General features: G+C 39.7%; 6 protein-coding genes across 11 annotated transcripts in view; 1 reads left to right on the forward strand and 5 right to left on the reverse strand.

The window, feature by feature from the left end:
* The window catches only part of slc6a4a (solute carrier family 6 member 4a), a 22355-nt gene extending 18028 nt beyond the window's left edge, over positions 1 to 4327 (reverse strand). Inside the window, exon 1 of the mRNA XM_072691883.1 lies at positions 3709 to 4327. The gene's annotated coding sequence lies outside the window, so the exon portion shown is untranslated. The remainder of the gene's footprint in view (positions 1 to 3708) is intronic.
* A 2894-nt stretch (positions 4328 to 7221) lies between these two features.
* On the reverse strand, positions 7222 to 23758 carry blmh (bleomycin hydrolase). The gene is made up of 12 exons (XM_072691076.1): positions 23632 to 23758; positions 22223 to 22426; positions 21684 to 21793; positions 21268 to 21409; positions 20734 to 20822; positions 19947 to 20039; positions 13014 to 13169; positions 12767 to 12925; positions 12405 to 12472; positions 12048 to 12165; positions 10884 to 10953; positions 7222 to 7511 (listed from the first exon to the last, which is right to left on the reverse strand). The coding sequence occupies exons 1-12, from the start codon at positions 23642 to 23644 to the stop codon at positions 7363 to 7365; spliced, it is 1371 nt and encodes a 456-aa protein (XP_072547177.1). The 5' UTR covers positions 23645 to 23758; the 3' UTR covers positions 7222 to 7362.
* A 13308-nt stretch (positions 23759 to 37066) lies between these two features.
* On the forward strand, positions 37067 to 92245 carry nova2 (NOVA alternative splicing regulator 2). Its single transcript, XM_072691884.1, has 4 exons — positions 37067 to 37982; positions 44452 to 44595; positions 68081 to 68247; positions 78617 to 92245. Exons 1-4 carry the CDS (start codon positions 37826 to 37828, stop codon positions 79637 to 79639), a joined length of 1491 nt encoding a protein of 496 aa, XP_072547985.1. The 5' UTR covers positions 37067 to 37825; the 3' UTR covers positions 79640 to 92245.
* Positions 92246 to 100659: 8414 nt separating this feature from the next.
* On the reverse strand, positions 100660 to 104460 carry polr1g (RNA polymerase I subunit G). The gene is made up of 3 exons (XM_072691152.1): positions 104216 to 104460; positions 102321 to 102450; positions 100660 to 101968 (listed from the first exon to the last, which is right to left on the reverse strand). The coding sequence occupies exons 1-3, from the start codon at positions 104304 to 104306 to the stop codon at positions 101260 to 101262; spliced, it is 930 nt and encodes a 309-aa protein (XP_072547253.1). The 5' UTR covers positions 104307 to 104460; the 3' UTR covers positions 100660 to 101259.
* A 7843-nt stretch (positions 104461 to 112303) lies between these two features.
* On the reverse strand, positions 112304 to 143087 carry gpr4 (G protein-coupled receptor 4). Of its 2 annotated transcripts, none has more exons than XM_072691885.1 (2): positions 142907 to 143087; positions 112304 to 118072 (listed from the first exon to the last, which is right to left on the reverse strand). In XM_072691885.1, the coding sequence occupies exon 2, from the start codon at positions 117526 to 117528 to the stop codon at positions 116431 to 116433; it is 1098 nt and encodes a 365-aa protein (XP_072547986.1). In that variant the 5' UTR covers positions 117529 to 118072; positions 142907 to 143087; the 3' UTR covers positions 112304 to 116430. The 2 variants fall into 2 exon arrangements, with proteins under 2 accessions (XP_072547986.1, XP_072547987.1); XM_072691886.1 differs by lacking the exon at positions 142907 to 143087 and adding an exon at positions 130173 to 130201.
* Positions 143088 to 153845: 10758 nt separating this feature from the next.
* eml2 (EMAP like 2) lies at positions 153846 to 176717 on the reverse strand. Of its 5 annotated transcripts, none has more exons than XM_072691888.1 (22): positions 176487 to 176717; positions 171412 to 171597; positions 171002 to 171128; positions 169790 to 169894; positions 165250 to 165278; positions 164382 to 164511; positions 163118 to 163267; positions 161643 to 161712; positions 161357 to 161467; positions 160645 to 160740; positions 159996 to 160130; positions 159645 to 159744; positions 158924 to 159078; positions 157645 to 157770; positions 157408 to 157539; positions 157102 to 157169; positions 156430 to 156518; positions 156152 to 156249; positions 155972 to 156059; positions 155793 to 155888; positions 154630 to 154760; positions 153846 to 154521 (listed from the first exon to the last, which is right to left on the reverse strand). In XM_072691888.1, the coding sequence occupies exons 1-22, from the start codon at positions 176554 to 176556 to the stop codon at positions 154396 to 154398; spliced, it is 2418 nt and encodes an 805-aa protein (XP_072547989.1). In that variant the 5' UTR covers positions 176557 to 176717; the 3' UTR covers positions 153846 to 154395. The 5 variants fall into 5 exon arrangements, with proteins under 5 accessions (XP_072547989.1, XP_072547988.1, XP_072547990.1 ...); XM_072691887.1 differs by having other exon boundaries at positions 165235 to 165278; XM_072691889.1 differs by lacking the exon at positions 176487 to 176717 and adding an exon at positions 172606 to 172688 and having other exon boundaries at positions 165235 to 165278.
* Positions 176718 to 210185: the final 33468 nt, after the last annotated feature.

Below are 210185 nucleotides of genomic sequence, written 5' to 3' on the forward strand. Positions count from 1 at the left end.
TCAGGAGCAAATCAGCTCCACTTTACCCACGTCGTGTACGAACATGACGCACAAACTGCAACAAACAGTTGGGCCATGTGCATGGAAAAATGCAAGATGCATTTAGTCTCTCCTCACGTACGTAAAAGCATTTGAGCGAGAGCTATGCAAAACATGGGAGAATCACACAAAAATGTAAGAAGTGTGGCTTACATATTTGACTCAATTCATCTTTCCAACAACTCATAAAGGCCATTTTGTGTGTGTTTTACTTTGCCTCTTAAAATCTGACATAATTTGCGGCTGCATACAGCAAAGACTTTGACAATGACAGGTCCAGCGGTTAGATGGAGGCACAAGTCTCAAACATGTGCTGAAAGAATATTTACTAACAAAATAACACGCTGGATTTAAACTTTTGGGAGCAGATGTACATGTGACAGAGTTTAAAATATATTTAAACGCAGCCACAGCATGCACTCGCAGTCCAAGCTCAACAAGGTAGCACGAATAAATCTGCAATTAACATTACATCTGGAACCAAAACAGTGACCAAGTGCATTAATATTAGATTCAATTAAAGGGCTAAAACAGTTAGAGCAGTTCCACTCTGTTCCTTGCCCTTTATCGTGTAATAAACAAGGACACTCCTTGTTCATTACAATATTATATGCACTCATTCACTGCCTCACTTATGTTAAACACTAATGCCTTGTTTGATTCAATGTTAAACATTTAGTGTCTTGTTTATCATGCTTCAGACATTGTGTAATGTTCGTTGTTAGATGCCGAGTGCCTTGTTTATTAGTATGTTAAAGACTCAGCGCCTTGTTTGCCAAGGCATTACACACTTAAGTGTCTGTAGGATAACAACTAAAGTGCTTAGTGCCCTGCTTATGTTATATATTTAGAGCTTTATGATGTTAGACATGTGCCACCTTGCTCATCATGATGTAGACACCTGAAGCTGGTTACGATGCTAAAACTCTCCACTCCTAATTTATAAGGAGTTTGTACGTAATTTGTTACGATGTCAGACACGTAACATATTGCATTTCACCTTTTTTTTTAGACATTTAGAGCCTTGTAATGATGTAAGACATTTAGCACCTTGTTCGTTACAATGGTAGACACTGTGTCTTGCTCATCATCATGCTATAGGCACTCAGCGCCTTGTTGGTTATGATGTTATTAGACACTCTATGTCATTTGTTATACTTTTCTATACACTCAGCGTCTTCTTTATGATGCTATAGACGCCTTGTTTGTTACAATCTTGCTCATTATGAGGTTAGATACTCAATCACTCAAAACCTTGCTCTTATGCTACTGCCACCTAGTGCCATGTGTGCTATGATGTTATATACATTTAATAGACCGCTTGTTAAAATGTTATATAAACTACAGCTCACATGTGTTCAAGCCTGGTCGTAGAATAGCCCCTGTCATGCATATATTTGCAATGCCCTGCATATTTCTCAGTTTAGAGAAGGCTTGTTAAATAATTTGGTTATTTGGACCAGGTGCGTTGAGAGCAAGAAAAATAACTGCTTGGATATATCCACACTGGATCTTTTATTTTTATAAAAAAAATTCTACTTGTTACTTGGGGACCAAAAGCGTATTGTTTTTATTCTGTAGCTGTCGATGAAATTTCAAAGTCACAATTTCTGAGATCCAAATCTTTATATTTATAAATAATAACAATATATAAAACAATATGTATATATATATATATATATATATATATATATATATATATATATATATATATATATATATATATAGATATATATAGAGAGAGAGACATACTTTATATATTGTTTTATATATTGTTATTATTGATTGTGCAGGATCCAAAAATTAAGCAGAGTTCAGCATGCTTTCATTGACTGGTTAATGTCTCTTATACACCCCGATAAGGCCTTTTCCCAGAAACACTAAGCCTAACAAAAACATTTCATGTGAAAGAAATTACTAGAGATATGAAGACAAAAAAGTCAGAAAACTCAGAAAAGATAGGTATGCCCTTATGCAACACTGCATTATCTGTATTCCAACAAAAACAAAGAACTTCCCCCCCCCAAAAAAAAACAAACTGTGAGATTTGTACTAGACGTAGAAAAATAACTTTTATCAGTGGGGAAGTGAACACCCCTCACTCTCCTGAAAGCTTAAGAAACTCCCCTGTGGGTCTGGAGCATTACAGGACTTAGCTCCACACTGCGACTGTATACAGGGGATGAATCATATGGACTGATGGAGATCGCTAACAATCTTGAAATCATTTTTATCATGGTCCTAAAAATAAAGGATTCTGAAGGTTTATAATTCTAGACTCTTCAAAAAAACCTTTACGTTAATGGAGGTTCCTCAAACTTTTGCAATTGTTCTTCATAGATTCACATGTCACTTATGTTCTCAAAAAGACATGTACTGCAAACCTCTCAGGGAACTGATAGTGGTTCTTCTATTGTTCTTCTATCGCTCTAAAGAACACTTCTTGGCAGTTACCAATTAATACCTCTGACTTCAGAAGAAATGTTGGAGGAGATGTATCAAGTGTCAGATTTTTGGATATATCAGGCTGTTTTCCCAGACATGGATTAAGATAAGGAAAAAGAAGATAAGACTTTATTAAGCCCCAAAGGGAAATTAGCCTAGTCTAGCAGCGCCAATTGGTGATTCACTAATGCAATCGTCTAGGCTTAAAAACTGGCCCATAGTGTACATTACATTACTTTGTCACATCTAGTGTAGGTCAGACTGACCACTCTCTCCTTTAAGAGAGCTCTGCTGCACAAAAAAAAAAAACAAAAAAAACAGTAACCTTTCCTTGCTGTGCTAATGCCATTCCCACATGTAACATATCACAGTGTTAACTCAATTTCCAAGACACACAGGAACCTGGTCTAGAAGGTGAAGTAATAGGGGTGAGAACACATAATCTAATGTCATTGACATGCTAATGAATATGGCCTCGCCCCAGCCTGCGAGCGTATTTGGCATGGTCACTAATCTCTGACCTTTATGACATGTGGGTGAGTTTTCCGACGTCTGTCCAGAGGGGCAGGGGGTACAGATCAATGGAACAAGGGATGGAAGAATGGAAGGAAAGAGAGAAGGAAAGATGGAGGAGAGGAGACCTGAGGGCTGCCAGACTGGAAAAAAGAGAGAGGGAGAGGTGAGTTAATCTCTTGCATTACTGTCAGCGGCAGCTCCTGTTGTTTTACATGAGGTTTAACAGTTCCATTGCTTTTTCTTCCTTTCTTCTCCCTCAGCTCACTTCTTAACCCTGTTTTAACCTCCATTTTTTTTAATCTTTACTTCCTGCTGTGTCAGCTCTAAGCCCGGGCTTATCTTGGTGAGAAGCGTTGTTTTGTACATTATGGTGACATTTCCGGCACTTTAACTCTGTTAAGAAAGGGATTAGTGGTGTGCTGTAGTAATAAATAATAGCATGTAGCATACATGTGATCATACATATCAGCATACACAATGAAACTGATTTTGACCAGAGGAGGTTGGAAATCATCACAATTTGTTGTCATTTTTTGGACCCTTTATACAGCTGGATAGATTTGTGGGGTTCTAATAAAAAAACAAGATGTACACTCAGATTATTTTCTACCAGTTAGAGGGACCTGATATCTGGCAAAACTCTAATACAAGCTCTAATACAAGCATCTGATGCTTCAAATCACAGAGTTGTTGATATGGCGGTCCTACCTGGGAAGTCAAGAGTTCACTTCTGGAGTCCAAAGTAAAAGCACTTCATGCCCTTTTCAGCATCCTTTCAAGGCCGCGATGGAGAGGATCCCGCACAGGACAGGCGCATCAACTCACTTAGGGGTCATTCTTAACTTCCCTTGCTCTTTCCATGATGACACTTACACACACACACTCCGTGAGGCACCAAGAATGTCAGCTGAGACAAAGTTCCATTGGCTCTAAATCCATGGAGGTTTTCTAGCCTGTCTGACGACTGATCAAACATTGCCTCTCAGACGTATGCAAAAGGCTGGCAGGCTGATTACCACATCCTTGTGTGTTAGTATGTGTGTGTGTTTGTGTGTGGTGGGTGATGTCAGAGCCAGACTTACTAGATGCTACAACCTTCTGCCAAGTCTCAAAAGACTAATACACAACACTTTTCCTTCACACAAACACACATACTTACTTAGGACAGCTTTCTCTAGCAGATAGTCCCATACTAGGACACTCTTCAAACAAAAAAACACCTACAGACACATACACACAATCACACACACACAAACACACCATGTGGAGAGCTCCAAGTCATTCCAATCTGCCTCAGCTAGTAGGTTAATCCCCAACAAGCTGGGAGAATGGAGCAGAGGGAGGGAGTGAGTGAGGGGGAGGAACGTACAAGCAAGTCTAAAATAGGTGAACAGTTCATTAAAGCAGAGCAGATTTGGAGACGGGAACAAGACACTCGAATCTGAGTGACATCAATTGTGCTTTCGCCTAATTTCTTTAATTTAAGTGCTTGGACTGAAAAAGCCGGAAAGCTGGAGAGAGAAGCTGGAGCGACCTCGATGAGCTGCTCCTAATGGCAGAAGTCTACTTTTGATTTAGTAATCAGCAGAGCACTGTACAGAATGAGGAAGGCCTCTGTTGGGATGAGGACTTCAAGGTGCTGCCAACAAAACAGCAGTTCTTCAAAAGCCTTTAAATCCCCTTCACTTCTCCGCCTGGCTGCATGGGGCCCTGCTACCTCTCACAGCAGTGTTCCCCATCAAACCCAGTGAGAAACAGCCCGTCTTCCACCACACTGCAAAACAGGAATTTCACATCCATGCAAAACAGCCTGATCATGTCATTTCATATTAGAGGGGGAATATTAAACCCAATATTGATGTTTTTCTGTTCACATGCACTTGACCCATGAAGTACCATGCTGAACTGCCAATGAAAAGCTTTTTCATGAGCAACCTTTTTTATGTTTCGCTCCAAGGTTATGTAAGGCACAGCAACACTGAAGGGAAATTTCAATGAATTGTCTGAACTTCTGGATAATTCAATTAATGTAAATCGTCACTGTCACGGGGAAAACCTTGCATCTCCAAAAAAAAAAAACAGCTTTACAGAAGAATTTTCGAACTTTCATTGGTAATCAATGTAAAAAGATTTCATTCCAAGTTATTCAATTTTGGAGCATTTCTATTGGTCCATTCATCATGAAATTGAGACATGTAAAGAACAACTGCCCGATTCAGACTGTCAAAATAAACAAATAAAAAACAGATGCACAAGGTTTTTGCAGGACAGTGACAAATATCAGAGAGATGCTCCATTCTAGAGAAATATACAGCCAGAATTGCTCCCAGCAGTGGCCATTCACCTTAAAATAAAACAGGTTCTTGGACCCGTAACAATAAGGGATACTTTTTCTTTTTCTACACAATCTACATAACTTTTCCACCAACACGACCAACACGTAAACCAGGCAAAGAACTTGTGAAACATTCAAAGGGTTCTTTGAGCTCCCTAAAGAATCCTTGATGAATCCTTTTTAGTCAAACTTTCAGCAGGTGGCATCCCCTCGATTTTAAAACATTTACTTACATGTACTCAGTCATGTTGTACTTTCCAGGTGTGGCTTCTACGCAAATATATTAGTGAAGAAATACATCTCATTTATACTACATTTTAGTCATAGTTACTAAATATCAAATTATTTTTATGTTAAATTGTTTTGTTACTGACAGCGTCTATGGTTTTGTGAAAAAAGCAGAGGAACAGAGCCTGAAAAACAATTCCTATACTGATTAGATGCCGAATGAACTAAAGACGTTTCTCTCAGTAGTTTTCTAGCTTTTTTTTGGGAAAAAACACATTTCCTTTAACATTTTGTAATCAATATTATCAATATGTACTAGCAGTAACAATGCTTATTTTTGAAGTATGAATAAAGACAACTTTAACCACACTTGGAACACCAAGAGGGTCATGGAAGGAAGCCCAAACCAGCACAAGTATTGATATAATTTCTGACAACCAAGCTACTTGTTAAGACTTTCTGTTATATGCTGCTCTGTGTAAATACACAGTATTTGATCAACATTTGATAAACATGTAAGTAATGTTTTAGCAGTGAGGTCAGTTTGTGAACCCTTTAGTTTTTTGTATGCAAGTAAATTTGACCTGAAATGTGATCAGACTAACTACATTAATGGGCTCTCCCATGTTTCAAGACCAAAACCATGTGTCTTCACTATTGAAACCTGGAGATGTCTAAAAACCTCTTCAGGCTGGAAAAGGTTACTTCCCCAAACCACTGAGGCAGATACTTTAAATACTCAAAAATACTTTCAAATATTTTAACTCTCCCAATGGGCCATAATCCATCAAATTCACACATGGAACAAGATTACAGAATATCACATCCAAGTACCGACAGGCCTCTCTGGCACTGAATAATGTCAATGTTCATCAGTCCACCATCATATGCAAAGACTTAACACAAAAGGTGTGCATGTCAGGATAGCAGAAAGGAGGTCTGCATTCCAACATAAGAACCTCATCCCAACTGTTAAGCATGGGGATGGCAGGATCACTCTTTGGGTCACTCGCAGAGTGGCTTGCCATCTTTGAAAGGGTCTCTCCCAGTAAATGTCAGAGTATTTGCCTGTAAACTGAAGCTTGCCATGCATGGGCCATACAGCAAGAACAAGTCATACAAGTTTGTCTACAAAAAGTTAAAGCAGGAAGAAATGAACATTTTGGAATGGTCAAAGCAAAGTCCACAACTTAACCTTATATAAATGTTGTGGAAAGACCTAAAAAAAAAAACAAAAAAAAAAACAGTTCATTCAAGGAAACCCAACATCATTATTGAGTTGAAGCGCGTTTACAATCCTCCAACCAGGTGTGTAGGATTTATCACCAGGTACCCAGCTGAGTGAATGGATTTTTGGTGTGACCCTCTTGAACAGCAGTTACCGAAAGCAAAGCTTCACATACTTTTTCCAGATAAAGAGTTAAACATTGGATCATTTTGCTCAATAAATTAATAATTTTCACATATTTTTAAAAAATTTGGTTCATCTAGTTATAGGATTTATCTAGATGAGGTTCTAATCATATTTCAGGTCAAATACACAGAAATAAAAGAAAATTGTAAAGTTTATAGCGGCACTGTATATTTATATGCACTTTTATCACAACTGACTTAAACAAGACAAATATTTCCAAAGAACTGACATAACACATGCAGTCCAGTAAAAAAAAGAAAGAAAAAAATTTATTTCGTCTAGAACAGGCTTTTTTGGGGGGAGTTTATGAAGGGTAAAACCAAAGGGAGGAGTCAGAAAAACCAGGCTGAGACCGGATTGAGCAGGGCACTCTTGGTTTCCATGGTTATGCCAGGGCTCCCATCGGGTCCCAGGCTGGGAGAACGACAGGCTCCTGCTGCATAACCTCCATCACTTCAGGGGAGAGGAACCTTTTATCCACCACAACCTCATACACATATTCAGAGAACCACTCGTCCGTCATGATCAGATAACCTGCAGGGAGACGTAGAGAGATGGTGATTACACAAAGAAAAAGCAATGAGATTAAGAGAGCGAAAGAGGATGTGAGAGCGAGAAAGAGAGAAGGAGAGTGACGTTACGCTCAGGTCTTCATGTTAGGCAACCATTTAAAACACTAACACCACTAACAAAATGTACATATTCAACAAATATGTACTGATATTATATATTATTGTAATTAGTAATAAATGGGCTTGTCCATCAGCCTTTGTTTCACACAGAAGATACTAAAAAGAGAACTTCAATAGTCATTATAATCATAATAATAACAACAACTGTCAAACATACTCTTTACTTTATTAAGAAGACTATACTAATACTGGGTAGGACTTCATTTTGCTCTCATAACAGCCTCAGATCTTAGTGCCTTGGATTCCACACTATGTTATAAAAATGATTCATGTGGATATTTAGGATATTTTGAATGCTTCAAATCAGTGCAAATCCCAAAAGAGTTATGTTACTATTACGTTCTGATCAGGTGGCTGGAAAGGCCCCTGAAGAATACTGTACTTCATGGTCATGTCCATGAAACCAATTTGAGATAACGTTTGCTTTGTGACATGGTGCATTTCATGCTCGAAGTAGCCATTAGAAGATATGTAAATTGTTGCCCAACACATGTTCAGAAACAAGAATGAAATAGGCATTCATTCAAAAAATAAATAAATAAATAAATAAATAAAAAAACCCTCAATCAGTCTGGACTGTTCACACTGGGCAGGGCCAACATGGATTCCTACTGTTGGTGACCCTTTCATCTGTGTGCCTCAGAAATCAATATTCATCAGATCTTTAAACTGTTCTGGTGAGCCTAAGCTTCATGGATGACTGAAATGGAAACCTACATGGTCTTCCACTGATGTAGCCCTCAAGGTTACAACTAGGATCACCCTAAAGTTGGATGTGCTGTGCATTCCAAGACGCTTTTCGCTTTTTGACAATTGTACAGGGAGGTTATGAGTTACTATAGCCTCTGTCAGCTTGAATCAGTCTGGCCATTCCCCATTGACCTCTCTCTGAACTGCCAGATGATAAGCAGTTCTTGAAGTTAACCATTATCTGCATCAGCATGCTTTTATGCTCTGCACTGCTACCACACGACTGGCTGATCAGACAACTGCATGAATTAGTAGCTGTACCGGTATTACTAATAACATGCTTGATGAGTATGTTATGATATATTAATATAGTATACATGAACTATGCACCTACATTCTTTACAACATCTGTAAAGCAGTCACAAAATAGATACACATGAAAATGTAGTTCTTACAAGAATAATATTTTAAAAGTGTGTGAAAACATGTGCGCAGCTTTGGGTTCTTGGAAATGAATGTCTTCTGACACACAAGCTGATTAGTTGCAACAAACTATTTTTGTGTTGCCAAATCTGTTAAAAGCAGGCGTGCTGTTAAAGTGCTGGGTGATCCCTTTTGTCTCCATCAGCACCTTGTGTTCTCTATTGTTCTTCTGAAAGGGTCTGAACCTCTCCCTATGAACCCCTCCCTCCATTTGCCACTCTTCTGTTCACACACCTCCCCATCAACACCCTGCTCACCCTTCAGACCACAATTAGACACAAGTGTAAATGTGAAAATCCCCAAAAGATGTTCTACTGCTTATCTAGCTTCAGATTATTGTTATGAAAGTGCTGAAGTTTGACCAAAAGCAGGAAGTGGGACATGACAGGAAGCTTTTAGACATGGTTCTCAAGCCTTTCCCAATAGAGCCCAAATGCCTGGCAGACAGAAAACTACCAAGTGATAAACATGCATGCACTAGAGACAGTGATGTTTAACCTTCAGAAATGGTTCTCTCTGTATTGAAGACCCTTTGCATGTTGTCCTCTATAAACTCGGTCTGTATGACTGAGTGCTAGAGTTACAGAAAACATCACATCAAAGGAGCTTATACATGCTAGAAATCAAATTCCTCTCACTCTGTACATGCGTGTATGCTCTCATCACTCAGGATGCAGATATACATCCGTGGCTTTCTATTTCACATTCTTCACTATTTGTCTTTTGTGTAACTGCATAAGAAGTGAGAAAAAGCTCCAGCTTGAGAAGCAGAACTGCTGTCCTGTGAAACAGGAAACGGGAAAAATTATGGTTTATTACACAAAACTGTCTCTGACTTTGTGGGTCGTATTGAATAGCAGACTTGTAGTAATAAAAACAACTACTAAAAAGTGGGATATTTAAATTTATGATGTTGGCTGTGGCCCAGAATGGCTTAGAGATCATTAACATGTACATTCATCATACCATATTAAGAAAGGGAAAAATTACAAGCCTCTGCCAACACCACCGGACCTTTTACAGCAGAATAAATATTCTGTCAAAATCAGTTACAGAAATATTTCCCCTCTTTGTTTCTGACATAACACTTAAAACCACAAAAAAAAAAGCTGGGGCGAAGCTAAAATAATCAATCTTAGCAACCCTGAGCTTTTTTTTTCTTTCCGCCTTCGTATATCTCATTACAGTCTAATCTCTAGAGGGAAACAACTGTTGGGACAAATTTCAAGGCTGCTGACCCCTGCAACCTCAAGCTCACATTTTTCTCACTCCCAAGGCTAATAATCTCTCCCCTCACCCTTTCTCCAACTGTCAAACAAATATTGCTCCAAAACCACAAAAAAGAGGTGATTTATTAAAATGAAAATGTACTCATGAACAGCTATGATTGAGAACTAGCTCATTACTGTGGTCTATGTAATCAACTGGAGGACTGTTTTGTACTGGCAGGCTTTTATGGAATATTCTGCAAATTCCAAGTAAATTCTGAACTTTTAAACAGATGACGAACCAGTTAGTAGGTAAACGACCGGCAAAGCATGACTGAGCTAAAATAGCTTTATAATCCGCAAAGGAATGCAAGGCTTATTAACTTAAGAGAAAGGGAGCATGAGCACATGTGCACTCACCCACATGGCAAAAGCTCCTTAATGAACCATTTGGGCCAGCTGACCTGTGTTAAAATAACTAACTAACTAAATAAAGAACACACTTTGCTAATTTCTACAGGAACACTTCGAAACCAATACTACCAGAACATTTATTTGATGTTCCTGTTTGACATCCCGCCAGAAACAGGTTCACAACGACAGTATATACACTGATTATCATTGTCCAGAGATCAGACCCAAAAACAAATCACATATGAGACAGCTTTCTTCAGCCAAGAATCAATTATGAACTCATAAGAAAGAAAGCCCAGAGATGTGATCCTACTGCAAATTAGATTAGCCCATCTGGAAAGCCAAATCTTTTGGACTATAGAGCGCAGGGGGGTAGCGAGCAAGACAGACAGACCAATGCTTGTGCTGAGAATCCTCACCTTTATTCCCACGATCATCACCCCAGGAGTTCTCCACTCTCCACTTCTCATAGCATCCCTCCTTCCCCTCCTGAATCGGAAAAAGAACAAGAGTGCAGGGACAAAAGGTTTCAAAACAGATTATCTAGGATGTTCCACTGAGGCCATTTAAAAATGTAAGCTAAAATCTACTGAGCATTACTTCAAAGACATTGTTTAATATTTAAGGACCTGCACAAAATGTCCCAAAGCTGCTGTATCAAATAAAGAAATCACCGAGGACACTTATCTACACTGGTGGGAACAATTTCCATTAAAAGTTATATGATTATGAAAGGAATTAAAAAAGACTGATATTATAATCTTCATAATGAAAGTCATAAAGACACCCAAATGACCCACAGATTCTCTGCCTCTCTTTGCGGCAGTTATAATAAGCATGAGGATGTGCCACTAGATCACCAGTGTATCACAATAAAAAGAATATATGCTCAAGACCACATATTTTACTTTTTTTACTAGGATTACTTCCTTAGCTCACACAGGCATTTAGATGTGAGACTGATAAGACAGCACCCCTGGTTTACAACTTATCCACCCTGAGGATGTTTCTGGTGGGGTTCCTGACTTTAAAAAAGAAAAAAAAAAAAATCTTAGTGACTGTGCTTGTGATGAACCCGTAGCCAGCTGCTAGTGGGAAAGAATGGAAACTCTGGGAACAGCTGTGGTCATTTATGGGGGGGGAATTGACAGTAATTTCAAGAAGAACTGGAGATTAAAAGAACAGTAAACAGAGCGGAAAAGAAACAGTGAGAGAGCAAGAGGGAGAGGAAGGGAGAGAGACATAGAAAGAGAAAGTGTGAATGCTTGAACGGCTGCTAATGAAAATATGCAAGGTTGCACCCCACTGGGTCACATCATTTCCTTTCACTTTTTTGAATCTATGATTTCTGTATTTCTGCTGTGCATGTGTAACTTTAAGTCACATTTTAGTGTTCATCAAAAGACTACATAGGATGTCAAAAGGGATAATGGAGCCAAAAATGCTAACTGCTAAGGCTGATAGTTGTAGTAAATGCAACATAACAGACATGGAAAGCCAGCATTCCATTCACTAGTGACTTCTTAGCAATTTCTTTTCTAAATCATTCCTTTTGAATGTACATGTTCATAAGTGTTAAATACCTTGTCAGTAACAGCAGTAAGGATCATGGCATGGGTCATCAGGGAGTCTCCAAAGATCAGTCGCTCCGCCTTCGTTAAGTTCTTTACAGAGACGCCAAACACCAGCTCGTGGTTAAACCTATGTACAAACACATACTTGCTGCTCACTTCACCATTGGGCTGTCATTCTTCTAGCAAAAGGGACATCTCAATGAGCCAATGCGTCTTAAAGAAGGTTGTTCGTTTTTGTGGTTGTTGTTTAATGGAGTTATTCTTCTTTTAATATAATATTTTGGAATCTTTCTGGAGAATATTTAAATTTTTCCCCCCATTTTACAAATTCTAACCACTCAGGCCAAAGATACTGGTAATACTCACACATTCATGTCATTGATGCCCAGTTTGCCATGGAAATGCTTTCCTACATCACAGCCAAACCACACAGCCTGCCAGAAACAGAGTGTGTGTGTGTGAAGGGAGAATGCAATAATAACAAAAACAACACCATCCAATCCTGAAAGTAGGACAATGATTAGACCAACATGATTACAGTAGCAGAAAGACACAGACAACATCTGTCTAAGCACCCCAAAATGCCATATTCTTCCCTCTGATAGTTCTCCTCTCTCATTTCAAGCCATCGAAGTGAGTATGATCTTATATTTTAGTATCTGATTTAGCCTGTGGATTAGCTACCACACTGAACATCTGGTGAATGTACGAAACCCCCTGCACCTTACCTCTCCGTCCTTGATAGACTCTGCGGCGGCTGTCTTTAGTAGCTCGATGGGCTGATTATTGTAGAGTGTACTGTGGCCGCCCACCATGTTACCCAAAAACTCCACGCTGTACAACTTCCCGAAGGGGTTCTGAGGCCGGGGGTCGTTCACAAGGCACACCTACAAAGGGGCAATCAATAGTCCTTAAGACATACAATACAAGAGGAGGAGAGAAGTTGGAACGAACTGGCACAGTTCATTGATGTACCTTGTCCTGCAGGTTGTAGAGTGGCTTGACATGCTTTGTGTAGAACTCCTTTGGGGTCAAAGGGCCCATGCGGTGGAAATTCTTGTCCTTGTCCCTGTATTGCCAACAGATGGTCTCTGGAGGACTACCCAGACACACACTGGCCACTCGAAACACCTATCCACATGCAAAACACATACAAACATATAAGTGTATACATTAGCTAGGGCTTTAAAACTTTAGATCCACTGCCCTATTCAGTGTTGTGCTTTCTCTGACATAGAACAACACATACAACTGAAAGTAAGATAACATAATACTCCAGACTTTTAGAAGCTCATCACCCACCCTATGAGCCAACCCGGGTAGTAAACTGGAATGAGTGTGCAAGACACTACTCCTCAAGCTGAGCTTAAGCTGTCTGTGATTCTCTATTTTTACCTCAGCGCTGTTTTCAGTTCTCAAACTCAAGCTTCCTTTGATAATCTCAGGCATTTCCTCCCCTCTCCTGCCCAAGCCTTGAACTGTAAGTACTGGAATTCCACTTTCGCACAGCAGTGTCTACAGCACTCAAACATAGTACATCTCATTTTTGAAACCTAGATACATCAAACTATTCAGAAAAGAGAGTGCAAAATTTTTTTTGGCCTGCTGAGCCTTGTAAGACAGAACACACAGAGTTTACTTTTCTGCAGCCATTTTAGCCATTTTGGGCCGGTTGGGCTTTTTGCGCTTCCCATTATCCTTACAGAGTTTTCTACAAGGACCCAGCCCTTGAACTCCACCTCTCCAACTCCGGCCCTCTCCCGTAAAGAGAGCCATTAAGCGTTTTAGTTTATTTTCTCTGTCCAGTCCCCCTTGGTGAAGGGTAAATGCCAGCGGTGCCCAGCCCTTTCACTCCCTGTTGACCCAACGTTGGACCCAGATGCTCTAGACACACAAACAACCTTATGTGCCCCTCCTCACACCCTCGCTCTTCCTTGGCAGATCAGATAAACGCGTGGCTCCATCCAAACACAACACAGGCGCCCGGCTTTCTTTTTTTTTTTTTCTCTGCTCGTTGAAAAGTGCCGCTCGTTCAGAACAATAGCAGAGGCCCACTGACGTCAGCGGAGAGCCAGCGAGTCAATATTGAAACACCTGCCCACGACCAAGCGGTCAGCGTCCTGTAGGAAGGACAGAGAGGTTCAGGGAGGGGCAGTTGGCAAGAAAGAGACGCACAAAACTGCCTGGTGCGAATCTTTTACTTTTAGGCAATGTCTCCTTTATAAGCGGTAAATCTCAACTCCTCCACCCAAGCTGCCAGAGCCTCCTACCTTAACAGACACGTGTGTGAGGTCCACTGCCTGTGCTCTCTTTAGTTCTTCAGTACAGCTGCCATGTCCCAAAGTTTTAATCTAGCTTTAACCCAAATTTAGTCTACCAGGCAAGTCATGTTTCATGTCCAAAATCAGCAAAGTCTGAACAGCCTGAAATCTATTCGTATCCTATATTGTAACAGTGTCCACATAACTACGTAAGATACATTATGAGCCATGTGTCTATTTGAGAATCCTCAATGCAGTCATGTATAGTGATCTTGGCATGTGGTTTGATTGCAATACTGATATATTATTAGCTTAAGTGGAAAACTAAGGTTAGAGGGGAAAATAGTGAACGGAAAAGCATCAGCATGGCATTGTGCTTCACGGTTACTAACCCACCAGAGTGTTAAACTGAAGGTGGATTTGTGTGTATACATGTGTACACTGAAGCTCTGGCTGTGAACCATTGCTTGAGAATTTAAACAGTAACAGGATTGGCAAGCGTGTTTGTGATCTTTAGAAACTATCCAGGTTTACCTAAATGTGTGGCCTTCCTCTGACAATGTCTAATCAACCACAACTATAGGAAACATAGCGGCGATGAGCTGGTGGAAACAAGAATCGAGGCGAGCAGAGTGGAGGCTGGTTTTGTTTGGGGGTGGGGGTTGGCGGTGGTATTGTTAGATCACAGACTAGGCCACATAAGTTTCTGCTTTTTATCACAGGAGGTCTGAATTACTGCATTATCTGAGATCATACGCACCTGCTTCACACTGCAGGGCTTCCAGAAACTGGAAACTGACCAAATCAAATTCCAAGAACGCATATATCTCAAGCGCATTGTGTGACGATCAGGCCATGCCTAAGGCTGTGATTTTATTACATGGTAATGCAATGGGTTGGGACAAAAATCTAATTTACACAAACTTCTATTTCAAAAAGTGGGTGATCAGCCAAGTCATGACTGATATCCAGAGCTTATTTGGCTGTGCATTGTGCTCCACGGCAGTGTAGCTAAGAAGTAACAGAAGCTTAATACCTCTTCATTTAGCATTGTGCAGACCTTATGCCTGAATCAGAAACCAAACCAAAAGCCTCTCTTATTTGTTCTTATTTTAATGGCACTGAATAACACTCAATATCAACGGACAAAGCCATTGGCTACGGATGCCATTTGGCTAAAAACAGCAGCAACCACTGTCAAAAAGACTGAAATCCATTATTTAGTCAGTCTGGACGATTTAGGGGTGGAAAAAAGGCTTAATTGTTTTGGTAGGTAAGTCTGATTGTTGTTGTGGATGATTTGTATGATTTGTACGCATTTGAAACAAAATACTTGCGCTCTTGTTTTTATTATTAAAACATCCAAGTGTGAGTGTAAAAGGACACTGCCCACAACTCCACAAACTGTGTCAATTTGAGCAAGCACCAGCACAGCCTAATACACCCAGGGGCTGCACTGCTAACAAAAATGAAGAGTCGAGTGCATTGCGGCAGGATTTATAGACTTCTATCCCTACATTAGCCTTGTACAAATAATACAGCGCAGACCTAAAGAAGCAAGTTCCAGACACCATACATGCTTTGGCTGATCAACTCCATAGGAGACAAAATTGTGTAAAATAAGATGGCTTTGCAGTGAGCCGACAAAGATTCCAGGGAGATTTTCCTCATCTGTCGATTCAATGCCAGTGTGGTCCAGGTGTGGGCAGTCAGCCCTGTAATTGGCTGGTTTGGGAGAAGCCGGAAAGTGGCGTGCTTCCACAGCTCGTGCTAGTGTTTATGTAGCCGTTTATATGCCCTGCACCATAAACATCGGTCCATTTCTCCGGCTGTCCGGCTTTGTTCCCCTGACAACAGCGGTCACTCTCACGCGCACATTTGTTTGTTTACCTCTGTTGCCCAAACACATCTTCACTGGCGTAGAAGCAAATAGGTCAACAACGTACAATGCAACACCTTGTGTTAATAATTCTTTGCACAGTTCCCCATTCTGCTTGTTATGTGGACGATACGACAATACGAGTCAAATTCATTTACATCACAAGCAGATGATACATGGGAGCAGTGCAGTCATGCAGGGGTGAAAAATGGACTTGGGTGATTGAAACTTCTGCTGTAAACATAAAACATACGCATGCTTTATAGACACTAACAAATTCAGTTCAATTAGGAAATGTGAGCCTGCGACTGACAGTCTTTTCACGGCTGGCTTGAGCCCATACTCCACACACACACAAACTGACTACAATGACCTGTTCCAGAAGGTGGCCAACAAACCATTTCCACTTGGCCATATTCACTTCATCTCAGAGTCAGTAAAAAAAAAACAGATGAAATATGGAGAACGGAAAATCACATAAATCTATTTTTCAGACAACTGGGGGGTGGGGGGAATAAAAATAAACAAATAAATAAATAAAAAATCTCGCTTACTACAGTGGAAGTGGCCTTCAAATCTGCACATTTAACACAATAAAAACATCTGGCATTTATTATTAAACTATAGGGCCTTGATGAACTGAATTGGCTTTTAAGGAGAAAAAAAAAAAAAACAATCATTTCAACCAATCAATTCAAAGACTAAACTGATATGTGATATCACTGCCCAAAGCGCAAGTCAGCATCTATTAAAAATAAAAGAGAAAATATATATATAATTAAAATATAATACAAAAAAGAAAGTATTTGTTTTCTATTACACATAAATGACACATTTCAAGTCCTTTTTTGTTTTACTCTTGATCAGAATGACTTACAGCTTACACTGAATCAAGACATCTCACACAGACATCTCCAGGAAAGGGGCTACAACTGCCACATACCTAATATCATGACACTCCTGAACCAGGGACATCATCTGAAGTGTCTAACTGATGATTGTTGCTCAGGGGTCCAAAGCAGTCTTTTCAGATGAAAGTAAATTTAGCATTTCATTTGGAAAGTAAGGTTCTAGAGTCTGGAAGAAAGAGGCACAAAATCCAAGCAGTCTGGAATCCTATATAAGGTTTCTGCAGTCTGTGATAGGGTGCGAGGTCAGCTGCTGGTGACAGTCCACTTTTATTAACTCCAAAGTCAACGCAATCTACCAAGAGATTTAAGAGCACTTTATGCTTCAATCTGCTGACAAGCTTTATGGAGATGCTGATTTCCTTCTCCAGGATGACTTCACACCTGCCCATGATGCCGACACTACTACTGTGCTTGATAGGCCAGGCGACTCTCTAGACCAGAACCCCATAGAGAATCTATGGGGTATTGGCAAGAGGAAAATGAGAAACACCTGACCCAGCAATACAGACGAGCTGAAGACCACCATCAAAGCAATCTGGGCTTCAATAACATCTCTTCAGTGTCACAAGCTGATGCCACACCATACCATACTGAAAAGGAACTCCTAAAAGACAACTAACGGAGCCCCAACCAAGTATTGAGTGTATAAATAAACATACCTGTCAGACGTTAAACACTTATATAGTTTGTCCTTATGTTTGAAAAGCCATACAAAAGTACAAACAAATAAAAAAAGGCTTGAAAAAGTCTTACGTGTAATGGACATAAAATGTTTACTGGTTCAACCCCCTCCTCAACATTAATTGAGCAAGGCACATGCCTACTGCTGCAGGTTTAAAAAAAAAAAAAAAAAAAAAAAAAAAGGACTGGAATATGCAATATCAAACGTGTGGTCCAACTTGTGCTTGTGATTATGATTATGATCTCTTTGTTTTTCACTCTGTCCGTCTTTCGTACATGAACAGATAGATGCACATGCTATGAAGTACAATTTGACTGCTGAACTAAATATTACAGCATGTGCGTATGCAATTGCCATTTCTATTTCCAAACAATGCCAAACACTCCAGGACAAGGTCTCATTCACACAAATTCAGTATAATGGCTTAGGAAACAAAAGGTTAGGTGCGTTAAGGCATTTTTTGTCAGTAAACAAGTTATCCAGTCTTATTATCATGATACAACCCTGTGTACGCTCTCATGTATGTCACTGCTGACCACAAGACTCTAACAACCTGAGGCACCAACTTTCAGCTGTTAGGTTTCACATTCTCTCTTCCACTGGCTCAAACCAGTTACAGTGAACGTAACCCACACCAGGGGGACAAACACCCAGCTGATCAACAAACAGGACCAGGTCAAAAAATCTGGTCACAGGTAGGACTGCCATCATAGACAGGAGACTTTAGTAACAAGACAAGCTCTAAACAGTAAAAGATCTGCCACTCTGATGAGAGTTATAAGGCTCATTCTAGTAAGGTGTTCTTTCTCTTTGTAGATGGTGCAGGTGTAATAATATTGCAGGAGAGATTGCTTTTGCCACTCGGTGTCAGACATTGCACGATAAAGATCTTGTTTATGGAACATTCTGTCATCAAATCTAAAGGGGCTTGCGCTCACCGTCTCTCTGGACATACACAGCATCATTATGACTTTATGTATGCAGCATAACATGCAACTAAATATTTTGTTGGATATTTTGCTACAATGCTCCATCTTGTGATAACAATATATAAAAAATGTGTTAAAAGTTGCTGAATCATTAATGGTCCAATGTTATGATACATTATTTCAGACTAGTATTATTTACTACTAAAAGCTGTGACTGTTCAGAAGCAAACTATGTCGACATTGTTCGCTTCTGAACAGTCACAGCTTTTAGCCTTCTGTGATGTTATTAACAAGTAAAATTATTAAATGAAACATGGTATTAATGAATAGTTTAGCTTAACTGCCTGAAAACACAGATTAATAATGGTCTTTCTGACATTCTGACAGTAGCGGGATTAAGTGTATTTTCACAAACAAGTTGCCGTCAACTTTAAGTTTCCTTCAAGTTAGACATTCATGTGTATAATATTGGTTCTGAAATTAATAAAAGTAAACCCATGACACTGTAAATACAAATCAGTCAATCACAATCTGGCACATGCACTAAATGTCCAAATGTTTTTGGACACCCGTTTTAATGAATGCTGCTACTGCTGTTATTGTTTACTGCCATAATCAGCATTCGAGACTAGATTCAAGGCTAAATACAGATACGCAGTAGAAACATTCAGCTAATTTGCACACATCGCTGACACAGATGTACAAAAGTACACACACAGCTTGTCTAGTCCCTAAGGAGAAGTACTGTCAATAGCACTCTGGAGCAAATGAACATGCACCTATTGGCACCATGCCTAATGCAAGGCGTGGACTAGAATGGTATAAAGCCCTAAAGCTTTGAGCTGTGGAACTGTGTTCTCTTGAATAATTGTGCTCTATCCAATACTTCTGGGATGAGCTGGGATTTAGGGTTATGAGGTCATGATTCAACATTCTGACCACACTAATGCTCTTGTTGCTGAATGCACCGAAATCCTTACAGCAATGCTCCATAATCTTGTGGATAGCTTTCTCGGTATTGCCACGTTCTTATGCAAAAGAAGGGAAGCCCACATTATATAGCATTCCTGTAATCCTTACCAAAGTCTTCTTGAAGCGCCATCTTTCAAAACATCCATTATGCAGGATACATGGTCAGGTATCTACGGTCTTATGGCGCCCTCAACTGGTAGCAGGATGAAGTGACTAATTTTATGCTCAACTGATCTCCTTACAATGTGGGGAAATATCCAGTAAACCTACTGACCTCTTCAATCATGGTGTCCATTGCTTCATTCAGCTCAGCCTTGGTAGCATCACTGGCCACCATGTTCCTCAGCCTTAGACAATACTCTCTCAGCTGAAAAGCAAATAACACCAACAAAAACATTCAATAGAACATTAACATTAAAGCAGCAACCTTTAATTTTGTGTAAGATGGGGTATCAGGGTAGTGATATAACAAAACACACAGTTCAGTCTCTTAACTGGGATGCAATCAGAAATATGTTAATCATCTTTATGTCAGCCCTAACGTGTTAATGCAAAAAAAAAAAAAAAAAAAAAAAAAACGCTTTCACCTTGTCTTGTCACAAGTCTGAAGGTGAGGTTTTTGCATTTCACAACCTTGATGTTAATCATTCATTGTTTTATGAGTAAAGTTGCAAACAGGTTTACCCTTTAAAGTATATTACTTTTATGCAAGTTGTACAAGTTAAAAGACTGAAAACAAGTCAGTATACCCTGGTCCTGCTGGAACAGTTTACATTAATCCAGACTGCGGCCAGGTTTCCTATTCTGAAATCTTGCACAGGCTGATATACAAAATAACTCATCATTCACTCAGAAGATAAGGAAGTGCCTGCTTCACATCAAATCCACAGAATCCTTCTGACACAGTAGAACATACTGGCAAGATTATTGCTCTTGCAGGCTTTATGGCCACTGGTGGCTGACCGGTAAATCCTCATTTCGTAAATGTCAGCATAAAAGTTCAAGAAAATGTAAAGGTTAGTAAACTGACAGCAGCATCAGGAGAAACTGCTGAAGCAAACCTTGTGATTGAGGATATCGTTCATTCGTCGGGAGGCCTCAGAGCTGTGAGACTCAGGAAAGCACTTCTTTGGGATGACGCCATATTTTTCTGGAAAACACAATTTATGCAAACGCAGTTACTATCGTGTTCTTTCCATGTGTATTTGGTTATGTACATGGGTATTATTTTTTTTATTCTTACATGGTTACTGTTGTTTTTATTATAGTCTTAAGCTGTAAGCATACATAGATTTTTTTTTACTTTAAAATAAGCATTTCAATACCCCCAATATCTTAATATCTGAAGCCAGATTTAGCTAAGAAAGTAGCTAGAAAATGACCCAAGGATGACCTAGAAGTCATGTGAGTCAGTGGTTTCAGACAGGGAAGTTTCTTAACACACAAGTCAACCATAACAGACTTCCGTATATACATTGTCAAAGAAAAGGGGTTGTTTTAATTAAGCTACTGATTTTGTGTAACATGGCTCTATATGCAGAAAAACAGATGTACACATCAAAGAACCGGCTTTGACATTTACAACGCAGACTGACCAATGAGGTTAACCAGCATATCCCACTGCCCGCCATCATTGGTGGGATTTGAGAGCAGAAATTGGACCAATCGACCGTCAACTGGCTCTTTCCTCTGAGCTGTCTCCACACAGGCATGTAAGAAGTAATAGCAGCGTTCCACCTGAAAACAAGCGCACACACACAGAGACAGAGAGAGAGACAGAGACAGAGACAGAGAGAGAGAGAACAAAGAGAATGAGAGAAAACATTGTCATACAACTGGGAGACAAACATTCATTTCACACAAAAGAGGGTTTACACACAGTCTGATATATACAATGCCGGAGAACAATCAACACAGAGAGAACTCATTCTCTGTGCAGGTTAACCCTTAGGAACACAAGCAAACATTAACTTAATATTAGGATTCCTCTAGTACGCGACCACTGCCTTACCTTATCCCAGAAAAAGAGATAGGACTGACTGAACTCAAACTCTTCAATGTTAAACTTCTTCATAAAAGGAAGTCGCATGACATTGAGGCACGAGAAGATCCAACATCTCCCTGACAGAAATAACAGGAGAAAAGTACTTAATTACTTAATTAGTACTAATTAAGTAATTACTCAATACACTACATTACAAAGTATGCATTCACAATGCTCAAACTCAATGCATCAATACAAAATTATTCAAACGTATTCAAATAAAGAACTAAACATATTAAAGATTAGAGGGTCTCAAATGTTTAATACTTTAAGGGAATCAAATATGCTATTAACATGTAATACATACAGACAAACAGTTCAATTAACATATGATCTTAAGTCACAACACAAGTGATTTTTTGTTCCTTTAAAACATGATGAACGGGGCAATTATAAAATGAAACATGCTGTACTTCATTAGGAATTGGGACCACATTCTGTTACCTCATCCTATATCACTTATCTGTTACATACCTGTTCAGTGGTTTAACTTTGTGAGTAATTACCTGAGTTCTTCTGGTTGGTGACAGGTTTACCCTCCGTGGGGATGGAGTGCTGGAAGATGTGCACTGTGTCCTGGACTGTCTGCCTGTGGAGGCACACCTCTAGAGGGTCGATGCAGGTGGACACATTCTGGGCAAGCAGGTATCGAGGCTCGGACCGCAGGCGCTTCACAAAAGCGGATACCTTCTCCTGATTCAGGCCTGGGGCTTGACACAAAGAGGTATGATTCAATGTCATTTCAGGACAGCTTTGGATAGAGCAACCCGTCCAAATGGGAGAGCAGATCCTCCTCTGAAACGGAGTGATTACAGTGACTAATTTAGAGATACCGGGATCTTGTGTAAAACTGGAATTGCCCCCAGCCAGAACAACACGTACTGAATATTGCGTATTGAACAAGCATGGGAACATTGCTTAATCATGCATATTAATCTAATTCTTACACTGGGGTTAAATGGTGTGTTTAAAGGCTGCACATTCACACTGACAGCACGCATTAATGTTGTAATATTGTGGGACATTTATTGGGGACATTTATTGTGGAAAATCATAGACAACGTGACGGTAAAAGCTAATGAATGATTTTTTAGTGGACTGGATTAAAAGGCAAGACCAACCTCACTGCATAATATTCATGAATGGAGGTACTGCTGTGTTGCCTTTCAATGGAAAAGGGGACCAAAGGCCATCCGATAGGGTGACTTGCAACTTTACATAATAACAGCCCAACAGGAAGGTTTGAGCCCCACTCTGCCTTCGTATTCAACATTACATAACTCCCAGGTTAGGGCCCAATTCAACTGGCAGAATTAGCCACCACAGCATAACGCGAGCGGAACTTTAATTCAGTTCATGTTGGCTGGCTAAGGGTTGCAAGCTACACCGGCTGCTAACGATACCTCAGAAGAACCGGGAGGAAGCTCTGCCCAACCCTGAGAAGGACAGCTTGGCCGGTCGGGCTCAGCTGAGAACAGGAAGCCAGAAAGCCCTAGCTACTAGTTTGCTATGGGAGTTAAAGCTCTGCCAGCCCTTTCAGTCCCCTGACAGAACCACTTCTGACTCTCACTTCCAGTTGTTCACTCGCTAGCCTGGAAGCAAAACCTTAGATAGCTATATCCAGGGACTTGATATCGTGCTTTCCTCCAGATCTGAGTAATAGCTAGCTAATTACCGGGTGAAGCTTGGCACATTTCCCGCTGGCCAAGACACCAGCACAGCTATATCCTAGGTATTTCACTTTTTCAGCTCGAACTGACGTGCGGCTCCAGCTCGACCACGGCTAGCTCCGCTCTGCTAAGCTAGCTGTTAGCTAACATGGCTGTACAGACTCTCCTCAACCGGAGAAATGTCTCAGGCTCAGCTCTCGGCACGACGAGAGGTACATTTATAAAACACACTAGAGGACACATACCGGGTGTTTCCATGTTTGTGCGCAGGGAGCTAGGTGGTGTTTGTCTCTGAATCAGTCCCGCAGCACCGTTTCTTCTTTTGTCTTCTGTTTATTTCACTCGCAGCCAGTCAGCGCAGAGCCGCGCGCTCGGAATTCCGGAAATCGTGCTGTTGCCATGTCGGGAGAAACTCCCCCCGAGGAGCTTTCATTTAATACAGGACTATTAGAAACTTTCATTAAAAAAACACACACACATTTACCCTGCGTGTTTAATGCAATGATGCTAGTATTATTAAAAAATAAATAAAAAATAATAAAAATAAAAAAATAATTAAAAAAATATATATATAATGTTTTAAGCATAATATTGCTATCTACCTCTTAGTGTGATAGCTAGAATACTGGCACATGTTTAATTCTTTCATTGGTAATACCATTGTTCAATACGGTTTAATATCATGTAAGTAATCAGTGTACTTGAAAAACTTATAATTCATAGTTTTGTGGTCCTTTAGTTCTTCCACAGCAAACTCCGTATTGTCACAAAATGCTAAATTTGTTAAAATAGTTCTTCTCATAGTAACCCACCATTTTAACCATCTACTGTGTTAATAAAACACACACACACACAAACATGGTATTAAACCGTATTAAACGATGGTATTAAAAACATTAACAATCAAAGAATAAATAAAACATGTGTCAGTATTCTAGCTATCATACTAACAGGCAAATAACAATATTATGTTAAACTATTCAGTGAATATGTTCATTTATTTAAAAGCTCTTATATGAGTAAAGTAAATGCAACATAGTGCGTGTGCTACAGCTGAAAAAAAAACATAAATATTGTTTTAAACAAAAATATATTTGTCATGAGACATTATGAGATATTTGAAGACTGTGGACATGTTACTGGACTGTTACCTCACTATAAAGCTGAAAAGATTTAAAGAGTTCCTCAAATATATTCATACACATTTCTTATAACTGAATAACTAATAAGTATTTTTTGGTCAGAACCAATTCAAAACCCACTTAAAACAGAGACGTAATCTCAGTGTTGGAAGCTAAAATCCCACCATGATGCCCCAGAAGCACCTCACTGCCCAAACAGCCCCCCCAAATAAATGTATTAAACAGGAGACATTTCTTATATCACTGGCTTTTCAACTTAGACATGACCCTCATTATTACCCTCAACATTACCCTCTAGATTAGAAGGGGAAATCCATAGTTTTTAGTCAGTTTCTGACTAAATTCAATTGTTGATGATTGAACTTACCGTCTCACATTTTGGTGATAAGGGGTTGTAATGTCTTACTTAATGTGTAGTACCTTTTTTTTTTAATTGTAACATACCAGTGTTCTCTGAGTAATGTTGATAATGGTATGATCTGAAACAAAAGTTTTAGTTTTTGTAAATTTTCATTAAACCATATCTCAGACTAGTGCTTGAAGTGGTCCGGTACTCACTTTTATACAGTACCAGCATTTCTACATTTTACTCTTTGGCATACCAGTTCTACCCCTGGAATCTAGATATAAGGAAGTGTCTGTGGTGGAAGACTGGTTTTCAAAGGTGGAACAAGTTTGGAAGAGAAATGTGAGGCCTGACAAAATACAAGATTGATACAAATCTCAAGCAGGTCAAACACAAAGCGAGGCACACTCTTATCTGCCCGATGACGTGAAATGGCTGCCAACAAGGAATCTGAAACTTCTACTTTGTCTGGATCCTTGAAGGTACATCATGTGTCTTTACTCAGGACGGTGAAACCTGGTCCCCTGGTGGAGACAGATCCGCACAATGAGTCGCCTCAACCCTTTGATGTTGAGTAAACTCTGCTTATGCTGTGCACACCCTATTGAACTCATTGTCGGCTGGGTCTTCTCCAAAACTTTGTGGACTTAAAGGGATACAGACCAGATCAACAGAGCTAGGTTTCAGCTGCAAAATCCTGAAGCCTTACCTGGCATGAGAGTTTAACCTCAGCTACCCATATCCTAGGGGTCGACTGAAGCCTGCATTGTCAAACATGCCTCTAAACTCCCACCTGCAGTATCGCCTACTTGCTGATCACCAGCCATGCCGCTCTCATACACCTGCTCCTAATTACACGCTCCATATAAAGACTCAGTCTGCTATGCAGTCTGTTTCAACGTCTCATCAGCGGCTTTCTGTGTGTTATCCCCTAAATACTGGTTTTAAGATTCTGTCTTTGCCCTCTGAAAGTGTGACACTGTTGTTCTGACCTGGTGACCTGTGATCTCTGCTCTGGCACTTTTTTTAAAAGTCTGCAGTTGTATAAACTTGTCATTAACTATAATATGATTTAATGTAATATCTTCAGGTAAGAGAGCTTTTAGATGCATTTAACACTGTTTACTTTCACACTGGTTTAAAAAGTTCTGACAGGATAACTTTCTTGGGGCTGGTTTCCTGGATTAAGCCAAGTCCTGGATTACACAGCATTTTGAATGAAATGTTGCCATTAAAAGCAAAATATAGTCAATGACTAGGCTCAGTCCCTGTCTGGGAAAGTGTCCTATTAAGTTTTTATAGAATTATGGGTGGAATTCCTCTTTAAGGCCTTAAAAATCATGCAGCGTCTTCCTTTTGGTGTAGAATACAAGCCCTTCAAACCTTACTGAAACCTTAGTGAATTCTATGTGAAAATAATTGAATTAATAGAACTTTAAACTGCAAAATCTAAATTGAAAGTAATTACACAAGACAGTGCAAGTCCTGTAAGATCATGCTGAGTTTTTCTGCAGTTATACTTGATTACTGGTTAATGACTCTGACTGGTTAATGATGCAGGAAAACACAAAAGCATGCAGTGCAGGTGAACTTTAGGATTAGAGCTAAGAAACACTGACGTAAAGCATAACTTATGTCAGAGGCTTGTTAGAGCCATACAGCAAATACAGCACATCCAAAAGCAGCCAGCACACCAACCAACATAACTTACAGCACCTACCACACCAACCAGCACATCCAAAAGCAGCCAGTACACCAACCAGCACATCCAAAAGCAGCCAGTACACCAACCAGCACATCCAAAAGCAGCCAGCACACCAACCAACACAACTTACAGCACCCACCACACCAACCAGCACATCCAAAAGCAGCCAGTACACCAACCAGCACATCCAAAAGCAGCCAGCACACCAACCAACACAACTTACAGCACCCACCACACCAACCAGCACATCCAAAAGCAGCCAGTACACCAACCAGCACAACTTACAGCACCCACCACACCAACCAGCACATCCAAAAGCAGCCAGCACACCAACCAACACAACTTACAGCACCCACCACACCAACCAACACATCCAAAAGCAGCCAGTACACCAACCAGCACACCCAAAAGCAGCCAGTACACCAACCAGCACATCCAAAAACAGCCAGTACACCAACCAGCACATCCAAAAGCAGCCAGTACACCAACCAGCACATCCAAAAGCAGCCAGTACACCAACCAACACATCCAAAAACAGCCAGTACACCAACCAGCGCATCCAAAAACAGCCAGTACACCAACCTGCACATCCAAAAACAGCCAGTACACCAACCAGCACATCTAAAAACAGCCAGTACACCAACCAGCACATCCAAAAGCAGCCAGTACACCAACCAGCACACCCAAAAACAGCCAGTACACCAACCAGCACATCCAAAAGCAGCCAGTACACCAACCAACACATCCAAAAACAGCCAGTACACCAACCTGCACATCCAAAAACAGCCAGTACACCAATCAGCACATCTAAAAACAGCCAGTACACCAACCAGCACATCCAAAAGCAGCCAGTACACCAACCAGCACATCAAAAACAGCCAGTACACCAACCAACACATCCAAAAACAGCCAGTACACCAACCAACACATCCAAAAACAGCCAGTACACCAACCTGCACATCCAAAAACAGCCAGTACACCAACCAGCACATCTAAAAACAGCCAGTACACCAACCAGCACATCCAAAAGCAGCCAGTACACCAACCAGCACATCTAAAAACAGCCAGTACACCAACCAGCACATCCAAAAGCAGCCAGTACACCAACCAGCACATCAAAAACAGCCAGTACACCAACCTGCACATCCAAAACCAGCCAGTACACCAACCAGCACATCTAAAAACAGCCAGTACACCAACCAGCACACCCAAAAGCAGCCAGTACACCAACCAGCTCATCCAAAAACAGCCAGTACACCAACCAGCACATCCAAAAGCAGCCAGTACACCAACCAGCACATCCAAAACTAAAATATTTTCTAACATTCTATTTATGGATACAGAATACAAAATGAGGAGTAAATGTCCAGATTGTAATTAAGTCCCATATTGTAATTAATCAACCTAATTTACATACCATCGCTGTCCTAAAAGAAAAACTCAGAAATGGTAACTTTACAGGAGAAAGCATTTTGAGCATTCCTATTTGCCCATTCCCCATTTAACTGTTGATACAGCATAAAGAAGAGCTGCCAGATTCTGTCAGATATGCCAAAAGATGTTTAATGAGAAATTAATAATTTACGCACGGATCTGAGCAGCTCGTAAACCTAAGTTTAAAAAATTAAACAAGCAGCTCTAACCAAACTTAATCACACTAAAATCACACTTTTCACGCTGACGCCATCTATAAACAAGTAAAGAGCTCGTATGTCCCAGTAAGGTTGGGAAGCCTATGTGATCTGCAGATGTTTCTCAGATTTAGGACACTGCGACGTTATGTGTGCACTTTAAATGCAGATTATTTAAATAGAGATTTTTTTACAGTGTTGACTTTCAATTAAATATTAGGAAGGTGTTTTTCCTACGCCGAGTATTTTTCGTGACAACGACGATATGTGAATTAGTTTAATTAACTATAATATGAATCCAGATATTAGAGACTGAGATATGTAGACTGGGGTTACAATTACAGTAAAAAGAATGTCTCCAAAATGCACAAAACGCATAGAAACGCACCAGATGCGTAAATACGCACAAACTGCGTAAAAGCGCAACAGATGCGTAAAAGCGCGTGAGGAAAAGGGCATAAAAACGCGTACCTTGCGTAAACGCTCCGGAGAGCACTCAGACTAAAGTCACAACAGCTATATATAAAAACCCACCTGACTAAATCTGAGACTAGAAACGGGCAGTTCTATAGTTTGATTGTGGACACAGAGACACATAGATTCTAGGACAGAGTTTGATGTTCCTCCTGTTCAAGCACATCTCATTAAACCCATTAGCTCATTACCAGGTTTATTGGTTGCGTTTGAACAGGGAATGAACAATCCGCTGAACTGCAGGTCTCCAGACCAGAGTTCCACACCACTGTGACAGACAAAGTAACTGGAGTCCTGGAGTATTTGTTTTTAATTAGTACGTTTTACTTTCACTTGAGTACAGTGGCAGTACCTTCACTTAACTAATGTTCAGGACTCTTTCTACCCCTTTTTTTTCACACAGCTTTACTGTGTGATACTGCCCTCAGCTGGTGGTAAAGAGGTAATTCAAACAAGGTTTTTTGAGGACTGTGGCCTTCTTTACCAAAAAAAGGACACTGAATGGGTCTATGTGCTTTAGGCACAGTTGTAGATTTAAGTGGGAGTGGAGAGGAAGAGTGTCCTGTAATGTTTGAAGGGTGAGTAATTTACTCTACTTTACATGCTTTGCTTTTAAATGGTGTATTATGATATGATTTAAAGTTATGATTTTTAGTTGAGTTTTTTTTAGCATCCCTGCCGAAAAAATCTGGTTAAGGTGGTCTGGTTGCCCAGTTTAGCTCTCAACCAGCACAGATGTTTTTGTTTGCATCTCTAAAAATGGTGTATATTATGTCATAAAAGCTGCCAAAACACAATAATCATCAGAGTTATAATAATGTTTTCTGTAAGCACATTTTGTATCATTTGGCCTGCCATACAATATCGTGGGTGCTGCTAGTCATAGTCAATAGTATGAAAAACATGTGATCAGCAGTGTGTCCCTCAAAGTTGTGAAACCTATGCCACTGACTTCACGGCAGCAGAGGGATGCTAAAGGAATGTTAGGAATGTTAAAGAGCGATTTTCTTCACTGTTTCTTTAAGTCTAGCAGGTATTACTGCTAAAGCAGTGCTGTACACTGTGTCCACCTGTATGTAACCAGGGCAGGTTCTACCCTTTGGGTAATCTGAATGACTATCCAGAGGCACCAACAATTCTTTTTTGGAATGATCTGTTAGCATGATAGTTAAAATGTTCAGTTTGCTTTAAATTCACTGTGTTTATAAAGGACTTGATAATTAGCAGTGGAAAGTGATAACTAGGTGGAAAACCACAAATGTGATAAGTTAGGGGTTCCTAGACAGTGGTGTGTGGGGGACAACATCAGTAGACAAATGCAGAAAGTTATACATAATGTCAGATGAACAAGAATTTCTGCAGTCTCACACCAAGCAGTACTTTTGAGAGGAATAATATAATTTATTTTAATGATACATATTTAATACAGTGGTGCAGTTGTATGGCCTTTCCCCCATTGCGTGTCACTGAATGTTTAATGAACGTGTGAAATATTTAAGATAGAAAACCTGACAATGAATCTTGAATCTCACATTAAATCAAAAGCTCAGGGGGATACGGGGAGACCGGTTTTTACATATAGCTTATATTAATTGTACAAATAATTTCTGTTAAGGGACACGATTGTACAAGTCATCCAAATTCATTCGTTCAACTTCTTATCCGCTTCTTCCTGTTCAAGGTTCAAGATCCAGGGCCTACCCAGAATCATTGAATACAAGGCAGGAAACCTCCCTGGACAATCATTCACAGAGTACCACACCTACTATGTGTGTTTTTGGGAGGTAGAAGGAAACCCATGCAGACACAGGGAGAAGCCACCCGACAGACAGTGACCAGAGCAAGAGTCAAACCCACAACCTTCAGCCCCTGGAGCTGTGTAGGCACACTGTTGCCTCTCTGTGCCATCCAAGCACGCTATATCGAAGTGCAAAATCAGTTGTAATGTTATGTTATTTTTTGTTGGAAATAAAGTGTGTACTCTATAACAATAAGCAGGGGCAGGCAATCATTTCCTCTGTTTGCTTTGGTGTGCTGCACTTAGTCTCATTAGTGCCCTCTAATGGAAAACAGATGCCTTAGCTGTGATTCTATTGTTGTTGGCATTGTTCAGCCTCAAGATGGAGACTCCAATTTGCCTGAGCTTGGAGATGAGCGCCTTAAGATGCATTGATCTTTTGTTGTAGTAAAATGCAGTAAATACAACTCCATTCTTTGCTTTAATACTCTTAAAAATCAATTAAAGACTACATGTACTATGTGAGTAATACAAGTCTCCAGGCACTGCATTGCAATTACTGACAGTTATAGTTTATGCACTGAATAAGTAGTGCAATAAATGCATGCTGATGCCTAGGCCATCTTTTAGGAACAGTTGTGGTTGGGGTAGAAATGAGGATTCATGGGGAGGCTCCCACTATGCTCACTGTGGTTTTGGGGCTTTTATTTGCATTATGATAACAACCCGATAATTATTCAAAACAAAGCAAGTTCATGATGGGGACATTATCAAATACCCCAGCCTCTCTTAAACTGCACGCTGCCGTGTTGTTGCTCATAAATAAACCTGGTATTTTTGTGCCAGATGTTACCTAATCCAGCCAGCGCCTCCGGTTCTCTCTGTGGGCTGTGTTTAACAATAGTTGTGGTGCTCTTATGGAGGAGGGGGCAGATGGGGTCTCCTTTGCAAACAATGTCTGCGGTGGGGGGATGGGGTTATGCATTGAAAATCACCCCTGACTAGATATCTCACCAGCTTTAGCCTTTCACGACTATGATGGAAGGGGGGACTGCTTCAGTTTATGTGAAAGCTCATAAACCCATATTGTAGGAATGGAGGCTTTACCCGCAGCCATCTGTCCGAAATGAACAGATGAGCACCATGCTTTACAGGGAAACGGGGCTAGGTCAGAGAAACAAGCTCGGAAATAGTGGATTGGGCATGAAATTAGTGTATTATAGTGTGTTACCCTCCTGCGACTGGTTAAGAGCATCTCTTTCAGGAAGAATAGGTTATTTATTTATTGATTTATTGGGGGGGAGTTTAATCGACCATAAATGCAGATTAGAAAGTTTAATTTACAGCAAATACATTTGATGCACATTCCCTGTGTTATTCCCTGGTGAGTTAGTGCTTTGTTGCCTTGTGGCCTGGTGCTCACAGAAAATAAGGAATACTACAGGGATCCACATGTTAATTAATGAAAGATTACAAGAGTACAACATGCATGAAGTGTAGTAAAGTCTGGTAAACAGCTATGTTGTAAAATGACTGCACAGAGGCATAATCCTTTCTAAAAAAGGGTGGGGGTAGTTGTGAAAAATGCCCAGGGCATCAGACATCACAGCTACAATAAGTGACCAGACTACTTACAGCATGAGGACTCAGCAACATTGACCCTTCACACCCTAGGCCTATTACTTGGTTATAAATTTTGAAAATATGTATTATTCAGTAAAAAACTGTGAATTATTTAGTAACTACTGCAACTAATATGTGTTTATAGGGTGCAGAACTGAAGTTGCTGTTACAGGAATACACTTGTGGTTGTCTTGGATCTAGTGTAATTTTACAGCTGAACTGACTGGAGTATTTTTGCTAGTTGCCTACACAGCAGAAAAATCCTACCTCACCTGGGAGATTCGCTAGAGGAACACAAGCAGTTACATGATGGACACTCTTAGAAATAAGGCTGCCATAAAGCAAGATGCCACAGAAGAACCACTTTTGGCTTCCTCAAACAAATCTTTAATCTTCTATGAAGGCCAATTTTGTATAGAACAAAAACTTTTAAAATAGCTTTTAAATAGCAATTAGAGATGTAATATTTTTCTAACATAATTTCTAAATTAAACAAAGTGGTTAATTAATCAATGAAACCTTTGTAGCACCTACATTTAAAGGTATATTTAAAGTTTATGTTCATCCTGGTGACTATGTGACTGGGTCTGTGTAAAACTGTAGAGATTATTAAGCAGGCTTGATTTGAACTGTAATGACATTTTATTAAATGTTTAGTTATATTTAGGCTACACAGCAATATATGATATAGAAATCATATAGTATAGAAAGATAATTGCTTAAGACAGATGTTTAGCTTTGACTAATATTTGAAACTAATATTGGCTGATGTATTTGTTGGATTCCAAAAGAGAAGAACATTTAGGCATTGCTAAAATATCTGCAGTTTGCTTCTTTTACTGTGTCTGTAAGCCTCTGAAAACAGATCTTATATTTGTCTGTAATTGTAATTGTCAGGTAGAATACTACATTTTGTAAATGTATATGTACCAATATAAGCATCTGATTCAGCATATATGTACATAAAAAATACTGATTCCCATGTCTGTGTATCCATAGCTTGATGCTGGGGTCTTAATGTGAATGTCGAATTATCACATACTGTCCTTCCATAACGAGACACAGTGAAACAAGAACACTTTTATTTTTTTTCTTACTGGATAGTGTTGCTGTCCTCTCTGTTAGCTAGCTGCAGAGACTGTAGCCAGTTGGCTAGAGAATTAGCTTTTAGCCTAGCACCTGTCTACCATCCACTTGCTTCCCTAGGTGGCGCTTTTGAGTTCCCCTTCTGATGTATAGTAAGCTCTAGTCTGAAGTACTTAAGTTAGTTTTTTGAGGGATCTGATGTTGGAGACAGGAGACAGTAAAAGTCAGTTAAGCTAGGGTTAGGGTTAGCTTTTAGCCTTTTTTTTTTTTTTAGCTTAGCTATACTTGCTTGCTTCTCCAGTTTCAGCTCTCCTTCTGTGGACACTTGCACAGGAAAAGCCACAATTACAAGGCCAGCAGGAAAGGGAACTTTCATTATTCCAGATAAATAAGACAGATACTGTTTTCTATGCTAGGGCACATTTAAGCTTTCCTTTTACGGCAAGGTAAAATGCATTATTTCACTCATATGGTGTTACTGGAGAAATACCCATGCACAAGAGTTTTGCTGGGAACGTCTCAGAGGGGTTTTATTCTCCATGGCAACCGATGCAACTGGCTGAATATAGAATTGACAGGCCGTAGTTTGTCATGCAGCCTCTGGTACCCTACTCTCCATGATATTCAACCCGCTGAGTCATGCTGTGTGTAACTACACCACACCTCAATTAGTTTACTTCTCTTTTCAAAGTAATCAATAGGTTATAGGCACCTGAGTCCTTTTCCTTTTTGTGTTATCAAAGAGAATTCTGTCTGAGATGATTCTCTAGCCAGAGACGTCTCATTCATTTTGCTCAGCAGCTAAAACCAAAGTCTCCCCAGAGCAGGATTTTAAACAGAATAGGTTTCATCCACATTTGGCTCTGAGTTTTTCACAGCTGTGTGAGATGGCCAGATGCAGTGTCACCTTGTTGAGAATCTGGAGTACTATGAGTGCCTTTTTACATCAGACCCGGTGTGGACACAGAAACACAAGCGCGTGAGTGTGTGAAGGAGAGAGAGAGTGTGTGTGTGCAGTAGTGTGCCTGCCTGTGTGAGTATGTTAGAGGCAGTTACAGTATGTGAAAGGTATGCGTCAGTTCTCACCCAGCAGTTCATGTACATTTTAAGAGACTGTCGAGCGTCTGGATTCTGCCAAAGAGTTTTGACAATACGCTTATCAGACAACACGCTTATCAGTTCACTTACCCAAAATGCTTCTCAGTTCTAAAGATGATAAAACTTCTTGTCAGACTACTGTAACTCCCCCTTCTTTGGCATTATTTCTATACATTTAAATCAACTGCATTTTAGTCTAACAAATTAATTAAAAACCTCCAAAGCAGGACCTTTACAGACCTTTCAATTTTGACACAATGTAAAAATGTAAATTATGATTTTTGAAAATATAATAATAAAAGAACAACAACAACAACAACAACAACAACAATAATAATAATAATAATAATAATAATAATAATAATTATTATTATTATTATTATTGTTATCCAAAAAGCAAGGCATAGTTTACTAGTCTAAAAGGCTTTAATTCAGGTGTGTTAAATAATTAATAAATCAGCATATTTTCTTTTCCTTTCCAGTAGCGATATTGACTATTGATACTTTTGAATCAATAGTCAATCAATTAGTGGCTAATATTGATACAGTTATTTGTACTTTAAAAACTACTCAACTTTGAAATTTTTTGCTGTTTTTAATTGAAGCACTTCCTTTAAGATGAGCCACTAAACTACACCACACGAACAAATGTGGGAGTGGTAATGCTTTAGAACATGGCCTTCCCTCTTTTCGCATAAGGCCGTGGCAGGAAATACAAAAAAGTCAAAGCCCGTCATTTTCACATTTAACATACATTTGACGTAATACCAATTGAACTTATTAAAATTAAAGGTAATAAAAAAGGGTTTATCCTGCTTTTGTTGTCTCTAATGCCTAATGACTACTAATTCTACTAAATATTTAAGCATTACTGTGTATATTTGATTGTGTTCAGCAACAGGAACATTAGTGAGGTCAGGGTGTTGGATATTCACCACCTTATCTCATCCTCAACTTATCCCAGAAGTATTGTATAGAGCTTCATCATTCCAGAGAGCACAGTTCCACAGCTCCACAGCTGAACACTGGGGGGCTTTATACCCCTCTAGTCCACGCCTGGCAAAGGCATGGTGCCAATAGGTTCATGTTTATCTACTCCAGAGAGTCCTATTCTATTGGTTACACATTTCTACAGGGACTAGACAAGTTGTGTATGTGTGTGTGTGCAGTTGCACATCTGTGTCAGCAATGGGTGGAATGGGTGTTTGTCCCAATCCCAACAGCACTGCTAGGAGCAAGCAGGCAAATATAGGGTTATCTTGTAAAAACAACTCATTTATAGGTGTGAAATGAATGTGTTGTGAAATCTCCCATGATGGAATCATTGATGATATGAAATAACTTTGAAAATATATAAAAAAAAAAGACCAAACCCTGTCAAATTTGTTTTCACTCCATGTCCAAATATATAGGTTTTAATGAGAGTTTTAATGAGATAATTCATGCATTTTTCCATCACTCCAATTGGCAAAGACATGTTTGGTGTTTATTTACCTTTCTACTGGAGCCTGTCATTGCTTTTTAATACATTATTCACCAAAAATGTACACATTTGCAGTCAAACTGCTAAGATGGCTAACGTTTTCTTCTTTAGCTTTTCAGTAAAACAATGAGACTGATGCAATACAATATTGTCCAATCACTTGATGTTATTTTGATGATAAAGACTGATTTGCTTTTAGCTCATTAATAGCACTGCACTTAGCTCCAGTGCACAACTGAAAGAGCTAACACTGCACAAACCATGCCTCGGCTGATCAACTTCATTTGGTGTGAAAGCTAGTGAAAGCTGAAAGGTGAAAGCTACTTTAGGGTCTGTGTCAGTATTTCTTAATCTTCCATTGTAGTGTTGTGTCACAGGCCTACTCTATACGGCAAAACAGCTCTCCATTGTTGCCATTTTTGGCTGTTCTTTACATTGTGTGAAAATAGAACAAATGATTCATTGGAAACAGTCCAATATGACTTGGAATAAAATTGTGTTACATTTTTCCATTATTTAGTAAAGTTACCAACATACAGTCCAGTGCAGATGTTTTAGATAACATAAGCATTTATTTTAAATGATTAATTTGGGTAGTAAGAAGTTTTTTTTCCGTTAATCCAGATGCAAGTAAACATAAATACAGTAAAAAACATAATTTCTTATTTAGAAGACAGCAGCTATCACATATCTTGTTGAGCTATTTTGGAAAGCATCCAGTATCATTAAACCAGGTGCTGGGTGATAACTATAATTAATTGTAGACTCTCAAGAGGAGAGCTTTGGAAATGCTTTAATGAACACAGTGACGTACATCCACTAGCCCAGTTGTTTTTTGTATTTATTCTAAAACTCATGTTTTAATGAGCACTTAAGCTCTTGCTGCCAAGATAGCTTTTAACTCCAAGTTTCCACAAACGCCTAAACCTTTTGCACAGTACTAATCACTGCTGAACAGTACTGTACATGTTTTACTGCCAAACATTTATAAGCTAATAAAGAAAGAAAGGAAAAAGGGCAAGTAAAACTCTTCATACATCTGTGACTTGGATATGGCATGTGTTGAACATTTTATGAGCTGTTGTAAAAAAAAAATAATAATCATAATCATCATTATCGCCACTGTATTTATACACTGCTCTGAACAGCTCAGTGCCATGATGAGGGAATGACGCCTCCTGCTCTGCCTCTTCGCGCCCCGCCCCTCTCTCCCCTCCCTTCCTTCTCCTATTCTCGCTCTCATTATCATACGGCGCCTCTGATTGGCTGTCTCAAAAGCGACTCTGTCCAATCGCGGCGCGAGACGGGCAGCGCTTTGGCTCCACATTTGACAGGGCGCCGCGTGACGTCACGCGCCGCTCGCGCCCCGACGGTCCGCGCAGAGATGCTGTGAGACTGCAGCATCCTCCACTCAGAGCGCACGAGCACGGGGCGGAAAACAAAACAACCACGCAACGACAAAACGAAAGGGAGACAGAAAGACGGTAATCAGTCGAGCTTGCGTTCACGCACCGCGTCCTTCTCTCCTCTGGACTTTTACACAGACATATCCGAGCGTAACCCGTCCAAGTAGCTGCGGAGCTGCGTTCATGCACGAGCCGAGGAGCGCCTTCAGCGTCCTATTTTTTGTTTCACCTTTATTTTCTCTTTATTTATTCCTCCCATTTTCTGTCTAACCATTTTTTTGTGTGTTATTTCTTTTTATTTTTTTAACATTTTCTCGCCTCTACATATCCATGAGGAAGAGCGCGATCACAGGCTTCGCTAAAGAGGGGAGCAGTGCTTCATAGGAGGGAATAAAAACGCAAAGAAACCCAGAAAAAATATCTTTGTATCGTTGCTTTTTCTTCTGAAGCAGCCTGACGGAACCCCGCGTGCTGCCCTCGAGCCGTTGATGTGACTCGCTGATCGCGCGCGTACAGGCTCGGCTCTTCTCTTCACGGCTCAGCTCTTCACGCACCCACACATACACACACACACACACACACACACACACAGTCGAGGAGGCTCTGTACACCTTTCTGTAAGTGTCGAAGAAAAAGGGGTGAAAGGAAAGAGCGCGAGAAAGAAACAGAAGGACCCTCATAAAGAGTCGCAGCAGGCGTGAGAAAAAATGATGGCCGGCGGGGCAGTGCAGCAGAACGGCATCTTCTCCAACCCGCACCACCACAGTCAGCAGCCGCACATGGAGTCAGACCCGCCGGACTCCCGCAAGAGACCACTGGAGACCCCCACGGAGGCCAGCAGCACCAAGCGCACCAACACGGGAGGTGAGTGGGGCCAGAGGGCTGCTTCTATCTAGTGCAGTAGGGAGTGTGTGTATGTGTGTGTGTGTGTGTGTGTGTGTGCATGGGGTTTTCGGGATGATCGAGCATGGCGTAGGAAGCGCAGGTTGATCTCCATTTTTTTGCATATCCTGCATCATCATCATCATCATCATCTTCCTCATCACCTTCCTCCAAAATAGGCCCGTTCTGCTGCTCTGATTCAAAAGGACCCGGATATAGAACACATAGGCTATGTGCGTCCATTTTATAATAATAACAACAGTGGCCTTGATGGATGTAGCCTAGCATAGTACACAACCAACCACAGTTTAATACTCGTGTTGCTTCGTTTTTCATGCTTTTCTAAAATCAGGTTGGTCTTCAGGGTTTGCTGATACTAAACACAGATGGACATAAGGCTATAACACAAGCAGAAGAGCTAGTGCTCGTGCATCTGCATCCTTAGCATCACCGCAGATGACCTTGCATTATGAAGCAGTGCTCGCCATCAATCTGCACCGTACGAAGCTAAAACATGTCTGAAGACCACGGGGCTTCATATTGAGGCATTCGTGCTGTATGCAGTTCCCAAAAACAAAGGCCTAAAGCATGCACAGCCTGTCCACATTGCCATGCCAACGTCTGAGCCTGTCACTAGGCTACACTGTCAGCCTCACACCGAATGTGCGTAGACACCTCAGATCCCTGTGCTCAGGTCCAGCACATGCAGCAGGCCTGTCTCACACAAGATGATTCATTTCGGTTAGGGTGGGCAGCTGGATCTGACCTCTGCCCTCCACACCTCTCACCGTGGGGATTAGGATCTGCTCTGTGCAACACTGTTTAAGCTTACACTCGCATATTGGTCTCTGGCCCAGTGTTTTGCATGTGGAGGAATCGATGGAGAGCATTACGCATTGCCAATCAGCCAAAACCATGCAGCACCCGTGGGAGGCATTACACACAAACACCATCCATTTGGCCAAATGAAATGGCTGTTAGGATGGTAAGAGCAGCCCTGCAGTAGCGGCAGGGATTATCTGTTAATGTTCAGTATCCCCACATTATCCTTCAAAATATCACTGCAATGCAACTTCAATAAATAGGAAAATAAATATGTTGATATGAGGGCTGATTGATGCAGCTGAAACCTGATTTTATGCTGGTTTGGGCTGTAAATGTTTATTTTTAGTAAAAGGTATGATTACTTTAACTGGGGAAATATTGCATCATGTGAACAACAAAGGACTGAAAATGAAATATTGTGAACATTACAGCAATCTGAAGACAAACATTAATTTGGTGGCATAATATTAGTCAAACTTAAAACAAAAAATATGAAGAATGATTTTATTTGAAATTGATTTGCTTTTAATAAATTCTGTATATTAGTATTGCTCTGTAACATTAGCAATTGTATGCTTGTGTATACTTCCTTCATTAAGTGGGCATAGGCAGAACAAGGCCTGTAATATTTGTTTTATATTATATTCCTTTAAAAGACATACAGATTTTCGGCCTGTTTGCCTTCTAATGTGGAGTATAATGTTTAATGGTTTAATCAAAGCACAAGTCAGGAAAAGCATTGGTATTGTAGAAGGCCGCTGTTGCTGCCATTCTCAGAATGGTATAAATGCTCCATATTCAGTAGCCAGAAATGACCCACTTATAGAGAGAGCATTGAGCTTGTGCGTTTACTGAATACAATGCTACAGCATGGCATAGCCTAGTACTTTACATTTCAACATTTTATTCAAAAATTATTATTAAGCATTAGATACTAGTTACGCTACCCATTTATCTGTATGACTTCATATTCTTCTTGTTTTTAGCCAATATAAATGAACTTTAAACACATGCTTAGGAAAGTGTTGAGCAAAGAATCAGAAATATGTTTCTCCTTCTGTGTGTTTTTATGTTATATGAAAATAAACTGTTAAAAGTATTATTTAATACCACACATCCCTCCTTATAGACAGTGTTCGAGAAAAAGCACAATGTACCATGTAATGCAAAAACGTCCATGAACTGAGAGAGGGAGTTTTCTAAAAGGAAGAGTAATTTGCTTGCCAGGAGGTCATTAGGAGAGTAGTGCTATTTTAGCTCCATCACTACCATAAACCTGCTCTTGGTTTGCATGAACTGTGCCCCGAGAAATAATGTAATGTATAAAGTAGAACATAGTAATTTTGTAAATGGAAGCACTGGCACAGGCACAGGCTTGTAGAAGCTGAAGTAGCGGATGCAGATGTCCTTGCTGAGCAGTGTGAGGGGACTCTGACCCTCTTATAGAAAATGGGCCAGAGAAAGTGTGTGAATGTGTATGTGTGTGTGAGCAAGAGAGGCAGTTGGGAGCATTCAGGAAAGGTAGGTGATGGCACAGGGAAGGTGCAAGTTGGTCTGTGAACAAGCAGGTTTTTCATGTTATTGGTAGATAAGTTTACAGTTCTGTCTGAATTTACTTGTACCAAGTACCAAGGCACCATCTTTCTCTTCATTGGAGAAATGCATAAGAGCAGGATGTCTCCTGTGGGTAAAAGAGTAGACTGAGCAGCTCTCTCAAAAGGAGGTCTTACATAAACATGATTTGCCAGCTGTGTTTGAAGATCAACCCCCCCACCCTCTAAGACTCCCTTACAGGGAGGACAAATAGCTGCTTCCTCACTGCGGCCTAGTTCATTCAAAGACGAGTGACAGTTCTGTACAGTAATCCTAATGCAGCTGCGTGGCTGACCAGCCCCCGATTAAGTTTCCTGGGTGGCTGCTGCGTTGCTGCAGATATTTGGTTCAGGGAGCCATGCTTTCATTCCCTTCACCCTTTTCCATCCTGCACCCTCTCCATCCCTTCTAATCCCCTCTCTGTTTCGGCCTTCACCCTCGCCGGTCCTGCTCCGTCTCCCAACTGGTGGTGGCCGGCCCATTGATTACCTTGGCAACCACCGTCATGTCTGCCTATTGATCTCGGAATGATTTTAACGTAAAGGGGGCGCTGCTTCTTCTTCTTCTTCTTCTTCTTTTCCTCCTTCTCGTTCCAAAAGCACTGCGTCAAAGGAAAAAATCTCCCGAAGGGCGGGGGGCTTTGGGCAGGGCTTTTGAAAAGGGTAGCACGGGATTGGATGAGGCGCTCGCCTCTCTGTGCTTGTCTGTGGCGGAATGGAGCACAGGATGCTCGATGAATATGGATGAGAACAATGAAAAGAGCTACGCGAAAAAGAAAGATTTGGTCCCCTCTTCACGCCATTTTCCATGTTGGAACAAAAGCATTGAGCCCCTTACACTTTTCTTGCCATCCAGCGAAAAAGCTAATGTTAGCGTTAGCTTGTAAGTTAGTGTGTATTTTAATCAGTCTGTTTATGGTCCATTGTGAGAGCGGTCCTTCCGCTAAGTGGCTTAGTCTAGATGCTTTAAACACTGTAATTATACACAGAAATTGAAACTTTGATAAAAATAAGTTGCCCCTCAGTCCAGTAAGGTAACAAGGCATAGTGAAGTTGTTATATTATGGTCAACTATATGCAGAGAAGAAATACAAACCAGGAGCCAGAACCTGTTTTCTTATTTTCGTTCATCCAGCTTAGGAGAACTATATTTGCCCCTATTGCCCTCAAGCTGTAGATCGCCATGTTGGCCCAAACGGCTCGACACAAGATCCCTGGATTTATACCTTCAATCCCCAGGCTGATACTGTCTATTCTGAGCCTCCCATCTCTGGAGAGCCCCTAGCAACCAATGACTTTGTTTATGCATGCCAACCTATACATGATACCTTTTCGGTATATATTGTGACCGACGAACAAAAGCATGTGTATAAGCACATTCAGTATAAGCAGAACCTTTAGAAGTAGGAGAAGGTGTTCGGTGTACTAGAGGAAAGCATACCAGCGGTTCTTGTTTTCTTCCCACAAGAGCACATTGGGTATCCTGGACTGGAGGTGCTTCCTTCAATAACAAGTTGGCACATACACACATACATTAATGTTTCCCAGACTGGACAATTAGCAGAGAAGCGACAGGAAATAGCCTTGTTCCTGCTGAAACCTGGACTGCACAGTCATTGTAGTCCCTGTATGTTGATTTGGAATGGGAGGATAAAGAGTCCCCCTGGCAATGCAGATCCAGGCCAAAGATTTTCTGTGTTTGCCAGAAATTAACCAGTGCTACCTGGGAATACCCTGGGAAATCCTAAGAGGCGTAATGCTGGTCTGAGTACCCCACTGCAGAGGGATCTGGCACTTGCAGTGCACTGTAAACCAGCAGCCTGCTACATTTAGTTTCATGCACCTGTTACCTGCTATCACTCGAAAACCATTACGAGTCTTTGGTTTATCCTAAGGTGATGAGTGGAATTAAACCTGGATTTTAGTGTATTTGTTAGATTTTCTGATCTATGGGCAGAATGAATTCAGTGCAGAATTATGGACTTTTGTAGTATACAGGAAGTGCAGATGATATGAAAGCAAACCCATTAGGTTGTTGTTATGTTTGTAATGCCATTGATGTTTTCATTGACTTTTTGTCATGGTGAATTAATTTGTAAAAAATGTTATAAGATTCATTCAGCTTTGTATTGATTTAAAGATGGAAAGAGAACATGCCATACATTTTAAGCAACCATCCATCATTCATGTCTGTCAGACTTAGTCCTTGTCCCCCAGCACATCTTCTAGCAGCAGTCAATAAATTGGAAATCTATGCATTCACTTATGGCTGATCAAGAGAATACCAAGCATGTAGTGGCCCCTGGATTTCTTTGTTAGACATTTCTGAAGAGAGGATACTTATGCATGCAGGATACACATTATTTATGAACCCCCTGCCATATTAATCAGGGGTGGTTAAAATTAGACACATCCAAATCAAAAGGAGGGCAGTCTTGGCTCTGTAGGGAATCTGGGTCATTGCAGAAAAGCATGTACTTGTGCTGGTTTTTACATAGAGCTTGGAATGTCAGGCCATAGTGTGTCGATACAAAGAAAATACTGGGGCTCAGGTTGATTAAATGCAATGGGGACTGGCAAATGTATCGACAAGTTCAGGGAGAGGTGCACACCAAGATATGTTACTGTTTGTTGTCTTCCATTATAGTGATATGATCAGGACTGGGCTAGAACCACAAACAACAGTGTCTGTTTTCTGAAATCAGTACAGACTGTACAGATTCCCACACACATAGATACTGTAGATGGTCCAGTGATTCTAATGAGATTAGAACAAGAAGATTAGATAATTAAGAGACTGTTAAACCTACCCAGTAAGCAGTGACTTATGACTAGGGTGCCCAGTCCTGGTCCTGTTGATCTCCCATCCCGCAGACTTTAGCTCCTACCCTAGGTAATGAATCCAGATCCAGGTTATGAAACTCGGGACATCTTAATATTACAGCCAGGGGTGATTAATTTGAACTCTCCAGAGTGACAGATATCACAGACCAGAATTGAACACTCCTGCCTTATGCTTAGCTCAAGCACCATCATTACCAATCATATTCTACCACAATTCAATCTGCTGACCTTTCTGAGGATCAAAGCATCTTTTAGCAGACTGACAAGAATCCCGCCTAGCTATTCGTGGTGCCAGTGGTGCTTATGCAGTATTACTTGTGCAGCTTCTTTCTCAAACCCAAACATGCCACGTGCTCACGCATTCATTTCCATTGTTGCCCTCGCTCTGTTTCTTCAGCTGTGCTTGAAAATTAATTGTATAGTTACTGTCTATTTTTCATGCCAGCAGAATTTGGCCGTTAGTGTGTGTAGCTTAGCTTGCCCACCAGAATGGCTGCAGATGATAAATCACTCCTCCAGAATACCAATCCAATCTAAAGCGCCCGTCTTCTGGGAGCTGACACGGATTAATTGTGGTAGAATATTAGGCGCGTACCCAAGCGGCTGAGGTGGGAGGATACAATGTCATGTTAAAGTCAGAGGGCGGTGGCTGTGAGCACTTTGGCTCTGCTGACCTGGATAAGCAGCAGGCAGGTAGAGCCTGGCTTTTTCTAGGCACATACAAGAAGGCTCGTGCCATTACCTGTTGTCAAATTACCCCTGTCTTGCTGTGCTGTTGATGTCGATTATAAATGTTAAAAACTGTATGAGTACATGTTTAAGGCTTTCTTACTTTTGATGAATGACGCATTTGACGTCCTTTGATAAATTGTGCATACGTTTGGACCATATGGGACCTAGCAACAATGAAATTAGCTACAGTGAGATGTTTTTTAATGAATCTCATTTAAAGCTTGAAGATGATTTATGTTTTTTTTTAAATGATGATTAAACAACTAGTAATCAGTTAAATCATCTTCAGCCAACATTTTTCCACAGATTAACAATAAAACATTTGAACTGAGTCATACATAATTTATGAGAAGAGCATGTGTCCGTGTATCTGGGGAGAGACCCCTGTTAAAGCTTCTGTTAAAGCTTCTGTGAAGTACCATAGTCTCATTTTCTTGTTGTTTTTTTTCTTTCTCCAGAAGAAGGCGAGTACTTTTTGAAGGTGCTGATCCCGAGCTACGCAGCAGGCTCCATTATCGGCAAGGGTGGTCAGACGATTGTGCAGTTACAGAAAGAGACTGGTGCCACCATCAAGCTGTCTAAATCCAAAGACTTCTACCCAGGTAAGTCTCTAGATGTAAAGAGAAAAAATCAACACTCATACATTAAGTTCTTTTTCAGTTGTCTATGATTGCTTGCTTTGCCTTCCACATTCTGTTGCACCCAGTTGAAAAAGCACATCATTATCATCTGTTATCACTGTGGTTGTATACTTAATCTATGAATGCTGTCTTAACTAAGACACAACTATGTGGGCTTTTCTCTAAGAGGCACTGAGCCTAATGTTCAATGAGAATCATATGGTAGGACGTCACCTTTGGGCATATGGCCACCACACATGGCCTTTATCAAGGCTGACGTTGCATGGCGTGGTTTGTCAAGCGGGGACAGAAAAGTTACAGAAGGATCCTAATACAGTGCATATATACACTGTAGTCGGTTTGTATCTATAGCTTCTTTAATGTAAAGAATAGCTTGCTTTTCTGGGGCTGAGATTCTTTTAAATGTTTGTCTGAGAGGAAGTCAGGAGTAGCGGGGGGCTTTTGGGCTCGTGCTTAAAAGAGCTTTGTGAGACTTGCTCATCCTCCCATAGTTGGCGTGACCAACAGGGCACCTCTGTCCCTTTCCCCTGGGACACTCCGGGCTTAGAGCAGATGCCAGATGCAAGACACCTCCCTACAAAGGCCCGTCCTACGCCCTTTCATTGGTTTTGGCAACTTTGACTGTTCTAATGTTCCAATGTTTGGAAAAGTTGAAATGACTAATGAACTTAGGGGACGGGAGAGAAAGAGAGAGAGAGAGTGAGAGTCTGAGATCATTTTAAAGCAATGGCTAAAAAACAAAAAGAAAATCCCAAATTGATGTAAATGTATTCAAGACATGTTTTGGTATTTGGTAAGTTTGCCTTTTAAGACTCTGCAGCTATAAGACTAAAGTATCACACAAGCAATGAACGCTTATTCTCCAGAAGCATTGTACATACCACGGGCCTCGTCACACACTGGAAAACATATGCTGCATGATGGGTTATTTTCAATCAAATAATCAAAGAATCAAACATCAGGCACCAATCATGTATTGGCTGATTCACCACATTAAAAGTAAAATTGTGTAAATTTCATTTTTTCTTTGCTTTAAAGCTGCAGTCGCAGGCCATTTTTTTCAGAACAGACTGTGGTTTGCTAGAGTGGAGTGCTGTGTGTGTTGGGGGGTTCTTCCTCTGCAGTGAAGGGGGCATCTGTATGGAAATGAGTATGAGCTTTTCCTTGGTTACAAATCAAAAGATCCACCTGCTGTGCTGCCTCCAGAGTGGGGGGAGGAGAGGCCTTTTTTTTTTTGAAGCAGTGTCCGGCATGCCTAATTCAGGCTGGGTTAGAATCCTCTCAATGGTCGGTAGGGCCACTTCCCTCTACCAAAGACTCTCTTCTTACTTCATCTTAGATAAGTGCCACGGCAGCATTTAATTCAGAGGCAATTAGCTGGGCACAGCAGTATTGGCCCAAAACTGGCCAGTGTTCGTCACTGCGGGCGAAAAGATTTATTAGATGCATTCTCTCCCAATATAAGCCCGGCAAGGTTTCCTGGAAAACGACAGCCATATTTTACAATAACCTTGTATCTGTAAAGTGCTATCGCTCAGCTTGCAAAGGCCAAAAAGTAGCATCAGGATAAGGCAACCAAGATAATGACTGTAATAATGTTCCAGATGATAACAGTAATCATCATAATATGTAACAAATGATGATGTGCTGTCCGGAGAATGTTTTGAACATTGAACGTCTACATTTCTACCATCAAAAATGTGTCAATTGCTGCCTTGATCATCAGTTATTCAGTGGTAAAGAGAGAGCATGGTGGGTAAATGAGTGAGTGAAGTGAGTCAGTGAGTGAGGGTGGGAATGAGCGTGTGAATGAGTGGGAGAGAAGAAGATGGAGTGATCCGCTGTGATGCTGGATACACACACAGGTGTGTTCTGCTTAGGTAGATCAGGAGTAGGAGTTGATGATGAGCAGTAGCACTAGCGAGCCACTGAATCTTCCAGTTGGTTGTTTTTTCAGACACTTGTTTTCAGTACATTTGGAAAGGCATCATCAAATCCTTTCCAGTCCACCCACAAAGAGAGACATAATCTGTTAACAGTTTCTGCCCATTTTTAGAGCTGTTGTGCACATTGCTGTGTGCACACTGGTTTCACTTAGGTACCTCACACATTAGATCCAGAGAAATGAGCAATATGTAAAATTGCCTTTAACACAACTGATTGTCAACAAGTTCATAAAACAGCTTATTTCATTAAAACTGCAGTACGAGCAGTTTTAGAGCAGTGAAGACAGGTTCATAAAATGAACTAATATTAATAATTTGGCCTTTGTGGTGATTTAGCGGGGCAGAACCACTGTTGTCAGATCATACCCGGCAAAAGGCACTGCACTAATGTACTTTCTTAAGTAATGATGTTTAGATGGGATCCATATTTCACACTGATATTTAGTGGGGCATTTCTTGTAGTGCTAGAACTGAACATTAAGAGAATACTGGGCTACTGCAGTATCTGCATTTTACATTTTACTGCATCTGTAACTTTTTACAAATAATGTCTACAGTCCAAACATTAAGAATATGTATCAGCATCGGAATTGGCATAGTATATTGCCATCAGCCCAGAATTCCCATATAAGGCTACCTCTAATTAGCTAATTGCCAGTTGCTGTTTGAGATGGCTATACAATTAACAAAATGTAAAACATTTCTAAATTTCTACAGAGCTAACTGCTATTGCTAAAACGGCATCCTGCATTTGTGATCCAGGCTGTCACACCTGGGTTGACATAAGTCAGGTGAATGAGTGTTGCATCATCCATTTTCTCAGAGAGGAGGCTCAGCTCGTCTCTTGCTGAGCAGTGTGTAGATATTTATTTTAGTCTGCCCAGGCCACTGATCCCGCGTCCAGCTCTTGTGCCTTTGAGCAGAGCATGGCACAATATTAAAGCTTTGTCTTAATCCCGCACCATGATTGCGGTTTTCAGTAGTTAATACCCAGCCAGCAGCTAACGCAAACACATACACACAACACGCACACACACACACATACACCCCGTTCCCTCCCCCCACGCATTATCAACATTGCTGATTTCTCCCCTGTAATCTTCTTAGGGCCTAAGCTTTCTGACTGAAAGATGAAAAGCCGCAATATTACATATCTGACTCAGGGCTAGAAATTAGTTTCCCTGTATGTTTGTTTTTTTCCTCTCTTGTCTTTTTTACCCAGAAATATTCCTTTTGCATTTGACGTTTAGCTTTATGTATGCTGCTGAGATGTGAGGGTCCTTTGTCTGCTATTACATCTGTGACAACACAGTGTCTCAGTCATCGTTATTAGATGTTATCAGTTTCCTTAAAAGGAGAGTTCTTATTGTAATTAGTAGGGTATTTGTCAGATGCTGGAATCCCAGCGACTAGTTGTGACTGAATCAGCTAAGAGCATGGTAAAATTCCTGACTTCAGAAACAAATTAGTTAAGTTCACCCAAATGATTTCTGGGAAATATTTTTTTTCTTCATTTTGCCTTCAATTAATTTAGTTAGTAATTTATACTATTATGTACAGTGTACCCAAACAAAATAAAATTAAGCCAGGGCAACTAAAACGAGCTGAGGTGATTCAGTAATCCCAACTAATTCTATTTTACAGTGTAACTGTGATGAGTCTTTTAAATTGCCTCTCTTTTTTAACCACTCTTTCATATGAGCAATAGGACGTGTTAGAGCTGCTTGAAAGCCCATAATCAGTTCTGTCGGGGAATTCCAGAAATAGCGTGACATATACAGTATAGGCTGGGTGTTATTGTTATTCGAGTGTGTAAAAGCCACATTGTCTGGGAAGGCTCGACAGTGAGCATCTGGGGCCTAGCCGAGTGTGTGGTGACCAGCTCGCTGGAGAAGAGACGAGGTCCCCTTAATCCCCATTGGCTTTGTTTTCTTTTCCACATGTGTCGTCATGCTTGGTGGCCACTGGCTCGGTGATGCCCTCGGTGCCACTCGGTGCCTGAGACCCTCACGTTCAGCTACAGGGGCATCGCACAGCGACCACAGCAGTTCTTATTATACACACAGGGTGCTGACACTGATGTCTAGAGTGATAACTAAGCATGCACAGCACAGCACACACACACACACACACTGTCATAAGGAACACAGTTAGCATTTTAGCACTTGTCTTTCAGACACTGGGTTGTTTTCCCCTGAAGCAGAGCTTAAATTCATTCTGGGGTGTAAACAGACTATGGCTGACTCCTCTATGTCGAGTAGTCAATTAAACTAGTCTGTTCGATTGGAGAGTAAGTCTTACTTATTTATTTGTGATTTTTGGTTATTTCTACATTCGAATTATGTTCATTATAGGGCATTGAAAGTTTGCCGTGTTGCAGTGTTGGTAGCATCGTATGGGAGACATAGCTAATACTGGCAGTGACTAAATGGAAACATCTAAAAACATAATTGTAAGTGCAAACTAGCTACTGGATTTTGTGTATATGTTTGAGTCTATTTTATTGCACATATTGCTATTGGGCATCAGTCATGCATTGCAGTGGGTACTGCTCATTTTTCGAATACATGCATTAAGGGGAAAGCCTTAAATCAGACCCATAGCAGATCTTAACGGTTCTGGTGTGAGAATCTTAATGTAGCGGGTAATGACCTTAGCTAAGGTCATTCACTGCTGCTCACTGGCTTTGTGTCACGTGGTCTCGTGGGTGCTGTGCTTTTACAGGCACAGTGTGGGGCTTTTTAGTCTATTAAAATAAAAGGCCACCATGGGACCTGCCATAAATACAGTGCTGCAAATGTATCTCGCAAATCAATTGTGGAAAGTCAGATTGGTTCCTTGTTCTCCACCCGACATCCCCTCCCCAACCCGACCACCATCTAAAATCCTTCCCTGCGTGCCCGCAATACAAATACTATTGATCAGTCCTACGGCAGTGAGGAACACTCACTTCTTTAAATGAGGTTGTGGCTAAAAGCGGCAGGGATAGAGAGAAAAAGAAAATGAAGGCAAGAGGCAGAGAAAGCCCAATTCAGCTCCTTTGTCTTTCTTTGGGTTTTTCATTTTGTCCCTTTCATTTCCCCAGCTGGTCCCCTACCCATGTCCCAGTCCTGCAGCTCTGGCTGCAGCACACGCCTACAATACTGTTCAAATGAATCCTCAGCTGACAGGGTGACCTTCACGTGCAATACTAATGAACAGTCTTTGCAGCTATATTTAAAGCAATAGTTCTGTGGAAAATCAATTAGCCAAGACATGTTTGCTCTGGAGCTGTGAGGCTAATGTACTGCATATAACAAGTAATAGAAGCTTATACTGGACCAGTTAGCAGTGCGCAAACTGCATGTTTAAACTTTCCTCCTAAACTGTGTCATGTCTTAAATAGACCTATCTGTATTATTTCTGAATGTGTCTGACATCAGCATCTATGTACATGGACATAGGCTCAGACAAAAGTCAGCTTTCAAGAATATGTCAAGCATTTACTGTTTTTGCCATTTTTGCAGATAACAGTAGGGCATGCAGTGTCAGAAACCACACAAAAGAACTCAACATGATTGTAAGCAAGTGTGTGATTACTTAGGCACTTAGACTTACACAGTGCTAATTTGTGGGATGCAAGGTTTCATTAGGTGTCAGCTAAATTTGAGCTATAAACCAAACTTGGCTGATTTACTACATTTATCTTGGCTGATTGACTACATTTGGGCCAATTTAATTTTAGGACTCAAGTACCTTTAAACCACCTCTTAAATGTTAGACAAAACACATTCTTAATTCACGTTATACAATAAGTTCCCACTCAAAATTTTGCACATCTACAACACATCATTTTGCATCTCTTTTGAGTTCACAGCAGAAAGCGCAGAACCTAAAACGCTTTGAGCTAGGCATCCTGCTCGGCGTCACTGAGCAGGGCTGCATCATTAGATCAGGCACCAAATGGGCAAAAGCCAGCAATCACCGAGGCTTAGGATCTGCCACCTATGCCACGCTTTTGTGGGGGAGGTGTGGTCAGCAGGGGGTACTGGATTATGGCCCAATTCCGTGTGTGGAGGTTCAAAAATAGGAGTGCCTCATTCCCTCCTTTGTGCCGTGCATGACAAAGGTTTAGCCCAGCTGTGCTGTTTTCTTTGCTGGGATAAGAAAACGTGTGCACTCCCCTATAAGCTTTAGTAGACATTACTCATATTTGACCATTTGTTCATTAACATTTTAAAGATTCAAGATTTACATGCAAACCCAGCAAAGTGCAAGAACTTATAAGACAGAACTGTTTTACTGTAGAAAGTGGTTAGGCTATTGTAATATCTCTGGTTTTGTGAGTGCACTGAAGACGTCTGTTCATGTCTATTGTGTTGTTTTCCCCAGAACAAAGAGGTGGAGGTAGGGAGAGAAAGAAAGAATGACAGAGAAAGGGGGGAAAGTGATTGAATATATCCAGCTGTTTGAATGGTCAGCGATTGGTCAGAGCCGCCCAGGACAATGAAGAGTGGCGGGCCACTCTTAATGACAATAGAGGCTTTGACATTGTTGACCGAACACAGCTCCTTGAGAGTGGGGGAGGGGCAAACAGACTGGCCTCCCATCTGCCTTAGGAGGTGTGTGTGTGTGTATGAGTGAGAGAGAGAAAAAGAAAGAGAAAGTGAGCAAGGGAAGTAAGTCAGTAAATGTATGTAAATACAAATTCTGATTGCACTTGTTTGTATGTATTGCTGTTTGTCTGTAGTGTGAACATATCTGCACTCAGTCTCTGAGGTGTGCTCTCTGACACAGTAGTAAAACTGAGTGCTCATAATGAGAGCACTTACGTAAATTCAGTGTCCAGAGCTTCACAAATTTCTGATATGTTACATAACTAGGCCAGTTGTGGCATCTTTGTCTCTGTCTGTCAGCAGAGAAAAGTTGATAACTGCATCTCCAGGAGACAGCCACCCACCTCTCCCTCTCCCTCTCTCTCTCGTCACTCTGCACTTTGTGATGAGCTCATCAGTAAATCCGTCCAGACCCCTACCGCGCTCTGCATCGCAGGGGCTTGACAAATTTTATTTATGAATTTATATATTTATTTTGGGCTTAAAAGGCACATGAGTATAGTCTGCAAACCTGGCTAACTATAGGGCTGTCAAACGTCATCTGGAATTTTCCTTTCCATAAAATTGTCACTGCTGAATTACATTTAAATGCAACCAAAAAGACATAATTAAATGACCGTGCTGGCTTCAAACAGCGAGTGCATGATCGCCAGATTTATTTTGTCTTTGATTTTCATTTGATACTCACCACCCTATTAACAGTGGTGCTGTTTTATTAATTCTAGCAACAAACATTGTATTCTGCTCAGTTACAGTTTGTAGTTTTTATAACTGCAATCATTAAAATAATATTTGCTTAAATCTATTTGTTCCATACATTGGAACTGGGAGTTTCATCGAAATCATGTATTTAGTATACAGCTTCAAATTTGTACATTTTTAATCATTTATTTAACCCTGGAAAGATCTCACTGAGAAGAAATATTGTTTTTAACAGAAGTGTCCTGGCCAAGATAAGCAGCAGCACATTAACCAATGTTCTCACAATAGACAGACAGTACATATATTTATATTACATAAAAACTGTTTTGCCCACTTTCACACCTAGATAACCATCAAGACAAAGATGACAGTTCCTGTGCAATTTCTAAACCTTTTAAACCTACCTTAAGAATATCACAATCAAGTGAAACAACATACCTAAAAAAACATTTTTCTTGCTTCAGTACATATTATAGTAGCCCTAAAAAGATATACATTGAACAATATATATATATATATATTATAACTATAATTATATAGAATATAGAATTGCTAATTCCAATTATATATATATATATATATATATATATATATATATATATATATATATATATATATATATAACCATGCCTCTACAGTTGGTTATAAATCATAGAGCTTCATGGTACACACTGTGTAAGAAGCATATTAAGATAATTAATCTTTCAAATACTGAAGCAAGATTAATATTCCTTTATACACGCAACCTACACATATCTTCTGCAAATGAAAAACCTAAATATTCCTGTAATGTTGTGTACCTGGAGATGTTTACAGTTTACTCTGCAGTCAGGCTTACTGGACCAGACATAAGTTGTAATATTCACTTTGTTTTTTTGCTGGGTTCAAGACACCAAGAAGGTTTTTCAGAATTACATCCATGTTATATTACATGTTCATTTGATATTTAGTATGTAAAAAGGTTGACAAATAATCTAAAGGTATGGTGCACAGATTAGTTATGCTCGGATCATTAACTTCCCTACAATTTGTATTTGAGTTGTTACAAACACAGTCATGTGTGCATAAGTGCTTACATAATATAAAGGCTTTCCCTCTTTGCCCACTTTACTCTGAAACGCTGCACCCAGATGTTTAGTTGTGATTGTCAACCGTGATTTCCACAAAAGACAAATAAGAGACACTCGGAAACAAGAACGAGGATTGTGTCAGTTTAACAGTTTTAAATTTCTGTTTAAAATTCAATGCAATTTTATGACATCCACAGATCAGTATTTGCAAAGTGAACTATTTAGAGTGAACAAAATTACTTTCAAAATTACGTATTAAAAACAGGCTGCAGGGTGATTCTCATATGTCAAATTGCTGTCAGAATTTGCAGCAAACTGTACCATAACTGAACTATTTGAACCTGAATAACCACATAAAAAACTGTTTTACAGTTTACCACAATTCAGCTGTGCAATGCACATACAAGAACAGCTCAACAGTATTAATGAGGTGAGGCCTTAAATTACATGAGGGCAAATTTTGACAATGTGCAAAATAGCACATACTGCTGTTTGCACACTTGCAAATTACTTTCTGCTGTGGCACACTCATTTTTGACAGCTCTCAAACACACTCACATAGACAAGCACTCTCAGGTTATGTGAGGTCAGGGACATTCGACCTTTATGTCTATGTCTAGTGTGTAGGGTCTAGTCTGGTCAGGATCAGAGTGGGTGACTGAGGGTGATTATGACTTAATTAGGGGGCCATAATAAAGCAGTGTCGGAGATGCCGTACGAGTGTGCTCATCTGGGTTTTGGTGCAGAGCCGCACAGGGAGTTTGTGACTGACCCGTCACCGTCGCTCACAGACACACCCTCCTTTACGCTTCTCTCCTTCCCACCAAACAAAGCCCCGCTTTGTTTCCCTGCACACTCGGTCGCCCTGGAGATGAAAACTGAAGTGACGTCTCTAGAGGCCAGAGGTCCCCCTCTACCCTCTTCATCCCTGAGCTCCTCCACTGTCCCTCTCACTCCGTCAGGCAGATGGAGAGGGGATGAAGGCGTCTCGCGCCTCCGTTTCCGCCTCTCCCTGTGGAATCTGCGTGAGACAGCGCATGGCTGCGGGAAGAACGCCTGCTCCTGCAGTCTGATCACGTAGGGAGGCCCCGTCCGCTCTCAGCCAATCAGAGCGCAGCGGGGCTGCCTCCATTTTGAAGTTCCCGCTGAGGGATGAAGGACAAGAGGAAGGAGGCAGCGGTGGATTTCCTGCCGCTGGCATGGTTTTTTTGGTGTTTTTTTTTTTTTTAGAAAGACAGTACAGCCAAACTGGCATTGATGCTGGAAGAGGCCTGAATAAGCTGCCTGTCCAGCACCAGTTATTATTAGTTATAATACACTATTTAAAATACATAATCCACAGTAAATTTTGTACATTTTGTCATTTTTCGTTAATTTTGTGTTATGTAATCAGTTTCGCTATATGAATGTACATGCAAAAACCTGGTGACAATCACAAAACTTGACAATGTAAAGAAGATAAAACATTAGACTAAAAAAAGTAAACTTTTAGAATCTGAAGACAACACTGTTATCTTGCAGTCAGGGTTTAAACACACAAAATGAACCACTGTCTGCCACTAATCTTTGCATGTAAACCATTCCCTTAAAAATGATACAGTATTTTTGAGAATCAATATTGCATAACATAACATTAAAATTCTTCGATATCTTTATGTTTTCTTACATCCCTACTGAATAGTTAACTGTTAAAGCCAAACTCACCCAGCATGTCAGCATGAAACACTGTCCACTGAGAAGACTTTTAATCCATGGGCAGGATCAGATCTCGGTCAGGTCAGTGCTGTCTTGCTGTAAAGAACTTTAGGATCTTTTTTTGAGTTTTGTTCCTTCCAAGTTGCTTCACCTTTTTTTAATAAATGTGATTTAAAAGATATTGTGCAAAAGGAGGAAAGGAGGAATAAGTATAACACTAAACTATCTTGGCCTATCCTGAATGAAGATTCTTAACTTACAAAAGTTTTCCAGGACAAGGCTTAAATTCTTGTCTGTGACCCCTAATATTAACTTTGTTAAAATAGTACCAGCACTTTTGTCTTTGTTGTCAGTAACCTTTCCAAGGCTTCATTTGAAATGCATATGTTCTTATTTCACTTTGCTTTGCATTTCTGTTATCAGTGGCCCAACATGTCACAAGTATTACAGTAGCTAGCTATTTTAGGATCCTGAAGGCTGGAAAAGCCTTAGGAGCAATGATGCAGGTCACAAAACTGCAGCCTTTATGTGGACATTATTCTTTGAATGCAGAATAATTACATGACAACAAGCTTTGATGAAAATCAAATACTACTATGCTAATCAGGCCATCTGGTTGCCAACCCTCTTTGGCCTGTGCAGCGATAGGAACAGGATTCAGAGGCCTCGAGCCCTCTTCGCTGATTGCGGATTCACTACAATGACACTCTGCTTTCTTGGGGTACTGTTGCCACCCCACCCTTTGCATAACACTAATAACGTTATAAGTGCGAAATCATTTCATAGCTATATCTTGTGTTGATGCAATTTAGCATTTATATCTAGACATTTGGGGCTCAGGGGAGTAAAGCCCCCTATTTTAGTCCAGAACAATGGTGAAGCTGCATTGTGTTGTGCAGGGGGCCACCTTTCTTTTAAAGCAGAACATAGTGATTGGTCACAAAGAGGTGCATTGAGTGCAAGTCGTGGGTTTCTTTTGGAGCAGACCCAGCCTCCTAGCACAGGGGACAAAGCTCCCCCTCTGTGCCCCCACAGCACCCCAAAAGAGACTGAGTTCCGCAGCTGCCTCCTGCTCCTCCCCCTCACCCCTCAATTTCTCTAATCCCCACTGAATGACCCCTTAACTCTCCCTCTGTCTCGCACTCTTTCTCTAATACACCCCCCCTCCTACACACTCCCCTATGCCTATATCACCTCTTGCCCACCAGGCTCTGATGATTCATTTCTCCTTTGGTCCACAAAGCCATCAGCTGTCGGAACGTCCCCTTCAACACAGGCTATGCGCTTCCCTTAATTGCGGCGGATTGGCCACCACTAATTATCTTTGACCCCACTGCCATGCTGAGCCAGACCGGCCTATACTTGTCTATGCTTTGAATGGACTTATAAGAAATTACATTTCCTGTACTGGTCGCACCAGCAACCTCATGCAAGACACCTATTTAATTTGGTAGATAAGAATCATAGGGGCTGTTACAGTCTAGATTTGCTCATGTGGTACTTGACGTTGCAGTGGTGTGAGCAGCAAGATTGAGCAGTAGCACAGCTGTTGTTCACGTTAGGACAGCAGGAGCCCAGTCATGTGATTACAGCTCGCTACAGTTATTTATGACAAAATCTGGAGGGTTATTGCCTATTGACATTCAATCCCTTTGTCTTACCTCTTGTGCTGTGCCATCTGAAGGGGCTGTGGTGCAGGTCAGTGAAACAAGAGATGAAATGAGGTAGGCTGTGGTCTAAAACGTACACTGTTTAAAATGACTATTTAAAACTGGTCTGTTACTTCAGAGTGCGTAGGGTCTATATTTGGGGCCTATATGAGTCTGCCCTTTCAGACATGTGAAGCCAGAGACACAAAGGAGATTGCTAATTGCTATTTTGCAGATTGCTAATTGCTATTTTCTTCCCTGGCGATCACCAGATTCATTCAGATGCCCCCCAAAAACGTCCAACAGATACTTTTGAACTAGGGCTCTTCCAGATGAGAATGAATGAACAAGAAAGAAGGATGACAAATGCAAATGAGGACAGAAGACGTGAAGAGAGGTGTCTTTTAGATGCGGGCACTCCCCCTCTCTCCATAATTACTGACGTTTTTTTTCCTGATCTTTAGACCAGGGCTACAGAGGGGGTGAAGACAGTTTGCCACACGTGCATTGCAGGCACCACAATCAGCGCTTTCAGCCTCTCTTTACCCAGAGTTTCACCTCCCTCTCCCACGCAGGGCAGGTGCAGCCTAAGAAGAAGGCATCTCAGAAGCCCTTTTGTCGCTAAACGTTAGTGTCTTCCCCTGCTGCCCTGGCGCTGCCTGGCTTGCTCTGTGTGCTTGGTGCCAAATCTCAGGAAAGAGGAGAAAGGCCAAGATTCACTTCTGAAAAGACTCCTACAACCCTTGCACTGAGGAAAGAAAGAAATACTTCTGTTTAGTCCCTAATGGGAATCCTGGTCCTAACGGGAGCGCTGTAACTCCCAAGTCTGTGACTTCCTGAGGAGACCAGGATGATAACGTATGTATTTTGGCAAACACTCTTGGAATGGAACTGCTCTTGACAGACAGAGCTGATGGTGTTCTTTTGTACATGAGCCGTAGATTTACTTAGGTCAGCCTGAGGGAGCTTGATCCAAATGGGAAGCCCTGCATATCTCAGCAGTTTCCTTCTGTGTACACACGCGTCTCTTTCTTGCCCTGGTGGTGCCCTCTGGCTCAATAGGGGCAGGCTAATGACTGTTCCTCTGCAGTCACGACCCAGCCGAGCTCCTGCTAACAGGAAAGCAGCGGCAGCTGCATGGTTTGCAGATAGTACCCCTAGTACCACTGAGAGAGTGTGTACATGCTGTGCGTTGAAGAAGTTGGTTTTCATGCATGTAATTGTGCAGGCTCTCAGACTGGGCTTTCTGGCCCGGCTTGGCTTCACAACCCCATTGCCTCACTGAAATTCCAGCTGTACAAAATAGAGAACAGATTGTGAGTATGATGTAAAACGGCAAGCATTCTCCCGTTGCCATGGATAAGGCCACTGGAGGATGAAAACCGAGGTGAGTAATACCGATTTTTAAAAGAGCACAAAACTCAACGCCACACGTCCAAGAAACAGGCCCTGTGCAACATAACAAGGAGGCCCACATGTGTTGGTCTCTGGATACTTAAAGAAAAAAGTCGTTGGTGGGTGGGGTCTTCGGGCTGGTCCAGGAGGAGAAGGGAGAGAGGAAGGAGAAGGCAGATGTGGACATGTGTGGAGGGGGGGCTTTTGCTGATGAAAGAAGAGACTGTAAATGGAAACCTGGCTCTTGAACTGGAGGTGCTGGAAGGTTGTGATAAAGAGCCAGAGCTCTGAGCTGGCTCAGTGTCTGCAGGCCTGGCTCCCTCTCCCAGCCCCATGACTCGCTGGCTGCAGGACCAGGCTGAGCTGGAGAGAACCTTCAGAAATCAGGATAAAGCAAGCTAGACTTAGAAGAAGTGATGGATATGGCAATATGTAAATGTGGATATTTAAATAAGGAATTCGTAGGGATGCAAGCAAATGATATTGTACCTCATGCCATAGGTCAACTGTTAAATCATTTAGGCATAAAACCTAAAGATGAATCACTAAATCAACCATAGCAAATCGGGTATGGGTCATGTTTTGTGCTAGCTGTTTGCCTTTTTATTCATTTGTAGATTTCCTCTGGATATTTAAAAAGCTATTGAACACCGAATATAGTCAAAATGCCTGATCCCTACTTAGGAGTTAAGATAAGAGCGATGCCCTCAGTGTGGTTCTTCTTAGGGTGTTTTGGGGGCCAGTAGTTTTTGTACCAGCCGATTGAATCTGGCTGTTATCCAGACAGGCAGTGTTTAGACAACTTTGATAGACTGCGGGCGAGGGAGGACAGGTGTGTGTTGGGCTCTGAGCACTTGTGTGGAACCCAACACCACCTTGGGGAGATGCACTCAACGAGTTGCGGACAGGGAGGCAAAAGCATAGAGATTGAAGAGGGAAGAGTTTCACATGGCAGCGATAATGCTATAGCCTTCCTCTACTTCTAACTGCAGGCATCTTAGCCCACGCATAAACATGAATGCCAGGCCTTAACCCACTTGGGAAAAGATTGTTGCCATTTCAAATCTACATCAGTGCTTTGAGATACTACAGCCTAGCCCTATTATCACTTCTACATAAACTTTATCACTTCCCCCTTTCTTAGCCTCTATATAAGCAGCAGATCATTGTAAGAATTGTCATTTTCGTACGGAAACCTTTATTGCACTATTTGAACAGATGGACTACGCTTTATATGGAGTGAACATTTCATTATATTTCAAGAACTTTTTACTTTAAGTTACATTAGGAGATGTTAGGTTAAGAACGCCTTTTTTCTTCTGCAGTAAAGTTGCTGTTTTAAAGATATTAAACTGATATCAGTGAAGTGTATGGCTTGTTTGCTTCCCTGAATTGAAAGAAGAGTCACTCAGCATGTTTTCCATTATTAAGCCTAACAAAATAGTTGTTTAGTAAAGGGAGTAAGTAACTGCGTATTTCTTCTTGGTTTCAAACCGTCCTCTCCTATAAGATTGGTTTTCTCGTTACAGGCCACATTGCTATGTAAGAAGAAGCAAGCTTCTATATCACACTTCTGCACTGAACATTTCTTGTGCTGAACTAGCTCCCTACAAAATCATAATATGCAAACTAATTATTAAATTAAGTCCTTTTGATCTATCTATACTTGATGCTAATTACCTCTTGGTTTTCCACCAATTGGACACACACAAGATGCTTATTATAGGGGAAGACAGTAATACTGATGCATTAGAAGGAAATGACAATGCAACTGCATTGATATTGGAATGTTACAAATAATGTGAAATAAATAAATAAATAAAAAACATTTGTAGAATAAAATATTCATTTCAACATTTAAAGCTACTTCTGCAGCCGCTCCTAGCATAATTCAGTGCACTTAGTCACAATGGCTTTCCAGTACAAAAAGACGTGTATGAATATAAAAACAAAACAATAACAAACAATCATTTAAATAAGTGGTGATATTATTCAAATGATCATTCTTCCGTTGTCAATTTTTTAACCATTTTCATCAAAATCTCGCTAGAAAATAACAGATTTTTAGACTGGTAATTAATGCTGGGGTACACACAAATGAAACAAAGAAACAGTTCTCTCTGGTGGAGAGTGAAACTGACTAGCTTATCCAAAAGGCACCAACATGCCATTTTTGTGAGATGTTTTGTGTCTAATCATACACATGACTGGATGGTCACAGTGTTGCACCCCATCTATGTAAACATAGTCATAATTATAAACAATTAAGTGACATTAGAAGCTAGTTTAGTTGGTATTTATTTCATAATTATATTGCCATCAGGAAAAAATGTGGACTGTAGGGTAAAACTCAAACATTCACATGTGGTAATTCCCATCACTTTATAATATGGTTTATCTCAATCATTTTGTGGCTTATACTAATTGTTTAAAATGTACATAACTGCCCAAGCTTAGTATGCAGTATATTTAAAAAATGATTAAAATCAATAAAATCATTTTGATATTTAGAATTTTAGGATGCAGTAAATCATTTGTAAGAGAATTGTGACTTCTTTGAGCGCAGAGGTTTACATCCCAACATGCTAATATGTAGGATAGCCTTTGTAAAAAAAAAACCTGCAAATGTTTCTTTAGAAGAGTGTCTGATGGTTTATTGGGTTTGTGGACGGTCACCTGCGGAGGAGAACAGTGAAGCGTTTCTGCAGAGCAGGCCCAGGCTGCAGCAGACATGTGCAGAGTGTGATCTCTGTTAGCAGGGATCTGAGGGCCCTGGAGGAGAAGCCCAGCTGTGGAGGCAGGCGGTGTGAAGAGAGAATCTCAGCGTGTTCTTTCCTCTGTCCTGCTCTCTGCACGCATGCGCACACACACACACACATACACACACACACACACACACACACACACACCTCTTTCTGTCACTCTACAGCTCAAAGAGGCTGCTGCATTATTCATACAGAGGACAGGAGGAAGGAGGATAGAGCAGGCAAAGATCTTAATTAGGCCGCCTGAACGACCCCACAGGGAATGATGGGATAGCGGAGGATAGTGTTTGTGTGTCTGAAGGTGGGAGCTCCTCCTCCTTCGTTCCTCGGCCCTAATGCCAGATCGCCATCAGTCACTGATGGAATCATCTGTGCTGACCAAGAATTCACAGCAGCTCCAGTTACTGCACAGGCCTTTAGAGACCGCAAATGGGGTACGCGATGTGAGCCCATGTCCACAAAACAAATGTGTGCGTGTGTATACTGTGTACTGTGCATTGCATATGAGGGAGGGAGTACTAAGTCTCTTGTAGTGCACTGAGAGAAGAGTTGAGAGGAAATTGTAGAAAGATATTGGGAGTTTATCATCTATAGTGTGAGTATTTATTTATACAAGTGTTAGTTAGATATTAGCACACGGGGAGCTACCATTAAGCATGCAGATACCTGAGGCTGTGGTTTATAAGTGTGTCTGGGTTAAAGCATACTCAATTAATGAGTAGAGGGCTTGTCTGAGACTGCAATTTACTGAATACTTAAAACATTTCAACAGTAAATTACTGGCTGTAATGTAAGGCTACTTCTAACAAGGAGCAAATACTAATGCATCTATGGATTTTACACCTCTTCGCTGTGCTCCTGTAAGGCAAGGGCTCCTGCAGTGCCTCATCTGTCATAAATCAGGGGCTTTGAACAGATCACTTTGCATTTTTTTATTAGTACACATAATTCACGGATGACCACACAGCTAATGCCAAAGCAGCCCAAAATAGTATGTAATGTTTTCAGTTTAGTTAATCTGGAGCTATCAGAAAAAAGAATAACATCTTGCAATGTTCAAATACTGGATCTTAGACAATGTTTACACCTGGTCACTTCATGTGTCTTAAGTATGCGGTTTATATCTGGATAAGGCCAAGCCATTTAAAAATGCAAGTGTAAACACACCCAAGATAAGCATTTAAAACAGATAGAAATCGATCACTCAAACCATATCAGTAGAGTCTGAGGCCCATTTGAGCCACATGTTATAGCAGTGTAAACGCATTCGTCTCTCCAAGACACATCCAACAACATAAACTCCTCCCAGTACAACCATTTATGATTCCTGTCTGTGAGAGAGATATATAATAAAGGATGATATTATTTAAAATTTTTAATTTCCAGAGAGTAACTATCTTTAGCACAGCACAGGAAGAGGCTGAACGGATAAACAACAACAACAAGTTGACGTGTAATGAGCGACTCTGCGTAGTCCTTTCCCTTTCAGTCTGACTAACTGGAAACACTAGTTACCTAGTGTAAAATGCATGTTGCTGAAATTTTACCAGAGCACAACCCAGACACTAGTCAAATGAAGTGACCAGGTGTAAATGGGGTCTAAGTGACCACTACAATAATAATATTTCTTCTCATTAAATCTTAAACATTTTAGTTTGTAGAATTCAAAATTTCTTTTGTCATGAATTAGGGAAAAGGATGTGAAAGGGAAAGATGAAGGTGCCTTTGATATAAGACCAAAGTCCAGCTTTCTGCCCTCTGTCCCTAGAGATGATCCATCCCATCTCCAAATGCACTCCATCCTGCTTAAATCTGCAAATCTCACCCAGCAAGCAGCCCTCAGCCACCTCCTTGTTCTCTTTTATGGTTTTAAGTCACTTCCTCATCAAGCAATGAGTCAGTGCACATGCTCTCAAACACTCTCCCCACTTTACTGGGTTACATGAGGGAATTGTCACTCAAGTAACATGTGTTTGCGCACACTGGTGAGGCTCTAAAAGTAGAACGTCCAGATTGAATGGTTTGTATATCTTGATCTGAGTGTGGCACGTCCAGATCGGGCAGTTGGGTTTGCTTGAACAGAGGAGGAAATATTTTCTGCAAACATGACTGGCCAGAGCATGTGAGAGTGTGGCAGGCAACTGTAGACACTCCCACTGCTTTTCTTTTTGTTGAAAGGATCAAAAAAGCATGTCGTTTTTCTCCAGTTTTTCCCCCAAAAGCAACTTGTATTTTTTCCTCTGAATTTTGCCCTCATAAGGACTGAGTATACACATTCAGTACCTTTGTGGTACCGACTGAAAACGTCAGTACTGCAAAATATTAGTCTTAGCATACATAAGCCAGTGGGCTTACTTGTTCTAAGATATAGACTGCTGATTAGCTGTCTGAATTGGTCTGTTTACACCTGACATGCGTTTTGTATCAGGATTGTATACCTACTTGTATATCTACCACCTACTTTGTGAAAAAGAAATTCGAATATCATCCAATTACTGAGAAAACAAGCAAATGCCAGGCTTATACAGGCTCTACACGTTTCTGTGCATGTGACCAATGTTTGCACTACTTGAATAGTATGTTATCTCAGCAAATATGCCCACCTCCAGCATGTCCTACTCTTTCCTAGTTTAGGCTACACCCACTTTTAGTTTGGAATTAATAGAAGACTTTGTAAGAAGTGTTGTTCAGAAATCAGGTTCAAAATCAAAGTATTGATTGGGGTTGAGATTAAATCAGTACCCAGCTCTAACTCTCATTTTCACCCTCATTCCATGCCATTCCTGCCATTCTCACACCAGCCCCCTCACTCCCCTTAATATCTCTTCCTGTAACCACACACACACACACACACACACACACACACACACACACACACAGACACACACACACTCTCTCTCTCTCTCTCTCATCTCAGATGAGTGTGAAGGGAGGTTTTGGAAGGCTGAAAGAAAGAGAGAGAGAGAGAAAGAAAGAGCGTGAGCATGTGGGCAAAGATGAAGGCAATAGCCCAGTCATGGTCCTTCAGCTGTTTACCACCATGGGTCCTGTAACCGTAGCGACATCACTCTAGAGCGGGATGGGAGGGGGTGGAAGGCTTTTATCAGAGGCTCTGTTCTGGGGTGTTCAGGCTTAGGTTGAACTAAAGGGAAGTTGGGAGGGGGGTTGGAGTGAACCCTCAATAAGTGTGACATCACTGAACAGGAATTTAGCCTTTCTTCCAAGCGTTTTTTGTTATTCTTTAGAGACTTTCTTATTCTTCCTCCACTGTTCTCCCTGCCTGTTGCATAGGGTAAGACGAGCTATTACTTTTAACAGGCTTAAAGGCCACAAAACACAACGTTCTTTCTTCCTAAAGAATTCTTTCCGCAGTTCAGTGCAGTCGACTGAAGCAGCAACGAACATCTGCACCGTCGCATCAGCAGCTAAAGGTGCACTTGAACATTTACTGCAGTTTCAAAAGACATAAAGTTTTTTTTTTTGCACATGGAAACCAAACCAACCCCCCCCTCAGCATAATGACATAAGCACATGCAACACTCACTCGCTGTCACTGCCTTGCATGCTGTCCCTCTGCTTTAAATAATAACACATTACATCATCTGCAGCTGCCCCACAATATTTTCAGGGGGTCTGCCAGTTGCCGTGGTGATGAAGCTAAGCCATGGGTCTGGGCTCTTGCCCCCCCCTTATACTCTATAACACTCACACTCATGCGTGACATGCACACACATACACATCAACAGGACCCAGGTGTCCCATGTTCTGTGTCCTCCATCCCCATGGTCTGTGGTCCACTCTGTAGCTCCTACGGGACACGTCGGCTTGGAGACTGCAATCAATTGGCCTGCGTTGGGTGGACAGGAAAATACAAGTCACCGAGGAAGGGTGATGGCTGTTTTTTATCCACACCCCCCTACGCTTTCGCTCTCTCATTAATTCTCTCACACACTCTGTTCCTGTGTCTCTTGACCCCAAAGTCAGGAAACATCTGTAAACTTGTCCATGGGCAGGGTCGTATGTTCCAGTGCTCTCTTGGTCCTCAGTAGGACAGCTCTGAAGGAGCCAATCAAGAAAGAGCCAAAACATACTCAGATATGCAGCTACATTATGGAGATGGAGACTGTTTCCTGGACGGCTTGCTCGCTGCGTGTCTTCTGAGACAGATAGCTCTTCCCTCTGCCCCAACAGCTGCTCTCATTCGTTATGCTGCACAAAGCAGTGTAATTGGTTATTGAGATTGCTGTGGTTATTTCTATGGGTTCAGTGCGCTGTCAGTCAATGGATCAATCTGTCTTTCCTGCCTCCTTCACCGCAGCAAGATGTGCTGTGATCTGCACTTTTTAAATTGAAGTCATCGTCTGTCCTCAGGGATAGGCTTTTAGGACCACAGTGTGCAAGGGATAGCCTGGTAGGATTAGTGATTTAATGCAGAAAGAGCTGAACCACTTGTAGAGTAGGTGTGGGGACTTACATATTAAGTCAATTTATGGTTGTCGCTTTTAGTGCTGTTTAAATCTAACTGAATGATTAATTACACATAAATTATGTTTATATTTAGATTGACTTTTTCCATCAGTTTCAGTGATGAACAATGTCAAAAACTGCAAACATGTATGTAAGGATGCACCTTTTATATATTACAGTACTGTAGCTTGACTGAGTTCTCTGTTCTGCCTCCATGTGAACTAATCGAGAACATCATTACAATACATTATATTTCTGATACACAGTTCTCTGTTTCAACTCACATCTTACCTCTTGAAGTGGTCTTTACAAGACATGGTCAAGATGCTTTGATAGGAAAAGCACACATGATTATATAATGTTCTATTTGGTACATTCATTCTACTACTTTAGTTATATGGGTTGTTCGGTTATTCTAACTGCCTGAAGTGAAGAGTAGCTGGACCAGTGAAGAGGAGCTCCACGTAGCGTCCAGGAAGGAGGAATATATGACTCACCCAATTAGCGAATCCACAAAAAAATTATTTACAACAAGAGCACAAGGAGCCATGGCAGCATTCCCCAGCCAGCAGTATAAAACCTCTGCACCGGCCAATACCTTCTTTTGTTGGGCCCTAAACTTTGAGACTGCACTGGAAGCAGATGTTATTCCCTCATGTGAGGGTCCCATTCATGCTGATGTATATCAGATGGTGCAGTAGAGTAGGAATATATATATATATATATGTACAGTATTTGTATATTCAAATAAATAATACTTTTTGTATTAATCATTTATTGTGTAAATATTGTGTAAATAAATATGTAATTAAGTGATTTAACATTATGTTTTAGTCATATATGAATGTGTGTTACAACATCAAAATAGTGATGAGATTAATGTGATAATGTAGCCACGCCCACTCTACTACTGTAAGCTAAAAGTGTGGAACCATCTTTTATACTCCCGGTCTGATACACTCAACCTAGAGCCAAAGGATCGTACCCTGACCCACAGAGTATCTGTGTTCGAAGTTCACAACAGCAGCCCACCCAGCTGGCTTTTGTTCACACCGTCCCTGTGCGCATTGCTGAGGGTTTTCCCCTCCCTGGCTGTGGCAGAGGCAGGGGTTCTGACTGAGGCCAACTGCCCATCATGCCTAGTGTGTGTGGAATAGAAACTTAAATGTTTGTCACAATGTGACACTTCCCCCTGCAGGGAGGGAGGCTGCTTGTTGACCTTCTAGCACCCGCCTCCTCATCCCAGAGCCATCTCATAACACACTCATCACAGCCTGCCAAGTGTAACAGGCTGTCAGCACATCAACGAGAAACAGAATGTTAACATGCTAACATTACTGAGCCCTTAACTGGTCGACCACTACTATGCTACCTACGTTTAGGTTCACTGAGCTGATATAGCCATCATCAGCTCTGAGGAGTAGAATGCTGAGTAGAAGTTATTATTATTTTATTGTTATTAAAATGAAACGTATCAGTATGAAGTGATTGAGCAAACTAGATGTTGGCCATCGTTTGTGCAGATCTCGGCCTTCCGTCAGACTGGTGTCCCTTTACACCCTGCCCCCTCTCTGCTCACTGCCAAAACAATGGTGATCTCTGCTCTAATAATCTACCTCTGTGATTGGTCCAACCCAGATTACTCTTGGGCCACCAGCTGTTGGGAGCTCAGTGAAGCTCCCATTTCTTTTTTTTCCTTTCATGAAGCATGAGTCCGATATTCCTTCATTTCGGTGTATTTATAGAGCCTCATGCAGCCATTTGGGACCCGGGCCAATCACATTCACTTCAGAAAAACAATGGCAGGCTAGAGGAAGCCGGAAGCCATCACTGTGCCGGGCCGATAAGGGCCCATTTGCATCCCACCATCCCAGGGGCCATAAGACTGAAAGTTCCTGGCCAAGGATCAGTCTGCTAGTCTCTCTCTCTCTCTCTCTCTCTCTCTCTCTCTCTCTCTATCTCTCTCTCTCTCTCTTTCTTTCTCTCTCCCTCACTAAATTTATATTTTAGACGTTTATTGTTTTAATTTTGGGATCAAAAAGCCTTCACACATTACTGCATGTTGTGTGATGTGACTTTTAGAGGCTGGATGACTCTTCATCACCCTCCCGGCTACACCCTTCACTGTGTAATGCAGGGGGATTAAGTTGGAAGCCTGAAGCACACCACCTCTTCTCAACGAGCACTGAAACCTCTCTAAAACAATGGCCTTTGTGCAAGTTGTGTTGGCACACAGTAAAGACTAGTGTACATACAGCCCTTTACCCTATCTGTGTTCTACTGGGAACATACTCTTGATGCCCTTAAAGAACATGGGTTGATACCCGATATCATATCAGAATTAATTAAACATGGAGACTTCTGGGCGTCTAATGGAAGACCGTCTGTGAATAGAGCACCGAAAATAGTAGCACTGCCAGACGACTGTTATTGCAGCTGCTTTCATAAGTCCAGTCCACATGTACATAGATCCGTAGTACTTATGTGAGTAGATGCTCTAACCCTGGATCATTTGTACCTATAACAAAGAACTATCCATCTTATTTTTAAGGTTTGGTTGATTCAAAAAGGATTTACTCAGTGTCAGGCAGCAAGATTAGGCCACACTAAAAACATTGCCACACAGAGTGCAGGCGAAGAATTTTAAAGTTGAGCTTGTGTGTTTTCTGCCAGCGTTGAAAATGTAGGCTTATATGTAAGGGAAAATGTGTTACATCACTGTATCTACAACTCCAAAACCATTAAGAGTGAGAACATGCTGTACACCACTCATGCTGTACACTAGTTGGAAAACATTTTAGTTTCTGGTGAGCTGTAAGTCAAAGCCATGGCCGTTCTGTGGCCTCGTCATGTGATGTAATGTGCAGAAAAATTACAGTGGAAGAGCACTTTACGAGAGGACAAACGTTATTGCACTGTAATAGCCAAGATGGTTTGCAAAGTAGTAAAACATTAGGATTTCAGCGTCAAGACAGTATTAGGAGCCGTAAAGTATTTTCCCTGAAAACTCCATATTGTCTCTTTTCACAGTCCATCTAGCTTTTCCCATGCTGTATGTGCTCTTCAGCCTGTTTTGGGCAACATGTTTTAATTCAGTGAAGCAAAAAAAATAAAACCTCACTCGGCTTCTCTCTCTCTCTCTCTCTCTCTCTCTCTCGCCAGGAACGACTGAGCGTGTGTGCTTGATCCAGGGCACTGTGGAGGCCCTGAACAGCGTCCATGACTTCATAGCCGAGAAGGTGCGGGAGATGCCTCAGAGCGCCCCTAAAACAGAGCCGGTCAGCATACTACAGCCACAGACCACCGTCAACCCTGACCGCATCAAACAGGTGAGAAGATATTTCCCCTCAGATTTCTGCACCACTCTCAATCTGCTGTTGCTGCCACACACACACACTCTCATTTCCTTTTTCCTCCTAGTCCCTGGAGAGCTGTGGAACGGCACAGGATTTTTGCAGCCTAAGATGCAGACATTAGTTCTACATCTAAAGTGTCTACCAAAGATACTGTGCTCTTCCATATTCACCCTCCTGCTGCTTCTGGTTTATTGGTTATTCAGTGTCCCAGCTCATAGCAAGGTTCAGATGTGGATTTATTAGAAAAGTGCTAAGTGTGACGCAAGCCTCTAAATGACCTTGGGCTTGCTAACGTCCGCCAATAAAACCAAAAATCTTGTAAACACAGTGCTGGAAATTGCAGGACGAAAGAAGCCGACGAGCGACATTTTGATTACATGAACTCACATTGTAAACATTGTGCTTTGAGGACATAAACATGCCTCCTTGCTATGGCTTTTGTATTAAAAACAAGCAAATCTGCAAAGATTCCTAGAGAGCCTTGATTGACCTAGTCATTGATTGTGCTCCAGCCACCTCTTTATGCAATTATTACTGTTCGTCACTTTGCAATTATGCTCAATTTATCCTGCAGGCCTCTACATTGTTTTCAGCATCGATTCCCCTTGCTTATTTATCGTTTTCTTAATTAAATCCCCCCAGGAAAAAAAGACAGCACGGCCCTATCTATGCATAATTTAGAACAGTGATGCATCTTCTCCCCAACACACACAGCAAGTCTCCGCTGAGCAAGCCTCTAAAGACTCAGTGATCTTTGTGCTTATGGGGCAGTCTCTGTGAAGACATGGCCATAACCTGGATTCCTAGAATTTAACAGGGAGGTCAATCTGCCTGTTCCAGTGAGCCTAATTATTAATGCACATAAATATAGGAGTCATCAGACAGGGGACTCACCTCGTCTCTGCTTCCACTATCTTTGCTCTTCCACACAGCCATGTCAACAATGGAACTGATGCAAAACTAGGCTCATTTAATTGTAAAGATGCTTACAGCTTCAAAATATAATCATATGAAACTGTGACAGTCATTGATTATTCACTGCATGTCAAATTTTTGGGACATTTTATAAATAGTTCTAATTTATTCTAAAAAATAAGTACCTTAAACATAGCCAGTGGCTACTGTATTATTATAAAATATGGTATGCGATTGGCCATTTAACATTGAATGCTCTAAAACATTGTTAATATATTTTTACAGATGTTTACATGTTTTGTATTGAAAAATGTGTCTTCACAAGACCATATAGCATCCAATTAAATGATGAAATCTGTTAAATTGCTCTATCCATACTGCAAAAGCTGTTTCCATGAACCAGCTCTTTACTTTTAGCACAATATATTTTCATAATCATTAAAGTGTCATCAGAATGCTAAACACCAATGAGTATGTTATTATTCCAAGCACAGTAGTTTGTCAGTTCTTTCGGGTTTGCAGTTTTTGATGGTAAGATTCAAACATTTTTCAATAAATGTGTTAAAAATGTAAAAGAAAAAATAATAATTTTGCAAACTAAAGAAAAATACATCCCTGTTTAAAAAATTGGCTGTCCCTAAAATTTGAGTATTGTTTCGATACTCAATTATGAGCAAATTCAGCGTAATCAATCACTTAAAATGCCTTAATTGTTAGACCACTAGCAGTCAGATGGCGATGGATCGGACCTGCTACAACAATGCCGTTTGAGACGTTTTCTGCAATGCGTTTTTCTGTGCTCGTTGTCAGAAGCGCGGCTGTCGTGGCATGTGTCTCATTACTGCACGCCCCAGGGAGCGCACTGACTGAGGGATGTAAGATAAGATGTGAAGTCATGTTAAGCAACAGCTGCCAGCTTCCCGACAGGATCGACAGCCGCTAATCTCGCAGCCAAATGGTGGCAGGAGCACAGCTAACACCAAACTTCATCTGAAGGCCATACTGTGACAGGACTGCCACCCTACGCCAGCACAGCAGCATACGCAACAGCAGTGAAACAGTGTTTCACCACAAGAGATGGGATTTGTTTAAACCACGTTCTGTCCAATGACGTGGACAGATCCATGTTAAATACTTTATATACTTTATATAAAAGACATTATGAAAAAATCATTAGCTGGTCACATCAATTAATTCTTGATTTTAGGTTAGTTTCAGTTTTCAGTTAGTTTAGTTGACGTTTTGTACACTATAGAGTCACCTTTTTAGCATAACTTTTAGCACTGCTCCATCTACTTCTAGTCTTTTAGCACTGCTCCATTCTCTGTTAGCAGTACTTTCAGCATTTACCCATTTTTTTGTTTTTACTATTGCTTCATTATTTTTTTGGGACTGACAATTAACCCACCATCGCTCCTGATAGCACTTGCATTGCCGATTAGGAGTGTAAGGACTTAACACATGTCTCCTCTGCTGTATGCAAAGCCAGCCACCACCCCTTGTTGAACTGCTGCCAATGCAGCATCACTGGGCAGCAGACGTGCTTGCATAAAAGCGACAGGCCCCCAAGTCCACCACACCAGCTAACAGATGCCTTTGCCGGCTAACATCGCTTTTAGAGTGATAAGAGCAGAGAGCGCCATCTACCTACCCAGACAGAACACGGCCAATTGTGCCCTTATGGACTCCGGCCACAGATGGCAAAGTGACTGCTCCATTCTCTATTAGCAGTATTTTATTTAGCATTGCTTCATAATTTTAGTCTTACTCTTAGCATTGTTCCATTCACCTGAAGTCTTGCTTTTAGTATTGCTCCATTCAGTTTCACCACCTTTACACATTTGCTTATATTAGAAACCACCTCATAGATATCCCAAACAGGACTGCATAATATAAACTATAGTAAACTGTAGTTTCCTGATGTTTTTTGCAGTGTTAAATTAGTACAGTAGTTCACTCGACCAGGGTTCAAATTCTTCTTAAAGACACAGCTCGTTTCTTCAAGCATTAGAAGTGTATTTAGAAGTGTTTGTTTTTAGTTTTTGTAAACAGTAATAATGCTAATAGACACTAAAAGATTGCTGTGTTCCTTAATACTAACAGTGTGGGTGGAATACAGATGGTCATAAGAGGTAGTTAGTTTTGTCAACCAACCTGCGCACATATTTTAGTTAAAATTTCCTTTGAATTCTGTGACATGTCCAAAAAAGCAAATAAGGAAGCACTATGAGGAAAGGAAAAAAGCTGCATTCATGAGATCTCTTGAACGCAGGTCTAGTCGTGCTATATTTTTGCTCTTGCTCTCCTTTTTACTCTCCCTCTGCAGTGGCTTCCTCAGGCAAGGCTGGGTTTCCTCTGACCTCTTCCTCACTCTAGGACCACCTGCTTCCCATATCCTGTTATTGCCCACTCCGTACAGGAAGTGGCTCATAAATGAACAGGAAATCGGGAGTCACTGTGACTCCAAGAGCGCTCTGATTGTGCTACCCAGGAGAGCCACTTTATTAATAGGAAACTTTTTTATATATAGCAGGAAAACAAACCCTTAGAATCACAAGAGATGCATCAGTATGACTGGGTCCTGAGACCAATTGTATATTTTTTTATTTTGCATTTTTACTATGTTTTCAATTTTAAATATAGATATATTTTCCTTCTAGAATGTAAAAAATGGCTGTATTTACCTGAATCAGCATCACAGAGATATGTATATATTTATTTGTGCACGGCTACAAATGCATAACTCAGCCTATTTAATTATCCTGTATCTTGAATCTAATACCAGTTCTTATTGGAGTGATGCTAAGACACACACACACACATATCCACACACACATCCACACTAATGAAACACTAGAATGTAGCATGCTTGTCTGCTAAATTAAAAGTGACATCAGGAAAATTGCTATAACATCCAAAATGGAACAATCCCACCCCTCCACCTCCCCCCACAGTCCTTCTCTGCCCTGTCCGGTCTCTAGAGGGCTAGAGGCAGCCTGAAATATTTTATGCCGTTTTTAACCTTCAAATCCATCAGCCGGCTGTGAGAAAGGTCACTCTCTCTCTCTCTCTCAGTCGAGTATCGATCCAATTTGGAGAACAGCCGGTGCAGAGAGAAAGCCTTACACAACATTGGTTGTCTGACAAGGAAGTGCATCCCCCAAATGTTGGGCTCAGATCTCTTTTTGGAGAAAGGAAGAAGGAGTTGGCTGTGTGTGTGTGTTTGTTTGTGTAAATGTGTGTGTGTAGAGTGGGTTATCATGTTTGGGAAAGGTTCTGTGATGCAGTTGTAGGATGTGTTCTCTTTGCTCTGATTGACACTGCTGTCTGCCTTCTCATTTCACCTTGTTTTGACGTTCTTACAGTATTTTTAATGTAATCCTTTTACAAGAAAATGGATAATGCTGATGTAGTACTAAAAATTGCATTTCTATTAATTGCATTTTACAATTACAATGATTTTAAAATACTAAAATAAAAAAATACTAAAATACTAGTAATTTCTTTAAGCGTATGTGTTTAGCTATATTACCTTCATCTCTTAATATTATTTAAATGAAGATCAAATGTCCTTATGTTTAAATATATTAAAAAAGACAAGCTCATTGCCCTTTTTTAATAACATAACTCCAAGATTTCATTGTTTAGTCACTACTGTTATGAACTACAGCTGTATAACAGCGAGAGAGAGAGAGAGAGAGAGAGAGAGAGAGGGAGATTACAATGGGCCAAACATCCAGACATTAACACTGATAATTGCATACGGCTGTCCTCAAGAATTTGCATGTCTATGCAGAGTCTCATAATGAGTGTCTAACCCACCTAAGACTAAGCTTAGTCATACCGTATGTGTGTGTTACAATATCCTACCTCCAGTGTACACGCTTTCTGATCATCTCTGACCCCCGGAGATGTGAGTTGTGGAATTCTTTGATGGATGCAGGACGTGACCTGTCTGAAATGCTACAAAAATGAATAATAAATCAAATCCTTATAAAATATACATTTGGAAAGAATGCCTTTTATGTCGTGTGGTGCCGAGTTTGGAAGTCAGAGGATGTCTGCAGGGAGCAGGTCATGTCATAACTGCTACTTTAAGACAGTTGTTACTTATATAACATTTATTATCTTATTCTAATTTCAGTCCATGATTGTATACTAGATTATATTTGACTTCCCCAGTTTCTGTGGAAAATGCTACAGATTGTGCACTTGATCCACTTTTTTTTGTGTGTTTCTTATTCAAGCTGTAAACTAGTTCTAGTTTGGTCTAAACAGGGTCTTTAAAGGCAGTTTCATATATAGATTTAACAGTATGTATTTTGCCCAAAATACCACTCTGATAATTCCAGATATTCCATAGTGGGATACCACTTTTAGGCCAGAGATCAACACATGAGGCATTGTGGGTGCAGCTGTAAGCAGGCTTTGCTCTGTGGGAGTAGGAGGACCCTGTTTTGGAAACAGCCTTAGCTTGGTCGTTGCAGGCCTGACTATTTTTAGAACCATCAGCACTAGTAGTTCTGCTAGAGGTCACTTAACACACAACTTATCGAGGTATGTGGTAGGGTTGTCACAAAAACAGAGTTTTATTTTACCAAATGATATAGTAAAAAATACATGAATTCATACATAAATACATACATAAATACATGTCTTTTTTTGATCCAGTCTTTTTTAAATCCAGGCATTTACAAGGCCAACCTGATGGAAGCATATTTAATGAATTATGGAAAGACAGATAATTTGCCAAATGATAATTGATTGTTTGCCAAATTGCAATATAAAAAAGTAATGAAGTGGGACATGGTGTGTGTGTGTGTGTGTGTGTGAGAGAGAGAGAGAGAGAGAGAGAGACAGAAGACGATATATTGCCAATTAATTTCACTTCCCTATTTATTCTACTAGTTAAAACATTGATTCGAATAGTGCCTATTAGTTAATAGATCTAACAAAACCTAACCGTTCCTCCTCATGTGTTTACTGTGCTCTAATTCTGTAGCCCCTCCCTCTGCTCCACTGTGATTGGGTCATATATGTGCTTTAAAGTGAAAATTTGGGAAATCTACTTGCGATATACATAAGTAGAAGTCATTAAGTAACTTATACAATACTTTAACCAGAATAGTAGGTACCTTGAAGGCTGAATGCTGTCTATATTTTAATATATTTAACAAAAAAATTAGAAGTAAAAAAAGGCTTTCTTTTAGTTCAGCAGAGATGTTTAAGCAGTAGCAACAGAATCCTAGGGAGGATTTTATCTTTCTGGCCATGAATGTACCACCTCTCATTCATTGTCGGAACCCCTATAAGCAAGTCTCTGTCCAATTTCTTATGCTTTGGACATTCAGTTTGCACAGTGCTAATTGCTAGCTCCACTAGACTTGTAACTCCAGTGAAAAACTAAAGAAGAAATTCAGAACACAGGTTCACTGATCTTCTACATTTGGGGTAAAATTTGATTTTAAACAGATATTTAGATAGTAAAGAAAAAGTTTTGGTGTGATGGATGGTGGGATGAAAAGAAAGGCACAAGTAATCCTCTCGGCTAGAGACTTTCCTCACTTCTACTTAGAATGAAAAACGACAAGGAAAGACAGTGGGCGCCTGCAGGGTATGTTCACTGGCCAAAGAGAGCATTTCCACGTGAGGACACAGAGCCCTGTTCAGGACCTCATCGGAGAACAGCAGCCATAACCAACCTTCAGACAGTGGAGGTGAGAAGGAGTACAGGGTGTTATTTTTAACCAGCAGGGAGCTGTGTTACGTGTGTAGTTTTTTTTTCTAAGTTAATGCCAGCAGTCAGAGCGCATGAACTGAGGCAGATGCACCGAGTGAGAGATGGCCGAGTAAAGCCCCGGATCAGGAGACAGGCGATTAACCCAAAGTCGAGCGCTTAAGACTTCAAAGTGCAAACGGCTTCGACTGTGGAGTCAGGCACTACTCTGGGGGACAGAGATGGGGTGCCTGGGGGGTGCAGTTACTGTGTTCGCGAGCTCTGTGGGATGGGTGGGGTGTTGTCCAAAGCATCGGGTGAAGGCAGGGAGGTATTTAATTTAGTTGTGTTAGTCATAATGTTAGCAAGAGGAGCGCATGTTCCTCTGTTTACATGGACGGTAGCGGGGCGATTTTACAGACGCGTTGTTTTGTATGCTGTGTGTGTGTCAGTGTGGTCTGCTACAGGGTGTAGTTAGATCAGCTACTACACAGGCTCAGGGGGGCTCATTTGCAGCTTCAGCAAAAGCTAAGCTGAAAGAAGCCATAGGCTTTGATGCATTTGCACTAGGTTCAGATGCTGGACTCATTATTTTTGTTTTGGGAAGCAAAGATGGATCAGAGAGAGCATGTGTGCAGAAACTTTGACCAGCAGCGATACATACATGTGTCCTTCACGGGTGAACTGCCCTTTATTGCCCATTAGCCACAACCTCCTGCACATCCTCACATCTTTGCACTTCATCAAAGGCTAGTGATCCCATATGACTGGTGGCACAGCAGCAGATATCTGCCACTTCCACACAGACACGCTCTGCCCTCATTTCTTTTTTCGTCTCACACACCCTGCTTTTCTTTATCCCTCTCTCAGTCTTGCACGCTCTATTCTTTCTCTCTCAGTCTCTCTGTCAGTCTTGTATAGCACACGGGTGGGGGAGATCATCCTACCGTCTCTATGCTTAGATGCATTCAGCTCAGTCAAGCGGCATATCTGTCCGTGCGTTGTTTGTTTCTTACACCCACCAGCAAGGCCTCCTTTTCTTCAGCTCTTTGCCTGCCAAATGTGGGCTTTAAAGAAAAAAAAAGAGCGATATAAGAGTGAAAACATTGCAAATGTTAAACATATCATAGTGATGTTGGTGACTTTAGTGAGTGAAGAAAATAATATGGTAAATTTAAAATAACTATTTACAATTAAAAAATAAGTACTATTTAAAATAATGGTACTATTAATTATACACTCTTTTCACACCAGATTTTTTTACTTTCTGTAAGTAATAAGAAGGATATTGAAGAATCAGAAGCACTGCCCCTTCACAATTGGATATTTTATTGCATTTAATACAATACTGTTAAAAGAAAGGTTATTTTGCTATAAGCGTTCACCGCTCTATTCAGCTTTGTTCGTGTGAGGTAAAAAAAAAAAAAAATTATTAATGTGGGAGTTGCTTCGTTTCTGCCATCATATGTATTTTTTTACATTTCTGTGCAAATGCACTTGAGGCTGTGGTACTGTGTTCAGCAGCCTCTGGAAACACTCGTCTGTGGGCAGAGCACTGCAGCAGGACCTTGGTGCAGAAAGTGAAAAGGGAACAAAACAGATCGCACAAAAGAAACAAGCGTAAGACTGAGCCAATCACCACCCCTTCTTCTCCACTCAGCCTCCTTTTCCCTCCGTTCCCTCGCTTTGTTCAAACACACACACACACACACACACACACACATCCCTCCCTCTTGGCTCTGTCAGCCCACTCCTCCCATCTTTTTTGAAGTGTTTTCCTCTCCCTATCTGTCATTTTGACAGTGTGCAAATACTTGGAATCCAGCATTGTATAAGCGTTGCTATTACACTGGGGCTTTTCATTATATGAAATTGAACTAATTAACTGTCAGAATGCAGAAGCTTCTGCTGTTTTATCTCTTTAAAATACTACAACCACAAGTATATGTGGTATACTGTACATTTTAATGAGTACAGCCCACAGATCAGCCCACAGTCGAGGGGAACATTGTGTTGTTTAGACAGATTTTGAGTAATAAATCAAATAACGAGAATAATAAAAAGAAATCCACCCTCTTCCATATCATCTCCAGAACAACAAAGGGGGTGGAAGTTTTTTTGTTTTTTGTTTTTTTTTTGGGGGGGGGGTGGGGGGCAAGCACACACATAGGAATAAACTCCTGTTTGTTCCTGTGTGTGTCTCTATATGTTTCTTAGCATAACTGGGAGGTGTTTTAAAAGCATGGCTGTGTTTATGTGTGCCCAGGTGCTTGCATATGTGTGTGTGTGTGTGTGTGTGTGTGTTTCCGCGTGTAGAAAAGGGTGGTTGGTTGCTATGCACCGTTCCGGCTCCCTTTCAGTCCCCCTTGAATGCTGGAGTTGAGTTGCCATGGAAACGCTGACCCCTGGGAGTCGATGCTTTTCACGAGGAGCCTCTTTTTACCCAGTGATTCACAGCTCAGAAAGCATGAGGACAAAAAAAACCTCCCCTCACTCACTTATTTTTATGTATCCTGAAATATTCTTCTGTTTGTTTTAGGGATTTCATGTGTTTTCTGCACAAAGGTGAATAAAAATGTTTCTTCCTTCATTTGGGTAATCAATACCCCCTTTTTTGCCACGCGGCTGTTTGGTTTGACATATATTGTCAGCAGCTCTTGCACAAACACTGTGTCTAAATGAAGGTAGGTAAATGAGGAAAGTGTGCAGTATAATAGGAAGCCACTCTGTTTCTGTCCCATCTAACATGAAAACAAACCTCAACTCTTAACCATTTTGCCACTTTCTTTCACCATTAAAGTAACTTAAAATGGCCAAATGTGTTTATCCTGAAGCAGAGTGAATGTAACCCTGTTTTAATAAGATCAGTATGTTCAGGGAACTTTGTGTACCCAGATGAATGTCATACATGTGTCCCGAGTCCAACACATTGCAGGCTAGAGAAGAAACCATGGTGACCACTGTTTATTCTTTCTTTGTCATTGTTTCGTTTAAACAGGCAAATTGTTAATCACATAGTTGAGCCAAAAAATCAGCCTGGACAAAATGACCTCAGTCCACTAGATTAAATTCATCTGCATAAATGAACTTTCCTAAGACCTCCACGGCAAATATGCAGACGTTTCTTTTTGTACATTCTGCTTACTTATTTTTCACTCTGAGCTTACTGGAACAAGCAGACAAATACTGCTAAAAGAGTAGGCTCTAGACATTCAGTTCAATATAAAGCTAAATAAGCTACAATTGTGTGTTTAAACATGTCTGATTGCATTGTAACAAAAAGACAATTCAGACAAAAAAAAATATTGCTTTGAAAAATTGTATGTTATTATTGTATATCTGTTCAATGCTACTAAATGTTTAGTGTGTTCCGATTCAACAGATACTGATGGCACAGTGATGTGCATCTCTGGAAAAAAGCCAGAAATGCACACTTGAACCACATAATACATATAATTTGCATGGAATATAAACTGAATGTAACTAATTTTCCCCCTAACTTACTATATTATAAATCATTATGAAGTTAGGTATATACCATTAATAAATCATAGTTACATTTTTAACAAAATAACAGTAATACCCGAAGGTTAATCTGAAAAAAATATTCTTATCATTGGCTCAGTACAGTACACTGATTAGCTGAAACTGAAGTTCAACACTCTACAAATGTTTGCTGATGTTCTTTTTGCTTTCTCATGTCTTCTCCAGGCCAAGCTGATTGTACCCAACAGCACGGCAGGGCTGATCATCGGTAAGGGTGGAGCAACGGTGAAGGCTGTGATGGAGCAGTCTGGTGCCTGGGTGCAGCTTTCCCAGAAACCCGAGGGCATCAACCTGCAGGAACGTGTAGTCACCATCAGTGGAGAACCTGAGCAGAACCGCAAGGCTGTGGAGATCATCGTGCAGAAGATCCAGGAAGACCCACAGAGCAGCAGCTGCCTCAACATCAGTTACTCCAACATCTCCGGCCCTGTGGCAAACTCCAACCCCACTGGCTCCCCGTACGCTAACTCAGCTGAAGTGATGCCAGCCGCAGCTGCTGCAGCCGCAGCCACTGCCTCCAGCCTCCTGGGGCAGGCCAGTTTGGCAGGTGTCGGCGCCTTCCCGGCCACAATGTCCAGCTTCTCAGGGAACGACCTCCTGGCCATCACGTCCGCTCTGAACACGTTAGCCAGCTATGGATACAACACCAACTCCTTGGGCCTGGGCCTCAACCCCGCTGCTGCCTCTGGAGTCCTAGCTGCTGTAGCAGCCAGTGCTAACCCCGCTGCCGCCGCCGCCGCTAACCTTCTGGCCTCATACGCCAATGATGCTTCCACCAGCACAGGCCACCCCGCCACCGGCCTGGGAGGCTTCACGCTGGGCTCGCTGGCTGCTGCCACCGGGGCTACCAATGGCTATCTGAGCGCTGCCTCCCCACTAGTTGCAAGCTCACTACTAGCCACCGAGAAGCTGGCTGAGGGGGCCAAAGATGTGGTCGAGATCGCCGTGCCCGAGAACTTGGTTGGAGCCATCTTGGGCAAGGGAGGCAAGACGCTTGTGGAGTACCAGGAACTGACGGGAGCCCGAATCCAGATCTCCAAAAAGGGGGAGTTTGTTCCTGGCACCAGGAACCGAAAAGTTACCATTACAGGATCACCCGCCGCCACGCAGGCGGCCCAGTATCTTATCAGCCAGCGAATCACGTACGAGCAGGGTGTGAGGGCCACCAATCCGCAGAAGGTGGGCTAAACAGGGAGAGAAAAAGAGTGGGGGATGGAAAGATACAGAGAAAGAGAAAGGAGGGCAAGAATTTTGAAGAAAATCATCATCAAGCTTTGTGCATATTTCAGTATTAAAAAAAAGATGGAAAACGTAGTCCACTCTGAAAGAAGAGGAATGAGTCAAACCGAAAACCAAGAAAAAATGTGTAAAATGTATATATGGGTTCATTTCTTAAGTTTTGATCTTTTTGGGATTTTTTTTATTGGTTGATTTTTCGTTTTTGTTTATTTTTTTCTCCCTTTTTTCTGGACAGCGGTATTTCAGACTGGCATGCTTCCATGCTGCAGCTCCCAGCAGGCGGGTGGGGTGGGGGGGTGGGGTTTGGGGTTGGGGGAGATCAGGGTGGAGCGGTTGGACTTCAACCTCCCTGGAAACAGCCCTTACCCCATCCCCATCCCTTCTTAGCTGATGAGATTTTATTTTTCCGTTATTTTTTGGCTCCTCAGTTTAAACACCCGCCCCCCCTTGCCCACGTTCCTTCTCCCCCTTCTATGTGGGTCTGATGAGACTGCAAACAAGTGCTTGGTTTTTTAGACCTAAGGCAGGTTCCCCCCTAGTCAGTGGCACCCCATAACACTACCCGTCGCCCCAGCCCCCTAACTCCCAGCTGGCCGCCCCAGCGCCGCTCAGGGTGTGTTGGGGATGGAGATGAGAGGCTGCAGTAGCATCTCTCACTGCACTACTAGCCTAAAGACCTGGGGTTCTCGTTAACCAGGTGCATGCCATTCGATGCTACTACACATGTTGCTAGTGTAAGTGAACTTTGTGGAGCTTATTGGGGACATAGGCCAGGATGCATAACGCACCTACTTGGGTCAGAATCTCAAGTTAGTACCAGAGCACCTTGAGATTATGGCAATTTCTCTATGTGGTGTGCAGTCTGGTATTAAATACTATTATTATTAGTACTACTCTTATTACAAAAATATCATCACCATAAACATTATTTATTAATATAATTTCACCCATAAGGACTGAGGTATTTTCATTTTTTTCTTAATCTGTGAATTCAGGTTGACATGAATGTAAAGACAATATTTTGGATTTAGTTTTTTATTTAAGTGGATTGAATAGTGTGTCACAGTGTAATGTATGTCTTATTTAAAGTCCAGTGACAACCGCACCGTCGGCACCATCAGAGAGAACAGGAGCAGGGGTCAGATATAATGTACTGTACAGTGATGTTAACACATGGAACACACATACACACATAAAAAGGGAATTACACATATCTGAGTTTAAAGATAGACATAAAATCAGTGGGTCTAGACAATTTACATACATATCGAATTATAGAAAGAGAATGTAGGTATTTGCACAAGTCCAAGGGAGTGTACTCATATCAAGAACAAAACTTTCAAAAAATGTCAGCCTCTTTTATGTGATCAAGGCCCTATATGGACTGGTTCTCTCTTTAACATGTCCTTTTTTCTGTATTAGAAAGGGTGTTGCACTTTTATATTTCCTTTGAGCGAGCTGAGATGAAAACATCTGCTCAAATCCCCTATTGGTGGCTATGGAAGACTTGCTGTTGATGTTTCATATCAAACACAGATGACCCTCAGAGCCCTGCGGTTCTGTTTCGCACATGTACTACTGAACAACTACGAACATGAACAAAATTTCAGTTCCGGTGAGCACAGGGAGTCTACAGTCTGCCCAGTAAGGCCATTGTGAATTCAACTACATGGCAGGGAAAAGAAATAAAAACAGGATTCACTTTCCTAACCTGTTCAGTATGGTTATGGGTGCAGTTGGTTAGCAGTCCATTTCCTAGAAGACCAGTGCCATTAGTTTGGCAAAATGTTCTGACTACCTGTAAAAGAACACTCTGTACTCATCAGAACTGCCCATGTGCAACATATGTGCTGCTAAAAAGTCCTGTAGTACTGCAATTCTTTTGTTGTTAGAATACACTGAATTTCGTCTTAATGCACTGTGAAGTGTGGAGGCCATGCTGAAAGGCCCAGAAGTCAGGGTTTCACATCGTAAACAAGCAGTTTTAAAACAGCATCTTTTTCAGAGGAATGTACATGGAAATTCTTTCTTAGGACAGACTGGTTTGCTACACACAGGAAATCCAGGAGAGATCTAGCTAATGATGAATAACACCAGAACTCTGAGGCAGCATGTGGACAAATTTCCCACATACTGCTTTAATGGCCCACTATTCCCGTTGTGGTTTTACCCAACAAACGATAAGACAACAAGAAGGGGAGAGAAAAGGAACCCCTCAACTTAAACCCCAAACGCAGATTACATATCAAGACTACTCCCAGCATTTCAAAACAGCCAGGCTTTTGCATTAGAAATGCTAGAGAGCACGTCTGCAGATAGACTGGAGGAACGTAACAACATCCACAGCAGAATCTAGGCAGCAATGTGCTCTCTCTCTCTCTCTTCGTTGACTAGAGACATGCCTGTCTTCCTCTCGTTTGCTATTGGAGCAACAGGGAGAGTATATCTGAATCGATTTGGTAAGGAGGCTTCTTTATTCCCATCTAATACCATCCACTTCCCTCACCTCTTCTCAACCCCTCTTTACCTTCGTGCACCCCCATTTTGACACATCAACCCAGAGACCCCCTTCTTTCACATCTCTCCATGGGTGGCAATGTCTGGTGCTACAGTGCATGTTTTGCTTGCCCTTTCACAAAACAATGACTCTACGAAGGAAAAGATGTGTCCTAAGATGTTGCTGTGTAGAAAGGAAAGAAGAGCGCTTGCACTAGACTACACCGCCGATCCAATCTTCGAAAAAGGCATAAAGGGACTGTGTGTAGCTTCCTTATTATGGTAGAACAGGCCGTACGACATAGGCAAAGTGCCGGCAAGGTTGCACCGAAGCTAAAAGCCAGAGTACCTCTAGGAGAAGCAGTGGTTTTAGAGCACAGATTACCATCCAGCTGACGAGAAAATGTTGGTATTGTGTCTCGTAAAAACGCACTAATGGCGCTAGTTGCTAATTAACCTAGCTGCTGCAGTAGACAATGGTGTTAAAGTGTTTTCCAAATGAAGAAGAATAGTGATAATTTGTGGTTGCGATATATATATATATATATATATATATATATATATATATATATATATATATATAATCCATAAATAACTTAAATAGAAAGCTGCAAGGGTGAAGTTGAGTAACTAATGGAAAGAGAGTGCCTCCGCATTTTAGAGTGCATCTGCGTCTCGCTCTTTAACCTTGCAGTGCAGTACAGAGAATCAGACACTAGAATCCAGATCAGTCATTCTCACCATAAACTCACCATAAACACCCCGATATACACACAAGCACACACACACACACAAACACATCTGCACACTAACGCACACACTAACATTTTTATCATTATGGGGACAAATAAGAGTGAGGAGGCTTCATTCTTTACATAGAAATTTGATTAATAAGATAAAGAAGAGCAAAGATATTACTGTGAAATTTCAATGTGAAAACTAAGAAAAGGTGCCAATGTAGTGTGCCTAGGAGCAGCTTCCTGGTTTAGTTTTGTTTCTTTGGTTTGGGGTGGGCTTTTTTGTTTTCTTACTTTTCAGTACTTAGAGCGCATTGTTATTATTATTATTATAATTATTATTATTATTATTAAGGGGGCATCTACATTTTTCCTTTCTTCGTTAGTAACCGGGGAAAACAGACAAAATGTGATGAGTACTGGAAGCAATATACGTAGTAGCATGTCGTCCTGTCTTGTCTTTTATTCTGTCTGTGTAGGAGCTTTCGATTTACCTAGGTGTTGAGTAGGTTTGCGTATTTAATATTTTTTAAGTTGTGAAGATGCTGCTATTGAATAAGTGACGTACTAAAAAGTTAAGATAAACATATCTGGTCAGTTGTTTAGCAAGATGTGCTAGCTCTAAGAGGTGTAATAAATGCTACATGATGAGATAATTGCTATATTAAACAGATGAAATAAACCTGTGCCAAAATAGATCTTTACAGACTCAGCAACTGTAAATGTGTGATTTAAACACCATTAGTTACGAGCAGACGTACTTTTATAAATTAAATAAAAAAAAATGTGAAAAGTGCCAAACGAACCACAGTTCAGATATAACTAGCAGGGGTGAAAGTGACCGTTTTTAACAACCCATAGGAGCAAAATAGACATTAGTGCTGTTAAGTTGGAAGTTTTCTACCCCCTCAAGAACTAACAATACAAGAGAAAGGTGTAATGAGGGAGTCATCTTGCTTACCAAACAAATGCATATAGTGCCATGTGGCCATTAATGCTACATTAATGGGGCTAGAAGACTGCCGTAGACTTAGGCTAGCATGGTTAGAGTTTAATAAGTTATCAGCATTCTTAATACAGCCTTTTCTAGTTCTGAAAATGTATTTTGTGAAGATAGATGTTATCTTTTTTGCACGTCTATATTGCATGCTATCAAAGTGAAGCGTGGATTCAAAAAAAATCTTCAAGAAACAAAAACCATACAAAAAAAGTTAGGCGATGTGCGTTCATTTTGAGGACAAATCTTTGCATGCCAACAGTTAGAGCACTGGAATTGACTTTCTTTACACATCCTAACCTGTCATTTAGTTCTGCTAAGACCAAGCTGAGAAGTTTTGTTGTCCATCTGCAGGAACCGAAATCATTCATACATAATCAGTCATAGTTTGTGCATTATTGTTTTTTGTTTGTTTTTTTAGTTAAGAAGCAAAATGTTTTAAGAGACAAAAAATGCAATTTTTAAGACTAAATAATTCATAGCAAAAGTAGGCTAATTCAAATTGCGTGGAAAAACATACTGTTTTCTATCTCACTACAACTTAAGATCTTGTCCTTGAACGCACCCACCGCTACATAAGTTTGCATATCACTCTTTCAGTCATGACATGTGTTTTTTTATACTGTGTGCTAATTACTAACATCATCAGCTTTGTACATCATAACTCTACATTAAGGTCGTTCCCATTCTTATGATGATATGCACTTTATATCGCACATCCGCAATGATGGCCCAAGTTCTATACGACAGAATTGATCTGTCTCTGCTATTCAGCTTTTGCAATTGTCTCCCTAAATCCTGATCTGAGGCTAATCTCTGGTTACCTTTTACCTCCGAGCTCCATTAGACAGAGGAGAATGTGTGAATGGTCTCATTTTGAGTTTAGCATTGAGGTGCCACAGAGAAAATGCTACTGTTAGGACTGCATGAAAAGCATGAAAAATGTCCAAACTATCCAAGCTGATCATCGGGAGCAGGATAGTCTCTACAAATTACAGGAATTGGAGATGCACCTTGAAGTTATTTTTTAATAATATTTTTAAAAAAAAAATGAAAAAGAACAGTAATGTAGTGAAGTAAAAAACCCATGACACTTTTGCTATTTTACTTTTGCTATTACTTTTCTATTTTTTGTTTTGGTTTCATGTCGACACATATGATCAAGTCATTGCACTGCGCACAGCCATGCTTAGTCTCAAACATTTTTGTGGGAACGATTTCTTGCAGAGTTTAAATGAGGGTTTTGTGTGTTTGTGCTCACACGCTTTTAGCAGCTTTTTTGTGTGTGGACATGTCGTGGCTCTTCTCTGTCGGTGACAAGTTTCGTCTCCATGTTACTGAGTTTGGCAGCTTTGTCACATGCAGTAGAGTGAGGATGAATGCAAACTTATGGTTTATCTGGTGTTGAGAAGGTCATTGCTTTTACGTGGGCAAATGGCTAGAGCACTGCGCTCTTCCAGCGGCCCACGCGCCCCCAAATCCAACCCCACCCCCGACTCCCCCCCTCCCCGGCCCCACCACTACCACTACCAGGAAAGAACCCTGGGGTCCCTCTTAAGCTTGTACCCATCGAAGCACCAGCAACGTTAGAACACATTTGTCATATCACTGTTCTTTTCTCTCTTTTTGATTTACCTGTTCTTATTTGTATGACACTCTCTAACCTAGACCAAGTATAACAAAAAAAGTCATTCATATGTATCCTGTTTACTCCCCCTTTCCCCCTTTTGCACTTTTCACTGCCCCCCTTTTTCCAACCACTACCCACACTTCTGCCGACCTTTCCCTCACACCCTCCCAGACTTTTCTCCTGAGTGCCAAACAACAACAGTACCATTCCAAACTTTTTGAGTTCTCTTGTATGTTGGACATCCATCGGACGCACCCATGAAGCCAGCATGTTCCTCCATAACATGATGTCAGTCATGACGCCTCAACATTACCCAAAAAAGCAACCAGTAAAAGCGAGACCTGGAATAACACGGTAAAAGGCTGGCTACCTCTCATAAACTGCTTTTCCTAATTCTCTGTCATCTCTTCAACCTCCAGGACATCACTGATTGTGTGCCATAATGTTGGGGGCACTTGTCACTCTCCTCACCCCCGAGTCTCTCCATTTGATTTTCGATGGGAAACATTAAAACAACAACAACAAAAAAAATCATTTCAATGACAGTTTTTTCTTTAACATAGAAACATGCTCAAAAAAAAAAAAAGCTGAGGAGTGTAAACGTCAGCTGCGCAGCCATCTTCTGTCTTCTGAACTTTGAACTTTTCACCCCTCATGAACTTTATTGACCTTCTTCCTCCCCTTCTGTGTTCATCAACTGTTTGGACTTAAAATCTCCATTCCATCTCCAAACCTTTTTGAGACTGTGCAATTATAGTTGATATGATTGGATTTCTTTCTTTTTTTGTTGTTAAAATCATCATTGGGGACAATTCTCAGAGATAAAGAATAAAAACGAGTCAAAAACAAAACAAAAAAAGCATAAACAAGCTCCAAACTGCTTCTCCACAACTTCATTTTTTCCTCTCATTGTAAATATTTTTGTCAGGTTTTGTTGAACTGTAACCAGAAGCGTGTTCAACAGAATGGGGCTGGCAGCATAAAATCGGATTTGTGGAGCGCTCCAAGAGTCAGAACATTAGAATAGTCAAATGATCAACGATGTGACATTTAAGTTTGATGTGAAGAAAACACTTGCTCTTCTGCAAAAAGAGCATCCATAATGTACATTTGGAAAAGGCCGGTTTACACCGAATCCTGGCTATTCTCAATAACGCAGTTACAGTTAGCCCTGTAAACCGGACCTTAGCCACAGTGACTGCTTTCCAACAGTTGCTGTCAGCACCAGTGCCCTCCTCCTTTTGCTGTATCACACGCTTGCTAAGACTAGTTTCACTTGTGGAGACAGCTATATCTTTCTCTCATTTGTAAGCTAGTTCGTAAGTTACCATCATCTCACAGCTATCTCACAGGTGTTGTTCCAGATTTGCTAGACGAAGAAGTGCTTGGCTTATCGATCTCATAACAAGTAGGATTCACCATCAGTCCATATCCAAAACATTTCTTGCTCTTAAAACTCATAGTCATCATGTTTTGTGCTACTAACAATGAAATCAGACATATAGACTAGACCTCATACTTGAACTGATAGTAGTGGTTAAGCTCACTGTACATATCAGATGTGTTGAGTGTAATACTGTGTCATTAGATGTCTTTTGACCGTAGGAACATCAGTTTCACAGGTGTGTCCTGTTTCTCTGTGACGAAGAAAGATCGGCCATTTCCATGAGTCATGATTCAGCTCTGTGCTCCACATCTAATGTTTCTATGCTGCCAGCTTTCTTTTCTGATAACCCTTCATGAGCTTATTTATTTTCAAACTACTATACATTATTAATAAATGACAACAACTAGAAAAGGGGAATGACTGGAAAGATGAATTACTGTTTTGTTTTTAGTATTTTAGTGGTTTCTTTTAACACCATTCATTAACTGACTTAAAAAGTATTGAATATTTAATGTAATTGTAGCATTGTGTTTGTAAAAAAAAATAGTGAGTTGTGTTTCTTGACTTGTGGATTACCAGTGAAGTCAGCAATTTAGTGCTAATATATATTAAGTCGTTTTTTAAGATTTTTTTTCTTCCGACAGCAACAACAGTCATTATAAATGTTCATTTTAGCATCACCTGTCTTCTGTTGTCTTATTCTTCACCTCCCACAACACTCAATCTCATCAAGTAACACATTGCAAGTTTGTGCCTGAAACCATGTGCTCGGTCTTGGAGGGACCATGATGCATGAGCGTGAGTGTGTGTGTATGAGAGAGCGAGAGCGAGAGAGTGGATGGGACTGCTGAGACAGGCTTGGGTGGGTGGTTGTTATGTCCTCTGTCCACAAAAGCTAAAACCTGTTGGGTTTCCATTTACCAATGGAACCTGCTGATGTTATAGCTGAAACCCATCCTGTGAGCCTAGTTGATTTTTGATCGTCCATAACCTCCCCTTTCCCAACCACTCTCCACCACTACCTTCCCCCCTCCGAGTCATTCCCTGCCACACTCTCCACACCATGTGATGTTCTCATCGATAACATACTACTCGACCAGATCCACCTTAACTCTGTCTCCATGCCTCCAGAGGAGGCGGTTGCCAGTCAACCTCCCTCCCCTCATGATTCGCCACCATCCTTTATCGGCTGCCGGGGCCACGCCCAACCTAACAATTCTAAATTAAAAAAAGAAAAAGTACAAAAAAAAGTAATGTAAAAAAAAAAACAAAAAACAAAAAAAACGAAAAGAGAAAGTATGATAAATACAGACCAGTGATTCTCAGGGTGTCTACTTGATCTACCTTACTGTTGTGATTTCGCAGAATCACAATCCAGCTCTCCCTCATGCTTTTTAAGGAGCCCAAAGACAATTACGATGTTTGATTGCTTATCAAGTCTTCGAAAAGAATGATATGCACCCATCTAAAGGAGCAAAGCAAAATGCTGTAATGTTTACAACCTTAACGAGACCAACGCTGTTGAAAGAATGTGTAGGAGTTAAAAAAAAAAGTTCTTTAATAATGAAAAAAAATCCAAAATGACTTCGTTTTAAATGATTATTTCTATGTGACATGGAGTAATGTGATAATGACGCATTTTTGAAACATTGCATGTTACTATTTTTTGCAATGACACATTTTTTGAAATGTCAGAATGGATGGTACAGTGTAAAGTTAGAGCTACGTTTAGTTGCTAATAATAAAAAAAAACATTGGTGTCAAGTGTTTGTCACCTATCTTGAAGAAAGGTACTGGACCAACTGTCCAAAATATGTGACTGCTACTGTACAGATTTTGTTCATACAGTATTTGTATATGGTGAAGGTGAAAATAAACAATGGAATAGAATGATCAGGGAGGCATGATCAGAGTCTGATGCTAGGGTGGGTATATAATCTTAAAAATAAAGGTGCTACAAAAGGTTCTGTGAGCGATGCTGTAAAAGAACCACTTTTGGTTCCCTAAAGAGGCATTTTTGTAATAGAGAAGTGTGAGTGTGACAAACGGTTAAACTGCTGAAGAAGTTCTGAAGGCTTCATTAAGCCTTTAAAAGGTACTTCACTCTCATGCATCTCTTTTACCCAAAAGGGTTGTTTAGGAAACCAAGCGCTTCTTTTATGGAGTCGGTCAAAGAAGACTTTGTAGCACCTTTATTGTTTAAGGGTGTAGTTATCAGAGGAAGGGACTGTGTCCAGTGCATGAGTAAATCCCTAAGAGAGGTAAGTTAATTGATGAGAAGACCTAGTAGTGTGGGAATACATGCGGATAAACAAGGGTACGTATAAGAGGGCAAATAATTTACACCTTAGATAATGAGCACAAGAAAATAGAGGCCTACATAAAAATGGAAGACAACAATGAAATTTTGCTCAATGGGACATGTTTTTGAAAAAATGCTGAATATCTACATATGAGAACTATGAAATAATTCACACCAGCAGATACAGTATACTGATTGTGCCAGTTCTATGCTAAACCACTTTTAGTCCTTCAGTGTACTCATAACCACACGCATGAAGCATTGTTTTTCGGACCAGTGGTAAACAGAATGTCTGGAGCTAACCTGAATTAATGCTAAAGGGAAATATTGTACATGAACTAACATGTAAGTGGTTCTCTTGGTCATTTCCATCCACCTATTATTCTCGTGCACCAGTTCATCCAATCAGCAAAAGCCACCCTCACTTCCCCGACATGTCTCCCAAGCCAACATGCTCGAGCTTCTACAAGGATCTTACTGATAGCCATCAGTGAACTTAAACCTGTCCTTGTGTTGGCTTCCAGGACACTGACCTGCAGTGGAGACTCCAGGGAAATCCGCATTTCCAGCATGATTTAAAACCTGTCTCTCTAAACCAATCATGAACTAAAGAAGTACCTCCAGAGTTCAGAGGAAGGGCCTTACGAGAGCACTATGAAATATATTCTGCTATTGAGACAAAAGAGTTAATGTGCACTCATAGTATGTTCAGAGTCGGGCAGGCAGCTACAATGTGTTCAAACCGAAAGAACGTAAAATGGTGCTCTAGTAAATGTTCAATTCATCAGGCCTATGAGTGCAACAGCAGAAGTTGGGGGGGTTAAAATCATAGCAATCATAGGATGTCTATATCAATTTCCAGTAATGCAGTCCAAGCTCAAAGCTCCCCTTATCCTCTAGAATAATTAGGTCTTTCAAAAGACTCAAGATCCATCTTTCTCCACTGGGACAGGAGAGCTGGACTGGGGCGAGTTGGAGCTCTATTGTTTCCTACGTAGCCCATTTTACTAATTGTGCACCTTTTCCAGCCGTGGGCCACATTGATTTTCCCTCTCCTGCTCAGTTCCTTCTTTTTCTCCTCATTCTCCTTCTGACGCCCAGAAGTCTTCTGGTTGATCTAGGCCCAGCTGCTGCAGAGAATACCCTAGCCCTCCCTGAGCTGATGTGAAAGGAGAGGGAGAGTGGGAGACAAGAATATGCTCTCAGCCCTCGTTAATCCCCAGAGCGGGAAAGCAGGCCTATGGAACATGTGCAAAGATCTCCGCTCTCTAGTCCAGTGTTTTAACGAAGGAGAGCATTCCCACAGAAGTTCTTTTTTTCCTCCTCTCTGGCGAGAGAGTCTGCCTTAGCTTTTATTCTGATCTTCCCTTGTCAAGAAACCACAAATCCGTCATCCTCTCTTACCAATTAGGTCTATGAGGTTAGCCTTAAAAAGATATATTTCACACATAAACAAATGTGGTAATAAAACGGCTCCATTTTGTAACACATTTGGAGCACCACCAGAAAACCTCTAAAATGGATAGGGGTTGTTCACTAATTCTGTTATGTAATGGATACTTGTTGGTTTTTACATGTGAGAGCAGACGGCAGGCATTAAAAGACTAAGGCCTGCACAAGCACTTAATTCCTACTAAAAATGCTCTCAGTCTATCTAGATTACAGCAGCAGTGTCTCTTATCCAAAGCATACAAGCAACGAGTGGCTAATAGACAAGTGTAACCAAAAACATCATGCAGTTTAAACGATGTTTTCCATTCTATGCATTTTATATGCAACAGATATTTGAATCATAACAAACTAGAATGACTGGTTGCAGATCAGCGTCTGCTCTGACAGAATGCATGTGTTCGGAATGCATGTGTTTTATTTGCTATACGATGCGACCAAATCAGGCAATACAGACCATGGTCTATAAATGTGAAAATGGCCTTGATCCCTTGATTAGCAATAAGATTTTCAAAGCTATAATATGTGGCACAAAACAGAAAAAGTACTATTGAAATGTCCATATGTCTGGGATCAAGCAGAAATAAGATAAAACTGTGAGCAGAGCATTTAGCTACTGTACAATACAGACCACACTGTCAACATATGTGATTCTATATTTTTTCACTATTTTTAATGTTCAGTATTTTCAAAAGTGCAATTTAAACTGTAAAATGTATTACAGACGTAGCAGAAACCACTGTTCCAAACCCTCAGCTGTGGAAACAGAAGGCCCCGGGACTCCAAGACAAGCTTTCATCATTATGAACATTAATGTATGTTCTTCCTATTACATGGTCATCATCAACTGCTGTACAAGACAACGGCCATTTCTCAGTCTCCTTGTCTAGACACCCCAAGGGAACCCTGTGCCACTGATAAGCAGCTGGTGTAGTGGACCCGGAGCATGCGAGTAAGGAGATGGTAAAATGGCCCAGATTTCAGTCCTACTTTTTACTTTCAACACATGAAAGTCCTTGACGTGCATTTGACAAACAAGTGACCTGTGTTTTTTAGATGTTTTCATGTGTTAAACACAAGGCTGAGAAATCTCTCCATCTGTTTCTGGACTGACCAAAACACCCTATTTATTCATTCTCATTAACTTAATCTAAAATGACGTTCCAGCTTTCTCAATGACGCGAGCAAATACTGAAAATGATTGTAATAGTTTTGTATGTTTTTTGTTTGTTTGTTTGTTTGTTTCTTGCTGTTGTAATATTTCTAACAAACAAAGCTGACAAATTCTACTAGTGTTTATTCATATTATAAATTCAACTATAAAAAAAAATCTACGAATGTTTTATGGTATGTACATAAGAAAAATAAATTATGAACACTTGAAATTGCAATGCAAAGCTGTGATTTTAAAGCACTGTAGCGTGTACAGTGATTTCTTTTATCAATTTTATGGTACATCTGATATGTTCTGCATTAATGCAGCTGTTTTTTTCTTTTCTGTTCTTGAGCATATGCTTTAATAAATACGATTTTCTACAGCATATTGACAGAAACTAAGCACTTCTTGGAAAATGATTATGTCATGCCATTTCCACATTACTTTAATGATTGATTATTAAGCTTAGGCATATGCGGCTGCCATCGAAATCACAGGGGCCTGGCCATCTGTAACTTTCCATTCTGTTCTACTTCTACACTCGTGATATGTGTGAGCTCGTTGCTTGCTCGGCTTATGATCAGTGACAGAAACGAGTACACGGCGGTGCCTGTATGTGCTAGCAGGCATTGCTGCGACTGCTGCCTCAAGCACTTAATTGGGTCACTGGCTGCTGGGGAATCCTCACATCCTCTCGAAAATAACAGTCGGTACTGTTTTACATAGACTGTCTCTTGCTTTTTTACATAAATATGCAGTTTAAATGCTGTGTACACAGAAATATATACTCTATTAAAGAATCTCTATAAATCACAGTTTAAGGCACAGGAAAAAATGAGTTTTTTGAAAAACTAATATGCATGCTGTAATATGCATGAATTTAAAAATCTGAACTGAAAATATAACAATAAATAACTTAATAATGAAAGTATTATTATTATTATTATTATTATTATTAATAAGATAAGATAATCCTTTATTAGTCCCACAGTGGGGAAATTATTAGTGTCACAGCAGAAAAGGGATAGCAAGACACTGCAAAAACATAGATAAATTACCAATATATACACAATATAAATAATAGAAGTTAAAAAAAATTACTATTATTATTATAAATAAATAACACAAAGTATAATGCAAAACTTGGTTGTGTTGATTTTAAGTGTAAATAAATTCACATCCAACAAAGGTCACACTTCTAGCATAATTACTGTAGCTGAATTCCACTAGTTCATGTTCCAATGCTAAATTCAGAAATGTCTTCTCTGAACGTGCAGAAAATAATAAAATCTCAACAAAATGTGTCATGTGTCCAGGAGCATTAAAAAAGACTGTAAGTAATAGCAAACTTGGTGTGTAATGATATATATACAAGTGGGTTCAAAAGCCTGAGAGAAAATCTGCACTAAGTGTACTAAGAGAGAAAGGATCATCCTACCCATTCAGAGGGAGCGAGGTCTATGGTGTGCCTGTGGCATCACTAGGGAATGAACTTGCAATCTTCCAATGGTAGGGCCAATACTTAGTTGATTTGTTACAGTGTAAATAAGTGAACAAATACTCTACAGTACACTTTAATGTGTCATTTTACACCACAATTTCTATGCATTTGCTGAATTTACTATACTGGAAATTCTATTGAATAGTGTTAAATAGTTTCTGTGCCAATTTCTACTTCAAAACAGAAATACATATCATTTGAAAATGAGATGCCCAAACATTTGCGACATTTTCAATTTGTAACTAAAATATTTGCCAGTGCCTATTATTAATTAGAGTAGGATCTAGGGCAAAATCTCATCTGTAATTAAAATTGGGAATGGCCGAAGAGTTAACGTAAGACCAAAATGAACCAATATTAACTCATGGCTGCACTCAGATCACAACTCGACATATATTTAAAAGGCCACTGACTTAAAGAATGACAAACACTTAAGAATGATTAGGCTCTCTAACTGGGGATTTTCCCACCTGTCTGAAGGAGAACATTAGGCACCTCCCCCGACTCCTGCCCTCTCATTGTCCGCCCAGCGGTCGGACAGCTGCTCCGGGGAGATGCAGTGAAGACTGGTTTAAGACTGACGAGAGACATCTTCTTTTGTTGACCTTTCACTCAAGCCTTCTGAAGGGCCATAGAAGGAAGGGTTTGTGGGATGCTGGTGTCCTGAGGGAAGAGGAAACACTTAGAAGAGCATCCTGGTGAAGAGCTCAGCAGATGACTGAAACTATGTGTGTGCCTTTGTGGCAACAGGGGGAGAGCCACATAGATATAAGGGTTGAGTGGAAAGTTAGGACATCCTTGGCCAAGTGACACATCTAGTCATTTCTTAAAGAACTAGTAAACACAGACTCTGTAGCTAAGCAAAGATAAAACACAATTTTTAAAAGTGATTCCTAATGCACAGTTAAGCTGTCTTTTGTACAAAATAAAAATGTAGCCTGTGCAAAGGTTTAGTACACTCTGCACTGGCCAAAGTTGAGTTTTTGTGATAACATCTCAGACCGTAATTAACAAACACCAACAGCACTCAGAAACTGAATCAAATTTCCAAGTTTTATAAATTCAGATTCTTAAAACCTTGTTCTAACACTCATTAAAAACAGGCTCCTCTATGCAACCGTTTAAAGTTCTGACAACAAAAGTAATCAATGTTCACAAGGCAGGAAAAGACATAAGAAGATCAAGTGTTTCCAGCTTGCGATTTCAACAGTGCATAATGTTATTAAGAAATAAGAGTTCAGGGGAACTGTGGAGGTCAAAATGAGATCTGTTCAAAAACCCTCTGTGAGAGCCTCTATATGACCGTCAAGAACCTGCAGCAAGTTTAGCCCAGTCAAAAGCGTAAGGCACTGTTCCACTGTGCAGCTTTGCATACACAAACATTAGCTTTTAGGAAGGCTTTATAATTAGGAAACCTTACCTACGAACTCCACCCACAAAACTACAGAACATCTAGAATGGCTCAGTCCTTGCCCTAGCCTCTGTCTGTGAGAAGCTTGGCATGTTCTCCCTGTGTCTGTGTGGGCTTCCGCTGGGTGCTCAGGTTCCCCCCCCCCCAAAACACGGTAGGTAAGTTTGCCATGCTAAATTTCCCCCTAAGTGTAATGGGGGTGTGTACCCTTATACCTTCGCACCCTGGGAATGACTTGTACCTTGATCAGAGGGACCCGCTGCAACCCTGACCAAGAACTACATGAACTTGGCTTTGTTTTATCTGAAATTTCAATGTGGCAATTGGCCAAGGGTGACCAAACGTTTGCATAAGACTGTACATGTGGTTGACTGGTAGCAGGGTAGTTAAACCAGCATGGTGGCTGCATGATCTTGACCTTTGGTTGCCAGTTTCCACTTCTAGCATACAATAACTACATGTTTAATATGTATTAAACGTAGTAAATGTAGTAAAAAATTAATGTTGGCCTACTATCCTTAGTATACACAATTGCTCCTAATATTATGTATGCTTATAGAACTCTACATCTAAAAAGAAGCAGACTTTGAATCAGTCTTCATGGTTCCTTTCTGAAGCTTTTGAAGGGATACCCCCCCCCAACTCACTTTATTTTAAATAAGACAGAATCAACACTGCTTCTAATTAGCCTACTTTACCAACATTACTCTTTTTTCCACCGTTTTAACTGCAGCGGCTACCACCTGAAGGTTAAATCCGACAATGTTAGAGGGAGAATATAAAAAGCTCCCCTGACCCATTTTCTGCCAGCGCTTCTACCATTATCTAGTCCAGCCAAGAGTATGAGGAATACATGGTGAAGACATCAGCATTGAGCGTCAGGTAGAACAGAGAGAACGAGAGAGAGAGACAGAGACAGGCTGTGACCCTCAGACAGATGGCCACACAGCAGGCCTGGCAGAGTTAGAGCTGGCCTACCTCAACGGGTCACGCGGCCCATCTCCTCCTCAGTGAACCCTGGCCCTCGACAAAACGAGCCTCCGCTAGAAGACTTTGCGCTGGTCCAGTGTCTGGGCCAACAACAAAGCCATATCAAAAAAGAAGAGCAACTCAAACCAGCCAATCTGTCATTGTTGAGAATGTTTGCAAATGTTTCAACACAAGCAAGGCCCTGATAACAGACTAGGGTTTGTACACAGAAGATTATACAACCTCAGTCCTTACAAACAACTTAGAAATCAGAGGTGTACTGGAAGACAGCTGTCAAAAAAGTGTGGGGTCCCCTCAAAGGTATTTAATATCTTTAGTTGGAGAAGACAGTTAGGAAATTAAATAATAGCATTTTCTACACAATGCTGAATGTTGAAAAAGTAAAAAAACAAAACATACCTATTATTTACTGCATGTGGACAACTGACCCTTATTGTGGCTTCCAAACTAATGACCTTGCATTGCAACTTTTCTTGCAACTTGTTCCTTTCTCCTCACCTGAACATTGCATTTCTTTGTATACAATTGTACAATACAATTACTTCTAGTAAACAAAAGTATTAGTCTGCATTTTTTTTATAGATTTAAATCATTTGTAAGAAATTGAGAATCTAAAGATAAACACAAATAGGACATTTTTGATGTGTCCAGAAGGCTGCTGCTGAATACAAAATAACAAAGATTAATATAGTTGAAATCACTAAAAACGTAATTTGTGGCTTTACTACAACCAATTTTCTCTCAGCTTACCTTTCTTTTTTGTGTTTTCTTTAAGAAAAGCACAATATCTGACTTTTAAGAAAAAGACCATCATTACCAAATTGTTGAATGACTGAATGAGCTGTTACGAGAACGTTACAATAAAACATGTCTACTTCATTCAACCATAAAGCTTAAAACAGTCCAGTTAAATACAATTAATAATAAATAAATGCACTGAAATATGTCTTAATGAAATAAGGCTGTAATCTGACCAAAGTGATTATTTTTGGCAATGTTTCCAGACCTCCTAAAATAAAAAGTGCAGTAATTTGGCATGAGTTAGATGAGCCTGGTGGTCCTCTTTCTTTTTTAAACAGACGTTATTTACCTTTCTGATCCTCGTAGAACTGAGCTGACCTCATGACCTCTTTTGGTCAGGATTTCTATATTGTGTAAATATCCGGACTTTCGTGGATTTAACAGTTTTAAACGCATCTGCTGAAGACCGCCTCCTCACCACGTGTACCTGCCCCTGAATACGACCATTGGTCAAAATGCTTCCCACCACAGCCGACTGACCTCAGCCCTGTCCATCAGCTATAGAAAAAAGGCTGTGGTTTCGCCCAAAAGCGTTCAGATGATTTGAATAATCAACATTCAAACTGATGTCAGAGATGGAACCTGTTAGATACACCAGGAGGAAGAGTGTGCAGTAAAATATTGTTTCTAATAGCAGCTGAATTTATGTAGAACAGTGTTTTTCCACTTGCGAGACACGAGTAGACAAAGAAAGGAGACTATATGATAATAAAAAAAAACTATAAGCTATTAATGGTTAATGCTGTGGTATAGATGCATGGTTTTACAGGTCTTTAACTCTCTCCCACCCTTTACACGTACATACTACAAAACGAGGCCTACTGAAGACCATCCAGCCCAACCTTGGGTCATACCAGTCTGTCCTCTTTTGTGAAAGCGCATATATATATATATATATATATATCTGTTATTTGGTATAACTGCCTAACATCCATGTTAGCTACTTCAGTTTCACTGTCAGAACAAAATCCGCAAAGAAAGCTAGATTGACAAACACATTTCTTCCCATACAAAAATGTTAGTTTCACTAAAATTCGAAATCCATTTTGATGTCTCTCAAAATTTATAGAGTATGTAAGTAGTTGCGGAACGGCCACACTGTCTCTGCCTTCTTTATTATGCCACAGAGGGTCAAATCTCAGGTCTAGCATAAGGCTAGGCTCCATAATACATCATACACACATAAACACCAATCAGCCACTGACTATCCTTATCTTCTGTAGCATCTGTCAAGAGGTGGGATGTATTAGGCACAGCCTGTTCTTGAAGGTGATTGAAAGCAGGAACATTAGTAAGCATGAGGATCTGAGCATCTTCTAAAAACACCAAATTGTGATGGCTAGACAGCTGGGTCAGAGCATCTCCAACACATCTGGCGGGTCTTCTGTTTTTGTTTTTTTGTCTGGTATGCAGTGGTCAGTACCTACCAAAAGGGGTCCAAGAAAGGACAGCCAGTGGATTAGTGACAGGGTCATGAGCACCTAAGGCAATGCGATTCATGGAAGCTCCACTTCACAAGACTTAAAATGATCTGCTGCTAACGTCCTGGTACCAGATACCACAGGATGCCTTCAGAGGTCTTGTGGAGTCCATGGACAAAGCTGTTGTGGCTCCACAAGTGGGACTCTGTCAATATTAGGTTAATAGACAAGGCTTGACACACTCTTGTCCTGAATGTGGCTGGCTCACCTTTGTTTACTTCCTATTTACAGAGCTGAGGCAGGTAGAGACTGGATTCCTTCCTGAGAATCAATTTTATTGATAGCTGCCAGAATGTGGGAATTTTTTAAGAGGGCTATTTTCTTAGAATCACTGACCCCAGCTTTGAGCTGTGTTTTGGACAGTGCATAGAGGCATTACCTTTAAGGATGGAGAGACTCATTCTTGAGTCCTTAGAGAAATAATACATTCAGCATGGACACCAATGAAATCATTAAAATACAATATTTGAGATTTCTCCGTAAATTCAAGTGCAGGGTGTTGAATGACAGGCAGCATCCATGTGCAGCTTCAACCTGCAGACACGCTGAGGAAGGTGGGCAAAGCAACAATGGGGCAAAAAATGGCATTGTGGTTGTCATGGAGACTGGCTGAAAAGGGGCTGCTTTCATAACATATGTTGGACTTGACTTGTCTGTAAGCGCATAGCAACAGTAGCATCGGGCCCCCCTCCCCCCCCCTTTCCACCTTCAACTGGAACAAAACCACAATGCAGCTCTGGGTTATGGAATAGGAAGGGCACCAAGTTCTTTTCAAGGCCTGATCATGAAATTAGCCACAAGAAAATACAAAAAGAAGGTGAAACCTGAACGGAAAAACTAAGAAATGCATTGTTTTGGATGACATTGAGATGTTCTCCTTGTGTTCAGTTTGTTCTGCTTCAGTTCCTGCAGAGGCAGCTCAAGTGAGAGCTTTGTGAATAGGGGCAGGCCGGGTGTGCCGTGTCAGGCCATTAGTATGCAATCAAGTTGCTGGTGCGGCGAGTGGAACCACTTGGGAAGGCGCCTTTACTTGCCAATATTCCGCTCTTCTTTTCCATCGGAAACACTAAAATCCAAACTCTGTAGCACACAAACGCCATAAAGACGACTTCAATCTTAAATGACGTATGATTTTATACCAACAACACCGTGATCATCATTCACCATTACACGCTGCACAGTGGAAGAGAAGATGCAGAAAATATAGAAATGTGGTGTTTTCTGCTCTGCCTGAAAAAACGCCCTTGTTTCATTTATGATTTAGTGAAGGAACGTTTGCACATATCAATGCGTGCTGAATGCAATTCCATTGCTGTGGCGTTCCGTGGTCCTTGGCAAGTCCACGTTGCCATGGCAACCGCCCCCAATGCCGCAGGCCGATGAGAGAGAGAGAGAGAGAGAGAGAGAGAGAGAGAGAGAGAGAGAGAGAGAGAGAGAGAGAGCGCTTTACAGCATAGAGCAAGGAAGGATTGCTGCAGTGAAAGAGAGAAGGGGGAGGAGGGGGAAAGAGAGGGAGAGGGAGGACTGGTGCACAAATGAGATTGGCTGTAAAAATTCATTACACACCCCCCCCCCCCCCCCCAAAAAAAAAAAAAATAAAAAAACCTTATCATTTGCATCAGTTGGGGCACACGGGGCTCAAGCCTTCTACTCTGCAGTCTGGACACGTTGCTCCCAAACTTCAGACTGCATTCAATTATTTATCTGCCTTGCCAGACAGCAAGCAGAGCTCCAGCATCTCACACAACAGCGCCTATGGTACACCCGCATCTCCCCCAAAAATCAAACCACATTATTGATGGAGCGCGGTGGGGAAAGCGTTGAGGAAAACCTGCTCTCCGATTCTGTTCGGCTGCCACCCTACCGGCTTCTGTGTGGCTCTACCCTCAGGCTCCGCAATCATTGCTAATGATAAACTGTCTTTCTTTTACTTTCATATGAAACCAGTGTAATTACCCCAAGTGAGGCAATGGGATGTGTGTGAATAACATGGTCACTTTCTGATGCAGAATAATGACCAAAAATGATCAGAGCCAGACAGAAGCCCAAATGGCAAAATTGCACTAAGATGCTATTTGAACTAAATGTACAATACCAGCATAGGCATAATTTGCACCAGCTTCAATGCAACACCACTAGGCTTTTACTACAGAAGAATTATTATATATCATTATAAGAGAACCCATTTTCCTGTGTTGGGCACTTATCCACAGAATCAGAGGTTTACGCATTATCAACCTCATTCAGCATATAAAAAAATTATACAAATAAATAAGAAGGGGAAATTTTATGGACCATTAAAAACTGCTTGAGTAATATAGGACATGGTCAATAGCTGAGGACTAGCCGTATGTGGGCAGAGGCTGGGAGCAAACGTATTAAAGCAGGAGGCGTCAGAGATGCTCAGTGCTCATTAGAAAACATGGCCATACCTCAGTGCAGAACTTGCTGCAAACCTGGGGCTTATCCTGCCAGTGGAGGGAGCTGTACAAGTGAGCACCATCGCCACCTGGCTGCACACTCGCACAACTGCAGAAATGCAGCACCAGTGGTTGATTGATCAGGCCAATATCACATCAGCCCCTGCCATTTGCACATGTGCAGCTAGTGCAATCAAAGAAGATGAACAGATTTTTGATTTGGATAGCTTTTAAAATGAAGGTTCAGGAGAGGCACATTAAATACAGACAACTTCATCACGCTCGTTGAGGAACATTACGCAATATATTCCACCGTAATGTCTGCACTTTGTACAGATTTTAAAAATGTGTAAAATTACAGTGGATACACAATAAATCCATAAGTTTTCAGAAACATGGTCATCTGAGGTAATAGTATGGCATTTGTCCCCCCATTGCTGCAGTAACCATCTCTACTCTTCTGAGAAAGCTTTAGACTAGCTGTTGGAATATTGGTGCATGGATATGGCTTCAATCAGCCATGAAAAAAATAACAAGCTCCCGGACTGACATTGGATGATTTATAATAACAAAAATCCTGGAGGAACAAAGCTCAGCACTGATGACCTTAGGCTGATACGTAGCTCCTTCAGAGTCCAATCCTATTACCAATGATTTTCGATAGAGATTGTACAAGCTGCGTGTGCATAACCGAATGCCTGTATCAGCAATGGCGGCACCTTCAAGTAGCTGAATTCCCTAATTAGAAGGTCTAGATACTTTGTCATACAGTCTACCCCCACATTATGTAATGATCCACGCCAGTAAACCTCTACTCATCATGAGTTTTCTTTTTTTTCTTTTTCTTTTTTGCTGGACTATCAGTTTCCCCATATAAAATGTCTGTTGGTTCCTCTTTCAGCGCGGCACTGATATCAGCTGCCACCTCATGCAGCCTGTCCCCTCGCTCCTTCTCTTTCTTCACCTTCTTTTTCTTCCTTTTCTCCACCATGCCTTCTTCTTCTGCTGGCTCTGGAGTCTGCAGTTCACCAGACTCAAAAGATACTACTTCTTGCTTAATATGCGCAACTTCAGCGCTCTCTTCTATGCTGTGTTTCTCTCTTTTCTTCTTTTTCTTCTTCTTTGTCTGTTCTCCGCTCTCTTCCGGATTTAGCCATGCTCTCTTGGAAGGCGAGGGAGAAGCTGAGGCTGTATCCTCCACCGTACGTGCAAGTGTAGAGCTACCGAAAGGTTGGAAGCGCTGTCTGAGGCCTGGAGGGATGGATGGAGCAGGAGCTGCAGGAATTGCAATGGGGCCCTGATTCCCACTGCAGTCCCCATAGCTTTCTGATATGCTGAGAAGACCAGCAAACCCTGAAGCAGAGAAAGGCACATCTTGGTCTTTTTTAGAGCTGGAGGTCAGAACACGGAGGTCTGCAGGCCCAGCTCCACTACCCAGAACGCTGTAGATCTGAGGTGCTTCACCAGCAGTAGACTGGATCATTTCCAGGCCTGATAAAGACACTTTCAAACCGGCAAGGCTTAAAAAAAAAACAACAACAATTAACTCAACTAATCTGAAACATATCAATTTAGACAGCAAACAATCAATCTCAAAATCAATAAAGTAAATAAAGTAATTACACAGAATATGTACAATAATCATTTAACAGCAATTAATGTAAGCAGAACTTGATTATCATATGTTATACATAAAATTCCCAAACTTTATAAATAAAATCTACCACATATGTCACTATGATTTCTTGACTGACAGCTTGTAGCACTTTAGCAGTTTGTATTGGGCAAACATTTGTTGATTATTTTTGCAAAACAACTTTAACTTAGAATTATGGGAACAATAATTATCCCCTACTTGGTTCCTTTACTCACTTTTCTGGATCAAAGCGAGCTGGAGCTTTAATAAGCCACAGCTCTGTGTGGTCACTCCTATCCAGGAGAGAATTTGTACCGGAACTGTATTCATAAGAGACAAAATCTGGAGGGCACTGGTACTTCGAAACTGCAAAGACATGCAAGTTCAATGAGACAGGACCACTCAGAAGAAGACAACCTTAAAAAGTACAAATACTCTAATTATACTGTGACTCTCACATACATACGGAGAAAGTAATAGGTAATACAAACTAAGTAATACGGGCTTTTAAATAAAAGGAAATCATTAAAGAGAGTTAGTAATATTGTGCTTATTTAAAATAATGTTCAAGAACATTATGGGTATATAATGTTAACTAGTCTGAAATACAGGTTAAAGAATCAGCTACTAACTTTCAATAAAGGTTAACAGGGGTTGCTGGTCAGTTAGCAGCAGAGGTCGGTAATATGATAAAAATAAAATTTCACAACATTAAAATAATTGTCATGATTGCAATATTTATTGCAATATTTTGACACAGACAAAACACATCAGTAGCAGTAGATCCTGCTATTCAATTACTATCCCATACTTGGCACACTCTTTCTAATGACATGTGCAGTTGGTCAGTTCTTTATACACTGATGATATCCGCCATATGCTTAGAAAAGCATATTGTACATCACAATAACAACATTTACCACAGTATGACTAAATATTGTCAGACTACCCATCCCTAGTCATCTGTAAACGTAAACAGAGGGAGCTTGTTAGCTGGCACTAAAGGTAACCTAAGTGCTATCTGGCCGGTCAGCAGTACATATAAGCAGTGTTAGCTGGTTAGTTGGGACTAAAGGTAAGTGCTATCTGGCCGGTCAGTAGTACATATAAGCAGTGTTAGCTGGTTAGTTAGCTCTAAGGGTAAGTGCTAGCTGGTTAGTTAGCTCTAAGGGTAAGTGCTAGCTGGTTAGTTAGCTCTAAAGGTAAGTGCTAGTTGGTTAGTTAGCAGTAAATGTAAGCAGTGCTAGCTGGTTAGTTAGCTCTAAGGGTAAGTGTTAGCTGGTTAGTTAGCTCTAAAGGTAAGTGCTAGCTGGTTAGTTAGCGCTAAGGGTAAGTGCTAGCTGGTTAGTTAGCTCTAAGGGTAAGTGCTAGCTGGTTAGTTAGCAGTAAATGTAAATCGTGTTAGCTGGTTAGTTAGCTCTAAGGGTAAGTGTTAGCTGGTTAGTTAGCTCTAAGGGTAAGTGCTAGCTGGTTAGTTAGCTCTAAGGGTAAGTGCTAGCTGGTTAGTTAGCAGTAAATGTAAGCAGTGTTAGCTGGTTAGTTAGCTCTAAGGGTAAGTGCTAGCTGGTTAGTTAGCTCTAAGGGTAAGTGCTAGCTGGTTAGTTAGCAGTAAATGTAAGCAGTGTTAGCTGTTAGTTAGCTCTAAAGGTAAGTGCTAGCTGGTTAGTTAGCTCTAAGGGTAAGTGCTAGCTGGTTAGTTAGCTCTAAGGGTAAGTGCTAGCTGGTTAGTTAGCTCTAAAGGTAAGTGCTAGCTGGTTAGTTAGCTCTAAGGGTAAGTGCTAGCTGGTTAGTTAGCTCTAAGGGTAAGTGCTAGCTGGTTAGTTAGCTCTAAGGGTAAGTGCTAGCTGGTTAGTTAGCAGTAAATGTAAATCGTGTTAGCTAAACACTAAACTACTACTAAGGTAGCCAAGTGCTAGTGGGTTAGTTTGGACTAAAGGTAAGCAATAGTTAGCCGGTTAGCAATAAAGGTAAACAGTGTCAGATAGTTGGTCAGTTAGCACTAAGGGTGGGTGCTAGCTTGCTGGTTAGCAGTAAATGTTAATAGTGTTAGCTGACACTAAAGGCAGGTGCTAGCTAGCTGACCAGTTAACAGTGAATGACAGTGTTATCATTTAGCTTAGCCAGTTTTCACCTCTCTTGCTCTGCTCCTGTGATTTCTGCGGTGTTGTACTGCCTCCTCGACCATCGTCCTCGCTGTCGGACGAAGACACAGCATGCGACATAGTGACCCTGCAACCGCGTGTTACACGAACTGTGAGGAGGTGTAATCAGCCTTTCTCCAGACCGAAATCCGTGAACACTCAGCTCCTCTCCTCTCCTCTCATGTGAAGCACGACAACCACGTGTGGGACATAAACTGGTGTTACACCAAAATCTGCGAACGCCGAATTTTGAGACCGTAGAGGGCGCTGTTTCACAGAAGCGCCGTACGCAGACTACGGACCCGGGCGCACTGTAGCTTTTCGCTGTGCTCATTATAAAAGATGAAAACACAAAGAAGCATAAACATTATCTACTGTATAGAAATAACACATATAAGTCTTAACAAAACACAATACAATAAAACATCGTCCACACGCTCAATACACAGATTTATTACCTAAGTATGTTGACACGCACGCATGGTCTCCCTCTAATGGTGTAGCAGTATACGGATAATATACATCGAGTTCACAGACAATTATATATGTATATACAATATCCAGGAAATGTACATATCATTTACAGACAGAAAAACACAATACAAAGTGTGTGTGGTGGTGCACAAATTTCAGCAAGCATTGTAGCATAATGAAAAAGTGCTGTACAATGTTATGGATGTGAAGCAGGATGTAATCATTTTAATTAGTAGATAGCAGACAATATTACAGGACAGCCATTTATGAGGGTGATAGCACTAACAGCGAGAAGCTAAAACGCGTATGGCGCAGGCATCACGAAACAGCGCCCTCTATGGTCACACAATTCTGCGTTCACAGATTTCGGTGTAACACCGGACCTATTTCGACAGCATCGTTCTTGTACAGACAGTATGGTAACATTTTCTTTTATTTATTTATTTTTTATTTAAGCAATTTCCAAACACTTCGTCTTATTCGTTTTATTATGTTACCGCTATTTGCCAACCCAAAGCGCTTTTTAATGTCATCCACTAGAGGGCGCTGTAAGGCTTTTTTTTTAGGTCTCTAAATCTGGTCAATGGAAATTCGTACTAAAAGAAATCTTTATATACCACAGAATCCCCCCACATGTCAAAATGTTTTGATCAGCAAAGCAAATGAAATGGAAAAAAACCCACAACACTCAACACTGTTGTAGACATAAAAATATACCCTTGCAGAACACGGAAAGCTAAAATATACAGCTAGAAAATATCCCAGGAAAAAAAATCCTTGGAGTGACCTTGATTACATTCCTGACTCTCACATAGGTTGTAAATGGATTTAGCATAAGAAGTTGCCTTCATGTTGATATTAGTAGGGTACTGTTGTGTATACTGGATGTAAATGCATGGGAGCAGCTGACACAGACACCAGGCCGCTGCATCACGTAGATGGTATTCTCTTACCCTACAGTGTTTATTTTCCCAAGTTCATCTCTGGTATGATACTGTGGGAAAACTCACCATGCAGCATGTACAGTAGAATCATTATGTAATTGGAGAGGGACCTCCCTAAAACTCAGTGCCCTCACTGTCAAGATCCATATGTTCACATCTACAGAGGCTTCCTCCAGGCTGTATGGAATATTTGCAGTTGCAAAAACAAAAAAACAAAAATAATAATAAAAAAATGGAAGTGGTCGCTTATGATGGTTGACATGATGTGTAGTTTAAAACAACAGAAAATGACTGAAGCTTAAACTGAATTGACCTAATATTATGAGGGGAGTGCTTCCTTTCCCTTTCCGTTGTAGAATACATTGGGAAAAGTGGGAATTTGCTAAATAAATAATATAAAAAGTAAACATATAATACATTTGTTAGCATTTTATACATTTTAAAGATTATTAGTTTTCCTGCATGACTATAGTGTTTACTATGTGCTATTCATAGCCACATTATCTGTGTAGATGGTTGTATAGCTTATGCTGCAGATATCCTCCTGACTCATTCTCCTAAATCAACCCTTAACACATCCATTTGACAGACAGACAGGCAATATCCTGATCATCCAATGCTAATGTTGTTGATTAAAGTTAGAGTGTCACACAAGGTTAATTAATTCATGTGTATCCACAACCTTTACATTGTACAGATGTATGGATATTCTGCTTAAGAAGTGATGCTAAAAGAACATTACAGGAATGTTTGGTCTTGTGTGTGTGAAATCAAGGAGGGGCCTGGCTTGTTAAAGTCCGTTCCATATGCATGAACTTATCTTGTGTCATTCCTCAACTCAAGTGTTGGAGCACTTTCAGAGTTTTTTCCCAACGGAGATGGGAACATGGGAAATTTAACCACATCCCCCCCTCCCAGCAGGCCCACAGAAGGCCAGTCAGCTGGGAGCGCACCCTTCTGCTGACCCAATGTCTCACACTGGACCCCCAGCAAACACTGTGACATCAGCAGTAATCCAGACAACCCCCGGGGTGTGATTCCAGCACCTTCCTTTTAAAGAGCCCTCAAAACTCCCTTTGCTAATTAGAGAAAGATGCAAGTGTGAATGTATAATCAGTCTACACGTTTCCACAGCAGCCCTCACAGCGCAGTCGCTAGTGTGCAACAGAGCACAAATGAATCCTGGTCATCTGAGTAAGTTGGCATATTGGTAAGTTTAATGGCATATGATTGCCATTAAAAAAATGGGTAACTTTATCTGTTTTACACAGATCTTAAGGGAACTTAAATTGCGTAGTCATTTCAGTAGTTGGACAGTGTCCAGGGGTTCTGTATTCCAGTAATAAAAGTACAGAGTGTTTAATTTAATTAGATATTTTAGATTTAATTAAAGAGCTTTAATTCAGGGCTTTTTACATCTGCATTCTATAAAGACTTTATACTGTATTAAAAGGGATGATGTGATGTCAGTTCCCTCAAATCAAGGCTGACATTCTGCACTTTAACCCTATAATCATAATCACATTTGCTGGGTTTCCACATGAATTGTTTCACTGCTGGCTCGTTTGTCCCACGCAGTACTGCACAAAAGGCAAGGAAAATAAAAAATATATATATAATTCACACACTGTTTATCTGGGCAGTCACAGTTTCTTTGCTCAGAAAAAAACATTACTATTAAAATAATTCATAAAATCATTTTAATCCAGTAAATATTGGGGTGGCACGGTGCCACTGCAGGTAGTGTGTGCCACACAGCTCCAGAGGCATGAGGTTGTGGGTTCGATCCTCGTTCTGGTCTCCATTGTGTTGACTTTGGTGTGTCAGGTTTCCTCCGGGTACTCTGGTTTCCTCCCACCTCCCAAAAACACATATGGTACATGAATTGGCTATGCTAAATTGACCATAGATGGTAGAGAATGTGTTTGGTAGCTCCGCAATGTATCCAGGGGGGAATTCCTGCTTAGCGCCTAATAATTCCGGGTAAGTTCCAGACCCACTGCCACCCCAACCAGAAAGAACCGGGTCAGAGGATGACTGGATGGATAATAAGTATTATTTTATGTATGTCACTGCGTTCTTTCATTCATTTGTAGACCATTCACTCAGTGTTGTGCTCTTAGATTTTGAGGCTTCATCCTCTAAATGTGTGATTTGTGCCTCAGTTAGCTGGAACATGGTCTGTGCTGTGGTGTGGCTAGCTAGCTATCAAAGCCAAATATCAGCCAGCTATCAAATACCCAGCGACAAACACAGCAGAACCGGCCTTGTTTCACCTTTCTGTTACTCCCAGCACCAGTCGCTCAACTTTGCTGAGTTTTCATTGTCAACACTTGTGCTGGTAGCTCAGCAGTTAGTCAATATCTGTCAATAGTCTAGCTCTTAGCGAGTGGGCTACAGATCCAAAAGCATGGGGAAAACTTTCATTTCAGCTTTCTCTCGTTTCAGGAGCAGTCACTCGATCTGAATCACTCCTCTGAACGTTCATAAGTGGGCTTTCAGTCAATCAGCCAGACTTAAATTTGTTCTGTGGTGAGCAGATCGTGATCCTGCTAGCTTCTCTCTCCTGATTTAGAGCAGTTTGTAACTATCAGACGGTCAGTTTAACATTGATTTAATGATTGGTTTAAATTTGTGGTTGTTCAATTAGTCTGTAACACTGTGAGCAAACTGAACGGTATGGCAGTGTAAATTATTATTATTTATAAAATTATAAAAATTGGAAAGGCCAGTTGAACATTGTATTTTGGTAACTGAAGCCTCAATATCCACATTGTAGTTTTTTCTCATGGTAAATAAATCAGCTTCTCCAAATCAATAGCTTTCTTTGTGATGAACATTGGGAGTATCTGTGAGGAGTATAACAACCATGAAATATTACTTTTCAGTAGTTTTTAACAAGAAAGCAACTTCCTTTTGAAATGTGATTTTTTTTTTATTATATTTTACAGCATTATTGCTTGCTTGTATTTATTCTAAGGGATTTTTTTTTACAAGCAAAAAACACAAATTGCAAAGATAAATAGATTCTAAGACATTCATCATTTACATTGCCTTTATGTTATTCAGTTTGCAAAAAGAAATGTGCTTCAAATGGGTCTTTGAGCGATACAATAAATTGAACTGTTTTTGGTTCCATAAAGAATTATATTATATTATATAGAGAGATGAATGCGTGAATGTGAAAACCTTTATATTAGTAAAGAATCTTCACATCACATACCTTTAACGTTCTTCCTTAATAAACCTTAAAGTTCTTAATTCTTACACATTTCCATTATATTGTTGTTATATTCAGTTCAATTTACAGTAACATGTTGTCAGAAAGTAGTTTTTCAATGGCATCACTCAAAATGTGGGTCATGTTATAAACAGGTACGGGTATAAACATTTCATTCTGATAGACTCTAGACACACCTCTTATTGCCTTCTGTTGAAAGCAGCTGATGACAGTTCAGCAATAAGGTATGCATCTCAGTTTGCTGGCCATCTGGTGATATAGTGTGGATACATCCTAAGATAGGGGCAGTGGTGGCTCAGTGGTTATTGGGCTACAGGGCTATTGATGACAGGGTTGTGGGTTCGATACCTGGGCTCAGCAAGCTGCCACTGTTGGGCCCTTGAGCAAGGCTCTTTACCCTCTCTGCTCCCCGTGTGCCGCAGCAATGGCTGCCCACCGCTCCGGGCACGTGTGCTCACTGTCCACTGTGTGTATGTGTGTATGTGTTCACTGCACAGATGGGATAAATGCAGAAGCCAAATTCCATCTGTGCCCGTCACAAAGGTGTGGACAGTCTGAGTAACAGAGTGTCTTCATATTATTAAATGAGGCTTGTTTTGCAGTTTTTTTGAGGTTTTCACTGGCTTGGACTGTTTGGAAGTGAACAGATGTGATGTGCTGTAACCATAAGTGTGAAAACAGTCAAACAGACAAAGACAGGACCACAACCCATTGCCTTTATGACTGAAAACACTGCACTGAAAAAGTAGCCTCCCAAAATACCACTTTAAGCATTGTTCAGCATGCACAGAGACTAATTATGGCTATAGTTCTTGGTTGGTGAAGCATAACGAGGAAAGAAAACATTTTCACACAGTGATGCATTTTCCCCAGATTACAGCATTGCCACAAATACACTGAGTAGGAAACAGCTGTGTATATAGCATACTGTTTATACAATAGAACTCAACTCAACCTGGAGAATTACAGAAACTGACTCAGAACTGTTCCTTTTCGTACTCCTCTGACGTCAATGAAGATGAATCACAGTCAATTTTCTCATTATAAATTCAATGATGATTATGCTCTTAGTTCTGCCTGACTTTGGGGTTAGTGTGTTCTATATAAAAGATGCCAGTGTGTGTAAATGCCACTGCACGGAAAAAGTCTTTGATGGATTGTATGTGCAATCAACACAGGAGGGCTTGTAATGCCCAAATTATATGAATATAGGTTATTATCGTGATTGATTTATGTACCTCCCTGTAGTGCTATTCACATCATCTGTTCAAACCATCGAAGCCATAACACGGGTCCTGTCCTAGTTCATGGAAAGTAGGTTAATGTAGGCATGGGTGCCGACTTGGGTTATACAAAGAAAGTGTATGTTCTAATTGAATGACTGTTGATGAATATATATACACTATATGTCCAAATATTTGTGGACACCCCATTCTAATTAATGCATTCAGCTACGTTAAGGTAAGTTTAAACACTGATAGTGGAGAAGTATTGCTAATAGAATAGAATAGGACTCTGTGGAGAAGATAAACATGAACTTTTTGGCACCATGCCTAATGCCAGGTATGGGCTAGAGGGCAATTAAACCCCCCCAGAATTTAACTGTGGAGAAGTGGAACTGTGTTCTCTGGAATTATGGTGCTCTATTCAGTACTTCTTGGATTACATTTCACATTTACAGCATTTAGCTAACGCTCTTATCCAGAGTGACTTACAAGGGTACTCGTATTACAGAGGTAGGCCAATGTAGTGTTAGGAGTCTTGCCCAAGGACTCTTATTGGTGTAGCGCAGCATAGTCACCCAGACCAGGAATCTGTTGCGCCACACCAACCACTAGATGAGGTGGGGTGGTGATCATTCAACATCCTGACCTCACTAAACACTTTGTTGGTAATTGCATTTAAATCCTCACAGCAATGCTCAAATTCCCAAATCTAGTAGAATGCCTTCCGTGGACAGTACAGATCACATCAGCAAAAGCAGGACAAAGTCTTTTTTTAATATATTTGATTGTGGAAGAATCAATGAATGAGCAGGGGTACCAATACTTTTGTCTCACACCTGCCACCTGCCTAATATGCTGGTATTTATACTTCGTGCCGCCAAAGCAGCTCACTCTGCGAGGCAGATGAAACTCCTGTCATCAGTGATCAGTGATCTCATCAGACCAGGCGACCTTCTTCTATTGCTCCGAGGTCCAGTTCAGATGTTTGTGTGTCTATTGTAGGCTGATGGTGGACAGTAAGGACAGGTGGGGACACTGCACTTTGTGTTGTGATGTATTTTCTTGTGACCATTATTATGCTGTTTTGGAGGTGCTCTGCAGTCATCTGGTCATAACAGTTTAGCTCTTGACAAAGGCTCAGGTCTTCAGGCCTGACCATTTCACCTGCATCCAACATAGACTCTGGGAATTGACCAGTTCAGTTACTGTCTAACATACATCCCAGACTGTGACATAGGCCATTGTTACAGGATAATCAATACTGAGTAGTCTTAACAGGTTACTCACTGATACAATTACAGACATTATGACAACAAATGTTAGGACATTTAAAACCATTTTTAGAACATTCAGTCAATCTACAACATATAATCAAATCTGCTGCTCTGCTCCTTCTATCTGTATATGTGAATATGTTCTTAGGGTGCAAACTTTTCCCCACCATTTTCTTCTGTCTGAAATTAAGGGCCAAAGTAAATGAGGAAAGTACCTCAAAAAATAATGCATTAAATTGAGGTATCATCTGGCAACTCTGTGTTTCCTGTTGCCATAATGTCCCTTAAGTGTAAAATCCATTCTGCTTTCCAACCACTGAATATAATCAACCCTAAGTTGGCACCTATGAGTGCTGTGTTAACATCATGTGAAATGAAAGCTCTAGCGAAAGTTCTGCCAGGAGACTCTAATATTGCATCACCGTTCTTCAGCCAATCACCAGCCTCCACCTGTGTTAAAAAAACCCTGTTCCTTTAACAGATGATCATCAATCAAAAACCTATGTGACTTTTTAGGACTGATCCAACAAATATTCACAATTGTAAAACAAGGGAAATGTAGGGAAATATTTGCTTGCTGTCTGCGAGTAACCTCATAGCTTATGGCATGGCTGTGGCACTGTTTTGGTCCTTCCTGCAGAGAGCTCTAATGATTAACCGGCTTGGCCATGCCCAGCAAACATTTGGTCATCAAATCAATGTTGATATGAAACTCATTCACGTGATTTCCACATCGATTCAGCAGCAATTGTTCATAGGGTGCCTTCCAAAGTTTGCTTTGGCTTTTGTTGATTTTAAATGTGACAACTTATGAACCAGTGATAAAGTATGACACTTTATAGATACTACAGTAATTTGATATATGGTTTATAACAGACAGAATGACAGTGGCCTTGCATTTAAAGAAAACCACTACAAATCACACTTACATAATGTTTTTATTTATACTGCAGAGAATAAATAACCCCATTTAGCCAGTGACAGGAATTATCAATAATTTATAAACCCATTATTTATGACTTGGAAACAGACACCTTCCTGTCAGCATGACGCAAGAATCCACTGACTAATCTTCTAGATACTACACACACCAAACCCTGTTTATGGGCTGCACGACGGATGCATTACCATATACCATTAAATATTGTCTACCTCAGTTACCATCTGCTTCTTCTTCTCAAAATAACAGCAAATAGTTCATGTGACAGCATGTCCGGGGAATGTGCCATTTTAGGTAAGGGCCGTGTCACCTTGCTCCCTTTAGGTCAATGGGTCACCTCACTGTACTGGGGTGACCAGATACAGTCACAACATGCAGACTATTCTGTTTCAATCAGGTGAAACATGACACATAGACCACCAGCCCCAAGTGCTCATGTGGTTTGTCTGAGGACAAACGGGTCAGGAGTCGGCCTGGACGTGGTGTGCATGTCAATTAGCCAGTAAAAGGCTGGAACTGGCCAGAGTTATAAATAGTTCACTGAATGAGCTGAAGGCATGCCATAAGGAACCATGTCCTCCTCCATCATCAAAGCACATCGAAGCACTACTGAGGGGTGACACCTTGAGAATACTATTGATCAAGAGTGCATAATGATGTGAGCCATGCTGACAGGATACTGGTAATGTACAACCATGAAGGCAAACAACTTTGGAGCCCGAGTGGCGAGACAGCCTTGTGACTAACACCTGCACCTAATTTATACTACACAACAAGGTCCCTAGAGTTCAATTCCTTCTGTTCATTGGTGTCCATGGCACGGAAATGAAAGATCCATGGCAATTTAGGCAAATCCTCGACTTCTCCACAAATGTAGTTGATTATTCAAGACATAGAGTGGATCCAAAAGTCTGCGAGCGCTGGTGAAAGTGCTCCTATTATGCACTGCTTAGTTATTATAAAGTTTTTACTTTAATATAAGGTTGTATAACAATAACATAACAAAGTTATACAGTCAACGTAACACTTTGAGCAAAAGAGGAATCGCTGAAATGTTTCCATGGATTTCAGAACTTTGTATCTGTATGTCCCTCTTCAGCTTTAATGACACATCCCCCTGGAATGAACTCTTTAAGTTTATGTAAAAGCCTCTGACGAGCAGATCAAATCCGCCTCACCGTCTGAACACAAACTTTAATGGAAGCCATACAGTTACAATCAGAATTATTCAACCCCCCCATTGCAAGTGAGGTTTCTTAGCAAAATGTACAAATTTTTAATCAATCAAACACAACCAATTTAAATAGCGCAACACAACTAATAGAACAAGTGTTTTCTCCACATTCAACACAAAATGCCACTTTTAATGACGACTGCAGTCTCCGAATATTCAACACCCTGAATAGAATCCCTCCTAAGAGCACATATTTGCAAGTCAGATGTCAAAGGGCTTTATTAGCTGCATCAGGTGTGCTTGAAAAAAACAACAACACATCAAGTACCTCGACTGACTGTTGTTGACTGTGACGTTTGACTGCATGTTAGAAATATGGTCAAGAGAATCAAGAGAGAAGAGATTACTGTCTTTCACAAACACAGAAAATGAGGTAAAAAGAGAGCAAAGGCACTGGATGTTCCTACCGATACGGTTGGAAGCAGAGTTCCCAAGTTCAAAGTTACAGCAACACTGGCTACACTACCTGGATGTAGCAGAAAGAGGAAGCTATCACCAGCTATCACCAGCTATTCAGATTTTTCAGGAGGCAGGTGGTAAAAAAAAAACCTTGGGTGACTGCAAAAGACCTGTAGCAAGATTTGGTGGCAGCAGACACAGAGGTTTCAGTTCGCGCAGTAAGACGCATGCTAATCGCTGAAGGTCTCTGTGCCCATACACCTCTAGCTGGTGTCTGTCTATGCATCACATCTGCAGCAGGTCATAACAGCAAAAGGGTGCTTTACTAAAGACACTTGTCATGAAGGGGTGGAGTAATTCTGCTACTGCAGTCGTCATTAAAAGTGGCATTTTGTGTTGAATTTGGAGAAACCACTTATATATTCTTAATATGATATTACATTATATTAGTTGTGTTTAGCTATTTAAACTGTTCTTGTTTGATTGGTTTATTACAAACAGCTGAAAGTTTGTACATGGTGCCAATAAACCTAATCTAAAGTGGGGGTTAAATTATTTTATTTGCGAATGTAAGACTGATAATCTAACCTCACTGTATCTTATAGCTACTTTTTAACTAACTGAGTCGGTTTGTCAAACAGTCTTTCTGATGTAGTTTCAGGCTTCAGAATGGCAATGCCTATTCAACACAAAATGCCACTTTTAATGATGACTGCAGTAGCAGAATTACTGTGGTTTTTAGCTACTCTTGTCCATTTTTGTCAGCAGCACAGTGTCAGAAACCACAGGAGGAAAATGTGTGCAGTTCATTTTTCACAGAACTAGGCTTTCAACAGCTAGAGCTACTGCATTTTGTAGTCTAGATTTTGCCTTAATTATTACAATGTCTTTCCATCATTTAGACAAGGAAAACAGACGTGTAAAGCTGCAAGTCACTGTGGGATAATGTCTTTTCTATTTTTGATAAGACAAAAGGAAGCTTGCAGTAGAAGTAGGAGCCATGGGCAGTCTAACGAATGGCTGGACAGATGTAATTTATTTCAGTTTGGCATAAAAGGGATGGTTGAGTAGTAGACCTATAGCTGATATAAGACATTCAGAATTAACAGTGGAGGTCTCAAACAAAAGTAAACGTGCAAAGACACATGGACACATTTCATGGTCTGGACACATTTCAATTTTAGGGTGGCTGTGAACACACTCAGACAAACTACAGACAATAACGTGACACTTGTAGTTTAACAACTGTTAATAACATGTCTCTGAATATCAGCACTGGCTTCACCTTTCACTTACTCTGTTTTATTACAGATCTCCACAGTTCTTGGACCAGCGTCACATTCCCAAAACAGTTTCTGCAAACCCCAAAACACTAGTAAATTTGCAAAATTACGCCACGAGATCGCTGACATCCATAAACCTTTATCTCTTGTTTCATAAGCAAATGAATATCTTACAACTCTTACACATTCAGAGTTGCATCAGTGCCACAGAACTGCAATACTATGCCATGGTTCATGTCCTTGCTTCACAATAAAGACACATCACTTAGCTTACTACATTTAATGCTTTGGAAATGCAAATCATTATTCACTTCTGTAAAAAGTTTTATTAATCTGTTTACAGTAAAACACAATATTTATAACCCTCATAGCCAATGCATAATACCCTCTTCAATATGAAAAAATGACCAACAAAAATGGGATGCTTATGAAACAGTGGGAATCAAAACAAAAAAACAATATACATGGTCAGAGGCTGATTTCTATTCTAAAGTAGCCGATCTCTAAACGGCCCTCAGGGACTCCCAGACGATCACATTTTCCCTATTGTAGTGATTGTTGAGCTGGAGCAAAAACCTGGACTATGTGAGGATCCCCAGGGACCAGTTGGTTCAAAATCAGGGGTGTGGTACTGAAGACTAAACTTCCTAAAGGCTGAATTCCCTGCATTAACACAGCTACTAATAATAAAAATAACGGCCTAGTGGGAAAACCACAAAACTGTGCAGGAACCCCTGTTCTGAAGGTATATTTTATTTCTACCACTGTGAGGTTTGCAGTATAAACTGTTTTAGAGAATGTAACAAAAGTTGTGTCTAACCAGTTAAACGTAGCACTTCATTATAAAAAGGTATAGCTCTGCCATTGTGGTCTTACATAATTTTGGCCCATTTGTATTTGTGTTGAGCTTCACTGTGGCATAAGATACAAATAAATAAAGAAAAACGCTTCTAACAAGAACTGAATCATCACAGTAGTAAGAGAAAGTACAATTAAATCATTTTTGGAGGGAGAAAACAGTATCATCTGCAAATTATCACATTCAAAAAGTGCAGGTTTAACACCAACACTTTAATCTATGACAGGCATTGCTGACGGAATCTGTGTTTGGGGAAAAACCTGAGGCGCACAGTCCCTGAAGTTCTCATAGCAAAGTGTGCCTACATTACGCAGAGTGTCACTTTACAAGGTTACTTTTTAACACTAAGTTTGGTCATCTGAAGGCACTCCTCTTTCAGCACCTCAATGTCATTTTTATAGGAATTCGTCTTGACCTCTCCATAGAGGTCTGGCTTCTTGGTGGCCAGAGGGGTTTCCACGGTGATGGAACCACCCATCAGTGTTTCTGTGGTTTGCCCACGATGGAAGAGTCTCATCAGGGCAGCTAGTGCACGGCCCACGTCGTTGCGGGCTCCTTCATTGACAAAGCAGTATAGGATTGGATCTGCTACACAGTTGAGGCTGGTGAGCGCGAGTGACACGTGGTACGCGGCAAATAGATTCTCCTCCACCCCACAGTCACAGGGGTTACTGAGGAAGAGAACGCTGCGCCACAGCAGAAGCACGTGGTAGGGCGCAAAGCAGAGCAGCACAATGAGGATGAGGCTAAGGGCCAGCCTCTTGATCTTGGCTTTTTCTTGCCGTTCGGTGGAGACATTGCCACGTACTGCCTTCAGGATGCCTCTGTATGCTGCTAACATACAGCACCAGGGAGCCAAGAAGCCCAGGAAGATTCGGTAGAGGTTCATGCCTGCCACCCAATCCTGCATCGGATACTTCTCGAAGCAGAAGGTTCGGTTGTGACGGGTCTCGAAGAGCTCATCGTGGAACAGCGGGGCCGAGTTTGCAACCACTTCTATGATCCAAACGATGGCGCTGACCAGAGTGGCTGTCTTGACGCGGCGCACCTTGGCAAATTTGAGCGGATGGGCCACTGCCAAGTAGCGATCCACGGAAATGCAGCAGAGGAACGCGATGCTGACGTAGATGTTGGTGTAAAAGATGAAGCCAAAGAGTTTGCAGGACCCTGGCCCATGGATCCAGTTATCATGTTGCAGGAAGTAGTCAATCCACAGTGGCAATGTGGCTATGTACAAAAGGTCAGCCACAGAGAGGTTGATTAAGTAGATGCCCAGCTCGTTCTTTTGCCTCACCTGCATGTAAGCGGCCCACAGGGCCATACAGTTGGTAGGGAAGCCAAGGATGATGACAATAATGTACAGCACAGGCTGGAAGAACTGGTCAATGTTTGAGTCCACATTGCAGGAGGTCAATGTCATATTACACATGATCCCTTCACTTTTTTAGACTTGATATAATAATCAAGAAATTGCTGATCTCTCTAAAGTCTCATGTCAGGCCGTATTTTGGAGGAATATTGACTTTTGGTTAAACACAACAACACTGTAACCATCCATAATGACAGGAAATTCCACTGGATGCATTCCTTGCTTTTTCTGTTCATATGTCTTCAGTGTTTGACTGTGGCACAGAAAACACTGCCCATGCCCATGCCTCTCAAGCATGGTGGGCTTATGGCATCATATGTCTCTGGCACACTTCATGGCTGGTTGTTTTAACCTTTCCACAAGAGACTCGAAAATGCTGATGGCAGACCTAACTTATAGTAATTCCAGCATAGCCAGGCTCAACCGTGAAAGTGATATTAATCCTTGAGAAAAATTAAGAGTGACGAATAGATGAGAGTGAGAAAGAGCCTGCTCCTTTAGCAGCATGCAGCAGCTGGGCTCCACAGCATGGTCTCCTCCCTCCTTGCTTTCACTGGACACTGTTCTCTGATTTATTTTGCTTGGCTCCATCAGTGATGTCCATCTGGAAAGCGAAAGAGAGATGTTTGATAATATTAGTTACTTGCCAGGTTAAACATCCCATTCCAGAATATTTTCATACTTTTACAGTACAGGACATATGTTATGTGCCCATGAAGCTGTGTGTCCATGAACTACACAGTATTATGTCAAAACACACTGGGCAGCCATTCAAAGTGTGTGGTACAGTACTAATGCTCTATTCATAAAGCTGTGGTTCACATCATCAATTACAGGAAATACATTGATTTGCATAACATGCAACCAATGCATCGCACCCACTGAAAACTGCACACTACCACACTAAATAGAGGGGGTGGGGGGAAATTGTTATTACAAACTTCTATTACCCACTAGTTTGTACAGAAGTCCCTGTAGTTGCTGAATAATACACCTTAATGTGGAAAAAGCCTTTCTGCATTAAGAGGTTAAGTGGTACAGCAGATCACGCTCCCTCTGACTGGCTAATCTAATTCCGTGTCTCAACCACCAACCTACCTAGCACTACCTACCTACCTACCTACCTACCTACCTACCTACCTTCTGATGAGTACTGCTCAAGTACTATACAGTATGTTCCTCCTCTATTTAACACTCAATATCAACATCTAAAGCCTCTCTGAGTGCTCTCAGAGATAACGTGAGGCATTCTTATTAGAAGTGTTGCTGTTAAACCACTGTGTTGTCACACAGCTATGCCGACTGAAACCAACTTCTCTATCTGCCTGGAACTGTTTGTATCTCCTCAGAGACATGCTCTCGAATGGCCAGTGGCTGAGCGAAGGAGATAAAATAAAGCGTTGGGTGTCCAGAATTTACGAGTAAACAAGACACACTAGAACCAGCTTCATCCTCCTGTGTCTCCAAACACACAGACAAAAGCCTGAGATTGTTTCACCAAGACTATTCATGTATCACTCCAGGAAAAATAGCATACTCCAGTGTGCAGACTGGACTATTTCCCAAAATTCAATTACAGGCCTACGATCACGGCTACTCTGCCCAACACAAGTTTTTTTTTTTAAGATTAATGACACTGCTTGTTTATTCTTTTAGCGCCATTGTATATTCATAAGTTATAAAAAGGAATGGTTAGCACTGATGACTCTGTCTACATCCTTAAATCCAATCAGAGGCTTCCAGGAAAGGTGGCTGTTCATTCACTACATGCAGACTTTCCTTTGGTTTGTGCGTACAGATGAGGAGCAGGAATTTTATATGCTACAGTACATCTGATTTTAATTAGGTCACCAACGTGGGGATTCAGCACAGTCTGCAAAATTCCATTTTAAATTCTGACTTAAACCGTAGGAATGAACAATCTGTCAAGTCAGAATGTGGGATGAATAAACACTGTATGTTGCAATAGAGCCCACCTGGGAGGATACAAGAACAGCTGAATGCAGAGTTTACATTGCCACATTGTTCACAACTCTTAACCCTTAGATGTCGTTTTTGTGATTACATATTTAACTACATAGTGATTTATGAAATTAATTGTATTAATATTTGATTCACATCCTGAATCGATAAATTTAGATTGGCTGTTTTTGTCCATCCAGGAGGTAAGGATAAAGGATGTTTTTCTGCAAAACAAGATGATTATTTTCATCAAATTCAAAATACAATAAAAATGTTATCTTCTATTGACAAATGGAAAATATCTGCAAAAGATGTTGATATACATTGATATAAATGAAATACTAGTTTGGGTTAGTTTGGGCTAAATTTGGACCCAATTTGGACCCAAAAAAACACATCCAATAAGACTTGGTGTTGACTTTGGAAATCACTGACAGAACATCTCTGCTTGATTTCATGAACAACAAGTGATTCCAACATCTGTTTTTGGGCGGCAGCCATAATCGTGTCTTCTAAAGGTTAAAGAAAGGTCTTCTAAAGGTGCCAAAGAATGACAGTCTATATTTATCTTGGCATAGCTGAATAATGAGAGTTTAGTACTTAGAAAGTGAGACATCGTGAACCTCAAACGATGTTGTCTCTTCATTCAAACCCAAATCCTACATAAACAAAAGAGGGCCGTAAAACAGACCAATTCATTACAGTTTTGACTCATGAATATTTACACCCAAAAATGTACATACACCAGCATTCTTGCCCTAGTCCAAGATGATGGCAACCAGGTCTTGCAGCTTTGCCTAATGCCACTGGTCAAAGAAGCCAAAACATGGGTGAGTGTATATCCATGCTAGGATAAAAGCTAACCCTAGCCTAGCAGCCTTCCAGATAAGCTTCCGCACCATGGCACCGACAGCATAGGAACACTATCCAGTAAAACTCAGTAAGTTTGCTTGAATAATTACATAATAAAATTCCAACAGTGCTAAAAACAAATCTATGACCATGCAAGCGTTGTGACTAGACATGACTAGACATGATTCTGTGTGAGCCGTTGCAGTGCCTTGCTTTAAACCAGCCAATGAGAGCTGAGCTTATCAAATTATTCATGATCGCATTGTAAAAGGAAAACAGCTTGTTTCATTCTAGGGCCAAATCATTGGGTTGTAAATCAAATTTTAAAACTGCATATTGGCAATTTTGACCTGACCAAAGGCACTTACCTACTATGTAGACATTTGAGAAAAAACTTTAACGTAGGGTTAAAGTTAAAGAGTGCCTTTAAAGAGCACATGACTCATAATCTTGGCAAACACAGTACACCACGTGCAGCTTTACATGCCTTTTTTATTTTTGAAGGATAATACAATCCTTTGACACTGTCTTGGCCAACCAACAGCCTGGTTTAGAAGAGTCCTTCAGGCTGCAGTCATGTGTAGTAGGAACATCAGACCTTATCAGTAAACACTATCATCACAATCAGTAAAAAATAGCACAACAAACAGGTTTGCCTGAAAAAGCTTTGCAGCCACTGCGTGCCTCAGCAACATGGCGTAGCTTAAGAAACAGAGATGGGTCAGATGCCACTCGCGCAGTGACAAACAGCAGATTAGTGGATACACTTGATTTATATGTTAAGTGACAGAGAATAAACCAGATGGGGGTTAACTACTATTGATCTCATTCAGTGTGCTCACTTTTCTTTTGGCTTTATCTCGGTGTATCTTGGCATACAAAAACGACAGCAACATTTGGCTTAACTCAAGTTAAATGAACAGGAATTACGGTCTACTTCCCTATTGCTGCGACTGATTTTGAACTATACTGTATTCTCATTTTAAAGAGCTAGATGAAAAAAAAAAAAAACCTTTTGGCTAAACAAAACCCAGAGTGGAAAATCTTTGATATGATCACAGCTTGCACTACAGAAGGGAGCAGATTGTTGGAGACTTGGAGACTGTCAAAAGCAAAAGCTGCTGAATAGCTGTCTGGTCCTGATCACTTCAGCGAATGTACGCTCAACATTACTGTATTTTCCCTTCCCATTTGGCGAGATAAATAACGATAAAGATCAAGGTTCGAAGTCCTCAGAAGGTCATATCTCATACATGCTTCCAAATGGGAACATATTTAATAAATGAAATAAACACATTTCCACAGAGTCACTGACGTTCAACATTGTTTGATCTCTGTTATTAAAAAGGGAGTTCACCCAAAATCACATCTGATCCCTGTTAGATGTGTTTGGGACGTTCTGTAGATGCACCAAACAGTTTTTTATGTCAGTACATGCAGTATCAACATTTATTTTAGTTTTTATTCACTAGTGATTGTTGAAGTGAAAATCAGACGGATTTAAGCATTATCCTTTTATTCTCCACTTACTGATTTGTAAGTATTAATTTCCTGTAATTTAAAGAAATATAAGGCGAAAAACAATGAACCACTTTTCCTCGTAAAGGAACACATTTTTGGTTAACGGTTTTGTGGGGTTGGGACAAAGTGCTCCAGTTGTTTTTAATTTTATCAGAAATGAAATAAATGTCTGCAATATGTGCACACAGCAGGCCTGTTTGCCTTACAACAAGAAAGGTGGCAGCATTACTAAACTGTACAACACACAAACACAGATCCTGTATGAGCTTAGATGTTTTAGTCTCCGAGAAAGTCTTTAATGACAAAGAGTGTCAGAAAGAAGAGTGTTATTATGAAGAACACTTTTATATGTGTTGGTCAGAGTGTGTAAAATATATGTGCAATGTATTTTGCCATTGAATGGAGTTTTATAGTAGGTGAACAGTGGTTGTATCTGCTTTAAATTAATTAATTAAGCCATTAATCTGTCTGAGGTGTCTAAAATTAACCAAATACATATGTAGAAGGATTCAACTGAGAAATGTGGTGATTGTTCCCTTTAAAAAAGTCTGCATTGGTATTAATTTAATGTTATTCGGTTTTTGCATTTAATAAAAAACATTCTACAGTTACGGTGAGAAATATGACACTATTTTATCATTAAACTATTACAAAATAATTTATTTTATAATAATTAAAAGTATTTTTTAGTGTAGCTATTATGTATTGAGAGTATATAAATATTCAATAAATATTCAAACAATCAGATATTAGATTGATCGATCAAATCTAAAAATTTGTTATACCGAAATCACTGTGCAGCCCTAGCACATAATTGACTTGAGTTTCTATGGTTCTCAATGAAACGTTGAGAATTAACCACAGAAAAGTTATTTTATTCTTCGCTATTCTCCCAACAAGAAGGTAATAAACTTCATTCATTTATCTTCTCTACTTTCCTTCAGATTCTAGAAATTCTGAAAGGAACACCTCTATCACAATAAAAAATGTTGTCTGGAACCAGCTCAGAACCGGAGAGACCCCAGAGGTCAATGTCTGAAAAGTCTAATATCAAAAAAAGCAAAGGGAAACAAGTAAGGCAGGGTAGAGGATGTAGACAGGAAGGCTATGCATCGTGACACCATAAACAGGAAACTTTACATGTTTAAAACAAAATGAGCAATTTACAAGAACAGCTCTAACGGCGGTCAAATGAAAGTATTCTCAGCAGAACTTGCTGAGGTGTAAAATGTAGCAGCAATCTGTATCTGTACCAAGGAACAGATCATGATACAGACTGGCTTAGTAAAAACAAACTGTGGTCCCTTCCATACACCTATAGCAGTGTATAAAGCTCCCTTAGTCCTTGGGAACTATCTGCTTGATTCAGCTGAATTGGAACCAGTCATTGGCTTGAAGGATTAGGTTACAAAACTCTGGCCTATAAAAATCCCACATAAAATTTCCCACTTTCCTCCACATATCATACAGGTACTGTTTAATACCTAGTTCAGTTATTCTAAAACCAGATGAGCTGCTGGTGGAACTAAACAAATCTATACAGTGGCTGGAGTTCACAGAGAAGCCATCAACCAAACAATGTACTGTTAGATGTTCTTCTAACAGTTTTCCTAGTATAGCATATCAATACCTGTCATTTGCTTTGCATTTTGCACAGCACGTGACATTTGAGTTCACAATATAGGGAATACTGTATTTATACTAAGAAATCTGCTTGTTGGTGCAGTGAAAAATAACTTTGCCAGTAAGCCCTGGCACTGGAAACCAGAATCCTGTACGCACCTTGCAACTGTTTTATGATTCTGTTAGAATTTTAAACCTTTCTTTCTTGAAAATAAAATTGTGACAACAGCAGATCAGTTGGACGTATTTGGATATTTGGATTTTTTTCTGGCTGCGTCCACTCTCCACTTACAAGGTTATGATGCAAATACATTTGAATGCTAATGATTGGTGTTAGATGTCTAGCTATAGGTCACTGCAAGTTCAACAGTGTTGTCGCTCAATCGTGATGTCAGATTTAGCTGATCTTGTATGTTAGCGAGCAAATAAACAGGGAAACTCTAAATAAACTTCAAACTGTCTCATCTGGCTGTTCAATCTTCTCATAAAATTCATACAGTAATATTTCTAGCTTGTTTGATACTCTAGAGCTTGTTACAGTCCTTTGGTTGAGCAGCTAGGTTAAACAATGGTTCTTTTTCTTTTTCTTATAATCCATGCTTTTTATTGGCTTGCTATTCTGAGAATCATAATTTGAGATATGGATGCCCGGATCCAGCAAACATGCTTTCATGTCATGTCATGTCTCATTTCTGCATGTCTTGATTTTGTGACTAGGTCAAACATTGCCGTAATGTATCATATTGCAACTGTTCTTATGGTAATGCTACTAAATGTGGGAGTGTGTTGTTTGCTTTGTCGACCTAACTGCACATTTCTGTGCTATGTATTTAATATAGTATATAATAATTCCGTGTATTGCAGCCTATTGTTTTGCTGCTGTTTTTCAGACCTGCTGGCTGGTCTTTGAAATGCTTGTGGTCGTGTAATCAAGAGTTTTATGGTGTTGTTGTTTTGGTAACATGCAAAAAATACCCTGAACGCTGAATCTCTCTCTTGCTTAGCACTCGCTTGCCGAGTAGCTGTATGCACGTGCGTTGGAACCTTACTGGGTGGTTCTTGTGCATACTATGAAATCTATTTCTGCTGGCACAACTGCCAGTAAGCACACTGTCTAAATTCACATGACAAAAAATTGTAAGTTAAAATAATAGGAATCATATTGAACAGCCATGTTATATGTAGTCATACAGTAATTTAATTAACAAAGGAAGCAGATGAATGTATAAACCAGGAAAAATGATTCAGACGCAAACAATAGAGCTTAGAGTAAGAAATAAAGGGAAGAAAGAGAAGAATCAGTTTGGGGTTGATTCTTCCTCATGCGTCACCAGGAGAACTAAGAAGCATTAAGGAAGGAAACTTGCTAATATCCTCAAAAGAAACATTTTAACTACTGCCTCATTCCAGGAATCACCAATCCCACCGAGATCTTGACACTCATCCATATGAAGAAAATAATCATAGGTCAGCGAGACACAGGTAGACAACATACCAGAACCCAATACATGTACCATCAGAAATGCTGCACAACTTCATGCTCAGGCCTTCATAAAATATGGGGTACACTACTAAAACTCAATTTTAAAAACTCAACTCTTAAGACTTCAAAAGTCACAAAGGAGACAAGTACATTCTGAAGGAGAATATGTACAGGGAGACAGGGGGCTGCTGCAAACCTGGCCAACACTGTCCAGAATATGGAGTGCTAGGCTGCCAGAGGGGATTAGCTTACCTCATAACACAAAGGCTCTGCTGACTCTCAGCTAGCGCTTCAGCACAATGCATTTGCAGTGGCTCTCATCCAATCTGCTTACCATACACTTTAGAACCTCCATTTACAATCCACTTTAGAACCTCATTTTCCATGATTGTACACCTTGAAGTTTTTCCCCCTGAAATAAACTGGAGTACCAAACAAATGGGTTTTACACAGGCACCATCGGGTAGAGTAAAAAAAAAATAAAAATAAGACGGTTCATCTCTAAGTATAAGGAGAATTTACATAATTGATTTAGGTGGATCATATGCAAATGTGGGTGGAGAGTTTATCTTAAGTAAACACATCATTGCAGATAAAGGTAATTGAAAAAGGCGAGCTAAAGTCCATCTGCAGACAATGCGTCTTTATTCTCGTACATTTATGTATCTTTGGAAACCACTGCATGACTTACAGACCAATGGTGCATCTGAAACTCTGTGAGAAAACTGTGAGACTTTTATTCTTTAACTTAACTTAAAACTAAAACCTCACCTCAAAACTAATCCTAACTTTAATATTGCAGATAATCAGACAATTTGCTAATAATTGAACATTTTTTTAGGAACACGTTTATATGGGCTCTTAAAGTAAAGAATTGGACATTAAAATGAAATTAGACTTTTTAACAGTTTAGATGCAGCTAATATTAATAATGATAATGATAATAATGATACAATATTAAATTAATATATTCTCCATTAATGCCTTGAATTCACAAAGCAACCACAGCCATATTTTTCATAATATAGTGTAATTATGTAGCAACCTATGCTTCTCAGCATTATATTATATTGTATTATATTATATTATACCATCCTTTCCTCTGTGAACTGAGGTCCGTGCTGATTGTGTAAGCGGGTGAGTAAAGGTGATTTGTTTAAGGCTTATTAATTTCTACACAGCTTTTCATTACATGCAACCTAAGCTGTTTTTTCTGGATTTCACTATCACCATTCTTTAGGCATTGCCAAAGATCTGTGGGATTAAACGTTGGACTATGGACCCCTTAATGTATCCACCCATGTGTGTCATCTCCACTGTTCAGTTGACTGTAGGCATGCTACACAAAGTCAGGACACTTCAAACATGAATCCCAGAGTGCAGGTGATTAATATGCCTATAACAATCCCTACTATACAAAAACCAAGCCTGCAATCTTCTAAGCAAATCTTTTCTAAGCAAAGAAAAACAAAAACACATGATACTTTCATCACATTTCTTCATGGAAGGAGCACAACCATTATTGTGACACATCAAAAAACAGCTCCAAGTATCAGCAAGTGATCTTTCAAACCCAGCCTCACACAGACTTGGAGTCGTACTTGTAATTTTATCAGGCCTTAATGACATGATGGGTTAATGTACAGTTTCATTAGGGTCATCATCTAGGAGAAAAACATGATGGTCATTTTAGTCAAGTCAAACTCACTCTGCATTAGTAAGATTTAAGGTTCTCTGTTGTGCCAGTGCCGGACGAGCAACTGGCATCTATCAAAGCAATTACTGACAATAAGCTGTTTTCACATCATGGGAAACAAAGGCTGAACAGAATAAGACAGATGAATGGCGCTCTACCAACATCATGACCATGAAGCAGTTTTGAACTAGACGGGATTGCTCAATGAGAATACTCTACAACAAAACCTAACCTGTCTTAGGCCCATCTAGACGTATCCAGATTTTTAAGAAATTGTATGTTTTTCTTTCCATCTTATCCATCACTCTGACATCTCTTCGTCCACACTGTACAACGCAAATACAACGCTAAAGCGAGTGAGCATGCCAGCCCAGCACTAATATCTCATGGAATTTGTGTCAAATTCCATGAAAAATGTAAACAACAGTAATGGCCAAAACAGACCTAAATCCAGCGCAAAGCTAAAGCACATTTTCTAACGACAAAGATCTTCTCGCTGTGTGATGTTCAATGAAATTGAAATTTGGAATAAAAAATGCCATAGGTATTTTATGTTGTTCTGTGGTGGCGCCACTGTCTTTGAATCATCCACACACTCCTGATCAGGCAGAGGAGTGGAGTTTCTGTAACTTTTAAATCAAACGTGAGTGCAGCATGTTCTATTTTTCAGTGACCTAAAATGATGTGCTCTTCTGGATGGGAGGCCAAAAAGCTAGGCTTTTAAAAATGTTGGGGTCTAAAAGTACTTAGCTAAGAACATTTTGTTTTATTAGTTGTGTCGGGTTTTGGTTACTTCAGTTCAGTGATTAGGAGCTTGGCTCTGATCCTGCCAGATGGATTGTGTCAGGCCATTAACAGCTTTGTGTTTGTGACAGGCGTCCCTGTGGATCACACCACTAGGTCATGCTAATTAATCAGCATAAACACAACACTTCCCAATGAAACGACCTCCTTGTGTCCTCGTCGTAGAAGCGCTACTCCTCCTCATTCTGGTGGGAAAGACCCCCTGTTATCACATCAACTCCACAACAATAAACACACAGTTAGCAATGGACAGAGAGGAACTGGCAGCTTTCTAATCAGAGAGAACTGAGACCTGTCCACCTCCCTCAGAGGAGAGAGTCAGCAGGAGAGAGGGAAAGGGGGAGGGAGAGGGACTGAGAGAGCGACAAGGGAAGACAGAGAAGGAAGAGAGAGGGGAGAGTTGGAGTGGGAGGAGGGGGAAAAGAGAGAAGAGAAAGAAAGAAAGAAAGAGGAAGAGAGAGAGAGAGAGAGAAAGAGAGAGAGAGAGTAAGAGAAAGAGAGAGGAAGAGAGAGATATGAACAGGAAGATCAGACTAAAATAAGAGTTGCTGATTATCGTTTGTTCATTACAGCAGATCAAACATCAGTCTAGGGTTATGACATTAGGGCAGGAAAACTGGGAAACTGTAGCCCAGTCTGGCGGGTCTTTGGCAGGACGCTACAAGGTCAACCAAGGTTTATTTTTGTAAAGTATACAGTACAAAGGAAGGGCAAAAGGACACACTGCACACCAGATTAGACTCACTACAGTTCTCCAAGAACACCTAAGATCAGCCTCTCAACCAGCAACAGAACACATTTCAGTGGAACAGTTAAAATATACAGACAATTTGTTTTTAAAGTGTTTGAACTGAGCAGGTATCAGATCAGATATCAGTCATTATTACTGAAAACAAATACGTTCTGAGTTTTGAGATATTTTCCAAATGTATAACTGTATCAGTTTAAATTCACCTAAAAAATCATGGATAAAGTGCATAATAACAACCTTGTGCTTCCCGAGTGTTTCCCATTGAGTAGTTAATCAAACCTGAAAGCTTGTTTTTATTACAAATGTTTTTGGTTGTTTTTTATTTTTATTTTTAACAAACACCAAAATTGGCCTATAGTACACGTTAACCAGGCAGAAAGCTCCTTTCAAGACAACCATATTCACTGTGTGTGTTGCACGCATCTGCCTTTAACACATCCATGCAATGAATACACACAGATGGAAATAAAAAGTATGTGACATCAGTCACCCTTAAACAAATCAATAATGGCACAAGTTTCGCTCTGAATGAGCTCTGAAAATATCACAGTGTATACAAAAATCGAGGACAGAAACACAGACAGAAAGCACACAGAACACTCCAATTCAGTACAATGTGTTGTACTCTTACAATAAAGGGTTCTATCAAATGTTATTTGGCTCGAACAAATACGGGAAACCATTTTATGTTCTATATACACTCTATGGACAAAACCATAGGGACAGCTGCTCATTCATTGTTTCTTCCAAAATCAAGGGTATGTCTATCTTGCTTTTGTTGGAGTAACCTCTCCAGCGAAAGCTTCTACTAGATTTGGGAGAATAGCTGTGAGGATTGCATTCAATGACATGACTGTTATTGAGGTCAGAATTTTGGATGATCACCACCTCACCTCATCCCCTACTCACCAACTCATCCCAAAAGTATTGGATGGAGCACCATCATTTCAGAAAACACAGTTCCACTGCTTGACAACTCTGGAGGACTTTATACCCCTCTAGCCTATGTCTGACAAAAGGCCTGGTGCCAATAGATTCCTGTTTATCTGCTCCAGAGAGTCCTATTCTATTGTCAACACTTTATGGTCTTCTCTACAGGGACTATACAAGCCGTGTGTGTACTTGCACATCTGTGTCAGCAATGGGTGCACCTTAGCCGAAATAGCTGAATGCATTCATTATAAGAGGCGTCCACAAATATATGGACATATAGTGTAGAACCATTTTATAAAGGGATCTTTGAAGATCATTGAGAAGAGCAAGTCATTTAACTAGGCAAAATCTGTTTTGCACAAAACAGACTTGAATTGAACCTAAAAACACAGTCCTTCACATGAAGAGATGCTACTGTTTTATGGGTGTTATTGATGTAATTCCAGATAACATGCCCATGTGGGGGTTGTTTGGTTAGCCCAACAGGAAACCAGATGTTTTGTCCATGTTGGTCCCACATATGGATGGCCCACCGCGGTCAGTGATGGGACCAAGAGGGGTTAAACATGGGCTCCATCTGGGTTGTACACTGTCCCACCAAGGCCCCAAATGAGATTAGGGTGGGCTGGAACAATGGGGCCTATTTGGGAAGTTGGTTCCCAACTGGGTCCCAGTAACAATACCAGGACAAACTAAGAGCCACTAAGTGCCCATGCCCACCTGGAACCAACCTAGCCCACATTCCACCCATGTGAGCCTCACATGAGTATGTTGGCTGGGAAAGGTCATCATCAATGTTTCTTAAAATATCTTGAAAAGTGAAAAACAACATCCCAGTACGCCAGTATCATGGTACACAGCTACAGACAATACATCGCCAGCATGCCTAACAAGCTATGCCTCATGCCACATTTCTGTCTTCCGTTTTAAAGGAGAAACCACAGTAAAAACAACAGCTTCCTGTAACGACTTCTGACATGCTGAGTAGACAGGCCACTACGTTTCTAAAGACCGATTCTATCTTATTTGTTACTTTTCCCTTCAGTCTATTAAGGGTTAGAAAATTACAGATTACATACAGTTAAAGCTGATTCCAACCAGAGAGAAGACTGATGAACTGATGAGGTTGGCTGTTTGCAGCTTGGTGACAGTGGGTGTGTTCGGATGATGTTATCCAGCATTTTTGGCAACCAACGATTTGAAGATTAGCAGAATCTGCAAGAAACTCGTTTTACTGGAACACACTTAAAACTGGGCAGTGTCTATGTAGAAAGCACATGGCCAATCTGAGAAGAATGAAAAGGCCTGAAGATATTTTTCTGAAGTAGGGACACTGTTTTAGAGGGTTCTTTTTCATCAACATGGTCAAAAGCATTCTGGAACACTAAAGTCCATCCTTATATCAAAGCCTTATGTATGATTTAAACCAGAAGAAAAGCAGTAAAGCGGTCCGGTGTATGATTAGAGCCACCAGAAATCCCCAGTGACACAACAGCTTTAGACAATATATACATATCTAAGCGATATCAAAGGTACTCTAATTAAAAACAGTACTAAACCCCCAAATGGTTGCTTAAGTATTCCCCTCGGCCTATTAGCAAAACATTTACAGTCAACACAGGCCACACAGTACTGCTCAACCAGCATTAGAGCAGACATGTTCAACTTCTATGAAGATAAGTTTGTTGTTTGCATTCTGATATGTAATGTAAACGATCCACTGCCTCAATGTTTCACTAATTCATCAGGTCTGTTTCGAAAGGGGAAGCCAGCTAAGTAAAAAAACAAATTCCACTGATAGGATCACCAAGGGCTCAAGATCAAGTCAGGCCCAGAGGTGTGTAGTTCTACAAGGAGGTAGGTCCCAAACTGCAAAACGGCCTCAAGGCCAGCATTAATGTAGCTGAGGGAATATCAGCAGTACAGATCAAACAGAGCGTGTACCAAGCTTGTGCTACATTCTTGATACAGTAAAGAACAACTGGACGATATGATTAAGCAGTTTGTTTGTTTTTTCCCTCTCGTGGCATATCTCAACTGATAGGTCATATGTAATTTGAGTGGTTACTTAAACATGAAAGTGTTATTATGAAAAGTGCTGCCTGCGCCGTCTTGTGCACTGTAATAAACTTGATCCTTCTGAATTTGTTGACTCGCAGCACTGACGGTGAAAATTCCTGACATAGTGATGACATCCTTTGTGCTTTTGCATGACAAGTTGGTCGCTTGTACCATGAGCTGTCGTAAGAGTCACTTTGACTTTACACTGGTCCGCCTTGACCCATCAAAGCAGAGACTCTACAAGACCTCTGAAGGTGTTCTGTGGTATCTGGGCCCAAGACGTTAGCAGCAGATCCTTTAAGTTCTGTAAGTTGCAAGATGGGGCCATTCCATGACCCTGCCGTCAGGTCACCTGTTCTTGGTGCAATTTTAGAAGGTACAGACAAGATGCTCTGACCCAGTTGTCTAGCCATCACAAGTTTTTCATGCTTCCGACACATCAACTTCCAGAACTGTCCAGCTGCTGCCTAATATAACCCACCCCATGGATGCCACTGTAACAAGCAAATCAAATTTTTTTGCTTGGTCTGTCAATAGTTTTAATCTTTTGGCTGACTAGTGTATACATTTACAGGCACGATAAATCAAGAGCTGAATATGAGGGTGCAGTTTGAAATAAAGGCGGCATAACTCATTACATTTTGAACATTTCTGTATCGTTCCAGTCAGTAAACTGTCCTCCAGTGTTTACATGGATTTTCTCCAAAATCTCTGAAATGTGACCTTATTTTAATAAAGCGGTTCACATGAACATGGAGCTGTAAATACAAAATAGCCTGTAGCCAGTCATCATCAACAACTAGTGACATTTTCTAAATATATAACTATTTATATGTAAATACGTAATTGTTTATATTATAAATGAAAAGTTTTTTTCTTCACTTTTTGCCTCAGTGAATGTTTTTGTTTACTTTATTTCAATTAACAAAACAATTTATGGTGTTATGGTATTCTATTTCAGTTAGTCAGTTATTATTTCAGTTATTTGTATCATCTATACTTTTGGCTTCCTTTCTAGCTTTCAGTAAATTGTAAAATTAAAGTAAAAAGAAGGGGAGGGCCAGAGTCCACCACAGTTTGCACAGTTGAATTCCCTGCTCTATTTCCTGAATTCTCTGACGAGATCAAGTAGTAATTGTGGGCTAAGGCCAATATCCATTATTTTTCTTTGCTTTGTATTTGCCAAAGCTGGTACATAAACTTTATTAGACTGGAATAACATCCCATGTGTGACACTATGTAGGGATACAAATGCAGTAAAATGAATAAAATAATATATTATAGAAAATCATATATTATATAAATACACACACAGAAATATATATATATATATATATATTTTTTTTTTTTTTATATATATTTTTTTAATATATATATTAATATATATATATATATTATATATTATATAGTTTATATATATTTCAGTTACTTTATCAAAAAACACTAAACTGCTGTGAGTCTTAAGCCGCTGAGACTGGCCCTCCTTGTGCAGCTCTTATTGCCCTGTGTTGAGAACAGCTGATGACAGCTTACTAAAAATCAAAGGGCTCAGTTTGCAGTAGCATTCTGTCAGCAAAGGCCTCAAAGTGTAGTACAGTCAAGTCACGTGCAGCCATTAAGATGTTATCCATCACATTCCAGATTAAGCATTACGGTAACTCAGAAAGTGTTTCTTGATCTCATCAGGTACATCCAATTTTCTTTCCATCAAAAGCCTTTCAGCTGGAGCTCTCCTTTCCTATCTCATGTCCCTACATTACACTTCTACTATAAATCTCTATGGAATTTCAAATACATACAGTCCGGTTATGAAACATGACAAAGCAACTATGTCCAACTGGTATAATGCACTGCATTAAGTGAATTTCACAGCATAATTGTAGTTGATATAAAGAAGAAGGGCTTAGGGATGACTTAAGCACTGCTGTCCTAAAGCTGATGTTAAAAATTCTAGTACTACACTTATGAAATCACAGCCAATATCGATGGATTATTACAATACTAGCTCAAATAAATACTATGAAAAAAAAACATAGTCCACTAGATAACTCTATTATACAGTGAGCTTCTCTGTCCATATCATTTTAATTAGTATGGAATTTTTCAATAGTTTCTTTTGCAAATGCATACATACTCCAGTGCCTAAACTATAAAGGATTTTTATATAAAAAACAAAAAACTCTGAAACACCCCTTTGGTATTACAGATGAGTGGAGACATGATAAAGATGTAAAAACCCTCAAAAGCCCTCACACACCAGCAACCTTTCCCCAGCAGATTACATAACAGCTAATATTTGCATCATCGCTGAGGCTAAATATTACTGAAATTGTCCTCTGGCCATAATCACTTTTAAATGTAATGTGTTGACTCTGATCTAGGGATGGCTGAGAGGTTTTCGCTTGTCCAGAATGTCATTAAGGCTGATGTGGACCCTGGTCTGTTCAAACAGCAGAAGCTTTTAAAATGTGAACATTAGGCAACTGAAAGGGAACTAATTCAATTGCGCCACAATCTACTCAACATGATGGATGAGCAGGTAGCAGAGCAGGACCCCGACAAATCTTTCACTCTGTCTCACCTTACATCACCCCGTGACTTACGAGCCCTGGGACACAGACTTGCTATATTTGTTGAAATTGAGACAAATTCTGTTTGTTTTTTTTACATGTAGCATTAAGAATGATATTTCACCATAACTAGGCACATGCTATTTTTAGAGCAATGCATGTGATGCATATAGCCTGCCAGAGTTAGTGCAGGTTTCAGTTCTCATTTCGTTAATATACAGCAGTTATCTAGAGTCATACAGTCTCTGTTTTACTGACTGTTATACTCAATTCTAACCCTGTACTCACACAACTGTGGTATGTAGCAGTAACACAATTTGATTTTTACTTAATAGTATTAAAAGTATTTGTACACCTTCTCTTTAAAAACAGTTTATGCCAAAGTAAAGTGTACAACTAACAGTTACACAGGGGTAGTTGAAACTGCTACAAAGTCTGGTAAAATGTATCAGTTTAGATACATATAAACTCTAATAAACAGTTTATTTGAATCTGTGCATAGAAACTATTATTTTGTAAAAGTGTGCTAAAACTAATCCCATTGTGTGGAGGCTGCACTTCTCATTAGTGTTATTTGCATGCATTCAAATTATACAATGGTACAAGACAGAGAGAGGGTGATTAAAATATAATTTTAAAATGGTAAATTATTGAACTTAAACATTACTTTTATGGCACCAGCAGTTTTCAAAGTGAATTTTGCGGACAAGCGTTCTTTTTGACAAATTGACAAAGGCCAAAAGCAAGTTTACCTTCAGAATCTGTAAAACTACATCAAATATCCCTTTTACATTCTACACCACTTTAGTTTGTGCCCTTCTCATCCATTCGGATGCAGAATAATAAGGCCAATTATTAAAAATAGAACATTCATTAACTTTAATTAAAAAATGTTTACTGCATTTTTTATGAAAACCAAGTTCAACTATTTATTAACCTGTTTACTTTGTTGCCATTTGGCATGGTATCTATCACCCCCGCTCAACTTAAACCTTTAAAAAGCTTATGGCCGCTGGCCGGACAAATTGTGTTAATTCAAATGTCTATTGTCGAAGAATAGCTGTAGTTACTGAATAATGCCTTAGTGAGTAATAACCCTTAGGGGGTTAACTGGGTCAGCAATTAAATTAATTTCATCTGTTTAAGAGGTTGGTTTAGTTTCATCTTCTAGGGACACAAATGGCAAATTGCTAAGGAACAGTCTATTGCATCTGTACATTCTTTCCAAAGAGCCGAAGCGCAGGCCGACCCCAGCAGGTGAACGGAGCTGGACCTGTTATGCTCTCTTGGCACAAACACAAGGCAGGTATTTAATACAGGCCTAGCAGGCTGCTTGTTTCACGCTTCGGTGGAGAGGCGGCAGTGTGTCTCTAGAAAGCTGAGGGCAGGCGTCCTGCAGGGAGAATTAATGATTTCAATAAAAGTGCCACATTTTCAACTCAAATCCCCGGTCGAGAGTTTTATTGGCGAAGCTTAATGCAGATCAAACTGCCCTGCCGAGCTGGACGTGTGCTCCAATGCCAGGCTCTTTTGCTATGAGCTGATGTCAGAACGCTGTCAGCAACATGATATGGATTAGCGCCCAAATGCTATATACTGCATCGGCTGGGAAATATTAGCCGATATTTTCGATGACTTGCAGTTTTAATGATATTAGAGAAATATCATGAAGGATAGGTTAAAACATCTGGAGGCCGTACCTCTCATTCCCTCTTTAACTACATGACAGCAGTGCAGTGAACTCATAACTCTAAACTCTAAACTGAAAGCACAGAGTGCAGTGCAAGGTTTTGCATGACCCAGTGTGAAAGATGTGTGATAGAAACACAGGAAACAAACAGCATTAATAGCATAAGCTCAATATGGTAACATGGTGAGTAAATTACATACTCTAGAGCTATAATACTATAGAGATTACAAGTGTGACAGTATTGGTCCAGAATGTCACGGTGTGGACCATACATTTGTACAGAGAATACATGATAGCCAGAAACCTTAAGCTGACATGACGGCCAAAAACATTAAGCTATACGCTGTAAACAAAGTAGCAACATGCAATTTCATGCTCAAGATGACTAGCGTGTGATTAAGGCAAATAGAAATGACATATAGGAGCTAGAAGACTCCAGAAGACACCAGAAGGTGTTTTCATCAGTATTTTCTTTGGGAGTGTTGGGCTTAAAGCATTATTATGCAGCATTTTCACCTTAACAGCTTCAAAATCACTCCACTGACACTAATAGTGAGAATAGCATCTTTGTTGTGGCTACTCCAAACCTGGATACTGCTAACTGCACTACGTTTCGCTAGTGAAGCAGCGCTTGTGTGTAACGCTGCATAACCAGTGCCATATTTGTGTAAAATCCTTTTATATTACTCTACCCCATCAGTCCACATGCTTCTTCCACTTTTAGTGATGGTTCTGGATCTCTCAGCTTGTCCAGAAATGCATGTGTACACTGTGTCCTTTAGGTGTCACTTCCTGACTGTAGGGGGAGTCCTGGAACAAAAAGATTTTGTTCTTCTTAAAATCAATACTGGCCAAAGAACATTCAGGCCTTAACCATATGAGACCCTGCGTCCTCATATGGGGACATTACTTTTCTGCTTCTCTGCACCATGATTCATAATTTTGACCCTTGGCCTCATTTGAGGACATTGTTTTTTGCTGAAATGACTTCCTGTACAAAGTTTTGTTTTTATACTTGTTAGGTCCTACTACTCCTAAATAGGAAATATTTAAAAATGCATACCAAGCAAAAGTCTGGGTCTTAGGATGGACTCAGATGTGCTACTGACACACTTTTGATCCCACAAAACACCCAGATACATGCAATGTGGTGCCTCTAGTCGATTTTATCTGCTTATGTGTTGATATGCTAAGCTGGCACTCTACTGTACACCACTGAAGGCCTGCAGCTCTACAAACACTACCTCTACGAACAGCGATATTCAACAGCAAGAGCCGAGACATGCTGAGAAAATAATTTAAAGCACAGCATGAGAAAGTCATATGATGAGGAGAAACTAGACCAAACAAAGGAAAATACCACAGATGAAGGGCAAGAGTCAAGAATTGTCATTCTGTGTGAAAATTGCTCTGAGAAGGGAGTTAGGGAAAGTGAGCAAACTCAGGTGTCTGAATAGAAGCAAGCTTATATATTATTCATTACATACTGCATCTGCATCTGAAGATCAGACCTCTCTAGCTGACATTTGAGTCTCTGTAAGCACTTTCTATACGTGAGGACCATGTGATCTTACAGGGACAGAAACTAAGTCTGTTTATTAAAAACTAAAAAATCCAGAGCCAATTTTTAAATGTCTATGGGAATGGTTGTACTAGTTGTGTTTAGTATCTTTATACATAGTTAAAGGAATGGTTGACCAGAATTCTTTTTATTTACTCAATGTCCCTTTACCTTAAGGGCCAGTTTCCGCACCCAGATAAATTCCAGACTACATACTGTAGTTATACATCTTCAAGTCTAAATCTTTTTAGGGGGCACAGACATTTATTACAATAACCTCAGAAATCCAAAGCAAAACTAAAGGAAAACACTGTGGACATCAAATCTGTCTTGACTGACTGATTGCATTAAGACTGGCGGTATCTACTGTTTTCATACTGTCACATCATCCTAAATATTACCTTGGTATACGGTATTACTGAGGAAGAGGAGTTCTCTTCTGTACCATCTCATCCTGCATTATTTTAAACCGAAAAACAATCAAATACAGTTCAGTTTCTGAATAGCTTGCAGGTTCATAGACGGAGGGATCACCCTGCAAACTTTAAAATCAATCACTCAAAAGTTAAACTGTCAGTCTGACAGTTACTAAAGGTTACTAATGCTGAACCGCTCTGAATCAGGAGAGAGAAGCTGGTTAACCTTAGCTTAGTTAGTGCTAGTATGACAACATTCTGTCCAACACTTTTCAGGCTGACAGAAACCTCACTTAGAAACATTTAGACAGGTCGAGTGGCTGGTGATGAAAGGACAGAAAGCTGACATTAAAGTTTTCTGTGGTATTTGTTCTGTAGATAAGATAGATTGTTCGGCTACAGATCCACTGAGCATCAGACAGCTCAGTGCAGCTGCTGTTGACTAAGAAAGCGAAGCTGAATGACTGGTGTTGGGAGCAACACAAGGCCAAATTAGACAGGTTCTGCCGTGTTTGGACCCGTAGCCAGACAGCTAGGCTTAGGTAAGTTAGCATGCAGGCTAAACACCACAGCACAGACCGTGTTACAACTATCTAAAGCTCAAATCACACAAGTTTAGAGGATAAAGCCTCACATCAGAGAGCACAAAGACGAGTGAATGGTCTTCAGGGTGTTTTAGACTGTTTTCAGGAACATTTACAGGAACAACTTGCTTCCTTTTCATTCCCTTTCTCAAATACTGTGTCCTACGATATTACCGTATATACTCTAGACTGCATTTATGTTAGGGGAAAACTCCAAGTCAAGGTCAGATAAGAACTAACTGGAGAGATAAAGGCTGCTTAAATGTATATCCTGAAACGTGTGTGTGACTATGCATGTGTGTAAGAGTAAAAGTAAAGTGGGGGGCAGACAGAGCATTTCCATACCTCTTAGCTAAACCTTTACTGAAATGGCAGAGTGTGCTGGAACAGGTGTAAAGTTCAGAAATGCAGAAATCCAAACGCTCTCCTATCACAAAGAGTAGTGTAAACTGTATTTGGAAAGCTGAAAAGAGGCTCTCCAAAATCATTTATCATGTAAAAGGACTTCTAAACATTGAATTACATAAAACACTTAAAAGACACTGAAGCTTGCAGTGTTTCTGGCACCTAAGGAAAGCTGCTTTTTAAGGCCTGTGCCAGTTTTAAACATTCAAAAACATGCAAGGAAATCCTGTTTTCTGTTTTTTAAGTGCAGAATTTCCTGTACTGCATACAACATAGCTTGAGTGTGTGTAATATGGCATTTCTAAATTAACCTGTGAAACAGGCAGAGCTTGCAGATGCACCTTAAGGTTTTCACACGTTTTTATCTGCACAACGCCTATGATGACCTAAAGTGGCTCTTCACACTTCACCCTTTACGAAAGATGTCATCAAGGCTACTGTGTCAGCCTCGCTAAAAGGTCTTTTTTTCAGAGGACCTTGAGGGAGTACAGATTCCACCCAGAACAGAGTGCTGGGTTGCAGGGAGGACTACAGAAATAGACATATACATCCAGTCTGTGGTCTGACATCATTAAAAGTAAGTGATGTTCTAATATAAGTTAGCAGACATGGAAAGAACAGAGAAATGTTTATATCAGCTCTGCATATCCAAACACTTGGAATGTCAACTGTACTTGTCTCATGGATAATAGCTTTGCTGTGGCTCGGCTGTTTACATATTACTGTGCAGCGAGCTGAATATCCAAATGCACTTTTAGTGCCAGGTTTCAAGCTGGAAGGGTGTACTGAATATTTACAATACATTCACTATTAATTTTGGAAACACAAAATTAGGAAGCATTGTGCACATCCAGTAATCCTGATGTGCCTAATCATGTCTATTCTACACAGAAAGTTAAGTTTCCTTTAGACTAGTGGTTTCCAACCCTGGTCCGGGAGGAACCTTTGCCAGGCAAATGTTAGTGTTTACCCTGCTTCCAACACACCTGATCCAGCAAATCAAGATGAAGGGCTTGTTACCAGTTCTGCTGTTCAAAAACCCATCGTGAATTTCTGTTTAGTGTAGGAAACCACTAAAATGTGTAGGGCAGGGGGTTCTCCAGGACAAGGATAGGAAACCACTGCTTAAGATCAAATGGCTCTTAGAAAACCCCTAACGAAAAAAAAAGTCAATGTCAGATTCATAATGTGTTTTTACACAGAACTGTTCACAGCACTGCTCTTAAAATGATGGATCCCACTGTCCTCATAAATTGAACCAATCTCAAATAAGAAAATTCCGGTGAATGTCAAAATCTATGTGAAGTGGGTTTGAAGAAGACATTTTTTCTTAAGAATGGTTGGTGAATACGGCCCATTGCTCCACATGTCAGAGATCGGGGTTGGATTCCCAGCTGAGATGGAAAAACAGGCAAGACTCCAGATGTTGCATTTGTATATCACGTGAACCTGCTCTAGATGCTACTTCCTCTGCGGTACAAAAGAAACATAAATGTATATCATTTATGCTCATGTTCTCTTTAATCAGAAACAGACCTTTTTATTCCTCAAAACTACTCTATTTTAGTTCTACTGGCAGTTAAAGGAGAAATCCTAAATAGTTAAAGGTGTAAACAGAGACATTCAAAGAGGTCTGATGTGAAACACTCTGTAATAGAGAAACTTGCAGAGTCAAAATATTTCAGTGGTGGGGATAGGAACCAGACGCCTAAAGAGATTAATGCCCCTAAAAGCTTCCACACAGAAAGCTATTACAATAACAGTGACTGATACCTGATACTTTATTATATACTGATTATTTTAGTGATGTTATGAAATAGCTAAGTTTTGGGAGATGGACCATGCCTCAATTAACCTGAACTCCTCCTCCATCGCCCTATAAAAAATAAAAATTGCACCAACCACCACCCCTTCTCCTTCCTTCTGTTTTATCATTTACCTTAAGCAACGGGGTGGGGGGTTCGCAAACCCTCCACAAGATGCCCTGAACTCCATTCCAAAAACAAACGTTAGCCACCCCCCCTTCCCCCCCGGGTGGGGTCCAAGGTTTTGGCCTTATATGCATTTCTTTTTTTTTCTTTTTTTTTTAAAGGGAGTAGACTGCAAATATGTTTTCTTTATTTTTTATTTATTACATTATCATAAATTACCACATGTTAACATGTGCAGGTTCACTGGTGGTGTTAGACAGTAAATAAAATGACTGTATTTCTTGGGTAGATATTGTGACCCCAGTACCTGTCCCCACCACTGTAAAGAAATCGGTGCATTGCTCTATAATAAACCATTTCACATCAAACCACTTTAGATCTCAGTGGTCTGAACATTCTTCTGTTCAACCATTTGATTAAAATTTGATGAAATCTCACTGCATTAAGCCCAAATGACACTTGCTCCAACTCAAAAGACAAAATACAGGAATATTGAGATACGTAGCGTTTCTGAGCAAAAGGTTTTATACTTCTCAGTTCATCCAGTAATTATTAATAGAGACACTGAAGTATAAGTTTTATTTATGATTTATTATATCAAGCTCCAAAGCAAAGGGGTGGGAAAAAAGCTGTTCAGATGAACAACCAACAAAAGAGATAAAAAACTGAAACACAAAAAAGAATTTACAAACTCTATCTGAGTGGCTAATGTGGAACTATGTAAAAAAAAGGAGAATCCACGAATATCTATGAATGTAAGTAAAACACTTAAATCACATAAGGGCATTAAACTAGTTATCTCTGTTTTACACAGTGAACAACAATGCATAATATGTGTGGCCACAGGCGTTTACTGACTACATAAAAAGGGAAGTGTAACTAAAGCAATGCTAATACAATGCCCAAATAACTTATTTTTTCTGTAAATAGTTTGTCCAACAAAACAGGCTCTGTATGTGCTGTTCAAACTACACATTACCTGCTAGTATGAGCTTACTGGTACGTTTTTATAAAAATACCTTACAGTGCCTCCATCCTGCTGTGGTAAAGAGTTTTTCCCTCACACAACCTGGTGTACAAAACAGACATTACCCTGCCGTAACACCCTCATTAAGCAGGCGGGTGGCGCTGGAGGAGACACGCCATTGGTCCTCAAGGCGATTACTCTCTTCTCCTCGTCACGCTTTTAATGTCCACTCTTATCTCACATCCCCAAGTGGGCAATTACTGCTCGCTCAACGCGACTGATTAAACGTCTGAGGGCTTTTCTCACAAAGCCTGAGCGAGAGGGCCCATATCAGACATGCATGTGGGGAAATCAGCCGCAAGAATCATGGCCCCACTCAAAAAGATCACCCTGAGGAGGACATGATTCAGTGGCAATAGAAAACAAAGTGAATGGCCCATTAGATCACGGAGGAGAAGGAAAATGCACCCGTCCCAGAGCGTTTGGAGTCACATGCAAAGCCAAACAGGGGCTGAGATTCAAGCTGTGGCTTTCAGTTAAGAAAGACTAAAGACCAAAAAGGTCCTGTTTGTGCTTTCCTGAATCTCTAATGCATTTGCCAGAATTGGGCAACAACTGCCTCTTAAACGTATTCATTCAGAAGCCAGAACAGTTGCAACACATACACACCCAGCAGGTACCGGACGTCAGAGAGATGTTAAAAATAGTAGTTGAAAATAAAATATTGTGGTGACGCTGAATTTTTGGTGGAAATCAAAGTCACATATCTGTCAAAAACTACACTGGATTGACATTAAGCTCCACCAGACAGTCATTTCTTTTTTTTTTTTTGTTACCTAACACCATAAACCATGAACTTTAGATTTTTACATTGTGTGAAAGTTAACAGTATAAAATTCCTGTACAACACAACACAACAGAATGTCCTTATTTTACGTCAATATGACGTTGACGTGTCATTTAGAAGGTGGATGTTGGTTAACTTAAAACCAACAAAATATTAAAGTCAGCTGTCATCATTATTCTACGTCAAACTGACACCAGCAGTAGATACTGGGTTTTGGTCACTAAACCTCTACCAACATTGGTGGCCAGCTGGGCATATTAACTTTAACATTTGTCACACCACTCACTTACAACGAAACCTTTCAGAAAGCCACAATAATGTAATAAAGTAGTAATAATGTCAATATAATAATGTCATTTGCAGCTTATCTCCATCTGCTTGGAACCAAATCTTGGATCTGACTGGTCCCTACAGTACAGACATGAATAGGGTTATGTACTTTAGTAACACACGACCTTTTGTCGTGCAAAGAACAAACAGAAGGACTGAAACGCTGAGAAGAAACATGGACTTAAATTCATCACCTCGTTCAGTTTCATCGTGTCTCTACATCAGACAGCAGAACACCAGGCTGTGTACTGACAAGCGACAGCACACGACTACCCAAACAAGGTACCGTGAAGTAAAAGTTTGATATATGGGTTAAACAGGTGTCTCTTCTAACAAAAAAAATAACAAATAATAAAATAAAATAAAAAAGAAGAAGAAGACGAAAATGTCCATCGTAGTCCAAAGAATTAGACTTCCGTCAGACACTTTTGCTATCGATGAAACAGCTCACCTCATGTAGCTGAAGTCCCCGAAGTCTACAATAAAGCCCAGCGCCCACTTCAGCAGCTCCGTCCTGAATGAAGCCTGAGGGGAACGCGCTGACAGCTCCACTGAGGAAACTCACTGACTTTCAGGAGGACAGCCTGGCTCTAGTCCGCGGCTGCTGTGGGTTCGTGTCATCCGGCGGTGTGACTCCGTACTTCCCCAAGAGGAGAGAGAGAGTGTAGGACGAGTTTGCAAACGGAACTTACACACTCTCTCTCTCTCTCTCTCTCTCTCTCTCTCTCTCTCTCTCTCTCTCTCTCTCTCTCTCTCTCTCTCTCTCTCTCTTCTCTCTCGCTTCCCCCACACGATGGCGCTAACACTCATTGGCTGCGTCCAACACCCCAGGCTGATGAATACACTACTGTCATGGTGGTTCACCCTGTTAAACTATCTAGACATATATATATATATATATATATATATATATATATATATATATATATATATATATATATATATATACATATAATAATGACTTGGTGGTTCAATTTAAAAATAAATAAATGCATTAATAAATAAGCTTATATATGTTATATATATATGTATGTTACATTTAGGACGTAAGGACGTATAGGAATTTGCTCTAAAAAGTGCATTTTTTTACATTTAAGTTTGTTTCCAGTAGAGGATTTATTCTCTTAAGTGTGTCATTTGACCAGGAAGATCAAACAACATAGACATAGGACTATAAATATGTTGGTATATATTTAGATCATATATAATGTATTACACATGTAACTTATCTAACATTATATAAAGAGTAAATACTATATTGTATCATGTATCACGTTGCATCCAAAAGCAATACTATACAATACTATACCATACCATACTTTACTACTCTATACTATACCATACCATACTTTACTATACTATACTATACTATTCTATACTACATCATCCTATATTATAATATACTATATGTACTACTCTATACTATACTGTACTATATCATACTATACTACTCTATACTATACTGTACCATACCATACTACACTATACCATACTATACTACTCTATACTATACCATACTATACTATATTACTCTAAACTATACTATACTATACTATACTATACTATACTATTTCAATGAGTAAACTAGGCTCCTATACCAACCTTTATTATAGTACAGTACTAATTAATGCACTATGCTATAATATTCTACACTCTACTATACACCACTCTACTATGCTATATTAATAATTGTACTAATATTTGTGATGTCCTGTTTTGACTGTACTGACTGTGACTGAGTACAAGCACCAGAGCATTTTATTTTGTTTTGTTTTTCAAATTTTTTACTCTTCTTAATGTACTTGGCCTAATATATTTGACATATGTCCTTTATTTATTTATGTCTATATAGGTAATTGCATATGTTAAGATGAGGAGCTGAATAAATTATGCTAGGAGTAGAGAACGTTGAAGCGGGCAGTGCAGGTGTACTCCCTGGACTGGGAAGCATGTTTTACATTAGACAGATGAACAGATTAATGATGGGGCCTAGACAACATTAGGCCATGTGAAGCAATGCAGGCAGGTCCATTAGGTAGCTATGTAGAATCTACCAGTCACTTTAGGTTTACTGGTGTCTGTTCTCTTTTTGCAAAATAATGAAGACAGGTTACCATTGTACTAGCACACAAATACAGTTGGCATAATAGCATCACAATATATTAACATATTTGTTAAGTGCACATAGGTGTATAAAGCCATTCTGATGTATTCATCTATAGTTTTTTGATCCAGGAATTGCTAGATTTTCCAAAAGCACTGTCCAAATATGAGTGTATTGCATTCCTCATTTCATATATGTTAATTAACCAACTTTTCTCATCTGATTTTTTTGGCATTCAGAGCTCTTCATGGACTGCTAAAACCACAACAGCCCTAACAGCCTCATTCACTGTTTCAGTCAACTGCTCCAAAATCCCTGACTGTGTTTTTCAACTACACTGAGTGCAGCACTTACATGTGCGGCACAGTGCAACAAATGATTCTCCCTAGGGGCTAACATGGCCATTAGTGTGAGTTAAACCTTGCACACCTCTCACTGTACAACGCCATTCTCCTTCAGTAAATATCATTAAAAGATAGCACCATATTCAGAAAACAACTCAGTAGGTGAAATAAAACGATCACACCATCCTGAGCAATAAGCATGAAGTCCCAATCTGGGGTGTTTTTATGTCTGATTTATGGTTTACACAGACTGATTCTTCAGGATAAGACATTTTAGATATATCATAAATGCCAAGTATGGCTGAGAACCCACAGTAAAGCCAAACAGGTTGTCAGACCTACTGTTTGTGAACTTTTAAGACTTAAATGTTGTTCTTAATCTCACTAAGGCTTTTCTTTGCACTGTAAACAGAATTTATGAGTCAACCAGTGCCTGATATGGTTTTTCATTTTTATGGCTTTGGGCTACAAAGTGTGTTGTAAAATATTTTTATTTTTGTATCTAAACTAATACTTGTTTGTCACTTCATATTAGCGTGGAATTTAAATATCCTTGGTCGTGTTTACATAATGAGAACAGGCTAACTAAAGACACCAGTGTTGACATGTAAACGTGTATACATGTACATGTTCCTATTTACTTCTTTTTCTTACAATTCAGGGCAGTATTCAGTAAACATTGCAAAAAACTTTATTAGTCTAAATGTGGCTGCTACTTATTCATTATACACTAATGAATGATTGCATTCACTGCATTCGCTTCAGCTGAAGAAGAAGAAGAAGTAGAAGAAGACACATTCCCCCTGACTCTTGGAGCACTCTGCCAGGCAAACCTGTGTCTGTGATAAATGGAATGTGTCAAATGTACTGCACAAACAAGCATGATAAACATAGCCAATCAAATCTCCAGGGAGATAAGATCAACAGAATTAGCATCAGGCAGGGAAGTAAAGAGCAGAGCAAGCTACAAAAGTCTTGCAACCCCAATGATTGCATTATTCCGTGCCGGCCACAGAGAAGCTCTTGCCTGACTGTGTTTCGCCATGTTCTCTTATTTTTTAACAATGCCATATTTTACTGGTATTATGTTCAATCAATTATGTTTCCCTTTACGGGTAAAAAGTTCTGTAACTGTAATTTGATTAGCAACTGATGTCTGCATAGCGTCGTTTGTTTTTGCTGGGCCTCTAACACAGAAATAGACTCTTGTAACGCCAAGAAAGATGCAAGTCAGTGCCCTCACTGCCTCATGGCAACTCATCTTAGTTCATCTTGTGGTTTCATCATGTGTTGTCTCAGTCCGTCCATTATAAAATGGAGGGAAATGCTTCAGTTAGAAGAGAGCATAAGAAGGGAATGCACTGGAAAGACAACTTGCTGAAAAAGGTAGGACCAAATACCATAGAAGAATCACCTTTGGGGCCTTGAAAAGAACCAAAAGTGGTTCTCCTATGGCATTGCTCCAAAGAACCCAGCAACCCTGCATTCTAAGTGGCACAACCATCACAAGATTGCAGATTTGATCCTCATCCATGTGTGGCTAGGAATAATAGAAGTCATATTTTAACAGGATTAATTTATATGGGGTCCTGGGGTCATTTTCTCCTTTACAGGGCATTTTTGTCTGCCTGGATTGGCCAGGCCTGAGTTTTTCTTTCTTGTCCTCTGAGAAAGTTTCAGGCCAAATTATCTACTGTTTTTTACTGAGCTCAGTGGTGTTCTGATTATTTAAGTCCAAACACATCTCCAAGTTTTTAAGGCAGATGTCACCTCATGTTGGAAATAAAGGTTTTTCGTCTCCTCCGGTATGTCCTGTAAAACTTTTACAATGTTCCCCATATAAACGAATACAGTCTGAATAGGGCTAAAGGGAGCATAGCTGACCTCACTTGGGTAGGATGGCCACCCTACCCCTTCCTCTCCCCCTCAGTGTCCACTGGTGGGGGCGTCTGTTAGCTGGCATAACAGAATTGTCAGTTGGTGTTATTCTCCAAGTGAATTAATGAACTTTTTTTATGTGGTTCCTTAAACGGAATGCTTTACCAACACACAGGTAGCTGTAGTCAGTTGTGGTCAACAAGAGCAAGGCAGAGACATGCAAGTCAGGGCTGAAGTGGGCAGTTCCTGTCCAACTCCCTTGATTTATTCAGCAATTTATTCCTGATTTACTCACGAACCCTCAGCGCTCCCTCACCTCGGAGAGTGAAATTCAATCCCCATGAAACTCATATAACCTGATATTCATCAGCACTGATGTTCTGCCCCACAGCATCAGCTCAAAAATCCAATTACACCATTATCTGCTCCAATGCCAGACCCATAAAGCATCAGCGATGTTTATAAGAGGAGAACCTGTCTATAATTTATGCAGAAACGAGGTTGGGATAGATTTGCATTATCAGCTGTCCATATTGATCGACCGGTTCTTCAGAACAGGAGAAAGGAACTGCAGCCTCAGACCATCTTCTGTGCACTAGCGAGAAAGGAATCAACTATGCTACATAGGCTGTACGTAGGGGAGTTGTCTGCACATAACACAGATTTGTGTGAAGATAGCGTTTAGTAGTGTGTTTACACTCTCTGAGACCCTAGACATACTTCCTTTCCTCCTTGACGTTGGCTCACGCTCTCAGTGGACGCCTTTGCTTATTTTCTGTTCTGTCACCTCGTCTCTGAGGGGCTGACTTGGAACTACAGCCTCAGGATCAGACAAGGCCAGAACGTCACGTTGAGCATTTGAGTCTGGAGGGGTAAAGAGACAACAAACACCAGTCTAGTATTAATGTTCAGTCACATAATGTAGAAATGAACTGCAATAATTATATGTGACACTAATTTATCATATAATATATCTGAATATAAACTAATATACTGAAGCTCAATCAGTTAAGCGATTATAGTCTGACTAACGGTAAAGAGCATGGGGTTAAAGTACTAAAGCAGTATTAATCCCAATGGGTTGTTTTATTATGTTGCATTATTTTATATGATGCTGTCATTCAATCACACTTAAAGATATGGGCGTCATATCACAACAATATTATGTCTTATCGCAATATCACAGTAATATAATCATAATTACTCAGCAGCTTCACATATTTTTGTACACTATATGGACAAACGTATTGAGACACCAGCTCTTCCATTGTTTCTTCTGAAAGCAAGGGTCCTAAAAAGAGTTTATCCTGCTTCTGTTGAAGAAACTGTCTCTACTGTTCAGGGAAGGCTTTCTACAACATGTTGGATCATTGCTGTGAGGATTTGATGGCATTTAGCAACAAGAGCTATAGTGAGGTCAGGATATTGGATGATCACCACCCCATCATTCCAGAGAACACAGTTCCACTGTTCCACAGCTCAATGCTAGGGGGGCATTATACCTGTCTAGCTCATACCTGGCATTAGGCATGGTGCCAATAGATTCATGTGTATCCATACTGTGTAATTAACAAAGCTGCGTCTGATCTTGCCTCCTATACCCAATCTCACCACTTACTGCCTTTGGTGGTATTTAGGCTCTGTAATTAGAAGGCACGCACTGCAACTGCTCTGTGTTTGAACAAATTTCAGAAGAAATGGCTGAACATGGCCACAGGAGAACGCAGCTACAGTGTCAAAGTAATAACAAGAATCAATTAATCAAATAAATAAATAAATAAATAAAAATCTTAAAAACTAAGTTTAAAGAAACACAAACTAAAGAAGTGGCCATGGCCGAATAACATGCTTAACCATGTGCTGCTGGAAAACATCTGCCTTCAAACACAGAAATGGGCCGTTCACCAAAACCAGTGCTCTGCAGCTAGCAGTGTGTAGAGAAAGATCATGGTTCTTTATATTGGGGACATTTGAGTTGCTGCTCGCTCGCATTGCTTATTGATAGAAAATGGTATAAGTTCATAAGTTCTTATTTTGACAAACAGGTTAACCCTGGCATCTTACATCTGACTATTACTTTTTTAATGGTTTTCTGGTCGTTGCTATGCTGATACTCACAGAAGAGTTGCTGTCACTCATAGAATCACAGCCACATCACATTGCGAGGTCTGAATTACCTGTGGTATAACTGTGGTCTTTAAGTGATATAATGTGAGGAGAGAAGACAGTCTATGTAAATGATCTGGGCAGCAACCAATCAGATTGTTGATATTATATTATATTCAGTTTAAAGAACATACATCATGCATCACAGCTAAACATAAAAGCTCACCCAGACTACCAACTGCTTTGTGATATGTGTTGCTAAAACGCTGATGCAGACGCAGACGCAGAGTTGTAGTCTAGTTCTGGTCTAATAATAATTGCTAGACTAATATAAATAAAGAAAAAAACAGAGTGTGTAAAGCAGTGTCAGTGCAAAGGATGGCCTGATGTTATTTGATAGTTTCATGTTTATGCTATTATTCTAGAGTATTGGAAATAAGAATGATCATTTCCTTAATGAGTAAGTGTGTCCATAGCTTTGACTGGTGCTGTAAGTTTATGTTACAGGATTCGATTTACTGAAGTGATTTTGATAATTTCTATTGGTCTGCCCATCTTGAGGTCTTCACTTAATGTTAAAGTTGATTCCAAATAGTATAAACCAATCAAATGTTTTAGAAATGGACTGACAGGGGTTTGATTTGACAGCCTTGCGTGTGATGTAAAGTAGCCTACTTCTATAAAGCCACAAGGATTCTGCAACATGATCATCTCTGACTGGGAGGATGTCAAATGCCTCTGTTATCCTTGTCGAAAAAGAAAGGAACAGAAAACAGAGGGGTCCTATCTGTGCTGGTTTGGCAGCTGCATCAATATTTGGGCAGCACTTATTCACAGTATCTCTTCTCAGAAAAGAAGAAGTGTTTGTAAAGATGTGGCTTCAGAGTTACACCAATCCCACACCCCAGCTCAGCTCAGCTCGGTCCAGCTGTTCAGAAAAATACCATGACGGACCAATAAAGCATCACAAAGTCCATTACTGATGTGATTATATTAGTTTCCTTTTAGCGTGAGTGCTGCTGAATCAAATGGCATACAGTAAGTAATACAAAGTAATACAGCAAAGCCAAGTGTAAGGTGAAACACTCCTTTATCATGCTTAACACATTTGAGATTGTTTGAAGAGTTGGGTTTGCTACCAAATTCTGCATTAGCCTTTGCTACAGAGAATATCTACTTATCCTCACCAATAAATAAGAAAAAAACATAGTAACTGGAATGAAAGGTAATTAAACCTCTTCGTCATTCGTTTTTCTTGGCCTTTTTGAATAATAAGAAGTTATTAAAATTAGAATTAGAATACATAAAACAGACACACCATAAACCCCAAACACTGTTGTGTCCTTCTTCACAAGAAAATCTGGCATAATCGAACACTGAACTGAACCCTAAAACAGTTTTGACTTGTTTTATTTCTGTATCCAAAATTTACATTAACCCAGACCACTAGCGAAAACCATAGTCAAAGCTGGCAAATTGATAAAACCTAAAGAGAATATGGTATTGTTGATAAAAAGCTCCCCTAGTCAGAGCTGGCGAACTGGTAAAACCTGGTAAACTTGGAGAGAATATGGTACTGTTGATACTAGAGAGCAGCACATCACCTCTAGACTGGTTATTGGAATACAGGTTGCTAAAAGCTAACACTCGCTGACACTAGCTATTACCATCTCTTCTCTCCGACATAAACTTACCTCGAAACCAAACTGGAAATAAACACACATCAGCAAGGAAAGCACTGGCTTATCAAGAAAGCCCAACCAGGGGAAACGAGTGGGGAGTGTGGCTTAAAGCTAACCAGCCTTTCAGCCAATCAGTCTTTTAAGCTTACTAACAGCAAATCACACTGAGAAAACACAGAGAGAGGACAGTAACACTATCCAGTAAGACCTGAGAATAATTACAGTCAGTTTTTGGGACAGTGTAAATGTAACATATGCTATGTGGGTTTATCGCACTTCACCAATGCTGTAAACCAGCCAATAAAAGCAGAGTTTATTGCTTTTTCTTTCAGGAGCCTTCAGTAAAAGTGTAAATGAAAGTGTATGTCACTTGGGGCAAAATAACATGGTTGTCAATAGGCTTGTTATACAACATCTGAGTTTCACCCCAACCAAAGTCACAAACTTACCATTTAGACACCAAAGAACAGTTTAACATACTCAATAAATGCATTCTTTGGCACCTTTAAGGACAAACTGAACTGGGTTCTCTGGTTCTTGCTTTTGTACCTAGATTCTGGTTTCTGTTTCTTGTTTCGTTCTCCTAGAGTATTATTCCTCTTTGGCCTTAGACAGAGAAACAAAAGCCAAAAGAACACATCAATGGGTTATCTATTGGCATGACAGTGTGCTAGTCCATTTCACTTTCTTTGTAAATACAGAGAAGACAAATGAAGAAAACCTAGGGAAGGAACATGATTAGAGAGATGGTGCTTCCTTTGTGTGATTAATAAGCAGGTCTATTTTAAGATGCTTTTTCCTTTAATCTTTCCTCAAAACCACTTCCATGGCCGCTGAGAAAGCTCCATCTACCTAATTCTGCTTATGATATGTTTGCCGAAAAAGAAAAGAGGATTTTCATTTTTCCAAAAAGCATGTCTGATTTCTCTTCAGCCGAGGTGCAGCAGCAGATTAGCGCTCCCACACAGCAGAGGTTTGAGACGGCCACATATATCGCAGTGTTGCTCAGCAACCAATTACCCAACAAATACGCTTCCTCTTTGCAGATTAAGTGCACTACTACCTGCTTCTTAGTGTTTGTACTGATTGTAGCTTTTCTGCTTGATGAACGCTGGGCTGTGCATTCGGCCTACATGGTGCAGTGAAGTGCATGTCTAGGGTTTAAGTGATAATTATTTCAAAGGCCATGTCCATATTACAGCAAACTTGGGGCATAGTAGTGAAGTAGGAAATCCTGCTTGTTTAAGCCTACTCTTTCTAATCCCACACCTTTAGGCTGAACAGGGTCCTTTGGGGCAACTAACCCTCTTCCTGGAGCTCTAGCTTTTTTTGAGCTTCCACCTTCAGCCCAGATTTCACACAACATTTTTATCACTGTGTGTTGTGCCTAGGACCAGGGTTAGTGAGCATGGCCCTTGAAGAACCATTTTGGGATCCCTGAAGAACCAATTTAAACAATGTTTTCTAAAATAGAAAATGTAAACCTCGCTTCTCCGAAATGGCAAATATGCAGGACAAGAAAAATAACCTTAACTGTAAATGGAAAAGAGTTGAAAACAAGAAATGGAAACAGCTGCCAAAATAATGAAGAAAATACGTCAAAATAATATAAGAAAATGTCAGTAATCCTTATATTGGATTTGGGTTAGTACCCAGCTAACATGTCCATGTGGGGCCTGTACATGTGGGGCCCATCTGGGGACCAGAAAGTTTTGTCCTCAGGTTCCAGGCTGGCATACTGGATCCATGTGAGATGGTATCCATGTGAGATTAAAGTGGGCTGTAATGATGGGGCCCATTCAGGAAGCCCAACTGAGGCCCAGTAAAAATGCAAGTAGAAACTCACTTAAGAGTCCATAACCACCTGGAACCCAACTAGCCTACACTCCACCCTCTGCATTAAAGCCCCTCATTTCAAAAAGTAACCAAGAAACCAAATACTCAACTCTTACATGAACAGTTTGACAAAAAACTTCCATTAGTATAATTTATCACAAAACCCTGATGAAATTGATCAGCCAAAACATGTTTGGTATCAGAAGCATAGATACATCTTTAGTTTAAAACGAAAGATGCTAAGCTAACACCGCTAACAAACATTGGACTGTCACCAATATCATCTCTATAAATACAAAACACATCCAGATCTGTGCTTGTCTCATGCAGACAAATGAATTAGGTTTAAAAATAAAAATCTGGATTTCATACATATGATAATGTAGCTAGTTCCAATTTTAGCTTGTTTAAATATGGTATATCTATATTTTTGCTAAAACCTTATGTAGCTTTTTGATAAACCTTTAAAGATAATAAAAATGTGAGATATGGAACATGTCTTTGCTGATTGCCTGCATCTGGAGTAAGTGATAAATCATATGAACATATTGTCTATACTTAAAAATGTCTGCATATTTTTGTTTCAGTATAGGTGAGCTCCATTGCCTGTTAACAATTATTCTTGCAAATGACTGAGTGGGAAGATGCTCCTCAGGTTAAAAAACAAGCCCAGATTAATTTAAGATCCTTTATTTTTATATTCTTCAACTTTGTCATGCATTCCAGCATCAGTACTGAATAAAGTGACACCAGTAGTTACTCCTCCTACTTTGAAGATATTGAGACTGTGGTTGACACCTAACTGACCTTCACATGGCTTGATTCTGTGCCAGAGCCACTTAATATTAAGTGCAGGGGAAGGAAAGAGGGAAAGGGTGATGCTTGTTGTTTCCACATTGTTAAATAGGAATTCTCCGCTCTTCACATGAACACAGCTGAGACAACTAGAGTGCTATATGTGAATAGGTGTAAATATGAAGGCTTGTTCCTGTAAACTGTAGTACATACATACACTTTGACAATATTTTGGACACCCATATGAAAACAGCAGGAAGGGAATTTTGAGTGGAAAACTATGGGTGGATGTTTGTTGTTAGACTTACCTTATGACCTTTCGGGCTGCCTATGTGTTGGCTGTAAATACAGGAGATTTTGCTCAATAAGCCTCAATAAGAAGTGGGCCAAGCCCAAGCTACAGAGATAGCACAGGGAGGAGATTATAATATCTGTTTTGATTTATGAACGTGAGGAGCATACCATGTATGTCATGTTTTTTGATCGTGTGGCATCGCACAATTGCGATTACACCCACTAAACCGCCACATCCTTTTCAAATTATTGAACCCGTTATGCAAGGCTATGCAAGGTTATCAGGCACAGGTAACTGATAATAATAACAATAATTAAAAAAATGATAATAATGAACCACTGACACCAGAACAGTGTGAGTACAGTAGAAACTTTATTAACAAAATGAAGGCAAAGCACAGCTTAAGTTAATTTCTAGCTACTTGTCAAGAGCTAAGTGCCAAATCACCACCACGTACTTTCCAAATCATGTGTTTACACAGTGACTGCATAATATATATATTCCTTTATGGGCTTTCGCAACATGAACAGCAGTTAAAACTCTTTAAATAGGCTTAAATAGGCCGCACACGGTTAGGACACGACTCTTCGCTTTCAGAGCAGTTTACTTTCAGTGGCGCATTAGCATGATGCACAATACAATTCAGGCAAAGGGGCTGCTCGTAAGTAGTGACCTAGGATCAGTCTCCCCACTTCATCCATTTGAAAGTAAAAAAAAAAAAAGAAAAATCAAAAAACAGACTGGTCCCAGACCAGCACTTAAGGTCACTCACTTTATAACATACAGTGGTACAGTAGACTACAGACAGGACAGTATGGCTGCAGGGTAGGCACACCAGTGCTGCCCTCTAGTGGGCAGGAGGCTACAGCATATAAGCAGCACCGTTGCTCAGGCATAACTTTAGGCGAGTGCCCACTGAAGGATGCTGGTATCCTTCCCTCCAGTAGAGACCAGGTGACTATCATCATGGAGAAAGGCAACATTGGTCACGTGGCTGCTGTGCCCACCATATACATGGCTGGGTGCCTGGAAGCAAGCATTGGGGGGAAGGGGGAGGGGTTAGATTTTACAGACTGAATTAAATTTCTACAGCATGTGTTAATGTGTTTGCACAGATGAGTACAGGAAGCTCACCCTTGGATGAGAACAGGGGTTAGAGAACAAGTGCACTTTGCCGAAATCATCGCCTGTGGCCAGCACACCACGGTCATTTGACCTGCAAACAGCATTGATGTCGGTGCCATCAGCACCGTCTGGCCAGATGCCTAGCAACATGAGACGGAGAAAAATATTTTCACAGTTAGAGCACAGGTAGGGTATTAAATATAAACTAGAACTCACTGATATTAGAAGATAGGTTTCCTCACTTTAAGGAGTAAAGGTTGATGTAATGCGTAAACCTTATAGTCCATATATGGAAATTAAGTTAGTCAAAACATAATGCATTTACATATGTGGCCCAACCCACTTGTGCTGAAGTTATAAGGAATATTTTAGCCTGGACTGCTTTTACTATGAGGAACAATACAGGGCAGCCAATTAGAACAGCGGTTATAAACATATATCCTCTAGGGGTACTAGGGGTGTAACAATGCATGAAAAAAAAAAAACATAATATCACAAGGCAAAAACATGACATGCATCATGGAAATGTCACAATGCATTTTGGAGCATGGAAATTTTTTTTATGATAACTACTGATATCTGATTCAAAGTCTTTGAACAAACTGCAACCTCTACAATGTGACGCTCCAGACTCCTCACAACTTTAGTCTTATTGGTAGATTATGCGGTAGATAGTAGTCATTTTTATTTATTCAGATTATTGAAAATAATTTATTTCCAATTTTACCCGATTTTCTAGCCAATTTTGAAGGGCGATTACCCAATCTTACCCCCCACCAACAGATGCATTAAGAGTGATGTTGGAAATAAATCAATAGATCAAATACAAAGATCAATTAGGACAGTAATTTTGAAAACCACATAGGAAAAACAAACAAACAAACAAAAACATTAAAATTACATGGCTGATTTGAGAGAAAGATATGCTGTACTTCATTCCGGACACATTACAAAAGGCCACCTGCTAAGGTTGGGACCCAGTAGCCCCCACCAGACACTTAATATGCAGTCAGAGCCTTTAAATGCGCCAGATTACAACGAGAACATTATTAAAAATTAGAGACTGATTAAGGTATTATGGTATAACATAATTTGAAATTAGTTTTTTAGTTTGTATTTAAAAAATAGCTAAAAAAATTATTGAATATTACGTGTGCCAAGATATGACTCACCGAAGACACTGAAACTCAGCACACAAGTGGAAGTGGCCCATTCCAGGTTGCGTACTACGTCTGCACTTGTAATGTGTTTCCCGCTGGAAGCCTCCCCTTTTGAGCAGAGACCATACAGGTTAGAAAATCCTTATCTCAATTAAGTGCTGTGAAAACCTCAGGGTGACAAAGCAACTCACAGAATAAGATCTCATAATCTCCTGAGTTGGTGACAATGTACTGGCTGTTGGTGGACCAGTCCAGGTGGGTGACAAAACTGGAATGTCCCTGGATGGAAAGACAAGCCAAAGTGAATACAAAATAGAGGCTATACAAGATTAAAGAGGCCATGTTCAAATTGTTCAACAGAAATGACTCACAGTGCATTTGCCAATGCGGCTATATTTTCTCCCATTCTCAGTCACAGAATAGATGTAAACAAAGTTGTCATGGGAACCCACAGCTAGATATGCTCCATCTATGAGAAAGAGTACTGGTGATGAATACAAAGCACACCCTGCCCAGTGCACGCTGATTTGAATGTCAGTGCGAATGCAAAATGGAGGCTTGACTTGTCTGAATTGCTTTGTTCCTACGCACTGATTGAAGCAGGGTTTTTTTTTGCAATTTAAAACCATGTTCTGAAAAGTCTGCAGACCTGGAGAGTACTTGATGACTGAGATGATTTCATTGCCATCCGTATGCATAGAAATAAGGTCCCTGGTGTCAGTGTCCAGCACCAACCACCTACAGGAAGGACAAAGATAAGAAATCATGCCTGCCAGTGCACACAGTTAAATAACAGTATAAATAACTATATGAAATATGACCAATAACCTCACTAGTATATTCATCTAAAAGGTATGGATAACAATGTACTTTTATAATAGCAAATATATAAATAAATAATAATAATTACAAAAAAAAATAATAAAAAAAAATCAGTATATCAGACATGCACTTTATGGACAAAAGTATTGGGACATCGAAACATTGTCCCTACAGGAGCATTTATGACATCCCATTCTAAATCCATAGGCATTAATATGTAGTCTGTGTTGCTGTGATTCCTAAATGCTTCCACTTTTCAATAATAGCACTCACATTTAATCGTGAAATATGTAGGAGGGAAGAAATATATAAATAAACTATAAAAGATTTAAAATACACATTATACATATATACATTCTCCATATATTGTAGTTGTCACATTTTTTGAAGGTCAGCTTTGAAGGGTTTCTGGCGTTTTATTTTTCATTTTATTTTGTAGGTAGAAGTACTTCATGTACTTGTTTTGACTACATGTTGGAACCCTCATGTTCAGCCATACCTTGCAGTCATGGTGCCCACAGCAAGCACAGTACCACTAGGGTGGAAGCCAGCGGAACGACCAGGGTCCTGGAAGCCAGGGTACATCAACAAAGATGGGTTAAAAATAGAAAGCAACAGCTATACTGACAATGCACCTGGTTGTGCTAGTTGTGCTAGTTCACCAAGAGTGTCTCTCCAATCTGTAGGTGCTGGGAAAGCTACACAAGTTCTTCTGCCAAGCAGTTTCAAAATACTTTAAGGCATTGTTTGGTCAGTCATGCTAATTTTGCAAACAACTAATAAAGAAAATGATGCAAGTACAAACATCAATGGTCTTGCTCCACAAAGGTTGGTGGGAGTTGGTGTCCCACAGGTGGACCTGCTTGTCTTGGCCACAGGTCACAAACTGCTCAGTACTGGGGTGCACGTCCAACCCCCACAGCTCATCTGTGTGACCCTGTCATGCAATGTACAGAGGGAGACAGGCCAAGAAGTCCTTAGTTTGTAAGACCTTAAACTATACTACACTTTTATAGAACATTTTTTTACATTTCAACTGTACCTGGACAATGGGCAGGAGAGTACCAGAGAAAGAGCCTTGCAGAATGGCATTTCTGGTTGTGCCAACAAACAGTTCATCTTGTTTTCCCTCAGCTAAAGTGCGGACAGGCCCAAAGGCCTCAGGAACCTGGACAAGGACAAAAAGAAAATTGACATCCAGCTTTTGTGTCTGTAGAGTTCTCTAATACAAGGCCTGGAACAAAATATACATCAATGGCACATTGATATTTCTGGGCAGGACATTAATTGGGCTGGTAATTGATACTATTGATACTACAACCACAACAATAAAATAAATTTAAGATATATTTTAGCATTGTCAAAATTGTATGTAATGTTTATATGAAGCACAGAAATGATCCAAGTATTGTGGAAATTGATTTAAATAAAGAGGAGAATTGGTGGATGATCAAAATTGCTGAAGGCAACTGTCTATCTGGTCTAATGTGAAATGAAATCTTTTTGAAGTCACATTGTCATCTACTTCTGGCCTGTGTCTAATTGTGCACACAATCTGAAGAGGCACTCTGTGTTTTAGAACAACAAAGGTGATTTTGACACTGCGTTTCCTATAAAGGGTTTGGAGACAAATTGCCACTTTCACATTTATAGACAGAGCACTAGATACAAGTACCAGTAGTCAGTTGCATGATGAAGCATGCTTTTGGGATCTAATGGCTTTGTTTACACTTGGATTGTTTCTAGACAAAGGAAAATCGTCATTTTGGCTCATGCAGGGACAAGAACACTACAAGGAATCCACAGGCCATTGTCTTCAGGAATAAATGTTTATATGCAATAAAGTTGCTGTGAAACATCTCTTTAAAATCTTCAGGACATGGCTCTAAGGGAACACATTTGAGAGTATTAAGAAAACCTATAATAAAGTCAGTTTAAGCCTTGTTAAAAATACTGCAGTTCATTAATCTATAATAAAAGCAAAGCTTAGTCTGAAGTTTACACTAAGCCCAGAAAAGAAATCCTCAGAGAACAAGATTTTTATAATGAACATAATCCATAAACAAGAGAAATGCATTTGCTGGAACAAATGTTCAGTGTTTACTTTCACATTACGTAAACAATAAAAACTTGACTTGGCCAAGACCTCCCCTCTTAATTGAGTATGCAGATATGCTCATAGGAGAATATATTTTTTCCATTTAACATGAACATATTAAGTTATTTTATATTGATGGAGTCATCTACAGAAGATGGGCTTTCTGATTGTATGGGAAACTCTCTGTAATAAATATACACACATTTATTTGTAATATCCTCACCTCCATCTCGCTCTGTTTGTGGTATTCATGGTCCCACAGCACCACCTTGCGGTCTTTCCCTCCACCAGACACCAGCCGGCCATCCTTCAGTACACACACTGAGAAGATCCCGCCTTCATGGGCTCCTGCCACCACCTGGCTGATTTTGTTACCACCTGTCCATCAAACACTGCCATCAAATCACAGATCAAGCAGAAGGTGGTTCTCCACCAATAACATTTGAGAAGGTAATTTGTTTTGCAAATGTCTTTGTTTTCTGGCATAAACTGAAATGGTTGATGGCTGCTTGCAAGCTGTCTTTAACATATACGGAATGGAATAAAATACATTCAATGGAAATGTCACCAAACTACACACTCTCCTGAACTAAATAAAATCTCTGCAATTGGATTCTAAACATCCTGATAAATCAATCAATCTCTGAACCTTTGGAAACCTGTTGCACTAATATAGTACTTTGTGTTTTTCCAAAAAACAACTACTAAATTCAGGAATGTTAAACTCGTGAACAACTGCCACAGGGAAAAGTGGAAATCTTAGTTAATTAGGTTGTGCAGCCCTAGTGTACATTTTATTGCTCTTTTTAAATGTGTACAACTACTAGGTGTGTAGATACAACTATCTGCAATACAACATGGTATGTTGTTACATTCCTAGCAGGTACAAAAAGTAAGGCAACAAAAACACACATAGATGTCTTCAGCATGCAGACATTCCCAACCTTTAGCCCAGATATAGATGTTTCCACTGGAGTCCCCTGTTATTGCGTCTCCATTTTCAGCAAAGGCGACACACAGCACATACTTGGGTTTCTCGTGTTTCTGAAAAAATAAACCAAAGAACCAGTTTGAATAACACAACAGAGCAGCAACTTAAACAGAGCAGCTTAAAATATCCACATGTATCCAACTATTAATCTAAATGAAAGCAAAATTTAAAATGGATTCAACCACAGGTGCAACTAAAACACAATAATTCATACAAACAAATGATTGATGTTCTGTTCCTAAACATTCATGAGACTCAATACTTGTTTTCTCCGGTAGGAGAATGATTTTTGATCTCCACAAACCTCAAACAGTCCCTGTCGCTTGGTGAGAGTGTTCCCCTCCATAGTCCAGAAGTTGAGGTGGGACTTCCCACAGGTGACAATCAAGTTGGCTTCCATAGGGTGAAAGACAGCACCCAGTACAGATTCATTGGAGCACTATATGGTGAAGAACAGCAGATGGCATCTCCTTAACTTTCAATCAAAATGAAGCCTTCCCATTTAATAAAGTGCAGTCTCTTACAATCACAAAGTAATGAAGCACTCTCCCTTTTTCTTATATGAAGTGGCCTGACATTAAGCAACCTACTTTAAACTTTAATTCTGTTTGTCTAGTTAAATGGACCAAAGAGCCATAAATGCACTGGTTTCTCTGCTCTAATGAACACTGAGTAAAGGCCACTCTGGCTAAACATGCCTTGGGTATGCTCGGAAATGGTCAAGTCACGATAGGTTCCTCACAGACTACAGCACTCAGTGCAGAAAAGCAGCAGCCACTTTGCATTCATCAGTTCCCACTTCTACCAACCTATAGCTGAGATGCTTTTTCCCCCTCCATTCTTATTTCATTAGCACTAACCACAAACGCTACAGGTTTAATGCACTTAGATAGATAAGAGCCTTCCCTTCTCTCTCTTTTGGTACAGAATAGGTGTCAGCCAACAGCCCTCACCTTCACATCAGCAAGTTGCTTCTCTTTCTGCCAGTCCCAAACAGACAGGATGTGGTCATTTGCATCATCAACCGCACAGAGATGAGCGCCACCATTCTAGAAGTGTTAAGAGATGTGTCAGTGTTAACCAATTCATTCAATGTACATTTCTAAATATGAGTGTAATAATGTATGGATCTGAATGTGGTGATTTGAATGAATTAATTCTGGAATTATATTTATTATGACAAATTATAAATTCTTTGTAATAATATTCATTAGTTCAAGCAGACAGGACAACGCTGTGTAGCGCTGCGTAACCCGAGACACATTTGTGTAAAATCCTGTAATATTATTCTACCATGCCAGACCACATGGTTCTTTCACTCTCGGTGACTGTTCTGTCTCTCCTAGCTTGTGTCCTTCAGTGGTGGCTCAAAATGCAAATTTCACTTTCCGACTGCAGGGGGAGCCCAGGAGCAAGAAATTACAATTTTTCATGATGTTGCTTTAAGTATCATGATATTGTGATATTAATGCTATATGATTGTGAAGAACACTCACACATCTTTATTACAAAAATTCTTTATGGAACTAAAAGCGGTTAATCTATGGCATCGTTTATGGACTTCCCTTGAGCATCTTTATTTTTAAGAGTGGACCTCAAATATTATTTACATTTACAACTCTCCTAAATTTTAACTGAACAATTAGTCCTTTAAATACAACATACCGACTTGGAAAAGGCCACACAGGTGACGGCACGGTCAAACACACCCATCCCAATCACATGCAGTGTGTTCAGGCTGACCGAGTCCCATATACGAACATGTGGAGCCAAAAGCTTATGAAAAAGTATGAAAACATTAGTTAGTGAGCACTAAAATGCCTCAAATACTGTTTTTGTGTGGATTTATGGAGTAAAAGCATGTCTAGAAAAGCATTCACATTTTTCTTAGAAACTGATTTACTACTGTACACAGCTCTTTAAAAATCAGACTGTACAAAACAAGCCTTACCTTGCCATCTTTAGATGTTCCAGCAACTTGCCCTGTAGCTATGGTGACCATGTCTGGATGGACAGCCAAACTACAAAGAGAACATTGTGGTGGTCAGTAGAGATTTCTGCTCCCTCTTGAAGGGACATAAATCTTTTTTTTATTCAGTAGACAAACAGGCCATCTAGTTGTATTTATTCAACCTTTTAAACAAATCCACCACCAACGTTCAACACATAGAGAGAGATTAATATTTAAAAAGAAAAAAAAGGTACACATCTTTAGGAAACCCACTATAATAATCTACACACTATACGTACAAATGTGTGTGGACACCACTAATAATGAATGCATTCAGCTACTTTAAGTGGCATCCATTGCTGACACATATAAGCTAATGCACACACACAGCTTGTCTAGACCCTGTGGAGAAGTATTACCAATACAACTGGACTCTCTGGAGCAGATAAACATTAACCTTTTGGCACCATGTCTAATGTCAGGTGTGGGCTTGAGGGGTATAAAGCCCCATAGTACTGAGCTGTGGAGCAGTCAAACTGTTCTCTGGAATCCCAATACTTTTGGGACAATAAATGAGTGGGTGTCCCAATACTTTTATCCACCCAGTGTAGGATATCTCTGTTATAGAATGGACTTTAATGACACATGCAACACATGTAGATTAGATAAGTGGCATCCCGTTTTAATAAGAAGATAAGCCCAGGTTTTGCATTAAATAATCCTATCTAGGTGGTCAAGCACAAAAGACAAAGAATTCAATAGACAACAGTCATAGATTCCAGTCCAGGGTTATTTGAATATAGTTATCTAGGAGATAGGAGTCTATTGTATGATGTCATGAATAATAAGGAAGTACTGGGTCTTGGGAATGCAAATTAGGTCATAAACCAGCTTCACATCCTCACTCTGGTGTGCATGGATAACAGTTGTGGATTAAAAAGTGGAGCTTGGTTGATAAAGAGCTTTGATAAATGCAGAACACTTGTACACCTTTAAGTCATAATAGTGAGGTTCATTTGCATTAGAGAAAGGAGAAGATCATCATCATCTCTGACGTTATGAGAACGTTTGGTTAAAAATCTTATTTTATTCTTATTTATTCCCCTCAGCCCAAATGAGATCAGTAAGCACCCCTCGCTCCAAACAAGGGCAATGGTGCCTGTAGGTTACTTCTATTTTTTGCACTGGAGCTATGAGGCTAATGCAGCTAACAAGTAATGGAATGTAACACCTCACCTCAATGACCATGAAATGTTAATTTTTTTTCAATAGAAAACAGTTGGTCAGACAATGTCCCCTACAATGAAACCACACAAGTATGTCAGAATGTAAGCATGTTCGTGTGCTACTAATTGGTGTGCATAAACTTTCATCACCTGTTAGCTACATTACACTTGTAACTCCAGTGCAAACCTAAAAAAGCATATAGTGCCTGGAATCCTAGGAATGACCCACTACATTATGTAGATGTTTACCATTTGACATCATCATTGTGTCCCAGGTAATGCCTCTGCTGCTGTTCCTCCACATTATACAGCACAACCACGGAAGCGTTAAAGTAGACAATCTCTCCAGTGGGAAGCAGGTAGAGGTTGGAGCGGCAGTCTCGGCCCCTGTAGCCATACCTGACCAACTGTGCTAAGGAACATGATGCAAAACTTTTGGTAGAAATAAAGTGTGGGTCATATACGTTTCTGCTGTTTCTGTACAGTTGTGTTCAGAAGTTTACCTACACTCATCATAGACATTTTATATATTACACATATACACAAACAAATATACATATTTGGTTAAATTAACACCTTGATCAGACACTTAGCAGCCATTAAAAAGCTTCTGGCAGAATTGTGCTTTATCTATTCCATAACTACCTTTGATGTGTGTTTGGAGTCACTGTCCTGTTGGATCCCTGAGATCGTCCTCCTTCTTCATTATTTCATCCACCTTTGTGCCGCTGGCTTAACCACCACACTTAACGGTATGTAGAGCATGACTCACCATTACTAGTCCAAACTTATCTCTCGTCATTGTGGCCAAACAACTTAATCTCAGCTGACTGAATGTGCTGATTTAAACCTTGAATGTGTTCAGATTACACAGTTACAGTGGTGTTCCAACTAATTCCAGTTAATAGCAGGCCTGTGCACTGCTCAGCTGAGGGTGACAGTTTATGGCTTCTTCCAGACCTTGGCAAAGGGGCTACACCTCCTAATTTACTTAAGTACAACTGTTTGAACGGATGATCCTGGAATCAGCAATTGCTTAGAAGTCACTCCAGAAGGCATTCTAGACTTAAAAACCTAGGATCATCTTCTCAGATCTGCACTGAGCTTCTCAGTCTTTTCCACTGTACTGTGTCTTGTCCAGTCCAATGAGCGCTGGCAAATGAACCCTTCAGAGAAGCGACCAGCTGGCTACATAATGTGGAGGCTGTGTTGATTTCAGAAAACCCCATAAAAGCTTTTTTCCTATTAAAGTTGTACACTGTACACTCATTTTACACAAATCATTTAAAGCCCAATATTACCATGACGTCCATGTCCATGATGAGTGTATGTAAAGTTCTGACCCCAAACGTTAATATCTAAAATGCACGTGAAATAGATTGAAAACAGCTTGAATGAAGTACACTGCTTAGGATATAACAATGAAAATAGTATACAGAGACCATATGCCCATGTTACAGCATAAATATGTGAAATACATCATAAGTCACAGAGTCATATCTATCAAGGATACACCCACTGAAGTTTAAGCTTGCGCTCAGGTAGCACAACCTTGTGGTCAAGGCTGTAGCCGTCCCTCAGCTGGTCCGGAATGTGCATGGTGACAGGGCGACCACGCAAAAACATCCTCACATACCCATCCTCTGTTCAACAAAGGACACAGAAATGAGCTGTAATGCAGAGCGAGTGGTTAACTTTTGCTATCCGCAATGATGATGTTAGACCATTATCGTCAGGCATTTTGACATTGAACATAAATATATAATAAACTCAAAGATTTAAATTCTCAAAGCAGTAATAGCCCATTATCCTACAAGCCTCTCTTGTTCAGGCCATGATGTCAAACCATAATGGTTTTCTCTGCCTCTTTTGCAGCAAGTCAGCAAGCCAAGCTAGCCTATTTTTTATGGAACCTCTCCCATTCCCTTGGGACTGAGTTAACCTTTCAGCATGATCAAATAAAACAGCATTCTGGCAAGACAAAAGCTCTGTAATGGGCTAATTAAGAATGTATATCACCTTAAACCAAGGGCAGTTGTTGATTTTGCCCTGACTGAACACTCTACATTCATTCTTTTTCCCTGTTCAACCAACTTAACAGTATATAATTTGACTTAATGCAAAAAGATAATAATAATGATAGTGTTTTATCTCCACTTTTGTTATCACTATCACTAGAGGCTTCTGGCACTAATATCATTGGTTGCCAATACAGAGCCTACTAGTTCAACAGCAACAGCACATTTGATTCCTATTGTATTTGTGTATGGCGTTGACCCAGCAGTGTCAATACATGAAAGAGCTGAGGGCTACTACTTGTCTGACAACTGCCAGTGTAGAGATTCAAGGTCGAAGCAAATACTTACTGTGCACAAACTTACCAGCATTCAGGGTACACTCTTTGGACTTACTGAAACAAAGCAAAAAAGAATCTTCAGTCATTTATGCTCCACATCATCAATTGTGATATACAGAGGTTATAGGTAGTATTGAATTACATTTGCACAGTGAAACTAAGTATGTTTAAATAATAGTACCTTAACTAATATCTATATATGACAGGAAAGTAATCTACACATTTTGGTGGTTCAGCATCTAAACTGATTTGCTTTGGCCAACATCTCAACTCTTTGAGCCCTAGCATTTCATTTTAGACCAAAAGAAACAGAATAAAAACTTTTAATAAATGCCAGCTCTGATGCTGATAGATGTTGGGTGTACTGAGAAGCTCTGCTGCATATGTATGAGGCTTTTTCTTCTGTCTTGAGCCTAGTTTTTTTGTTTGTTTGTTTTCACAAGGATAGTTTACTTCTACATCAGTCATTACTGCACTAAAGTAACATTTGTGGGTTTATAAACTTATGTTGCTTTATACAGCTCTGATGTTTAATTCATGTTTTAGAAAAAGTGCACAATGTGAGATTCATATAATGAAGCAGAGGTTTGTACAGAGTTGGAAAGTTGAGTTAGATCAGCTTTAACTTGTCAGCAGTGTTTTTGCAGAGGGTTAAATAATTTAGTAAGCTCATCCTTTATTGCTGAGCCTGCCTAGCTCCATTCATAAAGCACTAATGTGCGGAACAGCTGAGCATGTGCCAAACCAGGACAAGGGGAAAGGGTCAGTGAAAACTTCCTATAACTCTCAAATGCAAAATGCCATTGTTATATACAGGCCTATGGGGAAATTCAAGAATTCAAGAGTACTTTCAATAAGAAAATGCCTGGAATACACACACATGCACACTTTACTACTAAAATAATCATTATTATTATGTGTGCATTTGCAGAAGTGTATGTGTTAGGATGTCTGTCTACAGACTCACACAAACTGTTTTCCCCTATGTCAGTGGAAAAGTAATAAGGATGTCAGTTTGATTGACAGGCTGCTTCATCATAACAGACACAGGTGGCACTCGCTGACACGGCAGCACTCCGCAAAAGACCTTAATACTGCACATCCTGCATTCAGAAGCTTTCCTTTACAGAATTTTGAAAAAGAAAGGCTCTGTAAAATAATACATTTTCAACACCGGGTATATTTGGATGAAACCTGAATTAGGAAACAAGAAAGCTTGTGGGTGGTGAAACAGAAATGGTCTTACAATGGGGCAACTGTTGCCTTTTCCAAAATTAGGACAGTTGGCCTGGAATTATGTAAACCATAGAAAGCCCTCAATTAACGCAAAGCTTCAATCAGAAAAGGCCACAAAGAAGCGAGCGTTCTTCCCACAGCCTTTTCAACACAGTGCCGTACAGTATAGTGCTGTGAAAAGGAAAGGAGTAATTTTGTTCATTTGAGACGCACATTTCAGAGTTTATTTGAAGATGAAAACAACTCAGGTTGTGAGGAAGCAAGGCTTGGGATTAGCATAGCTAACATTGAGCACAAATATCCTGCTCCAATTGACTTGATATCAACAGAGAACATATGCAGGATACTAATGCATTCAGTGAGTGCTCTCATATTACAGTATGTTTCCCAAGAAGAATGCAACATATGAAGACCTTACAGATGGTAACACCGAAGCAGTATAGTACTAAAAGATTCATTATTGATAAAGATAAGCTGATGAGACACAAAGCAGTTAATTAATACAAATAAGGCTGCTTGTAAAAAAAGGACAAAGTATACTGACACTGAAACAAAACCAAACGAGATTCTATTGAACATTAGCTTGGTTTATTCTTTCCCACAGGACACAACGAGTGCAATTTGCGGCCAACGAGCGTGTGGTTCTGCAGGGAGCCAATATGCTTAATGCAATGTGGCAAACCGGGGGTGGAGGGGCAATCAATGGTCAATCAGCAGAGAATGCCAGATCAGCGGTTTACTGAGGCGTCCACTGGGCATCAATTGTTGCATGCAACATGCATGCTCTCGGCATATGTGTGGCATTATTTGAAGCAGGAAAATAAAAACAGATGGCAACATGCACATTTTTGTCTAATGACTCATGTGTAGTTGTTTAAGGCTCTTCATAAAGACAGTTGAGACAGTCATGCAAGTTGTCAACCACAAGCAGGGATTTCAGAACCACAAAGTGGATGTTTGAAGTCTCTACAATATTGAAGGAGGAAGTTTTGCACACAAAAAACACTGTATGACTAGACACTTAGTAAACCCTTACATTCGATGAGACTATCCAATTAAAAAAAGTCAAAATATACAAGGTCAGAAAATGAGTCTTCTGAAGGATGTATCTTTTGAAAGGCAATACGTGGCACTACAGATTCAAAGTAAACAAAACAGCTTCATGTAATTTAAAAGAAAGCAGATCATTTTCTATGCATTTTCACATCTTTAAACTGGTGAGGCAAAGAATTACAAAGTAAACAGTTAACTCCCTGAAACATAGATTGGGCTTTAGTGTAAGGCTGTTGTAGGTTTAAGTGTGCCACCATTAGCCACCATTTGTTGGTGTACAACAGTCTTCAGTTTTGGATATTCAAAGCATGTTGCAGATCTACTTTACTTACATTTCCTATGGTTACTTTTAGGCATCTGGAAACAATATAACAAAAGCCTTAAGCTACTTCAACAGCATGCACCTAAACCTGCAAAAACCTTCCAAACTGCCAAAAAGCTCCCTGTTGAGAGCAAGCGGAACCTAAAATACTTTAGAAACATTAAAAGCAGAACAGAAAGAGTTGGTTTACCTGTTTGATTTCTTCATTGTGCTTTTTTTCCTTTTTATGTAATGAACAGAGCTAGCGGGACTTTACTGAAACCTACCGACAGGCAGCACAGAAGTTCCTTGTTTGAGAGAACTTAAGCTCAGTAGGAGTGTGACTCTCTTCAGCCAATGGTAACACACTTCCTCACTCTGCATGACTGCCCCTTTCCAAAAGAACACACCCACCCACACTTCAGAGCAGTAACATGAAGAGCTTAGTGAAGGTGGGAGTAAATGATCTGACAGGGTGTTGGCCCAGCGACTGCACAGACCTTCCATGTGTTATTGAAAGCTTTATCTCAGGGCATCATAAACCTGAATTATTCCGCAGGATAATCTCCTGTGCAAACAATCTGCAGGTGTTCAGATGATGCGTCTGATGTGGTAGTTAACTCTTTATGTGACTAGCTTGCATAAAAGGTGGAGATGGTTTGTGAAACCTGATCCCCATCCAAGGTTTTATGTTGCACCACAGTTGCCAAGTGACAAGCTACACCCACATTTGTGCTCCACCTTATATATGAGACAACAGGAACCACTGCTGGAGACACATAATCTGTATCCTTTGTATACACATTTTCACTGTACTAATGTAGGCAAGGGCGATTATGAATATAACATGTTATTGACATAATATGTTAAATAAAATAATAATTCTTTTAAGATGCTGTAGAAAAACACACTACAGTGCTTTTAACATAGTCTTCGACATGTCTTTAAAATAATGTCTTTAAGGCAAAACATGCACCTGGCCAGTATTACGGTAGTGCCCACAATATGCTCAGAAAAGCTAATAATGACAATTATTCAATCATATCATCATAGCTTTCCCAAAACTGTTGCTCTCAATTATTGCATGGTTTCCTATAGGAACAGCCATCATCAAATGCCAACTATCAGAGCTGGTCTGAAGAACATAATGCAGGTTTAATGATGGACTGGATAGCTTTGTGTTCACCTTCAGCTCTGGGGTCTTCGTTTAAATGGACAGTGGTGTATAGTATATTTTTATCTGTCTTGACTTGTGGCAGCACCAACATAGTCCGTTTGAGTCAGCAGTGGGGTTCAGCCAAGAGAAAAACATGAGCATGCACTCTTGTCATCACAGCACCATGTCACTTTTGTGAGGGACAGAACTCAGCAGCTTTCTGAGAGATGATGCTTTCATACAGGCCTCACATTCTCATTCAAACTTGGTCAAGACATATTTATGTAATATTAGCTTGCATATTTCCATTCTGGAAAAGAATATTTCATTACACATCCAAGCACAGACAAATAAACAATTTTTTAAAATTTATTTATTTGTTTATTTACCAGGGATAATGCACTTTAATTAACATTTCAGTTTCCATGTCAATGTAAGTTTTAATAATGGCCAAAAATCATTGTTTTAGCTACTTTTGATTTAGGCTACTTTGATGTTTTTTTTCTAAATGAATAATCATTGGGCCTTGTTTACCAATATCTGTAACTGTGCAAGTGGGCTTTAAGACAAACAAATTTCAGTTTAAAAATAACATGAATATTTCACCTAAATTTCTCAGCTTGCTATGAGGGGACATATTTTCCTGGGGAACTGAAAGCAACCCAAAGCCACCAGTGGACTCAATGCACTAAAGTTAACTGAATCTTTCAGCTCACAAACACAGAGTTACATTTTTGACTGAAGCAATGAGACAAACATGGAGACTGAAGTTACAGTATGCACTATGGGAAATGAAGTGTGGTCTGAGTATGTGATTACCTGTCTCTTTTCCCACAGGTAGAGCTGCTGGTTGAGGTGGTTCTGCTGCGCGAGTCTGCCATCTCTTTCCTGGCTGTGGACAGACGTTCTGTGGACATACTTTTTCTGACAGATGAGCAGACAGGAAGAAAAACACCAAAGCACAGAATCAGAATGAGCGCATTTATGATCTAAAGGAGCTTATAAGCACAGTGGAGATTTAAGGAAAGGAAAATACAGCGAAAGATACAGAAAGATTTAGACAAGGTTAACCCAACTACAAAATAAAACAACTTCCTATGTACCGTTACATACATTCTAATGTTAGTCTCTTAATACTTTAAGCCATCAAAAACATTTTAATATCAAATGATAACAATGTATTAATTTGAAAATAATGAGCAACATGAATATATTTTCCAAAGCTGACTGAAAGGGGACCCAGGTGCTTCCTTTTATTTGGATAAGAAAATCACAGACCCAGCAGGTTTAACCGCTTTCAGTAGGCCTTGAGGCCAATGTAGTAGATTTCATTACTCAATACTGCCACCTTATGGCATGATGGAGGCAGTGATACAGCAGCACCACCACCACCACCATCAGAACCATCAGCAACAACAAAATACTACTACTCTTACTACTACTACTAGTACTAATAAACTAAATAATTATATACACGATATGTCCAAATGTTTGTGGATACCATTTCTAATGAATGCATTCAGCTACTTAAAGTCACGCATATTGCTGACACAGCAAAAAACAAAAAACACACACACACAGCTTGTCTAGTCCCTGTAGAGAAGTATTGCCAATAAAATAAACATGAACCTATTGGCACTATGCCTAATTCCAGGCGTGGGTTAGAGGGATATAAAGCACCCCAGCGTTGTATTGACACATGTATTGAACCAGTGTCCATATAGTGTAGAATAAGAGTAATTAATTAATGTATATATTGTCTCTGTCGCACACTTCAACATAATGCCAGCTTTACAGGAGAAGGAAAAAAAACTTTGTCATTGTCATTGGAAGGGAAAAAAATTATGTTTTTGCGTGATAGTGACCATAAAGTATAGTTTTTGTCCCTTTCTGATTTTCTTATCCATGATTATCTATGTGAAAAAGTATCTGTCCCTTAGATTACGAGATGCAGCTGACTGAAAGCAACCAGAGTGAGGTCGTTTTTAAAAGCACACTATGGGACCATGGATAAATGAAATCCACTCTTACCTTTTGATTGACATCATCACCTCCTTTTTAGGAGAGGAGGGGGAGGATGGGTAGCCCCCCAACCTTTTTTGCTGAACATAACCATTGGTTAAAGGCTTGGAAGGAAGAACTTGCAGAATCTGACGAACTGAAAGCGGAACAGGGAAAATCAGGCGAGATAAGCAAATGAGTAAGTCTGGTCATTCAGCTTTTTCTGTTTTGCATATAACAGTTAGCCTGCTAACTGCAGGATGAACATACAGCTCCTACGCATGCCAGGAACAAAAGTGCAGACAACTACTGAACTAGTTATAAACCACTGTCCCTTTTGTTCTAACCTACATAATTACTGCTGTCCAAGTGTGTCTGTGGCAGACTGGACCAAAGCTCAGTTGAGACAACAAATGAAGCGGTCACCACAAGGCCCTAACCTTTGGTGGGGGCGGCTTTCTTGCTGCTGGACTGTGTGAGCTCCTCACAGCAGCCCAGTCTTCGCAGCGCGTCTGCCAGAGCAGCTTTCAACAGCTGAATCTCATCCTCCTGCAGCTGGACCCTCTGCTCCAGGTGAGACAGGCGGTCATCCATCTCCATCCCACTGCCCGCAGACAGGTTATCATCTGAGAAACAGAGAAAGAGAGAAAAAGAAAGATTCTAAGTCTTGGCTAAGTATTTGCCAAAAACTCCACAAACGTTGAAGCAATACTTTGAAATATATGAGTGTGTGCAAGCGCAATCTAGGTCAGAATATGGGCAAATGTAAACTGTAAATCTGTGGGGATTATTTGAAGAGATTAAATGCTTATATATTAAGAAGAAAGCCAGCTGGCAAGGTTTTGTGTACTCGGAAAAAACACTCCATTGTGATAAAGGTCACAAATATTGCAACACATATCATTAATTTTATCACCTGTAGCTCTTCACAGTTACCAGTGCAAGTCTAAACTGCAAGTCCAATACTGATGAAAAAGTCTCATTTACTTTATCAGAGGCCTACTCATAAAGGCCTACCAGCTTGAAACAATAGTGAGTCAGAAACAACAGCAATGCTGATTCATCCAACACGCGGAGGAAACAGGAGGCGTGTTTAAAAAAACAAAACAAAACAAAAACAAACCTCACACAATTATTATTTAGCTATGCATTTCATTCCATCCATGATTATGACATCTATTGAAAACAAAACTAAAAACAACATATAGAGGCTAAAACAACAGGTATCCTTAGTTGGTCTCAGAGAGCACAGAGCTTTCTTGTTTGTGATTCACACCCAAGGGAAATGCACTGAGCTGCAGGCTATGTATGCATATCCAACAGACCCCTCTTTAGTGTTTGCACCTGCTAACACATGAGGATCACAGCTGGGAAACAGCTTCAGCTGGTGGCAAGCATGGCAAGAGAATACAAGAATAAAAGTGAAGGAAGAGGGGGTACAAGGTGAGAAGAGAGGAGGGGATGGGATAGGATGGGATGGGATAGGAGAGGATGGGAGGGGTGGGTCAGTGAGGAGGAAATGGTGATGCAGGAGGACGAAAGAGGTTAAGAGGAAACCGGAGGCTAGCAATGAGCGAGCTTGCTGAAATATTCATTAAGAAGCGACTCCATTCCGCTTGGCTTTCTCCCCCTACCTGCCATTTCAGTCTGTCAGTCAGTCAGTCAGTCAGTCAGTGGGACAGCCGGTGGGCTCTACTCCGCTCCAGCTTTCTCCCTGGGGGCTTCGTGGGGGGGTGCTTAGCAGCAGCTTCTCTCGCTCTCCTTTCTCTTTATGCCTGGTTGATTCTTGATTCTGTGCCTGGACCTCCCTCCTCTCCTTTCACTCCTGCCACCACCCCCTCCCCCCCTCAAAGCCTGTCTGTGCCGTCGGCAAAGAGGAGTGCTGTGTGTAACAGGACGCTGCTTTTCGTAGTCGTCTGCTATGCAGCAGGGTTATGTGACTGCTGCTGGCCAGGGCTGAGAGGCTTGGCTAGAGTCCAGATACAGTGGCCAGGCACTACCAGGAAGTGCAGTGATCAGCAGTCCACATCCATACAGCATCCTGATGTAACGCTCACTCTTTTTTATTGATGCTGCAGGAAGGGCTTTTATTTCTCTTCATGTTATGATACAGAGAATGTAGCATGAGATGTAGTTTTGCGAACAGAGAGACATGAAACTGAAAAGATATATCGGCAGTGTAAAACTGCAAGGCCATGTAGTTGCAACCACTGTGAAAAAAACATCTATAAACAACAGCATTCAATGGGAAAACAGATGCAAAAAAATTGTAAAAATAAGTCAATTCAATTAAATAATGATATAAAGGGCTGACATCCAATCAGCTTCTTGATCCTATTAAATGTATGCATTTTGTAGGTGTGAAACAATTCAGTGTATTGTATTTATTGTTGTACTGTGGAAAGCATGATAGCTAATGGCTAGTGTGTTAGCTGCAGTCTCACATATCAGCTTATGGCTACCTGTTAGATCAACAAGCACAGCTGTTAGATGAAGCACAGCTTTTGTTAAATGTTTTCAGCCCAAACTCTACCGTGTTGTTCTTTAATAATGCTAATTAAATGTAAATATGAACATATGCATAACTCATTTTTGATTTTCGATAAAGGCATGGAATTCTTGATACCACTGCATAATATCAAAATTACTATGAATTTCTCATACTCATACAATTTTTTTTATTATCCAAATAGCGTTGTTATTGTACTGGAAGTACTTTAAAAGACCCATAATGTGCTTCAAAAGCCATATACCAACATATTAGGTTACGTTCTTTTTGAAATCCTATGAAAAAGTCTGTAAATAAATATTAAATACTGTAAATCAGGCATCACCAAACTTCTGCAATAAGGCTGAAGCAGACCTGAGTCCACTGCTTTAATCACTTGCTCTCAGTCTTCAAACAGTGGATTAGTTATATGAGGTGCTGCTGCTTGGTTTGAAGAAAAGCCTGTGGCCATATCGCCCTTTTAGCAGATAGGATTGGTGAATCATACTGTGAAAGCTAACAAATAGCATGTATTTTTTCTTTTTTATACTACCATTGTCAATACAGTATGCACATAACTGGCAGACCTGAAACCCCACTTTCATGCTTTCATTTTATACTGTTAAATCCGACCATCCATCTGTCATTCAACCAAACCATCTGCCACAGTGACCCAGTACTCAAACACTGCTCAGAATCATCAAACACTTTCAAAGAGACGTGCTGTTTCACATTTGCAGTATATTCATAACTGCTGGTTTTTGCACTTCTCAAGTTTATAATGTGCCACAATTACTGTGCGTGTATTATACTATATTTTGGACAGACTGCTGCCCTGACATGTGGTGCCTTCACTTGGCAAGAAAATCAAGTTTCACTCTATAATGAAGTCTCGCTCTCCAAAAAGTCAATCAACAGTTAATTCAGCTGTTCCAGTTTTTAGTAAATTTAGTGAAGATTCAGGGAAATGCATTACATTTCAGGATTTGAATACAAGGACAATCATAAAAACAAGACAATTTTCATTGATTTTGCTAAATGTCTGGCTAATTGAATGGATAATATTTAATCATGCCAAAAATGAAACAGGAATTTAATTTAAAAAAATTTAAAAGAATGTAATGTTAGAATTTAGTGTCAGCACATGAAATGGTAACTGGTAATGGTCATGTTGCTTGTTTGCTTGTTGCCGGAGACATTGTGCCACCCCTCCTCTGGTTTCTATCTCAACCATTGTAAAGAAATCTCATTGTAAAGAAGTCTACTCTACTATGAAACATTTCACAACAAACCACTAAACCACCATTGACTTTGACATTGTCTCACATTATTTAAAACTATTTATCCTCCAAAAGGTCATTTTTGATATTGTGAAGGTTATGCAGCAGCAATATCTGCCAGGGTTACATTCTCCATGCCTGACTTCATAACATTCACTCTGTCTTATAGTTAGTCTCAAAGTTGCATCTAGTAGTAACTGATGTTACAAAATACAGCAATGTACAAATATGTATAATATATATATATATATATATATATATATATATATATATACACACACACACACACACATTGCTGTATTTTGTAACATCAGTAACTGATGTATTTTGTAACTGATGTTACAAAATACAGCAATGTACAAATATATATATATATATATATAAAATATACACACACACACACACACACACACACACATTGCTGTATTTTGTAACATCAGTTACTACTAGATGCAACTTTGAGACTAACTATGAGACAAAGAATGAATGTATATGTATATATATATATACAAAAATGTAACCAGTACTGTACTGTTTTGAAAAAGGGGGTTATCAGTAAGTAATACTGCGACAGGGCTGAACAGAAAATAAGGCAGTACTAGGGGATACTAATGAAAAATCAATGTAGCCTCACAGGGCTGGGCAATATTACAATGGTTATCCTTACTGTGATCAATTACCTTACAATATGCATTTCTCAGCATTGTTTCATTACAAAGAGTACATCATTGGCCTAACTAATTAGATTTAGTGCGGTGCATTGCTGATTATTTATTGCCCGTTCCAGAAAATATTGAACATTGTGGCATATGTGTCTCACGAACATTTCCAAGTGTGCTGTTACATTTGTGCCATGTCTCCTACCCATCACACTATTTTTCTCTTCCTTGAAATGCAGGCAGTTGACCAAGACATGTTTGCTGTCAGAGGTTTGGATCTTTAGAGCTAAACGTAGCTCATAGAGGTCTTTGCCACTGAAAAATGGATCTTGGGGCTCACAGGCTGGTAATGCATGGTAGCTGCATTAGCATTGTAGCTTCAGAGAAGACTGAAGAAGCAAACCAAACACGTCTTGTCTGGCTGGCTGTGTCTGTACTGTGTCAATTGTGTGGGTTTTATTTGTGAATCATTCCTTCAGTAAAGGGCACAAGGCACTATCCCATAATATACCAACCACACTGGGGGGAATGACAGCTTCCAGGCCTATACCATACCCATACCCATATCACAGGCCAAGTCACCACTCACCTTTTTATCTAGAACTGACAGTTTTACTCGCCGTCGTTTTACCAAAACCTCTAACATAGGCTAAACCTGACCTCCAGTAATCACCTCACTTCATCTGGAGAAGTAAACAGGACTTTCATTTGGTAGCAGGCCAGCTAATCAGCAACCTATTCGCACACACTATCTCGATTATATGGAAATATGTTTCGTGGAATCAAGCAGTTTGCATTGAGTCCATGCAAAAATAGCCGTCATATAAACAAATGGAGTTATCTAGCACTAGTTTGGCTGTGTTTCTGAACAAAGTCTACAGCTGCAGTCGTCAATATTAGATAGCTATATAGAGGGTCAATGGTGTCTATATTCAAATGTGGCTTCGGTTTGTTAAATAATTATAAATAGCAGCTAATAGCTAAAATAATCGATTTTGAAGTAACTAGTGCAAGCTATACTGATTCATAACAAAGCCAAACCCCTGCACATCAACCCAGACACCTTCAACCCCTGACTTCAAACTTACCGTTGTAGTAGCGGAGGAGGAGAGAGCTCGTATCACACAGGTTCCCACACGACGCTATTCTTTCTGACATCTCTTTCTCTTCTTAAAAAAAAAAAAATCTAATCGACAAAATGTCGACAGAATTCTTTGTTCCGAGACGTCTGTCACTTCCCCAACATCTGAGGAGGGGGAGAAAAGGCTTCGACACCTTTCCAGGCTGCTGCTGCTGCTGCTGCTGCTGCCACCGCCGCTACCTGATCGGCGTTGCCATGGCAACCACCTCAGCGCCGGGTGCTGAACGCGTTGTTTTTCTTTTTTTCCATACCAATATTGGGACAAGGCCCGCCCCTCTTACCCCCTGATTGGCCACCGCTGTGCACGTCCTGTGACTCGGATTGGCTAATTGGTCACAGTTACAAGCAGTCCGCCAATCACAGTCGCTGGACAGGAGAACTGTCCGAATACGTTTAGAGCAGAGATAAGGTTGTGTACCCTGATGAAACACGAGAGGGGTTTTCCTCATGTGGGCGCTTAATCGTGTTTGTAACTTGAGGATTTCTGTATTTCAGACATGGATGCTGTGAGAATGATGTAGTAGGGAATAGCAGTCAGTGCACATTTTAACATTTTAACAGCACGCGCCTGTTATGTGACAACGTTTAGGCTTGTCATCTTTGTAATAATCATATAAATAAAGTAGTACACAGCAAACGCGCGAATCATGCTACAGAATTAGTGAGACTGGATTATTAGAGTAGATTGTAAAGAAATTGCGTATCATACAACTGAACACCAGGTGGCAGTATCGGCATTGCTAAAGCCCATCGTTTCTTTGGGAAAGCGTGGCTATTATTGCTGACTAAATAACCTTTTAAATTATGAAGGTATAATGAATTAAATTGATTAGATGGACTTAATAGACAGCATCAATTAAGTGAATGAACAATTCCAAGTTGACTGATGAAGAGTCAGAAGGAGAGGTGATTGCAGCGAGTGTTTAAGCATGATGGTGGGTGGATAGGCCCTGCTCTATAGTCACATAAATATTACGAGGCAAAACCCTAAGCAGCACAAGCAGTGTGTCCAGACACCTAAACCAAGCACATTTTCCATCATCTACACATGATGTTTGCCAGATTGGCTGTCTAGAAAGAACGCAGCAGCTTCTGGCCTCACTTTAGTGAGATCAGTTTATGATCTCTTCTCAGTTGTGTCCTCAGCAGTATCCAGCTGTGCTAAAAATGTGGAAATCTTATTGTTTCCAATTAAGGTGCAGCTTTCATTCAAAATAATAGCCATCGACATTTGTGCACGTCTGTAGCAGCTAGGGGAAGCTGCCAATTAGTATAGATTACTTTAATTACTTGTTGCATCTTGTCCCATAGGACACATTGATTATAAGAGATGGAGGGTTAGTTTAACATTTCTAACATAAAAACCCAAGTCATATCAGTTGGGTTCCATTTTAGGAAAATGAATACATAAATAAGTAAATATAATATTATCACAACAAACCCTAAAATGATATAGGGAAGATATTGATATCTGTTTTTGTTTAGTTTGGTAGGTTTAGTTTTGTAATATCATGTTAAAATGAACTATCCTTTGTGGAGCAAATCAATATTTGCTATATTGAGTCAATATGTTTTTTTTTTTCATTTTGATATAGCTTTACATTGTAAAACTATTTAACTCATTTTGCTTAATTATACTAGTATATAATGTATATACAGAGATCATTTTACTTAAAACAGGTAAAAAATGAGTAGACATTAGATAAAATATTAGATGCATCAAATAGATTTTAAATGATTATTTTAGATTTTTTATTATCTAACTATTTAACAATGCTGTATTACATGCATGAATTGATGATTTTTTTTTATGTTTCAGACTAATTCTTAGGGAAGGTCTGTTGAAAAGATTTGGTGACTTTCTTTTTGAAATCCTATGAAAAAGTCTGTAAAAAATATTAAATACTGTAAATCAGGCATCACCAAACTTTTGCAATAAGGCTGAAGCAGACCTGAGTCCATTGCTTAACCACTTGCTCTCAGTCTTCAAACAGTGGGTTAGCTATATGAGGTGCTGCTGCTTGGTTTGAAGAAAAGTCTGCTGCCATGCGGCCCCTTTAGCAGATAGGATTGGTGATTCATACTGTGAAATTGATAGAATTTATGTTTTATTAGAATTCAAGAAGATGGCCAAAAGCATGTTGTATTTGAATCTGTTTATCTACATCTAAAAAGCCTCTATGTCACCCCACATTATATTACTGAAGAATAAAGGCCCCAGTAACACTGTCACCAGTTCAGAGAACTCTTTCACTTGTTTCAGTGAAGTGGAAGAGCACTGTTCTGTAATACTGTGTGTGATGTAATGCAATGCCTTATGAACAGTCATTTCATGCAATGCTTTACAGCCATTTGACTGAACCCTGAGCATACAGCTCCACTGGGCAACACGTTCAGCCATGACGTAGTGCATGAATTCTAAATGAATATTTACAGCAGGCTTGAATGCATTATACTAGCGCTAGGTGTTAGAGCGCTAATCACATTTAATGCTCTCTGCCTTTCATTAATCTCTTTATTTGTGTAGTTGTGTGGTAGGAAGCCACTGGTGTGTGACAGGCTACTCACTGGTGGTTTGGATAATCTGTGCAAAAAATAATGGCGCATTACATTCATTGCTTGATTAAAAATGTGTGTTGTGCTCTGTTTGTTTATTGTCTCTTATCCAACACATTTCTGTTCTTAAACAGCTTAAACAGAGAGGGTGGGGTTAGTAGAACATGTCACTGGCGACTGTTTGTAACTCAAATGGTTAGCTCTCTGTCAACTTTTAGAATGATCTATTGTGTATCAAGCTTTATCAATCTGAGAGTTGCAGTTACTGTACTGGGTCACTGGCCTTTGGTGTTCAAGAGCTTGTTGATGATTTGTGTCATACAAGTACTGAACTGTCAAACAGGTTTTTTCTTGAACTTATGATTGTTTTTGTCATTATATTAATGCATTCAGATGGTTATTTCAGTTGTCACTGTCATATGTAGTAATATTGCCTTTGGTGAAGACTAACTCTTAAAGAACCGGATTTTAAGAGTCCATAATACAAACTAACCAAATCAGGTTGCTATTTCTCTTTTTATGGATCATTATAGTACTTCTATTCTCTCCATCAGACTAACGTATTTTTATGTAATGAAAGGCCTGTAATTTAAAGCAGGTTTTAATAAGGGTTTGCATTTATACAATACATATATTTGCAGCTAATAACAAGACTAAAAAAGACTCAAATCAGACTTGCATCTCAGAGAGTCAAGACTCAAATCAGACTTACACCTCAGAGACTCAAGACTCAAATCAGACTTACATCTCAGAGACTCAAGACTCAAATCAGACTTACACCTCAGAGACTCAAAACTCAAATCAGACTTACACCTCAGAGGGTCAAGACTCAAATCAGACTTACACCTCAGAGGGCCAAGACTCATATCAGACTTGCATCTCAGAGATTTGAGACTGGATTCAGACTTACACCTCAGAGATTCAAGACATAGTACAGACTTGCATCTCAGTAACTGGAGATTCGATTCAGAGATTCAGTAAATTTACTTGTGGATTGATAATTTGACCAATATGTTTGTCTTTGGGATTTTGACAGTGGAACAATTTGTTATGCTTTGATAGTTTTCCAACCAGTTTTCCAAATGAGAAAAGTTTTATAAAAAATAATCAGTGCTCTAGATTGTGACATAAGGAGGATGGTTTCTCACAGACTGAGTGATTACAGCTACCATTTAGTCATCAAGCCAAAAGTTTGTTGATCATTCAGAATTAATTGACGTCAAATATTTATTCATCCAAGAAAAAGTGAGTCAGTGCAGTCCTCAAGGACTAACCACACACCTTGAAAACCAGCTTGGCGCTTGTCAGTGAACAGTCTAGTGTTTATTCACTACACCAAACACCCATGGTAAACTGACTTGCAGCAGGAACATGTTTGCCTACTAAAAGCCAGGGCTCCAGCCTGTGTGTTTGTGGCCAATTTGTGTCATTCAAGCCCTGGGCTTGTGTCATCCCAAGTGAAAGCACCTGTAAATTGAGTTCTGATATATTTATAGCTCTAACACAGACAAAAAACATCATCTCACACAGTTGAGCATGTGTGCACTTAAAAAGAAAGACAGACAGGAAGAAAGAAAACTAGATAAAAGCATTTTTTTTATATCTGTGATTATCATTTCTTTTTTTGGTTCTATTTTTAAAGTCTCATCGTTTTTCTGTTTATTCCTGTTTGCCTACATTGTTTACAATGAATCACTGTTTCTCTGTTGGTGTAATGAAATATATTACAATGAACCCATGAAGGGCTGCAGTAATATGTTCATTTGGAGCTTTTTTAAACTGGTCAGACATTTGTTTTTATGTGGAGTGCTATAGCCCTTTAACCCTCAAAGGGCCTGTATGAAAGGGCTAATTTAGGGTCGCATTCTGGTGACTACATAACTACAGCAGGTTTATCATAGTTATTTGATAAGTTACATAATTTACTAAATAATTAGTGATTATTGCTTTTTTTCTTCATATGTAATTATTATAGAACAATATTGAAAACAATATTCAAGAGATACAGAAACACAGCCTTCAGAAAGAGGTTGCTACCTAATAAATGTGAAAGAAATTAAACAGGACAGATGAAGGATAGTCAAACAGCCATTAAAGTTAAAGAGCTTATATTCTACTATTATCATGCTTTAAAGTTCACGTATGACATTTCTATTAACTCACCTCACCAAAAACATAATCATCAAATCTTAATTCATGAATGTTTCCATGTTCTAACCTCTCTCTATCTGAACTAGCCAGGCTGTGTTGGCCTTATTCACCAACCGTTCTTAATAAGAAATTTCTTCTTAAAGATTCAGACATTACCCAGTGTTTTCTTGTTTAGGACTTCAGTTTACAAGGACAGTGGCATTCATCATTATAAGAGCATAGCTGTAAACAGCTGAGACTTTTTGATAGGACTTTTCTCAAGAACAAATGGAAGAAAGGTATTAAGAAGATCGAATTGGTCAGGCAAAATATTCAAAATTCAATGAATTGGTGAGGCACAATAAGCTCAAAAGTAACTGTTTTTACAGCATGACTTTCAAGTATATATATAATCATGTATACGTTACACATAAAAAGAAGATAATTTACATGAATACCCAGCCGTGCCTGAAGAAAAGCATATTTTAGTAAATACAAGAGTCTTTCTGATGATGACTGACAGCATAGAGAAGGGAAGCAGCCTGTGGGGCTTTTGATATTCATTGGAGCAGCAGGCATGTGAGTCATCAACCCTGAAAACGCCCTCGCCGACAGCTCCAGCTTTGCTTGATGTGGACATTAAGATATCAGGACCTTTAAGAAATGGCTCTTGGTTCACAGTGCCGCTTGCCCTCGGATATGTTGGGTTAAGAGGGGTTTGCAGCTCTACCACAACTGTGAACATTAATATTTAAGAGGTTGTGGTATAAATAAAAGGCGTTTTTATGGGACATTATTGGCTTGTGAAACAACACACTTTGTAAAGCTTTGCTTCTCTTGATATGATGAGACTGTAGATCATTGCTAGTTCTAGTACATCCAGCCATCTAATAGAAAATATCGTTCTTGATGATGTTTGAAGGAATTGAACATATTTCAGAACTATTTTCAAAGGAAAAACATCATTATATCAAGTTTTTCACTTACACATCTCTCTCCAAAACTGTTTCACTTAAAGAACCCTTTGTAGAACCTTTACTTCTCTGTAATGTTCCAGGAAGAGAGTCAGTCTCTCTGTGGTATGTAAAGGTTCCACTGACCTATTTTTCAAACATAGTTCTGTAGACACCTTTTCTTAAGAAGTGTGGGAACACATTAAAGTGGATGTTTTTTTTTTTCATCTTGTTTGGCTTGACGTCACATTTACCATTTTATTTTTCTTAATTCACTTTTGTTTTATTGTTGTGTTTATTCCTGTTTTGCTTTTTATTATTATCCGGTGACCTGAGGAGGATGGGTTCCCCTTTTAAGGCTTCCTCTCAAGGTTTCTTCCTCTCAACCCAAGGGAGTTTTTCCTTGCCACTGGTGCCACTAGCTTGCTCACAAGGGGCTTGGATTTGGATCTCTGTAAAGCTGCTTTGTGGCAACATTTGATGTAAAATACGCTAAATACATAATATGGAATTGAATTAAATTGAATGAATTCAATAATCTAGATACTTTTGTAGTTTTTTAAATTGTGCTCAATGAATGGTCCAAATGTATAAAGTATTTCTTTGTTATTGTTTAGAAAATGGTTTACTTAATTCTAATATTTTAAACACTATTAGATTATGCTTCTTATTCTCTACTTCTTAAAATATCACTCAGGCTTATCAGGCTTATATAAGACTGTTTAATTCTTAAAGCATTCCATGGCTTCTTGCCAGTGTTATTTTAGGTACTGAACTTGTTCACACTATGGACTCCATGCTGTCAGAATACAGTTGAACAAACTCTAGTCAGCTGTGCTGTCCATCAGTATTAGATCTTCAGTGGAACAGTATCAATATGATTTATACACTACAGAAGTGTAAAAGAACAATACTTTTCTGGCAGCAGGGGTGTAAAAAAGAGGTAATTATCTGACAAGAATTGTCCTTTGCTCAATCACAAACAGCAATATAACTCTTTGTAGTAACTTTAAAAGTTCTTTAAAATAGAGATGGCGCTTGACTGACACCCCCCCCCACAAAAAGTTTATACCTCAGCATAGTTGTTTGTTGCCATTATAATGCTGATTACCATACCAAAATGTCTCAAAATACACACAGCATTATACTGCTTAACAAAACTACTCCTAAAATCCATTTGTTTCTTACTAAATAGAAATCCCAAGAGGATCCCCAAAGCATCATGGGAGCAGTACTATGTCACGATACTTTAAAATCAAAATCTTTTATCTTTAGTCACATGCTTTCTTGCAGTTATAAAAATGTATTTGACAGTGATATATCAGCATGACAGAAGTAATTTTGTGTAGAATTACAGAAAATGTTTTTGTATTAATAAAGAATACTTTACAGTTTTTGTTAAGATTACCATCTGTTGAAATAATTAATGTATTCCACATATACACAATTTCAATAAACTGTGTATTCTTGTCATTTTAATTTTTTTTTTTTACAGGGAAAATCAAAATATAGATTTTTTTAACTAAATATTGTTAAATGTACTGGGGTACTTTGACTTTACTCTCTCTCTCTCTCTCTCTCTCTCTTATTATAGTATATATTTATTTGTTCTGTAAAATCTGAGTCTTGGGACCCCATGCTCTGCACATTTGGGTGTTTTTCTTTCCTCCCACACACTCATAAGGACTTTGTTGTTTGGTTAATAAATTAAATTGGGTGTGCGCATAAGCACATACATATGCATAACGTGGGGTCTTTAGGATTGCAATTGTGAATTATTTATTTCTAGGCAGCTCTCTACTCTAAGCATGGCATATAAAAATGTTCACATGACACTTGATCTATTTTGGAGACACAATGTTCATGTTTACTTGTAGAAAGTTGCCACTGTAATTTCTGTCCTCTAAAATTATGTTTTCTGTCTTGAATTCCAAACTACCTTTATACCAGCCAGTGTAGCAGTGCTTATTTTACTTGCCTGAAGTTTGTTTGTTGGGCCATGAGTAAATGTTGAAAAGAGAGGTGATCACTGAGGAAATGACCAGTATGGCGCTGAGGACCACACTGAATGCATTACATACTTTAGGCGAACTCTCTTCAAGAAGGTCACAAAGCTCTCAATGGAATTTTAGATGCATTTAGATCAGATATTGGCATCAATAGCACTGGGTCAGGACCCTCAGAGTAAAGACTGACATCAACAGCTGCTAATGCAGTGTTAACAGACTCAATGAACAGCCTATAGCTCCCTCCACACCAGGACATGCAGGGAATGGCTTCTGAGCCTGACTGAGAACAGCTGGAGTGGAATAAGCCTCTGTGTTTTGAATGTCTTAAAGCACTTCAGCAATTATTATTCTTTTGACATATGTGAAGTGAGAACAGAGGCCAGTTAAGATGTTAAGAATTTGGTTTGGCAGATGGGGTTTTAAGGTGAGAAACAGTATGTGGCCCATTAAAGTACAGCTTTAGAATAAGCAATATTAGAATCTTTTTTTCTGGAATTCAAACTAAAACAGCATCAGATTTGTAACTGGTGAGCTAATTCGTGGTGTTTTCTCCTCACTCTTCTTTCTGCTAGAATTCAATAGTTTTTTTTCTTAAAGTAAAGCATTGCTTTAAGGCTGGAAGTGTACTATTGGGACAACTACACAACTCATTACAATGACAACCTTTCTGACATGCCATTCTAAATCCATAGGCATTGGATCGAACAGCAGGTCAAACCAAACTTCAGCACTAACTTTATGTGATCTGCCACTTCATGTCTTGCTGTGGTTCCTAAACGCTTCCACTTTTTAATAATACCACTCACAATTAATGGTGGAATATCTAGGAAGAAAGAAGTTTCACCAACTGGCATGTTGCAATGGTAGCATCCTATTACAACACCACACAGGAATTCAGTGAACTCTTTAGTATGACCCATTCTTTCGTAAATGTCTGTAAACTCAGACTGCATGTCTAGGTTCTTCATTTCACAGATTCTTGGCAATGGGACTCAAGAAGTGTGTCCCAATATTTAATATTGCTGAACAGCTATACGCATATTCTTAGTAATGTTCACGCTTAAATTAATAATTAATATCCCCACCACCTTCTATCACCTTCTTTTTTAAAAACTCTGTACGTCAAACCTCAAAACCCCTGTCTCTTCCTTAATGTAATTTCCTGGCACTCCAGCATTTTGAAAACAACAAAGAATTGGACTCTGTGTTTTCTTCTGCAGCTCTGACCTCTTTCATGCAATGCTTAGGTAAGTATCCGGAGGCTATTTTGCTCTGAAGTTCAGTGTAATTCCAAAATCGCTGACCGCAGTGTTGGAGTCCAAGGGTAACAAAAACATAGAAATGAGTGAAGATGGCAAATTTAAAACAAATTTCAAAACAATCACACTGTTTTGGCTTGTTCCCTCCTATGTAATAAACATTTGGCTTATGGAAAGCCTTTACCCACATCATCTGAATAAAATTAGGTATTTGTTCTGTCTTTCTCTTCTGCCAGTCTTGAATCACAACAAGTATGTGGTCTATGTCCAATTCTAGACACTGTAGACACTGCCAGTGGCGGTCTGACAGCTTTTGAGCAGTGTAAATAATGGCTGGTTTAAGCATAGTAGTATGCTAATGCATAATAAATTCATAACACTGTTTATTCTACAGCTGGACCAATATGTTTTGAACACTAAAACTTTAAATCACACACTGTTTTCATACTAAAACATGTTTTGGTAATTTGACCTGACATGTTAGATACCAAGTTAGCTAGACTAGCATTGCTAACAAATACTGTACTGCCACCTATTACATCTTTGAAAAAAACATGCAGATAAATGTCCCTCTTATTGCATCCAGATCTTCATTTGCTTTGCACAGTTAAATCAATATCAGCAATACAACTCACCTTTCAGGAGAAACACAACATGGTACCCACTTGCAGACAGAGGCTCAATCTGTGCTTGGTTGACATCATGATGGAAATTACACAAAACTCACCAGAAACACTCAACCAACTGCACAATACTAATACTAATAAGCCTGTTTCATTTTAAATATCCTGTTTAACTAAATACAAACCAAAAAGACAAGCCAAAGCATTATGGGAGCACTCCTATGCCACAATATCATAATGTCCATGTTACAGTGTGTTGAGCTTGGAGGCAGAGGCGGGCATAAATGCAGGTGTGAGCAAAAACAAGGAAAACAAAACAAAGCAGACAGACAACAAAAGGAACACAGACTGGAAAAATCCAAATACTAAAACAAACTAAAACAAACAGAAACAGAACAAACAAACCAAACAAACCCATTAAGCACTAAAACTAACAAAGAAAACAAACACTGAAACTTAACTAAAGCTTAACTTCTCTCAAACCTAATGACAGGCATGGAGGGGTATATATATATATAGTCTTTAGGTAAATAAATGTTTTGATTGATATTAAATCAAAAAGTATGATTTCACCCAAATCATACATATAATTCGAGAAAAACAAATATATTTTGGTGTAACAAATTTTAGTAATTTTTTTAAGTTGGTCCAAAGTGCAAAGTATAGCCTATGTTGCATCACATGCAGCCACAGCCCTAAACATCAATGAACTGTGATAAACTGGCATCATGTTCCTGAACAGTGATGAGAAGCTGCAATTGGCTGGTGCCACAGCTCCAAATGACCAGCAGGGCTGTGAAGAGAGAGAGACAGGCCCCAACAACAGCAACACATCCCTGAGCATCACCCCTGATATATACAATGCATCAATGGTTCTAGTTCCTCCATGACTGTAGCCTCTTGCTCTCATATAGCTCATGTTGTCTCCTGAAGGCAAGTTACAGTAAAAGCATCACTGGTATTACAGGTATTGCCAGCATTGCCAGATATTTGTGTTGCATATGAATGATACTCCAGGCTTGATGAATGACATGGCTGAAAATAACTGTTTTTGGTTTATACAGAGAGCTTCAATGGTAAATGTAAAAATCTGCATTCAAATGAAAGAGTGAGACTTACAGGCTAAAACATCACTGTTGTCTATTTTGTAAAGGAATAGGCCACCCCACTTCAATGTTGTGCCTAACAACACCCCTACTGTTCCACATTAGTGAGCTCAGGATGTTGGATGATCACCAACTCACCTCAACTCCCTAACTCATCCCAAATGTACACTCAAAAGAGTTCTACCTTAATAGAGTTCTACCTGTAAATAAAGAATATACTGAGATGATACATATTAATGATATTCTGCATCTGACCATGAATGCATTGGTCTTTTTAATCTGTTTAAACTGTTCGCTTCTTCATTATTTCTTGCAGGCACAATGTAATCTGTTGGAGTACATTCTGGCACGGCCATGCCCACAGCTAATTTGATGGGCCACTGATGGTTTGGGGCTTGGGAGTGCATTTCTGGGCTTGGTGATGAATTTACTTGCCTTATTTTTGGGCAATGCAACCTTGATTAGTAAAACTTGCGTCTTTCCCATTGGCTCCTGGCAACATCTATTTGCATACTGGATCTCCATAAACGCCCCCCCCCCCCCAACCCCCAACCCCTCCTTCACCTTCACTGAGCAGTCGTTCCACCCAGGCTGCCTACTGTAAGGAATACAGCTATTTTTTGTCTGGTGGTTTGTTGCTGGTCCTCAGTGTCAAATGCATGGTAGCAATAGGTTCAGGGTCAGGTCCAGAGTGTCGTATTCTGTTGACTGTACTTTCCTTACAGGGCCGAGACAGGCTGTGTGTGTGATTTTTATTATAATTAAAGCATCACCTATTTTGTTTGACATTTTAATAAAATCAAGACCGGCTAGACTCTGCAAATATGAAGTAGGCCTGTGACAGACATGTATACACATTCAGCACAGAAAACATATGGGCTGATTTCTACTTAGCTGATTTAGGTGGATGGAGTTTGGGGTTCACAGCTTGCTGGAACCACTGTGTTGCTTTTGAAAGTAGTTCACTTGTATCATGAGGTAAAGCCATGGAGGACAGAACAGATGGTGCTGTTCTGAGTACTCAGGTGGAGCGTCTTCCTCCATTGAATACAGCACTATGCCCAGCACTAACAGTGGTAGAATGGAATGCGCATTGCTCACATGAACCCTGTGAACTGAACTTATCAACCGTGAAAGTGAAATGGGGGGAAGGGGGTGGTGATGCATACTCTGTTGTTGGTTAACCAGTAGATAACAAAATTACCAGTAAACTCTCATTAATAAGGCCTGTCTAGAAGTGTAAGCCTTAAAGACTGGTAAAAAGGCACCAGTCCAGCTAAAAGAAAATGCTTGCAATGCTCTCGTCAAGCCTGGCAGTGACAGTGGAGTCCCCTTGGCTGTGTAAAACTCATTAACAAGAGTTTGTTTCACAGCTGCTAACATAGTCAGGGGCTAAATCTCACACAAATTATACAATCTGATATCTTCCATGAGCTCAAACTCCTTGACCTGACAACAATTTGTGGAATTCCTCTAACTGTGCATCATCACTCTTCATCATAAACAATAGAAAGCAGAAGCAATAATAAAGCATTAGCATTTTCTCACAGTTCATCGGCTCCAGGAAAATACAGAGTGTAAGGATCATTAGGTCCACATGCTCCTTTCACAAAACAAACAGATATGGAAAGGATTATTATTGGAAGAGTCATCGTTTATGCACACAGCTCAGCCACTGACACATTCCACAGATGGATGGATAGATGGAGGAGCTTGGCATTGGTTTATTCCATTCCAGCAGTCTTTCAGTTACCCACAAGAGACGTCCTGAAAGCTTGCTCCACATTTGGATGCATTGGATCGATTTCAAGAACCAGAAGAGGGTTTGATAGCTCAGGCTGTCCACCATCTTTTAAATCTTACCTGTTTTTTTTTTATTTTTTAGAAAGAACCAAACCTGAAATGACTTCTCTCTTGCTTTTCAAGGAGAGGACCGATTCCACTGTTTAAAACACAGAGCCCTGCCGATGCTATGTGCTAAGAAATTGGGGCTAATCTCATTCAAACCACATATCCTTTGCTTCCCAATAACAACAATCCTCTGTGTGCTGTGCAGCTAAGCAGGGTTACACTCTGGGGAAACAGTGGGGTGTTTATCTGTTACGGTGAACTCTCGCTAATTGGGGTCGAGACAGATACTTTATCAGGATCAGGACGTGGCTTGAGAATTTGGCTCATTGTAGATCCACATAGTAGCAGTTTGAGGTCATGCACAGTCAAATAATGTGATGTCCTGCCCCTCAATATGGAACTGTGGAGGTGTTTGAAATTGGAACTAATTTCAGCCCTAAATATTGGAGCCACATAAACACAGCTGTGTGCTAAGGTTTAGGGACTCTTGGCCAAATAACATAATTCTTGTGGAGACATAGTAAACATAGTTAGCAAGGTGTTCTTTTTATTGAAACACAGTTTTTTTCCCCCTCCAAACATACTGTTGCTGTTTGTGGCCAAATAGAGCAATTTTATCTGTCCACAGAGCTTGTTTCCATACGTCTGGCCTGTCTAGACTTTTTCAAATGTTTCAAATGTGCTTTTGTGATGAGGTTGCAGTGATGTTCTATTCCATTAAGATTATGTTTGGGCAAGCTAGATCTCACATTGTAAAACCTAACTGCACAACGTATTGAATTAATTAACATAAATATCTATAAAACATTGGGATAACATAAGCAGAATACATCAAGATTGGCTCAAACATTAATAGTTTAGATTCATTAATCTCAGTTCATTTGTGTAAGATTTATAACACCGAGTATTAAAATTGATGCTGCCAGGAGCCAATGGGAGCGGTGTGAGCTTTACTACTCAAGGTTGCACTGCCCAAGCACAAGGCAATTTAACCTTATCACCAAGCCCGGAAATGTACTCTTAAACCCTAAACTGTCAGTGGCCAATGAAATTAGTTAAGAGACACGCCATGCCAGAATTTACATTATGTACAGATGTTTAAACACAAACTAATTATAATAAATATATTTTTTTAGGTTAAAAACACTATGCATTCATGCAAAACATAATTGATAAGTGCCATACCAATATACTGTCTTTAAAACCCAACAGTGCGAAAAAAAAGTTTAATACTTAAGGCCTGTTTCCAAATGTTCCCTCAGTCCTTCTTCAAATCTTCACTTTCACAATGACAGCAATGTGCAAATATGCTAGGTCTGGAGCCCCCAAGGCTGTTAGATTTAACATTATGCGTTTGTGCTATGTATATGCTATGGACAGTGTGTACCATATCAGGTGAGATTACGTTAATAATTGTACACATTTTTTAATGAACTGATTTGCTTATCTACAAGACCTTCACCTATATTACATGGAAGCTAAATTAATAAACAAATGCATTTTCAAAGGCCACATTAAGGGTGTGTGGTGAGTGAGAACCCCTTTGAAATGCAAATTGAAAGAATTGGGACATCCTTGTGGGCACATATAAAGTAGGATGGCACTAAAGGTGCATGTATTTGTCACTGTGCAGTGTGCACTGCACAGCGAAATGTGTCCTCCGCATTTAACCCATCTGTGGTAGTGAACACACACACACTAGTGATCTAGGGGCAGTGAGTAAACCCACACCCATGCAACTCCAGCTCCCAGGGAGCAGAGATAAAAGGGCCTTGCTCAAGGGCCCAACAGTGGCAGCTTGCCGAGCCTGGGAATCAAACCCACAATTATTGATAGCCCGGCGCTCTAACCACTGAGCCACCACTGCCCCTTAAAATGTGCCATTTAGAACAGGGCTTTAGATTCAAGATTTAAGAGTTTATTGTCATATGAACAGCAGAAACAAGCAGCTACACTGTACAATGAAACTCTCACTTTCATTTAGAGAGTTTACATAACTCCACTGAGCTTTAATGATGTACAGTATACACTAAAGTATGCATTTACCAGAGGCTTTCAGAGACACTGTCAGAGAGAGACAAGGGCCAACAGAGTCACTGTCTAATGTCAAGTGACACTGCTCTCTGACTCACTGCTTGACCTATTTTAACTGTAGTGTCATTGAGAACGGTCTGGCATATTGTGATATATTATATAACAGAGATCTATCACCCCTGTACTGTAATGTTGATTTATTTTCTGACTCCAGTTTGTTTTAGAATAATCCGCTGTTCCTGAGACATCATTAATTAAGAAGTTCCCTTTTCTTAATACTAAAATGTACCAAAGGATCTGCTCAGATCTATTTATGTAACTGCTGTTTTGAATTTGTTTAAATGGAGGAAAAAAGTCTTGATCTGTCAACAAGACAATGCAAGATGCCACATACAAAATACTGACAGATACTCTTTATTGTCTGTTTATTTATTTAGAAGATACAATACAATACCGACCCAGTAAAATGCAGTAAATGTAATGTGCACATGGCTTGTAACTAAAGTTAATTTGCAATGTTTTATTGATTTATTTGTTAGGGGTGTATCAGTAATTGTTAACAAAAGTATCATTCATCATGGACTGCAAGTGTATCATTGCATAAAAGCAAGCAGCAGTTACAAAAGGTTTTGCTATTTATATGTAATTTCATGGTTACATAATCAATTACATAGATAGATAATAGATTATATTTTAATTTAATGTGATGACAAGCAATGACAAAAACATGGCAAAATGTTTTACCCTTAAAAATATTTCAAAGCTTCTGTGGTAAATGCATGATTTCTCACTATGATGAAAAAACTTCTGTAGCTGATTCTTAAAGAACCTTTTAAAAATATTGTCCAGTGTAGCACCAATACACTTACCACTTCACTGTTAAATGTTTTACATATGTTACAGTACTGTACAGATTGCACAGTAAAAAAACTATGTTTTTGCTGTATAAACACAGCAAATATTTATATACATATTGCTGTAATATTTATAAAACAGCCAAACATTTTTGGTTGTTTCACATTATTTTTCACATGCATTATTTTGTGAAGAATACATTACACTGTTAAAAAACTCATTTTGGACATAATACTTTCTACTCATTCTGGACATAATACTAATTTCTCTCAACAACTATGTGGAGTTGAGTAATAATAATATACAGTGGGTTTGAGTGTGCAATATTTTGAAGTAAATATCCTTTTCCATTGGCTCCTGGAATCAATTTGCATATTGATTGTGTCGCCAATCCTTCACTCACCAGTGTTGAAGGCTATAAGAGCAAGGCAAGTACATTAGTTGTCACTCTATATTTCAACTGGATTGTCAGTTTCTTAGCTCCAATTTGTCAATTTAAATATAAAAAATGCTGTAAAAGATTTGCTCAACAAATTGTTAGTAGTCAAAAAAGCATACTCTAACGTCTTATACCCTGTAATCATATATTCTATGGTGACATTCTGGCAACTGTAGCTGTTGGTAAGTGTCTTGTTGAGGTAACCCTTATTCAGTACTCTATAGAAACCTTTTTTGGTTAGAATGTAACAGTGAGAAATGATTAATAGCAGGCCCCTTTGTTATAGCCAATGATAATTGCATCAACTAAGCAGCTGACAAGAGACCCTTGTCTTTAGAGGAAGTGCAAATCTCTTCAAGTGAGAGATTTTAGGGAGCTGTCATGACAACCAGACTGTCCTTCCATAATACCCTGTTACCTCCTGTTGCATCTATAAACGTATATGATATACATAGGTACCCTGGGGGGAATGACTACACATTGATGGTGAGTTAAAAGGTGAAGACACACCCAATATGCAAATAGATGATGGCAGGAGCCAATGGAAAGGGAGATTTACTTCAAAATGTTGCACACTCAAAACCACTGTATATTATTGAAACAGCATATCTGATTCCGACATCAGTTCAGCTTGTTGTGTGTAACATTTTTTACAGAAAATAAAAGCAAAACAGTGAAAATATGGTCTGTTCTATACATATTACATTATTCTTATTACAGAATATGTCATGCATTATTATAAATGCAGTGCAAAAGTACCTTTCATTGAAGGGATGTTTTTTTCCAGAAAAGATTTTACCATCTTTTACTGTCTGACAGTTTTTCAATTTTTTACAGTGTGGATAAAGATAATCAATGTTTTTTACTTCACTTGTCAGTGGCACTAATGTCCTGGGGTCTTGATCATTCATTCTTCCCACCCTCACTGTAATGCACTATTCAAGCTTTAATTTCATATTGAATCTTTATGTTATCTGATTCTTGGTTGACAGATGAATACCATATCAATAGATCATTGGTAATACAATTCATCTCAATAATAGCTGAAGTTGTAAGATATTATTAGATTTGCTGTACATGCAAAGGTAGAATGACCTAGCATGCCCTTATAATTCTCTGGCTCCATCAGTTTAAAGCAAGGTAAGTGTCCCGTAGCGTATGTCTGAATTGCATAAGCTGAGAAATTTGCCAGACTGGCACATTCACGAGTCATATCTCACCTTATTAATGAGGCCACTAATACTAATCACATGAAAGGAGGCTGGATGCAAAGCATAGTAACTGAGAGAGCTCTTGGCACCCCGGGTGACAATGTGTGTGATGTCAGTTTATGCTAGGTAGTGTGCATTGCACTCTATGTCTGTGAATACCCTGTTGAACCTAAGCATGCCCCTGTGTTATGGCCATGTTTAAACACATTGAAAAAGAAACATCGTAATTTGAGCTAGCGTCTTGACAGCCGTGAAGTTTTCCATAGCACCACTGTGGGGCTGTCTGCTTGACACATCAACTGTTTCTTTTTTTCATTTAATAGGTTTGTGCAATGCTTAAATTAGCATAGCATTTAAATGAGCATAGCATTTAAAATGTTCAACAAATTTCCCAAATCCAGCATTATGTAATGTGTCTTTAGAGGCTTTCAACCCTAATCTGTTTCCTATTAATTTAACAGTAATGGGATAACCAGTGTAAGCACAGAAAACAAACACTATTATAAGCTGACCTCCTGCAACCCTGTCTGCAGACTGCGAAGAATTAAAATGTTGCACATTTCCTCATGTGGGAGGTATTAAGGATTTGTCATGTCAGCCAGACTGTCTGGGTCTTCAGGACAGTTTCATTTCTCTCTTTCATATTAAAGAATAGATATCCTGTTGCCTCCAGTCATGTTTATGACATCTATATATGTATTATATAGACGTCCTGGTGCCTTGACCATTTAGTCTTCTCATCCTTACTGTAATGCACTTATTAGAGTTTTTATTTGATAAATGTGCTGAACATTCTGCCAACCCTGGTAATGTCTGAAAATCTGATTCAATGTTGACAGATAACCTCATGTTTGGCTTCTTGTCGAATGGATATTATAAGATCAGACTTTGCTGTTTGTTAACTGAAAAGAGCTAACAGTAGAATTGCAACATACAGTAAGGGCCTTGATCTTCAGTCGAGTTTGCAAATATCTGTGGCTATTAATCTCACAAAGCCCAAAACAATCAAGCTTTGGACGAGAGTCGCTCCAGACACAGCCATTATGCAACTAACATTGTTGGATTAGAATCAAAGTTGTCAGCTGTTTTCATGGCTTCCTTTTTTGCAGATAGTGAATGACAAATTATGTCATATTTATAATATTAGACCATGCCTTCAACACATGGTTGTAGTTTGAGAAGAGCCTGTACACTATAGGACTATAGGAAGGGAGAAAAGTCTGAGAACTTGGCTGGAGCTTCTGCTTTAAGCTAGGAGGCCTGTGTTTAGAATGAAAACAGAAATGGGTGTGGCTCAAACCTAAAGTATTAAATTTGACATTTAATATTTAACTGATCCTTTAAGATGTATTTTAATATGCCCATATGATTTAGGAAGGATGATGAGCACCAAAAAACATGCATAATGAACATTCACTTTTATATTTAAAATTAAATTATTTAATTTGTGTCGGAAAGCATCGGGAGAGTTCTGCACTCAAATAAAGGGCTTTGAGTAGCACTTGGTTTTACATAAAGAAAATCTGATTGTATGTCACACATTAATTCAATTTTGCATCTAAACATGAATGCATAGTGTTTTTTAACCCAAATAGTAAGGTTGGCTTAGATGAACGCAGGTAAAGCTAATTTAGCCTTTGTTCTTTAAGTCTATGTGTTCAGAGAACATTATTTGTTTGTTGTTTTGTGATTTAATTGATATAGCTGAACATTATTTTAAATTGGAAAATGTAGTTGTACTTTTGTCAGACAAGTAGTTTGTGTAGTTCCAATAAGAAAAAACACAGTTCGGTTTGTGGAATTTGTATTCAATTAAGCCCACTTAAAAAGTGCCATGTCTGCAGAGGTAAGATCATATTTCAGTCTGTAACTACGAGACTAGAAGCATATTTTTGTACATTTTCTAAATTCGTATTCAGGCCAATCTGTTTTAAGCTTTTTCTTGGAACTGAGTAAGGCAATGTTTCGGTCATGCTGCTGCAGCAAACCACGGCTTCCAAATACTTCAATGAATATGCAGTTGGTCGTGTCTGAGTACTTTACTGAAACATTTATTCTTAGATTTTGGCTGATCTGCTGACCAGGTGAATTCATTTTAAAGATGTTGTGGCATCAATGAAAGCAGACAGGAAATGCAGTTTTAGTAAAGCATGATGCACAAGAAAAGGCAGAGTTTATACTAAGTGCATCCCAAGATCATGTCGAAGGCAGACTTTTAAAGCAGAAGTTATTTGATTTTGAACAAAAACAGGACCTAAAAGAATAAGAAAAACATGTCATTTAACATATTTATGTTCATTGCACATAATCTACTCATATAATTAGTTACATACATAATTTACATACAGGCATTATTATCAACTATACTATAGACTGTATCGTAATGTCTTACCACTGAGATCTGAATTTAATCAACACTGTAAAAAATATATATAAAGCAGTTGAATAAGTGGGAGGAAAACCAGTAAACATACAGAAATTGTCATTAAAGGTTCTAAAAGAAAACACTTTTGTCTTTAAGATTTGTTCAGATCTATTATGATCAAACATCTTCAATAGAAAAACAACATTTACAAAATTAACTTATGCACCAAATACTGATAAAACAATGTATGGAAACACAAGCACACAAGTCAATTGCTTTTTAGCCTACAATACAAAGGCTAGAAAAAATGCAACCAGGCAAAAGAAAGTAGCCCAAGGGAACCGGCAACACACTGACGGAGATGGGGAGGACACGCCCAGTAAGCATGTTTTGAGGAACCAATGATTCCCTATTCTACCTTCTCATGTATAGGTGATCTAGTGGTTAATTGCTTGTCTTCGGTATTGATGGCTGTAAGAGCAAGTGTGATTTTGTGCTGACTGATTACTGTGGGATTAATTAAGGAATGAAAGAGTGAGACTTTTTTTATATCGCTGCTGTCCAATAAAAAACATGAATCTCCATTTTTAGTTTTCTCCATCATCTGAACCCTGTAGCTACTTTGCACACTATGTAAATAATTCTGGGTGAATAGACCAATATATATGTTCTAAATGACTTGGACTAGACTCTATATTGACTTCCATTCAAAGTTCAGAGCATTTGTGCATTTTCCTGTAAAGTCACCATTTTTGAGGTACATGTTTTTGATTAGACATGCATTTAGATATGTTGAGTTATGTTAACTTCAGAGACTCAATTAAAATATTAACAGTTATTATAGTTATAGTTATTATACCATACAGTGTTCAGTACCTTAAGTACCTTTCCGTCTGGTCATTTAATTTTACAGTGAATGGTATGTGCCCTCAATTTGTAAAACAGGACTATGTGCATGGATCTGCATGGAGAAGACACACAGTTTCTGTTTGTTTTTAATGTCAAGCTCTTGCTAGACTTGTGTTGACAGGTATGAATACAGAGCACTACTTCTACACAGAGAGCAAGCCACGGTTGCTTGCTCAGGTTGCTCTGATGCCAAACAGCTAGCAATTTTTAGAAAACCTATTTTTATTCATAAGACAATATAGCCTGGTGCAAAAGACTGCACACTGATGGTGAGTGAGGGGAGAAAGCCACACCCAGGATGCAAATATATGGTGCCAAGAGCCAATGGAAAAGCTATGAGTTTTATTAGCTTGTGTTGCACCCACAAACCCCCTGTATATTGTTGAACCTGTACAGTGGACTATAGCGAGTTACTGTACTTGTTGAGAAACGTCAATGGGGGGAGTGCAGTTTGTTATTTTTAAAAGTGTTCTTTTTTTTAAGCTTGTATAGGCCAGTCACTACATATTTGCCAATGGCAGCAGACTAAATTCAATTATTATTATGTTGATTCAACTCATAGATCTTAAAATAGTTCAATATGTGTAATATGTGGATATATCCAGTTTTATGTACAACAGACTTAAATTATTTGGGTAAAAACAACTTGTGGGATTACAGAGTGTGGTTGGTTGAGAGTTTTGGGGGAATTTTGAGTTATCACCTTCAATGAAGTCAACTATGCAACTAAGCCTCGGAGAGACTCTGTCTGCCTGCATTACTTCAATATCTATGATGTTAAAAATTAGTTTTGCATTGTTTTTTTTTGTCATGTCCATGATGTCTCCTATGCCTAAATTCACCCTTGGTTGATTGACTGGCTGGAGTTGCACAGCTAATGTAGCTAAGATGTAACGAGGGCCCACCTTTTAGCAGACAGTTGTCTCAAAGCCTGTTGAGGCAGAATATTTTTTTGGAAATGAAGAGTGAATGAGACTCAAGTTTCAGGTTTTTTGGCTTTGTGATTTCTCTGATTGTATCCGCACACATTATTATGATATTTTCTCTTGTACTTTCAACAGTTCCAAGCATTGTCTTTTCCAGTGAACTGCTTCTTCTCATAAGACTGTATGTCCAAACTGAGATGCTTAGGTCTCTGGGCCTTGATTGAGAGGTTCCATTTTTTACTCTCAAATGTAATACAGCCAATCCAAACATTTATCCTGTCTCGCTTCTCCAGCTTTCATAAAGAACCACAGCAAAGATGGAATGAGAAATCTGAAATGTTCTGGTACAACCCGAGACCAGTTTTGATTAGAGAGACAAAGGCATTCCATCATTCTACATTGCCCACAAACTTGACTTCTTTGTTTGAATTCCTTATATCCAGCATTCATCTGCACTGAAACTTTTGAAATCTTTAAATTTCTCAACTTTTCCAAAATGCTGTTTGCAGGTTTGGCAGTACTCCTCATATAAGTAAGTATACATTTAAGGCTCTTATTCATGTTTAATGATCTCAGTTTCATATTAGCCCATATTCCCCTACATCCCATCTATCTAACTATCGAACAGAAATAAAGTATACATTTGTCGTTCAGTATTGAGAGCTTTCTTATAGGAGTTTTATTATAATGTGCCTAAAAATACACTTTCTTTTTGCTATTTCCATGAGTTATTAAACCATACCCTGACCTCACTGTGCATTCACGGATATTATTCCAGGATCTGGTTGATGGGTTAATACCCTGAAATAGAAGAGCATCTCTTCCTGAGGAAGTCTGAAAGTTTGTGGGAAAGTTTGGACTATTTCATCTGATCTTCTAATGTATTCTCATAATGGTGTTTTATACAGTATCTCAGTGCTATATTCGCTTTATTGAGCACATTCTTTATGCTTTGGCTTACCAAACCCCCCCTTTTATGGAGATCATAAAGCTTTGATGAGATGAGGTTGCAGTGGCTGCACATTTACAGTAGGCTGCTTTTGTTTGGCTCCACGCTGCTCCTCTTACGGATAAGACGATTCTTAAAAGAAAATCTCCACAGAGGCCTTATATTGCGCCCTAACGGCACATTTTTACGAGAGTCTTTTAAGTGCATATTCATAAGGGGGTGTGGGCTAGTTTTCTGAGAGAGAGCGAGTGAGATTTATGCATTCAGAGCGAAGAAACTACTGCATGTTTCTCAAGTTAACATGGCAGAATCAGGCAGTGTAACAGTTAAACCATGTGAAAAGCAGATAATAAAATGGAGCAGTCTTGTCTTTACGAGCAGTTCTACTGTAAAATCCACTAACCTGAATATCATTCTTTTACAGTAATAATACAGGATTCGACTCATTACATAAATATGCCACAGGAATATAATAAGATTTAATCCTGGATCCTGAGATATTCTGTGGAAAACAGATACACAGCAAAAACACTGGTGTTGAATTTCCAGTATGACCTACTCTAGAGTTGTGTAGTGTTGATTTCAGAGTTGCTGTAAACATCATCAACACTGAAAGAGTTGAAAGATGACAGAAGCAGGTGTTAATTATGAGTTTGTTTAGGCTCCTCCTACACTCCCCACATCTTTACTATTGATTTCTGTCACCTATTTGCATGCTAGATGTGTCTTTCCCCTTCTCACTAACCATCATTGTGTTGTCATTCCACCTAGCCAATCTCCCCAAAGGGGGTTCATATGCGCTCTATATATTAACAGAACTGCTTGGCCTCTGTGATGATGGCAGTAAGAATAACTGTCTGCATATGTGTTAAACCATCACCTTTGGGGAATATGGTTAATGTTAACATGCCAATTAGTGTCAAAAAATATAGTATTAATTGACAAGAGCTGATTTAGTTGATAAAACATACTATTCTAAGAGGAAGCAACCTCTCTTAAGTAAGAAGAATATAATATCAAAATTATATAATACATACACAGACAGGGGGGTTCTTTAACTCTCAGCAAGATAAAATCAACACTGGGTGAGTGTAAAACAATTGTTTAGAGTTTCTCTTCTAACACTACCAGAGTAAATAGATCAACACTAAAACTGAGAAACAATTCTAACACTGGCAAGAGTGTTAAAATAACTCTAGCCAGTAGGAATTAAATAAACACTTTAAAAGTGTTCAAATTAAAACATACAAAGTTCATTTAACACTGGCTATTTTTGTTGTGTACCTCTTTCTGTGATGGAATTGCAAACCTTCAAGTATTCTCTTGGTGGTTCCAAAAGAAAATCATCAAAATAGGGCAGCCCTGCTTACAGCAGAGAAACACTGTCCAGTTTTTTAATGTATGAATGAATGGCTGCAACACATTAATGAATAAAATACTTGACTTTGATTTATTCATTCATTTTCTTATGCATTTCTTTGTGGTTCTTTGGGGTCATGGAGGGTCCAAAGCCTACCCAGAATCATTGAGCACAAGGGAGGAATACCCCCATCGGTCAGGGTGCCAGCAATTTAACATAGCCAATTCACCTACTATTTGTGTTTTTGAAAAATGGGAGGAAACCAGAGTACCTGTAGAAAACCCACATGACATTGGCAGAACAGAACAGAACTCCTTGTAGACAGTGACCAGAGAGAGGATTGAACCCACAACCCCAGGTCCCTGGAATTGTGTCCCGGAATTCGAACCAGGAACATAGTGGCAATGCCTTAGACCACTGGACTTCTCAGATCCCCCATTTTTGCTTTCTGTCATAATAGTTCTGTTGTATGCTTCATTATTCATTCTTATACATAGACATGGCCAATTAAAATGCTGCATTAATAGGGTTACTGTCACTGTTTTAAGAAATATGTTCAGCGATGAGCGCTAAACCACCAATGCTGGAGAAGATGGAGAAGATGCAATGGAGGAGAAGATTTATGAGGCTTAATCTCATTTCAAATTTGACAGGATTTCTTGAGGCGTGTGCCGCTGCGCACTCCATGCACAATCTGTGTGAATAATGTTTTATGGGTGAGCTGGGACCTGTAACATCTCTTTCTCCAAGACTATTTTGTATTAGTACTTGGGTACTGGCTCAGAGAATGATATTCTAGGACTTTGACATTGCACATGATTGTAGACATCTGTGCAGATAATAAACAAATGAATGACCCTGCATTGCCTGAAGCTCAGAAAAAAGATAAAAGCATCATTTGATCCTTCTGTGTAACAGTTATGATCACTGCGGGACTTTTGAGAAAGTGAGCTCTGTAAAATGCAAATTAGTGACCCCGACTGCTAGTCAAACTGCTAGTGGCACTTCTCCTGTAGTATTTTTCATAAATCTGACATGGTTTCTGACATGTTGTCACATTACTGATTGAGTTTTGAATGCTTATCTTTCTGTCATTCAAATCCTTCAGTGTTTAAAGCATGATGGCATTTACTGTGAGGAAAGCACAGAAGAAAATTTCTCCATAGCCTGCTGAGATGAACTCAAAATGGTCAACCAAGCTCAGTGGGTATACTGTTCGTCCAACCAGCTCTTTACACAAACCTAGCCCTTAGGAAGATTCTTTCTTACTACCTCCAGAAGACTCCAGAAGTAGTTTTAGTATTTTTCTTAGCTGTCATATCAAAACTTCATTACTTTGTTTCTGTCAACTGAAAACACGTGTTCGTTTGCGCTGGTTGAATATTTATTGATAAATGGAACAACGGAAATGCTCCAAAAGCACTTGAAATAAAGTCCTGTCATACTAACTTAATTTTGATAGACAGTAGGATCAATAGGGATGAATAATTCCCCAGTGCGGAGAATGAGGAGAAGTTGTTTTGCGGAATAAACTGAAAGTGGAACCAATGTGTTTGAAAGGAGAGAGTTCAGGATGACTGTTGAGAGGTGGCCTTAGTTGCCTGTTTTCCTTGGATTCATGTTTTAGACTTGCCAGCCATGTTGTGGTCTGCCTGTGGTTTGATGACTGGCTTTTGAACGAGATAATTAAGCTCTTTGATGCTATTACTAATGCTATTAAACTGGCATATGCAGAGTTTGGAAGAATACTTCGGAGACTATATGTTGAAAACAGTGTCCTGAAAGTGTTCAGTAACATATTTTGTTACAAGACAAAAAAGTGAAATATTCTGAATTTTCTTATAATACATTGATCATTCATATAGATTCGGCACAAAGGAAAACATGGCAATTTTATTTAATTCACACTTGTCCTCTCTGTTACTGGTTGCTAATTTTCTTTGTGTAATTCCTCCCTCAGTAGGCTTTAAGAAAAATTTTCCATCCCCTGCTTTATTCTTATATTCCTGTTCCCATAGTTCCCCTGAGCAGGACTGCTATACGGCCATGCAAACAATTCGCTGTAACCATGTATTAGAGTAAGTAGCTATGTGGTTTTCCATCAGTGACATCAGTGACATATTTGAGTCCAGTACAACATTTTATTGTAAGCAAATAATTACTCCAATAAAATAATAACTGCAATACTATAATAATATAATAATGCATGTAACTGTTAAACATTAGCTTATGTAGTTAACTAGTATAACACTTTGTAATTTTAAGTACATTTTAATGTTGAAATCAAATTGTGAATTGAATTGTGTAACCTGGAGCATTCAGTGTTTCAAATACCAAGACAAATACGAAGCTTACAGATAAATCTTGCCATTGGTATCTCCCACATGCAGCAGGATCATGAGAAGTGAAGACTGCACCTGCTCATGCCACTATCAACCTGGCTGATTTGGCAAGTGCCTGAAAGGTCTTGGAGAGTGCCAATTGGTCTTCTAAAGCGGCCATGCAGATGTCCCATCAACTGAAGAATTGCCTAGCAACAAAGAGGGACCCCGCCATCTTTCTCTCCTGATGAGGATGTGGCCAATTTTGTCCTCAGCTATCAACAGTGGCACAGCTGAGATTCCAAACTGGAATGCACATTTTAAATGATAATGAAAAAGTCAGTTTAATACCCCCTTACTCATTATCTTATTATCATTGAGATACCTGGCCATCTGTATGCTGGTTCATTTCAGTGTTTTCAAATCCTGGGGCTGAAAATACTTGAGTTTGCACTTTGTTACTATACTTTAAGTATTATTTTATATACTATACTGTATATAGTTATCAGTACTCAAATATTGGTACTGAATTCCTTTCCAAGACAAATAAGCACACTTTTTACTTTATACACTTTCATTTTGAAGTATTGCTTTTCATTTTCTCATGACAATCATTAGGTTTCGTGTATGTGTAAATTGGTTGTTTTTATAAAGAAACAATACATAATAAATAATAAATAATTTTACATATTCATATCTGTGTAAAATGATACTGTATGAATGCATTACACATTTCCAGGTTTAATACAAATAAATAATGCAAACGAACAACAACAAAAATCAAAAGTAACTAAAAGACCAAGATTCCCTACAAAAATGCAATATATGGCCAGGAGAAAACCTAGAGCTAGAGGTTTGGCCAAATCAAACTGAAACTAAAACAAGGTTTACTGAAAAGACAAAAACACCAGGGTCATTCAGGGTAATTCACAAGACAAATGAGCTAAATGGCAGAGTGAAAACACATAGACAGGTGTAGTGCTGGGAAAGGAGTGACTGAAGGCAGACTCCACATAAACAGAAGGTAACTGGAACCAGGTGTTAATACCGAAGAGCGTTTATGTGGAGTCAGAGTGAGTTGGGCAGGGTTGATGTACAGACTGAGCTGACCTTGTCACAGATACTGCCCATCACAATGCTAATTTTTTCCCCCAAACAAAGAAAATGTTCAGTTTATGTGTTAAAATATTTACTTAGTATGAGTATGATAAAGTGCCCATACTTTCATGTAAAGCAGGATCATGTAAGAATTGGCATTTTTGCTACTAAGCTCCCCATACACAGGAACCAACACAGAAGAGTAATAGTACAGGATTTTACACAAAAATGTCCCTGACAGCACTGCATAGTTCCTGTGGCCTGTCAGCTTCATCAAAGTTCCATAGAGCATTAGCTGGCCTGTTACTGGCAATGCACGAGACACCCTTCTCCCTATTATGAGTCAGCGTGTACCATCAGCATGTTGTTAAAGCTATTATTTTAAAGCAGCATTATGTAGCATTTTTTACTTAAAATAGCAGCTTTAAAATAAGGTTGTTTAAAAGACCTTTTTTTAACCTCAGATGTGTTTCCATATCTCTTAGTTTGTCAAATGCATGTGAAAGACAGGTACTTTTTTTGGTGGCTCAAAGAACAAATTCCATTTCCTGACTGTAGAAGAAACCATAGAATGACCAATTCTCACATAATGCTGCTTTAAAGGAAACGTTCTACATAAGGCTGCTTAATGTTTGGACCTGTACTCTCTCTGTACACACCTGTTTTAAATTCTCCTGAGTTCATTCAGTGCAGGTGCACTCCAGGATCAGTATTGGGAAACACTAGTTTATTGAATTTATGCACTAGCTTATTGGATTTAAAGAGGCTCTACCCTAGCAGCCTTCCTCATTGTTCTGGATAATTATTTCAGCTGAGCTTCATCTCTGGCCTGGGACTGCCTGCCTCCAATTGTTAAAGTCTACACTCTTTAAAAACAGGTGCCAGAAAGGACTATTTGGAGCTGTTCTGTTGAGTAAGCAATTTTAGTACATAATAGCAATTTAAGTACTAAAAGTAGTAAAAGTGGTCAAAGTAGTAGTAGTAGTAGTAGTAGTACTAAAAGTAGTAAATGAGATGTGTAGAAGCGTTTTGAGGAACCTTCCCAAAATGTCACTTTTAAAGAGTGAACCCCTCGTTGCTGAACTCATTAGAGCTGAAATTCCACAATGATTTGAGAGGTTTTGCTGTGTTCTAGCACTACTGAGCAGCTAGTTCCTGCATGTTCTCTTGTGCCCTACTTTAGTGTTCCTGTGTTTTTTGAGCTTGCTGGCCTCAAATTAAAGCTGACAATCAGTACTTTAACTTCATAGTCTTATTTCCGATCTTCTGTACTGAAGACACATGAAAAAAACGTGTCACCATACAGTTCTTTAAAGACTGCGCCATATGTTCATACAGGAATGTCACACCTTAAAATTGGACTATTTCAATTTCCCAATTCAGTTATGAAAATGGATTGACTCATGGGTCTCCTTTACTTGATTTAGTTGCTAAGCTGTTGTAATAAATAAATGTTACATATTCAGACAAAGGGCAGCTCAAATGACCGAAGACAATTCTTTTCCATAAGCCATTTGAGAAAACTTAATTATTGCTTTTTTACAGTACAGGCAGACACCATTAAGCTTCAGTAAATCAGGATGTGTGGTTTTCCTGGGCCAGTATAAATCTGCTGCCTCTCTCTCTCTCTCTCTCTCTCTCTCATCCACCTGCTCTCATGCCCTTGTCTGTTCATGTTACCTTACCTTGACAATAGCTCTAAACAGAGGAACAATGGGGCATGAAGTTTATTTTCCTCTATATGGACATTTCCCTCTCAGAGAAAGGAAAGACCATGCTCAAAAATGTTTGTCCCTGTCTCTGTCCATTACATTGATTTCTTCTCCAGCCCATCAACAGCAGAGTAATCTAGACACTTGCAGGGGAGTTTTTAGCAGCTACTCATACAGTACCAGAATACAAATAGCTGCCACTCAGATGGAGGCAATAACCCTGAACCTACAGTGAACTCGTCCTAACCTTCATTTCTATCTAAAATACTGATAGGATAATTAGATATAGCACTGCTTTATGTTTATTTCATTCATACAAATAAAAAACCATTGTTATTTGCTGTCAGTTAGCTTAACCCTTTTCAAAGCACAATAAATGATTACAATGTTTTGCTATATTTTGATATTTCTGACATACTGTGAATCTGGCTGTGCTTTACATTGTGTCAATATTGTATGATGAATTGGGCAATAGAATTGTTCCAAAATGGCAAACTCATAAACGGCTGCATTACAATGTCAAGGATTGATTTTTATTAGAACACCTGACAATGTGTGCACATATTTAAAAAATAAATCGTATTGTTTGCTAATTGTTTGAGAATTTAATATCAGGCAACAGGGGGCAGAATCCAGAATCCAGTTCCCTGCTCTAATCCTGGCAATTAACAGGTGAGTTAAATCCAGTGTGCTTCAATAAGAAAAACAAAATGCTGCCGGAGACCTCCGTGTTACCCGAGTCACATCTGTAAGATTACTCTACTTGCTTCTAAGTCCACTTGCTTCTATCACTTTCACGGTCCTTCAACGTATCGACAGTTGTACATTTAGAGGGGAGCTTGAAGAGTTGTATTGTACTGTGTAAAAGTGAAGTACACTCTGCAACTGTAGGAGGAGCCCAGTTGTCAAAATACCAATTCTTGCATTATGTTGCTTTAAGAAGGTTTTTTGCTTATCCTGTAAAGTTAATACATGCTACATCCAAAACACAGAGCATAAAATAAATGAATTGACTGTTGATCAAATATTAATGCAAAACTTGGGACATGGAAATCTGATGTAAAACCATAATTACAAACTAAACATACTACATACTGTAAATGATAAACGGGGTCTTCATGGTAAATGACACATCTTTAGAAGAATATTTTAGAAGACAAATCACTTAGATCCTGAAGCTCGTTTCCTCTGTGAGGAATACTGTGAGTCACGCCATGTTTGGCTGTGACTCACACAGCACTACACCCCTGCTTGGTAAGGTGGGGCCCTAAAGCATTGGCTGGTCTATGAAGACGTATTTCTAATTTACTTAAAAGTCAAGGGGTCATTTTGGCTTGCCCATGTAATTTGGCTCCTTCTCTCCAAAAGTGTGAACATGTGTGTTATTTTCTGTTGTTGTTATTGAACGCCCTGGTAAAGGGAATGCTTATTGCAATTTAATGGCAACAGCAACAACATTACACTGTTGAAATTGCATGTAACAGGGGTTTGGGGTGAGAGCAGAATGAAAATGAAAACCTCTGTTTAGTCCAAGTGGATGTGCCACTGAATTGTTCCAAAAAGGGCCAACATACCAGGCCGCACAGTTCTGTTTTTTACACATGATATCAAGTTTGTATTATATTGACTACACTGACTTATTAAGGGTCAAAGGTCTATTGCTTATATATGTAAATTTTATTTTAAAGGACAATTAAGACTAAGATCTAATGCTTTAATTAACTAAGTTTTAATGCATCAGTGTCCTTATATGATGACAGTTCTTTAAAGGGGCCTTAGAATGGAAAACTGCATTTACCTTGGCATAGTTCAATAATGAGTGGTTGGTACATGGACCTGACACACTGTGAACCTCAAACACTGTTGTGTCCTCCTTCAATAAAATTCTGGGCCTAACCAAAGCAGGGCTGGAAAACGAGCCAATTCCAAACCCGAGAACTGTTTTGTAACAGTCTTCATTCGTTATTAAAATGAATATAAACCCAGTCCACTAACAAAAGCCCTAGCCAAAGCGTGTGATACAGTAAACACAGACTTCGGGAGAATGTAGTTTTAGACTTGGGAATAATTACAGTGTTTTGGTTACAGTGTTAAAACTATGCTACTATATGTGAGTTCTGCAAGCCGATGCTTTAAAAAACAGTCAATAACAGCAGAGCTTATGTTTTTTCCCCATAAGCCCTCCATAAGTAGAAAATCAAGTGTGTTTCATTCTGGGGCAGAGTAACAGGGTTGTAAATAGGATTGAAACACATTTTTCTACTATTTATACATCAAAGAACAACCTAAATATGCAATAAACACACTGTCTTTATCTTTTTAAGAAAAGTTTTTTTTAAATGTATATGATTTTTTAAAAGCAGTTCTGGGCAATTAAACATTGAATATGACATGAATATAAAGAAAATGGTAATGTACCAATAGTAATGTAATGTACCAATTGGTGGTTTGGTTCCTAAGAGTCTATCATTGGTTAAGCTGATATGTAGCGAATGACTAAAAGACCATCTAGGCCACAACACAATGTGTTTTTATAAAAATACAGCAAGGTGGTAGAATAAGTCTACTGGTTTCAGCAGTTAGAGCTCCGGCCTGTTAATGAAAGAGTTGTGGGTTTGATACCCGGGCTCGGCAAGCTGCCACTGCTGGGCCCTTGAGCAAGGCCCTTCCCCCTCTCTGCTCCCGAGTCGCTGAAGTTGGCTGCCCACTGCTCCAGGTGTGTATGTGCTCACTGCCCTGTGCTTGTGTTCTCCTCCACAGATGGGTCAAATACATAGTAGTGACAAATATGTGCACCTTTACCTTTATCTTTTTTATCACCTTGTCTCTCTATCAGGAAACATTACAACAGTTGCTGGATTCTGGTCAGTGTTGAAAGTCATGTAGCTTCCTGTCACATGCCGTTTTGCAAGAGCTGATTCTAGATCAACAGTAAACATTGAAGTTTTGTGGAAACTGCCAGTGGCTCCTTGAAACCATGGGCACGTCCGTACACTCATATGAAGTGAGAGCGAGATAATATTGTAGATGTGAAAGGCACAAATTCTTTACAGCCAAGTGTGCACAGGTATATTAAACAATGTAACATCAACACAGGCTATTGAACAAAGAGGAGTGGCGATAAACTTCCAGCTCAGCAACTGGGACCAGGTGAACACATGAGCAGGGGCAGGCACACTGGACTACAACTGAGCTTTCTCGTTTCCAGTAAACAAAGAGAGTTTTTGGACTGATATTAACATTATGTTTGTCTCCATCATTGCCTTAACACTTTAAAAAGATCAGTTTTGGTTCCACACGAGTTTGTACACCAGATTAATTTAACATGATTTGTTTATATGGAACTGATGAACACACTGAAATCAGCTAAATTCAGTACGCTTTTTTCAGTCTACCCTCAAATGAAATGATGACGCTTAGCTACCCTATGTTTCCATTCTCTTCGTTCATAACAAGGGCAGTTTGTTCTATTTCAGGCACTTGCTCACCCATCAGTCATCACAGATAACCACGCCTTTGATTATTAGTGTTTAACAATAGTGTAAACCTTGTACCCACCTTGTATAGTGTAAACCTTTGTGTATTCCAGGTAAGAGGCACTGTTTAAAACAGGTCTCCTTTTTCAAGAAATGCAAGGTCATGCTTTACATTAAGTTTCTTATTGACATTATTTACATTTGTTTGCCAAAAACATCACTAGGCCTGTTAATAAGCCATCCACGATGTTAGCAAAATAATGAGCTTTTTATTCATTAATTAATAAATGAATGAATTATTGAATTAATTTGTGCTTCAGTGTTAGTTACTAAACTATAAACACCTGCATTAGTTACAAAGAAGATAATAAAAGGTCTGCTTGATCACACAACATTTGGATTGTTATCCAAGATTATTTACATGAAATAATATTGTTAATGTTGGTTCAGTGGTTATCATTCTGAGTTCCTGATCACAGGGTCGTGGATTTAATACTCACATCCATTAAGCTGCCCCTGTTGGGCACATATACCACATACATACTTGTTTAACCAATTATATGAAAGCATAATGTACATCGCACAAACTTTCCATTTAGTGTTGTTTGTAAACATCTGTTTGTGTTTAGACATGCCTGTTGTATAATTTCCATTTGAAAATGACAGTTACTATACACATCTCCAGCATCCAGTGTAAGTGTTTGGACAGCGCTGGTCCCCCTGTTAGACTGCAGTGTGCACTGTTCTACTGTTCAGCAACACCTGTTTACGTCGGGATATCGATAACAGGGTTGTGGGTTCGATTCCCGGGCTCGGCAAGCTGCCACTGTTGGGCCCTTGAGCAAGGCCCTTTACCCTCTCTGCTCCCTGGGCGCTGGAGTTGGCTGCCCACCGCTCTGGGTGTGTGTGTGTACTCACTGCCCCTAACACATGTGTGCGTGTGAGTGTGTGTTCACTACCAGATGGGTTAAATGCGGAGGACACATTTTGCTGTACAGTGTACACTGTACAGTGACAAATACGTGCACCCAAATACGTGCACCCAAATCTGTTCTTAAAGAGGCATTCTTTGAAATCCTTTCCTGCATCCTCACCACAAAGTTCAGCATCAGATTTTTTATAATATAAAATAGTTGAAAACATCCTGTGAACTGTTGAATTTAAATACACCGTTTTGACCACAATAATAAATAGTTTATTTGGTGAAAATGTTATCCAGATTTTCCTGAAAAGAACACCTGTCCAACTGTTAAGCACAGGTAGAATCAATCATGCTGTGGGCTTGTGTTGCAGCCAGTGGCGCAGGAACGCTTCACTGTTAGAGTAAAGAGAGTCCTTCTGCGGTATCTGTTGGCACACATTTTACATAGTCAGTTTGAAACATGGCTGCTGTTCATCAGTGTCTAGTTACTTCAGAAAGCGAAGGATTGGACAAAGCTTGCAGTCAATGTGACGTGCTGTCTTTTCCGGGATGTCGTTGCAGAACACTGTCAAAAGAATAAAA

Source organism: Salminus brasiliensis, chromosome 11, assembly GCF_030463535.1.
Source record: "Salminus brasiliensis chromosome 11, fSalBra1.hap2, whole genome shotgun sequence".
Classification (NCBI taxonomy): Eukaryota; Metazoa; Chordata; class Actinopteri; order Characiformes; family Bryconidae; genus Salminus; species Salminus brasiliensis.

What these genes read in the sequence shown, in the direction of transcription:
- blmh (XM_072691076.1), bottom strand. An exon ending in ACGATATCCTCAATCACAAG is followed by an intron (nt 20,040 to 20,733) that starts GTTTGCTTCAGC and finishes TTTGCTTTTCAG; the next exon opens with CTGAGAGAGTATTGTCTAAG. An exon ending in AGTCTATCAAGGACGGAGAG is followed by an intron (nt 12,473 to 12,766) that starts GTAAGGTGCAGG and finishes TGTTTCTGGCAG; the next exon opens with GCTGTGTGGTTTGGCTGTGA.
- nova2 (XM_072691884.1), top strand. Translation starts at nt 37,826, where the DNA reads ATGATGGCCGGCGGGGCAGTGCAGCAGAACGGCATCTTCTCCAACCCG. An exon ending in CAAGCGCACCAACACGGGAG is followed by an intron (nt 37,983 to 44,451) that starts GTGAGTGGGGCC and finishes TTCTTTCTCCAG; the next exon opens with AAGAAGGCGAGTACTTTTTG. An exon ending in ACCCTGACCGCATCAAACAG is followed by an intron (nt 68,248 to 78,616) that starts GTGAGAAGATAT and finishes TGTCTTCTCCAG; the next exon opens with GCCAAGCTGATTGTACCCAA.
- polr1g (XM_072691152.1), bottom strand. Translation starts at nt 104,306, where the DNA reads ATGTCGCATGCTGTGTCTTCGTCCGACAGCGAGGACGATGGTCGAGGA. An exon ending in ACAGGAGCAGAGCAAGAGAG is followed by an intron (nt 102,451 to 104,215) that starts GTGAAAACTGGC and finishes ATGTCTTTGCAG; the next exon opens with TTTCGAAGTACCAGTGCCCT. An exon ending in GCTCGCTTTGATCCAGAAAA is followed by an intron (nt 101,969 to 102,320) that starts GTGAGTAAAGGA and finishes TTTTTTTTTAAG; the next exon opens with CCTTGCCGGTTTGAAAGTGT.
- gpr4 (XM_072691885.1), bottom strand. Translation starts at nt 117,528, where the DNA reads ATGTGTAATATGACATTGACCTCCTGCAATGTGGACTCAAACATTGAC.
- eml2 (XM_072691887.1), bottom strand. Translation starts at nt 176,556, where the DNA reads ATGTCAGAAAGAATAGCGTCGTGTGGGAACCTGTGTGATACGAGCTCT. An exon ending in ACAAACAGAGCGAGATGGAG is followed by an intron (nt 157,771 to 158,923) that starts GTGAGGATATTA and finishes GTCCTTGTCCAG; the next exon opens with GTTCCTGAGGCCTTTGGGCC. An exon ending in GTGGGCACCATGACTGCAAG is followed by an intron (nt 156,519 to 157,101) that starts GTATGGCTGAAC and finishes TCCTTCCTGTAG; the next exon opens with GTGGTTGGTGCTGGACACTG.